Raw genomic sequence first — 240,952 nt, 5'->3', positions numbered from 1 at the left:
GATAAGCAATCTTAAAAGAGATCTTGAAAAATATTTCATTTCCTGTGCTGAAGTTTACAAAAAATATTTCATGTGCACTTGCAAAATTTAAGGCTACTTTTATTGAAATTTTATTTATGAAGCTAATTAAATATATTACCTTAATTAATTAAAAAGACTTCTAAGCATCATAGTTTAATCCTTCTCATCTTCATGGGATTATAACCGTTGGGATCAAACATGCCTTTATATTATTCTCTTTTATTGGCACACCTCCTGTTCAAGACATTACTTTTAAAATTAGAATTGAAAGAACAAAGCTATTATATAATGGTAATTTAGAATTAAGAAAAAGTGATTTGTATTGTTTTCATCAAGACTAGCTTAGAATTTTGTAAAAAGTAAATCTGCATGCCTTGTATTTAGGAAAGAAGGCTGTAATTTCGATCTCTGGTACTTTTATGCTCCACCTATTTTGAGACTAGGCAGATTACAGAAGATTGCCTTCAGAGTCGTGCTCACTATTTTGTGCCTTTAGAGAAATTCAATAACGCATGGTAAATCATAAATTATAATAACAGAGTAATTCTTCTTCTTTCTAATTATTTTTCATGGACTTATTTATGATGTTTCAAAATCTAAGTTGCTACAATGTACTTTGTTTTCTAATATTTTTATAACATGAACACATATAAAAAAAAGAGTATAAATGGAAGCAAAACCTTCCAATGTAATGCTAAAATGAGACCAAAAAAGAAACTTTTATTTCCTTTAATTTAGTCAAAATCTGTTCAAAAATAAGGTTCTTTTTTTTGCCCGACAATTGCAGCTTACTTTGAATATCAGTAATGTCGCAGTTACTGTTCAGAGCTCTAAATTTGTCATTATTTAAACTTATGTTTTTTAAAATTTCCTAAAACTGCTTATTTCATTACTCAAAAATATATATATATATATTCAGAACCTAAATTTAAATTCTTTTGAAATACTTTTTTTATTTTTAATTAGAAATAGCTAAATAAATTTTATTTCATAATTTAATAATATGTTATTTAAATAATTAATAGACTATAGTAACTTATACTTTTCCTCAGAGCAGTTGAAAACAGAATAAAAATTGTATGTTCAGTAGCTATCTACTAACTTCTTACTATACAAATATTTAAAAAAAAATTTGCATATAACAAGCCAGTATTCATGTCTAATACATTTCTGCCTATTATAAACATACACTAAGTGTAGGGAATGAGTAATGCCATCTTGTTATCAATAGGAAGTTTATGGAGGCCACGGAAAATGCTAAATATTTTCATACTGACAGGCCTTGAGTATAGTAGGTCTGGTTACATAAATTAAAAAACACACTTTATACAAAATGCCAAACACAAAAAGAAAAAAACACACTTTAAAAAATAGAAGGATAAACTTCATTAGAAATGAATTTAACCCACAAGTGACACTCTGAGCCCAATAGGCCCACCTGATTAAACAAACCTTTCTCAAAGCATGCCTGTTTTACTCAAGTTGTTGAGGTCCACTTTAGTCAGGTCCAAGATCGCATTCTGTTCTCTGAAGTTTCTTGCAATGGCTTTGATTTGAAGTCTTGTTTTTGATCAGATCAGGTCTTTTAGATCCAGCGAGCCTATTTGCATTGCTGTTATATAGTTGATTTGTGATAGTATAGAAAGTGGCAAGCATGCCACATAATTTATTGTGCGAGAAAGAAATGTTGCAAGAATTGTTAAACAATATATCCACTGGCAAAGAATTTATTGAAGAGATCGTAAATTTTTACTTTACATGGTACAGATTCTAAAAACAAAAATGAGAATTACATAAATTGCTTTATTGGGGGGGCAGGGAAATATCAGAAATGGAAAAAAGTTCAGTGTTTGCCCAGAGGAAAAGCACAGTAAAGCGAAATACGTGCTGTGCCAAATTTAAAAAAAATTTGTATTTGGAATACACAACATTTTGTTCAATGTGCAGTTGCATTTTTTCTCATGTCTATAATAAAGAAAAAGAATCAATACAGAGTGAAGATATACTATTATCCCTTATGCAAGTAATCTGCTGAGTCTTGGATTAGGATTTGGCTCTAAATTAGAAAACATTTCTGTTGGTTTCACAACTCCTATAATACAGTTTTTTTTTTAACTCTTCTGGGTCACATTATTTCAACTATGCTACAAACTTGGTTGAAAGTCTTGTTATAATTTGAAACTCAATAAATCCTCCCCTCCCCTCCCCTCCCTCAAGACAGAACTCCTGGTACATACAATGGAACTTCAATAAGCCCAAACTGAAAGATTCTGATTAATGGAAAACAAGGGTTAGAATATATTTAAGGATGCTCCTTGGATTATCGTTAAGTTGTTTCATTTACGGTAACCTGAGTAGGTGAATGTTATGGAAACTTTATTATGACGTAATTGGTTGCATGATTGCAGTAAATTTGACTGATAGGAAAAGATTTGTAAGGGCTTGTTTGTGTGTTGGATGTTGGTTAGAAAGTACGTTGCTTATTTTGTGGTTTGCACGGTAAAATGGCTGAATGTGGTAAGAATAATTTCTGTACGATTTGGAACGTAAGGGAAAAAAAGCATTGAAAGCACTTCTGCAAAGAAGCCGGTAAATTTTAAACATCGACAACATTGGCAATAATAGTTCAAACCTGGCAACCCATCGGATTCAACGTATTCACTTGTTCGAAGGTTATAACCATTCCTCTTATGTTGACTTTGTTGAATTATCATCATCGTTGTTCGCATTTGCAAATTTAAATTATTCTTCGCTTTTTTTTAATTATTATTATTATTTTCACATTATTTTTATGGACTTTTAACAATGAATACATAGAAATATTTTCATATAATTAAGGAAGTTTTCGGTGACAGATGTTAGTTCGCCGAAGGAAATATGGCGGGAGGGGTGAATGATAATTGGTAACACGGTTGTTAACCATTAAGCATACAGAGCCATGAGGTTTCCAACCCCTAAAATATTTTGATTTCATGGGCTGCCAAAATATGCATTTAATTTAAATAATTAAGCAATTTTTTTATTATTGGTTATTGTCATATAAAATAATGAGAATAAAACAATATTTATGACTAAAAATTTTAACCAGATAATATTTTGTTAATACTTTTCCAACAATAACCTTTGAGAAGATGGCAGGTGTTGCACACAATAGATGATTAAATTGAAATAAAAAATATTAATTCTCTAAGAGAATAGTTTTATGTGTCCCCAGGGTCATCAAACTTAGCAAACCACTACTTGTGTAAGGAATCCAAGTACAAATGATTCGAAAAATAAAAAAATGTGCAATGTTCTAGTTTTATTAACAATGCTACTGAAGAATTTCAGTACTCTTGAAGATTATTGATATTGTCAGATATATTATGAAAAAGATAGGCAGTTGTTTCAACATAAAATGCTTTAAGCTGTTTGCATTTAAATTGAAAAAACAATGAAAATCTGTTTATGTAAAATGGATGTATTAAAAGTCATGCATTTATTAATTTATTATAGGGGCATGGCTCTTATTGAACTAGACTGTCATTGAATGATTGTTAGGAATCGGACAGTTCTTGTTGCTTGAAACCTATTTCACCACTTTTAGAATGATGTAAATATGCAGTTGTGGCTCTCTCTGACATAAAGTTTGGCCATCCCTGATCTATGATATACGTCTATTGTATTTATACCTATTATACTAATTATCAGATACAATTTTGAGAATATCAACAAGCAAAACACTCAAAAATGAAAAAAACACACTTGTAATAGAAATATTAGTATTCTATATGAATTATAGAAAGTACATGTAGTGAATAATACCATGACTAAACACTTTAAAAAAAAAACATTAAGTATTCCCTACCTTGGTATTTGAAAAAGCAACCCTGCCATACAACACATAGTTAACTTTTGATTACATGATATTACAACCATTTTCTTTACATTTGTTCCTACGAGTGGTTAAGACGGCTGAATAATGGTAGTTCAATCTCAGCTGAAATCTTGATGAATGAAATAAGCATGCCTTTTTCAACTAGCCCTCGCATGCTTTGCACACAAACCCTTCCTATTGTTATGTTTTGTTTTTCCTTCTGACACCAGTTGTTACGTTATTTTCTTCCTTCACGTTCGTACAGGGTTCGTAGATTTGGAATGAATAACGACGACACTTGATGAAGTATCGAAACACACTTTATTTACCAATATTAATCAGGACAGCTCCAAAACACTTTTACAGTCGTTGAAGATCTACTATACACTCGCTGGAACAATCAGTGACACAGCCTTCACACTGTCAGGCAATAACGGTAGAGACAGCTTCACTGCAAAGCGCCAGAGTACAGCTCTCGACTCTGCTTGGTCGTCCTCGGAACTCCACGTACTCTCAAGACTCTCCATGCTACAACTCACGATGCACTCGACGACACACAGAGCACAGCTCCCGACTCTTCGGTTCAGTCGTTCCCGGAGCTTAACACACTCTCTCGATGATGCAATAACCATGATACACTAAGAGACTCTTCAATGAACTCAACAACCCACTCGGCACTCGCTGCCTGGCAGTCAATTCGATTGACTCGCTAGATGAGACACCAACTCGATACTGACTAACTTGCATTCTAGATGAGGCACACACACACACTCGATACTAACTATCAGCTCGCTAGCCAAGGTACTTACTAACTGACTGTGAACCAGCAGGGTTTATATAGCTTTTGGCTAGTGTTCGAGAACATTCTGGGCTAAACCGGTAAGAATTCGTTCCAGAAGGTTCTCTATCCGTGCATGGCATATTGTCAATTTTGTCGCCAAATGTGGAAACCCTGCCTTTCCTTTCTATTTTATGGCAACCCTGAAACTGCTCTGCGGGGAAGCCATCTTACCGCCCTTGTGCATTTCGTAACACTATTCTTAAAATGATAAAGTAATTAATTTTGCATTATATGCAACAAAGCTTATAAAAAGCCAGGATACTTTCTTTAAGATTTACAGTGCTAATTAGGGCTGTGCTTCTCGGTTATATGTGAATAAACATCTCAATGTCACTGTTTGTGACACAACATTTGTTTCAGGCAAGTCTTCTTATGCAATCCTAAGCATGAAATAAACAAAACAGATAGCATGAAAATACCCAATCCATACATCCTTAGTGACTGATATTTAATATAGTTTTTATGTTGCATCTGCGAACTACCCTGTCAGATTTAACCGAGTGAAATTGTGACTAAATTTCAGGCAACTTCTTTGATAAAATTACGATATGAAAATTTAAAAGTGAAATTAAAATCAAAAAATAAACTGAACAGTAAAATGAAAAAAGAAATGTTGTCCATAAATATATTAATAATAATTAATGACAAAATTGACATTTAAAATATTCATATAATAAATATATGCATTTAAAATTATCTAACTTATTCGCAATTTTTATATTGTTATTAAATGTGGACTTTAAATAAAATTTTTAGCAGCATACACCAGTTGTTTTTGGTTTGTTTAACTTATGGGAAAGATATCTGCCTGAGAGGAAGGATGCCTTCAAGGAGGTCTTTCTCAGAGGAACTGGTTTGAATACATATTGGGAATACCATGAAAACAATCATGCAACTAGCCCATTTGCTTAACTAAAGAAACTACCAGACTTCAATCGCTTTCTGTTTGGCTGCTGCATATCAGTTGCAAAGCACTGAATAATAATTAATACGTTCCTTGGTTCTTGTTATGAGTTATATGCAAGAAAGTTTAGTTCTGAGAAGCAAGAAAGTCTTAATAAAAATTTAAAATGCCAAATTTAAAGTGTTTTTTTTTTTTTTTTTTTTTTTTTTTTTTTGTGTGTGTGTGTGTGTGTGTGTGTGTGTGTGCAATAAAGTTTTAAAAAAAAAGTGTTAGCAGAATATAATTTTTTACTAAAAAAACTTATAGTTGCAATAAGGTTTCTGTTTAAATGAGAATATCTATTGATTTCATTAATGTGATAATTGATTTTCATAGTTTTGGAAGAAAAACTTAATTGCAACTACCTGATTACATAAAAGTTTTTTTAGTACTGTCAAAAGTCTTTAATCCGGACTCGTTGGGACTTTGACAATTCTGGATTATCGGTTTTTCTGGATTATAGAGCATCAGTTTAAATCTGGTAAGATGACATGCTGAAATTATAAAATAAAAAATATAAAACCGTAATTTATGAAATAAAGACCAATTATGATCTAAAGGGTATCAGAATTTACAAAACAAAACAAAAAAAAAAAAAAAACTTAATATATATTTGTTTACTTTATTAAACATTTCTTTCAATGTGCGCATTCTTTACGCATAGTCGAAATTAGAAAATTGCAACCAGAAAACTATTTGATGTCTATTCGTGATATTTATAATGATGAGGAATATGATTTAAATCATATCAAAGACGGAGTACATCTAGATAAAATACATTTAGTAAGGAATTATAAGCAGAATAAAATAAAAACATCTGCCCTGAAGATAAGGATAGTGCTGACAAATCAACTTCCAGTTCGCGGTGTTGTCTCCCCCCCCCCCCGCACAGCAGCGTGAAATTGATAAACAGATTTCGGAATGGTTAGAGAATCAAAGGATATGCCTTTATCCATTTTTTGCAGCAATTCCACTTTTTGTTTGATGGACATCGAAACATGCTTTTGCTTTGTAGATCCTTTGGTAGCTCCAGAATCGGAAATTCTTTTTGACATAATCGAAAGTTCAAGCTTACTTCTATAAAATTGCTTTAACAGTCTGCAAATGTCATGTGAGGGCTAGCTGAAAAAGGCATGCTTTTGTGAATATTTTCTAGGGTAAATAAGCTCATATTTACACTTAAGGAAAACCATGAAAATGTCACAAAATTCAAGCAAAAAAAATCATCTACACAGCCAGCTTGTTTATCAGGATTTGCCCAGCCATGCCCCTATAATCAGCCATATAATAAATTAACGAATGCATGACTTTTAATACATCCATTTTACATAAACAGTTTTTCATTGTTATTTTATTTATTTATTTTTTCAATTTACTTGCAAACAGCTTAAAGCATTATGTTAAAAGAACTGCCTGTCTTTTTTCATAATATATTTGACAGTACCAAAATTCTCTTCAGTAGCATTGTTAATAAAACTAGAAAATTGTATATTTTATTATTTTTGAAAAGTCATTTGCACTTGTATTCATTATGCAAGTAGTTGTTTGCTAATTTTGGTGACTTTGGGGATCCATAAAACTATTCTGTCACTTTAGAATCAATATTTTTTATTTCAATTTAATCATCTAATAGTGTGTCACACCAGAGATCTTGTTATTGGTTTAAAAGCATCAACAATATATTATCTGGTTAAAGTTTTAAGCAGTAAATATTGTTTTTCTCATTATTTTAGATGACAATAACCAATAATAAAAATAACATTACTTAATTATTTAAAATGCATATTTTGGCGACCCACGAAATCAAAATATTTTAGGATTTGAAAACCTCATGGTTCTGCATGCTTAACGCTACGCTAACAGCCATGTTACCAATTATCATTAAACCCCTCCCGCGAACCAGCATTTGTCACTGAAAGTCTCCTTAATTATATGAAAATATTTCTATTTATTGTTAAAAGTTCATTAAAATAGCATGAAAATACGAAAAAATAATAATAAATAAGTGAAGAATAATTTAAATCCGCAATTACGAACAACAGCGGTCATAATTCAACAAAATGAACGTAAGAGGAATGATTGCAACTTTCGAACAAGAGAATAGGTTGAATCTGCTGGGTTACCAGGTTTGAACTATTATCGCCAAAGTTGGCAGTGTTTACATTTACCAGCTTCTCTGCGGAAGTGCTTCCTAATATTGTTGATTTTCGTAATTTTGCCTAACAGACAATGTTTTTTTTTGTGCTGAACAGGTTTTACAAATTTCATTTATGTGATGATAATGGATTTTCAATCAAAGTTTTAGAAGTACTTTGAAATCATGCAATAAAGATATTAATCGTAAAATTGGCTTTTTGATTTTATACTTTTATAATTTCTTTAGAAACTGCATTGTTAAAAACAGGAATATTTTGGGATTTTATAGTACTGAAGGATATTCAAAGACAGATCTAAATTTTACTATTTTTTTCCATTAAATAGATAACTTTGCCAAGAAAAAAGGTCAATATTACATGATTATTTTACTTCCGTTAGGCTTTATATATTGTTTTCGGTGCTAACTTGAATTCAGTACAAATTTGGGTACTTACGTATTATCGCAACCAGGTTGGCGCGATTTGTAAGTTTGAGTAAAAAAGTATGAATAGAAAGAAAATGTACATTTATTAATTACAGATAATTTTTAATATAGTTTTTTTATATTATTTTGTTTTAAATATAAAATAGCAATTAAACCCTTCCGGTTTCGAATTTGAATAAGTTGCAATTATTTTTTCAGCGGAAATCTTTCGGCTATTGCTTTTAGCACTGATTGAAAACTGTCTTCGCCATTAACAGCTTGAGCTTGTCTATAACAATTTTGTCAGCAATTCCCATCTCTTCTGCACAAAATTTAATTGAGGTTAACTCTTTACACCAACAATAAATGAAGCACACCGCTGTCACAAATGAAATTCGGCTACCTTCAAACCAATTTCCGGTTCTCACACCCAAATGTTGATTGCACTCTCCAACATTACATTTCCAGAAGATTTGCTTTCCAAAATACAGTTTCATTTTATGAGAATTTTTACAAGTACGTTCGTTCAGTATAATTCCATATCCCTGCAATAATTCAACAGCATCTTTTTCACTCGCAGGCAGATCCCAAATACCCATAGTTAAAGTATTTCAGGGCATTCAATCTAACCAGTAAGAAAAATAATTTCTTTACGAAAAACTACGTATAACACGTAGGGTTGCCGTAAGTAGGGTCGCCAAATTTGGCGATTTATGCGAATTTTGGCCCGGTTGCGTTCCAAATTTTCTTTCGTATATCACATTTAACCGGCTAATTTTGAATTTTCACTTCCATATGCTTAATCTATTGTTTTCTCTGCTAACTTGAATTTATGTTACTTTAATTATTTTGATTATATGCACTAAATACCACATTTACGTGGCTTACTTTGAATTTTTATTACTTACTTTGTCTAAATTTGATTGTCATGCTGGCATGCGTTTTAATATCTGATAACCGTATGCTGATCGGTTTCGATCATTCATTGAACTTGGCAAATAAAACTGCAATGGCGCCAACGGGTTCTTTGCGGATGAAAACCCCAATATTATATATGCAAAACTAGGATATTTGGCAGCAAAGTATTAAATATGAATTAATCATCCTAATTACCCTTAAATATGTAAGGAGCACAACAAGGGATATCTGACACAACTGATATAATAAATTTTTTTTTCCTATTTTGGTAACAGAAAAGCTTACTTAACCCGTAACAGGGGACGTGCGGTCTGACGGACCGCGCCACATGTTCCTCCCATCACCCCTATTGCATGCTTTGTCCAAGTGAATGGATTCTTCCCCTAGCTTCACGTTTCCTGACCCCTTCTTATCGGAATGCTTTGGCAAGTGAATCTGTTGAAATTCTTCTAGAGCGGTCTGCGAGACCTCACCTCCCTCTCAGTGTTACAATTTTCGGCAGTAGTGAACACATGGCTCTGAAGTTAGGTCTGCGGAGATTCATTTATCCTTCTGATCCACGTTATGCAGAAGAACTGAAAAAAATTCTAGACGAAGTTGGAAGTGATTTTAGTGAAGAAAATTTCTGCGAAAAAGGCGAACAGTAGTTTTGATGTCATCATTGCATCATTCGATAGAAACAGACTCGGAAACACAGAAACCTGAAGTAATTGGTTTTTATAACAGAGCCAAAGGTGGTGTTGATGCTTTAGATGAAAAATGTTCTGTCCATTCCTGTAGTAGGAGAACAACGCGTTGGCTTATGGCTCTTTTCTACCGGTTAGTAGATATGAGTACAATAAACGCATACATTTTGCACCAAGGTTATAACCAAAATGGTGTTTTCGAAAGAATTAGCGAGAGAATTAGTCCAACCACTACTACACACGAGAGGGAAAAATCCAAGAATAAATCGAGAATTGCACCTGACGATAAAGCGGATTTTCGGAAAAGAAGCTAAGTCTAAGGATGTGGAGCAATGCACAAAAGAAGCAAAATTAAAATCAAGGAAAACATGTCATCTGTGCCACCCAAGCAAGAAAAGAAAGACAGTATATTTATGTTTATCTTGCCAAGACCCTGTTTGTTTGGAATGCACGCAAAAGTTATGCAATGAATATGCTAAAGAAGACGAAAACTAAATTGTTTACTATCAGAAAATCAGTGAAATACTGATATTTTAGGTACTGTCAAAATTTTTCTGTATTGTGCTACATACAATTTTCTGCGGTTAAAATTTGCTTTGAATATTAACTAATATAGATAAAATAGTTAATTCAAAATAGATGCATTCTTATTTTTAGCTTTATAGAATTTAGTGCAGCATATGATTTTCATCGAAAAATTTGAGGCTATGGGGAAATTTTCTGGGAAAACTTTAATTTCACTTTAAAGTGTAAAAACATACTTTCTTTTCAGATTAAAATGTTCAAAGAACATTTAATGAATGAAAGTGAAATATCATGAAGATATTTTAATTAGACGGTTTTCAAAAATTTATTATAATGTGCGGTCTCAGAGACCGCACATCTCCTGTTATGTTCAACTTTTTCACCTCCCCTGTTACGAGTTAAGCAGAAATAAATCCAAAACTTCAAGGCTAACCACTAAATAGGTCAGGATATATTCATCATGGAGAATGTGATGGAAATATAATATGTTATATTCTCACCTTTCTTGTATAAATGGACAAGAGATCTTATTAAACAGATTATGTTATTATGACATGAAAACATGAAATTTTAGAAACATAATGAAAAATTTTAATGACTCAGTTTGAATCACAGATAAATTGGGGTCATTTTTTACAATGATGAAGAATGAATCAGGTAACTGTTTTTACAGTGCTGAATATGACTTATATTTCAGGCATCTCACCACCAGGTACCATCATAGTAATGTTGTTTCCATTCAATAATATTTGATCAAGTTTCGTTATCCTTCTTCCTTCAGGCGTGCTTTCATATTCCGTTACATCCTCTAAAACCATATTCACGAAGTCATCAAATCCAAGCAACGTTCCCACAATTTCAATATCATTTTTCATGATAATATGTATTTTGGAACCAATACATTTATCTATGAGTTCCAACGGTAACAAGGTCGACGGATTAGGGATACTGGAAGCAGCCATTTTTCTTTTCTTGAAATAAGAAATAAAAATTTACCGATGTTATTAGTAAAATACGTTATAACTAATTAACTAGTTAAACTTTTCTGGCTACGTATGCAAAAAATATTTCGAAACTTCAAGCTATAAACTAACTTGCCGGCAATTTCAAACACATACACATGATAAAGACCTGACTTATTTTGCACTCAGTATGATGTTTTACCCACAAATTTCAGATCAAATTTACTAGAGTTGTAAATGAGTTTTATTAATGACAAAACAATTTCCCACGATTTTCAACCATTTTAACGGAGGAAAAAAGAACAGGAAATAATAATTTTTGATAGAACTTCTATGTACATTAAAATTAAAAGTGCTCGACCTCAGATTCAGGTAATTTCACAGAAAACTTTATGCAATCTAAAGATGAAATGCAGCTAATTTTAAATTTGATTGTCTTGCTTCTCTTCAATACATTAAGTATTTTTTTGTTTGTTTGTTTCTTTAGTTACTACCTAAATTTTTGCTAGTCTGGCATCACTTGTGTCACCTTGTTCTGCTTCTCAGCACGGAGTTTGGTTTTCGTTAGAGGTCACCTCTCGTGGGAAACGCGGGTCGCACGTAGTGAAATTTGAACGTTTGAAACCGGTGTTAAAATTTGCAAGAGTACTTTTAAACATTTTCTGATAATTTTATAAATTTAAATTTAATTTCTTTGACATCTTAAAATGGCTTTAAATAAATTAAGTATTGATGCTCTTGATTTGAAAGGTAAACGCGTGTTAATGAGGTGAGTTGTCAAAATTAATTCTTTTCTTCAGTTGTATTGTTTAATGTGAAGAGGTGAATCTTATTCTGCTACGGAATTTTATTCTAATTTTCATCTGAAAGTTGAATTTGTTTCTAAGAACGTTGATATTAATATATTGAGTTTTATCACCTTTTTTTTTTTTTTTTTTTTTTTTATATATATATATATTGCAGGGTGGACTTCAATGTACCAATCAAAGATGGAGTTATTACAAATAATCAGAGGTGTGTTTTGTTAAATGCGTACTATATCTGAAAATTTTATATTTTATTGAATATAAGTCTCAAATTTCAAATCATGCAAAAAGTACTTTTTGTACTAATATAGCATTTAAAGCTCTCTGTTCTTATGATAAATGCAATACAGTAACAGAAACGTTCTCTTTTCATTCTCAGCACATTATGCATGTTATCATAAAACGTATATGGGCAAAGAAAGTGTTAAAAATTTATTTTAAGTTATTATTCGGTATTATATTTTCATGATATATTTTTAAGAGGGTGATTTTATTTTTAGAATAGTAGCTGCTTTAGATTCTATAAAATATGCTTTGGACAAAGGAGCAAAATCTCTTGTTTTAATGAGCCATTTGGGGCGGCCAGATGGACAGCGTAATGAGAAGTATTCCTTAAAGCTTGTTGCTGATGAATTGAAAAAACTCCTTGGAAGGTAAGAAATGTGTAGCATCTTTTAAGCATCTTGCTTCTACATAATTTTTTTATATTTTTTGGAAAAAATTTTTTTGGTTGATTTGCTTATGTAAATCATTTTAAAGCATTTATCTTTGATAAATTTTCAAGATCTGAAGTGTTTCTGAGTTTCCAGATATGTTGCCTGGTATTTATTAAAGGATGCCACCATATCAAGTTATATTAACATGCACCAGATCTCAGCATTATATTTCCAGCTATTTCCCGTTTCATCTTGTTATTTATGTACTGTAGTAAATATCCACCGTGAAATATAAATTATCTAATAATTAATACAAATATTTGTGGCTTCACATAGTCTGAGATATGTTACTGTGTTACTGCTATTATTTCTTCCTAGAATTCAAACATTAAAAAAAAATCAGTTAGTCTTTGTATTATGGTAACTTGGCAAAAATTTGGTGACCAACCCTGCTACAGCAACCTGCTAGTTTTTTTTTTTTTTTTTTTTTTTTTAGACGCCATTTTATTTTCACGAAGTAAAGGCTTTTTTTTACTCAAAATTTTTTTCCTAAAATCTGCTAGCCGAATTACGCTTATGCTATTATGCTAGAACTTTTATAGAACAAAAGTGCTTAATCATGACGAAGATTAGGTGTGAAATTGGGAGAAAGTGCAGAATCGCCCACTGCTTGGCACGTTTTTAAGAATTGCACATACACAATATCCATGTACATGTTGACCTATTTTCACTTAAAAAAAATCCCAGAATTGCACAAAAATGGCATTGCACACACTCTTGACTTTATCCATGTACACTGCTAAAGTCCTAGCTAGTAACCTTTATTGACTTACCAAAATGTAGCCAAACTAAATGTTACCATATTCCAAAGATTAGCCAAAAATTCTTATCCAGTAACACCATCTCAAACAGATGTAAATATAGTCCCAAATAGTTTATCTGGTGAGTATATTTCATACTCTTCTGCTGTCGGGAATGGATTCAGGACTGTACGTATGTATGCACACATGTATGTGTCTGTGTGCATAAATATATGTGTGTGTATTCTTGCACATACATATCTACAATCATACATGAATACATACATCCAATATATACATGCATGCATACATACATTTCTGAAGTCGGTTCTGATAAGAGAAGAGTATCCTACAGTCAAAAGTCGTTAATTCGAACACCCACGGTCCGGAATGATCTATAATCCGGACCTCAAAGCTAAAAATTTTTTGCGCGTACGTCGCATTGACACATGCGCGTAACACCTTTACGACTGTGAATATGCGCATAATACGTTTACGCATGCACATTTAATGTATAACGGATGGTATAAGCTAATCTAAAATTATCTAATTCAGTTAATGTTGCAGACTGTATTGTTCCTTAATCTTCAAAGGATCTGGCTTATTATTTTTTGCAGACTGTTAGAGCAATTTTATAAAAGTAAGCTTGAACTTTTGAATATGTCAAATAGAATTTCTGATATATATTTACTAATATGTAAAGGATCTACAAAGTGAAAGTATGTTTCGAAGTCCATTAAACAAAAAGTGGAATTGCTGCAAAAAATGGATAAAGGCATATCGGCTAATCTTTGGAATATGGTAACAGGTAGTTTTGGCGACATTTTGGTAAGGCGATAAAGGTTACTAGCTAGGACTTTAGCAGTGTACATGGATAAAGTCAAGAGTGTGCGCAATACCATTTTTGTGCAATTCTGGGATATTTTTTTAAGTGAAAATAGGTCGACGTGTACAGTTACCGTGTATGTGCAGTTCTTAAAAACGCGGCAAGTAGTGGATGATTCTGCACTTTCTCCCAATTTCGCACCTAATCTTCGTCATGATTAAGCACTTTTGTTCCATAAATGTTCTAGCTTAAGCGTAATTCGGCTAGCAGATTGTTGCAAAAAAATGTTGATTTAAAAAAAAAAAAAAAAAAAAAGCCTTTTCTTGGTGAAAACAAAATGGCATCCAAAAACAAACTAGCAGGTTGCTGTAGCAGGGTTGGCCGCCAAAGTTTCGCCAAAAATCACCAAGTTACCATAATCCAAAGATTAACCAGCATATCCTTCGTTTCTCTAACCATTCCGAAATCTGTTTATCAATTTCACGCTGCTCTGAATTAGAAGTTGATCTGTCAGCACTATCCTTATCTTCATGGCAGATGTTTTTATTTTATTTGGCTTATAATTCATTACTAAATGTAGTATTTCATCTCGATGTCCTCCGTCTTTGATGTGATTTAAATCAAATTCCTTGTCATTATAATTTGCTTCCAATAGTGAAGAAAGTGACACAGAGGTTATTGAAAATGAAAAAATTTCGATTGACAAATTAGTCGGTATTCTCGACACAGCAATTATAGGACTTGAACAGCAGAACTTTGTAACTGAAGAAGAAATTATGTCTGTTTATAGAATTAAAGAGAAAATATTATCACATAAAACGAAGCAACTTGCATTGAAAGAAATGTTTAATAAAGTAAACAAATAAATATTAAGCTTTTTTTTTTTTTTTTTTTTTTTTTTTTTTGTAAATTTTGATACCCTTTAGATCATAAATTGTTCTTTATTTCATAAATTATGGTTTCATATTTTTAATTTTATAATTTCTGCATGCCATCTTACCAGATTTAAACTGATGATCTATAATCCGGAATCACCAAAGTCCTGACGAGTCCGGATTAACGACTTTTGGCTGTTTAGTTTTCTACAATACTACTGTTGGTAACTATAGTACAGTCAAAAGTCGTTAATCCGGACTCGTCGGGACTTCGGCGATTCCGGATTATAGATCATCAGTTTAAATCTCGTAAGATGGCATGCAGAAATGCTAAAATTAAAAATATGAAACCTTAATTTATGAAATAAAGAACAATTATAATCTAAAGGGTATCATAATTTACAATAAAAAAGCTTAACATTTATTTGTTTACTTTATTAAACATTTCTTTCAATGTAAGTTGTTTCAAGTTGCTTCGTTTTCTGTGATAATACTTTCTCTTTAATTCTATAAACAGACACAATTTCTTGTTCAGTTACAAAGTTCTGCTGTTCAAGTCCCGTTAAGTGTTGTGCCGAAAATACCGACTAACTTGTCAATCGAAATGTTTTCGTTTTCACTAACCTCTCTGTCACATTCTTCATGTCTTTATCCATTTTTTGCAGCCATTCCACTTTTTGTTTGATGGACATCAAAACATACTTTCGTTTTGTACGATCCTTTGGGAGCTTCAGAATCGGAAATTCTATTTGACATAATCGAAAGTTCAAGTTTACTTTTATAAAATTGCTCTTACAGTCTGCAAAAAATAATAAGCCGGATCCAATTCGAAGATTAAGGAACAATGCAATCATCAACATTAACTGAAACAGATAATTAGATAATTTTAGATAATACCGTCCGTTATACATAAAACGCGCACGCGAAAACGTATTCTGCGCTTGCGCACCCGCATATGCGCAGTGGTAAAATGTCTTACGCGCACGCGTAAAGCGTAAACGCCTATGCGCATGTGTCAACGCGGCGCATGCGCAGAAAGTTTTTAGCTTTGAGGTCCGGATTATGGGTGTCCAAATTAATGACTTTTGACTGTAGTAATTTCTTGGTACTGTAAAAGAGTGGATGTTTAATGAAAAAAAGAAAAAAAATGTGCATATAAAAAAAAATCATCATTTTTGAAAATCATCAAAATCATCATGTAGTTTAGCCACAGTTTTTATATCACTTCTGTTGTTAACTGTCTAAAACCTGTATCTAGTATCTGTATTCAAAACCCCAAAATCTGCATTTATTTATAAATACACATGAATCATTATGAAAATAGAGAAATAAACATGTAAAATTCTTAAAAAAGAAATGAGTCTCATTAAATTCAATTGTTGAAGTCTATTTTTATAAACTATACTGACTATTTTTATAAAGCCATGACTATCACACAATGTAACTTGCATCTTCTCACTTAATTACTGCAAAATAAATGAAAACTTAAATAATGTTTAATTAATCACTATGCAACTGAAGTAAGGAGAACATTGATCAGTTGCTAAATCATGCGATTAGCAGTACACTGCTCGCATGCAACTAATCGCATGATGCACAGTCATAAACGTTGTGTTTATTGGGTTGATTATTCTATTTTTTTGCAAATATCCAATTCTTAGGTAATTATGTTTTGATAGATTTTATTCTACATGTACAGCATTAGATAAAAAGACTTTAATGTCCATTTATAATGTGGAAAATACTATTTTTTTACATGGCTATTAAAGATGCTTATTTCAAACCAAAATTGAAAATGTAATCTTTGATATTTGTTAGTTAGTTTGATCTTGTTAGTTAAAATAATTAGATTAATACATCTTTTATAAATTAAGCTATCAGAATATATGGAAATAATCGGGTAATTAAAATAATCGGGAGGAATTTTTGTGATAAACTAACTATCAAAATATATGAAAAGTAATAAAAAAGGAGGTTTTTCTTTTAATCTTGAAAATAATGATAAAAGTAATTTATAGCATTATCATATGAGTAATATTTTTCTTTTCTGTACTTGGTATAAAAATCTTATACTCCTGATTAAATGAAAGGCATATTTTCAATCATTTTTGTAGGGATGTTTTGTTTTTATCTGACTGTGTTGGTTCCGAAGTTGAAGCAAAATGTGCTGATCCTCCTAGTGGAACCGTCATTTTATTGGAAAATCTGCGATTCCATATTGAAGAAGAAGGAAAAGGTATTGATGCTAGTGGAGCTAAGGTAAATATAAAAAAATACATATCACCAGTATCAATCAGTCATAAACATTAATAGTCATTTAAGTCAAACATTTTAATTGATGTGTATGATATTTTAAAACTGTCATACTTATTAGTCCAGATATTATTATGAAAGGCAGGTACAAAATCTGAAATCCAAAATCATTCAGACTTTGGCAATGCTAGATTTTAGATCATCAGTTTAAATTTATGAAAAGGACAATGTAGATGTGGCAACACTGGAACTTTATTTATTGTTTAGGTTAGATAAATAAGTGCTGACCCCCTCCATAACCACTCAAAGGCCGAAAATGTTCACTTGACCGGCAATTAATGCAATGTCAATCAATGCATTACCATTGGCCACAGTGCAATTTCCTATTTAGCAGGTGTTTGAAAATGACATGTAGGAATCTCAGCTAGTCCGGAATCACTGCATGCCTGCTTCCTTTTGCTGAGTATTATATTCTCCATTCTTCAGAAGGAATTTATACATACAGTGCAAAGTTCGAAATTAGATAGAATCTGAAATGACCTAAAAAAATTCAGACCTTCAAATTACAAGCAAACTTCTTTTTTTTTTTTTTTTTTTTTTTTTTTTTTTTTATGCTTTACACATGTGCATTTGATATTTTCCGTAACAAAACATGAAGAGTTTCGACTTTTAATTTCATTTTAAAACTAAATTAAATACTTCCATATTTAAGAAGCAGTAATTTCTTAGCATAAATCTGTATTATCAATCATTTTGATTGATAATTGAAGATGAAAGTATAACAAATTTCTCCCAAAAGTAGAGTATCTGTGTGGAACTTTTTCTAAGTAGTATAAAAGAAATCAATTATCAATTATTCTTTGGGAATGGGATAAGAACAAAGTTTTTTGTTTGTTTGTTTGTTTAAAAAGATGTCTACTTGTAATGACCATATTTTTCCCTTGCATTTGTAGCTGTGGGAGACGGTCAAGCTTGATATCCTTGTTAGTTGATTCTCTCTTTAAGAGTCACTCCAGACAAATGTGTCGTACATTTGACTTCTTTTTGTGAAGTAAATATATCTCTTTAGACACGATTCCACTTGATTAAAAAAAAAAATTCTATTGCAAATAGGATTTTTTTTTTTTTAAGAGGGACAGCACTAGCTCCAAAGAAATCATTTCTTTAAATACCTTGAAGGATCTAAACACAGACTGAAAAGATGAATCTGCATATAGAAAATGAACATTCCCAGACTTTAAAAAAAAAATAAATAAAAATAAGTAAATAAAGGCATGAAACTGAAAATAATGCTAAAAGCAGGCCTGATATTAAATCTATACCACATAAATAAATAGGAAAAAGTTTATAATATAATTTCATTTTTTAAAATTAAGACAATGAAGCACATTTCAAAGGCTGAGAGATTGTGTCTTGTATATGCTGAAAAAAGTTGTATGTATGCAAAACTCACCTGAGAACAAAAGGGAAGTTGAAATAACAGATGCTCAAAAGAATTAAGGTTTTTTGCACTCTGGCTGAGCGATTCCGGATTATAGATCATCAGTTTAAATCTGGTAAGATGGCATGCATAAATTATAAAATTAAAAATATGAAGTCATAATTTATGAAATAAAGAGCAATTGTGATCTAAAGGGTATCAGAATTTACAAAAAAAAAAAAAAAAAAAAAAGCTTAATATTTATTTGTTTACTTTATTAAACATTTCTTTCAAAGTGCATATGCATAAAGCATACATTACACATAGTCGAAAATAGAAAATTGCAACCAGAAGACTATTTCATGTGTATTCGTGATATTTATAATGACGAGGAATTTGATTTAAATCATATCAAAGAGAGTACATCGAGATGAAATACTACATTTAGTAAGGAATTATAAGTCGAATAAAATAAAAACATCTGCCCTGAAGATAAGGATAGTGTTGACAGATCAACTTCCAGTTCACTGCACGCCGCAACGCCCCCACAGAGCAGCGTGAACTTGATAAACAGATTTCAGAATGGTTAGAGAAACAAAAGATATGCCTTTATTCAATTTTTTTTCCCATCAATTCCACTTTGTTTGATGGACATCGAAACATGCTTTCGCTTTGAAGATCCTTTTGCAGCTCCAGAATCGAAAATTCTTTTTGGCATAATCGAAAGTTCGAGCTTACTTTTATAAAATTGCTCTAACAGTCTGCAAAAAATAATAAGCCGGGCAACATTAGCTGAAATAGATAATTAGATAATTTTAGCTTAGCTTATGCCGTCCGTTATACATTAAACGCGCATGCGTAAATGCATAATGCATTTACGCCTGCACAGAAAGTTTGTAGCTTTGAGGTCTGGATTATAGATCATTCCTGGTTATGGATGTCCGGATTAAAGACATTTGACTGTAGATGGTACCATGGAGGTAGGAAGTTAGATGGAGTGGCCCTAAACCAGTTTACCCATACCCTGCTTTGAAGTACTGGTGATCCCTTCTTTGGTGACCAAAACATTGGGTAATTTACCATTGAGTTCACACGATCAGATGTAAATATTTTGTAATTATGTCGTAAATATGCATTTAAATGTATATATTTTCTTTTTCTACAATACTTCAGAGTCCTAAGTATATGAAAAGAAAACAGTTTTAAACAACATTTCATTCTGAATGGAATTAAATGGGTACTTTTCCGTTTCGCCGGCGCAAATCTCGCCAAGCAGACTTTATTGGCGACAACATACAGTATACACATAAAACATCTTTAAAAATATGTTAGTTCTAAGAATTCTTTTTAAAAAAGAAGGCATAAACATTTTAATATCGCTTAAAATTTTATAGAAAGCCAATAAATAAAGACAACAAATTTGTAAAAAGACATTAATTTAAGAATTTACTATGCTTTCATGGTTCAACATCCTGATTCGCCGGTTCATATCACGTGACCCCAAGCGATCTCATGTCACGTAAACTACTCTACAAAAATCTAATGCTCTCAGTAATTATCTACATTAATTTCATGTTAAATCTTAATTTGGAACACAAGTCTAAATGCAAGAAATATTTCAATTTCGTACGAATAACTTACTCAGAAATTATGTAAAACTGCAGTGCTTTACTTCGCTAATGCATTCTCATTAGAATTGATGAATTTAACCCTTGACATTACCTTTTCTATATTTTCGGCTTCAGGTAAACGCTGTGATTGCATCCTAATTGACTTAATTGCCGAAAATTGCCTTAGACATAAAACTGAACTATCTGATAAAAATTCTATGTAATGATATGCCAGTATTGAAAGAAACAATCAATCTGATAAGAAAAAGCTGCGACTTGTTTTGAAAATGAGGCGTAAAAGGTTACCAGCGAGAACATTCCGTTTGGCATCGGTTGTACCATTATTGGCGACTTTATCGCTTGCGCCGGCAAAACGGAAAAGTACCATTAAATGCTATACTTTTCACAGAACAATTTGCTCAGAATGCTTTAATTTGAAATATTTTCACAAGTTTTCGTTAATTAGATTAGAAAAAAAAATTTAAGGTAATTCGATTTGATTCAGTTAAGGATTACAAAAATTAAGAACAAAGTTTATTGTATTATTAAAATTATGCATTATTTCTTTTCTATTTATAAAGCTTTTTCTTAAAATACTTTCTCATATATGACATGATTTTTTAGCTTCTGAGGCATCTTTTAAGATGGAAACTACTAGTCAATTTATAATTAATGCTCTATTCGGTCCATTTCAAATTAGAGCACCTTTTCATTTAATAGCGAAATACTTTAAATAGTACTTAACTTTCTCTGAATGTTTCTGAAAGAGAATAAAATAAGGATTATTTTTTAAATATTATTTAAAACTTGTAACTGAGTTATTATAAAATGTAAGGGGAATAATTATTTTAATTACTCTTATCAAATTTTTTTACCCTTAATTTCAACAATACATATTCCAAAACTCTTCTTTATTACTTTCTTAAGTACACATCTCGTAGAAATTGCTTTACAGTACTTTTTAACAGATTGCTTTTTAGTATGAACAATTCTTGCTTAACTAGTTTTATAACGTATTTGTCAACAGGATGTAAATTTATGGTTACAAATCAATGTTAAGGTTATTATATATTTAGATAATATTTATAATCATTATAAATTTAGATATATTTAATAATTAGATTTTTTCACAGTTGTTTATGAATGAATAAATCCTTCATTTCAAATACATTTATAAATAATTTAATAAATATTTACGTATTTTGTTGAATGCAGATACATGCTTTTTGCAAGGACATGCATAAATACCATTTTTCAGTTCCGACATGTGGAAATCTTTTAATTTCTGTGCATTCAGTATATTTTTCGAGTAAAGTAATTTACACTAATTTTAAAAAAGTACATGTTACAGTAATATGTGGATGTGAAAGAAAAATTATTTTATTTAAAACATTTTGGCATTTGGAACATAAAATAAAAGTAGCGAATACTCTATCAAGGGTATCAAAAGATATATACAATTTTAAAGGTACGGTGAGGTATTTTTCATTCTTTAAGCATAACGTTTTTGCCAAAATCTATATTTTTGTAGTTCAGCAGCTTAGAATTTTATAAAACTAATTCATAATCAAAAAGCACTGTTGTTAGTTATAAAAAAATAACCAAGATGTGATTTTTGTGTAAATGTCCCTAAACTATACAAATTGGTATTATCCATCACACTAGGAATTTTTTTTTATGCAGAAGTGCCCCATTTTTCGATTTGTATGGAACTGTCATGTGTCGAAATACTATCAGAGCGCTGTCAAGCGAGCTTCTGAATGTAAATGAAACATCTGGTGACCGAAGCTTTGGAGTGATGCTTCACTTCTAATGCCGGATTGGCCACTCCTTCCTTTCTTACCTCCATGGATGGTACCCAATTCCTAAAAATGAAATACCATTGGAGACATATTGATAAAGGCAAGAATAAAAATTATAAGCATATAAAATGTGTTATTGCTTCATTCACAAAATTTGATTGTATTCATGAAATCCACATTAAGTAAAGAAGTTATTGCAAAATCAGATTTTTGATCATTTTTCCCCACATGATATCTGATAGAAGACCGGTTTTCAATTCTTCATCAGTGTGTGTGTTTCTCCATTAAGTTACAGAATAGTATCTGAAGGTAATCAGGCTAAAGAATTAAAAGTATGGCATGCTATTTTATTATTTATATTCGAATAATTTTGTTGAAAGAAAATGAATATTTAATGAATTGAATGAGTATTTAATTATTTAGTAAGAATTTAGTGAACATTTTTATAGGTAAAAGCCAAACCAGAAGATGTTGCTGCATTTCGTGCTTCCTTAACAAAATTGGGGGATGTTTATGTTAATGATGCATTTGGCACTGCTCACCGGGCACACAGGTAAAAGAAAAATATTTATTTAAATTGATTGGCTTACTGTTGATAAATATGTATTTAAATTGTTGATTGGGATTATTTGAAAATTTTTCATTGATTTTCCCCTCTCCCAGTTCTATGGTTGGAGTTGATCTTCCACAGAAAGCTTCAGGCTTTTTAATGAAAAAGGAGCTGGAATATTTTGCCAAAGCTCTTCATAATCCTGTGCGACCATTCCTTGCAATTTTAGGAGGGTAACTATATGATCTTTTTTTCCACCCTCTTTCGAAAGGATAAAATCATTGTCAACATACCACATAAACATTTCTTGTTCTGATTTCTGTTTCCAGTATCATTGCATGAATAATGAAAAAGTTCAAGAAAAAAAAAAGAAAAAAAAAAAAAAAAAACTTATGATCTGAGACAGATTCTAGCAAAAATATTATTCATAATCTAATTTTCATATAAATTTGTATTATAGTAAAAGTCTGACTATCTGGTATTCAAGTAATTGGAATAGTTCAGAATTCTTTTAAAAGAAAATTATCCCCATCTGTAAAAGTGTCATAATGCACATATAGGACTACTACTTGGAATCCCATTTATAATACAACTCTTTCAAATGTTGCTAACCTACCACTACAAATTGTATCCGTCATGTTATTAAAAGAATTCATCCTTGGAACTGGATATCTTAACCTTCAAAGCCATTTTCAACATATAAAAATTTACTAGATAGATTGATTTAACAGAATAATGGATAAACATGATGTCATGAATAATCATGAGATCTTCTGTATGCTTTTATGTAAATCTTATTAATTTCCATTAAGCTAGTTTAGTTTTTGTAAGGAACAATATAAGCTAACTGTTATTTATCTGATCTTTCCCTGATATTAAAAAAAATTATTAAAATTAAGCTTGCCTTTTATGAAACAGAATGCAGAGGAGTATTTTTAAAACTACAGGATCTTGGTATTAAGCAAAGTTGTGTAAATGGACACAATATGCGACTTATTTAAGATGTATAAACACTGATGATGCAAGGTCAAAAATTCCAAGTGATTTAAGTTTATATCCTATATCCATAATTTGCAGCTGTTGATTTCTAACTAACTAAAGAGCAGTCTGTTCCGTCAAATTTCTGCCAGTATGATTGGCACAAGTATATTAGGACCAACATTTTAAATATGTGCTTTTGATAACAATTTAAGTGAATCTTGTTATAATTTTAGCCCGGAAATTTCTTTCTATCATTTCCATTATGAGCTGTACATTTATTATATGCTGAATCGCCTGCAGTTTTCGCATATTTGTCATTTCCCAGACAGTGTAGCTTTTAGTGTCTGCATTGAAGTATTCTAGCTTTTACTGTAGGCTGAAATGTTTCAGATAGTGGAACTTTTACCATATGTATAGAAATTGAATCCCTTAAAATTATACAATTTTAGCAATTAAAAAATGAAACTTATCTTTGTTTTTTTTTAATATTGTTTAATGTATTTTTCATCTTATCTAATTGCAATTCTGTGTATAGTTATTATGGACTTTTTTAATCTTATTTATAATTATAAATTAAGTTATTCTTGAGATTTGGCAAAATATTATAGAGTAGATTTTTGAAGAGTATGTACTCAGCTTTTGTTTTGTCTTAATTTTATGATCAGGAGGAATATTGTTTTCATTAAGGAATATTTTGTTACATGTTTAAATAACCAGGAACATCAATCATATGCGGAGATTAAAATTTTGAAGATCTGCTTTCAAAACAGCATTTTAATTCTTGTATGTGAAACAGCTGTCAAATAATTGATTGAAGAATGCTTTTTTTGGTATTAAGCCTTGAATGATCTTGAAATTTAGTGTTAACATAGTTTTCAACTTTATATGTATATATTATTGATGCCTAACAAAGGGCTAGCCTGTTTTCAGCTGCTTTGCTTTCACTTATCACTTTATTTTCTGCTTTGAAAAAGATTAGTACATTCACTTTTGCAGTAATTTTTTCTTGAATCCTATGTAATCTTATAATTTTTGTTTCCACTTTCATCTTTCTTTATATGAATTTATTTAGATGCAGAAAAGATAATAGAATGAAAGTTTAAAAATTCAATCATAATAATTGCAACAAAAAGCTGTTGCAAGCTATTTCTAACATGTTCACACAAGATTTACATGGGTCCTTAAAAGATTTGATTCCTTAGGTTTTTTTTTTTTTTTTTTTTTTTACAGTTTTTGGTGTTTAAAAGTCCTTAATTTTAGCAAAAATTTGAAAGTAGTCCATAATTTTTCTCACCTGACATTTCTATCCCTTTTTGTGACTGCCATTCAGTTTGAAGTAACATTTTAGATGGATGCAGCTGGTAATAAAGCCATTGCAAACTGATATTGTAAACCGAGATTCTCAGCCATTTTCTTGCATTGACCCTTTTTAATTGAATTGTTCTTCACATTCACCGCCTTACATTTTTCTGTATAATATTCAGCATATAATTTAATCATAATATAAATATTTTTTCATAAATAACTAAAAGATAATAATTAGACTTAAAATATGAACAAAAGTTTTGTGAAAAAAGTTTTACTAAATTAGTTTCATTATTTTTGGTATTATTGTTAACAAATATAAACAATTTTCTGAAACAAAATCTCTGATTGTAATTGCACAAAAGTTCGATTATAATTAATATGATGGCTGTGCTTGATACGAGGGCTATCCAGAAAGTAGATTACGTTTTGGAATAAAAAAATAAACAAAGTATAGGAAACAAATTTTATTATATACAGATGAAAGCCACACTCAAATACTACTTTTCTACATAGTCACCATACAAATTAAGGCATTTATCGTAGCGATGTACGAGCTTGGAAATTCCTTCGTCGAAAAATTCGGCCGCCTGCGCCTTCAACCACTTCGTTACCTCTTCTTGCAGCTGTGCGTCGTCATCAAAACGCTGCATAGCCAGCCACTTCTTCATTGCTGGGAATAGGTGGAAGTCGCTCGGTGCCAGGTCGGGACTGTACGGCGGATGAGGAAACAACTCCCACTTAAAAGATTCAAGAACTTTACGAGTGACATTTGCCGTGTGGGGCCGGGCGTTGTCGTGAATCAACAAGATCTTAGAGCTCAACATTCCTCTGCGCTTGTTTTGAATTGCTCTTCTGAGTTTTTGGAGAGTTTGGCAATACCTTTGAGAGTTTATTGTAGTGCCTCTTTCCAGGAAGTCCACCAAAATTACACCTTTTCTGTCCCAAAAAACAGTCGCCATCATCTTCCTTGCCGACATTGTTTGCATGCATTTCTTGGGTTTTTGGGGAGAACTTGTGTGCCCCCACTGCATTGATTGCAATTTCATTTCACAGTTCACATGTTTCACCCATGTTTCGTCACCAGTAACGATGCGATCGAGTAAAGAGTCACCATCCTTATGGTAAGCGTCCAAAAAGTTCAACGCTGCAGCCATTCGCTGATTTTTGTGGTCCTCTGTCAAGATTTTTGGAATCCATCTTGCACAAAACTTGTGGTAACCAAGCTTTTCGCTGATGATTTCGTGCAACAAACGTCGCGAAATTTGTGGAAAACTCAAAGAAAGTTCCGTTATTGTGAAATTTCGATTTTCACGGACTTTAGCATCGACTTTTTCGAGAAGTTCGGCGGTCACTATGCTGGGTCTCCCACTTCGATCTTCGTCGTGAACATTGGTTCGGCCATTTTGAAATCTTATGACCCACTGACGCACTCCACCTTCAGTGATAATGTTGTCCCCATACACTTCACGAAGCTGCCGATAGATTTCTATCGGTTTACAGTTTTTTGCAGTCAGAAACCTTATTACTGAGCGCAGCTCGCGGGATTTTCAATTAACGCAGACATTTCAAACCGTCACAGTATCTGAACGGAGCACAGCACAAACCTCTCACTAGCACGGCTAGATGCAGACTGAGCTGCGCAACGCTCTGACCCCAAGATGGCCGCGCTAGCCCCGCCCCTAGCGGACACAGACGGAAACGTAATCTACTTCCTGGATGGCCCTCGTATATTGATGCCTGAATTTTGTAAATTAACGCTGATTTTTGTTGTTTGACTTCTGAATTAGTATTTGTTCAGCGTGTTATTGTGTCTTAATATTGATGCCTTTTTAAAATATTTGGCATAATATTGTTTTATTTAATTCTTAAATCCTGGCATCTAAAAATATTACACATGTTTCTTATTTTCCACTGTAAATCCTTGACTTGATTAAAGCCTGCTTCCACTAGGCAATAAGAGGAAGTGAATAATGATGGATCGACAACTTTTATTTTAGATTGTTTCTTTTGGATGACTTTTAAATTATAAAACTTAGTATACTTGTGTATTTTGAATGAGACTTGAATTTATAAAATTAAATTTATATTAATTAACAATTAATTATGAATTTTTAGCTCAATGGGGCATTAGTCTGGAAATAGCATTTGGCGTTGAATCATTATAAATGGCTGTATCACTTAAATTGTTGCCACCAAATATTAAAAACAGCCCTGGATAATATTTAAAGAAATTAAATAATGAGGAATCTGGATGAATGTATGTATGTTTCTCGCATTGTGAAAAAAACAACTATACCTAGAGCTATCAAATTTTGAATAACATTAGCCATCCATCCGAATATGGGCATGGGGAAAACCAAATCTTGAATTTGAACTTGTGTGTAGACAAAATGTTGGCTGTTAAGTACTATATGTAGTTGCTTATTGTCCTGTTGGTATAAATAAGAACTTCAGAGTCATTTTCCTCTATGTGGATAGCCATGTAACCATGGGAATTAAAGCTGCAATAGATGGTTCCAGTCGTCTAATTTTTTTCCCTCTACTGCATTTCCATCTAGTATGTTTTGCTTCATGAAAAGAACAAGAATGAAGGCTAATTTGAACTGCAGTCTTAAATGAGATGGAGAAAATAAGTGCTTGGTAGTAACGACTACATGCTTTATGATCGCAAATGGGAAGAGCTATCAATGTCCTTTAAGTGTTTATTTTAAAGAAACAAAGTGGCTGTAGGTTTGTTATGGAATAACTATAGGCTGCAGCATATTTGTAAAGTAATTCTGACTAGTTAGAATGCCAGATATGTGTCCTAGATGTGAGCAGACTCTTTCTAGTAACACCGCATGCATACCTTAATACCCGGTGCTAAACAGGTATAAAGTGCACAAAGCGAAATTTTAAGTGAATACTTCCATACCGGTATCATATGTTCATAATATATCATGATTTTAATACAGGAACAGGATATGTCTAAAAAGATGTTGCACCATTCATGCATCCACGTGCATTTTTAATTGCACCTCTGTGTGTCATAGATATCTGCTGTATGTTTGTACATACTGTGATCCTCAAGTGTGTAGCTGTGCATGCACTTGCTTTTTCTATGCTGCACATTACATTTTGTATATGCAGTGCATGAAAGGCTGCACGTTCCATATATGCTCTTCACACTCCTCTTTCATGTCTTACATTTCCTGCAGTATTGATCATTGTAGAGAAATACAGGGGTTGGACAAAAATATGGAAACACCTTTAAAAAACATGTCTCTTTGCTTAATATGGTGTAGGAAACCCGTTGGCATCCAAAACAACTTGCAGTCTTCTCGGAATGGATAAATACAGTTCCTGTATGTTTGCCAAGGGAATATTATACCATTCTTCCTGCAAAACAGTGGCAAGTTCAGATAACGATGTTGGCGGTGGATAACGAGAACGCACTTTCCTTTCCAATGTAGACCACAAAGGTTCGATAATATTCAGGTCTGGTGACTGTGGTGGCCAGGGGAGATGGGACAACTCATCCTCGTGCTCAGAAAACCAGTTCTGGACAATGTGAGCTGTGTGAACAGGGGCTTTGTCGTCTTGGAAGACACCATCACCATCGAGGAACAAAGTTTGTACCATGGGATGAACTTGATCGGCCAAAATGTTCACATAAGTCTTGGCAGTCATGTGCCCTGACACAGTTATCATGGGGCTAGCAGAGAACCACGATATTCCCTGTTTATGAAGCTTCCTTCTAATTGTTTTGGTACTCACAGGGTTCGGTAACACAACATTCATTTCAGCAGTAACTTTTGCAGCTGTGGTCTTCTTATTTTTCGTCACAATTGCCCTTAATGATCATCTGTCACAATCACTCAGGATACACTTTCGTCCGCGCTGTGATTTAGCAGATGATGTTTTTCCGCTTTTCAAATATGCGGAATAAATCTTCGATACAGTACCTCTTGAAACACTAAACACCTCGGCTACCTTGCTTACGGAAGCACCTACCATACGTGCTCCAACAATTTGCCCACGTTCGAAGTCTGTTAACTCTGACATAATGCATTGAAAACCTCACATAACAGTACGCCGACAACAACTGAACTGTTTAGCACATTTACGAAGTTGTATAGGTGGCGTCAGTAGTCAAAAACGCCAGCGCCGCCTACATATTTCATTAAAATCAATCTTTCTTTTCAAACATGCATTTCACAAGGTATTTCCATATTTTTGTCCATTCATTGTATGTCATAACAGCAATAGCAGCACACTTGCCTGAAGTAAAAGTTAGATATTAGAGGAGAATGGCACATTAAGCCATATCCTTTGATTTGTAGAATTTTTCGTGTATTGATTAATTAGCTAATTAGTTGTATATATTATAAATAGATATTTAACTTAACCTTGTCAAATATAGATCAATCATAGATATAGTGTTCTTCATATAGAAAGATTTTAGATACGGTAGAAGTTTCGACTTAGAATAAAACCCCTTTTGCGACATGGTGCATCGGTGTCATGAACCTTTGACCAATTTTTTAAAAATTTGTGTTTTTTTATTTTGGATTAGCACTTTGTGCAAAGACTGCCAAGGTAAGCCTGTATTTTCTATTTTTGGTATAATATGGAAGATCTTATTGCTAAACGGAAATCAAAAAGGAAAGTATTGAGGACCGCAGTGTCGAAGATATTAAAGAAAATCTAAATTGAATTGAGTAAGATAATAAGATGATAGTAGTATAAATGTAAATGCATTAGAAGAAATTTTAGACCAGTTAAATGAAAAATAAAAATCCTTAAGTGATTTAGATGCTCAAATAGCATCCTTCCTGGACCCGTTGATTCTGTACTGATGATAGTGTTGGATTCCACTTGATGCAAGTAGCAGTTCAGCACTGTAATGATTTGCAATCATGGTATCTTTTTGTGATCAAATTCAGACATATAACTGCTAAACATTCTTCCATCTTGAGACAGACTCTGCATTTCTAGTCAGACAAACATAGATGAAACATGATTCTCGTGTGGAAAATCCATCTTCTCATCATTTTTTTATATTGATTTAACCCTTTGATGTGGGCTATATTATTTTTATAATTTAATTAAAAACTCTAGAATTTGAATATAAAGATTCTGATAAAAAGAAATCTACTTTTGCCCATTGTTCTGTAGATGTTGGTCACACTGTGAAACCAGCACGCGTCTAGGACTTTGAAACTTACTAAGGTAGTAGGAAAAAAAAACTTACCTTTTTCCGTGCCCATTTCCAATAAATGACAAAATTTGAGAATTTTTAAAAAATGTATGTAAGAATTGCATTATGTGTAAATTTTTTACATTATTTTTACAAAGTAAATCATCAGAAAAAATTTAAAAATAAACATTTATGTAATTTTTCTATAGCAGTGAAAATATAAGTACCTACATAATAAGGACGTTCGGATAAATGGATTAAAAAAAAACTCGGTAAAGTAAGGATTAAAAAAAAACCCTCAGTGGTTCCCCCCCCCCAAAGAACACATTTTTTGTGACACAGTTCAAAGTATGGTTTGTCTTTTTGGTACATGCATAGACCCACATTGCACATTTCACATATGTAGCTTGTTCTGTGAGGTTTCTTCCTTGTGCTACAAAATGTACACTGCCTAGATCTTCTAAATTTCACTGATGTATATCCAGTGTTATTTGGTTTCTTTTCATCTGACACATGAAATTTGTGGGTTTTTATGTTAATGGGGGAGGGGCTTGGTCTTTTTGGCTTTGGTACGGATCATTCGTTTCCCATTCATATTTATTTTATTCGTATTTCGTCCCAAAATATTTAGAAAACATTTTTAATTTAAATAAAACTTTTATGCGATTTCTATTTTTAATTTAGCAAAGTATATTTACATTAAATTTAAACTACACCAAGTAATTTATAAAATCACAATACTAGTTGGGAAGCAAGTGTGTTGAGGTTAGAGATAAAACTCTGGAAAAGAAAGACTTCTTCACTGGGCATGGAAAGACTGGCCTGGGCCTGTTCACGGGCATGTATTGTTTAGTAATAAAATAACTATGGTTTCAAAGCCCCTTATCTATATCCGGGTAAAAATAAACATTCCTATTTGGAAAGCAACCAAACACCATTGTGAAGAGCAGTGGTTTCAAGGCACGACCACCGATCCTGTAGAGCAGCCGTTCTCAACCTTTTGACTAACGCTTACCATCTAAACAAAAACTAAAAACCTTTAGTACCACCACTTCAAAGTACTCTTGAACAAAGCAGGATTGTGACACAATGCTCATTGTGAGCACTAGAGCATTGTGACTAGAGCATTGTGACTGTCCACTAGAGCATTGTGACACAATGCTCTAGTGGCACTGTGGTTGCGCCCTGAAACCACAAAGCAAATGCCATAAATATAGATAGGTTTTCTTTTATATATGCAGGTTAATTATTGGAATTTTTATTGTTCATGATAGAAATCATGATGTGCGATGAATAACTTTTGAAATTAAAAGTTGTATATGATAATAAAAGGAAGTTATTTTCTCTCAATGAAAATGAATTTTAAAAGGCATCCGATTTGAAGTACTAAGACTTAAAACATGTATGATTCTGCAGTCATTTTGTGTTATTTAGAGGTTAAAGATCAGTAACCAATTGATTTTCACTTAAAAATTTCGGAAAGAAGAGGAGAAAAAAAATTTGAAAATTGGTGGTTTCAGGGCACGACCACCGCGCATCAAAAGGTTAACTGATGGTACAGGGATCCATTACTTGTATATGTGTTCCACTAATGATCATTTTCTCATCTATGTTATGTTAATTTCACATCTTTCAAATTCTTTCTTTATGGTGTTATTAGTGAATCAAGTTTTGACAATTTAATTTTTTTTTAACCTTCATTGATGATTCCTTGTATAAATCAATGAAGATAAACAATTGTGTATATTTTATATTTTAGTGCAAAAGTTGCCGACAAAATTCAGTTGATTGAAAATATGCTGGACAAAGTGAATGAGATGATAATTGGAGGAGGAATGGCTTTCACTTTCCTGAAGACTTTGAACAACATGGAGGTACTATCAGTTTCTGTTTTGTAAAGTAATTATTGGAATAAAGTGAGTTTAAATTATAAAAAATTACGTAATATATAAAATTACATGTTTAGCTTCTCCTTTAGAATACATTTTGTTAAAGAATGTACTTAAATTAAGTATAAATCCATACAGAATTTAAAATTTATCTCTATTGCAGTCTTGGTCATAGCAATATTTTATTTGTAAAATAGTTTTATAGTCAGATTTTCTGAAATCATACTAAATGCCTGGGCAAACTAGATGAGATTTCACACAAATTTAATATCATATCATTGCATCCATTGTCAAATTTAGAATGTTTTAATGCTTTTTTTAAGATGTGGGAAAATTGAAACTGTTGCTTTAAAATTATTTCAGTACATTTTGGTTTTCATGTGTATTTCTTCTTAGAATCATGAAAATTGCTTTTCCTTAATAACAGCATAACTTCATGCAAATTCCTTTTCATTTAAAAATTAGTGCTTGTGAATTGTAATTTATTTTTCTTGTAGGGATTGTGAAAGTAAGAATCTTTCTACTCTTTGCATTAAGTAAAAACACAGTTGTATTTGTTAGCATGTAAATTATTTTACAGATATCAAATATAAATTAATATTTTCAGTAGTAAAAATATCCCTTTAATAATTGTTCTTTAATTTATATTGAAAGGAATTTTTAGCAAGTATTTGCTAGGTCTTTGTTGTATAGTAGTTAAGCCTTAATTTCAAGGGAAGTCATAGAAATCCTTTTATGTTTTTGTATGACTGGCTATGACATCTGATGTAACAACTGATGCAGTTTATTTTTGCTTTAATTTGTGGATTAGTATAATTTATTAAGGAATATGAAATGTTAACTGTGATATGATTTTTTAATAAGTGGTATGAATATTAATAATTTATTGCAAAATTATATAAAATAAAAATAGTTTAGTAGTTAATGAATATAATTCTTTTAGATATAATCATCATTAGTTAATGTTTATCTTATGTAGTAATGTCCAAAAATTTGAGACCTGTGCACATTCTATGAAACTCAAATATGTAAATAAAGTTACATTGTCTAAATTCATGTACCATCCATGTGTTCATATTCCATAGTTTGGCCCATGGAAAGTGATTAAAGTGCTGCTGTAGACAAATTATACTATGGTTGTCTTTGTTCTGCAATTTAAGAAACATAGGTTTTCTTAACCTTATGTATGTATGCCTTATGTATATATATGCACATATATGCATAAGGCAGATAGGTTAAACACCTAAATCTAGTTTACAGAGCTTGAAAAGCAGGCACTTAATAGTACCATTGAATATTTCTAACATTTTAGTCATACTGCACATTGCAGTTCGAGTATCTGAACAAACAAAAAAAAAAAAAAAAAAAAAAAAAAAAAAAAACCCTGATTTGCTCAGAAATTTTAAAACTGTCAAATGTCTGCTCAGTTAAGAGTTAAGTAAATGGAACAGATAGACTTTGAATGCTATCTTTTAGTAATATCAACAAATATATCTCTACAATATTTTTTGGTTCTAACAACATTATTCTCTTAGTATTATTCATGAGAGCTGAACAAAGAATATTTTATATTATTTGTGGGAATCCATTCATTCTTAAACAGCCTGAGATGTGACAAAGTAAACATCAGTACGTTCTTGACGATAACATGCCATTACATCATTACCTAATGGTAAAATATTTTCATTCTAGAAAGGGTATTAAAGCACTTCCACATCCTTTACGTCCAAGCATTGTAGTTCCTTTCATTTTTAAGTCTTTCCACTGATGAAACAAAATATGCAGATGATGATTTGGGCCCTACAAAAGAGGTAAATGGATGCTGATTTTAATAATATGAAATTCAGCATTATAGGTAAAGTATAAAAGCTAGCTTACAGCAGTGATTTCAAAAGCTGTATGACTGCTTGCAAAAGTATATAATTTTTCCACAATGGGGTTATTTTGAAGGTGGTTGTGTATTGAGGTTTTAAACTTCGTAGTATAAGGAACTATGTGCCAAATCCCTGAACCTATGATCCTGCTACATAAAATAATGTATGTATTATTTTCTTTGCATTGATATTGATTTGAAGTTTGTATTAAAGTTTTTTAACACTTAAAATACCTTTATTGAAAAGTTATAAGTAGATAAATCATATCTGTTTAAAATGTAATTCTAGATTGGCAGTTCTTTGTATGATGAAGAGGGCTCAAAAATCGTTGGGAATCTCATGGAAAAAGCTAAAAAGAATGGTGTTCAGATACATCTTCCTGAGGATTTTGTGACTGCTGATAAATTTGCTGAAGGTGCAGCAACTGGGACTGCAACTGTAGAATCTGGTATTCCAAAAGGATACATGGGATTAGATTGTGGACCAAAAAGTGTAGAACGTTTTTGTGCTGCTATTGGTAGAGCGAAAACAATTGTATGGAATGGGTATGTTTAAAATATTAGTTTTATATCCTTTTGCTGTCATGTAGTAAAATAATTTCAGTGTGTTCTACAAAGAACAGTAATTCTGATGAAAATTTTATTCTATATGGTAATGTAGAAAATAATTATTTTTTTAAATTAGACTGACAGATTTCAGTAATACTTACTTTTTTTTAATATTAATATAGGATTGGGTATTGCATGAAAATTTCTAGGAATTAGTTCATGGTCTTGGAGGTGGAGAAGCAGTAATATTGTTTAGTGATTTTGATGTCTTAATAATATTTATTCAAAAACATAAATTTGATGCTGCTTCTCCTTTTTTTTAATGTTAATATAAAAACAGGATTAAATGATCAATTTATAAAAATTATTGGTCTGATCTGTAGTTAGTTATTGATTGTACATAAAAATAGGAACTGTTTGCTTTAATAGTTGTATTTGTGTAACAATAAAAAATTAAGGATAACTTTTAAATGCAGGTTTCTATTTGTCATTTTATTCATTAGGCTGCATGTGCTTCTTAAACCTTTTTTAAATGCAAATATTGTTAATAAATTTTCTGTGTTATAACATAGATTAATATAACCATTCTTGAAATTAAAAAAAAGGGGGGCTAGCTTCTTTTTGAATTTTTGCATCATATAAGATTTTTAATTTTATTAAAATATTTAATTTTTATATTAAAAATTATTTTAAAAACTTTGCTGTACAATAAGCATTGCTTAATTTGATCACAGTTAATGTTATCATTCGGATACTGTTATCAAGTTGCTGAAATCCTACAAAAACATGCAAAATACATTGCTATTGTGATCAATCATTTGTTCATATTCTCAAAATGTTATAGAATAAATTTTCCAAGTAAAGTTAAATGGATTTTTAAAATTGCCAAATGACTAAAAAATGTCACCAGACAAAGGATTACATCAACAAATCCTTGATTTTAATGTTAGTCAGCAGTTTTATAACTAGGCAAAAAAGCAACATTTTATTTAGGTTGGCACATATCTGTAATAACTGTCATCAATTTTAAAAATGATTAGACACTAGTTTCTCTTCTTCGGAATCTGGTAGGGTTTCCGAAAACAAATCCAAGCACATCATGTAAGAAACTTTCTGAAGAATGCAAAAATGAAAGTGGGGAATTTTGTATAAATGTTGATATAAGAAATGCAAGTATTTAGATTAGGGATATGGCATTGATCAAATAATTTCCTGAAACATTAGACACAGTTCGTAAATAAGCTTTTGCATAGGCTTTGCAGATTATCCACTGATAATGACTTTTTCATAGATAAAATGCTGTGAAAATAAGTATTTAAATATTTCTGCTTATACTTAGTAAAATTCCATTTCTGTTTTGAAGGATATTTTTTTTCATCCTTTAATATTATGAAAATAGCCATGTGATCACATTAAGTGGTTCCTACTGTGTATAGGCAGTTGAACCTTGCAATCAGAAACTTCAAGGGACCAGAAATTATGTTCGCTATATGCAATCCAATATGAAAAATGGATTATCTTATAAAACATGTGAAAATTAAATTATGAATCACCCCCAAAAAAAACTGATTAACATTGTCACATCTGCCAAAAGAAGGGAATAATAAATCTAATTTTAAAAAATTCATATGAAGATTTAATTACAGTCATTAATTTTTTTTATCTTTCTTTTCATTTCTATGTATATTAATAATTTTGCACAATAAGTTGCTTAGCATAAATATTATGCTCTGATTCTTCCTTCAAATTACACATTTAATCCTGTAAATAATTATTTTATCCAAAAAAAAAATATAAAAATACTAAAAACGAATAAAAACGATGATGAATTTACCTACAGCGTTTAAGTACAAAACTAATCTAGCTTTCTGATGGTGTGTAGAAGATTGTAGGAAAATTTTATCTATGTTTTAGTTGAAAAATTGAAAACATTCCATCACTTTCAGTTCTACACTTTGTGTGAGTAAAAACATAGACTAATGATATGCATCAGAGTCCTAGCATTTATTGTGGTCAGAGTTCACTTTCCATGCATTGCATTTTCTGAATATTTTCATCAGCATCAGAAGAGTTTTTGTCATCAACGCTTTTCATTTTAATTTTTGTCACAATATTTTCATCACTTGGATTCTTGCATGTAACAATGCTAATATTGCATGACTAAAAAATATTGAAAATTCTTGTTCTAAAAATATTGAAAACACTTTTTTTCTATGCTATAAGTGAACTGCTTCTTATAATGACACCTTCAGTTCCTGGTCATACCTTGGTTCATAAGTTGCAGCATCCATAGGTTTCCAACATTAGTATGTACAGTAGAGTTGTCAGTCAAGAATAGAATCCTTCACTTTTTGACAGAAGTTTGTTAATCCTAGTTTTTGTAGCTTTTCTTTGAACAGTTTTGACATCATCCATGCTTAGTTAGATTCATATCAAACAGTAAGAGTTTTCTCATCATTTAAGCATCTTGGTTTGTGATGTTTCTAAAACTGTGATTCATACTTTTGATCTCTTTCTCCTATTGTATCTTTGATCTTTAAAGTCTGGTTTGACATCATCTTAGCTTTGCTTAATTGTTAAAAGGCATCATCCCGAACACTGTTTTTTCCTCATTTCTTTACATCTAATCTGGAAAATTTTTCTAATTCTCCAACAGTTTTTCTCAAGAAATATTGTTCAACTTCTTCCACCAACCAGCTATTTATGCCAGTTTCCAAAGTTACTGATACATTCAGTAACCAATAATCAATTGTCCAAATATTGAAAAATTACAATTTCTTTGAATGCTGAACCATTTCAACTATGCTTTTTCAGCATCCTTATGCTTAGCCATTCTCAGTTTTTTCTTGTATCCAAATTCTATTCCATTTATATTCAAACAAACAGAACAAAAAAAAAAAAAATTATGAGTATCGAAATTTTATTTCCTAAAGTGTGAATTAACTGTAAAGCTCCAAGCTCATGACTTATTTTCAGGAATAGGAAAAAAAATTCATTTTCATCATAGTAGCAGCCTTAACTTCAGCTCTAATCTAATAGCTCCAAACAACCTATTCACATTCTTTGATTCAGTGGTCATATACATCATATGGTGTCTTAAGATATGCTTATTTTAATTCTTGTTCTTCTAGAATAGGTTCACTCGTGTGTCTTACAAAGCTTTTGTTTAGAACAGTGGTCGGCAAAGTGTGGCTCCAGAGCCGCATGTGGCTCTTTGGCTCCTTAAGTGCGGCTCTGGTACAAATATCCACGGAAGGTGCAATAATATTTTAATTTTAAAAAAACTTGGTAATAAAAAAATTACATCTTATTTAGATAAATTAAAATTCTTCTATAAATCGAGAATATGTATAGTTTTTGTTTGAGTAAAGAGAATGATAGGTAATTAAAATTTTATATTGTGGTAAAAATACGTAACGAACATCGAGTTTAATTTTATTAGTTTCCGTAAACGTAAACATAAACAATGTACAAGCTACCGGCATGCACGTGCATGCTTTTTATAAAGTAGTGAAGGTACAAATTGGCATCACAGAGCAGCAGTTGCAGTGTGAACAGTTTTGTCTTATCTACTGTGTCTGCAGTTGTCCTGTCTTATTAAAAAGTTGTATTTTTTAATCTAGCTGCACATCTTACAGGTATTTTTATACGATTTTATTACACCTGCTATGTATGTTTGTGGTTCCGGTAGAAAATTTGTAATAGATTTTTTTGATAACTTCTATTTGTCCAAATGTTGGAAGTTTTCTTCCATTTTTGGCCATTTTAAAAGTTTTGTTATTCTGATGATGGAAAATTTTTTTTTTCTTTTTAGTGCAGTTATATATATTAATAAAATTGTATTTTTTAAAAAGATTTTTTTTTAATTTTTATTTTCATCAATTCAATAATGATAATAATTTTGTTCTGGTGACTTTAGAAAAAAATATATTTGGAATATTTTTATAGGCACCCCAATTAACATGGCTACCAAAAAAATGCAAAGAAAAACGGAAGATGAAAACCGCGAATTTAAAGTTGAGTGAGTGGACAGAGAATTTTGCGTTTATTCAAAACTTGAATGGACTTCTGACATGTCTTATTTGTAAGGAGAAATTCGCGCATAACAAAAAGTCAAATTTAGAAAGACAATTTACAAGAAAGCATGCTTCATTTAGCACTAAATATTCTACCGGTGATGCAAGAAAGAAAGCAGTTGACTAACTACAGAAGAGTCAAGAGTCGTCAACTTCTGTGTTTAATAACTGGATAGCAATCTTCCAGCAATATTAATATGGCAAGTTTTGTTTGTAGCCAAGAGATTGCTAAGAGAGGAAAACCGTACAAAGACGGTGAATACATAAAAAAAATTTTTATAAATGCATCCGAAGAGCTATTTCGGGATTTTAAGAACAAAGCAGATATTCTGAAAAGAATTAAAGAGTTACCATTGTCTACCAAAACCATTAAAGATAGAACAATTAAAATGTGTTCGAATATAACCACCCAGCATATCGGAGATCTGAAATTGGTTTCGGCTTTATCAATAGCAGTTGACGAGTCTTGTGACATAAATGATACAGCGTGTTCTTGCCGAAGATAGCTCGAACTTATTTAATGATACTTAATTTCAGTAAGTAGACTGTAATATTAACAATAACAAATTTATTTTAACAAAAACAACATTATTGAATACTAGCACACGCATGTGCTTATAGTTACCTATGTAACTTAGCTAAGAGCGAGCAACCATATGCTCTCACATCAAGTCAGAAATCATTCATACTAATAAAGCAAAAACGAAATAACTTTAGGGTTACACTAAAGCCAAACTCTGCTTGGCGTAAAACAATGCTGCCAAGCAATACTCTTTCAGATACCGAACATCCTGCCCGGCGTTGAAATATTAATTTCAATACAATAAGTAAAATTCAAAAAAGTAATAAATATTCATACAATACAAAATGATACAATGTAAATTAATGCACAAATTATAATACAAGTAATTACACTGTGAAAAGAACAAATATGATGGATTACAATTCAAACCTTCAAATAAACATAAAAATTCGTACATTATTTCTCAATTGGCAGTACAGCAATTTTAGTAACTGCTCGTTTATAAATACCATTTTTGGTTTTGACAGAGACAACTCGCACAAGGTTGTCCTTCCCATAAAACACATCTACAATTCTCCCTAACAACCATTTGCAGGTAGGAAGATTTTCTTCCTTAATCACTACCATATCCCCTATTTTAATATTTTGTTTAGCAATCATCCATTTATTTCTTTGAATCAAAGTGCTCAAGTATTTATTAGTCCAGTTCTTCCATATATTTTGTACCATTTTTGTAGTTTTTTGCCATAAACTAAGCCTGTTATTATCTACTTCTGTTAAATTGGGTTCAATTATTGAATTGATCGGTCGACCTATAAGGAAATGAACAGGGGTCAAAACATTTAAATCATCAATATTAGAAGTTAACGGTGTAAGAGGGCGAGAATTTAAGATTCCCTCTACTTGAACTGTTACTGTCAAAAATTCTTCGTAGATTAATACTGAATTTCCTACTGTTCGTTTAAAATGAAATTTAAAGGATTTTACTCCTGCTTCAGATAGACCATTAAAATTTGGTGCTCTTGGGGGTATAAACTTCCATTGTATACCTTCCTCGGCTAGAAAATTAGCTAAAGTTCCATTCTGCTTTAGAAAAATACTCATTAATTTTTTTATTTCTGTATTTGCACTAACAAAGTTTTTTGCATTGTCACTAAATATTTTTTTTGGTTTACCTCGTCGGGCAAAGAACCTCTTCAGACAAGCAATGAATGCTTCTGCGGTTAAGTCATTGACAATCTCCAGATGAATTGCTTTTGTCACCATACAAACAAAAATACAAACATATATCTTATGATAGTTACCCTTGCGTTGCCCTTTGTACTTTATCAAAAATGGGCCGCAGTAATCAATAGCACAACAATTAAATGTAAAGTTAATATTAATTCTCTCTTTAGTTGTTGAGAAATTATTGGTTTTGCCTTAAAGCAAATTATGCAGCTTTGGACTATCTTTCTAGCTATATTCCTGCCACTAATGGGCCAATAAATTTGTCTAATAGAATTTAATAGTGATTGTGGACCATTATGAAAATCCTTTTCATGAAAATAAATAAATATAAGTTCAGTTAACTTATTCTTGGCAGGCAAAATAATGGGATGTCTTTGACTATAACTTAAATTAGAATTCTTTATCCTACCACCTACCCTTAACAGACCTTTTTCATCTAAGAAGGGATCAAAATATTTCAACTTACTCCTTGATGTTATCTGTAGACCTTTCTGCAACGAAGAAATTTCTTCTGTAAAATACCTACCTTGGATATATTTAAGGAGTGTATTCCTTGACAGTTCCATTTCATCTATACTAATACTACCTGTTCGTTTCTCACTTGTGTTCCTACAGTTGTAGATAAATCTGAAAAGTAAACTAAGAATTCGTATTAGTTTCAAGAAATCATTAGTTATTTTTAGGAAGTCATGAAAGAATGAATCAGTTTTTAAAGTCAACAAGGAAGTCGTAACTGGTTTCAGTTCTGAAGAATAAAGCTCATCACTAAGTCCATTTTTATCTTGAAAATTGTCCTTGTTTAAAAAATCAGGACCTTTCCACCACAGCTTGTTAGATCCAAGAGTTGTAGCATCTGATCCTCTGGAAATGATGTCGGCTGGGTTCATTTCTGAAGACACATGTCCCCACTGATAGTTAGAAGTAAGTTGCTGAATTTGTGAGACTCTATTACTCACAAAGGTTTTCAAAAGATGCGGTGATGTATTGATCCAGACTAAAGCAATGCTTGAATCTGACTAGAGCTTAACGTCATCAATTTTGAGTTTCAAAGCTTCTAAAACCTTTTGCATAAGTTTGGACAGGAGTAGACATGCTGATAGTTCTAATCTAGGAATAGTCATAGTCTTGATTGGTGCTACACGAGATTTGCTACAAAGAAGTTTACTACAATATTCACCAGGGCTTGTAATGCTTTGAAGATATATCACTGCCCCAAATGCCTTCTCGGAGGCATCCGCAAATCCCTGTAAAATGAGCATTGAAAAGGTCTCTTTTAAAATGCAACGAGGTACTTGTATATTTTCTATACTCTGAAGAGTTTTAATAAGCACATTCCATTCATTGGCAAGAGGTGGTGGTAACTGTTCCGCCCAGTCTAGCTTAAGCAACCAAAGTGCTTGCATGAATATCTTTGCTTTGCTAATAATAGAACCGAGTAGGCCTAAAGGATCATATAATCTCGCTATTTGAGATAAAACATCTCTTTTCATAACATCAGGCTTTTCATTAACAGTAACTTTATATTGCAGTGTATCCTTCTTATTATTCCACAACATACCTAACGTCTTCACAGTTGTATTACTATTACGATCAAATGAAAAATTCTGTAAATCAGAGTTCTGAGAATCAAAACTAGTACACCACTTGTGTAGCTTCATTCCTCCTCTTTGGAGCAATTCTGTCAAATCTTTCTGGAGCTGAATGCATTCCTTCAAATTCGAAGATCCAGTAAGACAGTCGTCTACATAGAAATCTTCCAAGACGACTTTCGATGCTACAGGAAAATCCTTTTATTCATCCTTCACTAACTGTTGAAGAGTCCTTTGTGCCAAATATGGAGCACATGCTGTGCCATAAGTTACCGTTTTGAGTCTGTATAGTTCTATAGGCTTATCTTCATCTTCCTTCCAAAGTATTTTCTGATATTTGGTCTGCGATGGCAATATTTCAATTTGTCAAAACATCTTCTCAATATCGGCAGTAAATGCATAAATATGCTTTCTAAACCGTATCATGATGGAAAAAATTTACTCTTGAATCATTCCACCTTTACATAATATGTCGTTCAATGAACAACCGTTAGTAGTTTTGGCACTCGCGTCGAACACAACGCGTAACTTTGTTGTGTTACTATCAGGTTTCAGCACGCCATGATGAGGAAGAAAATATCCTCCTTCAGTTTCAGAATAGTCTTCCATCCTCTCCATATGATTTAATGATTCGTATTCCCTTAAAAATGAAACATAAAGTTCTTTCATTACAGAATCACTCGACAAACGTTTCCACAACTGATTCAGTCTTTTTTCAGCGATTTCCTTTGAATCCCCTAATTGTATGTTTTCACCAATATCTGGCTTGAACGGCATTTTAACCACATATCTTCAATCTGCATGCCGGTAAAATGAGTTTTTAAAAAGTTCGTTGCAATAATTTAATTCAGAATTAACTGTAGATTTAGTTTCATTTACTTCTTCAACTTCCCAGAATGACTTTACTAAATTATTTAACGAATTAATCTCTGTTGACAAAAAACAATAATTTAAGTCATAATTTTTTACATTTGGAATTCTAATCGTTCATCGTAAACATCGCGAAGATAAACAATCACTGTATTTATTAACACAAATTTAGATTTATTTGCAGCTGCCATCAAAGTTGTGGGGGGGGAGAGGGACAGTCCTCTTTCCCATTCACTGACCAAAAGTTCAAGGTCAATTCATTTTTTTTCGATGATTCATTTTGTTTTTCGTCAATTTTATGTAACAGCGAATGATGTGTGTCTTTCTTACAGAAATAACAGCTAAATTTAGCCTTACACTGCGATAATACGTGTGATGGAGAAACGCATTTAATGCATAATTTATATTCTTTAACAAAATGATACCGCTCAGAAACAGAAATACTCTTAAATTTCGAACAATGATAAATTGGGTGTGGTTCTTTACACATAATACACTTTCGAAAAGGGTTTGTTTTAGTTACCAAGGTTTTTGAATTTCTAGAGCGACTTAATTGATTTGATACTTTAGTAGCATAGCTCTGCTTAGGAAAACTAACTTTGTTTATTTCTTCAAGAATACGAATTCTTTCTTCGAGAAATTCTAAAAATTCATCAAGTTTGGGAATTTCATTTGATTTTACGTTTAGTTCAAATGCTTTTCTAGATTCTCTATCTAATTTATGCAATAAAATATTTAATATCAAAACATCATATAAATTATTTCTATCAAATTCTAATACACTTAAAGATCTCAAACATCTTTTAACATTATCTACCAGTGATCTCAACTGAGAAGGTGAATCATTTATTTTTTCAAAGTTCAACAAATTATTGATAAAGGCATCAACTACTGCTCTTTTGTTTTCATATCTGCTTTCAAGTGCAGAAAATAGCGACTCAAATGTATCTTTGAAATGATTCTAACATTTTTGCTTCACCTTTAAGTGATGCTTTCAAATAAAACAGTTTCTCAGTATCATTTAAATTATTATTATTACCAATCATAGATATAAATTGCACTTTAAAATTTTTAAAATCTTCATATTTACCATAAAATTGAGGAAGAGGTAAATCAGGCAGTTTAAAATTTGATTTAGAAACAGTTTTGGTTTCAAATTTATCTGTATTATTTGTTTCACAATTAGAAAGAAAAATTCTAAATCTTACTTCGATCTCTTCGATGCTTTCTTCCAATTCTTGTGTAATGCTTAGATTATCCTTCAAGTCAATTTCCTCTGGCAAATTGGTGTATTCCACTATGAGTTGTTTAACCCGAGATTTCAATTCCAACAAAGAATCCAATTTAGTCTTCATAATAACATCATGGTTGAGTTTATTCTCCTCCATTTTATACTCTTCAAGGAATTTTATCAAAGCTCCGAGTTTCGTTTTCACTACGCCGCTTTGGCGATTCAATGAAACAATATTAGTAGCCATATTCTTCTCCGGCTAACGTGAGACCAAACTGTTCTTGCCGAAGATAGCTCAAACTTATTTAATGATACTTAACTTCAGTAAGTGGACTGTAATATTAACAATAACAATTTTATTTTAACAAAAACAACATTATTGAATACTAGCACACGCATGTGCTTATAGTTACCTATGTTACTTAGCTAAGAGCGAGCAACCATATGCTCTCACATCAAGTCAGAAATCATTCATACTAATAAAGCAAAAACGAAATAACTTTGGGGTTACACTAAAGCCAAACTCTGCTTGGCGTAAAACAATGCTGCCAAGCAATACTCTTTCAGATACCGAACACAGCGCAAGTTTTACTTTTTGTAAGATTTATTTCTCATTCAGGCCCTAAAGAAGAACGTTTAGGATTATTGCCACTCAAAGTTCAGACGCGTGGAGAAGATATCGCCAATGCTGTAATTGAGTGTATGGATAAACATCATATTCCCCTCGATAAAATTGTGTCAATTTCAACAGATGGGGCCAAAAGTATGACCGGTGTAAGAAAAGGGGTTGTTGCTATTTTGAAAGAAAAAATTAATCACGAGATACTTGTTTACCATTGTATCATTCACCAAGAAGCGCTTTGTGCACAAACATTTCCGGAAAAGTTATGGAATTAGTGATTACCATTATTAACTCAATTTTAGCTAAAGCTGTTAATCATCGCCAATTCAAAGAATTTTTATTTGAAATGGAGAGTGAATACGCTGATCTGCTTCATGACAAGGTACATTGGTTATCAAGAGGGAATGTTTTAAAATGTTTCGCATCCCTTTTTCTGGAAATTAAAGCATTTCTCCTTGAGAAGGGCATTCACTATCCAGAATTAACAGACGATTCCAAACTTTTATTTGATGGTAGACATTACGTCTCATCTAAATCAGCTTAATCATAAACTACAAGGGAAGGGAAACTTAATTTTTTCGATGTTACTTCTAGTAATAGCATTCGAAAACAAATTATCTATTTTTGGACCGGATTTTGAAAGGGAAACATTGTTTCACTTTCCGAGCCTGCTGAAGCATCGCCAAGAAAATATTTCCTCTATTGATAAACATCATTTAAAACAATAATTTTAAATATGAGCGAAGCATTTTTCAGCAGGTTTCAGGAATTTAAAAACTGCAGAGCAACTTTAGCATTTGTCAAAAATCCTCTTAATGCTACGATAACTGAGTTGAAATTTTCTCCTTTTGAAATTGACATTGGTAGCTTTGAAATACAATTGCTGGATTTAAAAAACAAGGAGGTATGGCGCTCTAAATTCTAATGCCTTTGTGTTGAATTGGAAATATTGGAGAACAAAAAATGTGGTCTGCTTTGAATGACCTGGAGAAGGAAGACATGATCATTTTCAACGCTTGGAATAGTATTTCTGACTCTTAGGATCAGCTGAAAAAGCTCACATTTGCTGTTCTTTCCCTTTTCTGTTATACATATATATGCAAACAATCTTTTTCAAGCATGAAAATTATAAAGAGTAAACTGAGAAGTCGTCTTATTGATGATAACTTTGAATCATGCCTAAAATTAAAAACAACATACAAACCTGACTTACTCAAACTTTCCAAGGAGATGCAAGCACATTGTTCGCATTAATAAATATTTATTAAGTATTAAATTTAGTTTTTTTTTAGTGTAATAAAAGTTTATTGAACAAGCAGATTTGGCTCCCAGTTTTTTTTTTAATTGTTGTATTGTTCATATTTGGCTCTTTGGCTAATAAGTTTACCAACCACTGGTTTAGAACATGGAGAAAAATGGGTGGGGGGATGAATGTAAATGAAAAATTTTATCCTTTACAGATAGTGTTCTAACATCCTGAACTTGGATGACATTAAGATTTAGTAATAAAACTTGCACTAGTTCTGGAGAAAAGTGAATAAAAAAATTCTATCCAAGATATCAGTCCTAGCTTGTTATATCTGATTTTCATAACTTTTGGATGTTTGCTATAGCAGTATAAAATAACATTAAGAGTATAGGAAAGTGGATGGGATCAAAAGGTACGTTCATTATAAGTCAGTTTTTTTTTTTTTTTTTTTTTTTTTTTTGTAGTGGGGGTTAATAATACATTATAAATAGTACTTTGGAAATGAAAACTAATATTTTATTGTAGAAATTATATGAGGTATGTATATTTGCTCTGAGTTATTTAAATATTTTAATAGGCCTGTAGGTGTTTTTGAATGGGATAACTTTGCCAAAGGTACAAAAGCTGTTATGGATAAGGTTGTAGAAGTTACAAAATCTGGTGCAACGACGATCATTGGTAAGTATATAGTCACTTTATTAAAAATTTAATTCTGAATTCATGTTAGGGGGAAGAATTATATATCAAGTATACTTTAAAGTATAAATATTTTTAGTCTGCTGAATATTAAAAAAAAGTCTGTTTTAATACAATTCTGTTGTGTATTTTCTGTGTGCTTTATATTGTCAGAAATGTATTGAAAAATGTAGATATGATTTTTAATCTTAAAAAATTCTTGAATATCTTTTTACACAGGCAGTCATAATGGTCTGCAGAATTTTAATGTTTTAGTATAGCATACGTGAAAAGAATTGAGTAATGTAGTTAATGCCAAAGGAAAGAGAAATGTTTAAAAAATTTCAGAAACCTCCAAATGTTCATTGTTGCCTATTGTCACATTAGAACCGAGTCACATAATGTTGGAAAAGCATGATCCCTGTATGGAATGAAATTGAAATCAGTTTGTTATTTATTTGGAAATTTTGTCATAAATTAACTTAGAAGTGGCTTTAAATTTGTATCCATAAAAATATAGATGGTTAGTAAACTTAATTTTGTGTAGCATAATGAAGCAGAACTGTGCTAGCAGATTTTAACACCTGTGACAAATTTTGCAGCTTCTAAATATTCTATAACTGTTATATTGATGCACAATAAATTTTTTAAAAATTTATGCCCCCTATCCATTCACTTATACATTTCACTTACACATTTTGGCATAGTAGGTGCATACCAAATTTGATCTGGTTTCACTAGACACAGTTGTAATATGTAGCTGCTCTTAACTAGTAGCGATATATGGAAAAAACAGTAAATAGATTTTTTTAATGCTTCATAGAATTTCCAGTAATTTTAGTTTCCTTAATTTGTTGAATGTGTGTATCATTTTTCTAGTATTAAATTTATAATTCACGTTTTGGCTAATGCTTTAAAGCAATTTGTTTTGTATATGAAAACCTGAGAAAGAACATTTTTTTATTATCCTACAAATGCCCTTAGCATTTTTAATACTAATAATGTCCTCATCTTTCTAAAAAGTTTTAGACCTTTATCTTACAATATGATATAAATATAGTACAGTCAAAAGTCGTTAATTCGGACACCCATAATCCGGTATGATCTATAATCCATCCAGACCTCAAAGCTACAAACATTCCGCGCATGCGTCACGTGGTGCATGCGCGTAAGACCTTTACGGCTGCGAATATGCGTGTGCGCATACGCAAAATACGTTTACGAATGTGTGTTTAATGTATAATGGACAGTATAAGCTAAGCTAAAATTACCTAATTCAGTTAATGTTGCAGATTGCGTTGTTCTTTAATCTTCGAATTGGATTTGGCTTATTATTTTTTGCAGACTGTTAGAGGAATTTTATAAAAGTAAGCTTGAACTTTTGAATATGTCAAATAGAATTTCTGATATATATTTACTAATATGTAAAGGATCTACAAAGCGAAAGTATGTTTCGAAGTCCATTAAACAAAAAGTGGAATTGCTGCAAAAAATGGATAAAGGCATATCCTTTGTTTATTTAAACTTTAACTTTTGTTTATCTAAACTTTGTTTATCTTTAATGCATCCGCGTGCAATGAATTGGAAGTTGATCTGTCAGTACTATCCTTATCTTCAGGGCAGATGTTTTTATTTTATTTGACTTATAATTCCTTACTAAATGTAGTATTTCATCTCAATGTACTCCATCTTTGATATGATTTAAGTCAAATTCCTCGTCATTATAATTCGCTTCCGATGGCGAAGAAAGTGACAGAGGTTATTGAAAATGAAAAAATTTCGATTGACATATTAGTCGGTATTCTCGACACAGCAATTATAGGACTTGAACAGCGAAACTTTGTAACTGAACAAGAAATTATGTCTGTTTAATAGAATTAAAAAGAAAGTATTATCACATGAAACGAAGCAACTTAAACAACTTACATTGAAAGAAATGTTTAATAAAGTAAAAAAATAAATATTAAGCCTTTTCTTTTTGTAAATTTTGATACCCTTTAGGTCATAATTGTTCTTTATTTCATAAATTACGGTTTCATATTTTTAATTTTATAATTTCTGCATGCTATCTTACCAGATTTACACTGATGATCTATAATCCGGAAAAATCAATAATCCAGAATCGCCAAGTCCCGACGAGTCCGGATTAACGACTTTTGACTGTATCTATTTTAACGTCATTATGCAGCCTTTGTTTTTGAAAAAGTTAGTCATAGGTCCAACTGCAAAAGTTTTTTAGTTAAGGAAACTATTCATGTTATTTTCGACATTAAAAAAAAAATAAGAAATTTTACTTTTTGGACAGTTCCTATGATCTCTATAGTTTACTTATCTTACAGGTGGCCTCCTACATAGCCAGTTTGAGGGTGTTGCAATATGGAACACACAAAATCTTTATCTTTCAAATTTAATGTCTTAATTTCTTAACAAGCAGCAATTTAAAAAATGTATTCATATTTCTTTAAAAAATTAATCTTTATTTTTTATTAAAATATATAATTGCTGTAAACTAAAATACATTAGTTTATAATGATTCATAATTTTTTAAACATCTGTGATATATTATAATAATATAAGATATTTCTAACACATTTTACATGCTTGGTATAGATTATTTAGTTATATGCTGTCTGATTAATTTTCATTTAAAGATTAGAGATATTATTTATTTTTACCTGAATTACATTATAACATGCATTACTAAATTTTTTGTCTTGATAGAAGGAAACCCAGTTCATTAAACATTTCTGGCTGTAATTTTTCTGATTAAATTATGATAAATGCATTACTCATTTGTTCATTTTGATAAATTTAAATTTTTGTCGATGTCTGGCAGTTAGTATGATTTCTTATCCCCAAATTGATGGCCTCTAGTGCTCTTAAGTATCAATATATATTAACCTTCATTTTTATTGAAATTAATGCTAAATAGTACAGTAGAAAGTCATTAATTGGAAAATTTCACCTTTGGTTTGCGATATCCGAAAACCTTCAAATTCGTGGTTATCTTCATTATCCTCACCATGGTCGCTGGCCAAAATTTATACCAAGCATTTTTTAAAGTATCTGAAGACTTTTTAAAGTATCATCCTCCCACGATCTTGCGATGCTCCACACAGCACATTTTATGCAAAAATATTTCAAAAAATGTTGAACAGTCATGCCATTATTTAAGAAATTTAACAAGAATTTAAAAATGCTACTTTGTATTTGCATTTCAGCTTGTGCTGTGTTCCAATATCTATAGGAACGTACAATATGGAGGAAAGAATAATGCGGATACATTATCTTTAAAACTTTTAAGTGAAGTATGAACCATACAGTTGTCTACAATCAGAATAATTTTTGCATGATCAGGTAAACCAATCGAATTCAAATGTTGCTGAGCCTCGGGTATGAAATGATTTTCAAACCAATCATTCATTAACGCTTGTGTCATCCATGCTCTTTTGTTCGCACAATATATAACGGGGATAATCTTTACTCCTTTAAATGCTCGATGTCATATATTTTTTCTGATTACGAAAAGTTTACACTTGTGCATTCCTGCAACATTTGCGCATACTGAAATTATTAGTTTCGCTTTGGAATCTTTGACATTAGTCGCAGCCTTTTCTGTAGAGTTTGCCAAAGTATTTTGGGGTACATATTGCCAGAAAAGACCAGTTTCATCAGTGCTGTAAATTTGTTGAGATAACTTTTCACTGTTAGTGAGTTCAATAAATTTATCTGTAAATAGTTCAGCAACTTCAGTATCAGCTGTCATGAGACTTGAGACTAAAGACAAGTTGTTTCGTTAAATTTTGTCTTGCTTCTATCGTGCACTAAGATAATTAAGCCTGAATTCTCTTATTTTAGTTATTTATCACACTTGTGTCTGTTTCTTGCGTATGCTTAAATTCCCACATATACTTAAGCCTTATCGGGGGCACGCTCTAGATATCTTACCGCCTGATGCAGTCTCTGCGGGTCCTAAATTTTTCAAACAAGTGCCTGCCTAAGTTCTAAATTTTTGTCACCCCTAAATTCTGGGTCCCAGCGCTTTCCCTAAATTCCAAAAATTTTGTCTTCTCTAGGTTCTGCTGCCCGATGCGGCCATAAGAGCTCTGGCGCCGGGTCTGGGTAATGAATCAGTTATTCTTAATTCAAATAGCTCTGAATATAATCTTCCGGCCTATGAGTATCATTAACAAAATCTGTTTTCAGCATATGGAAAGAAATTTTCGTTAAATCTTTCCTCGTCAACATTTTTTAGACAATTAACTTAAATCTGTAATCACTGTTGAGCGTAATGTCAACAGAGAAGTTTACCATACTCTTTGTTATTCAGTTACTAATATAAAACAAAAAAATATTTCAGGCATCGCTGCATGAGTCATTGCAAAAGTTGTCATGTGCTGATAAACATGCAGTGATAAAAGCCAAGTATAATAAATAATGATTCATCAGGGATATAAAATATTAGTTTGTGTTTAAAATCAATGATGTTTCTATGTAGAACATTTTGGTTTAAGATGTGTGACAAGCAGGTATGCAGGTATGGAGTCAAATTATTGATAGCACAAATTTATGTTAAAATGATTGTTTCTTCAATAACAAGGTATTTTATTTAGTGGCAAAGTGAAATTAAGAATCGAGACTCTCCACATGTTTTATTATGGGAAAAAGTCATATGTGCATGCGTAAAGCATACCAAATAAAAAAGGGTTGGTGGGGGCTTTTGAGGTCTGGATTTTAGATCATTCCGGATATTGGACATCCAGATCTCGGACTTTATACTGTATTAAACTTACCTTTATAAAAATTATTGAGCTAATATGAAGATCAACAAAATTAATTATTATGTAATAAATTGCTGAAGTTATTCATTTTAAACCATAAGTAGTTGAGTCAATGTAGTGAATATAATCTTAATAACATTTCCCTCGCCATTTAGCATTTTATTTTATATATGCACACTCAAATTTGGATTAGATCCCTCTCTTATTTTAATGCTTCTTTTCAGTATAGATGGCAGTACTAAAATAATTAAATACTTTTTTAAATTATGTATATTTATTTAAAATGTTGAAATTGTGTGCTAGATATTGTATGTGACTTTCTCTACATATTTAAAAGTTGTTGAGCATATTTAAATTGGATGAAATTCATCTTTAAATTAACATTGATTTTGTAGAATAATTCTGCATTTAAAAAAAAATCAATACAATCTTCTTCTTCAGTGAACAAAAGTAGTTAATTTTATTACTCATAATTATATGCATTTGATAACATATGAAAGAGTAGCAAATGTTTTAATAAAGTGGTAGCACACCTGTGTTTCTGAAAGCATTAATCTAAAGCAGTAATAAAATACATATGCTAATCATCTATCTAAACTGGTAATCTAATTCTGTCATTACTGTATATATTAACTCATCTGTTTGAATCGTTGTTATTCTTGTTTATGAAATCACTATAATTTTTAATAGAGTTTGAGGTTATACTTCAGTATGGCAAAAAATTAGTTGTGGAAAATGTTTTATATTGGTCCATATAAAATTTCTCCATGGCTTTTTGGTACATTTTTAAACAAAAATTTTCTTTATTGAAAATCAGTTTTAATCAATTACTTATTGACCATTATTATCTATGACCTTTTGCCATTTTTCGGGTAGCTTCATAATTCCGTCGGTGTAGAACTTCTTGGTTTATCGTCGAAAAACTTCGCCAAGTGATTTTCAGCAGAGATTCGGTCAACCAATTTTTTACCATCAAGAAAGTTTTGCAGAGACCAAAGCAAATGGTAATCAAATGGTGGAAAGTCTGGGCTATATGGTAGATGTATCAAAACTTTCCAACCAAGTTCTGTCATTTTGTTCCGAGTCATGAAGGTTTTATGTGGCCACACATTGACATGATGGAACACAACTCCCTTTCTGTTGGCCAATTTTGGTCACTCTTTTTGGATTGCTTCGTTTAAATGGTCAAGTTGTGTGCAGTATAGAGGCGAATTGATGGTTTTGCCAGGTTGAAGCAGCTCGTAATGGACAATTCCTTTCCAATCCCACCAAACACTCAACATAACCTTGTTTGGCCACAATCCAGGCTTTGAAGTCATCTGTGAAGGGTCACCAGCCTTTGATCATGATTGCTTGAGTTTGATATTCTCGTATTTCACCCATTTTTCATCGCCTGTAATGATTTGCTTCAAAAATGGTTCGATTTCATTGCATTTCAGCAACATTTCACTTATGGTAATTTGGTCAATCAAATTTCTTTGTGTTAATTTATGTGGCACCCAAACATAGAACTTCTTTTTATAGCCTACTCTTTTCAAATGATCCCAAACTGTCATGTGGCTGATGTTTAGTGCCTCCGCTATTTCCTAACAGCTTCCGTGCTTGTCTTACTTCACCAGTGGCAAAATCTCATCGACGTTTTCAGTGACTGGCCGACCAGAGAGTGGTGCATCTTTGACATCGAAATTTCCGGAACAGAATCAAGCAAACCACTCCTGGGTCCTTCACCCATTCATAACATTCTCACCGTACACTTCACAAATTTTTTGGCTGTTTCCACAGTGTTTTTAACCTTTTTATAGTAAAAAAAAAAAAAAAAATTATATAGCGAACTTCTTTAGATATTTCACTCATTTTCAAATCAGTATAACTCTTTACACGAGCAATGAATTAATATACTATCTGCACAAACAATGGAAGCTGAATGTCACCTTTTTAGCACATGTTCATTTGAGACAATTGGGTGAGTGTTGGCTATATAGGCATCAACACCATCTAGTGGCAAAAAACCGCATAGACTTTTTATATGACCTTATATTTTCAGCTTCAGTAAATATAAATCTCTTAATTTTTGTTTATTAAGGTGGTGGGGATACTGCAACTTGTTGTGCCAAATGGAAAACAGAAGACAAAGTCAGTCATGTCAGCACTGGAGGAGGTGCAAGTTTAGAACTTTTGGAAGGTATACCATTTAGTTAATCACTTTAAATTTTTATATACTTACTATGAGATGAATCATTTTTCTTTGCTTATAGGTCCAATTAAAAAATAAATAGAAGTAAAAAAATAATTTGAAAAAAAGTAAAAAAGTCTTGTCCAAGTAAAAAAATAATTTGAATGTTTGAAGATTGTTAATTTTTTAGTAATTACACTAGACTTGAATTAACATCATCTAAATTTAATTAATTTAGAAGTTATTTAAACCTGTAAGTACAAGAATGTATAAAAAGGGTTCTCGAACTAGCTGTGTTGTCAAAAAGTACATTATTTACCTAACTCTAAATATCTTTTTCAAAATAATTACATATTACAGCAATGTACCAGTCCAATTGTTCCTACCATTGCTAGAATGCAGCCTTATTTTACATAAGGGTGTATTTGACCGTTGGCAGTTTGCACTGGATTTAGTCAAAAGTGATCATCCTGGGTAAGAAGGATGGATTATCCTCGGCACTGTAATAGGGATGTCAACACACTACAAAGTGATCTTCTTTCATTTCAGGGTTCAGCAGCTGGAAAACAAATATGCCAGTGACATGCCACTTGTTCAGTATGATTGATTATCAGCGCAGATCCTATAACCAACGATGTTCACAGTGTTATTGATTGCTCTCTGATAATCCACATGCAAAAAGCTCCTCAGTTCTTTCCAATGTATTTTTGGGGAAGGGGATGTGATATTGAAGAAGGTATTCGAGATAGCTCATTATGGTATTCTATCAATGGTATTCTTCCACCTCTGAAGTGCCTGTGCCACACAATGTTTCATACAGCTCCATTGACTCATTCCCATAATAGTTCTAAATATGGTCACTGTCTCTTTGGCTAATCTACCCAGTTTATTGCAAAATCTCACATTAACTCATTAGTCATCCTTTCTGTCCCTGACTTGCAAATCCATGTAATTACAAAAACACCACAATAATAACTCTAATGTTAACACAGATGTTTCTTGTCACACTGCCTTATCTAAATTCAAGGTCATTTATAACTGTGAGTATTGTGTAACCTTGAGTAGCTATCTGTTGTTATACTACAGAGCTAATCTAGAAATTTTTTAATGCATGATATATCTAAAAAAAAATTCCAATCTATCATTTTTCAAGAAAGATTCAGGAAAAAACCAAGTGCAGGCAATCGTTAGATAATGTAAAAAATGTTTGTTATATATTATATAACTCATGAGCATCCCGCACAATAAACAAACCTTTCTCAAAGCACACGTATTTTATGCAAGTTGTTGAGACTCTGAGTACTCGTGTCTTAGGTCAAACTCGTCATGTTTCCGAAGTTTTTCCGCTGGAGCTTTGATTCGGAGTCTTGATTTTGATCAGATCGGGCCTTTTAGACCCAGCACATCTATTCATATTAACTATTACATAGTTGATTTGTGATAGTATAGAAAGTGGCAAAGATTTGTGGTTTTGCAGCTGAGGATGGTGAGTGCTAGTTTCGACGGTAAAACCATCAAAACTAGTCGTGTGAAAATTTTGATTTTTGTTGTTTGACTTCTGAATTGGCAAACATATCTCGTAATTTATCTTGCAATGAAGAAATTTTGCAAAAGTTATTAGATATATCAATTGGCAAAGAATGTTTTGAATAAAATGAGGATGGAAGTGATCATGAAATTGTCAGACAGTGATATAGGTAGGTTCTTAAACGAGAGCGAGTAATGTTAACCACATTAAGGTATTGCTATATTGGAATTGTTTTATTGGAAAAAAAAGTGTCGTAAACAAGAAAAAAGGGTGGAAGATGCAGTGTTTCCCCAACAAAAAAGCACACAAAAACAAAAATGTCCTTCGCCAAATGTGAGAAATATTTGTATTTGGAACACATGAAAACACTTTCTTCAGTGTACTGCTAACATATGTAGTTGCATTTGGTCTTTGTCTATCACGCTAATAAAGAAAATAAGAATCGATACAGAATTTTGAAAATTTACAATATTTTTTCAAAAAACACAAATTGGCATGCTCATATAACTCATATGAGCACGCATGCACCTGGGTTAATTACTTTCAACATAAGCACTCTGTTTTAAAAACTCCTTTTTAACAAAAAAAAAAAAAAAAAAAAATCATACATTGCCTTTTGTGTTAATTTTAACCTTAATTTCAAATATAATTTTCCAAGCCTCAAATTGTTTTCACTTTGTGTATAGAAAAACAATTTAGTTTTTTTAAAGCTTTGAAAGTTGAAACTTGATGCCATCTTATGTTAGTTTTTGCTTTTTTCCTCCATGCTTGTAATAGTCCTAAACTTAAATCTGATGCAAGCAAATTAATGAAAATTAATTGAAATCAATTTATTGCAACTTAAAATATATATATATATTCATAGATGTTACTAATAGCATTGCTTTGTTACCAGATTTACCGACCAAGAAAAGGGAATAAGAATAATTATATATGTTGCTCCCCCCCCAAAAAAATACCCACCCTCAACAAAAACTCAAGTTGGAAAAGTTGTGAAGGGACCTTTATTTACAATTCATTAATGCAGAAAAATGATTATTCAGCCAGTTATGGGTGTCAGAATTTATAACATTATTTCTGTAGCATTTCATATAAGTAGCAAACAATGCAGATAATTAACTGGAAATCAAAGGAGATGTACAATGAATAGAAATGCAATTAAAGTCATTTTTATTACTCTATAATGTTTTTAATTAATGAAAATTTTTAAAATGCATTTACTGCTTTTAAAGTTGTGTATTTATTTGATGTCAGTATTAAATTTACACATTATACACTGACTACCAACAAGTAATTGGACACCTGTGATAGAAAAGAAAAACTAGCTTCATTCAAAATCAATAGTTGGTAGAGCCTCCACGAGAGGTAACTACAGCGTGGACCCTCCGGGGCATACTTTCCACAAGTCTTTGTATGACAGCTAGTGGTATTTTCTTCCACTCGGAGATGACATAGAAGTTCCTTCACCGATTTTGCATCGGTAGTGCACCCCTGAATTTAGCGATGCAACTCATCCCAGAGGTTATCGATAGGGTTCAGGTCTGGACAGGCCAGTCCATTGGATGAACTCCATTGGCACCATACCAAGCCTTGGTTAACGTCAAAACATGACAACTGGCATTGTCGTACTGAAAGTAACAGGGGTCCAACCCGTAAAACTGCCACAACGTAGGAAGCACATTGTCATCCAAAATAGTGCAGTAGGCATCGGAGTTGAGCTTACCATAAATGGGGACCAAGGGTTCCAGCCCATACCAGAAGAAACACCCCAGACCATAATTCCACCTCCGCTGAACTTGACTGTTGGTACAATGCATTCTGGCAGGAGACGTTCTCCAGGTAGACGCCAGACCCAGACCCTGCCGTCTGAACGGTCAAGGGTGAACCTTGATTCGTCACTCCAAAGAACCCGTTTGCACTGATCTACGGTCCAGTTTCGATGTGCTTTGCACCACATTAACCGAGCAGCATGGTTGGACTTTTTGATCAAAGGCTTATGGACAGCAGCACGACCATGAAAACCAAGCAGATGTGCTTCCTTACAGATGGTATTCATTGAAACAATACTCCCAGATGCCTGTTGAAACTCCTCGGGGATGAGGGTCATCGGTTGGGTGCGGTTCTTTCGAATTTCTCTGGACAGCACTCGTCGGTCTCTATCTCCCAGTTTCGTTGGTCTGCCGACTCGGGGCACATTTCGACAATCACCGCTCACCTTCCACTTCTTAATTCACATAGGCCACTGTCGATTTTGGGTACTTCAGATCGCTAGATATGTCCCTTAAGGATCGGCCGCATTTGTGCTACCCGATAATTATACCTTTCTCGAAATGAGAGAGCTACGAACTGCGAGGTATCTTGCATGCGACTAAAGCCGATGCTGTTTCCTACACGATATATACCGGCGGAGTCCGTGGCGTACCTTAGGACCGCAGATATCATCATTTGCATAGATGTCCAAATACTTATTGGTTGTCAGTGTAGAATGGCAAGCAGAATGTTAAAATCTTGTGCATTATAGAAGTTTCAATTTCTTTATTTAAGTTTCTAACAATTGCTATTTGGTCGATAAATAGTTGAAAGTAAATCAATTAAAATTAGTATTTTGTTTAACATTTTATTGCTGTTATAAATTGTTGCCTTAGTTTTTTTTAATATGCATTATTTTTTTATTCTTTTTTGTGTCTTTTTCAGGTAAAACTTTGCCCGGAGTTGCTGCACTATCTGATGCCTAAAGTTTCTGGTGTTCTAGAATATTTTCATGTTGAGTCTTTTCAAACTTTCCTATGTGTAAAATAACTATCATTACCACAAAATAAAGAGAATATTTATGTTCAGTATTATTCATGTTGGTGTTTTAAAAATAAAATTTTGTTTTGCCTTTTTGCATTATTTTGTATATCCTTTATGCAATCTGATTCACATTTTAAGTTTATCAACATAGTTGCAAATAAAATTATAATTCTTTAATATTCAATTTATTATTTTTGGTAAAATTTTATTCTTTCAGTGCTACGTCAGGCTCATTTATTGGAATTATTAACATCCTGTATTTTCTAAATAGTTCATCTTATCATTAGCCTGTTTCCAAATGTAATCTAGCATTTTAAATGTCAAATGCTGTTGACATGTATAAATGTTGTATCTTGCTATAGAAACATTTATGAAACTTGATTTTCCTAAGTGTTATTGATATAAGTCTGATTGAAATTCTGCCTTTATTATAAAATTAACAAAAATTCAAAATATTGTTATTGTTTATAGACATTTTTAATATTGTGTATGATTTAGGTAAAAATAGCATGGCAAATATTAATTTAGAAGTCAATCAACAAAAATTGGCTTTATATTTGCAAATTTTTCACAGGACTAGTTTCTATGGTTTTACCGAACCATCGGCCTCAGCTGCCAAAAGGCAAATGAAGGAGATAAGATATAGTGATAAGATAAGAATGGATGAATAGGAGTTAAGCTACTGGTGCTATCTTTCGATGAAACAAGAAAACTAAAACATAACTTCCTTAAGGGCTGAAAGTAAAGATGGATTAGAATTTGGGTCGTTAACTAAAACAGAGAGATTTAATGTGAAATCCCTCTAGAAAATCAAATTCACCAATGGAAGATGTTTTTTGAATAATTTTGGCTGCAGAAAAATGGAAAATGTGATTTTCGGACAAACTATGCCAGGCAACAGAGGACTTTTCCTTTTTCCTAACATATACCTCATGTTCTGTAATGCAAAACTTTAAGGCTCTCTTAGTTTGACCAATGTAAATTAAACCACATCGGCAAGGAATCTTGTAAATACCCCAGGAATTCATATCTGCAATGGGGTCCTTAAGTATGGAACTCAGGATTTTATTGACAGAATAAACGACCTGAAAGTTAAATTTCTGTAAAATATGTGCAGTTTTATAGCTAATTGATGGAGAGAAAGAAATACTAACAGAATTCTTATCTCCTAAAACAAGAATGGGCTTTTTGGCATGTTGAGACGAGAATTTTTTAACTGCTCGGTTGATAATGTTGGGTGATGTCCCTATCAGTAACTACTTCTTTTAAATAATTTAGTTCTTGATCAAGTGCCAATTTGGAGAAGTGCAGGAAAACAAAAGAATAAAATGAAGCTAACTTTTGTTTAGTTGAATGACATGATTTGAAGTGTGGTGGAAGGTTTACGGTAAATGGTAGTACTGAAGTTGGATGTATTACATGTGACTAAAATGTCAACTCGTCATTTTGGTTGGGAACTGCATGTTTCAAGTTCAAAAATGAACTGAATAAGCAGGATCAATGGAATTCATTACTGAAAGAACTTTATTTAAATAATCTTTATTACCATCAAACAAGGTAAAAATATCGCCCATGTAGTGTAACCATACTGGGAAGTTTAAAGTTTCAAATAATTTTGATTCATAATAATGCATGTAGATATCAGCCTGGATGGGACTAAGAGGGCTTCCCGTGGCTAATCCTTTAATTTGCTTGTAATACTTGTTTTGGAAAACAAAATACATTTGTTTCAAACAGAGTGTGTAAGGAAAATGAACTCATTAATTTCGATGCAGGAGAAATGAAATTCACGAAGTCTGGTTTCTAGACATTTTAATGTACCCTCCATTGGAACATTGATGAACAATGATTTTACATCAAAAGAAACCATGAGTCTGTTTCTAGGAGAAATGCTTTTAACTTTTTTTACAAACTCTGCGGAATTTTTTGTGGTGTAAATGTTATCTAATAGAGTTGAAAATCTAGGAACTAAATATTTAGCTAATGGATACTAAGCAGTTCCTAAATTTGATACAATAGGAGAGAAAGGGAATACCACTTTTATGAATTTTGAGAAGAGCATAATCTAGCACAATTCGCAACAGATGGGAATTGTACAAATTATTGCTGTTTGGCAGCTTGAAATCAATATTGAATGCTCTTTGGCAGCTGAGGATGATGTTTTGATAAAACCATCGAAATTAGTCCTGTGAAAATTTGCAAATATAACGCTGAATTTTGTTGTTTGGCTTTTAAATTAATATTCCGTATGATGCTAAATTGTGCAGTTTCCAGATTTTTTTTTTTTTTTTAGCAGCACTGTGTATGTTGGGTGAACAAAACTATTGGTCCATTCTTTCACTTAAAAAGACATTGGAGAATTCCATAAATGTGGCATTGAGCACAAATACAGCAAAGAATGATTATATGCTTTTCAACACGAAAGCAACTGAAAATCTGTGACAGAAAATTATTGTATTTATGCCCATTCTTCCTGCTTATTCGCAACAATACTCTTGCTGATGCAATGTAAATAGGCCACCCTATTTAGTGCTTTGATGCACATTGGATGACTGTCACCCTATTAACAGAAAACCACCAAAGTAGTTAACTGTAAAAATTCTTAATCATATCCTTGCCATCGCAGCAGCTGTAATTTACATCATATTCTTATTTAAATACTATTGGAAATTCACATAATCTTTGTGATTGTAAAATGTAGTTATGTGCTACTAAGAATTATTGCATTTCGCAATAAGATTTTATAAATAAAATATTTTTGTAAGTTATCCTGTATTTTAATTTGTAATGTAATGAGACACAATTTTTTGCATGAAAAATACTTATCAATGAAATATTAGACAAAACCTGAATTCTTCCCTGTTGTATTTAATATTTGTAAATCATTAATTATTTTTGAAAATTTTTAAGTAGCAGCTGCAACTTTTTCATTCAGAACAAGACATACTAAACAATTTTCTATGGAAATATGTGTCCATCAATGTTACTTACTACTAGATGCCATTAAATTAAATGTAACATTCTTGTACCTTATATAACAACAGTGTTCTTGTTTTCAAAGTTTTTATTTATTTCTTCTCGTTAGAAAGAATTGTTTTCAGGCAAGGTTTTAGAGAAAAAGTTAGTAATTGTATCTCTTGTAATTTTTGGAAAGAAAAATTGCCTCTTCTTTTCCCAGTTATTTAGCAACTGAAGAAAAGCTTTTGCAAAATAAAAAATTGTGTAAAAGTTGAAATCTGATGTAGTTGCTTAGGAGTGGACCAAATTTTCTATACTTTTAGTTTTCAATACAATGAATCCTCGCTGTTCCTAATGATTATAATGACCACTCTCTATTCCTAAAAATTTGTTTGGAACTAAAAGTCTTTTTTAAATGTGTAATACTTAGCAATGCTGGATATTGTATCACTGGGCCCAAGCTTGAATCCTGCAGAAAGCATAGATAGATATTTCTAAGTATGCTTGAAATACAAATGAATTAAAAAGTTCTGTCCAAAGGTTTGGTCATAGGGAAAGAGGGGGAGGAGACCATTGCCTCCATCCCATGGGGTGTTTTCTGTCAAAATTTGATTGGGGCTATACTATTAATTCTGTGGAACTACACTTGTACAACTAATGCTGAAATTCAGGTGTCGAACCAACTTCTTCCAATTCCGTAGGGGTATCTTGCGATGATATTCAATATTATTTGTTTATATTATATGAAATTGTGATGACTTTAATTAGAGATGATCATCTTAGGGAAGTACTCAGTACTAAAAGGTTCACAATGGTAGTTTTGTAACTTGAAATAAAATAATTTGCGAAGATAAATAACTTTTTCCCAAATATCTGTTTCTGGATTCTCTCAGTTTTGTCATTTATAACTTGCTTTTCTTATAATATCACATGTTACATACTCTAAAATATGATTTGTGGAACAGTTCCTTCAAAACTAGCAATGTAACCATATAAATTTTAAAAGTGTACAGTCAAATATGGCAACTATTCAAAATACATAATTGAATTAACATAGTTTATTTCTAATGATGAATGTTATCTTCCTGGGATTTTTGATTTTCACCTCCCAGTGTTTAATGCTGAGAAAATTTAATTGCCTAATAATGCATCTAAAAAATTATTTTACTCTTGGGAAAGAATGTTTTATATTTTTTCTGAAATAACTGAGGGTGTGATGAAAACCTGATCCTTGTGTTTTCTTACGCAACTTGGTTTGACGGAGGATGAAGAAAGAAGAAAAGATAAATTTTCAGTTACCTTGTGACTATTCATGTATTTTCAATAATTATTTTTCTTTTTTTAATAAATCTGGTGAAATTTCGTAATACATGGTGTCCCAGGATTATTGGGACAAGCTTTAAGGGGACATCACAAGGATTTAGATTTGCATAGCAACCCATGGTCGGAAACGTCATGGTAAAGTGTTATGATAGATGCAAGAAATAAAGACACAAGACTGAGATCATCTGAAATACTTATTGGTCAAAGATATTACATGTGCTGTGATCCAATCCATTAGTGACTAAAAACACCTGATTCAGATGTTCACGAACACATCTGCCGTAATGGGGAGGTGCCCCATCATGTTAAAACCGTGTACTGCATTTGATATGTTGTGGCACAGGATCAAGTAAGCTTAATAACACATCTTGCAAAATGATGAGATAATCCGCAGATGTTAGAAGTGCTGGCAACCAGTAAGGCCCGACACACCGACCACACCAGCCCAAACATGCACTGTAAAGCGATGTTGGGCAGCATGTGGTCTCATGCCATGAGGATTCTAGTCGGCAAATAAATGCACATTGTGGTGGTTGAACACAGCATCTCGCGTGAAGTACGCCTCATCTGTAAATAAAACGTAGGATGGGAAATGCACTTCTTGGCGACAATGGTCACCAAGAAGCAAAACGCACATGCTCAGGATATGTGTGGGTAGCAGTGACGGTAATCTTTGAAGGTGATATGCGTGTGAGTGTTCCATTGTAAAACACAATGAACACTACTCTGAGATCCTCCAATGGCAGCAGTAACGGCTGGTACTTGGATTCCTTCGAACGGCATCCAACACATAATGTTCCAGGCTGGGAGTTCAAGTCGCTTGTTGCCCACCCTCACTATGCCTATTACCTCGTAATGATCCATATTCACACAAATTAGGATGCAAATTAGTAAACATCCGGCTGTCCGGTGCATGTCTCTGTGGGTACCTTGCACGATACAATCTTTCTGCTGCTCATACATTTCCTTCTCCCAGTCTGTAAATCAGGTGCAATATCTGCCAGCTCGTTGTTCTTTGTTCCATACTCCTCGGCGGGTGATGACAGCTCAAATGACTGTGGCAATGCAGGTGCATTTCCTCCAGTGCTCTTGCGAACAACGTCACATAGAGCTGAACGAAGACGTTTCCGACCTTTAGTTGCTACGTAAATCTAAATCCTTGGGATATTCCCTACCTTCCCTTAAAGTTTGTCCCAATAATACTGGGACACCCTGTATATTTGATGATTTCAGAAATGCTGACATTAACTGGCCGGCCAGATCTTGCGAATTAACGCCATGCGATATTTTTCTCTGGGGATTTGTAAAGTCCAAAGTCTATGCTAACAAAATACAAGCAATTCCTGAACCAAAAACGGAAATATAGTGCATTATTGCTGAAATTGAAAGAATTGGCTTGTATATGTCAAATCAATAAAAAAATTGCTTAATTAGATGGTAATTTATTGTGTTTCATTTTTTAATTAAATCCGCCGTACCAGATGAGCCTACCTTTACAAAAGGAAAAAAAATATAGTGAAATCCTAGCATCATGGAGAAGACTTGCTGTAATCTTCTTTGAAATAAAATCAGAGATTGCAGATTTATCCCCTCCCCGAGAGAGGATCATTTGCTTTAAGAAATTTCGTTATCCAAGAATTCAAAAAGTGCAAACGCATACTCTCTGGCTGAATAATAAGATAAAAAAAATAAATAAAAATAAAAAATAGTATTTGGACTCATCTTCAATTCATCAACATTAACAGGTGCAGAGTGAGCTCGACTTCAAAACTAAAGTGACTCTGCGCCAGTTGCTGTTTTATGCCACTGTAAAAGGAAATATAACTATAGAAATTTTCTAGAAAAACTCCTCACCGTTATTCTATGTTCACGAAAACTTGTTTCAGACCTTGATAGGATATTGCTGAATTGGTAAAGAAATCACCAAATGCTATATTAGTAACAAAAGAACAGATAGATTTTAGCTGCTGATATCTCTGTTTCAATTCGTTCTATTCCCTAAATTTTAACATGAATTTGTAGAGTATACTGCTGATATATTTGGTTCAATTCATGCTGTTTCCTAAATTTTAACATCAATTTTCAGATTTTTGCATACATTATCTATTATTTTGAATCCATTGTACACTGATGAGCCAAAACATTATGGCTTCCTACTCAATAACGTGTTGCGTGAACTTTAGCCTGCAAAACAGCTTCAGTTCGCTTTGGAATAAATGCCACAAGTTCATGGTAAATGACTGAAGACAAGCTGCACCTAATATCTAAGCAGCGGTCGCGCAAAGTCGACATATTCCGACATGGTGTTTAAGCTGCGAGTTGCCTTTCCATAACATCCCAAATGTGCTCTATCGCGTTGAGAACCGGCGAGTTAGGTGGCCAGGGCATTAACTGGAATTCACTCTTATGCTCATCGAACCACCCCAACACACAAAGGCGTAGCTAGGGTTTTCAGCGCCCGGGGACAACTGAAGATTTTGCGCCGCTTTCTCTGTGCTAAGAACGGAAAAATTTCATTCTAAAAGTTCGTAACATCAATTTGGCGCCCCCTGAATGCTGCGCCCGCGGACAGATTCCCCCCTTGCCCTACCCTAGCTACGCCACTGCCAATACATCTGGGGCATGTGACACGGGACGTTGTTTTCCTAGAAGATTCTATTTCCAGTTGGGAAGATAAACCCCATGTAAGGGTGCAACTGATCGGTAATTATGTTCAGGTCTCCCAAACCATAATACTGCGACCACCTGCTGGACAGAAGGGAGCAACTGTTCGCCTTGAAGACGGCGTACCTTGACATGACGACCGACGTGATGAATGAGAAATCGTGATTCATCCGACCAAGCAACTGTCTTCCACTTATCCATGATCCAGTTTCGATGTTCCTGTGTCCACTGTAGGTGGAGTTGACAAATGACGCTTAAACCTCATGCTTTGGCTACTTATGCTTTGGCTACGTGGGACTTGACATCGAAAGGTACAATTCTCAGAACACGCACAATTCCAGGAAACCCACGTAGCTAGATTACCATTCTCACTTATTACAAAGACCAAACACTAATCGATTATCGCTCAGATGGGGATCACATGATGCTTCAGAAGCAAAACTTTCGTCTGATTGGTTGTCTCTACCAGCCGAGATATTTTCAGTGAGGTTTGAAAAAATTCCGCGTAGCCACAATATCGTTTCCATACCTAGGTGGGGTTTTTTTTCTAGGACTCCTCTCGTTTATCAGTGCTACCAGAATATCGTTTCTCAGAAAAGTCCCGTCTAGCAGGGACTGTAGCCAAGTGTGATAATTTCTTAAGTCAACAGAGGCACACGAGTGGGACGTCTGTTTCGCAGTCCCATATTCAAAAACAGTGCTCGCTGAACTATGTGTTCCCAAACACCTGCACTTGGACCTGCATTGTATTGGGCTGTCAGCATTATCTGGCGCCGATTTTGCTTGTCAAGCGGGTCAGTCTCCTATGTCCTTTTTCTTTGATGACGTGTGGACGTCCAACACTTTGGCGTCTACTGCAGGTTTCACCGTCATTTACCCCCTTTGCATAAATATTAACAATGGCACATCGTGGAAAACCTACCAGTCGTGCAGTTTCGGGGATACTCGTTCCGAGTCTCAAGGCAATTACAATCTGCCTTCTATCAAATTCGCTTAGATCAGCAGCCTTTCCCATCACTCACAAAAGTAAGTACAAGAATGATTCTTTACTCTGGAATCGAGTCGAACCTTACTATTATGCGAATATCGGGCAGAGCGCGACCTTGTTTGGATCAATGACACATATTGCCATAAAGGCAAATAACATGGATGCAGTCATGAAAAATGTAAGACTTGGGAATAGCAATAAATGAAGGCAAGAGAATCATAAAATGACCCGACATTGCAAATAAGGAAGGGCTGGAGTGTATGAAAAAGCAAGTTACTAAGTGTAGTAAAATTAAATGGTAGGTACAAGTAGAAGCTAGGCCAGCACCTCCGTAGTACCACAGATAATTGATCACCTAGCTAACTGTTAAAATTTTGATGGAGAACACCCCGCGAGTGGTTGGAGGATCTTTTTTTACCATCAGCCCCTTGAGAGGTCAGAAGGAAAACACTTTAAAGTAATAAAATCTCCTCATAGGGTGATTCATTATCTTCTCCAAGCAGTAGTTAAATATCATTCTCACTTAAACACGTGCCCTCCACGTCTAGACGAGTTCATTGAAAAATGTGTGGATGGTCATAATGTTTTGGCTCGTCACTGTATAAGATAATATCAAATCTGATATTACAAATCTAATCAATCTATCAAACTAATTAAATTTGTAATATCAGATTGGTCAGAAAGAATTGAAACAAGCCACTTCCTATGGGGGGGAGGAATTACTTTGTACAGATACAACTAATTGATATGGTATCTATTATTTTCTGTCCATTTTCAAGCAACATTTCAATCCTTTTCTTGAAGAATTATTTTGAATTTTCTCGCAAAATATTCTACCTCTTGTTTACTTCGGAAAGGTTTACTAAAAAGAAAAATATTGCAATGACCTAAAAAAAATAATAGATGTAAAGGGGCAATATGTGAACTCTCAGGTGTGTGAGTAAAATTGAATACATTCGATTACTACAAAGCACATTAGATCTGTGTACCTAAGGGAAAGGATGCCTTCATGAATGACTCTCTAAGGAAAACCGGCAGTTATTCATCTTACACATAGAGGAAACTAGTATGAAAATACCCATGTCGTCAGGCTGTTTGCCGACATTTGAACTCGAATCCAATCAAAAGTGTTCAGAAATCATATCCGCTTTGCCTCTGATGAGCCGTGGATCAGTTAGAATACCCCATTATTAAGCTTTTATTGTGACACTCTTGTAATGTGTGATTTAACATTCCCCTGCAGGAAAAGCACATGATATTTGTTGATGATTTCTGGTCGCTCAGCCGCTAGTGGGTGTATTATTAAAGTAGACAACAGTGATTGAGCGGTGGCTGCATGGTATTTTCATAGTTTTACCCATGTGTAAAGAGGTTACGAACTAGTTTCAGTTAGAAAGTCCTCCACGAAGACACCCCTTCCCCTAGAAAGATATCCCACATGTGCTTTACCAGATAGTCAGATAAACCAAACCAAACCACTTAGTCATATAGGGGTTTATTTTAATTTCCTAATAGTTATTTTTAATTTTGAACAGCTTTCCTGTATTTTCTTGTTTCCCTCCTTTGTTTCCCTCTCAGAATGAATTTTCAGGATCGCATTTTATGTAAGTGAGGTAACCAGTATTTAAGAGGAAGTCTAGGTCACTTCCGGAGAAGAGCTTCGTGCAACGTGTTTTTTTTTTTTTTTTTTTCTGGCCACGTCGTTGCTGTAAGCCAGATCTTACTATGTTCGGCCGCCGTATTGTTGTGTACCTATTAGTTTTCGCCGGTGAAGTTTAAGGGCTAACTCTGTCGGTTAATTCTATACAGCTTCGGCTAGTCTTGGTTAGTTAGCACTAGTTTAGTTTCTTATTTTCTTTCAAGTTATATAAAATCCAAGTGCAGGTTTTCCTATAATTATAGGAAGCCCGAGAGGGGCCAACTGTACAAATATTCTTGAGTTCAGTAGAAGGGTATTTTAGCCATTCTTTTGACTTGTTACTCTGTCTAGCCTGTTAGAAGTCAGCGAATAGTCGCTACACACTTCTCAAGTATTCTTGTTGACAAAGACAATCAATTTAACTACAGTCTTATAGTCAGATAAACCAAACCAAGTCACTAGTAGTGTGACTCGATTTCAAATCTCAACAAAGCGAATTGGCTGGTTGCCAGGGAGTTTTCGTGGTTTTTCTCATGTGTAAAATGAATATGAGACTACAATGTCTTCCACGAAGACATCCCTTCCTTTAAGCAGGTAGCATCAGTATACTTTACTATAATCCAAATAATCTAACTCGTTCGTGGAATAAAGCTCGTTTCATATCACCTACTTTATTGCAAAAGTGTTTGTATTTATTTTTAATAAGTCAAAATAAATTATATCTTTATATAGATGGAATCATGATTTTTCTGTAAGCGTTGGCTTCTCTTTTATGCTCAGCCTCACTTTTTGCGGAATGTAAAAATAAAGAACACTTTTTCATTTCCAGTCACAATACACCATTTTTTTTTTTTTTTTTTTTTTTTTTTTTTTTTTTTGTGTGTGTGTGTGTGTGTGAATAGAAAAGTGCAACTCTATACTCATTATGACGGTTTTCAGCTGTGTCCAAAAAAAAAGGAGAGAAATCTTTCCACTCTTCCGCCGAATGATCTGTTGTTCCTTCTTTTCCTTAACATAGCCTCTCTCTACTACATGCGTGTTATGCTTTACAAGCATTCTGGTAAAGTGAAAAATGAGGAAACTGAAGATCCATCTCCACCGCTTGGTTTTTATAAGCTTTTCTTTAGTTCACTCATGGTGTTTCACTGTGGTCGGAGTTTTGTAATCGACTAACTTCCTGCTAAGTTATAGAGCTCAAATTTTGTACATACTCTGTCGTTGGCAATGCAATATGATAAAGCGATTTTCCAAGATTCCATTTTTTTTTTTTTTTTTTTTTTTTTTTTTAATTTAAGATTAAACAATTTTTTGCACCTATTTTCGTTTACACAGTTTTACTATTTACACCATACAGTTGAAAAAAAAATCTTTTAAATGAAACTTGTTTGAAAATTAAACGGATTTTCGAAAATCACTCGATTTTTCGTTTATTTATATCTATGATTTTAAAATTTCAACATCTAAAATGTATCAGACATAAAATTTTGAAGTTTTCACAAACTGAAAAACAAACACTTCGCTCTCTTATAAAGCAAAATTTATAAACAATATAAATTGGGTGAGTTTTTATTTTTATTTTAAGAATATATTGCAGTCTCAAACAGAAGGGAGATATCTTCTTTTCTGGCCGTCTCACTGCTTCAACGTTAAGTTGTCATTACGTCACGTTCGTCTGTGCTCATATCTTTTCATTTATTACCTCAAAAACAACAATTAACGTTTAAAACGACTTACAATGAAATGTACCTTGACATTTTCATTTTTCTTCAAAGGGCTATTAGTGTCAAAACGGCATTTTGTGTCGTTTCACTACAAACGGCGAATCACTTTTTAGTTGCCACCAAATGCTATCGCACTATATTATAGTTAAAAGAAATTTGATAATGAATATATATACGTTTCTCTCATTGTGAAAAAACGGCGGTACTTGGAGCCATCAAATTTTGAATAACGTAATCCTCCACTCAAACAAAGGGACCTGGAGGCTCGAATTTTGAATTTCGGATTTGTTTTATGATCTATTTTCATGTTTTGTAAAACTTTAACAAGCTTCGATTTCAAAGCGAGCAATGGCAAAACTATACGGGAGAAAAAAAATTATCTCCAGGGCGCAAGACTGTGTATCGAAATTTCTAAAGTTATGCTCTTTTTAAATTATTTTTTGATATTGTTGTTGAATTGAATTTTATGGATTTAATAAATAAAGGTAACATACAGCTTTGAAAAAAGTACCTTTGTGAGTAATATAAAATCTCAATGTTCTCGGACATTTATTAATTTTTTTTTATTTCATAAGTTTATATACATTTTTCTCAGTCTTTCAGTTTAAAAGTTAATTTCTTTCCTTTCATTATCATATGTAATATTATATTCTTTTACGGGATTTTAAAGTTGTAACATCCAAAAATTTATCCATTATAAAAATTTGAAATTTTTAAACGTTATAACACAATCTCTTCACCTTCTTTTAAAACAAAAATAATAATAAAAGTATGTTTATGTGCGTACGAGTTCGTTATGTATTGCATGCACACAGAACGGATGTTAACTTGATAAAATTTATTTTTTACCAAAAGAAATTCTTTACAGCTCTGGAACTTTTCACAAAAGTACTCGTACAGTTCTTTTCAGTATGACAGAACACAAACAGCAGTTACCATTTCAAACTAAGAACCTTTAACGCATGGCAATATATAAAGCTTTAATGCATATTCTCGCAGAAAGATCTCTTAATACGTTCAGTACTCTGAACCAATTAAACTGAGACTATGTTCTCTTCAGTCTTATACTATATTTTCTCTCGGTTGCCGAGACATATCCAGTACCTTCGATTTCTCGAAGACAGACAAAGTAGACAGATGTCTTGTTTAGCACCCGCTAAGTCAAAAAATGTTGTCGCCAAAACCATTGCTAGCTTTGCGCTATCTCGCCAAAATTTATCTCAATGTTAACCTTGCAATCTTACTTTTCAGGCTTAGCTTCGGTTTCTTGAAACCTTTCATGTCACATTATACAAAAGATACTACAAATTACACATTTCTCATTATTTAAGCTTTGTTTTTACCTCGCTCATGGTGTTTACCGCTACAGCCAAACTTTATCATCGATTTTTTAAACTGCTTCCTGATAAGCTATCCATCTCAAATCTTGCACAGACAAACATTATGAATGATAATGCAATGTGGTTAATGGATATGTGTTTTCAAATTCGATTTACATTGTATAAAATTTAAGGATTGACTAGAGTTTAAAATTATTTGCAATGAAATCTACAATTTACAGGGTTTTACTTGGTCTAGTAAAAGCTAAATAGTCCGAAACCCCAATAGACGTAAAGTAAAATTCTTGCCATGTCTGAAAGTAACTACAAAGACTGGGAAAGGTTTAAAATAAACCTTTTTATTTAAATATGAATTTTGAACGTACATGTATGTTCTTCGTAATAATGAATTCGGCACAGTTTATGGTGATATAGCTAAAGTAACAATCAAATTCAATATAAAGCATCGAATAGTAGTCAAAGACTACGCAATAAAATTTTAAATTAAGTTGGATCAGAATTTCTAACCTACGTATCAAATTCAAATGTCGGCAGCAATAACGCGAAGCCGAATAATTACAATTCTATCAAAGCTGGCAAAAACTAACAAAACGCGCCTGGGAGAAAAAAAAAAAAAAAAAAAACCACGCTGGTCTTACAATCCAAAAACCTCAGTTTAAATACTACTATAACACATTTTTCTTTCTAATATAACTAAATTATCTCGTAATAATTAAGACAATGAAATGTGACGAACACCAATTTATTAATGAAGTAACATACACGAAAGAAATAAAAGTGAGAAAGTTTTATTAGCTACATTGCTCGTGCTCAGTGTTCAAGTCCTAACTACCTTTCGTTTTATCACATGACCTGTAAAAATAGGAAGAAGAATGTTTATCTTTTGATGAATCTCGCATCATGTTCCGTTTGAAGAATGACTCATGCCATCTGTTACAATCTTCTCCTCAATCTTCTCCGTATAAGTTTTCCTCAATTTACGGCTTGCTCTTGGTGGATGCTTTCTGGAGCGACAACCCGTCCATCAGGTTCAGGGGCTTTTCTGGTTCAACCTCTTCCTCGAATCAGGAGTAAAGGAGTAGTCTTGCTTTTCATATGGAATTAGGGCAGATACATGGTAGTCACCTATGAAATCTTGCGCGCTATTCTGTACGTTGACTGAGCGGTGAGGAGAACATATCGGCAACAAAGTTAGCTTTGGAGCAGGCAAGGGAAGTAAGACCTATTTTATCACAGCCATAACATTTACGATCATCCTGTTCACAGTCTCTGGATATATGCCCGTGTTTTCCACATATGTAACACGTTTTCATATGCTTTTTGCAATCTCGGGCAATGTGAACAGTTCTTCAACATTTATAACATTCATTGGAACTTATGATCTTTCTTGCCACTTCTTTCTTTGGTTGAATATATATGATGCATTGGAACTACGACAGAGAGCTTTCTACTTGTGTTACTATAATGTTGGACTTTGGGAGTCAATTCTTTTCTGGTTGAAAGATACCTGAATTGAGGGAATATTTCTCTTCATTTTGTCTTGGCAGAAACTTCTTAAATTTCGCCTTATGTTTTGAACCCTCAGATGGTTAGAAAATGCCATCACTAAAGCTAAATTTCTGTTTAGGGTTGTCCTCAAAATATCATCTGTTATTTGGAAGATCTAAAACAATTCCAGTGCTACGTAAAAGTTTGGTACCTAAAAGCGTTTTGTTATCTTTTGCGGTAGGTAACGCAAGTAAAGTTATTTGGAATGATCGACCTTCAATTTCAATATCTACTTGGGTCGTATGTCAAAAGGTGTGTGTTTCTCTTTTATTCCGCAGGATGTCTCATAGTATTTAATAAATTTTGTTTATTACTACATTAATAATAGATATAAAGGCCTGGTGGCGCAGTGGCTAGCGCATCGCGCAGCAGTATCACAGGTCCGGGGTTCGATTCCCGGGCTGGGCAAGGTCGACTCAGCCTTTCATTCCTTGATTTCCATCACTTGGGTCGATAAAATGAGTACCAAGTTCGCTTGGGGACTAAACACTGGGGGTCCTGCGACAAGCTGACCACTTGTTCAGGGCATATGCTTATGCATCCACGGGCCCAAGGGCAAGAAAGCAGATTTTCTGGCACTGCAGGCGTGGTCCATTAGGGCTGTTATGCCACTGAGTTTAGTTTAGTTTAGTTTGTAGCGGCAGAGCCAAACAGGCGATACAGACTCAAAAACTCTGGAGAAAAGCGCCAATTGGCGAAACAGTAAACTTGCTTGACAACCCTACGGGCTGACGGGAAAAGAAGAATTTTCTCCGGCAGTTCTGGGTAACGACTTCAGTCTGTGTGTGTGCGTCTGTGAAACAACTCGTCTTGTGCTTTCCACGTGATATGCAACTGCGATTTGTGTTGGGACTGTACGCTTCCTTAAGCCATTATTATGTATTTATATTACTTCTCCTTATTAAATCTCATTCTTAATGTTAAATGCCTATCTCAATTAAGATTGCTATTTTTCTAGGTAAGGTTATCTATACTTTTGTAGGCACGCGTTACTCGCGCGTACCTCAAGTTTTTAATTATAGATATATTTACATATTCTTGTAAGTTGAAGAATCTTGATCACATCGCTAGCATTCTCTAGACTCTAAGATTACTTTTTTTTACTATCGCGAGGGGGTGAGCCCTCTACCTCATTTTCTAGAATGCCATCTATCGGCTAATATTCGGCTATTCTGATTTGACAGTCTTCCCGATTGTTTTGAGTACAAATTAATTTTCTAGTTAATACATATTTCTAAATTTCACACATACATTACATACATGTTTCTACTTTACTCGTATACACATTATCTAACATACATATTAGTCATGCATTAAAAAATAGACCTTATGCTAAAAATGGATATGATAATAAACTTACTTAAATTCACATATTCTTTTTAATACTGTAGCATAATAACGGAAATTTTCTCTAAATCATTAGTAAGTACATGAGAAATTTGAAATAACACTGATTCATTATAAGTCCTAAAATGCACCGTAAGTCTTTCAGTCTAAAGTCCAAAAGTTTTCAAATGTCCAGAGGCTCTGTCAGCAAGCGTACGTATGTAAATATAAAAGAAAGGAAATATCTCACCTTAATCGCTGTGAAGTGTATCTCCATATTAACGGAATCGATTACCTTGCGAATATCTATTCGCAAGTTAATCGAGGTATCTATTCGCAAGGTAATCTTCCGGGATTTCGTCGAGGAATCGTACTTGATAGCTGGTCAGTGTCTTATTCGTCATCATCATCATCAGAGCCGGGATCGCACCTCCATGGTTTCAGTTAGCTCACACGAGCAGTGGTGGTGAAGTAGCGACCTCGATTCTTCGCTTCTACTTGTGTTCTTCTGTAGGCTTCACTAGGTAATATTTCCGTTATCATAAATGATCCTCGATATTTCGGCTGTGTTTGGTAGGTTTACCTGTAGTAGGAGCAGCACATCACATCACAACGATTTCTTCTTGTTCAAATATTAGGGTACAGCATCACTTTCTATCAAATCTCTCTTTCGTTTTCGCTTGCTGTTCCTCAATTCTTCCTCGGGCCTTGTTCTCGGATTTCTTGCGGATCGTTCCATGTCTCTCAATCTTCATCAGCTAACTTCCTAAGTACACCATCATTAAATCTGGGTGAGTATCCACATAAAAGTTTCAAATAGTATCTTATTCGTTGTTTTGTTTACCATGCTGTTCAGAGTTCTTTCGTCTCTTTTATTTTCTGATCCCAATCTCTGTGTTGTTTATCCCACAGGCTTATCATTATCGCTCCTTTTCTGTGGACTTTTCTGTGGGCGTGCTCTACCATACCACTGGCTTGAGGTGCTAGGTAGAATTCAAAGTATGATGTATTCCGTTGTCTGTACAATACTGCTTAAATTGATGAGAAGTAAAACAAGATCCTTTATCACTTATTATTCTTTCTAGTTGGCCAAAATCATAAACAATATTCTCCAAAGACTGTAAAATAGTATTTTTAGCACTAGTATTCGTAATTGCAGAAATTCTCACAAACCTAGTCAGTTTATCAATTATCACTAACAGTAGTTGACTACCTCTCGAACTCTTTACGAAAAGACCCAAATGATCCATATGAATAATAGCAAAAGGTCTTTTGCCAGGTTTTATGGGATGTAATAGTCCTTGTTGCTTGCCACCTGTCACTTAATTCATAAGGCACTCAATGGACATTGATATGTGTCCTCTCACATATCGTTTCATGCCTGGGAACTAATATAATTCCTTTATTTTGTTAACTGTTCTATCCACAGAAAAGTGACCGAATAAATCATGAAATTTCACACTACACTTTTCCTAATGCTTTTAGGGATCACACAAAGAAGCCTCTCTTTTTCATCCACTACGGTTTTGCAAAACAACCTATACTTTGCAAACACGTAATTCCTAATTGTTTGTTTCTCCTCAGCAGTTCGTTATTCTTGAAAATATCAATAATTCTTTTCAATTCTTGGTCAGTACGTTGTATCATTAGTATTTGCTCTTCTTTGGTTAGGGACCGGCAAAGTTCAAAATTTTCAGCTATTCTTGTCATCGTATTATCAGCTTCCGATACAGGATCTCTAAAGTGTCAACATGAGACAGTTTTTTTTTTTCCCTGGCCTATGTTTTGTCTCAAAATCATATTCTTGAATTAAACTACACCAACGGGTTAATTGAGGATTTGTGGTCTTCTTCGCATTCATACAGGGCAGTAAATAATACTTGTAAATCTTATGCCGATTAAGAACTGTCTTAACCTGTCCCACGTCCATACGATTGCCATTAACCCCAATTGGTTAGAATGATGCATTTTCTCTGCCTCTGTTGTTTTCTTGCTAACGCAATAAACAAGATGCTATTTTTCATTTACCACCACATTGCATTAGCATTCCACCCAAAACTTCTGCAATGAATTTCAGTATCTGCATGCGGTTGATAGTGAGCTAATATGGGCTTATCAGTCAGTTGTTTCTTTAACAGTTCAAACGACTTTTTTTTATTGCTGCTTTCACTAGAAGTCTCGATCACTAGAAGTCACTAGATTCTTCTGTGTCAATTTCGTCAATGGTTTGCTGTTTAATGCTGTTTCGCTGTTTGCGTCGGCACAAATCGTCTAAAAAAATCCAGTTAGACCCAAGAAGCTTCGTACTTTGTGTACATTATTTGGTTTTGGAAATTCTGTTATGGCTTTTATTTTTATAGAGCCTGGTCTGATACCATCTTCGTTTACAATAAAACACAAAAAATCTACTTCTCTTCTCCCAAATTCGTATTAAATAATTTCGAGCTTAAATTTGCCTTTCTTGGGCATTATAATACCTCCTTTAATTTGAAGATCATCTCTTCCCAAAATTTTGCAGGAGTAAGTATATCGTCTATATAAGATAACATCTTATATAGTTCAGCAAGGGGCAGGTTCGATAGTTAGAGTCACTAGCCACTTTCCCGTCTGAGCTGCGTTGTTAAAAGAACTAAATCAATTATTTAGGACTAGGTATGAACTCATTATGTTAGTCTTAATACTGACGGTATGGGAAAAGCTAAATCATAATTTTTTATGCAAAGTTCTGAAAAAGTTCATGGCTTGCTTTAAAACAGTTTTTCTTTTTTTGAATACTGTATATAAAAACAAGTTTCTCTGAGAAATTCCTCCCCGAAGGCAGCTCTCCTCTTAAACAAATAGCCCTCGTGTGTGTTGCCATATTCAAATAAACGAACAAAACTTTGGCGAACAGTAATTTCTCAGTAGTTTAAGTTTTGCCGCTTTTACATACTTTATTCTTTCTAGATGCCTGTGTGTGAGTCAGAAATAAAGAAAAGTCACTATATCTATTCTTAAAATTAGCGCTTTACTCTTGACTTAAAAGCTTTTTGACTTAACCACTTGAGCTAAAAGACGTGCCAGGCACGTCGAGATGTTTTTGTCTCAAACCGCGAGCGACGTGAACACCACGTCGATAGGCATTTCTCGCAAAAATGAAAATAACGTGGTGCACACGTCGCCTAACAAAGAGATTGTTTATTTCTCGAGCTACAGCTCTATATTCCACTCGCAGACGCGGCAAATGATACTTTACCGCTTGTTATATTGTAGCGCACGGCACCGCAACCGTGAAGTTTAGTCGTAGCACAAGTGGTTAAAAGTATTGGCATACATCCATTACGATTTCTCCTTTCAATTTCATTTTATTTCTGTTAAAACCAGACAGTAATTATAAATGGGACGGGGAACCAGTAGAAAATACTTGGTTTTAGACTGAAAAAGGATGTTCATTTGCAATTTGTGCAATAGTTTCAAATTTGTTTATCGTGGGGGGGGATTACTAAATATACGTATATTACTCGTATATTACTTATTTGTAACAACATTTATCGCACATACAAGTTCGAAACTCTAATAAATATACCTCACAAGTTTCTTATCGTGAAAAATCTGTTTCATTACTTTTTAAGCAACATAGATATATAATTAAGACTTTTGGAGAATTTTGTTGCGGCTGTCGAAATTTCTTGAATCCTAAAGTGTGGTTTCTGTTATCACGAAGATTAGCCACCCCAGCTCTGTACATTCGATAACGCGAAAAAAAAAGGTCGTTTTGCGATACCGTACGAGATTTTTGGCGATACCAAATTATCGGATTTCGTTGAGGGCCGGCGCAACTGGTGCAGCTGCACCAAGCAGCAAAATTTAAGGAGGAAAATTTTTTCGAATTTTATAAAGAACCAGATCGTAGAATTTCGGAATTGAATAGTTCGCTCCGGGTAGGAAAAAGTGTAGCGCTGTCCTTGTATTCGCTAAACGGGATTTTGAGAAATGCTTATAATTTCCAGTACTAGATCTACATCTTGTGAAGGAAGAGTGCATAAAACACAAATTTAAGATCTACTTTTTTTTGAAAGCATATTTAAGAGCTATCGTGAAATGAAGCCTTATTTCGATTAACACTTTTACTGTCTGGTATTACAATGTATTCAGTATAACGTGTGCTTCTGAGTCATTTAAAACATAATCATGTATTAAACTTTATCATTTGTTTCATAAGAAGATTTGTCGACTATATTATAAATTTTTTCCCTGACCTCTCAGATGTGTTCTGGGTTTGAGATGGATCTTCGTAGCACTAAAAGGGAGGGCTATAACTCTCGATCCTCACATTTTTGTCGAAATGTCTTTTGCGATGTATTATTTTTCAAATCAAAATTCGATCGGTAATGCACATACAGAAATTGGCCAATGGTTAATAGAACCGATAGCGTAGCTAATTTTTTGTAATTTTTTAAATCTATAAAGGAAGCAATAAAATGTATTACTTTTTCTTTTTTTATACGTGAACGCTTCTCCGATTCTGTAACGAATTATACAAGGTGTGACACAAGGTCCAATAAATCATTGTACTTACAGAATCAGTTCTGCGTGGCATTATTACCCTTCAACATTCACACACTTCTGCATTCGGCGATGCCGTTGCTGGTAACAGTTCTGGAACGAGGCTTTTGGAAGACCCTTCAGGAGGTTCTCCGTTTTTGCCTGAATCTCTTCAGTTGAGGTGAGATGGGTTCTCTAAATAAAAACAAAGTCTCATGGAGCTAAATCAGGTGAATAAGCAGAATGCCCGATCACAGTAATAATTTTGCTGGTTAGAAACTGTTTGACAGATAGAGCTGTGTGGGCGGGTGTATTGTCCTGGCGGCAACAGCCATCCATCACTCCGATGTACTACAACATTACATCTTTTCCAAAATAAAAATTTTAAAACTTAGGACTCCATACTAAACTGTTTTATAAATCGTTCTGTCCTCAGAATTAAAGCAAAGAATAATTAAATTAAATAGCTTGATATTTTCAAATACTGAGTTAGTATTTTTGTGCGTTAACAGTTCGCATAAACTTTGTGAATAAACATGACAGAAGAGGAAAAAATGAACAAAAAAATTTTAATATTTTTTCAACTGTATTAACAGTTTGACAGGTGAAGATGTCTTCATCAATTTACATCCTAAATATCCAATCCAAGCACAGTGAATGTTAAAAAAAAATGTATGGCAGCACTTAACATTCTGCAAATGTAAACTTTGATCAGCTGAGTGCGTCTAAGGTCCACACAGTTTTTTAACTTTGCCATATCTAATATAAAATCCTCACTTTTGCGTCTAATCGCTTTTACGGTTTACCACTTTTGAAATAACACTCTAAAATAGCTAAAACGTATCATCTGTCGAATGCTTGTTTTTCATACGAAAACGTATATCGCTTATAACGCACATAACGCTTATAATTTACTCTCACTTTTGCGACGTATAACATATTTTTATAACGCATGAACGCTGCTAATGTTTTAAAATAATACGTATGTCGACAAATGTTTATTTTTCGGACGATAGCGAGTAATGCTTATAAGGCTCATAATATATATAACTCTTATAACTTATCCTCACTTTTGCGTTGTATCATTTTTCAAATAGTTCACGGGTACTTAAAACGCTGTATATATATTTAAATATTAATTTTTTATTTTCGATTATCGCCCAGGCAATGAAAAGCAGAAACTCTTGTAAAAATCTTATTAAAAGTTAATTCTTTAGAAGATTGAGGAAAAACTCTGGAAAAATACTTACGAGCTTTAAGCTGTAATGGAATTCATATTAGAAAACTCAAATTCTATAAAATACGTATCAAAATAAAAATGCAGATCAATAGAAAATTAATTATTTTTCATCATTTCATTTTTCTGCATAATGTAACATGAAAATCTAGAGAGAGGATGCTTTGCCGGAAAGATACGAATACAGGGGCAAGCCTATTTAACATTGAGTAAATGGCAATCTCGTTAATTTGGAAAGATATCGCTAGGCTGGCAAGGGTTTGGGCGACTTATATTTAGAGTCAAATTTGGCGAGAAATCGTCAAAAGTCGCCCAACTTGGCGACCAGTTTATATGTTATTTGTTAGCTCAGAGCGACTTTGGAGAGCTATGCCTTTTAGATGCGCTTTGCATTCTACTGTGTATAACATTCTTAGTAGTCTGAAATGCAACTATTGATTGTTCAATGCTATGCCTTTTAGATGCGCTTTGCATTCTTACTGTGTATAACATTCTTAGTAGTTTGAAATGCAACTATTGATTGTTTCAGTTTAAACTACTTCACAGTACTGTCATACTGTGAAGAGTTGTACAACTGTTTAAGTTTCAGAACTCTTAAGTATTTCTTTTAATAAAATAAATATTATCAAGCTATCATCGGACCTATGTATATTCTATCTATTATCGTACGCACGCAACAATATACACACACAAGTCGCGCCAAAGGATTTGAAAAATCTCTGTTGCGACTTTAAAATAACGCATACTTTCAGCCTTTCCCCCCTTTGTAATAAAATTTTATTTTGTTTTGTTTATATTAACTATTCAAACAGTTTTTCAATTAAATTTAAATAAACATTTTTTAATCCAGCTGTTTCAGCCATTTTTTTTTTCAATTTTTAATTAATTTATATTTTGTTAAAGCTCTTTATATTAACCATTCAAAAAGCTTTTCATTTTAGATTTAAATAAAACTTTTCTAGTCCAACTGTTTTATCATTCTTTACCTTATAGATGTAAGAGTTTACATACCTAACGCCTAACGTTTTCAGATAAAATTGCTGTCTGCACAAAATCAGACGTAGCGTTTTCCGGTTTGTATTATCAACCACACCCACTTGCGTAATAAGAAAATAAGCGAACATTATCATCCATTACAATCACGTACGTTTTCCCTTGTACATTAATATCTCAAGAGCCCGAAATAAAATACTAGCGGAAACGCATTGATAGAACAGTTTCTCTCAAATAATCAAATATGAATCGTAATTAAACATCTAAATGAATTTGAAATGTCAATTAATGTTAGTTTGTAACTTCTTTTAAAACTTTCAAGATTTAAAAAAGAAATACCAGTTTTAAAAAGTAAAATACAAAGCTAACAATATTAATACGAAAATATTAATAAATGAAATTAGTTAAAAAATTTGAATGAGAGTATATTAAGTGTAACATATTATTCATTTATTTTGAACATTTTGATTTTTAGTTTTAATTACATGAAAAATATAGTCCAAAGGAAAATTACATTAATTCTCTGACTTCTGACCACGTGAGACCTATTTCTGTAATTTCCCCCCCCCAAAGGATTCCTGTGGTTCGAGCACTTCGCTTTTACAAATTAATTCCCTTCTAAGAAAATCGTTCTAAAGTTAATTCCAAGATATTGTTACGAATTTTGTACTTGGATAGGAAATTGTAGTAAAATTATAAGTAAAACTGTTGTATTTCTTTTGTACAATATAATGTAACATGAAAAATCTACAGAGACGAGCTATACCGGAAAACTAATACAAGACCATATGCATTTAACATTGAGTAAATAGGTATCTCAGTAATTTGGCGAGATACCGCCAAGCTGGCAGCGATTTTGGGGACTAAATTTTGTCTTAAAGTTTATCGATAAATCGCAAAAAATTAGGCGACAAGTTGGCAGCATTTTGGTCCGGTCTCTGTATCATCGTAATAGCTATTGTAATTGATCACTATATTAGTTGTAACTGTAATTTGGCCTCCTATGCTTTCCAGTAGTTTCGAGGAGCAGAAAGTACTAGAAATATCTCGGCGGCCAGGTGAAATCTATATAAGGTCGGAGAGAGCATCTGCTCTCAGTAGTTGCTGTTGTTAGCTTTTAGCTCAGCGTACATTCCGAGTATTCTTTCCGGTTTAGCTTCGCTCTTTAGTTGCGCTTTGCATTACGTTGTGTTTAACGTCCTTAATGTTTTGAAGTATCACTACTGATTATGTTTTGTGATACTGTGAAGAACTGTACCAGTATTTTTGTGGAAAGTTCCAGAACTCTGAAGTGTTTCTTTCGATAAAATAAATTTAATTAACGTAACGTCGGACCTGTGTGCATTCAATCTATTAAGGACCCGTACGCACGCAACAATATTATAAAGCAGAATTTTACAAAAGTAATAGCAGTACTTTATTGTCTATTTGTTATCCAGATACATATATACACAATATAGCACGTGTGCTGATAAACAATGATTTGATAACAGAAAAATTTTAGCTATTCTAGTGAAATTTACTGTGCTGATTTCGATTAAGAAATTTAATTTTGTCACCACGCTCTTCTCCCTGCCTCGAAAAATAACAGAATATTCATTATTGTAATTGTTTAAAATCTAAGGTCAGTTTGTCTAGTCTCAGGCCTGATCTAAGATCACTCAGTCTAAGGTTGGATCTTCTTCAACCGCAACATATACTGTTTCCAGTTAGCCTAGCTTAAAGGATCCTTTTTCACAGCTTTAGTTTATCAGAAAGGCTAAGATATCAATAATAAAGCAATGGGATTTGTTGGAAATAGCAGAAATGTGCAAGTTTATTCCAGAGCTTGATTAAGATGTTTAGATGCTCTACATATATAAAAGAGTTAGATATGCTCACATACGCTAACGCCACTTTTTTCTATATTCCTTCTCTCTCTCGATTTGGTTTAGATGCATCATGCATTCTATGGTAAAAACGCCAAAGGAAAATTTTTGGTGTTCCTTTCCTTATAAGACTTAACGTCTTTCACTGCTGTAAACTGTGACCAATCGCTTGCTAGATACACAGGAATTTATCAGTAAGTCTAAAACTAAAGTACACAAACTTGAAAAAAGTGTAAAATACAGTTTTATTTTAAACGCGAGTAGATGAACGGAAGGCGCACCTGATATAAATCCGCCAGCATTTATAGTGAGGAACTATAAATAGTAGAAATTCAAATGTAAAGCTAAATTTAAGTATTATTGTTATGAATTTTTGTACATATGTAAATACTTTGAGTTAAGTTATGTTTAAAACTCTAGTATTTTTTGTATAATCTAACATGAAAGCCTGAAGAGTCGAAGCTCTGCCGGAAAAGTAAGATTACAAGGGCAAGTCAACATTGAAATAAACGGGTAAATTGGCGCGATAGCGCCAAGCTGGCAACGATCTTGGTGACTACTTTTTGTAACCAAATTTGGTGATAAATCGCCAAAAGTCGCGAAACTTGGCAACTATTTATCGAGATTTCTGTTTTGTCCATGTATAACTAATTGATACTTTAATTGTGTAACTGTGGGCGCGCCCCGCCTTTATATGTAATTTTAACCTCATATGCTTTCCAGTAATTTCGAAAAATGGAAGATCTCAGAGATTTCTTGCATGCCCTGGAAAAACTATATAAGATCGGAGGGAACTTCAGGTCTAAGTTTTTCAGTATAGGATAGATTTCGGAGTATTGAGATCGAACGTGTGAGCTTCGCTCTTTAGATGGGCTTTGTATTGATCTGGGTTTAACATCTTGGTAATTTGAAATGTAACGACTGATTGTACTGAGAAGAGCTCTACGAGTGCTGTTGTGTGAAAAGTTCCAGAACTGTAAAGTGTTTCTTGTAAAATTAAATTTTATCAAGCTTTCATTGGTTCTGTGTACGTTCAATCTAATACGAACCCATTCGCACGCAACAATACCTAATGGTTTCCGCTGAAAACATCGCGGACTAAAACGTCACGGATAAAACAACGCAAGGCGAAAATGTCATGGAACAAAACATCGTCGGAGAAAATAAAGCAAAGAGAAACTACCGCAGTTCTAAAACATCATGGTACAAAACATCGTCGTCGAAAATAAAGCGGTTCAAAAACTTCGCAGTTTAGAAACTTCGTCGTCGAAAATATCGTGGTAAAAAATAAAGTACCTACAAAACATCGCATGACGATAACATCTCGGAGATGCGTTTTTTAGGCTTTAATAATTATAAAACGATTTGTGAGCGCAAAATGGAAAGAAGGATAATTTTTACTTTTATTGCTTACTTTATTTTTATACATTTTTTAATTAACTAATAAATATTTGCTGAAAATGTAAAATGGAAACTTAAGCATAGACAATTAATGCAACTTATAGCACTTAATAGAATTTTTAACTGACATTAATAAGGTCATTAAAAATTATTTTTTATAAAGTTTTACTGGTAATTTTTCATGAAAAGTATAAACTAAAAAAGAATAGAAAAAGGAAGATAAGTAACTGCATAACTTTATCTATAAAAAAATTGCTAAGTTAATTATGAGATTATTTTGTTCACCTTTGTTAATCTGATACTCTTATGGTGAAAATTATTTCTTGTTTTGTTTAAATGTCTTGTTCTGTTTTTTTAAAATTTATTAGTTAATAAAAATATGAAAGTAAAAATTATCCTTCTTTTCATCTTGCGCTCACAAATCATTATGCGAATATCCATTTACAATTATTAAAGCCTGAAAAACGCGTTTCTGCGATGTTATCGTCATGCGATCCTTTGTAGGTACTTTATTTTTTTACAACGATATTTTTGACGACGATGTTTTTAAACTACGAAGGTTTTGAACTGCTTTATTTTCTACGACGATATTTTGTACCATGATGTTTTAAAACTGCGATGTTTTCTCTTTGCTTTATTTTCTCCCATGATGTTTTGTACCGCGACGTTTTCGCCTTGTTTTGTTTTCTCCGCGACGTTTTCGTCAGCAATGTTTTTGCCGCAGTGTTTTCGGCTGTAATCATACCTAAGAGCCAAAGGTAAATAGAGCAATTTAATCGCGAAGTTGGCTCTCATTTCAACCGGCGAGAATTTAACTACCGGCAAGAATTAATGCAACGCCAAAGGTAGGAACTCTTATCTAGAGTAGCCAACCTAGTAACGTGGCCTTCCAGACGCAGAACACGCTCTGACTTAACAAACTCAAATCCTCACTTGTGTATACACGAACTAATTTTTTTCTGGCTGGAAAACGGAAAGAGAGAAATGACAATAAAGATTCCAAACATAAAATATCTGTTTGAACATATTAAATAAATCTCACACCCTGAATACCTAAGGATATTTTTTATAATGCCCCTTTCTTTGATGTTCTAAGCAAATGCTTATATTGCTTAATGGTTAATCCAATCCTGTTTTCATCAGGTTACTTCCCAAAGGAACTAAAGAAAGCAAATAATGTAGACATAATAACGTAGATGACGTAACATAAAGAAACTAAAGAAGGCAAATAATGTAGACATAATAACGTAGATGACGTAGCATAACGTAGACAATAGCATAGACATATATAACATAGACAATAGCATAGACCAGGGGTGGCCAACCTGCGGCTCGCGAGCCACATACGGCTCTTTGAAGGATTATTTGTGGCTCTCGATAAATGTACCCCAGTTCCCTTTTCATTTTTGTGTTATTATATTTTAAAAAATTATTATCGTTCCGTATGTGTTTCAAAATGTCTTTTAAATTGCAGACAATAAATATGAAAGACTAAGAGCAACGTTGCTCTTAGTTGCTCTTAGTCTCAACGTTGCTCTTTGTTACAACGTACGTTGTAACAAATTTAATTTCCGTCCATTGTCTCTTGATTTTTTTTTCTGAATCTATATGAAATTAACATAATTCAAGGTGAGTTTTCCATTTCCAAAATAATTATGACCCAAAAAGCATCTGGAGAATTAGAATTAATAGAGATGCAAGAAGATCAATCTCTACAATTAAAATATAAATCGACGCCGATTACTGAATTTTGGAAATTTGTGCCAGAATCGAAGTATCCTGAATTAAAAAAGGCTTCTTGTCGAATTATTTCAATATTCGGATCAACGTACATATGTGAATCATTTTATTCCACTTTAAAATTCGTGAAATCCAAACACCGATCAGTATTAACTAATCAGCATCTCAAAAAATTACTGAGAAATGCTGTCACCAATTTTTCACCAAATTTTAAAGAATTATCAAAGAGAAGTAAAATAAATGTGTTTAATTTTTAATATTTAAATTCAGCACTAAATACAATAAATATTCTTATATTTTATACTTTTATTTATAAATAAATACAATAAATATTCTTATATTTTATACTTTTATTTATATGTTTTCAATAAATATAATTTCTGTAAAAAATTTTTTTAATTCCTTTTAAATATGTATTTAATTACGGCTCGCGAAAAATTTCAAATTTTGAAAAATGGCTCAGACTGTCAAGGAGCTTGGCCACCCCTGGCATAGGCATATATAACTTAGACAATGTAGACAAATTATAACGTAGACAAATTACGAACTCATTACTTGTAAACTAACGTAGATTTCTTACTTGAAGTTCTGGAACTTCAGAATACTCCAAAAATGAAACTTGTCCATAGACTTCCTCGAAAAGAAGGTCCTACTTCATAAAGCGAATAGTCACTTGTCACTTCAGTGTCACTTGTTTATATACTATGCGCATGGAAGAAAAGCAGGAACGCCGGGCTAGAGCCTGTACTTAGACAGACTTAGCTCGTGGGCTTCATAATCAGTCTTCACAGTGACTAGAACCATCTATTCTTCGTTGGTAGATTCAGGCTCGGCAAGGATCGTACTGGTACTGCTTTGTTTGCCCCTTGGTTATGGGGACACTACATAGTTAGATATTGAAAGGTTGTCCTTGGGGTTTTAGCTTCCCTTGGACAAATTTGGGAGACAAGACTTTGACCTATACTTCGTTCTCTTTGTAGATGACCGGTTGGGGCACAGGCGCTACTGACTTGTGATTCAATAATTTGACTGCCTGCATTTTTGTCGCTCGGGCTTGACAGAGAGGGGTTTTGTTTCCCTGGATCGCCTCTAGAGGAAAAGGCACAATAACTGAGTTAAGAGCCTGAAAACGACCCAGGTCTGGAAGTCACCCGCTTTCGTGTACTACTGTGTAATGCGATAATTAGATATTATTAACAATGGAGTAAATTCACAGCTAAAATGATATGGAAATTGCAGATAAATTTTAATCAGTCGTTAAAACGTGTATCTTCTTTTATTAGTTTTTCACAATGAGATTGCAACAAATACACTAATTTGTAAGCATGTGTAAGTATATTTACTCAAATACTTGGGTATTTATACTCAAATACTTGGGTGACATTTAAAAAGACTTTCTTTGGATTCAATAAAAAGAGAATGAGTTTAAGTCGTATTCCCATTTACCCTGGTCCTATAATTCTTAAGAACAATACTAAGTATACTTGTTTCTTGCTAGGATATTATAGTCATTTACATAGCTTCTTATCAAACCCCAGTACTTAAGCCGAAATTATCGCCATAAGTGTGTCAGGTGTAGCTTATCTATGAAAACTATCGGTCATTTAAACATCCCATTCATGAGAAGAGCAGTCTTATGCAAACATAACATTTGGTAATTCTTGTGTAATATGTAAACACTTTTAACTGCTCTTCATACTTCGAACAGGTAGGTTAAACAGAATAACAAATTTATGTTTGAAATAAGTGTTCATTTTACATGTTTTAAAGAAAGAATAAACTTTGTTATCAAGAAGCATTTTATCTCTGATAAAAAAATGACTAATCAAACCTTCAGAAATGACAAATTACAAGACATGTCATTACTTGTATGAATAAACGTCGGCAGGAAAAACACTTATACTCTTCAGTCCTAATGTTGGGTTATCTGACTATGGCAAAGACACTTCGTGTTGGGTTATCTGACTATGGCAAAGACACAGTTATCTGCCAAGGGAAGGGACGCCTTCGTGGAGGATCTTCTACGGGAAAATGACTTGTATTTTGATAGATGACGATACGCTTAACGAAAAACCGCAAAGACTAACCATGCCGCTAGCGCCTTTGCCTGGAATCGAACCAGGTCAAACTACCATTCAGCAGACTTAACTACTCGGCCACTGGTGGAGGCCTTCAATTCTGTGATTTGGGGGGGACGCATATATAGAGTCGAAGCAAAAGTTCATTTGCCCTCAACCCTTTCATTTCGAATGCACCATTATTGTGAAATGAACATGGAAGATGAAATAAGAGTGATAGTAGCGTTCTCAAGCATAAAATTACGCAAGGCCCATTTTCAAATTTTGCTTACATATGCTGTCCCAGAAGAAAAGAATGAAAATTCAAGATAACTTATGTTTAAAGTTTATTTGAGCAATGCATTGCATAAAGATGACTATAAATATATTTCTAAAGTTCAAAATATAAAAAAAAAAAATCAATTGAAATGTTTTAGATATAAGTCTTAAAATGTGTGATCGTAGGCAAAAAATGCCTGTCCTTTTCAAGTTTCATGTTATTCAGGCTCTTTGTTTTCTAACCTAATTTATTTTAAATAAAGAAGTTTAATTATTTTAAATAGGAACTATTAGCGTGTTATATTCATGATAAAAATTAATTACAGAAGTTTTTTTCTTTAACAAATCAATAGCAAAATAATTTGACTGTTAGCTTTAGATTATTTTACCCAAAAATTAGTTTATAAGTCTGTCTAAAAGGGGCAGAACATATTCAGTGGCATAGATAAACTAATCAAGCTAAGTTTGACTACTTTGAATATGTGCTGTCCCCCTCTAGGCAGGGCCCACCAGCGGCCGAGCGGTAAAGACGCTGAACACTGGTAGTTCGGTCCGAGGTTCGAATCCCGCCGAACGGGCCAGCTGCATGGGCGTTTTCGTGGTTTCCCAATGTGTAGCGTGTATACGAGCCAGTTTCCTTTAGAAAGTCTTCCACGAAGGCATTCCTCCCTTTAGGCAGATAGCCCTCGTGTGCTTTGTCGTAATTTAATAATCCAATTCAATCCTTCAGGCAGATTTACAAACTGGGGGTAAAATAATCTCAAGGTAACACACCTGACATGAAGTGGACGACAAATTATTTCTAATGATTTGCTAAATTTTTATCTAAAAATTTTCAATTGATTTTTTTATATTTTAAATTGTCGAAATATATTATAGCCGTTTTATGCAATGCATTGCTCAAATTAAATTTTAAATATTAATTTATCTTGAATGGGCCGCAAGCTATCAAATCGAACTTTGAAATGAAACCAGGTAAAAGTAAATGGACAGTTTGTTTGGAGTTCTTGAGTTCCTCAAGATATGCCGTCGTAGCACAATTAGCACGTATGACTGGAAATCAGAAAATCTGGAGTTCGAATTCCCGCAGGGCTCTCTTGATTTTCAGTATTTCCTCCAGGTAAATTCTTAACAGCAGTTCAGGTGGAGCCAAACTAAAAGTTATCAGGGTCAATGTTCCTTCTAACCTTCTTCGGGAACATACAAGGACCTGACTCGGAACAGAGAGCTTACTAAAGCTATGTTCACTAATTGTGGTAAGTAGACAGGATACAGACGAAGGGTATACAAAACCCTTTATTTTTCTCTATATACAATAACTTCCGTACTTCGGAATACACTGACCCGCCACTTGGGGTCTAACGTAAAAGTATAAAAATAAAACTAAACTCTAATTTAACTTTAGAATAATACACGTGGAAGATTGGCCTTATAATAACAGGAAGCGTATGTAGCACAGAGACTGTGAACACTACAATACGTTTAATTTATCAAGAGGATTAAAACCTCTGGCCTGGAAGGCAAACAGCAACTGCGTAACTTCTAAGGTAAGCGGCCTGCTTTTGACTCACTGCTTCCTCTCTCTCGCTTGGCAAAAGGCCACAACTTAAATACTTGGCGTTCGCCAGACAAACTTTGCATAAAAACCTTCACGCTTATAATTCTGGCCGGAAGTAGAAAATAAGAAGTGATAGTAAAGATTTAAAATAAAATAAACGTTAGTAAAACTTAAGATCCTTACATACTTCCCGTCAGAGTTAATTAGTTTGAAACTGAGGTCTAAAACGACCTTGTTGAAAACTTTTAGCTCTAGAATCTAACGCGAGGCCAATCTTTTACAAACATAACTTCGCTAGAAACTAGAAATTTAAAAGAAAGAAATTTGTTACAATAGCAGCTCCCAGGATACAAAAATTTTTTTTCATCTGTACTGCATCTAAACAGGAGCTTTTATTCAATTCTGGTTCCTTCCAGAGATCTGGAAGGAAAACTAGTTTAATGAAATGTTACACAATGAAATGGCAAGTAACATATACAATTATACTTCTCTTAACATTCTTATTTCATTCATGACTATTTTAATTATCTCTCCCCGTGCTCTATGACATGGGTTGTAAAAGAACACCAAACACGAATGTGTTTCTGTCTACGTGTGCCACACTTCCTCCTACAATCAAAACACTAACGTGTTAAAATTCAACATAACGAGACCTCTTAACACACCCTAATTTCAACTCTAAACCCTGAGGTACTATTCTAAAAGTGGCTAACTCTAAAGTGTAGCGTCAGAGAGCCTAACTACATCATTCAACCTTTAACACATATTCGCCATGATTTAGTCTTTACAGTCACACGAATAACAAATTTTTAACATTACTTTCACTTTTACCATATCACGGTATTTCTTAACATTTAAAATAACAGTTCACATTGTATATAAGAACATATCAACATGCTGTTAATTTTACACATTTGAAAACATACATTAGTAGTACCTTGTTAACTTCTATTCTTTTCAAAGCAAGTGCCAATTCTTTCTACATTGAAATAATACATTTCAAAAAGCCTTTCAGACTAAAACTTCTCTCTTGCTAGAATGTTTTAAATAAAATTTATACAATAACTTTTTACAATATTTAAGTCTTTACACAACGCTATTATACATCAACTTTAGTTTTACGCGCGAGTAATTGAAAAACATAATAAGAAAACCGGTCACAACTCATTTCTCGCCCTTTTGACGATAAAGGTAGACCTCGCATGAGGTAAAACTTCTTGAAATCTGCCACTTGCAGTAAGAATGAAAGATTAACTTAAGTTTGCAAAGTAGCATAAAATTTTACTTATCTTTGTAATATTCGGACATCCTTTTCTGGGCCCAGTCTTTAAAGGTACTGCAGATAGTAGTTTGATTTATCCTCCTTCTTGTACGGGCTCGCCCTTCAGTGCTTTCCTCTGGAAGCTTCTTTTTTCACCAGTTCGGCCACCCTTGAATACCTTCTTTTTCTCCTCTGCTTGTGGTCTTGGCCGTTTGATGGCAGCTGGTCTTGGCGGAACCGGGAAACTTCTGTCGTGTTCCTGCTTGGACCTCGTTGTTGGCCGTTCAAATTTTCCTTGTAACTTTTCCTCCGCCGCTGATGGCCCTTCCGCAGTTCGACAACTTTTGCTGCGGAGAGTTCTGTCGGATGAGTCGATCTTCCGTTTTAAAGCCGGGTTATAGTTGCCGTCATTTCTCCTGGTTCTCTTCACATGCGTCGTCCTTCTCCCTTCTTCATTCTGGGGGTGTTCGTGAACTCTCTTTTCTGGACGGTGGAACGGCTTCTTTTTCTTGTTACCTTCAATTTTTCCGCGGGGCAATTTTCTTTTCACTTGCTTCTGTCTCTCATTGGCTTGCCCTTGTACTTGTCGTTTTTCCACCTCTGGAGCTTGTACCTGCGGTGTCTGCCGTACCGGATCCTGCAAAAGATCTGAAAAGATTTGCATTTTATTACGATCGAAGTAGGGCTTGATTTGATCAATGTTTGCGGAACAGGTTTCACCATTTCTGGCTTTTAACACTACAACAGGGTGAGTTATTTTTTCTATAACATATGGTCCTTCAAATCGTGGAAAAAATTTGGCAGTTTTATCTTCTGGTGTTGAAGAAAGTGAATGCTTAATTTTTAAAACTTCATCCCCTACTTTATAAGTTACTCCCCGTCGTTTCAAATCATAATATAGCTTCTGTTTTCTTTGTGCTACTTCCGTATTCTTTTTTGCTTCTTTTATTAGTTTTTCTATATCACCCATTTTAAATTCTGGGGCTCTTTGTTGCACATAAAATAATTTTTCTAACGGTGTTATAATCTTTCTGCCTAGAAATAACTCAGCAGAAGTTTTGCCCGTTGTATCATGTTTTGCGGTCCTAAGGGCGAAAGCAAATTCATTGACATAGTTATCACAGCTTTTATGAAAATTTTTAACATAACTACGGATAATTTTCACTATATTTCTATTGACCCGTTCCGCTATATTTGATTGCGGCCGATACGGGACCATTTTTAAATGACGTATGCCCAGTTTTTGGCACATGTCTTCAAATATATTACTTACAAATTGAGGACCATTATCCGATATAACTTTTAGGGGCGCCCCGTATTTTAAAATATATTTATTTAAAATAGAATCAGTAACTAATTTCGCGGAGGCTCGTTTTAAGGAAACAATTTCGGTCCATTTACTAAAATGATCAACCATAACAAGGAGATAGCGACTTTTATTTAACTGACTTTTTGGGAAAGGGCCCAATAAATCGATGCCAATTATTTCATTTGGAAATTCGGATTTAATACTATTTAGAAACCCGGCCGGGCGGAAATTAATATAATTAACTGCTTGACATGTTGGGCAGCACTGGACATACGCCCTTGTTAACTTTTGCAGTTCAGGAAAGTAGACTGCATCGCGTACGCGTTGGATAGTTTTTCGAATACCAGCATGAGAAGCTAAAGGGCTGTCATGGAGCTCCTGCAGGATATTTAATCTAAGACTAGCTGGGATAACAGGTCGAAATTCGTTGTTGGAATTCGTAGTTTTTGTATAAAATAATAGACCATCTATTAGTTCGTAATGGGCCGCCCTATTTCTTATCGCCACAATATCTTGGTGGCTAAAATTTTCAGGATCCTTCAAATACTCATAAATGCTTCCAAACTCAGGATCCTTACCCAGTTCGGTTATTACAGTTTCTCGGGAATTTATTGTACATGCTGTAAGCATTGCCATCTTTACGGTATTGCCTTGTTCGTCTATTTTAATCCTTGATAGGGCATCTGATACGATATTTTCCTTTCCAGGGGTATGCTTGATTACCAGATTATATTCTTGCAGCTTGAGTGCCCATCTTATTAACCTTGGGGATAAATTTTTCCCTGAGTACAATCTAGTTACCGCCGCATGATCAGAGTATACTGTTATCGGCGCCTTTCCAAAATAGACTCGGAACTTTTGCACTGCTAACAGAACTGCAAGTGCCTCTCTCTCGGTCGCGGAATATTTTCTTTGTGTTTGATTTAAAGTTCGGCTAAAAAATGCCACGGGCTGCTGATTTTGCGAAAGTACCGCTCGTACCGCATAATCCGAAGCATCCGCTGAAATTTCTAAATTATCATCCTTTTCAGGAAATTTCAACACAGGGGCTTGCGTTAATGCTTGTTTTAATTTTTCGAAAGCACTATTGGCTTCGGCCGTCCACGAGAATCTTGCCTTTTTCCTTTTTAATTTTAACAATGGCTCAGCGATAGCTGCAAAATCTTTTATAAAGGACCTATAATATGAACAAAGTCCTAGAAAAGAAGAGAGCTTCTTTGCCGTGTTTGGAGTCGGATACTTTTGTACAGCGATTATTTTTGATTCATCTGTCTCGATCCCTTTTTGAGATATTTTGTAACCTAAATATTTTAACTCAGGGGCTGCAAATTTGCACTTTTCGACATTAACTTTTAGACCGGCCTCATTTGATAAAGAAAACACCTGTCTTAAATTCTGTACATGTTGGTCGAGATTATCACTAGTAATAATGATATCGTCTAAATAGATAAATGTGGACTTTCCAAGAACAGGTCTTAACACAATGTCCATGCATCGCTGAAATGTTGCCGGGGCCCCTGAAAGGCCAAACGGCATACGCAAAAATGCATAAGTGCCAGACTTGGTTATAAAAGCAGTCTTAGGCACGTCCTCAGGCCTAAGCCCTATTTGAAAATAACCAGTCGTTAAGTCTAAAGTCGTCATAAATTTGGTTGATTTTATGTTCCTTAAAATTTCTTCTATGATCGGTAACGGATATACCGGATATTTCGTTATGGAATTTAATTTACGGTAATCAATAGCGAATCTCCACCTTTTTGGATGCTCCAAAGGATAGTCATTATTTTTCTTACATAAAACCACCGGGCTAGCATAACTACTTGAGATGGGCGTTATGATCTTTTTACGTAGCATATCGGTAATATGCCATTCTATAATTTTTTCCTTATTCTTATCATACCGGTATGGTTTTTGGCGAACTGGCATTGCATCTCCGGTGTCAATACTATGGTTAGTAACCTGAGTAAATCCTGGAATATCACTAAATAACGAAGCAAATTCACTTACCACTTGTCGGATTCTATCTTGCTCGTCATTAGGCAGGTGGTCAAGTTTTAACATCGGCGGTTCAGCGTTTTCAGTACGAACTGGTTTCATCGTCAGCTTAAGGGACGCTTCATTAAAATCCAGCGTAGCTTGGGCTTCTGAAAGAAAATCTATTCCTAAAATTAAATGTGCTTGCAGATTCTTTACTATAAAAAACATCACCTTTATTTGTTCGTCCTTGATACGGATATACAAAGGTACTTTACCTACGCACTTACATTTTTCTCCTTGCGCCGCTAACACTGTCGTATTATCCGCATTATATATGCGGTATTTGCGAAAATACTTCCTAAAAAACTCTTCTGCCACACAGGAACTCTGCGCGCCGGTATCCAGGAGTGCGGTGGCTGGGATATTATTCACCAAGACTTCAATCTTTGGAAGAGTCAAATTTTTCACCATTACTGTATTTAACTTGTAGGAAGAGGGGTTTTCGTGGCCTTCGGATTTCCGCACCCTCTCGTCAGCAGAAATCCGTTTTAGTTTAAATTATTTTTCCTTTCCGTGCTTTCCTTCTTTTTCCCCTGGCCTTGAGACTTTTTTCCTGGGTTGCTATTGAACTGTCGACGTTCGCCGGCTGTTTTTGAATGCTCGGGTTTCCTAGCCCACTGATTCGCTTTTTCTCCGTAGCCGTATGCTTGAGTTTGCTGTAGTCTTGGCGTACCAAATTGGTTTCGCTGTTGATATTGGCGTCTTCTTTCGACGTCCGCCGTTCTTCTACTTTCAAACTGGATTGCTAGCTCAAATAACTTTTCCAGTGTAGTCGGATTTCTTAATTCAATAAAGTCTTGCACTTGGGACAGTAACCTCGGCAAAATCACTTGAATTATTTCAGGATCCGGACGGTTTCCATACAAGAGCTTGAAAACGTGAATTTTTCTTAAAATAAAGCTCGAGAGGTTTTCGATTCTTTGTTGATATATACTGAAAAGTTCCGTTTCTAATTTCGCACGATCCCTTACAACAGGGAAGGCTTTTAGTAGGGCAGTCTTGAAATTTTCGTAAGTATAGGTGGGACTTCCTGCTTGACCCAAGAGACTTCTGCCTATACATTTGAACCAGTTAAGCGCTTGGCCCCTCAAAGCGCTGGTAGCTAAGGTAACTTTTTGAAACTCGTGCACGGGGTAGAGCATGAAGTGGTCATCCAATTTTTCCAAAAAACTGGTTACCGGTGAGTTTCCGTTAAATGTTGCTTCTGGTTTCATCGAAGCGCGCATGGTCTGGACGATGTAACCAAATCCTTCCAGGGCGGCAGCTGGCATTTCTGGATTCTGAGCCGTTTCTGCAGGCAGCACAGGTTCTTCTTGAAACTCGGCCATGGTTATTCTTCTTCGTTGGGCGCCACTATCAGGGTCAATGTTCCTTCTAACCTTCTTCGGGAACATACAAGGACCTGACTCGGAACAGAGAGCTTACTAAAGCTATGTTCACTAATTGTGGTAAGTAGACAGGATACAGACGAAGGGTATACAAAACCCTTTATTTTTCTCTATATACAATAACTTCCGTACTTCGGAATACACTGACCCGCCACTTGGGGTCTAACGTAAAAGTATAAAAATAAAACTAAACTCTAATTTAACTTTAGAATAATACACGTGGAAGATTGGCCTTATAATAACAGGAAGCGTATGTAGCACAGAGACTGTGAACACTACAATACGTTTAATTTATCAAGAGGATTAAAACCTCTGGCCTGGAAGGCAAACAGCAACTGCGTAACTTCTAAGGTAAGCGGCCTGCTTTTGACTCACTGCTTCCTCTCTCTCGCTTGGCAAAAGGCCACAACTTAAATACTTGGCGTTCGCCAGACAAACTTTGCATAAAAACCTTCACGCTTATAATTCTGGCCGGAAGTAGAAAATAAGAAGTGATAGTAAAGATTTAAAATAAAATAAACGTTAGTAAAACTTAAGATCCTTACAAAGTGAGGTGGATGATAATACGTCACCTCCTGCATTTTTCGATTAGGTCTTCCCCCTCCTAGTAACTCTTCTAAATGGGTGTGAAGTTAAGGAATTTTTACATTCTTACGCGTCTTCGTGATGATAGTGACAGCACAGACGGAAGACATGAGTAGAAGATAAACCAAATGTGACTCACCGACATTCGAACTGCAAATCTTCTTTTTTGTAGTTCAAGATTATTAACCATTTGCATAATGATAGCTTTCTGAGATGAATACGATAATTCTTTACATTGATCAGAAAAAGACATGAGACTCAGAAAACAAATTCAGGATCGCTATCATAGTAGTCAAGTGCCGTTACACATTTTTGTACTGGATCATTTTCTGCTAATTCGCTTCCCTATAACCTTAAATTTCCTAATTTCGCTAATTTTTCGTTAGAATGCATTGTAATCGATTCTGCTCGATTGCTCAGGCCAGCTTTTCTAAACAGTAACATAAAGCCTGTAATCCGGAAATAATCATTTCGAAATAAAAAGAGTAAGTATGGACTTTCCTTTGGATCCTGTGTATAAATTTAAGTAAAAACACTTTTCTGAAAGAAATTATTAGTCGACAGGTTAATAATTCTTAAAATAATCACTAACAATTACAAATGATTTTAGATTTCTTTGTAAGTGGTCGCCTGACATGTGACAATACTTATTTACGTTCTTAAAAATACTGCTCACTTTCAAAAGTGGTTTTCTTATGAAAGCCATTGCCCCAACAGAGTTCATTCTTAGGTCAATACATTATTAAAAATTTTTATCGCTTACAAAACTGTAGGTTTAATAATTAAATTAGATTTCTTAATTTATACTCAGTAGCGTACCTAGGACTTGATTTTGGGCTATGCAGTCATCATCATAGTATCAAAATCAATGTTGTGCAATTCTTCTTCCTTATAATTTTGCCACATAAAAATTTAATGTAATCTAAACATCATCTATCTGCAACTATATTAGTATTTATAGTATATCAGGTATGTATAATGAATGATATCCAATCAGCAGCATTTGTATTACTCGTATTATGTTATTAATGATGAAAGTACAACCCAACAATGCAAAAATTACTACTTTTTACTTACTTGTACGAAGTAAAGGAAGCATTGTAAAGGCAAAAAATTTGAGGTATCATATATCAACGAAAATATCCATTTCAACCATTTAAACGATGTTTCTGCGTGACATCTGTACGTAAGGACAGAATAAAGGACTCTTTTCACCAAAACGTGTTGCAAAATGGATTCAGAAGAGATTTTTTTCGTGATATCTGTACGTATGTATATATCTCGTATAACTCAAACACGAGTAGCCTCAGAAAGTCGATACTTCTTAATTTTTGGGATAAATCATTATTTTAGGCGGAGCGCACCGGAGCCCTAAATAAGACGGCTCCGGTACTTGTTTTATGTAATTGAACAACAATTTCAGTAGAAATTTGGTCTCGAAAATTTTAGTTTTTGCAATAAAGTTATATTAAAAATCGCTTATTAATAATTACTTTCATGATAAGTAACTATTCAATTTTTAAATTATTAATGATTTTAATAGTCATTTTATTTATTTATTTACTTTTGCTCCTCTTTGCCGATGGTCTTCCATGCAGCTCCGGTGCTTCTGGTTTTAGAAACTAAGCCCTGCTGTAACATATAGTAGTTGTGCACCTTCCTTTTTGGTTGCAATCGGCCTCACCAAAAGCATATAAATCTAAATATATATATATAAATTTTGTTTAGCCAGTTATTATGTTTCTTTTTCTAATATATCAGCTCGGTGAGCTCAGTTTTTTTTTATTCTTATATGTTGGTAAATTGTGCATTTTTTGATTTAAAACCGATTGAATTATGTTGTTGCTCTATTCCGGTTAAGATTTTTATGCCTTAATTAATATGTATGCAATAATTGTGGAATTAATTACTAATTTAAAAGGTGTTTAAGTGCGGCTAAGTTTAACTTAGCAGACATATTTGTTTATATTTGAAACTTAGCAGAATAGTGAATTAAGTCACTTTCTGCACCTTCAGTGTCTTTTTGCCGAGTGGGACCAAAAAGCAAACTTTCAACTTTGTGCACTACAAAATCTGCCTTCTTGCTCGCTGGCCGAATGGCTTGTTTTTGAGTAGAAAGTCCAATTTTAATTTAAATTAATTCTATTCAATTTTTAATGAAGATATTTTGAGTTTTTATGCATTTTTGCATTACCACGAAATGAGAACTGAATTAATTGAATCCGTAATATATCTCTAATGAACTTCAAAGAAATAAGATTGAAAGAAATGCAACAAATAATGCGTATAATTTAATAGTCCAGCACAAGGAAGTCATGTTTTCGCATCAGATTTTTTTATCAGTTCAAAGATACTCCCATAAGCAGTTTTTAATTTATGCCTAGTCATATAGTAATGTTCGTTCTGTTTTATTTTTATTTCTTTCTTTTTTTTTTTTTTTTTTTTCTTTTTTTAAGAATATTTAAAAAATTTTTTCTCAGAAATATTTTTATACATAACCCAACCCATATAATTCATTTAAAAGCGTTTCATTGTGCTATTGTAATGTAGTAATTTGCTAGGTATTTTAGCATGCTAATAATGTTTAAGACATTTTTAGCCTAGGAAGCGATCCTTCCGTAATGCACGTGGTAATTCTTAACGTTAATAAGATTTTCAAAACTTAATCGCACTTTTTCTAGGATAACATTCACAATTATTCACAAAAGATCAAAATCATTTAGAACAGCATTCTACTCTCATAAGTGAAGCTTTCTTTTTCTCACTGGTAGATCAAAAAAGAAGGATCTTTATTTTTACCAGTCTTTGAAATGTTACATAATAGTGCATATTCAGGGCTTAAATTCTATGTGAATCAATTCATTTAGGAAGCTCCAAATAAGACAATGTCCGTATTTTATTTATTATTTAACAATCATAAAATAAAATTAGCATTAATTTAATTTAAATTTATTAAATTAAAAATTTTCTCCTTATATTTATTGAATTTTTAGTTTAATTGGTGTATTAGTTATTTTATTAATTTTTATTTGTCTTTCCTGACAGTCTTCCACAGGACCCCAGTTCTCTAATTTTATAAATTAAGCCTTCTACAGTTTTTAAGATGCGACTCAAAGCTCTTAGGGGGCCCTTAGACGTTTTCCTGATCTAGATTTATTTCCCTATAGCTATTTAAATTAAAGACAAAATTAGAATAATGGTTGTAATTTTTGTCGTTGTTATTCAAAAATTTAGTTCTTGGGATCCCTGTCTTTTTTTGAAAATCAAGAAGGCCCCAGATTTTTTCTGGTAGGGGTTAAAATACTTTAGTTACATCACTGAAGGTATTCCATGTAGTAATGATGCTTCAAAACTCTAAGTATTTCAAAATAATAATGCTCTGGCACTACATTTTCTCCCCCTATCAATGAAGACAATTTAGGCAGCTTTCTGTTTCTTGGAAACCGAATGCATCTCGATTATTACAAGATTTACTCATAGTAATATTGGGAACCGGTGACTATCAAAAAACACTCTATAACAAAATCCCGAAACTAACTTAGGTTCTAAATATAAATATTTTCAGAGTTTAAATTGCACCGGAGTCCACTGGATTTCGGTACTTCTTAGTTTTTGGGATAAATTCTAATTCTAGGTGGAGCGCACCGGAGCCCTAAATAAGAAGACTTTGGCACTTCTTTTATGTAACTGAACAATAATTTCGATAGAAATTTATTTGGTCTCGAAAATTTCATTTTTAGCGCTAAAATTATATTAAAAATCGTGTATTAAATTTTAATTTATCTCTTTGCATTTTGTTTAATTTTAATCATTTAATTACTTTAATTATTCAATTATTTTAATAAATAATAATAAATTAATTATGAATTAAATAATAATTATCAATTATATAATAATTAATAAATATTATTTATTAACGTCAATTAAATAATTAAATAACCTAATAATTAGATAATTATTAATTAATTTGATAATCATTAACTATTCAATTTTAATGATTTTAATATTAATTTTTTCATTTATTTATTCTTGTTCCTCTTTCCTGACTCTTCTATAGGGCTCTCGCACTTCTACTTTTAGAAATTAAGCCCTGTATATTTTCAAAACAAGTCCCTAGACTAAAAAAAAAAAAAAAAAAAAAAATTAATACCTTCCACCCTGGCATAATGCAACTAATATAATTACACTATCTCAAATAAATACTATTAAAGAGTAGTTAATTATCTAGTGAAACATTTTATATTTTCATTGATTTCTAAAAATTTTTTAAAAAGATTGATATTGAGGCAATGAGACGCTTACGCTTATAAATTCGGCTGTGTTTCAAATGTCTACAAAGATAAAAAGTTATAAAACTGGAAGTAGTATATAATATTTAAATCTAGAAGTTACCTTAAAAATTAAATAAAATAAAAGGGGAATAGGAAACAGAAATCAGTGGGAAACACTGAGGAAGGTCAAGAAGGAGTGAATTCCTTTCAGCTCAAACTATTCTCTTTTAGTTCTACATTTTATTACTAGATGCCGCTCTCGTAGCTTCCGTTACCGGTGTTTTCATTCATGAACTCAACAGTTGATCAGTGCTTGGCAGCTGGAGTAAAGACAGGTGATAATAAGTGTTTCCCGGGAATTCTTCTTTGTTGATGGAACACTTGTTTTAGAATGAACTAGTTAATGGAATTATCCTAACTATTTGCTGCCAATATAGATCACTATGTATAGAAATTTATAGGTAATGCGTTCAAGCATATTTTTCATTTTATATTTTGTATAAATAGCAATATTTCGGTATGGTTTAATTTATTTCCTATACTCGTATTCTTGTTTGTTATGGCTTGAGTTATTGTATTAAGCAAATTATGTGTTTGAATTAACTTATTTGAAGCTTTGTTTATAATTTGATGTTTTAAAATTTCTTCTGTTGAAACTAAGTAATTTTCGGAACTGAAATTTGATCATCTTTTGTTTCGATGCTTAGGGCAGTTTATATCGTACGATAAGAGAAATGTTATCTAATATGATAAAAATTAATTGCGGAAACATTCACATCCCTTCAGAAATTTTTTAGGTATGCAGTTCTGAGAAATAAGATTTTAGTATAACATATTTTAAAAGAATGGAAGAATTTATAAAGTGTACACTATGCTGTTTCCTAATCTATATTTGAAAATAAAAATGGGACTAACTCATTGTATTACATTTCATAATTGATCAAATTCATTTCTTATTTATTTTATCATTAATGACTATCCAATTTATTCTTGAATATTTTATTACAACTTTATTATTATTTATGAAATTTCAAAATAAATATTATTATCGAAATTCCGTTAGTATTATAATCGAAATTTGTTTCATATAGTTAGATGATTTTAATATGAATTCTAATGAAAATATATGAAAAATTATTTATCATTACTTTTACATATATTTCCAACTGTATTTCGTTTATATATATTTCTATCTATATTTCATGTATGTATATGTATTTCATGTATGTCTTATTAATACCTACATAAATATGTATAGTTGAATAAAATATACTTGGTGTGCTTATTTTCAATAATTAATAGAAGCATTTATGAACCTAGAAATTAAAGTTTCAGTGGGTTTATTAAGATGTTATAGATTATCCTTGCCTTTGTTCTCTTTAAATAGTTTATAAATGTTTGAAAAGGAAATATGTTAAAATTCATTGTTGTTTTCTTTCAAATGATTCTTCATGTAGATTTTAATATTCTGTAATAAAAATATTTTCTTCCTAGAGGTGTTATTTCAATAATTTTTAGAAATTTTGTTTGAAAATTAAAATGAAGTATTAAATTATTCTCAGTATTAAATAATGGCATTATGATAAATTTTATCATAAATAAGAAATTTTAAAAAATATTGTTAGAATTAGCCATGTGCAGTTTATGTAAGAGATGTATTTCTCCAAAATCATTTAAAAATTAACTTCATTTGTGTTTTTTTGGTGTATAAAAATTTTATTCACATTTAACAATTGGTTTAACTGTATATACTATTTCTTTGTTTTTCTATTCAGGGTGTTATGGTTTTAAATTGCCACAGGGTCTAAGCTTTAAATATATTAAATATGTATATTTATACTTAATATATGTATATTTATATTTTTGCTTTTCTGTTTATTGTGAAGTTAAGTCATTATATTTCATTAAAAAGCCTTAAGTAATTTGGATGAGTTTTTTATTTTTCAATTTACTCAAATTTATGTTAGTTAAAAGAATAAAGGTATATTTTGGAGAAAAATCTAAAATACAAGTAACAAATTTTATCCATCTAATTTTATGAAGTTGCATAGTTCTCATCATGAAAGCAGCAGATTAGCTTAAAAGAACTTTTAAATTGGTTGTGTAATTTATTGGCAAAAAAGACAAATGTTTTTAATGTCAATACTCAACAGGCTATAAGACAACAAAAATGATTTAAATATTGTGAAAAAAAATGTTTAAAAAATTAAAATGAAATGAAAATATTTTTAGATTGCATTTCATAGTTTTTATGGAGTCTGCAATTTTTTGAAACATTTTTATTTTCAAAACACTTTATTCAACCTCTACAAAATTAAAATATAATGTATCAGATCATTATATAATTATTTTAAAATGAGAGCCATTTCTTTGAGCTTTTCAGACTGTATGCTTATATATTATCTTTTTCTTTTAAAATACTTTTCACTATAACCAAATTTTTTTCTTACTACAGAATCATATTTAAATCTTGATGGGACAATGCCAAGCCATCTCGTTGCCAAAACTTCTCCTGCTACAAGTGTGTCATTGCACAGTATAAGTCAGCAGCAAAATGCTGCTTCTACTAGTGTTAGTCCATTTAGTATCATTCAACACAGCAATAAAAGTTTTGATGACATGACGTTAATTGGTAATGGAGCTTATGGTACAGTCTATAAAGCACGAGATCTTGCCAACAGTGGTCAGTTTGTTGCCCTCAAAAAAGTTAAAGTGCCACTTGGAGAAGAAGGTGTTCCAATCAGCACTGTGCGAGAAATCTCTCTTTTAAAGCAGCTCACAGCTCTTGAACATCCAAATGTTGTAAGGTAAAAAATTTGAATCTATTTATAAATGTTTTTATATTAATGTATTAACTCAAATATTCAGAAAACTGTTGACTAAGTTTTAGTGTCAAAAAAACACAAAAACATCTTAACTCAAATTCAAAGGGTGATTCTTTTTGACAGATGGAAGGCTTTTATAAAAATTATGGCTTTAGGAGGTAAGAAATAAAACTTGAATAAAAGTATATTGAACTACACTTATGAAAAAATTTCTGTATTGGTGTCTAGGACAAAAATAAATAATTATAATAAATAAACAATCAAAAAGAATAAAAATTAAATATTTCAGATTTTACATTACTCCTAAATGGACGTTTTATGGTTTACCTTTATTTATTAAATATCGTGTTCTTCGCGCTTAAACCATAAAATCCAGTTCAAGAGAAATATCGCAAGATAATTTTAAAATGAGCATATCTTTAGAATTTCCAATACATGGACTTCCATACTGGAGATAAAAATGTTTTTTTTCCCCTGTACAATGTTGCCATTGATCACTTTGAAATCCTTGAGTTTGTTAATAAAATATGGAACTACTCTGATATGCGCCTTCAAGTCGCCAAATTTCTCGCCAAATGTTTTTGGCGAAAAACTTCACGCTGCCATATTACTATCTAAATTTTTTGTCTACATTTTGAACTTTTAGCCTAAAATGTCTCCAAAAATGCATTTTTCGCACATGCAAAAACTACGTTTTGAACACACAATTTAGCTAAAAATCCGAAACAAAAACAAAAAATTTAGATAGCAAAAACGTAAAGTTTCTAACCAAAAATATTTGACAAGAATCCATGTACACAGTGACATGTTTTAACTTAAAAAAACATCTACGAATTGCACAATGTAGGCAACGAACGAATCTACAAACTACGCACACCTCGCTTTAATAAAATAGCATAACAACAATAAATTTCAAATAATACCATGTACACAGCGTTCTGTTTCAACTTTAAAAAACATCTACGAATTGTACAGACAAGACACTAAACAACAAAATAAACTAAAATAAATTTCAAACAATTTAAAAAAACAACAATAACGACTGAAATTCATACTAAAGAACCAATGAACATAACATTCTATAAAATAAGAACAAAGATAAAATAAAATGCACTTACCATGAATTAATGCGTTTTCAAATAACAGAAATATAAATTTCATACCGCCTTTAACATGCCACCACGTAATCACTATCATATTTACATGACAGCCAGACACACTATCCAGAAAATTTATACTATGGTTCACAAATAAATAAAATCACAAATCCCTACTTCTATCATGCACTCCCATTAAAAATAATCTCCCAGACCCTCTTTCCACACTTCCAAATACCCACTAACCCTCAACAGGATAGCCACAATCATATTTCCTTTTGCCGAACTTCAATTCAACAACTACCATTTTATCTTTCCCTCCCATCTTCTCAGACACAGAGGCGAACCAACGAGCTCCAGCGAAAGATTTTTCAACGTCAACAGGGTTGCCATAGAACACGCAATCGTGCCAAAAACCAGTGCAGAACACATATCGCCACATTTGGTGAAATTAGGGCGTATATTAGAGTTGTACCTAAAATATTTGTTAAAGATTTACATTTGTTAATAAACAATTTGTTAAAGATTTACAAAATGTGAAATCGATAATAAAACAAATTCCAAATTTGGGCTTCTAGATGCTTATATTTGGAGGAGTATTACGTTATTCAAAATTCCATGGCTCTAGGTACCGCTGTTTTATCTCAGTGCGAGAAACATATATCCATTTATGCAGATTCTTCATTATTTAATTTCTTTAACTATTATACAGGGCGATAGTATTTGGTGGCAACAGTTTGAAAAATGAAAAATGCTTATAGTGAATCGACACAAAATGCCAAAATGGAGTTAGTCCTTCTGGGTAAATTGCCCATTTGAACTAACTAAAATTAAATAAGATGTAAGAAGATAAATACAAATGTAATAAATTAAAATTAATAAATAATATATGAATAAATGAATATGTATCCTAAAAATTAAAGTAATAAAACAAATTAAAGTTAGTTGATCATGAGATATGATACCAAAGATAAAAGAAAGGTAAATAGATTTTAAATGACGCTCATTGCAATTGTATAAAACTGCTCCTTTGTTCTCACTTTTAACTGACTTAAACTTTCCTGCCAAGATGAATTAATCCAATAAATATCCTTTCCATGAAGAAATAGCATTTTAACACAGGGAGATTTCTTCACCAGCTGTTTCAAGTTTTCTTGTTGCTATTAACCAGGAAAAACGAGGCATACATTCAATCCCACACTTCAGAATTAATTTCATGATTTATTAAAAATAAGTATATTAATAGCATAATTTTCTATTAATATTGTAACTCAGTTTTATATATATAAAATTTGGATTATTCAGAGTGTTCCACTAAAATTGCAATTTTACACTAGAAACTGGGAAGTAGTGGAGCCAGTTTTTAATGAGCTCTGGCTGCATATATTGTCTATCTGTATACATTTTTCAGATTTCTTATTTTGCCAAAAAAATTAATTTTTTTATGCCCATATGCAACAGTAAAAAATTAATATTCAGCATTCACATTTAACTTTGTCACTACATATAATTTATCAAAGCTGAGATATTTGAATTCCTGTTTTAAGGTTATCACATGATGAAAAATATAAAATAGGAACTTAAATACACTATAACTGGAAAGTAAAGGAGGTACTACAGAAATACACAGCAAGCTACAAATGTTGCTAAAAATATAGATATCAATCCTGATAATCAGATCTCAGCAGGAATTATTGATGCCATTGATGCAAATATGTTTACGGATTATCATTGATCAATAATTAGGCATATTTCAAAGCACAGTTAAATCTCATTGACACAACCACCCATAGTTGTAGCTGATTTTGATTGTTTCTAGGGGTGGTTACCTTAAAAAAAGTAAATAACTGTGAAGTTCAGTGCATTTATTTAATTATGTTCTTAGAATTGCTAATTAGTTTCAGAGATGGTAGTCATTGTGAGAGGTTTCGCTATACTTAAAAAAGAGGACAAAAGTTAAATTAAAGGACAAAAGTAAGCATTAAAATGATACTGTATCTTTCAAAATGGATTGGCAGCCTACTCAGCATGATTCAGTACTTTTCTATTATCAGGAGTGGATTCAGAAATGTATGCAATGCATATATGTGTGTGTATAATACGTATGTGCATATATACATGCATACATGAACACATACATCCTTACATAATGCATTCATTTCTGAATCTGGTCCCAATAACAGAAGAGTACCCATGATTCATAGTTGCTGTTTCTGTTATCTCTTACAGAAAAGGTTTCAAAATAATTGTTGCCAAAATTAAAGAATAAAAATTTTACATTTCAAACTAAATAAAATTAACTTCCTCCCCCTTACATTCGTAACAATGTTCATAAAGATCCGAGCTGGGGGTGCAGATAATCTTAGACAGAGAAAACGTAACTAATATGGCTCGAACTCGTCATTGCTCGAGTGGATAAGACTACTGACCGGTAATTCGATTTAAGAGTGAACTGATGAACTGATTGACTGCATGAGTGTTTTTATGGTTTTCTCATGTATTATAGCTTGAATACAAGCCAATTTCCCTTAGAAAATTCTTCGCTGTCATGGGCATTGCTTTAGGCATTGCCTCACATACTTTGCTGCAGTTAAATAAATGAGCAAATAAATAATGGAATGAAATACAGGTTGTTGAAATCTTAGAAACAGGAATAAAGAGACTTCTGATTTTTTTTTTAAACAATTTATATTAAAACATTTTTTCTTCTGTCTGAACTAAATCATTTTTAAAACATTTTTCTATTTCTACTTTTCCTTCTTGAACAAGCTTTCCATGGACACTCAGGTCAGGTCATTCCTTTTATCCTTTGATGTGCGCTATGTTATTTTTATAACATTTTAACTAAAAAACTCTAGAAATCAAACATTATGATCCTAGAGACAAATAATGTATAAATAATAAAAAACCTTTTCTGGCCCATTGATCTGTGGGTGGTGGTGGTCTCGCTGAGAAATCAGTGCACGTCTAGGACTTTAAAATTTACTGAGTTAGTAGGAAAAACAACTTACCTTTTTCCTTGCGTATTTTTAATGAATGATGAAATTTACAAATTGAAACAAATTTTATTTAAAAATTGTATTATATGTAAATTTTTAATTTTATTTTACAAAGCAAATCAGCAGGAAAAATTAAACATTTATGTAATTTTTCTAAAGCAGTGAAAACATACGAATGTACTTAATAAGGAAGTTCGGATAAATAAATAAAAAAGACTCAGTAGAGTATTTAAAAAAAAAAAAAAAAAATACTGCAAATTTTTTTAAATATCAGGGAACAAAGTTATTTTTATGAAACTGTTCAAAGCATGTTTTGCCTTTTTGGTACGTACATAAACCAACATTTCATGTTTCACACATATATCTTGTTCTGTGAAATTTCTCTCTTGTGCTACAAAATGTACACCTCTAGGATTTGCATTTTACTGTGTTAAATATTTTAAATTTGTATAATAATATGCATAAAATAATTTAAATTTTTACGAGATTTCTGTTTTTAATTATCAAAAAATACATTTGCATTTTATTTAAAACCGCACAAAATAATTTAGAAATTCGTAGTAATAGCATAGGAAGCAAGTGTGTTGAGCTCGGAGAAAAATCCCTGGAAATACATTTTCTCTGGGCAGGTGCATGTATTGTTTAGTAATAAAATAACTCTGGTATTAAAGCCCCTTATCAATATCTGGGTAAAAATAAACATTCCTATTTCAAAGCAGCTAATACTATTGTGAAGAGCAGTGGTTTCAGTGCACGACCACTGAGCCTGTAGGGGCTTGTGAGCTCTAGTGGCTCAGTGGTCGTGCCCTGAAACCACAAAGCAAATGCCATAAATATACACAGGTTATTTATATATGCAGTTTATTATTGCTGTATCTTTATTAATTATGATAAAAATAATGATGCGTGATTAATAACTTTTGAAATTTAAAGTTGTTTATAATAATAAAAAGTTATTTTGTCTCATCGAAAACAAATTTTAAAAGGCATCTGCTATGAAGTACTAAGACCTAAAAAATATTTGGTTCTGCAGTCATTTTGTGTTGTTTAGAGGTAAAAAATAAGAAACTAATTGTTTTTCACTCGAAACGTTCGGAAAGAAGAGCGGGAAAAAAATTTGAAAATTGGCGGTTTCAGGGCACAAGCGCCATGCATCAAATGGTTAAAATGAAATATTATCCATAGTAAAGGCCATGACTTTTATATTAGCATATATCCCAGTGGGCTTTTAAAATGAGAAGATAAAAAGTATCAGGGTAAACTCTTGAATATGCGTTTATTTAGCGAATAGCTATGTAATCTTCATTTCAGCGAGTGATGCACAAATGCAGACAGAGCTCTCGAGCTGGGGATTTGTAAAAAGGGGAGTGGTGTAATACCACTCGGCCAACATCTAATTGTCTTCCTCTGCTGATTTCGTGATTATTTCAATGGCACAAAAGCCTAGTAGCATTTTTTTAGGGGGGGGTTGTTTTTAAAATTTGACATCTTTTGTTATTTGCGTGATTTTTCTGAATGAAGTTAATTGTTTTCTGGTGTTCCAAAATTTTTTCTACTTCTCTCAAGTCATTTGGGTCTGGATTTGTGCTGATTTGACTATGGAACTGTAGGAGGCTGAGTTTCTATTAAGATTTTCAGTATAATTTGATTTTGATACCAGAAAGTCTTTTAAATTAGGGTATGGAGCTAGTTTGTCAGCTAGTAACATTTTTTTTCCCCCTTATGTAAACTTTGCAGCTACGATAAGAGCTTACAAGATTACTGTCGCAAAAAGAACAGACATGTTTATCTTCATTTTTGAGAGTACATGTATTGCTTCCATGGTGTTGGCTGCATTTATAGATTATGCTGCATATATCCATGTTACTGATATTTAAAAAATTGTAGGTTTTTCTTAGATTGATATTTTGCTGTGGAGACATTAAAATTAAAAATATTATGGAAATGTAAGATTTTGCTTCCTTCTTTTTTTTTTTTTTTTTTCTGAGTTCAAGAAAATAAATAGGGAGCAACTGAGTTTCATTTCCATTTCATTTTCTAAATTGACAAACTGTAATAATTGGAAATTCCCTTTTTTGAAGGTCTTCGTGTGTTTATTTTTTGAAGATTGAGATGGGGCTTTAATGGAGGCTTTAGAGTTTAACCGAACTAAGAGGTGTTACTGAGATGGGGCTTTAATGGAACTTCAGAGTTTAACTGAACTAACTCGTTCTTTTTGTGGCATTTCTAAAATCTTGGATTACATGTAAAGGAAAATAGATCTGATTTTAGATGAGTTTCATTATTCTTTTCTCAGTTTGTACATAACACTTTACCATATTTTAGCTAGTTTATTTTGTTGTTGGAAATTACAAAGGCTCAAGGCTCGATCCACTCTTAACATACGCAGCCTGTTTAAGTGTTCTTTGTCATTGTTGAGCACAATCAAGTTTTTATTGTATCAAATATTTAATTATGAACAAATTGTAAATGAATATAAAATTTTTGTATATTTGTTCTAAATTTCATTTTATTCCTGTATGGAATAATATATCAAATTTCAATTGTTATGGGATTTTAAATAAAAGAAATTTTTAATCTTACCCCCATCCCCATGAATAAAATATCTCTAGAATGCTTTTTAATTTTTGCCCTTGAAGTTACATTAGATTGGATTCCAGTTTTAGAAAATTTGTGTATTTATTTATTCATTGTTATTTTGTAATCCAGTGAAACTTGAAAAGGCCTGGACAATTTTAACTCTTGAAGAGGCCAAACTTTGCATACATTGAAAAAAACATTTGTTATAATACCTTTAAGTTCTCACGTATGCATCTTGAAATGTGTGCAGACAATTAAGGTAGTATATATATATATCAGAAAAAAGAAGTGAAGATAAAAAGTGGGACGGTTATTTTGAAATCATACTCAAGAAAGTACTACTTATTCATGGCCTTTGAGAAACTTCAGGGTTTCAAGGCCCCTTCTTTGAAAGGTTAATAGGATCATGTTTTCATAGGCTTGCATAAATATTCTAGAACTCTTGGCTACATCAGCTGTCTGAAGAATAATAGTAAATTTGCACATTTGTATCTGTAGAGCCAGGGCCCTTGGGTAATACCACTAGTGCTCATGGTATTGGATAGGTTTATCCAAAAATTCATGTAAGTGATTAATTCTGTTTCCTCTATACTCATATATTTTCTCTGTTCCTATCTGCATCTGAATTGAAATCTAATCTAGTCATGAAATTCTGTGCTGACATACAGATTGTTGTTCTCTCTTTGTAGTCGTATTTCTTTCTGTTTAATTAAAATGAAAATTTTTTCTAACAATAATTTGTTAATGTTTTGATATTTTCCTGCTTATGTTCAAAAGAAAAAAAAAAAGTTTTCAAAATTGCTTTTCTTTTAATTTTATTAGCTGCTTGAATAGTTACAAAAAACCATAGAACTAAATAAAATATGTATATATGTTACACACAATTTAAAATGCAAAATCAACAGATTTCAGAAAATAGTTTTACTTAGGCCAGTGTAAATGATGTAATGCAAAAGCAAAACAATATCAGATTCAAGCAGTTTAATTTCAGGTTGCCACTGGTTTCAGAGAAAAACCCCAATTCGATGGGTTTTGGTAACGGTCACTGTTCATCAACTTAAATGATTATTTTTATTTATTCCTTTGAGTTTTATGTGGTTTCTGTGAAGAAATTTAACAGAAATCAGAAATGCCAGAACCATCTTTTAGCAATATGTGATTAATAGTATAGGGTTATAAAAATCCGTGAAGCATTAAACAACTTTTTTAACAAATAAACTGCATGACTGATACCAAATTTTATCATACTGATGTAGAAGTAAACTCATTAAGTTTTTTTACATGTCTCATAAACTCATTTGTCTACTGTGCTTGTATAGCAAGCGTATGTGCAATCATCGGGGCAGCTTACTTAGACATATTGGAAAGTTCATTGATACTGCAGTTGAATAAAAGCAATGATAATGTTTTTTAGCAAATGAGCAAAACCTATGAATATTACTGTGAGCTACTTCATGGTGACTCCAAGACAAACTAAAAAACTTTTGAGTAAATATTTTTTTTTTTTTTTTTTTTTTTACTTATTAACTGTATTGCATACTAATATCTGGTCTTGCTGATTTCTTTTTGTAATCTTATTTGCCATTCCATGAAGAGGGGAGGACTTTTTCTTGCAAGACGATTTTCTAATTCACTGCCATTGTAAGAGTATCTTAATTAAATTTTGCTGCTAAATTGGGGAAAAGCACAAGACGAAGAGTAATGCTTTAATGCAGTGATGATGTTAATCTCTGGATTAAATGTCATGTGACTTTCTTTTGTGGAGTTAGCCAAGGATACTGTTTCTGTGCCTCCATTCTCTGCTAATCTCTAGGATCTTCACAACCATGTCATCATTACTATAACCAGAACTGGATTGGCTTTAGGGCCAGGGCCCTAAGCCTTAAAAATGTTGGTATCCCCACATAACTTTTTCCTTCGCTCTTTTTTTTCCCGTGGTCTTTGTTTAGCTGCATTGTACATTCCATGATAACAATGTTAATGGAAACTTTTATGGTGCTCCCTTTCCTTGATGAGCTAATGCTTATTTTGTTTAATGATTAATTCAGCTCTGGGTGTGGTTCTGGCACTGAAGGTTGAAACAGATTATTATATAGATTGCCAGCAGATGCATTGTCATTGAGCATTTTTTATATAGGAAAGGAGTAACAAACTTGGTGAGTTTGCCTTTGTTTCAGTATAAAACTTGGTATTTGTCATAATATATTTGTTACAAATTTTTATAAGAGAATATTGACAAATAAGATACTCAGAAAAACTATTCTTGCATGCACAGTTTAATATGCCCAGTATATATTAACGTATTAAGCATTAAGGCCATTTTATTATCATTTCTGTTAGTTCATGACATAATTTCATCAATTTGCTGGAGGCCATTGATCTGTATAGAATTTGATAGAAGAATGTAACTTTTTAAATTGGATATTGTCAGTCATCAGTAACTGATGTGGTTCAAACAGGAAGTATACTGACAGATGTGGTTTGAATAGAAAGTATTAGTGTCACCAGTAACTGACATCCTTTTTAACATGTTAATGCATCTATAGCATAACATTCTAATGCATCCAATAATGTAAGAAAACTCTGATTAAAAAAATATATACAATGTGTTAATCAGATGGTTGTAGATATAATCAGCATCTGAAATTGAAGTATAAAATCTATGCTTTTTGTTTAAATTTAGGAATTAAGTTGTTATTTTCATATAATATTTAAAATGCATTTAAAGAAATAATAAACAGCGATTTTCAACTCAGTATGAGTACTTTTACATTCTATGTAGATAATATAATAGAAAATTCAAAACTGAATATGTGAAACTAATTACTCATCTGGTCATTAAAATTGAAATGGCAATTAGTCTATTTTTGTATTTTGTTTTATTTAAAAGATGTATGCATATCAAAAATTTATTAATTCCCTCAAATTTAAGAGCTAAATATGAAAATATACATAAGCCTTTGGAATACAAAATGGTCTCTTAAAATGCTGTATAATTTAGCTGTAGGAATTTGCAGTCAATCTGATGAATGTGCCATTGCAATAGAATTGAAAATGAATTTTACTGGTAAAAAAGGATTTATAGCTATTAATTTGAGTTTTTATTAATAAAAGAAATAATGAAAGTTAATTTTTCAGTATAAACTTCCAAATGTATACTGCTAAAATACTAGCAGCCTTATATTATCCATTTATTTATTATGAAGTTCTATAATTTTAGCTTGTAAAATATAATGTTTTGTAAATCATATAATCCTACAGAAATATTAACCAGACGTTGTGATTGTTAATTTTCCCTTCAAAAAGTTTATTTTGGGCAAAAGAAAAGTGAATTTGTCATATACTTGATATAATATATCTTAAATTCCAAATTAAGTGATACTGATCGAATGTCTTTATCTGCACAAATTTAAACCTTTTAACTTTGTTTAATTTTAAGACACTTTCTTAAAACACTTTCTTTGCTGTTTTTTGATCACAGGATATTCAAAATTACTTAAATAATTTCCTGTGGTTGTTTTTTCTCATCCTATTACGTCAACGTTTGTTAGTAATTTTCCCAATTTTTCTGTGAAGCTTCATCATTTATTGCATTTTGATATACCTCAAACAAAAGGCAGGAAGTCTGCTCCCGCTTTCGAATTTACTCGGGAGAATGGAGGAAATGCGTCGTCTTCTGTCTGACCTTCAAGATCATGACTGATTGTTTCGAAGAATCTTTTCCCGCCAAAGGAAAATTCGCGGCTTTTTCTCACAGTTCCTGAGTTATTATTGAGTTGTAAGGGAAGTTTGTAACAAATATTTTGAAATATATATGTGGTCGAGTAAATCAAATTAATTTACTTGAAATCGGAGGGGGGGGGAAAAGTAATTTATAGATAAAACTGAAAAATATGACTACTCTTCCTCAGTGCTGTTTATTAATTATAGTTAGATATCAAAATATTTGATCGATGAGTTCTGTTCTCCCCTTCACGGTTTCCGTGGGATTTACGATATGTCGCATTTTTGTGTTATGTGCTTAATCACCTTTTGTAATTCTATTTTATGTGAATAACTTTATAAAAATTGATATTGTAAATAAGTCTTAATAAATAAAACAATGCTTCCTTTTATGTATTTAGGAAGGAAAGCATTTGAATACTTAAGCGTTTGTTACAGCTATGAATCGTATTTCGGACGTCGTATCGTCGCATTTTGGCTCATGTCTTCCTACGTCTTCCGCTTAATACTACATGAAACAGATAACTCGGAAACAGCAACAGTTGCATTGTTTGGGTTAGTAACCAGACGCACGAAGGCTGTCTGCCTTAGGGAATAGATGCATTTATGGAGGCAAACTAGCTGGTATCCAGATCCCCGTTGGCCTGGATTTGATTCTAGGTCGAACTACCAGTGTTCAGCCATTTTGCCGCACGTCCGCTGGTGAACCTCTGATCGACGAGGGAATCAGCATCAGAGAAATCGCTAAGGAGCGTAATAAGTGTTAGTAAAGTGAAAACATTATTTAAAGATCGTCCTAAATTTAGCAAGGAGAACATCAGATATTCCATTGTGTTCAGACATAACACAAGACTTCAGTCGCACAACTTCTGAAACATTCTGAAAGGGCTGGACGGCAGAACAAGGAATCTTATCTCATTTCAAGACAAAATTCTTTAGTAATCCACTGTATGTGGTGGGGGAAGGAACATGGTCTACGTTATTGTTATTTATTTATTTGCTGGCGAGTAAGTTTTTATCGGTTTTCACAATTTTATTGCATCCATCGACTTTAATGTTAGAACGAGATAACAAAGAATTGGGACCCACCAGCGACTGAACGGTAAAGTCGTTCTGCGACTTACCGTTCCACTGCTAGTTTACCACTTGTAATTTGGTCCGGGGGGCTCGAATTTCACGAACGGGCTGGCTGCATGGGTGTTTTTGTGGTTTTCCCCATGTGTAACGTGTATACGAACCAGTTTCCCTTAAAAAGGCCTCCATGAAGGTATCCCTTCCTTTAGGCAAATAGCCTTAGTGTGCTTTGCCGTAATCTTAAAAAAAAAAAAAAAAAAAAAAAAAAAAAAAATTCCAATTAGCAGTTGAGTTGTGGTTCTTTTGAGCAAGCTTTGGATGACAAAACGCAATAGATATTAACACTTCACGTCCTAAATAAATTTATCGTACGGAGTAACGAATAAACTGCGCGATCAGCACACCATGTTTTTGTTCGGACACCCAGTGCCGATTCTAGACTGTCGGCCGCCCCCGTGCAAATAAAAATCAGCACCCTTTTTTACTTCCTTGTACGAAGTAAAAAGGAAGTATTGTAATCGCGAAACGTTTCAGGCAGCATATTTCAACGAAAATATCCATTTTGATCGCTATCAAATGCAATTTAACGATGTTTTTGCGTGATATCTGTACGTAAGGACAGAATAAAATACTCTTTTCCTTCAAAAAAATTATAAAACTGCTTTAAAATTAATTCTGAAGAGAATTTTTCGTGGCGTCTGTACGAACGTATGTACGTACGTACGTTCGTTCGTGCGTATGTACGTATCTCGCATTACTCAAAAACGAGTAGCCTCAGAACGTTGAAATTTTGTATATAGGACTGCTATAACATGTAGATGTGCACCTCGTATTTTGGTTGCAATCGGCAGCACCAAACGTATATAAATATATTTATATATATATCCACTCTATTACCCGGCTCAGTGATCTCAGTTTCTTTACTCTTATATGTTTGTAAATTGTACATTTTTTGCTTTAAAAATGATTGAATTATGTTGTTTTTATCTTTCGGTTAAAGATTTTATGCCTATAATAGTAAATCTGTGTGCAATATTTTTAGAATTATCAGCAATTTTAAAGTTGTTTAATTGCCGCTAAGCCTGTTTTTAATGGCGGCCATTGGTGTTTACATTTGAAACAGGAGACTAGTGGATTTGTTGCCAATCTAGAGAAACTTAGCTTCGCAACAACAAAGATAACGCATTCATTTATTATTGCCAATTAAATCATGCTTAATTCTTTCTGGAATTTTTTTGAGGAAATAAGCGTTTGAGATTTACTTCGTAATTTTTAATATAGATATTTTGAGTTTTTATGTATTTTTGCCTTCTCGCAAAGCGAGAACTGAATTAATTGAATGAGAAATACTCAATCGTCTGTGAAAAACTGTTTCTGTTTTGTTTGTTTGCTTAATTTCTTTTATACATAGTTCTAGCTTTATTATAGTATTTGAATAGAACATGTGGCAACGATTAGATAATTCTTTACATTTTGTGCATTCTGAGTTATAATATGAATGAAATATAATACTGTTAATTAAACCTAGCGCCAGAGTGTCGCTATGGTAAACAAAGTGAATTTTAAAGAATGCATTTATTCTATTGTGGTTTATGCGCTGTCGGCGAAGTAGGTTTAATTCAATCTAATAAGTTTAAATAAAATGCAAGAAAAAATGCGTATAATTTAATATTCCGTACAAGGAAGTCATGTGGTGTACACATCAGATTTTTTAAGAAATATAATATGTTTCATAATCATTTGGCCGCCCACATGCTGTGCACCATCTTGCTCCCTGCGCTAGGATTGGCCCTGCGGATACCTTTATGTTCCCTGTTATGAGCAAAGGCAGGGCCGACCCTAGCTTTGTTCGCGTCATAGACAAACTTTAAAAGTGCCGCCTCCCTAAATTCAAAAATTTTTAAACTAAATAAAACATATTTATCAGAAATATGAAAACCAGAAAAATAAGGTCTAATCTAATTAAATTAAGACAATAATAAACATACAATATTCGCAATTTTTTTTACAATTAAAAACGCACAAATGTGGGATCTAAAACTAGTGCAACAAAACAACAAAGAAGGACCAATACTAGTACAATAAACAAAGTTTAAACCTAAATTAAAATGATCTCTTTGGAAACTTTGTTTTCTGCAAAATCGCGAATAACTTCTTTCAGATCTAATTTATTACTCAGCTCATGTTCAGTGGCCAGCATTGCTAAACCCATTAAGACGATTTTGAGCAAGACATGGTTCTTAAATGATTTTTCATTAGTTTTTAGTTTAGAAAAAGATCTTTTCACCGGTAGCAACAATTATGGGCAGCAAAATTCCTAAATCAAAGCTTGTAGACCCATTAGGTATTTTTTTGGAAGCAGGCAAAATGAAAAATTAGCAACGCTTTTGCAGGGAATCGAACCGCGGACCTCTGGAATACGCGCCCAGCGTGCAGACCACCACACCACGAAGGCATGCCAAAAGGGCAGGAGAAATACGTTATATACTCCCCTGTTTAAAGGGCGACTGGGGTTTTAGGGGATCCAATCGCCAAATCCTGGGTGTGGAGAATTATCATCCAACACCCTTTTAGTTCGGGCGCCACTGTAGAGACATTAGTTCTTAGGTTATTAGCTTATTTGGAAGCAAGAATGATGGAAAATTAGCAACTTCTTCGCCGAGAATCGAACCGCGGTACATCTGGAATACGCGCCCAGTGTGCAGACCACCGCACGACGAAGGTGACAAGAAGGCGAGAAGTACCTTATAAGCTTAAATTTATAAAAATAAAGAAGGTCAGCTGGACATTCTTTCATTTTTAAAAGTGAAGTAACAAGGTCTATTTTGTCAGCCAATTCATTTAAAATCCCGTCAAAATAAGGCTACAGAGACACTCCAGAAGCTTGCTACGGATGTTGAAAGGCTGCCTCATCTCGCCTTTTCGGAATGCCCAACAGAAACAAGAGAAATCCTGTCCTTACAGTACTTCATTGACGGCATCCGGGATCTTGAAATACAGAAAGCTTAATGAATGGCAGGTGTCAAGGATTTAAAAAGCTTTCTGCTATACGCCATGAAATTCGAGGCAGCCCAGCAAACAACTCGTAGAGACCGCCACTGCTCAGGTTTAGGAGCCAGTGGATCAAGTCACTGCTCGTCTAGACGATTTAACCAGACAACTCAATGCCTTGAGACGAAATAGCAGTGACAAGAAACTGACACTCAAGTGCTGAAACTGCTGTGCTGAAGGCGAGATACGAAGGAACTGCAGAATACAAGGGACGGAAGCTAAGACCGCTTCCAGCATGGGAAGGAGGTAAACTAATTAATGGCCATCTCCTCGTGGGGCGGAGGTTGCCAGATAATGAGAAGCCCCATTTTAAAGCTCTTCAGATTTCTGCACTGAGAGGCACATTAATGCACTCTTCATCATGGGATATATCATTGGAGTTTCATACAATAAGGCCAACGATACAGGAGCAAATGTCAGCATCATTCGTTAAGATTTGGCTCAACCATTGAAATGTAAATTCATCTCGGCGACCCCCTTGCATTCTCCAGACCGTGTCCGGGAAGAAGGTTAACATGGACGAAAAATTAAACGTAAACGTAACATGTTTGAAAGTGCCGCCTACCATCACATGGTATATTTGGTAAATATTACATATTCTTACATAGTCGGATTTGACTATCTAAGAAAATAGCATTTTCCTTGGACTTTAAATAACAAACTGCATTCTGTCTCTGAGGACATTCGAAATTAATGATGAAGGAGACAAATCTACTCACCAAGTTCATGACGATGATCACAAGTCAGAGTTCAAGACGATATCACAGTACCAGCAAGAACAGAATTCTTACTTCCTCGGGCCCACCAGCGGCCGAGCGGTAAAGTCGCTGAACACTGGTAGTTCGGTCCGAGGTTCGAATCCCGCGAACGGGCTGGTGCATGGGCGTTTTCGTGGTTTTCCCCATGTGTAACGTGTTTACAAGCCAGTTTCCCTTAGAAAGTCCTCCAAGAAGGCATCCCTCCCCCCATAGGCAGATAGCCCTAGTGTGCTTTGCCATAATTAAATACACCACCATCTTACTTCCTGGATACATAGCGGGGAACAGAAATTCCCGTTTGCTTAGAATGGAATATCCCCAAAACTGTAACACCCCGCGAGGAATACTAGTAGCCTCGGCACTCGTCGACCTATCGAGGACCGTGAGAGTTGCTTATGCAACTGACAAGAGTTAAAGACTGAAGACGCCCCAAAAATGTCCATCAGCTGAGAAGTTTCCTTGGGACTTTTCAACTACTATTTTTTAAAGAATTTTTCTTCCATCGCAAGACCTCTTCATAAGCTGGCCGAGAGCAATCAGAAGTACGTGTGGACCAAAGAATGTGAGGATGCATTTAACAAAGTGAGGGAGGGTTTAACATCTACTTGAATCCTGACGTATGCTCAGCTCGACAAACCATTTATTCTCGACACGGATGCGAGCAATGAGAGTCTCGGTGCGGTTTTGTTCCAAGAAATAAGCGGTCAAGAACGTGTCATGGCCTACCGGAGCAAATGATTGTCTAAACCAGAGAGCAATTGCTGTGTCACCAGGAAAGAGTAGCTTGCCATAGTTAAAGCCGTAGAACATTTCCATTATTATCTTTACGGCAAACAATTCCTGCTCCGCACAGATCATGCATCGTTAACGTGGCTTTTCAATTAAAAAAATTCCAAAGGTCAGATAGTCAAGTGGATACAGAAACTCCAAGAATATGAGATAACTTTCCGTCATTGGGAGGGATCATCACATGGAAATGCCGATGCCTTGTCTAGAAGGCCGTGGCCAGAAAGTTGCCGATATTGTTCCACGGTCGAAGCGAAATACGACCTGCTTCATCCTGTCGCACGACAGTTTACAACTTCAACATCAGCTGATCGAGATTCATGAAGTGACAAAGAAGTCAGAAAAGACCAGTTGGAAGACAGCGACATTAAACTCGTAATTAAATTAATATGGTCTTCAAAAAGGAGACCTCTACCTGGCAGGAAATTTTGCTCTATAGTCGTACGACAAAACTGGTTTCCTTGAGATTGACTTCGCTTTCAAAATGGTATCTTGTACCGGAATTCGAATCGGATCATGGAAAGGCATCGCGATGTCAGTTGATATTTCCAAGATCCTGGACGCCCTTACAGAACTACATAGCAATCCTACAGGAGGTCACTTCGGAATAATGAAGACTCTGCATAGAGTTGGAAAGCGCTTTTACTGGAGTAATGCAAGGGAATGACGTGCAAATATGGTACCAGTCCTTGCGATGTCTGTGCAGGCTGGAAAGGACGGAAGAAACCCAGCCGACGGAAAACCAGCCCTTACAGCGTTACAATGTAGGAGCCCCTTTTGAGCGCAACAACTCAACATCCTGTGACATCTGCCACCAACTCCTGATGGCAACAAATGCATCCTCGTTGTCATTGATTTTTTTCACCAAGTGGCCTGAAGCGTATCCTATCCCTGATCAAGAGGTTGTTAAGGCAGCAGAGTTACACCATTGGATTCCCAGGTTCGGAGTGCCTCTTCAGTTACATTCCGATCAAGGAAGAAATTTTGCATCGACTGTAATTAAAGAACTCTGCAAGCTTCTCGGTATCGTGAAAACTGAAAGGATACCTTTACATCCCCAGTCAGACGACATGGTAGAGATGTTTAATCGAACCATTCTTAGTAACCCCTCGCTGATGGTACCAGAAAATAAATATTAAAAAAAAAAAAAAAAAAAAGATCAAGAATAAATATTAAAAATATTAAAAAAAATAATAAATAAATATTAAAAAGAAATAAATATTAAAAAAAAAGTTGCATATCGCAGTGCTGTCCACGAGATTGCCGACTATTCCCCATCGCAGATGCTGTTCGCTCTTAACTTTCGTCTGCCATGTGATTTCTGGTTTGGTCGCCCTCCGGATGCGCCTTCATCTCATGAGGAGTACATCCAAGACCTCCAGGCACGGTTTGAATTGATGCATAATTTTGCATGAGAGCGAGTTAACTCGGCGATAGAGAAGACCCGATACGACAAGAGAGCTGCAGGATATCGATTCAACGAAAGTGACAATGTGTAGTTGTGGGATCCGGTTCGACAGAAAGGACTCTGTCCTAACGGTCCTAAACAGTGTAAACGACATCTTAGTTCGGATCCGTAAGTCACCGAATTCTAAGCCTAAAGTCGTTCATTACGACAGGCCAGCCTCTTGCTATTGCCACAGTACGTAGTCCCCGTAGTGTATATAATGTAAATAGTATACTGACCATGCTACTATTTGTTTCTAAACTTATTTTATGCACTCATTTATTGATTTAGTGTTTGATTTCTTTATTATGTTATTTTATTGAAATTATTGTTTAAGTATTGCATTGATTCGCTTTAATTGCCAGTAATAGCTTCCTGTCCACGGATTGTAGTGCCTGGGACGTGCAGTATTTGGGAGGGGGTAATGTTACGAATTTTGTACATATATAAATGATGTTAGAGCAATTATATGTGAAATTGTATTTTTCTGTGTAATATAACTTCAAAAATCGAGAGAGACAAGCTATGTCATAGAAGTAAGAATACAGAGGCAAGTGTGGTTAACATTGAGTAAATAGGTATCTAGGTAATTTGATGAGATTTAGCCAAACTGGCACCGATTTGGCGACTAATTTTTGTCTCCAAATTTGGAGAGGAATCGCGAGAAATCGGCAAAAGTTGCCAAACTTGGCGACGTTTCAGTCCGGTCCCGCTATCATCGTAAATAGATATTGTAATTGAATAAATTTAATTCATCGCTATATTAGCTGTAACCATAATTCGACACTCATATTGCATTTCGAGAAGCAGAAAGTACAGAAATATCTGCGCGATCGGGTGAAAACTATATAAGGACGGTGAGAATATCTGCTCTCAGTTGTTGTTGTTAGTTGTTAGCTCTGCGTGAGTTTCGTGTACTATTTCCGGCTTAGCTTCGCTCTTTGGCTGCGCGTTGCATTACTTTGTGTTTAACGTTCATAATAGTTTAAAGTGTAACTACTGATTGTACTCTGTGATATTGTGAAGAGTTGTACGAGTATTTTTGTGGAAAGTTCCAGATCTTTAAAGTGTTTCTTTTGATAACATAAATTTTATCAGCCTATCATCGGAACTATATGCATTCAATCTGTTACGAACTCGTAAGCACGAATGAATATTATTTACACTCCTTCTCAAAACAAGGCAAAACACGGAATAAAAGAAAAACTATTTAATGGATATGTGTGAAATTGATCCCAGAGGTTGGTGTGTCGTTACTAGACCACATAGTAAATAATAAAGACATGCAAAAACACATGCATTACGACCATCTAAGGGGGGAGGCGTTATCGTGCATAAATATCGCTTCATTACTCATTACAATGCAGAAGGATGCGCAAGAGGGTGTAGAATTTCATCGCGATATTGGATGGCCGTGACAGAACCACCAGGAATCATGTAGAGTTCGGTGCGGCCGTTCGTTGCCATCCCACACCATACAAATAAACCTTCTCCTCTGTAACGGTTTTGACGACGTTTGTCGCCTGTTAGCATGTCCCTGGCTTTCGCCATATTATTGTCTTTCATGAATCGTTCAGGATGTTCCATCGAAACTCATCCGTAAAGTTGCTGTGACCCCACTGCTGTGGTGTCCAACTGCGATGATCATGGGTCTAACTCAGCCGCTTTCTGCCATACAATGGGAATAAAGGAACACAAACCACAGTTCATCAAGCGTACAGTTCACCTTCATCCAGTCGACGCGACACAATCTGGCAGAATATGGCCTTCCTTGCAACGGCAGAGACATTCTTAGATCTCTTCTTTAATGGAGTTGATGGGCCCTTTCAATCTTTCCTTGGAATGCTGCAAAGGCAGTTACCATCTGTCTTAGTTGTTCAGTTATCGCTATCGTCGTCATTCGGTCTCTCATTTGACACCAAACTTTGTTGCGTGCGTACGGGTTCGTAATAGATTGAATGTATAAAGAACCGATGGTAGCTTTATAGCATTTCTTTTTACCAAAAACAAACACTTTACAGTTCTGATGTGGTGTGGTGTATTTAATTATGGCAAAGCACACGAGGGCTATCTGCCCAAGGGGAGGGATGCCTTCGTGGAGGACTTTCTAAGGGAAACTGGCTCGTATACACGTTACACATGGGGAAAACCACGAAAACACCCATGCAGCCAGCCCGTTCGCGAGATTCGAAACTCGGACCGAACTACCAGTGTTCAGCGACTTTACCGCTCGGCCGCTGGTGGGCCTTTACAATTCTGGAACTTTCCACAAAAAACTGATACGGCTTTTCACCCTATCATAGAGAGGAGTTACACTGCAGCGCCAAAAACTACGCAATGCAAAGTACATCTAAAGAGCGGTGCCAACCCGGGGATATCTCAATAATCCGAACTGAAAGCTGAAGTAAACAATCATGCTTTTCCCGGTGTTATATAATTTCCCCCAGCCGCCGAAAAATCGCTATTACCTTCTACTTCTTGATGTCAAATTTGGCTACAAAAGTTGACCAAACCACCGCCAGCTTGGCGATATTTCCCAATTTAGCGAGATAGCCATTTAGTGAATGTTAAATAGATTTTCCCCTGTATTCTTATTTTTCCGGTAAAGCATCGCTTCTTCTGATTTTCATGCTACATTATACAAAGGATATTTAAATTTTACATATAATTTCACTAAAATTATTTACATTTATACAAAATCGTAACGATACGATGCACTGAGAAAAGATTGAAAAGAATAGAAAAAAGTATGCAAGCACTTAACTGTGGATCTGGAATTCTAAACATATATGCCGCTCTTTAAATTTTGCTGTTGAATCATATATATAGCATAAGTGGAAAGAAAATGATAATAGCTTAATAATTAAAAAATTAATCTAGTAGGAGTGAGTGTAACAACAGACTGGTAGACTGCGAGCTCACCAAGAGCTTAAAAAACCTTAACAAATCTTTCTGGGCAACCGTTAAAATCTGAACTCGTGCAGTTTTTTTTAAATTGTTTGGGATTGTAATTAAAATCAGTAAAATTTTCGAAACACCCTACCGTCGCAGATTATCCTTTTCTATTATATGCACTGAAATAGGTGCGACAGACATACTTCGCAAAGTTTTATTTGAAACATAATTATAACAAAATTTAAGGTTATTCTTACTCAAAATATCGTCTGTTTCTTTTATGTTATTAAAATGTTGACATATGTCTTTACACTGAGCTCTAAGATTAACTTTTCCCTAGAAATGCTCGCGAACGCATTTATCCATTTCTTTACTTTTGAACGGTAAACACATGTTCACCTTTTCTTCTTCCAGTACGTGCCATTAAGTATTAAGCACGACGCTTTGAAAGTTGCAGCTTGTAAGTATGCATTTAGTAGTACTATACATGCATATATAGTAAATAAATCTAACACATGTTGTAAATAAATATTTGCTGGAGTTATTTTCCTTCCGCCCGTTTAGTTACCTTAATGACGCAAACATTCATTACTTCAAGAAAAAATGAATGAATGTCCAAACTTTAAGTAATCCATTACCGTCATTCAGAATTATTCCTAAAAATCATGATTTATTTTACTCGTCATCATGCTAGCCGATCACTTAATACCTTGTGATCAAATTCAGTGGACGCGAAGAACATCTGCATGGATGCCGAAGCCCCACGTATGCGGCAACCACTTGCATTAGTGGTATGCGAGCTTTATTCCCCGTGGTGGGCTGCTTCCTGGAAAAAATTGTTCACGCACCCCACCCTGTTACTTTCTTTCCCCCTTCTTCTCTTGTTCTGTCGTGTGAACTTGTTTCTGCCACCAATCCAGACAAGGAATTCGACGGGTAGCTCTCATTCACCTTTTCAACTTTTTCTTCTTCTTAAAGGCCTTAAAAATAGTTATTCACTGAGCATAGATATGCTAAAAATTCTTCCTTTGAAGAGCTATGTTGTTTTTTTTTTTTTTTTTTTTTTTTTTTTTTTTAAGTATTAATGTAGATAGGAATGCCGTTCGTTAGTGTGAACAAAACTGAAAAGTGTATTCGCATCTGTAGATGTCAACATGCATTTCAGTGCTTTTTCTGCAATATTTTATCTTAAGTGATAGTTATGTATGAATTGTTTAATCTGATTTCAATAAAAATAAACACATTTTATTACGAAGATGCATCTGTCATAAAAATCATCACCTTCTTACTTGTTTATGAGCATAGATCTTAACTGTTATTTGTATTTTATGGATTTACTTTAGATGTCGGACACATGAAATGTCAAATTAAACATATTGCCAATTTTATTAATTTCTATGTATTGCCTGCCTAAAGTAATAGAAAAAATATGTAATGATACTAAGGAATCCAGCTAGTGTAATTTCATTAAATATTTAATGATCTTTAATAGTAAACCAAAAGTATTGTTTTTTTATTGCACTAATTTTATCAATTGTTCCAGTCTTACTTTAGAGGTAAGAGAAATTATGCATTGACTTTTGATGAATACCACAGCTTATTCTCTAATTTCTTTAATATGCCAACTACTTTTAATTGTCCTCTGATGCTCTGAAAAGTGATCTGATCCTCTGACTGGCATGAAGAAAAATGTTTTAAAGCGTATTATTTTTCAGCGCCTAAAAGCATCTTATTTAGCAATTAAATATTCAGATCAGCGTTTTTCTTTACTTCAGATCATCTCAATTATATTTATATTATTTTTTGTAAGCTATTCTGTTTTTCAATATATTGGCCGTGCTGATTTCAAATGAAGTATCAGTAGTTTTATTTTACTTTACATTTTTTAAAAAGAATTTTATGATTGGGGGGGGACGCACTGACTAGTCTGTGGCAGTATAGTAAAATACCTTTTTTCCTCTCAGTTTATGCTATGAAGGTCTGGTAAATCTTTCTCAAAGAAACCACGAGAAAAATCAAGAAACAATCTTAACGTGACATTGTTACAAGATATAGGATAGACTGTCTACAGTTTAGTTTGACTTCTCGAAGCAAAAAAATGGGAAATGCTATGCTCTCGTCGGGATTAGAAATCTGGATCTTTGGATAAGCGGCCGGGCTAATACCACTTACTTTAAGATGGTATGGGGTGGAAATGGTGAAAATTCCTGATATTCTCCCTCACTTAAAGGCGACAGAGGATTACAAATTATTGTCTGACCTTCTGTTTTTTTTTTTTTTTTTTTTTTTTTGCATATGATGTATTCCCATCTGATTGTGGGATGAATTTTAAACATCTTATTTATTTTATACTACCATTTGTTGCTGCTGTCAATGCGCAGCTGGATTAGGTTTTGAACGTTTTTTTTTTTACTTTGTATTTTTTCATTTATATGTATAATAAGATGACTTGAAGTAAGCTGCAACAGAGTGATAATGGTTCTCTGCGTTGTATCCTAGGGAGACTTTACTGTGTAGTTGGAAAGATGAAACTCGAAGGAAATACTTGTAGACAGACGTGGCCGAATTGAATATAAGTTTTATTGGTGGTTACGAACTAATTATCAAAACATATTCTTCATAACACATTATCATGGGCGCAATACGAACTCCACAATTTTATATAGAGTATCAGATTTTCGATAATGGCATAGTTAGTAACAAGACAAAACAAGCGGAACGAAGTAGCATCTTGACTGCAAAAGAGCTGAAGCTAAAAGGTGCGCAATTATCCATTATGGGGGATCACCAAGAGAAGGTTTTGGTTTAGATTAGAAAGATTGTAGTTCTCAAAATTTTGAGTTCAGGTTATAAGTTAGCTACGTCATTAGCGTTACGCAAGCCACGCAAGATGGAGTTATGTAGAATTATAATTTAAACTAGCAATGGCCTCTTAATTGTCCCTCTCTATTCTAAAAATAGCAATGGCTTTTTCTGCACTCCGTAACGCTCATGACGTAGCTAATTAGGAACTTGAACTCAAAATTTCGAGAACTATCAACTTAAACCGAAAGTGTTCCCGCTAAGACTCTACGTGGCTGCTCTTTTTCTATTTCAACAGCATCAAAAATGTAAATTTTCTTGATTAGGCATGATTAGAGTGGCAAGTAAATTGTGGCTGCAAATGCCAATTGAAATAAAGATGAATATTTAATATAATACCTCGACTGCCAAGTTGCTGTTCGTTACGGATTTAACATTCTACGTTCTATGCCATAAATATTGCAGCGTCTTTTTCATTACATATATGTATAAGCACATACACAGAGGATGTTTATACATTTTTAGAATGGTTTCGATAAAGAATTTAGGGGAAAAAAGCAAATGTTTTGAAATAAAAAATTCTGGTTACAGCTTATTATTTGAAATGAAAAATATCGTTTGCTATTTTGAAATTCATTCTTCTTTCAAGATGTCGCGTATAAACAAGCTGTGGATTAAAGGATATGTTTATGCTCTTTCCGAAGAGAAATATTCATATCCCATAATTCAGAAACGTTTTGAAATGCAGGGTATTGAAATTTCTAAGTGTAAAATGAGCAGCATTATTAATCAGAAAGAGAAAAACCGTTAAGCATTGCATCTATATGGAAGGAAGCCTCCAAACGAATATCCATAAAAAGTACATACTCTTTCTGATGTTTCTAAATCTTTAATAACAAGAGAAAATCTGCCGACTCAGAAATTAATTGGAAAGTTTTTTAAATACATCTGTAGGAATAATACCAAAAGTAATAAACCAAGATTTACTTAAAAAAAAAAAAAAAAAAAAAAACCTAATGTTCACCGGCTTCCCGAGGCATGTTGCTCAACGCAGAACAATTGGTAGAACCCTGTACGAAAAGTGTTTAGCAAGAGATAAATGGACATGTATTATGACAGTTCCGAAAATATTAAACTCATAACTTCCAGATCCAAAATCTTTCTCTTAATAAGCTTCCATATTAGATAACTACGTATTTACTTTCTACATCTCGGGCTAGAGCTTTTAAAATTTTCACTTATTATTAAAAATGTTATATGCAAAATTTGGTTATTTAAAAAATGATTTAAATCAAAATTTTATAAATGTTTCCAAAATTATATTTGTTTTCACTGGCTAACGCTCTAATGCTTTCTTCTAAAAAGACTTTTCTATTGCCAAGCCTTTTTTAGATTTACAAAAAAACTCCCTAGTTCTCCGACCTGTATTTATATCCTGTAGCATGGGCTCTGGAAACGCGGAAGAATCGGTCGTAGGGCTTCGAAAATGTGTTTTCAGAAAATCGCCAGATCAGCGAAAAATCACCAAATGTCGCGCACTTGGCAAAAAAATTTTAGCCAAGGCCTGTCAGGATCCAAATTGCCTGTATCTCGCGTTCTAATTCAACTAGTTTTACAATTACGACACCACTGAGCTCAGAATTGAAAGATCTACACGATTTGTTTCTATTAGGTAGTATAAGGCCTTGCAGTTTGAGAAAACGCTCGACTAATCTTCGGTAGTAAGTGTAGAAGCCAAGAAAGCTTAACAGTGTGAGGGTGACACCACTCACGAACAGCTTTGATATATTGATTATCTGTGCGTCCACCTTCTGCAGAGATAATATGACTGAGATAGCTAAATTCCTGATAAATTAATTTACATTTCGAAAGACTGATCTCCAAATTAGCTTCTCTGAGCTTCCATGGGACTTTTCGGATATTTTCCAAATATTATCAAAAGTGATTCCTACAATAATGATGTCATCGGGATATACAAGTCATGCTTCCTATAACAGCCATTTGAGACTTGTCTCCATGAAATGTTCAAATGTCGTTTGTCGCTGGAGGGCTGTGTAATGCCAAAGACACTATTTTAAATGCAGTCTAATGCAGGTTAATACAGTCTTCTCCCAATCTTCAGTGTCTATATCCACTTGCCTATAGCTTCTCTTCAAATTCGAAGTGGAAAGCTGTTTTTTTCCTGCTAGGATTTGTAAAGTGTCGTCGATTCGAGGCCAAAGGTAATTGTCTTTCTTCGTAATGTCATTTAGGCATCTATAATCGACACAAAATCACGTGGAGCCGTTTTTCTTTCGAAATAAGACGATAGGTAATCACCTTAGATTCTTGACGAAGAAAAGAAAGGGCAATTTCGCCAAATCAAAGAATCGCTCCGTCAAAAAGATCCATTCGTCAAGGACTGGATGAGTGTTCTATAATGTCACTGTACTGCCTGTCCTTTAGAAGTTCCCTACTTTCTATTGTTTTGCGAACGGAAGACGCCGAAGATGTTACTTGATAGGTGAATGGTTTCTATTGTCGATCCGATGTTGTGTCACATTCATGCGACCAGCGTTACTTGGAGAGGTTGAGAAAACGTCCTTAAGATCTTCTATTAACCCTTTCCGGCACGCTACTTTTTAAAGTTGGAATTTTACCAAAAAAATTTGTAGACAGTCTATTTATGCCTAGGAGAGTATGCAGGTATAATTTTACAAAGATTGCACAAACCGTTTCCATTTTGTGGGTGTGTCCGAAGCGAACACACTGAGCCGCACGAGCTGCGATAGGTGAGCATTGCTGTGAAGCACGTATTACAGTAAAATACTTTGTCTATGATTTAGAAACAGTAGAATGATCTCTGTAGCAGATTTAGCATAACCCAAGGTGCACCACGGGAAGGCCTGCTACTCTACATCCCTCAAAAAAAAACACCTCATTGCTGAGGTTTCTCCGAGCCATTTACACAATTTTAAAAATCTATAAGAAAAATAAACAAAATACTGTACTGTTTACAATTAATTATTGACTAGAAAAAATTATTAAATATATATACAAATAAAAATGTACAGAAATCAAAATTAAGCAGACTACGCACGATGAAAGCAAGAGAAAAAAGGATCTGCTCTCGCTAAAAATCAAATAGCTAAGTGAAACCAAAGCACCGGGGTCTTCAAAACCAAAACCAGAAAAAAATAAAAACAAATATAAATAAATCTGCTCTCTCAGCCTCCCTCGTGTTTGAAGCACGGGACCAGATTCTGTGACTCACTCCCACGTGAAAGGCGCTACCAGTACAGTGTATTCAGTCCGAACACACCATATACTGAAGGCTTCACTATACGCAATATTTCAAAGAATAAAATAAAAAGGTAATACAAAATAGGCAGATTAGCATACGAACAACAAAATTATATAAAGATTTTTTTCATTGATATTCTTTATATTTCAAATAAATAAATAAATAAATAAATAAATAAAAATCAAACATTTTTTTGAAAAATTTAGTGTCTTTAAAAAACAGAATATATCTCAATGTAAATGTTTTGCTTGTGTGGTGCTGCCATCTATTATTCATAAAAGAGTTTAAAAGTAACCATTAGTGTAGTTTTCGTGACATTTATCGATTATTTTCAGTGTCTAAAGAGGGAATATTTTTGGCGTGTTCACACCGAACACACTGCGCCGGAAAGGGTTAAATGACTTGCGTCTTGAGTTTGTTTAGCCTTTAAATTCGGTCCTCTTAATTCAATCTTTTAATTCAAGTGGACTGTGCTTCTGATCGGCGGAACTTTGCACGATACTTGTCCCAGGAGAACATTAAGCAATTTCCTTTAGTCTGGTGAAAGGCGAAACTTGTCAGTTATAGTTCCAATCCTGATCGGAACATTTTCTTTTGCCAAGTCCAGAAGGGCTGTTGCAATTTAAAGTCCTTTCGAACATTTGCTCCGAAAAATTAGTAATTCCCTCATGCAACTTCTCGAGACTTTTCATTGCACCGCTGATAATGCATTTCATTCTTTTAGGGATAGTAATATTATCATGAGCAGTTATTCTATAGCGGCTCATTTTATTTTATTATTTTTGATGTTTGCTAGGCATTCAAACTGACCCTAACATCTAAACAGAATCCATTTTCTTTATTCAATCAAGTCCGAGGATACATGGATCTGTTATATCAGCTACATAGGTCTGCTCATATGCATAGGATGCAAACTTGATGTGCACAATCATTATCCCATGCATTGGCACTTCTTCCCATTCACGGTGTACAAATTAAGGGTGGGGCCATAAGTAGAAGGTGCCTGTTCCGACGCCGGGCTATATCAGCTCGCAGAAGAGTCACGTTCACTGTACGGGATAATAAAAACTGATTTCTCCTTCCACGCACAATCCTTGATCTCCGCCATAAGTAGAAGATAGTGAAAGAACGTAGTTTTCCTGCTACTCTTTCAACATATTTTTGTCTTTTGAACTGGAGGTGTACGACACTGTTTTCGTAGATGTCCTTTCCACCCTTAAAATCCTCCCTCAGTCAGAGGAACGCCGCCGTAGATGAAGGACGTACTCAGAACTGCAGCTCTGTGCTTATCATATCCAAACTGCCGTACCACTCCCGCTTTTTGACTTGATAATGGACCGCTTCAGCTGCTTTTGTATTTAATTGCTTGTCATTACTCCAGATTATGACCGTTTGCCAGTTTGCTTCAAACTCCTGACTATTCAAATTGCATGTCGCTCTTCATGTTGCCATTTAATTGCCAAGAAGAATTGCATGTGACTCAGATGCTATTCACCTTCGGGTGAGGTGTGTATGCACCGTTTAATTACTTAACTAATCGGCCATTGGCACTATTTTTAATCGACAGGATTAAGACTCCTATGCAGTCAAGGCCTGCTTGTAATAGAAAACTATCTGATCTGATCACTTTTATCATTATTCCATTCCGCCTGGATGCTTCCGTCGCCTCTACTCTTTTCGTCGCTTTCAGGACTACACCCTCCTTGTTGTTGGCACTAATTACAGGCCGATGATCCTTTCTACTGGCATTCTGCGCAGTCTCCAGTTTCATGCGGTCAGTCTTTTATGTAGCTGTGAAGTATTGAGTTTTGGCATTTATCAACATTTCCTGTACTTTTTGTTGTTTAACGTTTAAAGGAAACATAAATTTAAATAAATGTATATATGTATTTTTTAGTTTGGGAAAGGATGGTGGTATGATCTTCTGGCAATGGTGAAAAGGTTGCATAGGGAAAAATGGATTAAGAACCACTGTTTTTGTCTAACCATATATTCTTGATCAGTTTGATTTTCATTACTTGAAGCCGAATATACACTATCTGGCCAAAAGTATCCCGAACACCCAGTGGTACGCGCTTGGAGAGTCCTGAAGCGTATATTAATATGATGTCCCTCTTTTACATCGATGACAGCTTCCACATGTTTGGGGAGAATTTCCACCGGTTTTTGATAGGTAGCCGTTGAAATTGACTTCCAGTCGTCCATCACAGCTCAAGTTAGTACTAGTAGTCAGGATGGTCGATTTGGCAGGTAATGTTTTAGCCATGTAATACGCCTTCTAATTCGTCCCAAAGGTGTCCTATTGGATTTAGATCTAAACTCTGTCCAGTTTTTGTGAGCGGCTGCACAACCAAGAAATCCCAATTAATTCCCAAAAGAACAGTCCTGCTGTTACCACTAACGCTTGATGAACATAGAAACTCCTGAGTGATTTCATCCTATGAGGACTTGCGATTTTGTTTCACTACCTTTTTTAGAGTTCTATGGCTGCGTTCACTATTTTTTTTTTCTTCCTCTTTTTGGCCTGCTACTTCGTTTTTCTGCTGTTTCACTACCTCGATGTTTCCACTTCACAATTACGTCACAGTGGATTTTGGCTTCTATAGAATGTTCGATATTTCTCTAACTAATTTCCCACAAAGATGGCATCCCACTGTCCTGCCATGATCAAAATCACTAAGCTTTTTTAACTTGCTCATTGTCTCACGCATAAATATGACCTGACGTTCATACGGATGTATTTATGCAGGATTTCTGCTGCAATAGCAGCACTTCCCTGCTAACTTGAATTAATTTCGCAATGGGTCTGGTGATGAAAAGTGCTTGAGCGAAATCTCTTTGCCAGAGAATATGTTAGCGAGAAGAATTCACGATTTCTTCATTAAAATTGGCTGCATATGTAGGAGCAGATATCCAAGGCTGTTCTCTATCCTGAAAAATGTGTAGCGTGTTAATCGTAGGTGAGAAAAATGCTGAAATGAGTTTCAAAATAAATTCAATGATGAAAGAAATTAATTTTGCTAATTAAGTGCCGAAATATTTTTTTTATAATGCATTTCATAATACTGGGATTCGAACTGGTCATCTCGGTCCGTGCTGCAGCGCGCTATCCAGCTGAGCTGGCATGACGTCGGAGCGAAGTGCGAAAAGAATGATCTTGAGTTGAGTTGTAAGATTGATTTCCTGTGAATAAAGGGTAGGTGTTAGGTCCATATTGAAAATATGGACCGGCAAATATTATAGGTAAATGGCCGGCAGAGTAGTCATCTGTGATCTCGTTAATTTAGAACGTCGGCAAAGTCTGCTGCGTGGTTATTTATGACTTTAATTATAGAAATTTTTGTTCAGTTTATTTAATTGCTTTCTTACGTAGTCGATTATGAGGTCAGTATGTAGGTTTTTGTGTCTATTGAAGTACGGTGTTCATGTAATAATTCGACAAAATTTGTTTCGAATTACTTGCAGTTTGTTTATATCATTCTCTTTAGACGATACGGGTGATACGTAGGAGAAAATGAGGCGGATGATTGCACCGTATATTCATTTTTTTGCATTGCATGCTTAGTCCGAGAAATCAGAATGTAGAAAATAAAGTTTTCTTATCAGCCCATGACTTTTTCTTCTGATTGCGTTGTGAGTCGACCATGAAGGAGTTATTAAAAATGATGCCTAGGTTAGCATTGTTAACAAAAGGGATGTGTTTTCCGAAGGGAGTCTGGTAATAGTCGTTTGTAGCGTCGGATTAAAAGAACCTTCGACTCTTCTGGGTTGATGTTCGTTCTCCATTGACGGCACTAATTTTCGATTTGACTCATCTTTTCTTTTAGTTTCAGTAGAGCATTATTAGGATTACGGGATTTTTTGATGAGAGCAGTGTCATTTGCTTAGCATGCTGGCATGAAGTTGTAGTCGGTCTTAAAGTTCGGGAAATCGTGTTCGTAGATTATGTACAGAATCGGCGCAAGGATTGACACCTGGGGTACGCTGCCGCGGATGGGAGGAGGATCTGAAACGAAATCTCCCTGCCTCACTGAAAAGGTTTTGTGTTTCACAAAAAAATTGTGACTAAGGATAAGTTCGTCAAGAATCTGTAGTTAAATGAGTTTGTAGAGAAGTCCTTCATGCCAGACGCTGTCAAAAACTTTGGCCACGTCTAGCATATGGATTGTGATGCTGGGTTTATTTCTTGAAGCTGATCCTATAAATTCCGAGATCCGAACGAGCTGGTGGATGGTTGAAAGTCTTTTTTGGAAGACATATACGTAGATCATGTAGTAGAAATGCAAGGTGAGGCTGCAGTATTGAGTAGATAATCCTTTCCAAAATCTTCCCCAGTGAGGAAAGGAGACTTACTGCACGTAGCTAGAAGGTTGATATGGCCTGACAAACCAGTACCACACGTTTCTAGCTTTCGGTTACGCATCAGATTACGTTACTTGCCAAATCCATTTGTTTAGGAGGGTGCCCGGTTACTTTTGGCCAGAAAGTATAGCTCAAATGCCCACTTTATTCTTAAACTCAGCTTTTTAAGAGGAGTGTGTGTTATAAAAGCGTAGAGAATAGGAAAATCGTATCAATTTCAAATACTACAGTGGTAACTCATAGATGTAGTTGATCTTTAGGAGCTTCTTATCAAGAGATAATATCAGTTAAACCTTCTTTCTCATTTCTCATCATTATTCATTTCTTTTGCCACTCACGGAATTTGAGAACTTTAAATTATGATGGCGCCGCTTAACACTTTCATTACTGGTTCATTTTTGTGGCCTGCGATCCATTTAGTGATTTCTGCAAATTTGATTGGTAGATTTTTTAAAGGAATACTTTGAACTGCTGCTAGCATGTAGAGAATACGCATGGAAGATTATCGGGTGTAAATTATGTGATTTTATCACATCATCTGTTTTTGAAAGAATGAGTTCTTCCATATAGGTTGATATACCCTAGAGGAGATATCTGGACACTTTTGATAATCTGCCTTGCCGCTATTACCATTTATGAAGGGACAGGTAGTACAGCTCGAATTTATGCCATACGTTAGTGCTGTAGTATATTTATTTCATGGAGGAAATTTTAATCTGATTGGTATCGCCTTAGGCTATGAGTAATTCGAGAGACCTTTAAAAAAAATCTAGTATTAATTTTTTGAAGCTTTTTTGCAAAGCACCAAACTAATTTGAAACTTGAATGATGGGAGGAACAGACAGTAAACTCCATCATATCCATGAAACAAAATACGTGATGCATTAAGGACATAACCGGATTTCCTTATTGCTACTGAGATGGACACCATGTTATACTTCCAGTGCTTCAAGCCTGGAGAAAAGTGAAGAAAAACAGAAGAATTGAAAAATAAATGTCATTATAAATAACGGCTTGTATGTAACTTCCATTTATATAATTTAATACTGTTGTAATTTTTTTTAATCTCTCATAGAAACGGTTTCTTCAATGCGGTATTTAATGTCTTCATATTAATTTTATTTTTGATATGCAGGAAAGTGTTATGGGGTTTATGACCTATTCTGAAGAATGACGTAATTTTACGAAACCACAGTGAGGTTGAATTAAATATATCTTCGCGAAGTTCTTGATGTGATGAGTACGTTTAAAATTTCGTTTAGAATTTCACAAGACCTCGAGATCATAGTTTTTTCGAGAGGAAGCCTAGCCTAAACCAAAAATTTTGTTGGGACTAACCTTTATCGGGCATTGTGCTTTGAATAACCTCTCTGTAACATTCGCTGCCAAAGCATCTTTCTTATAGCGGAAGTTTGAGGAGAAAAAGAATGCAAACAAAGAACTCCTTTTCTCTCTTTCCTTCTTTAGGTGGGGGTTTAGAAAACATTTTTTTTATCACAAGTCAGATAACTGAACTTATTACTAAGCATTTTAAAGAAGGGAAACGAGAGCATCCACGTATTACAAGAATTTGAAATTTCTTTGAGAAGAGAATTAACAAATCTTAATTCGTAAAGGTGGTAATTTTGTTTAAATTACGACTAGTGTGACGTAATTTTGTTTAAAATTTATAATTTGAATTTTTCTAATTAATTGCTAATTTATTAACCATATACAGTATTAAAATGTCTCATTTGAAATTTGTGGAAGCATAGAAATTCATAAATAATTGTTATCTACTTCGTATGTGCTAGTATGGAATGTTTTCAAATTGCTTTCTTTTTCAACTAGTTAAGGTAAAGCTGGCTTGTTTAAAAATGAATGCTTTTATGGAGTACTGACTTTCATTGGGATGGTTGGTAAATTGAGGCAAAGTTGGCGAGAACTATATCCTAAGAAAGAAGATGCCTTTGTATTTGTATTACATATAAGAAAAGTGCAAAAATCTTGCACAGACAACCTGTTCACCCGGATTTTAATTAAGTTTATTTTTTAATGTTTAGTGATTTTATCCACTCTGCTATAATAGGACTTAATTTCTAAAAAAATGTACCGGGGTTAGTCTTATTGGAGCTGAGCTGAATTTAAGTCCTGCTTGGTTAATGGTGAGCATGGGCTTCCTAAATGAAATTGCCTAGTTATTATTTCAAAGTATTCAAATCTGTATTATCTGTAAAACTTATTTTACGCCTTTTTGTTTCTATTTATTTATGCGTTTTAGTTTATTTATTCATTTATTTTCCCAAAAATCTTCTGATTTTTACTCTGACAATGTCAGCAGATATGGAATTAAATTGCTGCTGTTAATACGAGACGAGATCACAGCAGTTTAATTTCGAATTCTGTCGTTCCTTAGAATATTGTTGCGTTCTACGGGTTCGGGGATTTGGAGTGATTGACGACAACACTTAGTGAAGAATGAAAACACAGTTTATTCGCTAATATTACAAATGAGAGTTCCAAAGACACATTTACTGTCATCGAAAAACTACGATAAACACGCTGAAACAATCAGCAACACAGATTTCAGGCTACAATGATGAAGACAGCTTCACGGCAAAGCACTAAAGTACAGCTCCCGATTCGGTTCGGCCGTTCTGAAGTTAATCTCTACACTCTACTACTGAACTCAAGATACTCTCACTATACACTGCTGCTTTGCATACAGGCAGGGTATTTATAGCTTTTGACCTGCCTTCGGGAACATTCTCGGGAAAAATGGTAAGAATTGGTTCTAGAATGTTCTCGTTTCGTCTATAGCATATCTCAGATGTCCCCAATTGGGCGATTTCGTGTCAAATTTAGCAACCCTACCTTTCCTTGCCAATTTCTGGCAACCCTAAACTCGCTTTGCGGGGGGAAATATGTTACCGCAGCTGGACATTTCGCAACAATATTATTATTTGTTAGTTGCGTTTGGTCATAAACTTCACAAAGTGACTTCACTTAAACAGCACAATCAAGTGAAACGTCGTATGCCAGTTCTTCATTTTCGCATGCACTTACTATCATTTTCCCGCTTTACGCCACGAGAGGGATAATGAGGGCCACGGATTTGGACGTCATCGTTATAAATATTTTAATTTGTGTTGCAAAATTAAATGATCTTTTATTTTATAAGGAAAAGGAATTAAAAAAATTTCTGCATCTAAAAAATGGATTTTTTTTATTTGAATACAAAGCAAACGTAAGCGTATTAATTAGTTTTAAAACATCATTAATTGAGTCATATAGCTGTAAACATACTCGTTTTATAATGTCACTAAATTGTAACAGATGATAAACAAACTCACTAAGTGAATAAATAATTATCTGTAAAAAATTGTCAGTGAATTATTACAGTATATTTGCAGTGCGTAGTTCTCCATAAATATTTGTCTTTGTAATAGTTAATGAAGCTACACTTTTTTTTTTTTTTTTTTCTCTTTTGCTAAAGAAAGTCCGAATTTATTTCATGTGAGATAATTTCATAGAAATGTTTTGTAATTCATATTTTGTGCTTGGAGGGCGTTGCATCATGCTATTAAATTAGATTCGCAGAACACATTTTTTGCCTGTTTATTCTGTGGTTTCGGGTCATTGAAGTCGTAGGATAGAGTGAATAGTTCCAAGTTTTTCGGAGAACACCTGGCATTCGATCTTTTATGTTGTATAAGCATTATGCTAATCATCAATGACTTCCGTTTACTTTAAGCTGTCGAGTTCATTTCCCTTTTATTGTCTTCTTTAATTACGAGAGCCTTGAGTGCATTTCTAATGAATTCCTTGCACAAAAGCAATCGAAAAGTTTAGCTTTAACCAAATCATATATAATTTAGCAATGTGAAACGTGGCGTTTCTATCTTTGTGCGTCATAACGCTAAAAATTAAGTCGAAGACAAGCCTATTGTCCCTTTGTCTGGGGAGCTCAGTTTCTTTATTCTTATATATTTGTAAATTGTGCATTCTTTGCTTCAAAACTGATTGAATTATGTTGTCCTTATCTTCCAGTTAAGGTTTTTATGCCTTTAGTTAACCTCCATGCTATAGTTGTATAATCATCAACAATTTAAACTTTGTTTAAGTGCGGTTAAGCCTAAATTTTTTCACCATGGCAGCCATATTTGTTTATATTTGAAACTAACAGAATAGTCGATTTGTTGCCAATCTAGAGAAACTAAGCTTCGCAACATCTAAGTAACGTCAACTTTTATTATTGCGAGTTACAGTATGCTTAATCCATTGTGGAATTATCATTCAAGTTACTAAATTATCCCATATGTTGACTTAACATAGCGTCCACAATAAATCAAGTCAGTTTGTACGCCATCAGTGTCTTTTTGCCGAGTGAGACAAAAAGTAAACTTTCAGTTTTGTGCACCGAAAAATCGCCTTCTTGCCCGCTGGCCGAATTGCTTATTTTTGCGTAGAAACTGTAATTTTAATTCTTTTAACTGTATTTGGTATTTTATGTTTTTCAATACTTTTAATATAGATATTCTGAGTTTTTATGAATTTTTGCCTTGTACCGAAGTGATAACTGAATTAATTGAATGAGAAATATATCTGTAACGAAATTGGATGAAATGAGTAAATGAAAAGCAGGAAAAAATGCGTATAATTTAATATTCCGTATTGTTTTATTCTTAAATGTTGGTAAATTGTGCTCTCTCTCTTTTTTTTTTTTTTTTTTTCCTCAGAATGTTTGAATTATGTTGCTGTTATGTTCCGGTTGAGATTTTTATGCTATTAGTTAAATCTGTGTGCAGTAGTTGTAGAATTATGAGCAATTTAAAAATTTAAGCGGTTCTGGCCCTAACTTGGCCGCAATTTGTTTACATTTGAAACTGTTAGTAGAATATTCAATTAAGTTAATTGGTGCATGAACTTCAGTGTCTTTTTCCCTCTGGAACCAAAATTTAGCTTTCAATTTTCATCTTAATGCCCATTGACCGAATAACTTGTTTTTGCGTGCAGGCTGTAATCATCATTAAGATGTACGGATTATTTGATCAGTTTACTAAATTCTACATGTGTATAGTCGCATTAATCTGCATGTGTTTGTAAAATGAAATAAATTAGATATTAAACGAAGTTGGATTTCGAGTCCAAACATTAGCTGTAGATCGAGTAAATGCCAAGATGTGAACGTAAACTAAGAATTTCATCATATTATCTAGCCATCGGCGAATTTTGCAGTGATTTTTATTGCTGTTGTTAACTCGAATATTGGATTGCTATAAAATGCCTTCCAACCTGTATTTTTATTTGATATAATTTATAAGTAAGTTATAAAAAAGATAGAAACGCGGTTTTCAAACAGAGTTTAATGTCCGTAACGGATAATTGTAAAGTACCGCCAGAGTTCTGACATCGGCCCACAATTACTATATCACTGTCCTAAACGAAGTAGTATATGGGCAATTGTGTGGAAGAACTCGGTAAAAAGAATCTTTCGCTTTGAACTTCTATAGCATTCATTGTACTCCGCATATGCTTTCCTAAAGGTACCTCTGTTCGGCTGGGTTTATAGATCAATGTCAAGTATGCAACAATGGGAATCTGAATAAGGAACTAGCGTTTTGAGAAATATGCATTTCTAAAACAAACTAGCTATTATATTCATTTATTTTTAAGCTTAATTTATTCATTAAAGATTAGTTAAGCCTATTTAATTATGCCTCTCGCGTGAACATGCATTTAGTTTTAAAAAGAATTCTATGTATTTGGTGTGTATTAAGAAGTAATTTTCTACAATTTCATCCATGGTTTAATTCAAATTGGAATTTTAGATTTTCTTTTGAGGATAGTGGCGTAGCTAGATGGAAGGACGCTCCACCTCGAGCGGGAAATTTTTAGAGGCTGCATTTTAAAGGGGTAAGTCAGGTGGATCGTCGAGGCAAGTGAAGAATAATTAGATAGTAAAGTAATATACAGAATTAAACTGAAGAAAAAAGAACATTTTACTCTGTGTAAAATATTCAAAGAAATCACCACGTGATTTTAACGGCTGTGTACTTTTGTTATACGTTTTATAATTTCTAGAACAAAGTTCCTAGTGTTGTCATATTATATTCACACTTTAGTGTTAACTATCTCTCAATTGCTGCAAAGGGTTGCTAGTTCTTTAAATAAAAGTCATTTAAGAACTACAAATGTTTATTTTGCATTTAAGGTATGTGCCTACCCTAAATTCGTCGTTTTGGTGAAAATTTTCGAAAATTTTTTATTTATTCATTTTATAGGCCATACATTTAGGTTTCCAAAAATGCTTAATATTTGTTTTTACGATACCTAAAAGCAAAGTTATAGTGTAAAAAATAAACCGGAAGTGAATTTTTGGATGCCGGAAGTTGGCGTTTAAATGGTCGTAAAAATGTAAACAATAAGTTTAAACAACTATTTTCTAATTATTAAACAATATAAAAGCAACACATCTTTTACTGTGTGACATTTTGCTGATAAAATGCCTACATGGGAAGACTCAAAACAATAATGAGTGTTTTAATAACCTTTTGAGGACTATTTTACCTAAAGAAACTTTTGTCCAACTGAAAACATTGCTTTTAGGTGTACATATTGCTGCATTATTATTTAATTTAAGATGTTTAGGACTTTTACATATTTTCAGGTATATAGAAAGAGAAATTAATCCCATTATGCTTGAAAGCTACATGGGAATAGACAAACAGCGAATTCAGAAATCGAAACGCCAATCTCTACATGCAACAAAGTTATCCAGAAAAATGCTAAAAGAAAGTTAAAATTATTAAGAATGAAGTAAAAGAGGGCTTAACATACAAATACGGCGAGCTTTAAAGATCTAAAGTGGCTACAAAATTTTTTGTGCTGCATTAAAATCTTTAAATGCATTTTCTGAGAAATTGTTTTTCGTTACTTTTGATTGTTACATTTTTTTCTTTCTTCGGACACCAGTTGTTATGTTATTTTCTTCCTTCACGTTCGTACGGGGTTCGCGTGGATTTGGAGTGAATAACAACGACACTTGATGAAGTATCGAAACACACTTTATTGCCAGTATTGTCAGGACAGCTCCAAAACACGTTTTACAGTCTTCGATGAACTACTATAAACACGCTTCGGGTTATCAGGCTATCACGGTGGAGACAGCTTCACTGCAAAGCACCAGAGTACAGCTCCCGAATCTGCTCGGTCGTTCTCGGAACTTCACGTACTCTCGAGACTCTCCACGCTACAACTCGCGATGCACTCGACGTCACACAGAGCACGGCTCCCGACTCTTCGGTTGAGTCGTTCCTGGAGTTCAACAGGCTCTTTCGATGATGCACTAACCGCGATACACGAAGAGATTCTTTCGGTGCAATTGACGACCCGCTCGGCACTCGCTGCCCGGCTCTCAACTCAATCGACTCCACAGGTATTGACTCGCTAGACGAGACACCAACTCGATACTAACTCGCACTTTAGACGAGGCACTCTCTATAAGCTCGCTAGGCGAGGCACACACTAACTGACTGCGAACCAGCAGGGTTTATATAGCTTTCGGCTTGTGTTCGAGAACATTCTGGGCTAAACCAGTAAGAATTCGTTCCAGAAGGTTCTCCAACCGTACATGGTATATCGCCAATTTTGTCACCAAATGTCGCCAACTGCGCGATTTCTCGCCAAATGTGGCAACCCTAAAACTGCTTAGCGGGGTAGTTATCTTAACGCGCCTTTACATTTCGTAACAATATATTTATGCAGATTTTTCATTATTTAATTTTTTCAAATATAATGCAGGACTCTAACATTTGGTGGCAACAGTTTGTAAAGTGAAACGGACATTTATAGTACACCAACGCAAAATCGCAAAACGAAAACAATAAACCTTCAAGGACAAAGCCCCTTTGCACTAATAATTTATTAATGAGCTTTGTTAGTTAACTATGTCATTTTAGAATTCTATTAAGTGCTCTAAGTTGCATTAATTTTCTATGCTTAAGTCTGCATTTTACATTTTCAGCAAATATTTATTAGATAATAAAGAAGTATGAAAGTAAAAATTATCCTTCTTTCCATCTTGCACTCACAAATCATTATACGAGTATTCTTTCACAATTATTAAAGCCTAAAAAACGCATGTCTGCGATGTTATCGTCAGGCGATGATTTGTAGGTACTTTATTTTTTACCACGATGTTTTTAAACTGCGAGGTTTTTGAAACGCTTGATTTTCGACGACAATATTTTGTATCACGATGTTTTAGAACTGCGATGTTTCTCTTTGATTTATTTTCTCCCACGATATTTTGTTCCACCTTGCGTTGTTTTCTTCGCGACGTTTTCGTCCTCGATGTTTTTGCTGCAATGTTTTCGGCGGACATCCAATATCAGAATCAACTTCCATAGTAAGCTATGAAAAGTTGTATTCATTTCAATAACTTTTTATAGTTGTTTATTTAGTTATTATTTCTCATGTAGTTACTTCAACACAGCCGTCGTTGTTTAAGTTGTTCGCCCATTCTTAATTTAAGTGTTTCATTTTTTAATTCATTAGCATTCGATTTGACACACTCAGTTACATTGACGGAATCTAATTCAATGAAACTATTGAGATGCTCTTCAAAACTCCATCACCCCTAGAGATAGCTGTCAGAACTTAAGAAGATGCATGTTTATGAACTTGGTATGTAAACACATAGTAGAAGTTGTAGTCGATTGAACTCTTCTTTTATTGTGGACCAAAAAATTCTGGTGCCAGACATGCTTCCATTCTTATGTTTTTTATTCCATAACTTTAAAACCACACGAAAGCCGAACGGATTGCATAAAACGAAGGGGGTGATTAATGATTTATTAATAATTTTGGACCATTAAATAATTGGGATCTCAATAATCAGGAAATACCAAAGAAAATTAACAAAGATGCAGCAGGGAATAGCTGATAAGTTTCTTAGTGCATATAATCTTTTTCTGGATATGAAAAGTATTTTTCTTTTTTTCCCTCATTTCCCTCTCATTTTAAATCTTTTGTTCTCAAATCTGAGCTGGTTGTAAGGAAAATTTTGCTGAGCTGGAAAATTTTTTTTGTAGCATTTTATTTCATTATCAGTAATCAAATAAAATGTATGCATGGGCTTTCTGGGGGGGGGGGGAAGCAAGTTCAAAGTTTTTTTTTTTTTTTTTTTTTTTTTTTAAATATGAAGGTTAACAAGTAGATTATAGAATACAGTGCTGTGTTAACGCATGCATTGTACACTGCGAAAGAAAAAAAAGGGAAGTTCTTATATCTCGCGTTCTACTGGGCCGATTGACGAAATTCAAATTGCGTTTTTCATCTCTCGACAGCGCGACTTAGGATATGTATTAGATTTATATATAGCATTGTTCTAATATATAATATAATTGTTCTAATATAGGTATTTTGACACGAAATCGGACTTTTTCTGAAATAACATATCAATTTTTTTTTCCATATTTCAATTCTACGATCCAAATTACGTCAAACTACCAAGTTTTATAAAAATCGCACGAGTCGTTTTTAAAAAATTATCTCTCAAACTTTTAGCTCCTCAATGTTAATTGAGTTTGGTATATATTTATTAATCTCACTTTTTGTATTAAACTTATTTGATTCTTCCTTTCACATTTCGAAATTTAGGTTCATTCCAAATAAAATTCACCCGTTTTTAATGATTTATTTTTTAAATTGTATTTTTAATTAATTTTTATAAGTTTTTCAAAAACAATTTTGAATTATAATCTATAACCATCATCTTATAGTAGACGTATTTCTAAGCATACCTGCAAAAAATTACAGATTTTTATTTAAAATTTCTGAAGATATACTGAATTTATATATTGGCGCGTTTTGAAATTTGGCATATTTGTTGAAAGCGACAAAACATCAAAAGTGGTTTAGACCAAGGAGGTTAGAATAGATTCTATTCTATTCCTACTCTAACCTGCTTGGTTTTAGACACTTTGCTAAAATTATTTGGAAGTAGAAATAGATGTGACTTTCTTCCCGCTTATGTACAATGTAAAAAGGTAGGAACGAGGCGCCTTTTTCCCCGCTCCGGCATAATGGAAGGAAAAGGAAAATTTGTTGCCACATATTATTAAGAAGTTTGCCAAGTGAATTATTCTTGGCGCAAACTGAAAAAACGTGCAAAGATAAATTTTTGAATTTCTCCATAAATTTCGCAGCAAATTTTACAAAATTTTATATCTAGGCATAATTTGAGTCGTAGAATCGAAATATGCAAAAGGTTTTGTATGTTATTCCAGAAAAAGTCCGATTTTGTGTCAAAATACCTATGCTAGAAGAGTGCTATATATAGGATATATATTAGATATGTAAATCTAATGTATATCATAAGTCGCGCTTTCGAGACATGAAAAACGCAATTTGAATTTTGTCAATCGGCCCAGTAGAACGGGAGATGTATTCCTCCCCCCCCGCAGTGTACATATAGTGTATATGCATTGATACAAAAACAGTTTTACGTCATTCTATGGGTGAACAATTTGAGCATTTGGCCCCCAGAATCGGGTAAAACTCGAGCGATAAGTGTCAAGTTTGCCCACCCACTTTGTGGGTGCTTAAGGATATGAGTGCAATTTGAATGTTGTTATTCATGTACTAATCTTTTATCTATGCCTTTTCCTTATCACAATTAAGCATTTGTATAAAAGTTCCCCCCTCCCTCCTCAGCTACCCCTAGAAGATTTATTAGTGTGCAGTTATGAAGTAATAAAAGGCTAAAAATTTAAAATAATGGCCATCATTTTTTTACCAACTTAAAAAATTTTTAAGAACTAGGAAGAAGGTTGAAGCAAATATTGTAAACCTGAAGCTTTATTTACAAGTATTTTATATGTTTTTAATTCTTTATGTTAGGTTATTTGACATTTGCCAAGGAAGGCGGCTGGAAGATGAGCATCAGATGCTAGTGTATTTAGTGTTTGAACATGTTGATCAAGATTTGGCTACATATTTAGAAAAGTGTCCACCTACTGGCTTAACTCCTGATAAAATAAAAGTAAGCTAATTCATCAGCATGTAGATTATTATTATTGAATAGTGTTGCTAATATTTTATTAAAAAAATGAGTGAACTTAATTTGAAATATGAGGTGCATTATGTTCACGTGTTTATCAGTCTGAAATATGTGCATAATTTTTTAGCTTTTAAATTCTTTTTGTCTGGGATACTGGTCTAGGCTTTTGCTACTGATGTAAGTGACTATAGAAATCTGTCTTGTTACCAGCTTGAACAAAACCAAAAATGAATGTGGTATCTTCTTCAGTTCAATGGGAAAGTGTGTCATTTATACGATTAATTAGTAATTTAATGATTAAATACATGTTTTAACTTCCTTTGATAAAGAGGAACATTTTAAGTTTTGGCTATTTAATCAGCTAAAAGGCAAATCTGAGTTCAATTCTTGCTAGTGTAGGTCATCAACAGTTGAGTGGATAAAATTAAAAATTCATATTTCATTCTAGTTTGCTGAGTAAGCTGATTACATGAGGTACTATGATTTTCTGATTGTATATTACAATTTTGGATCATTTTCCCAATCATTCATAGTCTTTAGGGAAGCATTTCTGCTAAATAAATAATCTGACAAAATCTTCCTTGTAGTTTCCCCTCTCCCTTCTCTTTCCTTTCTTCTGGTTAAAAAAATTTGGATAATGCTTTTCTAGTGCAGAAATGAGTCTTTTATAAGACCATGCGTATTCAAGGAAACAGTATTTTCTTATAATATATTATTAAATTTTAAACCGAAATAAGATAGTTAAATAATACTTGACTGTTTAATGTGCAAATTATATGTGTGTGTGTGTCAAAATATTAAAATTTTTCTTTTTCCCCCTTCCCTTTACAGGACATAACATATCAACTACTTAATGGTTTAGATTTCTTGCATTTCAACCGTGTTTTGCACAGGGATTTAAAACCTCAGAATGTTCTGATTTCAAATCAGGGAATTGTAAAATTGGCTGACTTTGGTTTAGCTCGAATATACAGCGAACAAGCGACCCTGACATCTGTGGTAAGTAAAATATTTATTTCCTCTAAAACATCATCTTTGGAGAGTAAAAATAAATAAAATTGGATAAATAAAATTGTTAATTCATAAATTCAAAAATCTGATAAATTTTTATCTCAGACACAGTATTTAAATTGTATATTTATCTGGAATAACATATATATGTATATATATATATATATATATATATATAATTGTTTCATAAGAATAAATTGAGTTTAATTAAAAAAATTAAATTTAAATACATATTTAATTAAATATTATTTGTGCCATTGCTGCAAGGAATGAAATTTAAATTGAAACAAATTTAAATTCTTAACAAATACGTATAAAAGTAAAAATGCAAATTTAAATTCTAAAAAAAGGAAAAAAGCCAAAATAATTTTAAAATATGCAAACATGTAAAAGATTTAATTCTCGAACTAATCTACAATATCATTTAAATTCAGAAGCATAAGCAAATCAAGTGCAAAATCTATCCATGAAAATAAATCTACTAATTTAATAAATTGAAATTAAATTAAACAATTTTAAAAAAAATGCATCTGTGAATGATCGTAGAGTAGGCAGGAGACAGACTTATTTGTTAAGAATTTAAATTTGTTTCAATATTTATGTATATATATATATATATATATATAATATATATGTATATATATATAATATTTAAATTCTAAAAAAAGGAAAAAAGCCAAAATAATTTTAAAATATGCAAACATGTAAAAGATTTAATTCTCAAACATATACATTCTATATATATATTCTCTCTCTATATATATACATACATACATTCTCTCTCTCTCTCTATATATATATATTCTTTATACCCAGTGTTCAGAAAAAATTTTGTGTATATCAGAATGATGGTCTTAAACTTTTAATGCTGTATTCTCTTATTTTAAAATCACCTGTTCAAAATCAGCCTTTTTGATTCTGCCTCAAATCAAAATGACATAAGTGTTTTTAGATTATTTTAGAAATAAAAAATAATTAAAATAAGTCACAACATGCTTGTATTTTAATATGCAAGATTTATAATTTGTTGTGAAAAACTGTTACCTTGGATAATAAACTATTTTAGTTATTAGACAACAGCATTTATTAGCCAAATTTGTATAATTACTTAGTTTAGTCTCTATTTTCAAAAATTTACATTCATTAAGAAGACATTTCTATAATTAAAAGAAGTAAGAAAGCAAAATATCATAAATTATAAGCTAATATATATTAAGTGACAAAAAATATCATGACCAGATAAAGCCGGTCATGTCACGCAGGTGGTTAAAGAAGCAAGCGTTAACTCAAACAAGTTGATCAAGCCAGTTGGGACAGATATTACTGTAATTCCAGTCAAGAATAGAGAAGAGAGTGCAGGATGTTGAGTTGCTGACTGACATGAAACTGTAAACTGTTGTAATTAGAAAAGCCATTAATTTATGCTAAATGAATTAATGAAGCTCTGGTAGCTAGAGATATAGTATGCATTAATTCTTAATTGATTACAAAGGTTTGATTGATTTAATTTTTAATGTAATATTTTTTAACTGATACAAGGTAAGAAATAACTCATTATTTTCAGATTAGGATGAATAGAATAATTCATATTAAAGAATTATGAATGTTAAAATTAATAAAAATAAGTTAGGATTCAAGAGTTCCTAAGAACTAATTTGAAAACAAAGTTGTAAATTTGGAAACCCATTTTTTAAACTATGAGCAATTCAGCCATACAGTATTTAAAAATTACTTTTGTTAATTTTTAAAATATATATTTGTGCCAAGTGAATATGAGAATATTAAATCAGCAAGCTGACATGATACCATTAGCGACCATGCATATACATAGTTGCAAAGCTTGACTCCTGTTTTTTCAGCACCTTAAAGTAAGTGCTATAGTTGACACCACATGCAAATTAAGTGCATTAATAATTTAAACTGAAATGCATCTTTTTAAGCTGTGACCTATGAGAATAACGTAGCTGCCATCCTCAGAAAATCAGCACCATAGGTGGTTCCCTGTGTCACTTATGCTTGGGGCCAGCCTTCCTAATTGCTTTGATTATCTGTTGTTATAAAAATTTCAAAATTAATTGCATTTGGTGACTTCATTATGTTTATATTGCTTAGGTTGTTACATTATGGTATCGTCCACCAGAAGTTCTTCTGTCTCAGACTTATGCATCTGCTGTTGACATCTGGAGCTGTGGTTGTATATTTGCTGAATTATATAGACAGAGGTATGATTTTTTGCATAATTTAGAACGTTTAAATGTTGTTTAAACAAAGTGGGAAAAATCAAAGGTTATAAAAAACTATCTAGATCAGAGGTTCTCAACCGGTGGTATGCAAGAGAAAAATATGTGGTATGCAAAGAAGCAAAGTATATTTAACTATTAAATTCAAAATTAAAACCCCAATATCCTGATTGAGTTTTTTCTCTAACACTCATAAATTTATGCGATCTGAGCTTTGTTCAAGAGTGGTGGTGGTAGTACTTTGTAGTGGTGGTACTAAAGGTTTTCAATTTTTATTTAGATGCTATGCGTTAGTCAAAAGGTTGAGAACTGCTGATCTAGATTAATTAATGCTATAAAAACTAATGATCTAAATCATTTCTGCTTAGATTTTTTTTTCATTATCTGTAATTATGATAGAATCCATACATGTCTTTAGAAATTATTTGAATGGCATTATCATTTTATTTAATTCTATACTGGAATTCATTTAACTGTGAAATTAACTGTTTTGTTGCTTTTTAGGCCATTATTTCCTGGAGAAAATGATATTGACCAACTAGTGAAGATTTTTCAGTTAGTATAATTTTTTAAATTTTAATGCTTTAAAAATAAGTAATCAAATAACCGTTATGTGCCTTTTTAAATTAATAAAAAAACATTTTATTCCTTTATATATGTATTAAAAATTGAAAAATTTTAATTTTTTGTTTTAGATAAAACTGTTTTTTCTTCACTATTTATTTAGTTTTTAGCTATTTATCATCATATAATTCAAAATTTTAAGAAGTTCCTTTTTAATTTAAAAATTCAGTTTTTATAGATGTAGAGCATTTTTGCCATTTCTGAGTTTCTGTGGTTCCCTATTTATTGATGGCTTATGAATTTAACCTAATGTTCTTCAAATCGCTAATTTCTAAAAAAATGTTTTGGTTTTATAGTTTTATTTTGTGTAATTTCTTTTAGCCATGTCAGAGATGATTATAGCCAGATGATTGATGAAAATATTGAAGTCATTTAAAAATAATTTTAAAAGTTCTTGTGGCATTTTAATATTGTTTTATTTTCTTTAAATTGCTTTTAATTTGTTAATTTATTGCATTACCCTTTTATTTCAGTAATCAACTGGATGTAATTCATAAACACTAAATGTATGGTTCAAATTTTATTAAACTCTGATTGCAGCATTGAGAACTTTCAACTCAATTTGATTTTTAAAATAAATTATTTCCTGTTGCTGTTGTATGAAACATGTAAACAACACAATATTGTGCAAAAATATTGTCTCAATGACCAACCACCCTGAATTATTGAAAACAATTGTTCCTTCAAGCTATACATTAATCAAGTTTTTAGAAAATGAAATATATTGTTGTTACATATGGCTTTATTGGAAAGATCAATCCAAACATAAAACAGCTCAAGTATCACACAAGCACAATGATACATAATAAAAAAGGAACAAACATTTAAAGTAAGCCTGAGAATAAATGAACATGGGAACAAAAGTAAAAAGTTAAAAATTTAAACAAGGAACATAAGAGATGTCTTTTCAAAGAGTTCATGAAAGCTCTAGCATTCAAGTATAGTTTACTTAACTCCCCAAGTTTCTAAGACTCTTTATCTAGTTCTGAAGATATAAGATGCTCTGCATTCATGATGCTCAAATTGCAAATTTGGCATATACTAGATGGAAGGATATCAATTTTATTAAGATAATGTGCCATGCAATTGTGTCCTGTTTACAGTCTAAAGTTTGCCACAGCCTCTTTGCGGGGTTTTTGACAAAACTTTTTCCATGTGTCTTAAATGTTAGCCCAGGATTTGCCTGTTGATTTTTCTGCCTGGTCAGATTTAAGAGTATCCATTAATTTCTCAAAAAAATATGCTTTTTAAGTGACTCTAGAGGAAGTGGTTTGCTGTCTTCTGGCACAAGTGTTCCTCTCTTGGCTAGTGAGTCTGCCTTTTTGTTACCATCCATACCTACATGTGAAGGGATCCATTGAAAAACAATTGTTTTGTTGTGTTTATAAAGAAAGTTCAAGGTTTGTCTTATTTCTGAGATAATCATGGTATCTGTGTCATAATTTATAACTACAGCCTGGATGGCTGCTTTGGAATCATCTAGAACTGCTTTAGAGAAACAGTCGATCTTTATCTTAAGGTTTTCCAGAGCCAATGAGATTGCAAGGATCTCTGCATAAAAATTCGACATGAAGCGTCTCACAGGAATACATTGGGAAAAAAGTTTACTGTATACACCAGCCCCAGTGTTGTCTTGTATTTTAGAGCCATCAGTGTCTACTCTAGTCATTCAGGTTCAGGTTCTTGTTCATATAACATACATAATGTGTTTGATTTTAATACTGCATCAGGAATGCTTTTTTTCCCCAAGTCATTAGTATCTATCTGGTATTTATATCAATATATTCAAGGGGATAAACCATGACCTTGTTACAATTCATTGGTTTGTTTTCATCTATTTCTTGTAATAATTTCTCACAAGCTTCTAGGGGAGACATTTGAATCTTCATAGTACATGGTTTGCATTCGTTCATCCATTGCACTCTATGTGATGCTTTCATTTTAACAAATCTAGCAACTGCTTGATTTCAATAGCAATGGGTAGGTTGGAAGTATAGCTTTGCCTAGCTGTAATCGGGGTAGTTTTCACAGCTCCTGTGATAATCCAAAGAGCTTTGCTTTGGGCTCTTTCCAAAGAGTCAATCTTCCCTTGTGTGGTAGAGATTAACACCTCACTTTCCATATTTGAAAAGGCCCACCAGTGACCGAGTGGCAAAAGTTGCTAAACAGTGGTAGTTCAGTCCGAGGTTTGAATCCCACGGACAGGCTGGCTGCATGGCCGTTTTCGTGGTTTTTCCCATGTGTAACGTGTATACAAGCCAGTCAACTACTATCCCATCTCACCAGTGGCTGAGCGGTAAAATACTGGTAGTTCCGACATGGGTTCAATTGCAGGTGAGCGGGCTGGCTAAATGAGCCTTTTCGTGGTTTTCCCCATGTGTAACGTGTATATGAGCCAGTTTCTCTTAGAAAGTCCTCCACAAAGGCATCCCTCGCCTTAGGCAGATAGCCCTAGTGTGCTTTGCTGCAATTAAATAAACCAAACCAAAACCATATTTGAAAATAGGTTTAATACAAGTGTTGTAAGTTTTAATTAGGGTAGTCTATGAGCTTCCCCATTTAGTACCGGCTAGTTTTTTCAAAATTGAGGATCTTTTCTCTACTTTTTCTATAACAGTACTCACATGAATGAAAATTAAATGGGTTAAAAGTGATAATGTGAACCAATTTTGGAAAAGTATGTTATAACTCAAAATTTGAGTTTCCACATAGAAAATGAAATGGAGAGTGATTAAGAAGATCCAACGAAGATCACTTGGCGTGAGGCTGAGGAAATGTTAAATTCATTTGTGAAATTTGCTTTTTTTGTTCGTATTATACGGAATGATTTTTTTAAAAATGAATACTTGAAGCAAAAGAACCTTTGGACTTAATATTGGATGTACTTCAATCACTGGAAGCTTTTGCTTCGAGATATCGTTTGAAAGGAACAAACCCCTTTGCATCTTTACCGATTAAAATCAAATGCTGTATTGCATAAATTCACTCAGATCTTCATTTTGTGCAAAGCGCTTGTTTCACTGACAGATGATGTAATGCTTTGGTTTGCTTATCAGAAAGCATTTGATCACTTTTTATTGGATAATGTCTTTCACACATTTCCTGCAAAAATGGATTACATCAATTGACTATTTCATGGAATATCATTATTTTTGGTGTATATTAAGATAACTTGAGACTTGAGAGTATATTTGCAGAATCTGCAATTTTTTCATGCGTTCGAGCAATTAAAAAAATAAATTCCTGCATTATTTTCTTTAATCTAATAATCTAGCATTACTAAAATCCCTAACTTGTTGCATTATCAAACTTTTGTTATATCTGCTTCTACATCTGTGATGATGTTGAATTTTGCCCCCATTTTGAATTCAGTCATCGTATTAATAATGACAAGGACCATCCTATTCTACTTCTTTCTATTTCACTTGGGCCCACCAGCGGCCGAATGGTAATATCGCTAAACACTGGTAGTTCGGTCCGAGGTTCGGATCCCACGAACAGGCTGGCTGCATGGGCGTTTTCGTGGTTTTTCCCATGTGTAACGTGTATACGAGCCAGTTTCCCTTAGAAAGTCCTTCACAAAGGCATCTCTCCCCTTTGGCAGATAGTCCTCGAGGCTTTGCCTTAATTACAGAAACCAAAACGAAACCATCTATTTCATTTGGTGATATGCTTTGATTAGGTATCAAACACAGCATATCTTTATCTGCAAAAAATTGTGCTGTTGAAACCATGAACATTATATTTCACTTGTCATTTAATAGTCCTAACAGATTTTCTGTATTCTGTTAATTCATATTAACTTTTATCTGCTAATGTTTCCAGTTAGGAATATTTATTTAAGAGAAAATTCTTAAATTAATTATTTTTCAGATCATTTATTACACTGGTTATCATAAATTAAGGAAAAATCGCAAAAATCACGATTACTGAAAAAGTTACATGTAGAATTTTATGAAACTTACCCACAATATACAACACATAGTAAGGTATCAAATAACATAAAAAAAATTATCAGACAATTATGGTAGTATAGAAATTAGCACATGTATAAAATGAACAAATCAAAGATGTCAGTTTGCTATAGTAAAAGTACCTGCAATATGGAATATAATCGCCTCTAGAAGCAATACAGCACTTTCAGCAAAGTGCGAGGCTTTCAATTATGCGGTCTATCAGTTCCATAGGAAGCGAGAGCCATTGCTCTTGCAAAGCAGTTGCAAGCGGGGCAAGGGTCTAAGGGGACGGATTGAGAGCAGCTAAACATCTCCTCAAAGCATCCCAAATGTGCTCGATAGGATTCAAGTTCGGGGATTGAGCTGGCCACTCCATGCGCATAATTGTTTCCTGTTGAAGATAATCATATACGATGCGAGCCCTGTGTGGTCTTACATTGTTGTCCTGTAACAGGAAAGCATCATCTATTGCCCCGGCATATGGGCGCACATAAGCATCAAGGATGTCATCTCTATAAACATGAGCATTCACGGTTTCCCTTGGAAAAACATGTAGGTCTGTACGTCCACCCAAAGAGATGCCACCCCAAACACAGACACTGCCTCTTCCATGTATGCATCTCTTTCACGGATGTTTAACAGATGATAACAGGTTCCAGGTTCTCTCCATATCAAATAATGCCTACTATCGCATTCTAGACTAAACCTGGACTCATCCGTAAAGATAATAGCCCTCCATTGCTCAGGCGTCCAGTGGACATGTTGTTGTGCCCACTGCAAACGGTCCCTCCTATGGCGTGACTTAAGCAGCACGCAAATGGTTATTCGCCTCGCATACAGACCACCTTCATGAAGCCTTCTATGCACAGTTGACGTTGACACCAACCTTCCAGTGGCTGCAGCAAGGGAGGATCTAAGAAGAGTTGGAGTAGCGGTTCTATTCCTGAGTGCACATAATGTCAAATATCGGTCATCGGCACTCGTAGCAGTTGGCCGTTCTTGGATGAACCTCCTAGGTGCCGAATCTGTGATTTAAAATTGCCTCCAAAGTCTATGTACCACAGAAGGACTCGCATTTAGCCATCTGGCCACTTCTGTTTGACTTTGTCCTGCCTCTAGTCTCCCAATGACTTTCTGTTGTAGTTCTGCAGGCAAATGATGCCTGGAGATCATTGTTACGAACTGGCTATCTCAGATTTCTAATGTCACTATCACAGTGAAATATGTGGGCTTGCTCTCAAACATGGACTTTTATGTTGCTCGCAGATGACGTATTCCGGGTGCGCCACTAATTTGCATATTGGAGTTTTACTCAGCTTCTTTTACTTGGCAACATATTCAAATTTTACACGGTTTGTCTTATTTTTGAGGGAGTTATCGCTATTTTTGTGATTTTTCCTTAATTTATGATAATCAGTGTATTAGTTATTTATTGTAAACAAATATTTTGGATGATGTACGATTTTTTTCCTTGACATATGACTCTCGGAAATAAAAAATGATTAAGATTATTTAAATAACTACTTGATATTAATTAATTATATCCTGGAGAATACATTTATCAATGTAAAATGTAAACATAATCATTAGTGGAAGAGTTAGATCTGAGTATTTCCAAACGAAAATATGTTACACAAAATTATATGGAACTTAATTCTTTTATTATATTTTTCACTTAACTAGATAGTACTAGAACTGAGAAAGAAAGGGGTAGGAGAAAAGCAAAATATTAAAATTCTAACTGTGATTAAATTAGGAAGGTAAACACTCAGTTATTATCTATATAGGCACTCTAAGCTGAAAATAAAAACTTCTTGGTTATAAAAACAATGTTTATGTTTACATGCTTAACCTCTGCCAACATGCTTGCTTAAGCATAATTTTTGCTTAATGTAAAATGCATTCTGAATTTATTTAGAATTATTGGCAGTCCTTTGCAATGTGAGTGGCCAACAGACATATCATTGCCATGGACGTCTTTTAAATTTTATAATGGTGTACCTATTCGAGATGTTGTTCCAGAAATTTGTGCAGATGGGGCTGACTTGCTAAAGGTATGGGTTTTTATAAAAATTTTATGTATTCTGAAATATTCACTAAGTTCCTGCAGTTTATTTTTTAACTTCTTTTTTAATGTTATCTAGATAGTTCTATAGGAAACATATAATATTATACTATATTTTAAATTTCAATAAGTGTCTTAATTTGTTACTCTTGTGTCACGTTGCTCTTCCCCCCCAAATTACTGAACTGTTTTCTCTTTATGCAATACCATCAACAGTTTTCAAGTAATTTCTACTGAAGATTGATTTGATAAATAATTCTCAGGCTTTCTCTCATATAAATATGTCATTAACTTGTTAATAATTATTTCATAATTCAGTGTCTTTAAATTGGTCACTAATTACTTAGTTTAAAATAAGTAATAATTTTAAAAAGTCACATTATGAAACTTAGCAGAATTTTTAAGTGTGAGAATCTGATGTTACTTCTCTTATTAGATTCAAATGGGTAATAACATTTATTGTTATATATAAATGTTTTTTTGGAGGGAGAAAACAATGTTTAGTTACTTATGTATAAGAAGAAAGGTAATATTAAAAATGGCAGTAAACAACTTACTGTTGTTCTTGTCCAAAAAGCATCTCTCTGAAGTCAGGAAGGATGTTGGGATTTCAGTACTGATTGCTATGAGATTGGCAGGAAAGAAATCTTTGAGAAGTTGTTGCAACGTATGGTTTTGTATGCCTCCCTGCATAATTTTTTTATTATTATTAGTTTACAAATATTTTCTTTATAATTTATAACTGTAAATCTTTCATTGGAAGATTTTTAAATTTGTTTCCATTAAATATATAGAGAGAGCCTTTAAATCAGTTATAAAGGAATCAATATCATCTTTGTCTTTCGTTCTTCTTGTATGCTTAACATACTATATTACTTCATGAAAACAAATAGCTCAACAGAATTGCTTCAGCTTTATCATGATGATTTCCAGGCAATACATGGCAGATTCATTTCAAATTTGGCACACTGACTTTCATTAAGTACAAATTTTGATTTCCTACAACCACCATACTCCAGATGCTTGCAGACTCCCTTTAAAGTACTAGTCACTTTTGAGTGCTGTATTTGAGAGAACTTAAATATACATGTTTTTTTCACCTTGAAATTTCAACTGCGAATATATACAACCTGCCTAGTCATTTAAGATTATCGAATGTTAATATAGAACTTCTTAAAGGGAATACAAAGCACGTCTAGTAATACTCATTGAAAGATATATAGCTAGTCCAACATCAGACAAGCTTGTATAAAAAAAATGACATAATTATACATATAAGAAAAGAAAATAGGAAAAATGCATAAATTATGTATAAACAAAAGAATTCTTCGTTTTTCAATGATTAGGTATCATTTGTAAACTGCTATTAATTTAATTACACGAGACATCCTTTTCTTGTGTAGGTCTATACTTAAAAAGTTTCTTAGGTACTAGAATATTATTATACCAGTATATTAGTACCAGAAGATATTTTATCAGTGCACTTTGAAATTTAGTGGATTTCGAGATAGCATTAGTAACATCAACATCCGACCAACAACATGAACCTGTATATATTGTATATTAAATTTTCTACAATATTTCAGAAGATTTCCACGATAAATGCTTGATTCAGATATTTATTTGAATAATTCTTCAGCAAGAAATTTTGAAATGGAATCCACTCCAGTGATCTTACCATGTATGTAAAGGAAGATTCACACTGATAAATAAGATCACAGGTATGTAAAAAAGGGTTCATACTGACAATCATTGTTTACATAACCTGTGATCTTATTTATTTTAAATTTTTTTACCCTTAGCTCACGAAACTGCACTTTTCTTTTTCAAATTAGAATTGTCAATAGTAAAGGCACAAATTTCATTCTGATTGCATCATCCATTTTTAGTGGCATTAGTGGCATTTTTAACTTCTATTGGGGAAAACTAGAAATAGGTTCTTAATTTTAATGAATCCAAATCTTGAATGATTATTGAAATCATTCAATCAAGAGTAATATGATGAAGAAGGCAGCCAAAAAAATCATTTGATATTAAATGTTTTTAAATAAATCAAAATGTGAAATCTCATTTAAAGAAAAACAAATTTAAGATAGAGTTTTAAATTAATGCACCTATATTTATTAAAAATATATAAATTAAATTAGTAGATGAAGTACATAATTAAATTCTCGATTCTTGAGGTTAATTTTCTCAAAGTAATTTGACAAACATATTTTAGTAAGAACAGATTTCAATTAACAGTTCAAAATTTAATAACCAGATCTAAATAGTTTAACTGGAGTCATGAGACAGCATTGATAAACAGTGGCATGAGTTACTTAAAACATCAGTACATATTAGTACTATTTTATCTATGTTCAGGATTATTAAAATGATTCAAAAGTTAGTTTCGAAAACTTTCAAGAAAGTGCAGCTGGCCAATAACTTGAAAATTATGGCAAACTTTGCTGAATGCTCTACTGGAAAACAACCACTTTTATTTTTTAAAAAGTATCTTGTATTGGACATCAATAAAATAAAACTTTGAATGTAAGTATGTAAGATGTAATGACCTCTTAAGATCTGAATGATGAAAAAATTCTAAAATTCCAGTTTTGAAATTTTAAATTGTTTTGAAAATTCAAGTGAATCCTTATAAAAAATAAAGTGTAACTGATAATCCAGTTAATGAATTAATGGTCTAATGAATAAATTCAAATTATTTAATATTATATTTTACCTTAATATGCTTGTTGTCATATTAGTCATGTGGGTGGGAAAACGAAATATTTTTTTTTTATGCAGAAAGCCTTATTTGCAAACTTATTTTAAAATAATTTTTCTTTTTGGAATAGCAGTTTCACAGCAGGATGAGCTGCCCTATTATTCTTTTCAAGGGAATGTGTATGACTTAAAAATTGCTACATTTATTTTTCGAATTCGTTCTTTATTCTTCATTCAAATCAAAATATTTTTACATTATTGTTCTCATAAAGGTTTATTACATCTGCTAAAACCATTCAACAGTTATAAAAAAAGGAGGACATTAAGAGAAAATATTTGCTTTTCTGTCTCAAAAAGAAATATTCATTTGCATTTTACAATAGTTCCAGTTTTCTATACCATAGGAATGTATTTTCTTAAATGTAAAAAAGAAATAATAAGAATTATATAATTTATATATAAACTGTAATTCTTATATAAAAAATACAAAATTCTCATTAATATGCTTCAGTTTTTTGCCCCCATCTCAAACCTGTTTCGTTGCTTTTGAATGATGTAAATATGGACTTGCAGTTTTTGGAAAATCTAGTTATGGCTCTTGAACATTCTTGAATTCCAGTATCTAGCTCTTACTGACATGAAGTTTGGCCATCCCTTCGTTGTAAACTTAAATCATATTATGTCAAGACAGTTTTATCAGAAGTTGAATAGCATAAAATGGCAAAATTTGGGTGTGTATTTGAATGGATTAATGCAATAATATGGGGGATGGAACAGAAATGGAAATGGGTGTAATTTCTTACTTAAATAAAACTTCTGTTCTAAAATTGTCAATCACCAGGGTCATGATAACTTGGCTGCTGGCTATTTCCTGTTGAGTAGATGTCCAGTGGTAACTGCTGTCTTTTCTTCTGGTCTTGAATGTACTAATGCTTAACTACCTTCGTTTGGAAGCTCAGAAGACGATTTGAGGCAGTGCCTTAAATAAGGGGAAGCCATGGAAAGTTGTTAATATACGAAATATATTGCATACAAATATATTGTATGTTGCATATACAAAATATATTGCATATGTATTCAGTTTTTGTTTCCAAAAGAAAGTATTAATGCTAATAAGTTATGTAATTATGTATAGAAACCTTCTATTGAAAAAATTATTTTAAAAAGTGGGAAATCACATATCTTAACTTGTAGGGAGTCCCAAAATTACTTAAACCAGCTTTAGTCAAAATCACCTCTGTTTGATCCTCAAATGTTATTTTTACACAGTATTAGTTAATGTTTCACTCTACTGAAAATTAAAAATAGTAATTTTTAACAGTAGTACGAAATTCTAATTGTTTTTAATTGCAAGTCTTAACAAAATGTTAAATTTGCAGTTAAAAACAAAAGTTGACTAATTTATTATATTAAATTGTTTATGAAATTTGGCTTTAGCAACTTTTAAATTAATTGATGTATAAATATATATTTAAATTTGAATGCTTATTTATGAATACCACAGTGTAAATGTTAAACTCAGAAGGATTTTAATTTAGATCATAGTCTCTGGTTTTTAATTTTGTATATATCTCCATTTATTTAATGTAATTATTTAGTCTTATTGAACAGTTTTCTTTATATGTCTTTAAGTGGTTTTTTTTTTCCCCCTCTTTTTATAGAATATGTTGCTGTTTAATCCTGCAAAAAGAATCTCATGTTCCGAAGCAATGGAACATCCCTTTTTTAAAGACTATAAAAAAAATTTGCCAGATAATTTTAATCGCAATTTCCTTAAGAGGTTTAAATCCAGAACATATAAAGTAAGATCATTATTTTCAAATTTGTTTTCCAAGGCAAAAAGTGTTACTTATATTTGAGAATTTATGCTTTTAATTTAAAAGTTTTATTAAAATTTCAATAGAAACTAAATATTTTTCTCTTTAGTCTTGTATTATTTAATGTGAAGTTTATTAATGTATGAAATGTTGATTAAAGCGAGGACAAGGAACTATTATAGGTATAGTTGCAAAATATTGATTGAATGTTATAAGAAATTATAACATAAATGCTGCTACTATTTTTTCATTGTTCTATGCATTTAAGCATGTTAAATCTAACAATTCAACAAAAAATATTATGTACTTTCAAAATCCTAAAAACAACCTTATATTTAGCGTAGGTATAATGAAACACTCAATCGATTTCGAGGGCAGCTAAAGGTCCCTCCTCATCAGGAGAAAGAAATACTTAGAAAGAAGAAAATAAAGGAATCACAGAAACACGTGGTCGTTATCAGCACTGCATGTGGTTATAACTAGATTTTTAATAAGAATTGCACTGGCCGCCTACTTTTACTGAGCCAGGCTATCTGATCAAGCATAAAGGACAAGAAAAAATTAGCGAAGTTAAAATAGGGAGCAAGGGGCAAATGCACCTTACGCTCAAAATCTGAACTTCAAATAATGGAAAGCAACCACTGAACGTATTTTTATACCCTCTGGTAGTACCAAACGTGAGGAGGTAACGCCATCTATCGGCAAAAATAACTGAATTAAGATAGTAAAATTTTAAAGGCATTAGGAAGGACTGGATTGGACTAAACCTGCTAAATCTTTGTGAATGTGAAAAGCCTCAAGAAAATCCAATTCACCTATGGAAGAAGCCTTTTGGATAATTTTTGCAGACCCAAAATCAAAATTATGGTTAAAAGTCCAACTATCATACGCTATGGAAGACTTGTTAATTTCGCCTTTTCTGACATAAGATTCATGTTCCTTGATACAAAACTTCAACGCTCTTTTTGTTTGGCCAATATATCTTAAACCACAGTGACACGATATACTATAAATTCCCCAAGAATTCAAGCCAGAAACACAATCTTTTAGAATCAAAGGGTGAATTTTATTAATAGGGGAGAAACCGACTTGAAAATTTAATTTCTGGAGAATCCGTGCAATTTTATAGCTAACAGAAGGATAAAATGGAAGCACGACAAGGTCATTAATATTATTTCTAACAGTGGAATGTCTTCTTTGATGGGAATCTGAAAATTTTTTAACGGCTTTATCAATAATCACGGGAGAAAATCCACGGTCAATCGCAACTGTTCTCAAATAATTAAGTTCATTGGTAAGCAAAGATTCAGAGGAACAAACTTTCAGCGCGTGGAATACATAATAGTAAAAAGAAGCCATTTTTTGCTTAACAGGGTGGCATGACTTGGCATGGGGTGGTAAACAAACTGCAAAGGGTTTACAGTACACAGTGGTGCTAAAATCAGTTTCATTGCGGATTATAAGAATGTCGAGGAAGGGGAGGGAATTGTTGGATTCAATTTCAAGAGTGAATTGGATGGCTGGATCAATTGAATTCATAATAGATAGAATCTCGGATAAATCCTCTTTATAACCGTCAAAAAGTGCGAAAGTGTCGTCAACATATCGAATCCAAAGACGAAAAGATAGTTTATCAAATAATTTCATCTCAAAATAGTGCATATAAATGTCAGCAAGTACCGGACTGAGAGGATTACCCATAGCCAATCCTTCAACTTGACGAAAATATGCATTTTGGAAAACAAAGTGGGTTTGACTTAGAGAAACTTTAGTAAGCGAAACTAACTCATTAATTTCAGTATGTGTGAAGTGAAATTCCCGAAGCCTAGTTTCAAGACAATTTAGTGCTCCATGGACCGGAACATTAGTAAACAGAGATTTGACATCAAATGAAACCATAATGGAACGAAGTAGAGAAATATTTTTAAGTTTATCAGTGACTTCAACAGAATTTTTTTACAGTGTGAATATATTGTGAATATATTATGTACCTTCTTTACTGAAAGGAGAAAATCTTCAGATTTTATTTTCAGTTTAAGTCTGCTTTTAAAAACTGAATGTTTATACTTAGAGAGCATTTTAATTAAGCTTCAAACTTAATTACAATTCTTTAAGTATAGTATTTTATTTTTACTGCACATTTCTGCAATACAATTCCAGTTGCACCCTACAGTTGGAATTAATAAGGTTTACTTATTTCATTTTTTTAGGGGTCTTCTTGAATTGTATATGTACTAAACTATCCTGTTTTAGAATGCTATCATTTCTGAAAGGCTTTCTGCTAAATTGCATAGATGTGCTGAGAGAAAAGCAAAAAAAAAATTTTATCGTAATGAAAAAGTAAGGCAAATTATAAAAAAGTATGGTACATAGCTGACAACATTTGCGACTAGATTGCATAGCTGTTAAGTGAAAGAAAAACAAAAGTATTTTCACTGTAAAGGAAAAGTAATGCAAATAATGAAATAATATGTCATAAGCTTAAAAAAGTTAACAGTGCTTAATAATTATCAAAGTATTTTACTTCTGAAATTTTTAATTTTTGCCTTGCTTATTTGGAAGCATTTATTTAAAATTTTATATATATATATATGTTTTAGGTATGACAACCATTCAGTTACAGAAAAGAAGAGTGGATGGAAGTGCCAGTTATTCATAGCAAGAGTTTTAACACGTTTTCAAAAAAAATGAGGGACATAGTGCTTTTTATGAAAGCATTTTATTATATTCATTCTGTTACAATAGTTATTTGTTGCAAAATGTTAGTTTATTTTCTCAGTCAGTTTTGCTGTTCATTATTGTTGTGAACTAACTATATTGTGTCTGTTACTTATTTGTTTAATTATTAACCATTAGCAAGTTATCATTGCTATTAGTTCATATATTTAAATATATCATATTTAATGATAAAAAGGGCTATTTGACCCTCTGAGCAGTGTGGGATTTTAAATCTGTATTTAAACAGCATTTATTAACTTAATTTTTATAATTACTTATCTTAATCTCTATTTTCATAAACTTATTCATTAAGATGACATTTACATTATTAAATGTAGTAAGAAAGCAAAATATGTTAAATTATAAGCTAATATGTGCCAACTGACAAACATCTTATAACCGGATAAAGCTAGTCATGCTGCTTAGAGGGTTAAGTCTGATAAGTATATGTAGAAAATTTAATGCTTTAGTAAATAATTGACAACTTATATCTAAACATTAGTTTTACTATATTATACCTAAGAAAAATGAAGTTATATGAATGTTATAGGGAGTCTTTAAACTCTGTATGAGAAAGCTCAGATTATTCAGTTGCATACTGAATTTGGACATGTGTATATATATGAATCAATATGAAAAATAGTATTGCATCTTGGAAATACAAAAATGTTCAAGGAGGTTTTTAATTATTATTTATTACTATTATGATTATAAATATACAAAAATTAATTTCTATGTGAAGTAAATAGAATAGGTAATATCTTGCATAGAAATCTTCTGTTACTGAAGGTTATAAATTATTTAAGCTATCTTTTCTATAAAAATAAGTTTAAAAAAATCCAACTTATATATTGTGTCTTGTGTAGTAAAAATCAGTTATATATCACTTTGTAACTTTGTATGTCTGATATGTATTTGTAATTTTCTTGCACATTATTATTTTTTTCTTAATCTTGAAAAGTTTTTTAATGCCTGTATCTTTTCTTTCTTATATTGTTTTAGTTTATGTATTTGTGTAATAAATTAGTTTTTTTTTTTATTTATTTAACTTGTAGCAAATATAAATTACACAAAGTATTGCACTGCCTCCACTTTTATGTATCACATTTGTAATTTTAAATTTAAAGCACAGTAATTTTTATAGTGATATATGCATATATTATTTTAATTTTAATTTTTGTTAAATATTTTTAATTTTTATATAATTTATTTTTTAATGGGTACATTAAAATAAATTTTTATGAAAGTCAAATCATTTTGCATTCTGTATTTTCACAATATAAGCTTCAGAACAACAAATTTGTTAACTTTATATACTGTCTCCCTCTATGTATATGTGTGTGTGTATATAATGAACGAAATAAACTAAGAAGTAGAACAGCAGGAATTTTTATGACGTAGAAACGTAGATTGTAGATCTGTAATGTAGTGCAAGAATTTGATTGTGTAGAATATTAATCTGTAATGAATAGGAACTTGGCAGCTGAGATAGATGAAATCTTCATTTTTACTTCAATAAACATGTTACAGCCACTAACAACGTGACACTTACTCGTACTTCTTTCGAAACATTTATTAGGAGTGTTCAAGTGAAGAGGTACGAAACAACACTATGGATTTACTGAAGTCTTTATTCACAAGTATTCACCAGAGGCCTGAACACTACTATCCCACTGTTTCACGAGCCAAAGGATTCGTTCTTCCCAGAATTCCTGTAGCCGTGACAGGAGCCAGTCCTCCACTGTGTCCTTCAGTTCGTCGTCCAAGTTGAAGCACTTCCCTTTGAGATGTGACTTCTCACCAGGTCATTCACTTTGTCTATAAGGTCAGCCACGATTACCGTGTTTGCATGGCCTGGTCTCAGGTCATCAATCAAACACTCCAGGCCTTTACAAAAAGTGGCACTCCACTTTCTCACTTAACTTTTCGAATACAGTCTCCCCCATATACGACCATCATTGAGCAATGAATATCGGCTGGTTTAAACCCTTCCACAGTCAGAAATCTGATAACACCTCACTGCTACTCAGTTCTCAAATTTTGCAATGTGATTGCCATGATGTCCTCACATGCAGTGCCACATCAATTACACGGAACACACAACTGCCAGCTTCTCTCATGCGTTATGTGTGGGTGCTCATGCATATGCACATCCACACTGGACATTACATTAGCATCCTTAGGTGTCTCACTACGTTATGCTAAAGTGGCATTTTCAAATTTCAACCGGTTTGTTTGTTATGACATTTTGTACCTTTTCATTTGAACAACCCTTATACATTTTTTTTATAGCTTAGAATAGACAGAAGGCAACAGTCCAGTTAGGCCGAAGTGTAGAAAGCACATACCTTGCGTTCAGGATGAAATCTGAATTCAGAATCATAAATGTTATGCAAGAATCATATAACATGGATTAGTCTCGAAATGATGCACTGCAAAAAGAGAATGCTATTTTTAGAACACAGAGGGGGAAATTAATTTCAGCATTAAAGAGACTATTGCTAATTTAAATTATATTACACACACACACACACATATGTGTGTGTATATATATATATCAAGAGATAATTAAATCAAAAAAGTGATAAACTGTATAATGGGTAGAAATTAAATCAAAACTGAAACATGAAACAAAAACAAAAAAGAATAACATAGTAAACAATTGAAATTTCTTTGGTCATTTTCATTCAGATCATTTTCAAAATAAATTCATAAAATAAATCCAAAAGTGAGTGTAAAAGTAAACTAATTTAAAGCAATATGGCAAGGTCGTAATTTTTTTTTTTTTTCTTTACATAAAACTGTAAATTTATTGAAAAATGTTAATAAAAATTACAATAAAAAATGTTTAATCAGCCGTGCGAATCCACTTAAATAATATAAAAAATTAAACAGAGTAATTATAAGAGAGTAAGAGTATAATATTAGAGTTTTTGGAATTAGAAACTAGAATAGCAGTTTAGTAATCTTTTATTTCTCACAGTGCATTTCTATGCCGATTTCCTTTCTAGCAAAGACTATAATAAAAAGAGTACTGAAAAATTCCCATAGCACACTGTCAAGTGGAAGTTTCCAGGAGTTTTAAATTCTGTAACTGCATTATTATCTTCTATCAGTAGACTGAGGCCAATTAGAAATTCATATCACTCACATTGACAGAAAAAAAGCTCTGTCCTTTTTTTTTTTTTTTTTTTCTGAGCTAGCAGTGCTGTAGATATCAGAATAAAAAACTGCATGTCAGAGTTTAACCTTCAAACTAGTTCTGAGACGTATTTCTAGCAAAAATTACCAGTTGCTTTTCACATCCTTCAGTGTGATTTCCTTTATAAAAAGCTTAAACTAATAAAATTTGTTTAACAACAGATGGAACTGCCAATCTTAATCTGTTTTTAAAGTCTGAGTTATAGGTAGATTTTTTTTCAAATAAAGAGTGCAAGCAAGTGAAGCAAAAGAATTCAGGCACTAATACTGAATGTGAAATTATAATTATGCATGAATATAGTAAAATTAGTAATGCTTTTCAGTTACTTATTCCAGCCTTTCTTAAATTTTAACTGAAATCACTAACTGCAAAAACAAATGCAGAATCACTTTAACAATAATAACTGTCTAATTTATCGAAAAGTGACGAAAACATTGACATTTCTTTCTTTCTTTTTTTTTTTTTTTTTTATTTTTTTTTTTATTTATTTATTTAGCTTCAAAAAATGATATTGCTGAAAATACTGTTGCATAAATATATTACTTTGGAATTATAAAGTTGCTATCATTTGCTTTCTCTTCCTCTTTTCTGAAATTTCTGTTAGATGATTTGAACCTAGGTTAAGCTGCATGGAGCTGCAATAACAGAAGTTTAAGTTTTCATAACTTGGTTAAATAATGTTGCAATTTTCTACTGTTTTAATTGGTGTAATTTTCTGTAGAAAAAAAAGCGGCATTTAATTTATGTAATACTTTTCATGAAAACAGTATAAATATCATTAATAAAAACGATGTCTTCCTTCAAGTAGAGTTTTGCTTGATTATATAATAATAAATCAGTTATACATATTTTAAATAAGTTTTGTTTGCATTTAAATCACTAGCTTAGATCCCCCCATTAATTCTGAAATTTTAAATGAAATATGCTTTGTTAAAGGTTTTTAGGACATTTGTTTTTCCTGCAAGTAGCTAATTCATAATCTTACATTAAAAGACTAATTACTGAATTAATAAGATTAATTCAGATGAGGCTGCATTTATGTATGTAGAAATTTTAGAAATTATTTAAATTAAAATTGATGGTATTGCCTTGATAAATTGAGAGCTGCATCGTTTTAAAAGTCATCTTGATCAAAATTATAGGTATTATGAATAAAAACAAAAATTACCTGACCCTTAAATGTAATACAGTAATATTTTAGCGTAAACTTATAATGAGGCATGCTTTTGTTTATTTGTTGTGTCTTAAATTTATTTACTAAATCTACTTACATATATTGACCCAATTAATTAAATACAATGTGATGTAAATTTATGTATTGTATATTGTTGAATTTTTCAAATAATCATCTCTGAATACTGTAATATTTGTGATCTCAATTATATCATTTAAATATTTTATTTTCAAGTATAAATTGTCTTATATGTTACATTTTATTCATGTATTCTTTTTTTGTTAAAGGACTATTTCTAAATACACTTCGTATCCAGGGAAATATTTTTTATTCATAATTTATTTCAATATCATTCATAGTTTATTTTCAATATCATCTGATACTTTTTGAATTCATTTGTATTTTAAAAAACTCTGTACATTAAGAAGCCATAGCTTTAGCATGTCAGTTAGATAAATATTGGAGTTAAGAATTATGCATTGATTTTCTGATAGTCAGTTTCATGTTGTAGCCATGTAATGAAGTCTATTTTTATACTGCCAAATGTTTGCTACCTCTTGTTGAAAAACATTGTTAGCAATAAGTTAATAAATTTCATTTGTATACTTCTCTCTCGCACTCTTTTTTTTTTTTTTTCCCCTTGTGATTTTTTAAACATTTTAACATTAAATCAGACTATTTTAAATTACATCTATAATTCATTTAAGCAAAACATTTATTTATTTGCATGTTAAAATTTACTTCTCCTTCAAAATCGTGTTGTGTGATCTTAATCAAGTTTATTGAAGAATAGTTGTCACACTAATACTAAATTTTGTTAAATGTGTGAACTTATTTTTACAGGTGTTTGGGTGAGGAGATAAATGATGCTATGGAAGTAAAATAATATTTTATTTCCTTACATGTAAAATTTTACTTATTTTAAAAAACTCTACAATCAGTTAAACGGTGCATAGTCAGTTATTCTATACTGAGGTAAATAATGTATGCCATAAAAAACATTATTGTATTAATTACAATGGTTAAATTTTTTATATAAATTATTAGTTCAATAAATTGTAAATCTCGTGAATTAGATCCTTTGTAAATAATGTTAATCAGAAACAAAGTGCCATATTTTTTAAATATAAACAACCAAGAGAAAAATGCTCACAAACAAAACTGCATAGGCAGAGCTTAGTGATGTCATAAATGAGAGGGATTAACCTTGTCTTCTCACAATGTGTTCTCACATTTTACACTATGTGTAATTTACTATTCTACTGAAAATAACAATCATTTCATTATTAATGTAAATTAGCATTAAATTCTTAATTTTAAATTTACATTTCTAACAGTTAAACTTTGGTTTCCCTGACAATAAGTGTAATAGTCTGAAAATAGTAATCTTACTAAAATAAGTCATATAATCGCTTGGTGTTTGTCCGAAATATTTGCTAAATATCTTTATTTCTCATTTCTTTACTCTTCAAAATATCAACATTTGCCATGCGCTGATGATGAATGTTGAATAAAAATACTTTTTTTTTTACATTTTAATCATGCTTTATTTTTATCTTAAAATAGGAAAAAGCTTATGTAACAGCACAGGAAAATAAACTGTTGACCTTAAAACAAACAGTATATTCTAAATGAGAAAAGAAAATAACACCAATAATAAACTTGCTTAATTTTCTGATTGATGTTATAAAATATTATTTATTGCAACAACTTAAACTCTTATGACGTTTGAACTGCATGAGAATTGCTTGCATTTACAGCTATATTTCATTACAATGGAACACTTCTTTCTTCTCAGCTTCATGGAACTCTGCTTTCTTCTCAGCTTCTCATTTCGACTTCCACCAGAACATATCTGTGCTTGTCGACATACACTGGTGATGGTCCGAATCTTTAAGAATATTCGGTCTCCTTTCACTAACATATTTGGTATGTGTTAATATTCTCAAGTTTTGGTCTTTCACAGTAACACAGCATGTTCTGATATTTTATAAAGATCTGCACTCTGTGGCCTTATGGCCTTTACTTGTACATTTTACTTATCCTCTAGGGCAGGGGTCGGCAACCTGCGGCTCTTTAGTTCCATATGCAACTATTATTTATTTTATTAAAAAAAAAAAGCAGAAGAACTGAAGAAAAGCATCGAGAATTCAATCGGGATTGGACATAGTTGTTCACTTTCATATTCAACTCAGATGGCCTTCCGACTTGTCTCATTTGCCACGGAAAATTCGCACACAATAAGAAATCAAATTTAGAGAGACACTTCACTAAAAAACATACTCAGTTTGCTAGTAAATATCCAGCCGGCAAAGAACGAAAAAAAAGCTGTCGACGAGCTCAAAAAACAAAAACAGCAATCAAGTTCCATGTTAAGTAACTGGACGCAATCCACAAGTAATGTTAATCTGGCAAGCTTCACGGTATCATTAGAAATTGCAAAAAAACGGCAAACCATTCACAGATGGTGAGTATGTCAAAGATTGCTTCATACGTGCATCTGAAGAATTGTTTTGCAATTTCAAAAACAAACCAGAAATATTGAAAAAAATCAAACATTTGCCACTATCCGCTAAAAAAGAACAAGATAGAATAGCTAAAATGTCTTCAAATGTAACATATTTGCAAGTAGAAGATATTCAACTTTCTTCTGCCTTATAACTTGCTATAGATGAGTCTTGCGACACGGCACAAGTTGCCCTTTTTGTCAGGTATATGTCTTCCCTAGACCCAAAAGAAGAACTTATAGGATTGCTACCACTCTCGGGACAAAATAGAGACAATAAGATCGATTTAAATAAAATCGTTTCAGTAGCAACTGAAGGAGCCAGAAGTATGACAGGAAAAAATAAAGGGCAACAACGATTCTTCAGAGCAAAATAAACCACAAAATTCTTACGTTTCACAGCATAATACACCAAGAAGCGCTTTGTGCCCAAACATTTCTGGCCGAAACAGTTGAGGTCATGAATTTGGTAATCAAGATTGTTAACAGCATCTTGAAGAAAGAAGCACTCTACCATCGTCAGTTTAAAGAATTCTTAAACGAAATGGAGACTCAGTATTCCGACGTCCTTCTTCACAATAAAGTGCGATGGCTTTCCAAATGAAAGGTGTTGAAACGTTCTGCTTTGTGCTTGAATGAAATAAATACATTCCTAAATGAAAAAGGCATTAATCACCCTGAATTAGAGAACGACAAATGATTGCAAAAATTTTACTTTATGGTGGATGTCACAGCAAAATTAAATGAGCTGAATCTAAAACTGCAAGGAAAGGGAAACCCAGCCTATGTTTTGGTAGAAGAATTGGTTTGTTTTGAAGAAAAATTAATTCTCTTTGAAAAAGATATTCAAAGCGGTAAATTACTTCATTTTCAATTTCTAAAGCAATATCGCGATAAAACCAGTGCAACTGTTGACACAAATTACTTCAGCACAGTTATAAAAAAATTAAAGATGAATTTGCTGACAGATTTTGAGCAATTCAAAACTAACAGCCCACCAGCGGCCGAGCGGTAAAGTCGCTGAACACTGGTAGTTCGGTCCGAGGTTCGAATCCCGCGAACGGGCTGGCTGCATGGGTGTTTTCGTGGTTTTCCCCATGTGTAACGTATATACGAGCCAGTTTCCCTTAGAAAGTCCTCCACGAAGGCATCCCTCCCCTTAGGCAGATAGCCCTAGCGTGCTTTGCCATAATTAAATATACCGTACACCGTCAAAACTAACAAAATCACTCTAGCATTCATAGTAAATCCTCTCAACACAAATAGTAACGAAATCCACATTGAGCCATTTGGAATTGATACTGGATCTCTAGAAATGCAATTGATCGATTTAAAAAGTAAAACTTTTTGGGGTGGAAAATTTACAGAGATGAAAAGCAAAGGTCCAGGAATGTATGTACGTAACGCAACAAAAGTGGACAGCTTTAAAAGAAATGCCGCGAGTTGAGGGACTTATATTCGACGCATGGAATAGCCTTCCAGATTGCTACAGTGAGGTGAAGAAGTTGGCATTTGGAGTGCTGACGAGAAAGGTTGGTGGTAGGATCTCTGCGCATGCGCTAGCAACACAATTTCGCCAAGACCTCGTAAATCGCCAAATTTAGTCGCGGGTTGCGTTTCCTAAGGAGAAAGTAAAAATACGCAGACATGACTAGCATAGATTAATGCTGGTCGAAGTATAGATTTATATAAGAGGGGTTTATTAGAAGCGGGCATATGACTGCTTTTGCCAAGAAGCAGTTGATGATTAGATGACAGAAGCCAAAATATAGTACCACAGGGAATAGGAAATGAGAGAAAGAGGGGGTGACCACTGGACGCCACAAGCAGAGAATCGAACTTAAAGCCCAAGACCAGGAGAGGCAGCAAGGTGTGGAGTGTCAGTTGTTTATATTAGCAGTTCCTACATCACGTGACCTCCGACGTTTCCGAAATGTATCTCATTAGAAGTTGTCTGCTTACATCTCAACTCTTCTGTTCGCGAAAAGGTTTAACCCAAGGAGGTTAGAATAGAAGGAGGGAGGGTTCGCAGTTTCCTCCACTATCGGGGAATGAAACTCCGCCGAACAAGCGGCGTCCATGTTTGTGACTTCAAAACATTGCATTACGGCAGTGACATGTACGTGTTTCTAAGCTGTTCCGTGCATTTATTTTCCAGTAAAGATATGTTAAATTTATAATGAAATCCCTCGCTATTGTTGAATTTTTGTTTTAAAGTAATAAAGATGATATCCATAATTTACTATGTACAGCAAATTATTAAGAAATAGTTCGAAATCTAAATGCATGCGCATAACATTAAAGCCTTTAAAAAATGATGTTTCTGCATATTTCACGAATTTGCTTAGGTTAGAAAATAAATCTTAATAAAATAAAACAGATTTATGTGAATTCATTGATTTCAGTTTATGCGCATTTCATATTTATTAAATCTCAAAGAAACTGTCTTTAATTAAGATGAATTACAGAAATACACCTATATAAGTTTTTGGGTACATCTTTCCACATGTTCAATTGTGTAAAAATTTTACTTAATTTTATCACTACACTGCGCAGAAATTTGTAAGTTTATACAAAAAAATTTTAACAACAGAACAGTTTATCTTAACTTAAAAAAATGAATAATAATTAATATATAAAGAAAAGCATTGCTTTATTTAACACCTTTACAATTAATAAAAATAGTAACAACTGATTTCTTACTTTTCATGAAAGTTATAAAACGAATTTACTAAAACGTTCAAATTATACAATTTAAATCCTACCATATAGCATTGTGTCTTAAGGAACGAAGATACCAGCTATAAACAGAAACATTAAAATGTATTTAATATATTTTGATTATAGTTATATTAAATAACCTATTTTAAGTCCTTTTTTTTCACATCTGGAAAGAAAACTACATAACATTGTGATATTTTTGACATAGTTGTCATATTACATAAAAAAAGAAAATTAATACTTACGTGTGAAAAATAGTGCCCGGAATATTTTTCGAGAATCTATTTGTGCATTAATATGCAATACAAGCTGACATGCTTCAAAAAGAAAAGAAAAAAATGTTGCAATGACAGACTTCCTTGCACAAGTCATGGTGATAACAGGAAGATGGCCGCCAAGCTTCACCGTCCGTTTGAGTTGAACCTTCCCTCCTTCTATTCTAACCTCCTTGGTTTAACCCAAGGAGTGGTTTAACCACGTTGTCTGTTGAATGCGGATGCGGAATTAGGGAGACGCAAAGTAAAATTTGGAGCGATGTGCAATTACAGTTTTAAAAATTTTTGTCGTGGTTCCTTCTGCGAAGGTAAGCATTCAGCTTTATAATTTTATTTGATTCATTTCTATTACTCGTTTTATATGTAGAATTTGCTGAAATTAAAATGAGGGGAAATTATATTCCCTTTTTTGGTAGTATGAAAGGAAAATATTACAAATTGTACATGTAATGTTACTTTATAAAGAAGTTGAAAAGATGTTTATAAAGATTTTTTTTTTTTTTTTAATAGGAATTTACCGACATCATTTTGTCGAAGACTCAAAGGAAAACTCCGACGGTGATCCAACAAACATTACGAAATTTCAAGAAGCCGTTCATTTTATTTATATGCGCAAAGTGAAATTTACCCAACAGAATTTGCACGACAAATTGACGCAGATTCTCACCGACTTCCTAAGATTAGAGGTATAATATATTTTAATAGGTTTTTTTTTTTTTTTTTTTGTTTGTTTGTTTTGTTTTAATTCGACATAAAATTGTTAAAAATATACTAGTGCATTAAAGCACAGCTTATTCTATTTTTCAACTGTAATTGTTGTAAAATCTGCACAGCTGTGCAAAAGCAATAGAAATCTGAAATTATTAATTTTAAGTTATATTTCAGATGTTCTAATAAAATGATCAGTCTGAATTAAAGTCGGGAATGTGAGAAAAATTTCATCGATATGTTATATTAAGTTAAAGGCTGTTTACGCTTTTATGTCTTATTTAACTTGTTATGTGAAAGAGAATAAAATGACATTTGTATATCTTATCTTGATCTGAATTGGGTGCCCCTTGTTTTTTGACACCAAGATCGGCGCCAGGAAGGCACAATTTCAAGATGGCCGCTACACAAAACCAAAATAAGAAGTCAAAGAATTGCACAACCTCTGTGTCCATTTATACATCGATTTGTTTTCACTTAAAAAAACATCCTAGAATTGCACAAATGAGGCATTGCGCACTGCCTTAAATTTGTCCATGTACACATAAATCTATTTTCGTTTAGGGCAATTTCTGTCAAAAATATTGAAGCAGCAGGTTTGAGCATGATTTTTAAACATGAAATTTATTTATTGCTTATATTTAGAACAATGCATAAAAATTTTTTAAAATTAGTAACTTACCATACTCCGTACACTCGTACACTATTCAAGCAACTCTTTTGGATGATCACATAAATGCAATAAAAATTTGGAATTTACTTTAGAGGGCCATGGGATCCAAATATTAAGCAACGCTTTCACACAAGATACAAGATGGAATGAAGCTGAACATACAAAATGGTATGAAGTACTGCAGATATTTTTGCAAATTTCCTCCCTTTTTGCATTAAAGAACTGTGATTCGTCTGTAAATGTCACAAGACATGTCTCATAATCTCTCATTTATCTGAGACAAAATAATCTGTGATTAGAACTGTGTACTTCTCAGACTATTGCTAAAGTCCTAGCTAGTAACCTGTAACGCCTTACTAAAATGTCGCCAAGCTACCTGTTACCAAATTCCAAAGATTAGCCAAGAATTCAAACTGCTTATAACTATACACACTGATATACAGTTAAAAGTCGTTAATCCGGACCTCAAAGCTAAAAACTTTCTGCGCATGCGCCGCGTTGACACATGCGCATAGGCATTCACGCATGCGCGTAAGACCTTTTACCACTGCGCATGTGCGTGTTCGCAGGCACAGAATACGTTTTCGCGTGCGCGTTTTATCTGTAACAGATGGTAGAATCTAAAATTATCTAATTATCTATTTCAGTTAATGTTGATGATTGCGTTGTTCCTTAATCTTCGAATTGGATCCGGCTTATTATTTTTTGCAGACTGTAAGAGCACTTTTATAAAAGTAAACTTGAACTTTCGATTATGTCAAATAGAATTTCCGATTCTGGAGCTCCGAAAGGATCGTACAAAATGAAAGTATGTTTCGATGTACATCAAACAAAAAGTGGAATTGCTGCAAAAAATGGATAAAGACATGAAGAATGTGACAGAGAGGTTAGTGAAAACGAAAAAATTTCGATTGACAAGTTAGTCGGCGTTCTCGGCACAACAATTAACGGGACTTGAACAGCGGAACTTTGTAACTGAACAAGAAATTGTGTTTATAGAATTAAAGAGAAAGTATTATCACATAAAACGAAGCAACTTAAAACAACTTACATTGAAAGAAATGTTTAATAAAGTAAACAAATAAACATTGAGCTTTTTTTTTTTTTTTTTTTTTGTAAATTTTGATACCTTTTAGATTATAATTGTTCTTTATTTCATAAATTAAGGTTTCATATTTTTAATTTTAGAATTTCTGCATGCCATCTTATCTATAATCCGGAATCGCCAAAGTCCCGATGAGTCCGGATTAAAGACTTTTGACTCTATGTGGTTCAATAGAACCTCAAACACTCCATAGGTATTTCATGCCTATAATAGATCACTACTCGCGATTTATGAAAATAAGACTGCTCAGAAGAAAAGTGACATTGCTGATGAACTTGAACTTTATGAAGTTGCTAAATGAGCAGGTGTAAAAATAGATCCTGCACCTCAGTATACACCTTTTCTAAACAGTGTAAAAGAGCAAATATAACTGTACTGGAAAAAGCTAGAGCAATGATACTTGAGGCAAATTTTAAAAAATCCCTTAGGGGTGAAGCAGTATTTAACCCCTGCTTATATAAATAATCGACTCCCAAATAATTTAATTGACAATCGTGTTCCTTATTTTCTGAAGTACATTGAAAGTCTTGATTTAGCAAACATGCTGCATGTATTTGGCTGTGATGCTTATACTCTTGTGCCACCATCCCAAAGAAAAAAACTAAATGAAAAATTTGTCAGGATGATATTTGTAGGTTCGTTTAATGATTCCAGAAATAAGACACATTATTGTTTCCAGAAAAGTTCAATTGGTACTACAGTCAAAAGTCGTTAATCCGGACTCGCCGGGACTTCGGCGATTCCGGATTATCGATTTTTCCGGATTATAGATCATCAGTTTAAATCTCGTAAGATGGCATGCAGAAATTCTAAAATTAAAAATATGAAACCGTAATTTATGAAATAAAGAACAGTTATGATCCAAAGGGTATCAAAATTTGCAAAAAGAAAAAACTTAATATTTATTTGTTTACTTAAATAAACATTTCTTTCAATGTAAGTTGTTTAAGTTTTGCTTCGTTTCATGTGATAATACTTTCTCTTTAATTCTATTAAACAGACATAATTTCTTGTTCAGTTACAAAGTTCCGCTGTTCAAGTCCTATAATTGCTGTGTCAAGAACACCGACTAATTTGTCAATCGAAATTTTTTCGTTTTCAATAACCTCTGTCACTTTTCTTCGCTATCGGAAGCGAATTATAATGACGAGGAACTTGTTTTAAATCATATCAAAGACGGAGCATATCGAGATGAAATACTACATTTGGTAAGGAATTATAAGCCAAATAAAATAAAAACATCTGATCTTCAATTATAAGCCAAATAAAATAAAAACATCTGCACTGAAGATAAGGATAGTGTTGACAGATCAACTTCCAATTCATTATGTGCCCGCCGGCGCGTTCCCCCCGCCGAGCAGCGTGAAATTGATAAACAGATTTCGAATTTCAAAACATACTTTCGCTTTAGATCCTTTACATATTAACAAATATATATCGGAAATTCTATTTGATATAATCGAAAGTTTAAGCTTACTTTTATAAAATTGCTCTTACAGTCTGCAAAAAATAATAAGCCGGATCCAATTCGAAAATTAAGGAACAACGCAATCGTCAACATTAACTGAAATAGATAATTAGATAATTTTAGCTTATACGTCCATTATACATAAAACGCGAACGCGAAAACGTATTCTGCACTTGCGCACACTCATATGTGAAGTCGTAAAAGGTCTTACGCGCTCGCGTAAACGCCTATGCGCATGTGTCAACGCGGCGCATGCGCAGAAAGTTTTTAGTTTTGAGGTCCGGATTATAGATCATTCCGAATTATGGGTGTCCGAATTAACGACTTTTGACTGTATTCGGTTTCGAGGGCCGTAAAAAAATTACAGCGAAAATGTATGCGCGAAAGTGCCAAATCTAGTAAACACGCCCTTTTACCAGCGTGCCAAATCTCGCGTATGAGCTGATTTCAGATTGCGTAAGTTTATATAGTTCTGTATTTCTTAAGATGCCATTGAAAGACTAGTTTAATTTTTAATTCCTTTTTTGATATCCTATGGATCTAACAATTTAGGAATTGCCTATGATGAAAAGTCTGCGATAGAATTTTGGGTAAAGTGCAGAATCACTGCTTGACACGTTTTTAAGAATTGCACATACTCGGTATCCATCTACACATTGACTTATTTTCACTTAAAAAAAAAAATCCCAGAATTGCACAAAAATGGCACCACGCACACCCTTGACTTTATATATGTACACATCGACCTATTGTCACTTAAAAAGTAAAAGAAAATTGACAAAATTCCAATTGTTTTTACCCTTGTAAAAAGCGGCAAAGAAATAAGTGGGCGATTCTGCAAAGTGCAGAAAGTGTTTTCAAAGAAAAGGCATCATTCATCATGGAAAATTATGTTTGAACAACCAACGAGATGACATTATGGTTTAGCAATAACTCGGTAGCGAAATATTATATGAAATTAACTTTTCATCTAAATTAAAACATCAATATTTAGATAGATATTTACTATTATACTTCCTTTCTTGCGTTAGGGTTGCCGCAATTAGTTTTGGCAGCACTGGCATCAACAATAGTTTGGCGATATTTTACGGCCCTCGAAACCGAATAGTATCGTTCAATTTAATGAAGAGAAGAAGAAAGTAGAAAATCAAAAATACCTTCTCGATAGTTCTGATTTGAGTGAAAATTCCAATGGTGACATTAAAAATGAAGGCAAGTCAATTTCAGACATTGATAACGGCGAATTAAATGCTGCAAATAAGGAGGAACAAAGGAAATCTACAAGAGAAAAGAAACAACCAGTTAGGTAACCTAATCCTGAGACTTACTAAGTAATGTTTGTACAACAAGACACTGTGACATTTGAAAATATTTTAAGTCTACCACAAGTTGAACAAGAACTATGGAAAAGAGCTATGTACGAGGAAATGAAATCTATGCAAGATAACGTCATCTGGGATCTACAAAGTTTACCCCCTGATAAAAGAGCCATTTCCTGCAAATTGGTTCGGCGTAAAAAACGAGATGGAACTTACAAAGCCAGGCTTGTTGCTCCTGGCTTTATGCAAAAGGAATGCATAGACTATATGTCCATGTACACATCAATCTGTTTTCACTTAAAAAAAACATCCCAGAATTGCACAAACTAGGCATTGCACACTAATTTATTTTCATTAAAAAAATCAGGAAGTTAAAACAAACTATCATGGTAACCAGAAAAGAGGTTTCATTGCCAATATAAAAATAATAATAATAATAAGAGTATCACTTATGGAAGGGGCACCCAGTTCAACACTAGAGCCATGAGAAGTTGCACCAGAATCAATAATAAGTTGATCTTGCACAAGATTTCCAACCATAAAAGATATTACAATTGATGCATACTTATTACTATTTGAATTTGCCTGCTTTTTAGAATTATCAAAACATTCACTTTTGAAATGTCCAGTTTTCCTACAGCTATGACAGACGCAGTTCTTTTTTCTGCAGAATTTAATAGAATGTCCTTTTCTTTTACCATAAGTACAAACAGTTCTTTACGAGCACTAATAAAAACAGAGTTGTCCATATTTGGTTTAGAATACTTATTTTCACTTTTATAATCAAACGTGAGATTCAGAATCAATAAGTCTGCTTGTAAAAAATCCAAACTCAAATTATCACTTGGTTGATTTTCTAGTGATGCCTTAACATTTTCATATTCCTTTGGCAATGACATTAAAATGTAAGTAATAACATCAAAGTCACTTACTTCAGATCCTGAGATGCATAGATTACTAACCAAGTTCATTATATTGTCTCATTGACACATCTTTAGATTTTCTTATGGTAGCTAAACGTTTACACGTTAAAATTTGACTCACTGTTCCTTTAGCATTAAACGTAGCTTGCAGTTTCTCCCATATTATACATGCTGTGTCTTCACGTTGAAGAGAAGCAATAATATTATCACGTAACCCTTTAAAGGGCATCGACAGATGTATAATATATACCGGTTGTTTGTCAATTTTTTAACCTCCGAAAAATTTGCTAATTTCTCTACACCAAAAGCTATAATCGTAACTTTCTAATGTTTCCTTTCAATTCTAAAAGGCAACACCATCCTATGAATGCTCAATATTTTGCAGTTATGAAATTAATATACCTTGTTCCAAGGTATCATGTTTGAAGATTAATATCTATTGGAGGGAAAGGAAAAATTTAAAATCTGTAAATATATGACATACACATGCTGAACCTTTTAATATTTACTGCATTTCAATCGGAACTGATATTTAAAAGATTATGTATACGTCCCTACTGAAGGTACCTTGTCAGTAGATGGCAGCACCAGGCTTCTCCTTCTTTTTTACTCTGTGAGATGACAGCATTTCTTTACATTATAATAATTTATGATGTAATAATTTGTTTATGATTAACTTACAAAGTGCTTTTAAATTCAGTATTATGTTCATGAAGGGATGGGAAGTTTACTAACTCTGCATTAGGACTAAATACAAGTATATTTGTTTCTTTTTATTCTTTTTTTTTTCCCCCTCCGCTTGAGTTTCATTTGTCTCTATTTAGCTAAAATTTTAACTTCAGAACTTCACGCTTTCCCAAGAGAAAGACTCATTGAATTCAAAATTGCCATCTGGGGTCAAAATTTTACACCATTGTAGGTGTTAAATGTGGCACGTTAGCCCCCAAAAGACACCCGTTGCTTAGTGTTTTCCAAAATCCTAGAATCCAATGAAAATGAGAGAAGATGATTGACAACTGATTTGTCATTTGGGAGTCACGCCTTCGGTTGATCTTTACATTATGGTAACTTGGCGATTTTTTGGCGACCAACTCTCCTACAGCAACCCTCTATTTTTTTTTCCCCGCCGCCATTTTGTCTTCACGAAGTAAAGACATGTTTCTTTTCTTTTTATCTCCTGAACACTTCTTCCAACAATCTACTAGCCGAATTACACTTATGCTAGAAATTTTATCTAACAAACCTGTTTAATCATGACAAATATTCGCTGCAAAATTAGAAAAAACTGCACAATACCATCCTCCTTACGCATTTTTCAAAATAACACATACACATAAACCATGTACACGCCGATTTATTTTTACTTAAAAAAATATCCCAGAATTGCACAAAAATGGCATTGCGCACACTCTTCACTATATCCATGTACACTGCTTTTTTCTCATAAATTACAAAAATTTCACGAAAATACATGACAGTTTTCTCAATCTTTAAACCCGGTAAAAAGAACATATATGAAATTACCTGATCGCGAAAAAGTATTTACCCTTTACAAATATGAACATTTCCACATATAAAATAAATAAAATATCCAAAAACTTTTACCTCCAAATCATTATACACGTCACCAACAAATTCATACCGCAAGCATTACAAATACTTAATATCAAATATTTAAATTATTTCCATCCACGTTTACTTCAACTTAAACGTATACCAAATTCCTACAAACATAAAATTCACAAAATAACTATCATTTAATTAAAATATCACTAAACCATGTACACGTCGACTTATTTTTACTTAAAAAAACATCCCAGAATTGCACAAAAATGGCATTGCATCTTTGAACCCGGTAAAAAGAACATATATGAAATTACCTGATCGCGAAAAAGTATTTAACCTTTCCAAATATGAACATTTCCACATATAAAATAAATAAAATATCCAAAAACTTTTACCTCCAAATCATTATACACGTCACCAACAAATTCATACCGCAAGCATTACAAATACTTAATATCAAATATTTAAATTATTTCCATGCACGTTTACTTCAACTTAAACGTATACCAAATTCGTACAAACATAAAATTCACAAAATAACTATCATTTAATTAAAATATCACTAAACCATGTACACGTCGACTTATTTTTACTTAAAAAAACATCCCAGAATTGCACAAAAATGGCATTGCATCTTTAAACCCGGTAAAAAGAACATATATGAAATTACCTGATCGCGAAAAAGTATTTAACCTTTCCAAATATGAACATTTCCACATATAAAATAAATAAAATATCCAAAAACTTTTACCTCCAAATCATTATACACGTCACCAACAAATTCATACCGCAAGCATTACAAATACTTAGTATCAAATATTTAAATTATTTCCATACACGTTTATTTCAACTTAAACGTATACCAAATTCCTACAAGCATAAAATTCACAAAATAACTATCATTTCATTAAAATATCACTAAACCATGTACGCGTCGACTTATTTTTACTTAAAAAAACATCCCAGAATTGCACAAAAATGGCATTGCGCACACTCTTCACTATATCCATGTACACTGCTTTTTTCTCATAAATTAAAAAAATTTCACGAAAATACATGACAATTTTCTCAATCTTTAAACCCGGTAAAAAGAACATATATGAAATTACATGATCGCGAAAAAGTATTTACCCTTTACAAATATCAACATTTCCACATATAAAATAAATAGAATATCCAAAAACTTTTACCTCTAAATCATCTATTACATTATACACGTCACCAACGAATTCATACCGCAAGCATTACAAATACTTAATATCAAATATTTAAATTATTTCCATACACGTTTATTTCAATTTAAATGTATACCAAATTCCTACAAACATAAAATTCACAAAATAACTATCATTTCATTAAAATATAATTAAATTCAAAAACACTACTTAAAATATAAATGAGCACATACATTCAATTAATAAAAATTACCTTACAATCCTAATTACTTTAAACTAAATCATTGCTAATAACAATTTTCCCAATAATACCAAATTCCTTTCCACCTTACATTTACAACAATGCATAAAAATAATATCCTCAAATAATTAAAAATACTAACTTACCTAATCTTCTTCAGAATCTTGATTACGTGGCGGATACACTTTTCTTCCTTCTGTTTTAGAATCTTTAAAATCATACTTATCTTTCAAAGCAAGATACCAGGTAAAATAAATAACATAATAAAACATCTTTATTTCTCTCTCGCACAACCTTAAAAAACATTTATTACTATCCTTTTCAATACCACTAAATACCCATTTCGAATTCACTTTAGTTACGGCCATGGGATCCAAAAATTCACAAACACTATTTCACACAACACAGAATAAAGCCAAATAAAAAATTGCCAGATTTTTTCCCGATTAAAGAACAGTAATTCGTCCATTAATATCACATGACATGTCCCATGATCTCTCTTTCCCTCACACAAAATAATGCGTAATCAGAACTGAATACTACTCACATTCTTAACAAAGTCTAACTAACTTAATCTTCTTCCGAATCTTCCTTACATGGTGGATACACTTTTATTATGGATTCAATAAAATTACTGAACGATTTTTTTTCCGAATTTGATAGAATTTGATAAAAGAAAAATTCTCTTTATCACATCTACAATTCACTTTAGACAGCGCTATACAATCCCAAAATTATTTAACCCTAGTTCGCACAACACACAATGAAGCTTAATACAAAATAATATACATCCACAGATACTTGTCCAAATTCCCCCCTTTTCCGATTAAAGAACCGTAATTCGTACATTAATATCACATGACATATCCCATGATCTCTCATTTCCCCCACACAAAATAATGCGTAATCAGAACTGAGTACTGCTCACATTATTACCAAAGTCCCAGGTAGTAACCTTTATCGCCTCCAAAATGTCGCCAAACTACCAGTTACCATATTGTAAAGATCAACCACGCCTTCTTTCCTTTGTGTGGTGTGATAAAATCACACAAAGAGAAAGCTTACTTAAAAATATGGGAAATGGAAGTGCAATGAAAGTTCATCTCTTAGTGTAATCACAAAAACTGGGGATTTGAAAGCATGCTTTTATTCTTATCATCTTTGTTAATTTCAGATGAAAGACTAGGGAACGCAAGAAAAATTTAGGGTTAAGTTACAAATAGTTTTGGATGCAAACTAGAATTTATCCAAAAGTTGAAAAGGTGCCCCTAGGAGGTCAAAGGGGTTGAAAATCGAAATAAGAGCTTTGAGGTGTATAAAATAATAAATTTGTTTAACGGTGTTTCTTCTTGAACAAAAAAATATTACAACAGATATTTACAAAAAAATACAAATCTGGCTTACGGTCCTCGATAATCTAAAGTGTGTGTGCGTAGGGGGGACGATTCTTTGTATCATAGCATGAACCATGTTTTTTTTACATATTATCTAAAGCGTAAAATATGACTTCAAAATTGCAATGTCCTTTCTCATCTGAGTCGTAGAGTTTCGTTCTTAATTTTTAAAATTTTCCGACTGTTATATATCCTTGTAATATTATACTAGTTCAGTTACTGCATGATACGATTTACGCATGCAGTGTCGCATTTGCTAAATTTTTTTTATAAAATAATGATATTGAATTTAAATCAAGTTCAAAAGCATTTTACCCCTATTTTACATAAGTATGTTCAGCTGGCTTGCATCATCGAAGTGCATAAAAACATAAATTTCATTTTTAAAAGTTAAAATTTCTACGGAAATTTTAAAAGTTTTTGTCTTACGTAACTATATTCAAGCACTCATCTCTACAGATGTATGCAAAATTAATTTTAAAAAACAAAAATTAACAGTTGCCAGCTACCTGGGATAAAATGTCTTATAGGGGCGCTGGTATAAAATATATACCGGCTCTCAAAATTTAGGATTTCGCTCTAGATTTTTTTAAATTCTCAATTTTGTGTCCACAAGTTATAGTTCATGCAAAATTTTACCACAATTTGAATTATTTTATATACCGCCCCTAAAAGAGTTAAAAGCGCAAGAATTAAGGCGTAAGCCTTTTTTTTTATTTCAAAACATCTGCAGTTCTGTCCGCAGTTGCTTCTGTTTCCAAAAATGTATCCAATTCCTTTGCAGTAAATACTGCTTGAGCTCTTCGACATCAAAAAGTAAAGTTATTAATCCCATCAAATGGCGCAACACCAAGCACCTTTCATTTCCGCTTGAAAAATCCATCATTCATGAAAAACCTAAATAAAATCACGCAAATGATAAATTAAGACACTGGCATAGAAGGTTCGATGAAAAAAAGATCGGCGGATTTTAATTTTTGACGAACCACGCTCTCCTGTTGAACACCGAAAATGCTGTGGTTCGAGAAACATTTATTAATATGCAGAGAAATAAGCAGAGAGTGAAAAGGTTTACAGAGGTTATATATACAGTCAAAAGTCGTTAATTCGGACACCCATAATTCGGAATGATCTATAATCCGGACCTCAAAACTAAAAACTTTCTGCGCATGCGCCGCGTTGACACATGCGCAGAGGCGTTCACGCGTGCGCATAAGACCTTTTACAACTGCGCATATGAGTGTGCGCAAGTGCAGAATACGTTTTCGCGTGCGCATTTTATGTATAATGGACATATAAGCTAAATAATTATCTATTTCAGTTAATGTTGATGATTGCGTTGTTCCTTAATTTTCGAATTGCATCCGGCTTATTATTTTTTGCAGACTGTAAGAGCAATTTTATAAAAGTAAGCTTAAACTTTCGATTATATCAAATAGAATTTCCGATATATATTTGTTAATATGTAAAGGATCTAAAGCGAAAGTATGTTTTGAAATCCGAAATCTGTTTATCATTTTCACGCTGCTCCGCGGCGGGCGCGTAATGAATTGGAAGTTGATTTGTCAGCACTATCCTTATCTTCAGCGCAGATGTTTTTATTTTATTTGGCTTATAATTCCTTACCAAATGTAGTATTTCATCTCGATATGCTCCGTCTTTGATATGATTTAAAACAAGTTCCTCCTCATTATAATTCCCTTCGGATAGCGAAGAAAAGTGACACAGGTTATTGAAAACAAAAAAATTTCGATTAACAAATTAGTCGGTGTTCTTGACACAGCAATTATAGGACTTGAACGGCGGAACTTTGTAACTGAACAAGAAATTATGTCTGTTTAATAGAATTAAAGAGAAAGTATTATCACATGAAACGAAGCAAAACTTAAACAACTTACATTGAAAGAAATGTTTAATAAAGTAAACAAATAAATATTAAGCTTTTTCTTTTTGCAAATTTTGATACCCTTTAGATCATAATTGTTCTTTATTTCATAAATTACGGTTTCATATTTTTAATTTTGGAATTTCTGCATGCCATCTTACGAGATTTAAACTGATGATCTATAATCCGGAATCGCCGAAGTCCCGACGAGTCCGGATTAACGACTTTTGACTGTATAACTTTACAACAGATCATGGTTTAACAAATCATAAACAGGACACAATAAACAACCAATCAAAATAACATAAAGAATGAGATTAAGTTTCAGAATAATTCAGACCTGACCGAAAGCTAATGCTTCAGACATTACAGAAAGCTATACAGTCAAAAGTCTTTAATCCGGACTCGTCGGGACTTTGGCGATTCCAAATTATAGATCATCAGTTTAAACCTGGTAAGATGGCATGCAGAAATTATAAAATTAAAAATATGAAACTGTAATTTATGTTTACTTTATTAAACATTTCTTTCAACACGTGCATGCATAAAGCATATGCTATGCATAGTCGAAATTAGAAAATTGCAACCAGAAAACTATTTGTGTATTCCTGATATTTATAATGACGAGGAATTTGATTTAAATCATATCAAAAACAGAGTACATTGAGATGAAATACTACATTTAGTAAGGAATTATAACGTGAATAAAATAAAAACATCCGCCCTGAAGATGAGGATAGTGCTGACAGATTAACTTCCAGTTCATTGCGCGCCGCGAAATGCAATATGCTTTTACGCATGTGCAGAAAGTTTGTAGCTTTGAGGTCTGGATTAAAGACTTTTGACTGTACTTCTTTCTAACTAATAAGAATGCGATTACAAATATCTCGACATATTTTAAATTCAAATGTATCTTCTTTTACTTTTGTTTTAGGATATACATCTTTTTTTTTTTTTTTTTTTTTTTTTTTTTTTTTTTTTTGTGTGTGTGAACTTATGAATATATTACAGTCAAAAGTCGTTAATATGAACTCGTCGGGACTTCGGCGATTCCGGATTATTGATTTTTCCGGATTATAGATCATCAGTTTAAATCTGGTAAAATGGCATGCAGAAATTATAAAATTAAAAATATAAAACCGTAATTTACGAAATAAAGAACAATTATGATCTAAAGGGTATCAAAATTTACAAAAAAAAGCTTAATATTTATTTGTTTACTTTATTAAACATTTCTTTCAATGTAAGTTGTTTAAGTTGATTCGTTTTTTATGTGATAATACATTCTCTTTAATTCTATAAACAGACATAATTTCTTGTTCAGTTACAAAGTTCCGCTGTTCACGTCCTATAATTGCTGTGTCGAGAATACCGACTAATTTTTCAATCGAAATTTTTTCGTTTTCAATAACCTGTGTCACTTTCTTCGCTATCGGAAGCGAATTATAATGACGAGGCATTTGATTTAAATCATATCAAAGATGAAGTACATCGAGATGAAATACTACATTGAGTAAGCAATTATAAGCCAAATAAAATAAAAACATCTGCCCTTAAGATAAGGATAGTGAAGCCAGGGCATTAAAAGATAAACAAAGCTTAGATAAACAAACGTTAAAGTTTAGATAAACAAGCGTTAAAGTTTAGATAAACAAAATATATGCCTTTATCCATTTTTTGCAGCAATTCCACTTTTTGTGTAATGGGCTCCGAAAGATACTTTCGCTTTGTATCTCCTTTACATATTAGTAAATATATATCGAAAATTCTATTTGACATAATCGAAAGTTCAAGCTGACTTTTATAAAATTGCTCTAACAGTCTGCAAAAAATAATAATCCGGATCCAATTCGAAGATTAAGGAACAACGCAATCTGCAACATTAACTGTAGATAATTAGATAATTTTAGCTTAGCTTATCCTGTCCGTTATACATTAAACGCGCATTCATAAACGTATTTTGCGCACACGCAAATTCGTAGCGGTAAAGGTCTTACGCATGCGCAGAAAGGTTGTAGCTTTGAGGTCCGAATTAACGACTTTTGACTGTATATGACAGATCATTGCAAACCAGCTTTGGGCCAATTAAATATAGCACGGCATTTAATTGATAAGTAAGAGTGGTTTTTTTACATATTGAAATTTATTTGTATTGTGTTGCTGTAGTTTTTGTGATTTATTTAAAATTTAATTTTATTTCTTTGAAGTTAACGAAATTACTGTTTGAATTCTGTAGAGATATTTACCATCACATGAAAAATAATATTTTAAAAAATTCTTTTTGTTCTTTATTTGCATAAATTTTTGTTTTAGTGTAACAAATACTTGTAGAATATGAGCAAACTTATTTTAGCTTTTACAAATTAAATCCCATTTAGCTTCGTCAGATCTTGTAAATTGAATTTCTGACCACATTATGGGAAAAATTAATTCATCTGATAAACTAAACCTTTACTTCTTTGAGGGAAGTGGAGAAAGCGTGCGAGATGAAACACTGACTTGATTTACTTCCAAAGAAGTCGCATATTCAGTTTGAAGTGATTTTAATTTTCATGAAATGGATGTTATTGACAGCAAGGCATGTGAAATTGATAATTATAATTTGCTATATGATATAGGATGACCTGTTGAATAAATAAATATTATTTAATTTTTTAATGTAGAAAAATTATAGATTAAATATTTTGTATAATTTTTTTTTAATTTATTACATTTTAAATTTGTTTTAGCTCATCACATATAAGCTATTAGTAATCAGTAATAGAGATTTGTCACAATATACAGTCAAAAGTCGTTAATCCTAACTTGTCGGGACTTTGGCGATTCCGGATTATAGATCATCAGTTTAAATCTCATAAGATGGCATGCAGAATTTCTAAAATTAAAAATATGAAACCTTAATTTATGAAATAAAGAACAATTATAATCTAAAGGGTATCAAAATTTACAAAAAAAAAAAAGCTCAATATTTATTTGTTTACTTTATTAAACATTTCTTTCAATGTAAGTTGTTTTAAGTTGCTTCGTTTTATGTGATAATACTTTCTCTTTAATTCTATAAACAGACATAATTTCTTGTTCAGTTACAAAGTTCTGCTGTTCAAGTCCCATAATTGCTGTGCCGAGAATACCGACTAACTTGTCAATCAAACTTTTTTCATTTTCACTAACCTCTCTGTCACCTTCTTCATGTCTTTATCCATTTTTTGCAGCAATTCCACTTTTTGTTTGATGGACATCGAAACATACTTTTGTTTCGTAGATCCTTCGGGAGCTCCAGCATCGGAAATTCTATTTGACATAATCGAAAGTTCAAGTTTACTTTTATAAAATTGCTCTTACAGTCTGCAAAAAATAATAAGCCTGATCCAATTCGAAGATTAAGGAACAATGCAATCATCAACATTAACTGAAATAGATAATTTTAGCTTATACCGTCCGTTATACATTAAACGCGCAGGCGAAAATGTAGTCTGTGCTTGCGCACACGCATATGCGCAGTCGTAAAGGTCTTGCGCGCACGCGTAAAACGCCTGTGCGCATGTGTGAACGCGTCGCATGCGCAGAAAGTTTTTAGCTTTGAGGTCCGGATTATAGTATGGGTGTCCGAATTAACGACTTTTGACTGTATATGAAATTAATAGAATTACGTTTTACTTGGAATGCCTTTTATTTTGAAGAGATCTTTTGATGCTGTGGAATCATTCCTAAAGCAAAGACAAAGCAATTGATAATTATTTGTTTTGCAGTATATCTTCTATATTTAATTAATGGTTAATTGAAATTCTAAAAACAGCTGGGGGATACTCAGATAACCCGCACTTGGCTAACTTCCTAAAATCGCGTTCGGCAACTTGGGCGATGCGCGCCATACAGTGGGAAGACAGTTTAGGTTGCTAATTTAGACCTTCAGTACGCTAGGGAGAAAGGAAAAAGGGAAGGGATATTTTCTTCCTATATGTAAATACTTTGGCTGTCATGTGACTTTGCAGATGAATCCTCGTGCTGATCACATGACTTTGTCAGCAGACGTGGTGCATAGGCTCATATGCTGTTTGGTCTTCCATATAATCATTCGCTATTTAATTATTTTATTTGAACAAAATATTATTTATTAGATATCTAAATACTATTAAAATCATAATTATTTAATTACTGGAGATGGGCTTCAAGTTGCCGTAAACCATTCGCTATTTTCACTAAACTAAAAAAAATTTAGAAAATAAAATTATTAATGATATAAAAATTAAATAATTATTACAAAATTAATTCATAATTATTGAAATAATATTTATTAATACTGGGCTCCCAGTTTCAGTTTAATTACCTTATAAATTAATTACCCGTATAATTACAACAAAGTAGATAACATATGGTCTTTTTCTAACTTATCGTTTGCATGGGCACATTTTTAAAATTATTTACTTAATATTTATCTAGCCTTAACAAACAGAAATTAATTTCTAAATAAATTAATTGACACAAATAATTAACACGAATTATTTAGAATAAGAAAAGCACTCGCAGGTATTTGAAGATGGCAGAAATCCGTTAGACGAACTACCAGAGTGCAACAGTTTTACTGCTATCTCGCTGACAGACACTCTGTATCATACAAGCAATTTTTTAATCCCTCCTAATCAAGTTTATATTAAAATGAAATGTTTGTAAGACTTTGAAATGCTAATAAGTTAATGTAAAATATTAAAAAAAAAAAAACAATATTCTGCTACTTTTCTATGTCAAGTATATTTCATTGATTTCTTTACATAGAGGATTTTGGGGAGTTCGTTGTATCAGTAAAAAATTTAAACTGTTATACAAAACATGAGCAGAATTCTTTCACAGATAAACAAATAAAAGTTAATTAAATTTAATTAATAATTCTTTGAATAAGATTTATCTTCAGATTTTTCTGCTGTGTTGTTACTCATGTTAGTTTTTAATGGTAATGGATATAAATATTGAAACTTTTGCATCATCATATTTGCAACAAATACATAACCGAAATATATTCCTGAAATATATTGTTAGAAATCTTGTTTCCCTGCAGTTATGCAATTCAGGATTACATTTCCTGCATACCTACATGAAAACTATTTTCGTATTTTAAGACGAAGGGGGGGGAATTCTGCTTCCGTGCTAATAAATTCAAAAGAAGTTGGTTTTTGAAAACCTGTAAAGAAACGGAAAAATTTAAAAAAAAAAAAAAAAAAGTCTCATCTTGCACCTGTTATGTTTTTCTAAGTCAAGGTTATTTCAATGAACGGTTAAGCTGCACTGTACTATTTGCTTTGTGGAATCCAATTTATTGCCGATTTAGTTATAAAATTCAGATACCTACCTTTTCATTCAGTTGATTTGTAAACTACATTAAAGACACACATTAAAAAAAGAAACACTTTTATTGCACAATCATCTATCAAATTTAACTTTTGCAAAAACTTTTATTATTTGAAAAAATTTCTGTTATTTATTAATGCAAAATTATGTTAAAAAATAAAAATATAAAATACATTTTTACTGTTTATGTTAGTACTTTTAATCGAATTTTTCTACGAAACATCAATTATTAAGAGGGAATCGATTTTTCGCGAAATGACGTAGGCACAAAACCCCATGAACTTTGACCTCTGAACCTACATTCTTTTGGTTCAGTGCTCTGTGTGTAACACATCAAAAGGAAACACCTGCCAAATCAAGTACTTTTTCAGTTAAATTTTTATCTGCTTTCATCTATTGATATTTACATATTTGATTTATTATTTTTTGATTATATTAAAATTTTTATTTCTGTAACTTAGGAATATTTGTAATTTCTTCATATTTAATAAATTATTAATATTTATTTCTGCATTTTCTTCTGTCTACTACTAAACCTTTATTTCTGTACGTTACCAGTGTTTTAGTTTGATATACAGTCAAAAGTCTTTAATCCGGACTCATCGGGACTTCGGCAATTCCGGATTATAGATCATCAGTTTAAATCTGGTAAGATGGCATGCAGAAATTATAAAATTAAAAATATGAAACCGTAATTTATGAAATAAAGAACAAGTATGATCTAAAAGGTATCAAAATTTACACACACACACACACACACACAAAAAAAAAAAAAAAAAAAAAGCTTAATATTTATTTGTTTACTTTATTAAACATTTCTTTCAACGCGCACATGCATGAAGCATACATTACGCATAGTCAGAATTAGAAAATTGCAACCGGAAAACTATTTGATATTTATAATATTCGTATAATAATTTGTATTCGTGATATTTATAATGAATTTGATTTAAATCATGTCAAAGACTATATGTGGTATAAATGTACACAGTGCAAAAAAAAGGGGGAGGGACATATGATTAGAACTTAAAGAATTTCTTCCAATTTTTACAAACAATTCAAAATAAGAATAAAAAGAAACACAGCCAGTTAAGAAAAAAATCCGAAGAGCTCGAGAACTACTTCCTTTTACATGCACAGAAATGATCTTATCAGTGGAAGTAAACCCCATCTATTTCTAGAATAATATTCATAAAAAACCAAAAATAAAAAATGAGGATACTTTGCAATGTGCACTTCTTTTTATCAGTTTCTAGAAATCAAATTCATAACAGTTTGTCTTTTTATAGAACCACAAATAATATATTTGTTTTGAAGGAAAGAAAGCTGGATTCTTCATAAAGGAGAATGTCCTACCTTTTGCTTAATTTCAAAGGTTTTTTACAATTCCTTAAAGAACTAGCATGTAGTACTTAAGATGGAACTTGTCGAGGAATATTTAATTTTAAACCTCCTCTTCCATGATATTATATGGATGACCAAGAAAAGAAAATGGCCGTTTGGGCAAGTAATTACAATCACGGTTTATCTTGTACGAAGGAGAAATATCGTATTGCCATTTATGATTATTTTAAACATGTTGAATCTGACATTTAAACAATTTCCAATTTATTGTCGAGGGGAAGGAAAATACTTATTCTTCGGAAAATGGCTTGAGAGACCTGTTCGATTTCAGGATCGAGAGAAGAAATTTAAAAATATGATGAGATGGAACACGTTACTTGTCCTAATCATACAAAAGGATTCCATCATTGTGCTTTACAGAAGGTGGTTAGGTATACCATTATTTTAAAAGCAAAGAGCCTTGAATATGAAATTCTTTCTTCTTTTTGTATTATAATTTGATGTCTACACTTTTAACTTTGGAAATCTATTTTTAGAAACCCAAGGTCAAAATTGTAGATATCAAATTATAGAAAAAAAAGGAAGGATTTTTTTTTAATAATAACGTAATTAATTATGCGAAATATGGAATGAACTGTGCTTGATTCTAGACTTTCGTCAGTGGGAATCATATAAATGGGACATCAGAAAACTTTGTCTACACCCAAAATGATCCAGTGGGGGAAAAAAAACAAAAGTATGGTACGAGAACTTAGATGAAAAAAAGATCTGTTTTCTGACAAAAAGAAGGCTATTTTACGTTTGGGCTTGGGGGGGACAGAACATGGATCGCCCCAAGATAAAGGACTTGCTTGGCCCATGGGATATCTTCTCCATAAAGGTGCAGGGTTTTATTGAATTTGTTCTTGGTAAAAAGGATTGCTCGAGTCTTAACTACAGTAACTACTGCTCAAGTCTTATCTACATTAATTTTTTATTGATCTTCCATTTTGACAGCTAAGTCTCGAGTATGTTTATGTAGTCTTGTAGTCGTATTGCTGAGCTAATGAACACACTTTGTGAGAGGATTGCAGTGTCGTCTGCATACATTGAAAGTGTTGTGGGAATGTCGTTCACGTAAATAACTGCATAAATGGGTCCAAGCCGACTTCACTGGGGGACCCCAGCAAGAATTGCCCTATGTGTTCATAGTGTATTTGAGACGTGAACGACAAAGTGTTTACCGGTTAGGTAGGATTTAAGTATGTTTGTGATGTAGCCTGGGAAGCCCAGGTTGTGTAGTTTGTAAATGAGTGCGTCCAGCCATACATGGTCGTAGGCCTTTGCTATATCCAGGAACAGACGGAATTGGTGGGGAAAGGCACCGGACAAAACGACATTTTTTTAGCTGAGGATGAAATGAGAAGGGACGAAACGGTACTAATTTAATATCACGAATTCTAGTATTTTATTTTATTATTTGACTATTCATCATAAATTTAAGAATTAATTACATTTTTATTTGTCTTTACATTTTTTTATTGAATTTTAATTGTAAGTATTTTAAATTTCAGTTGCTAATTATGTCATTTTAATTATTCATTGTCTTAATCACTATTTTTTAATATTTCAATTTCTAATTATATTATTGTAATATTTATTCATTTTTATTTTATTTTTTCCTACTTTCCTGACAGTCTTCCGTAGAGCTCTGAGCTTCTGATTTTAGAAATTAAGCCTGTTACGGAGGGCACTGAAAATATGTAAATAAAATGTATTCAAAACAGTTCATTCAATTGTGGGCTGCCTCTACCCGAGGCTGGGTGCATTATGAATAAAGACAAAAGAATCTTAATAAGCCAACACTTCTTTATTTTCATCATAAGTCTTTTTCTCTTCCGAGATCATTTTTCAGTTCTGTGTACAGAAAAAAAATTCAAAATATTGACACATAGGCTGACGTCATGAACAGCAGCGCATTGCGCCAGTTATGACTTCAGTTCATTTCACAACATCCTCCCCCCCTTGACACTCAGGTTGAGTCTTACCCTAATTCTCCAGACTTACTAGTGCTGGTGCTGTTACGGATTCATTTTGCTTTACCTGTTCATGGTGAAAGTCTTTCTTCCGGTGATTATGTTGGGAGGTGAAACCAGTTCTTGGGAATAGAACCATCTCTTAGTCCTTGACTTCCTGTTTTAAGAAATTCATTAAATGTTGCAAGGATCAAACCCCTTTATTTTCAATTAGTTGTGATTTCGGCTTCTTTTCCACGCCATCAGTACTTCTTCTCATAAGCAACTTTCCACTTTAAGGGGGTAAAAAAATCACCATGTTTTTCTTGGGTTTTCCCCAGACTTTCCAACATTCGTAATTTTCCTTCTAGTTCATCAAAAAGGGAGGGTAGATCATTTTTGCTCTTCCGCTTACATAACAAGCTTCATCACTAAGTTTAACAAGTCTCTCTCATAGATTTGCACAAATAAATCTTCGCGTCCAAAGCGCTCTCTTAGTTGTTCAATGGTTTTGGGATAATTAGCTGCCATTACCAGAAAACTAAGAACCAGGCGTTCTACCTTCGATTTGGATTCCATGGCCTGCAACAGATATGCATTTTATTTTCATCAGTGATACTTTTGTCGTCGTGGACTTTCTGGAACTGAGTCAAAAAAGTCAGGTAATCTTTTGCTTCACCACTAAACTTTTTAAGTTCAATTTTAGGATATTTTAAATTTCCTCGATTCTGAGTTACATGGATACTGAGTATGTGCAATTCTTAAAAACGCGCCAAGCAGTGGGCGATTCTGCACTTTCCCCGAAATTTCTAAATATGTTAAGTCAGTATCTAGGTTCTGCGGTCTAGCAATCGCAGAACCACCCCAAGCGAAGAATGATTCTATTCCGGAAATTTAACGCAGTCTGTTCAAAATAAGAATGAAAAACACCCCAGATTGGTACATTTCTTTATAAATCAATAGGAGTATGACAGATGCGCTACGTGTCCTGCTCAGTGATAAAATATGCCACATGCGTGCATGTCTGTGAAAACCTGACGAAGCGAAGGGGAGTTTTCCTTTATTTAGTTATTTATTCTCCGAATACTGGCAGCTGTTGATTCTGGTTGCGTAATATCATGTGCAGAAGAATTAAGGTGCACATATTGTGCAATAACATTTGCGATATTTTGCAGAGATAAAAAGAGTTTTACTGTGCTTGCTAAGCAGATTATTTTTCAGTTCCATTGGGCAATTTTTTATATCATGCACATATCGAAATGTCAAAAGCATTATTTAGCTGAAAAATCTAAAGAACGGCTATGAGCTACTCCCTTTCACTTTTACGCTCAACTATCCGAAATTTTCAGATATTCGGCAATTTCCGAGTATCCCGTTAGTTAAGCTTTTACTGTTAAAGAATGAGTGTATGAAGCAATTTCTGTCTTCTGATTTCAGAAAAGTTCCTTTTTTTTTTACTTAAATTACTTTGCTTGCAATATCTGTTAAGGAAAAACTGTTATACACTGAAAATTTAGACAATGTTCAAAATTTTGATTTAAGTTAAATTATTTGGGTTTTCATCCTCAGAGAACCCGTTGGTGCTGTTGCATTTTTACTCGCCAAGCTCGAGCTGAGCCTTTGTTGGCAAATTATGTATCGGATGAGCGTCATTCGGGCAGCTGATGTAAAGCAGATTTTCGCAGATCCAATCAGATTGTCTTTTAGAAAGGCAAAGCAAGTTTCCAGCAAGTTTGATTTCCAGTAACCCTGAGAATCCCAAGACTCGCATGTGCAAGTTATGTTGAACTAAAGAAAATACCTTCCCATTCTCGTATACAACAAAATCAGTTTAATCCTAATATACGGTACCTTAAGAGACTAGAATAGCCCTTATGTACTCTGTTCTAATGTGAGAATGTCTATGTAAAGAAAGAAAGGTTCCATAGACGTAATGTAAATTAGTTTGCTATAGTGCCGTTAGAAAGCGAAGGTAAAAATTCTCCAAAGGATTTGGCGACGGAACCTGACAGCGAGAATTCCCCCCTTCGCGACGTGTATAGGAAATTCTGGATCATGTGTTAAGAAACGTTCTTTGACTTTCACGATAATTTATACTCAGATTTTCGTACTTTTTGCTGAAAATAGCTAATCTATTAATTAATTTACTCGCGCAAAAATATTTTCTTTTCCTTTAAAGTTTAAAGGAATTTAAAACGATATTCGTTTTATGTATTCTTGATAAACTTGACCTACGAACTTCGCGAGCTCCAGCGACAGATATTTCGCGCATACGCAGCTGTTTCCCTCTATGTTGGGACGGAGCCATTCCTGTTGCAGAGAAGTTTTTTATCTTAACAATACATATTTGTTTATTCTAACCTCCATGTACGGTACACATGGGATTTGGCGACATTATGATGAGCAGTAACAAGTTACCTCTTTCTGTCTCTTAGTCTCTGTTTAAGAAGGTGTTAGGTAGTAAACTGGTCATTTTGGTGTTGGCAGCAGTTTTCAAAATTGTACAAAGCCGTAGCGAAGACTAGGATTTTACCAAAAAAATCTTCTTCTTCTTTTTCTTTTTCTTTTTTTTTTTCTTTTTTTTTTTTTTAATAAATGCCTTATTTTTCACTTTGCAGTAAAATAAAAAAATAGTAATCTGTCATCTAGGCTAACGTTTAATATTCACCAAAATAGCATTGATTGTTGTAATTCAATTCTTAAGCTATTAACTTCATTTTAATGTTATTTATGTCATTTAATGTTCTTTCCTCTTAATTTATTTATTATTAGTTAAAAATACTTTCAAATTTCTCTGGCATAATTCTGAAAGTAAATCTAGATTACATATTATCATGAAATTTAATGGACTTAAAATATCATTAAATAGATTACAGAATGTCTGCAAAAAAACTCATTTTTTAATCCAGATTGGGCAGATTCTAATCTCAATCTTCAGTGGAGAAAACAACTATTATAGCTGTAATGCTTTCGGGATTATATATTTAATAAGTCATATGCAGTTGGCAAATTTTTCTGTTTTCAAATGGTAAACTCTTGGGTACATTTGATGTCTGAGAGACGTGTTTCACTTTTTTTCCCTAGGAGCGGATGGCGTGTCTAAAACGTTATTTGAGGTTAGGGTACAATTCTGTTCATTTCATTGTAGCTTGTGTCAGATATAATAGAAGAGGCAATTGCAATATTTCGGTGAACATTATTTGCTATACACTGCCCCATTATGTCAAAAACAAGGAGTATATTTTATGATAGTGATAGCGAAAGTGACTTTAAGAAAATCTAAAGAAGAATTATTTAGTGATCCTGAAATTGACAATTACAATGAAATACAAAGCAAAGGTGATGAAGACATTGAATTAGAAAATGATGACAATTGTAATATAATATCAAGGTTTCGAAGACGCACAAGACGTCTATCGAGCAGTGATAGTGAGTCTTCTGACCAGTATCAGAGGAATGGATTTGGGAAGAAGAAAATGTAGGCGATAAAAAAAGTTTTTCTGAAATATCTGGAATTAATCCTTTGAGCCTGCATAGACTAAGTGGTAATCCTACGCCTTTAGATGTTTTGAAAGAAGTCTTGAACGAAGATTTTTGGGACGCTATAGTAGAAGAGACGGATGGATATGCCAGAAAAGGGATAGAAAAAAGAAGGTTGTGAAAAAAAAAAAAAAAAAAAAAAAAACGTCGTTTCCTGCAAGTTCTGATGAAATGAAAGCTTATATTGCATTATGCATCTTGATGTCGCCATGATGAAGAAGCCAAAAATGCATATGTATTGTTCAAAAGGATATGCAATAAGTACTCCAATTTTTGCCAGCAGTATTGCACGCGATAGGTTTTTTGATATTTCAAGCTTTCTACATTTTACGGATAATGAAAAGGAAAATAAAGATGACAGAATAAGAAAGATTAGAAATATAGTAGATTACCTAAATAATAAATATTGTTACCTTTATACTCCTGACAGTGAAGTAGCTGTTGATGAATCGCAACCAAAAATTACATCCATTCCACATGCAAATATTTTCTCAAATAAATCCGTACCCAAGGGATTAATCAATAATTTGAAATTAAGAAAACTAAAAGTCATGTTTTTGTTAGTCTTTAAATTTAAAATCATATACATTTACATACTTATTGAGGAACATAATACGTGGATGAAAGTACTGAGTATGGTACTGTAAGAAGTTTTTAAGAATTCTGACACATGAATTCATGTTTTTAAATGTACTGTAAGAAGTTTTTAAGAATTCTGACACATGAATTCATGTTTTTAAATCTATATGAAAGTGTTGTACATTTCGCATATTGTCCTGCTGTTACAGCTTTTGTTAGCTATAACACTTTACAAATATGCAAAATAAATTTGGTTGAATACCAGCTTTTCTTCAATGTGTTTAAAAGCTAGTCACTAACCAAACACGACAATTAGCTTTTATATATTTAATTGTAATAACAGAAGACAGTAAGAGCACTTATCGATACAGGATCGCAACGTTCATACATATTAAAAGAGACTGCTGTAGACATAGGGTGCCACGTGATTGGATCTGAATCTTTAATTCATGCACTTTTTGGAGGAGTAACAACAAAGAGAGAAATTCACAAACGCTATGAAGTGAACGTTAGAAGCCTAAGAGGTGATTTTTCTAGACGACTAATCTTGTTGGAACCGTTGAAGATTTGTGAACCAGTAGTCAGTTTACAGCTTGGACCATGGATAGAAGAACTAAGACAGAAGAATATCCATGCATCTGATGTAGGAAAAAAGGATTTGAAAATAGAAGTTCTTATTGGAGCTGACGTCGCAGGTGTTCTGTTAACCGGAAGAATTCAGAAATTAGAAAATGGGCTGACTGCTGTGGAATCGCTACTTGGATGGACAATCATGGGAAAGATAAAAGATAACGTTTCAGAAAGAAACTCCTTGTCCATGTCTTCAAACATAACGTCGATGTTGACTCACAGCAGTGACATAGCAAACTTATAGAAGCTAGAACCACTGGGAATTACAGATGCCAAAGAAAGTAAAACTGACTTAGAGTTAGAAGAAGCAGTGTGGGATCACTTTCACAAGACTCTGAAGAGGGTGGATGATTGCTATGAAGTCAGTTTACCTTGTATCAACGATAAAGAAGCTTTACCAAGTAACAGAGAAGTTGCTGAAAAGGGATTGATTTCCACGACAAAGAAGCTCATGTTGAAAGATAAATTTGAGACATACAATGCAGTGTTCGAAGAATGACTCGAATCTGGAGTAATAGAAGAGGAACGAGTTAACAATCATTATCTTCCCCACAGACCGGTCTTCAAAGATAACTGTACAACAGCAGTAAGGCCTGTATTTGACGCTTCGTGCAAGCAAAAGAATTTCCTGTCACAAAAGGTCAAAATTTAATTGAATTAATACCTAGATTGCTTCTTGAATTTAGGCAAGGAAAAATAGGGATTATCTCAGATATTAAAAGAGCTTAACTTCAAAGATCTGATCGTGATTTCCTAAGATTCCTATGGTAGAAAAACTTGGAACAAAAGGAAATAAGAAAATTTCGCCATTGCAGAGTAGTCTTCGGACTAAAATGCAGTCCGTTTCTTTTAGAAGCAGTGATCAACTCTCATTTAGACCAATGTGAACCTTCTTTGAAGGAAGTGGCTACAAAATTGAAAAATGCCTTCTATGTTGACAACTGTGTCACTTCAGTGAATTCGAATGAAGAAGCAGAATACTTTATTGCAAAATCAACTCAGTTAATGCCAAGTGCTAACTTTGACTGGGTGGGAGCAAACAGAACTGAACAGTGGAAAATTTACAATGAGCGAACCATTGAAAGTACTTGGTCTTCTGTGGGATAAATATGAATATTCTTTGTTTTGTTACATCCCTAATATCAACTTGATTGATCTCTCGGTGACAAGACGAAACGTACAGAGAGTTTTTGACCCAATAGGTTTCACATGCCCTTTTACACTCCTTCCAAAGTTATACTTGCAAAAGAGCTGAGATGCAGAGCTACCTGAAGATATTAAAAGAAAATTCTTGAAGTGGGTCAAAGAATTGCCCTTGTTATCCTCTGTGAAGATTCCAAAACTACTTTCATTGACAGAAGGACAGTCTTTTAGTTTGCATACGTTTGCTGATGCTTCACAGGGATCTTATGCAAGTGCAGTATATTTGAGAAGTCTAAATAAAGAAGTCAAAGTTACCCTAGTGCAAGCCAAAGCACGAGTGGCTCCCTTGAAAAAAATAAGTATACCACGACTTGAATTGCTTGCTTGTCTTATTGGGGTGCGATTAGCATCATTTGTCAAGAAGAACCTTAAGGTCGAAATTTCAAAGGAATATTACTGGACCGATTCGTCAACAGCACTGTTCTGGATAAAGAACGTAGAAGTTTGGAGCACTTTTGTGAATAACAGTTTCAGAAATTAGAATCCTATCGGATCGTGAAAATTGGCATCATGTACCAGGTGCGGAAAACCCAGCCGATATGCCATCAAGAGGATGCTCTGTGAAGAAATTCATTGAATCAAGATGGTGGGAGGGTCCACCTTGGTTGGCACTGCCAGAAGAAGAATGGCCTCGTTCTATCCCAATCGATAATAAAGAAGTGGTTAATACTGAAAAACGTAAAGCAGTTATAGTTTCGTTAAGCAATGTTAGCGATATGTCTTCACAGTTCTTTGGCTATTTTTCAAAGTATAAGAAAATACTTAGAATGATTGCATGGATACACAGATTCATAGGAAATACTCAAAAGAAGAAAGAGAATCAGGAGAGTTAAAAGTTTATGAATTGATAAGGGCTGAGAAATCTATCGTGAAGATTATTCAACATGATTCTTTTTCATCTGATGATATTAAGAAGCTGAAGTCAATAAGTGTATTCAAAGATGACGAAGGCATTTTACGTGTCAGGTCTAGGTTGACTGAAAGGAGAGTATGAAAATTTTATTTATCCAATGTTACTTCCGAAGAATCATAAGATTGTGGAGAAATTGATAATTGATAAACATCTCTCTATGTCTCATGCAGGAATTCACGTACTGATGTCAAAACTTATAGAGACGTTTTGGATCCTGAAAAGTAGAGGTACAATTCGAAAAGCTTTATATGCATGTGTCAGGTGCAGGAGACATGGAGGTAAATGACTATAGACTGTGCCTGCTACTCTACCAGAAAACAGAGTTAGAGAGGCTCGTGTTTTCGAGATTGTCGGTGTTGATTTAGCTGGCACTAATTTTGAAGGATAAAAGAAAAGCTTGGATTTTAGTATGGTTAGTATTTATTTTTGGATTTTCACATGTGCTGTTTTCAGGGCGGTCCATTTGGAACTGATTTTGTCCCTTTCAACTCAAGGATTTTTACTTGGTCTTAGAAGATTTATTGCTCGTAGAGGGAGGCCATCCATAATTTATAGCGATAAGGGAAGCACTTTTGTCGGATCCAACAATCTCTTGAGATCGATTAATTGGAATACCATTGAGATAGAAGCCGCCACAAACAAGATCGATTGGAAGTTCAGTCCACCCGCAGCACCATGGTGGGGTGGCTTTTGGGAACGACTTGTTCAAATGATTAAGAAGCTTTTGCGTTGAGTCCTAGGCCAGTCTTGTCTGAATTATGAAGGATTGATGAGTGTGCTGTGCGACTGCGAAGCAACTGTGAATGCCAGACCACTCACTTATATGTCAGAGGACTCAGATGATCTCATCTCTTTGACACCGTCCTTGTTCTTAGGTGAAATTCCAGTCTTTGGAGTTCCTGACTTGGATCATCTTGACAAAGTTGATTTCAACGAGAGACTGAGACATTTACAGAATTTACGAGAGCTTTTGAGAAAGAGATTTAGAAATGAATATCTCGGCCTGCTAGTGCAACGTCCATCTACAGTGCCGATTTCTCAACAGATAAAAATCGGGGATATAGTTCTTATCGAATGTGATGACAAACGCAAGGTGTTGTGGCCTCTAGCAAAAGTAATTGAACTATATCCCGGAAAAGACGGCAACATTCGAGTAGTTCGTGTCAAAACCGTGTCTGGAGAATTAGTTCGACCAATCCAGAGAATATTCCCTCTCGAAATACCTTCATCTTTGGAGTCAGATGAGGCAAATGAAACTGAGACGCAGGGTGAAGACAGTTTAGTCTCAAAATTACCAAAGAATAAATCAGCTGTAGATTTATCAAAGGACATTAAGGCTGTCGTGACTAGAAGTGGACGACAAATTAAAATTCCATCTATATTTCTAACCTGAACACTACTTGAGTTATTTTAGAGTAGAAATTTAAAAACTTAATTTTTCTTTTGTTTACTATTAGCCTTAATATATGTATGGACAGTATTTTTTTTTATATTTTGTTTTGATTGATTAAGTATGTCATCAATCAAAAGGTCGGAGTATTGTTAGAACCCAGCCTCAGTTGTTATTTTTCTTTTCATAGTTTATCACTGTAAGAGTGGCAACCATCTGATTTTTAGTTCTACGAATTTTGAAAATAAATATGACGCTTTGGAATTTTATATGTAAAGTTATTTTATTTTAAGTTTGTTAGGAGAAAGGAGAACGGTTAGTTCTTGCAAATCTCGAACAATGATTAATTGAGAAATCGGCACTGTAGATGTTGAGAAATGGGCACTGTAGATGGACGTTGCACTAGCAGGCCGAGATATTCATTTCTAAATCTCTTTCTCAAGAGCTCTTGTAAATTCTGTAAATGTCTCAGTCTCTTGTTCAAATCAACTTTAACACTTTATTGAACACTAACCATCTGTACTCCTTTGTTTTGGGTTATATATTTTTATAACATTATTGTCAGGTTTTCAGATAATGGGCAATTTAAAGTCATTATATTATAGAAAGTAATACTAGTAGTACATATGTTTTGTGTGTTATGCTGCTGTATCTGATATGCAATTTTTTTGGCTAGTTCTATTGTATAATCAAAATCATATGTTTAATTCTTCAAATCAAATACTGCCTATTCCTATATTTCATTTTCATGAAACCTTGTTTCTGAGGGAGTGTTAATAAATTTTTATAAAAGCTGTCTTAGAATTAATGCCAATTTCAATATTTTTAGATATGTTACTTTGCTATCTAATAAAGGCATGAACTTGATATATAAATTACAAAGAATAAATAGACTGCTTTTAGTTCATTCCAAAATTTTCCAGTCAGGTATTTAATATGTGTGAAAGTGTTCATGTGCTAATAATAGAATAAATAAAACAATTATTTTGATATATTTAAGCATGTTGCTCTGCTGTTATTGTCATTCAGGGCAGTAACACTTTACAGACATGCTAAATTATTTGGAGGATATTTAGCAGCTTTTAATTTTCATAAAAAGCTGTTCAATCACCTGCATACAGTTCTGTGTTAAAAATGAGTCATATAACTTAATTTATTTTTCTTCTGTAATTTGTCAGCTCAGTACAGTTCTTTAAATTCAGAATTGCTCAAGATTGTTTTGCTGTAACAATTATTCGAATCACTTACTTCAGTATTGATTTTTTTTTTTTTTGCTTAGTTTCATTTTTTTTTTAAGAATTAGTTCATTACCTTCGGGAAAATTGTTAGTAAATACATATTAATATTTTGATATTTTAAATATTTAAGTTACATATTTCATCAAACTGCTTTTTTATAATTCCAATAAAATTATATTCTTTTGTTGTTAAAAATAAATTTAAATTTGATATTTTGCTTATAATTATTTTTAGCAAACAAGAACATGTTTGCTGTTTTTCTTACTACAATTATTATTTGTTTTTAATGTATCTTAAAAATGTATAAAATAAGGGCTATTTATATAGTGTGCGATGTACTCATTTTTCATTCCTGCCGATGGTACTAATACTTAAAGCAATTGAATTTTATTGTGAGATTTTTAAGCTTATGATTCTGCACGACATGCCACAAATACTTCCGCATTATCATGCTTAAAAGAATTCATGGTAGAGGTCCATTAATAAAGAATTTTAATTTTTTACGGCTGTGTTGCATGACATTTGTAGTGTAGTGCAGGTAAATGACTAAATATTACTTGCCTTTAAATAATAATTCATATGTTTTTTTGTAGAATTTGAAGCAATTTAAATTTAGAATAATTCTAATAAATAAAGAATTAGAACGTAATATGTTATATCTAATGCAATCATTTTCTTTTATGTTTTTTTAATATTTATGTATATTTTCATATTTAAATTTCATATTTTCAATGGCATAATCTACGAAATAATTAAAGCAATAGATTACATACAACATCAATATCAAAGGAGAAACCTAAAAATTCTGCATACTATTCTTTGATAAGTGTTTCTTACTCCAAATATTTCACATTTCTTTTATGTGGCAGTTAACTTTGATAATCCAATAGGAATTTAATGTTAGATATCTGGAAACTAAGATTTTACTGATTTACTGTAGGGGAAAGAGTATTTTTTGGGTATAAATAAAAACACATTTCCACCTTTTTTAGTTTTTACTAGAAGGCTTTTCTATAAAATATAGTTGGCATATGTTTCTGTGTTTTCCTTTTATGACACATTTTATTGATTATTCTATTTTACTATGTTGTTTGGATGAGTATGCAAGAAGTATGAAACATGACATGTGTTATAATTCGTTTTCGGTTTTCCCTGGAATGTCTTATCCCTAATGCTAGCTTTGGAAGTGTCTCAGTACATGCCATTTCTACTGGTTTTTTTTTTTTTTTTTTTTTTTTTTTTCATTGCAATAATTGTTTTTGCGTGACAAATTAACTGTGTTGCGAGATAGCATTACTCATGTATGAATAAAAACAATCTTAAGTATTCTTTTTGGAGTGCTTATTCCTAAGCGTACCTTATATATGTTTGGATATTTGGCTTTCGTAACTTTTTTTTTTTTTTTTCTTTTTTTTTTGTGATGTTAACATCATCCTCTTGATTTGTGCATGTGTGATTGCTCTTATAACCATTCCTACATGTGTGATTTCTGAATAAGGAATATCATGGTTTCCACAGAAATCATTCTTGTAATGGTAGCTTGTTTGCCTCTTGTACTGATTTCTTTTTGTCTATAATATCATTTATACCAGTTTACTGTGTTATTGAATAAAGTTCTGTTCAGAATTTTTTGATGACTACGTTGCAAGGATGAATGATGACACCTAATCTAAATCATTTGCGGTTTCCACTAGAAGGGCTTGGCCCTACTGATAGCTTGGATGCATCTGACTACTTGCCATTTGTATTGACTTGATTTTAGTTACAAAAATTTTGTTCGCATGAAGAATTTACTGTATGTTTTCAGTAGGTGTGTTGGGAAAGAGTATTTTTTAGTATAAATAAAAACACCTAATTTCCACCTTTTTTTAGTTTTTACTAGAAGATAGCGTATGTTTGCGTTCTTTCCTTTTGTTATACGAGGGTTGGAACTTTAATAGTGGCAACTATTTATTTACAAAGAATAAATACAACATTAAATTCCTATTGGAGTCATGTCACCATGTTTCACAGTCCTTCAATATAGTCGCCAGCATTGTGTACAACTCGTTTCCAACGATGTGGAAGTCAAAGAATACCTGTAGCAGCGCCTGTTTTGTTGATAGTTTGAATGGACCGCTCTACTGCTGCAAGAATCTCAGGAACAGTTTGGAAGCGAGTGCCATGAAGTGGCTCCTTCATCTTAGGAATTAAGTCATAGTCACAAAGGCTTAGATCTGGGGAGTATGGTGGATGGTAAAGCACTTCCCAGCCCCATCGCTTGAACAAATCTAGTCACAGCTTGCGCTGCATGCGGCCGATAATTGTCATGCAAAATAAGAGGAGCATTCTGCAGAAAGTGTCGCCGTTTTTTTCTCAAAGCTGGTCGGACATTGTGCTCTAAAAATGAACAGTAATACTGTGCAGTGACGATCTGCTGTGGGGGAACGGTATGCTGACACCATCACAGTCGTACACGAGAATCACCATAACTTTCACATTGCTGGGATTCTGACGAAATTTCGAACGTCGTGGTGACCCGTGATGACGCCGTTCGTTTGATTGGCGTTTCAGTTCTGGCTGGTACAATCGGGCCCAAGTCTCATCCAGCGTAATGATACAGCATAAAAAAGCATCTCCTTCGCGCTTATAGCGCTCCAGGTGGGTTTGGGCAGCATCGTATGGTAGCCATTTCTGTCAATTGATAGTAACCCATCATGAAGCAATTTTTCTCATGGACAGGCGTTCCTGCAGAATGTGCAGAAAAGTCGTATGCGCTAATCCTGTTTGTCCGGCCAGCTGACGAATCGTTGGGCGGCGATCACTGTCCATTAGTGCGGCAACAGCTTGCACGTCTGCATCGCTGACACTCGGACGACCTGGCCGCAGCATGTCTGCCACGTTTTGACGTCCTTCATTGAATGCTTTCATCCATCTTGCTACGGTTCTGTAAGGCAATGCAGATTCCCCACAAGCCTCTTGAAGCCCTTGATGACACTGTCGTGCTGTATGACCTCTGGCACATTCAATTTTTATCCAACATCGTTGTTCTTGTTTTGAAAACATCCTGACAACACTTACTTTAGACCGCAAGCTAATACAAGGATTCGTTCTTCGTGTCACTCCGCATGTGCGTGACGTAGGCAGGACAAGTCTTTTTGCTGAGAGGTAAGGTAAGTATGTAGTTTACGTGTGGTATACGCAATATTCTTTGGTTTTTGTTGTGTAGCGTTTTTTCAGCTGTGTTGCCACTATTAAAGTTCCAACCCTCGTACTATTTTACTCTGTTGTTCGGTGGATGAGTATGCAGCAAGTATGAGTTATGACACCTAATCTAAATCATTCGTGGTTTTCCAAGGAAGGTCTTGTCCCTAATGTTAGCTTGGATGTTTCTCACTAATTGCCATTTGTACTGATTTGATTTTTATTACAATAATTGTTTTCAGATTAAGAATTAACTTTGTCAGTTTGCATTATCTGTTGCGAAAGTGGATTATTCAAGTATGAATAAGAACATCTAATCTAAGGAATTTTTGAGGGGCGATACTTAGAACACTTATAACACTTAATGTAGCTTATATATGTTTCAAAACTTGGCTTTTGTAACTTTTTTTTTTTTTTTTTTGTGTGTGTGTGTGTGTGTGTGATGATAGTTACATCTTGTTGATTTGTGCATGTGCGATTGCTCTTGTACACATTTGTACATGTGCGATTTCTGAATAAGGAGTATCATGCTTTCCATGGAAGACTTATCTCGAATGATAGGTTGTATATTTTCGAGTATATGCCTCTTGTACTGATTTCTTTTTGTCTGTAATAACATTTTAATCAGATTAATAGCTTATTGAGCAAAATTCTATTCAAAATGTTTTGATGAGTGCGTTTCAAGTATGAATGCTGACACCTAATCTAAATCATTCGCGGTTTCCACTAGAAGGGCTTGTCCCTAGTCATAGCTTGGATGCGTCTGACTACTTGACATTTGTACTGATTTGATTATAGTTACAAGAATTGTGTTCACATGAAGAATTTAGTGTATTAGTTTTCAGTAGATGTGTTGGAAAAGAGTATTATGTAAGTATAAATAAAAACACTTAATGTCCATGTTTTTTAGTTTTTACTATTATATGAACACAGTTTCGATATGTTTGCGGTCGTTCCTTTTCTGACATCTTATTGGTCCTCTGTTACTGTTTTACTCGGTTGTTTTGATGAGTATGCATGACACCCAATCATTCACGGTTTTCCATGAAAGGTCTTGTCCCTAATGTTAGCTTGGATATATCTTACCACTTGGTTTTTGCACTGATTTGATTTTCATTACAATATTTGTTTTTGCATGGAGAATTAACTGGTCGTTTGCAATATCTGTCTTGCAAAAGAGTATTACAAGTACAAATAGAACCACCTAATTTTTTGGCTTAGAAGGCTTATCCCTAAATAAAGGTTAAATATGTTTCGATACTTGGCTTTTGTAATGATTTTTTTTATGCTGTTACTGTAACAGCCTGTTAATTTATGCATGTGTATTGCTTTTGTATACATTTGAGATTTCTGAATGAGTATCGTGGTTTCCAAGAAAGACTTATCTGTAATGATAGTTTGTATGTTTTTGAGTATTTGTCTGTTATACTGATTTGTTTTTGACTAACATTTTTATCAGTTTAATAGATTATTGAATAAACTTCTGTTTGAAATATTTTAATGTGTAACTTGCAAGTATTATTGATGACACCTAATCTAAATCATTCGTGGTTTCCACTAGAAGGGCTTGTCCCTAATGATAGCTTGGTCTTGTACTTGCCATTTGTATTGATTTGATTTTAGTTACAATAATTGTTTTCTGTTTGCAGAATTAATGGTGTTAGTTTGCAGTATGTGTGTCGTGATGAAATATGAATACAACCATCTAATCCAAGTATTTTCCCCATTATTACTAGATGGCATATCTTTAAATGTAGCTTTAATATGTATGAATTCTTTGCTTTTGTGTTGATATTTTTTTCTTGTGAATAATTTCATATCTTGTTTTGTGGACTATTTTACTCTTTATTTTGGATGAGTATGCAACGAGTAAGAATGACGATGTTTGATCTTAATCATTTGCAGTTGCCATGAGAAGATCTTGTGCCTAATGCAACCTTGAATGCATCTGAGTACTTCCCTTTTTGATTTAATTTATATTTGCATAGAATAAATGTCATATTACATGAAAAGTTCTTGTCCCTAATAGTAGCTTGGTTGCATCTCAACACCAACCATCTGTACTCCTTTGTTTTGGGTTATATTTTTTATAACATTGTCATAACATTTTGAGATAATAGGCAGTTTAAAGTCATTATATTATAGAAAGTAATATTAGTAACACGTTTTGCCTGTTATTATGGTTGCTGTATCTGATGTGCAGAGTGACGATGTTTGATCTGAATCATTTGCAGTTGCCACGAGAAGATCTTGTGCCTAATCCAACCTTGAATGCATCTGAGTATTTCCCTTTTTGTATTAATTTATTTTTGCTTAGAATAAATGTCATATTATATCATGAATTATTATAAATGTCATGAAAAGTTCTTGTTCCTAATGGTAGCTTCAATGCATCTTAACACCAACCATATGTACTCCTTTGTTTTGGGTTATATTTTTTACAACATTTTCAGGTTTTCAGATAATAGGCAATTTAAAGTCATTATATTATAGAAAGTAATATAAGTAACATATATTTTGTGTGTTATTATGGTTGCTATATCTGATGTGCAATTTTTTTGGCTAGTTCTATTCTGTAATTGAAATCATAAGAGTGATAAGTAGATATACTGAAGGAGTGATAAGTAAATTTTTATAAAAGTTATCTTAGAATTAATGCCAATTTCAGTGTTTTTCCCCTTGGATTTATGGAGAAGGCTTTTTGGTGCATTACTCAGAGTAACTCTTCTGGTTAACGTTTGGTAATTTAAGTTTATTTTTTTTACTTGAAAGTTTTGTCCTAATAGTAGTTTGAGGTATCTGAATACTGGCCAATAATGTGTTCCTTTTGGTTCTTGGTACCTGCATATTATAAACATGGTTTGTTGCTATTAATGAATTTTTTGTTTTAGACAAAAAGCAGTCCTAAAATTTTTTTATGTGCTAAATATTTTTGAAAGAACTAAATTTTTTTCGTGTTTTTGTTATGAAGTATATATGTTTGTTGCATGTCACTGTACTGCTTTTGCCGTCATTGGCAATGACACTTCAGGTACATGCTAAATAAATCAGAAAGATAAATTAGCTGTTTTTATTTTATATAAAATTTGGCCAATCACCTGTCTAACATTTTCTTTTATGATTAAAGAAATATTAAATGTTTTTAGATACGTTACTTTGTTATCTAATGAGGGCATGAAATTTATATATAAATTTAAAAAAAAAAAATAGGCTGCTTTTAGTTTATGCCAAAATTTTCCAGTCAGCTATTTAATATGTGTGAAAGTATTCATGTGCTAATAATAGATAATATAATAAGTAAAACAATTATTTTGATATATTTAGGCATGTTGCTCTGCTGTTATTGTCATTCAGGGCAGTAACACTTTACAGACATGCTAAATTATTAAGGAGGATAATTAGCAGCTTTTAATTTTCATAAAAACTGTTCATCACCTGCCATACAGTTCTGTATTAAAAATGAGTCTTATTACTCTATTTTTCTGCTGTAATTTGCCAGCTCAGTACAGTTGTTTAAATTCAGAATTGCTCAAGATTGTTTTGCTGGAAAAATTATTTGAATCAATTACTTTAGTATTGATTTTGGCTTAGTTTTTTAATATTTTTTAAGGAAATTAGTTCTTTACCTTTGGGAAATTTATTAATAAAATTCTTAACAAATACATGCAAATTAATATTTTTATGTTTTAAATATTTAAGTTACATTCTTCATCGAGCTGTTTTTTATAATTCCAATAAAATTATATTTTTTGATTGTTAAAAATAAACCTAATATATTGCTTATAATTATTTTATAATAAGCAAACTTTTTTTTTTTTTTTGCTTATATTAAAAACGACGTATAGACGTATTAAAAAAATAATAATTGTAGTTAGGAAAATAAACAAAAACATGTTTGCTTATTTTCCTAACTACAATTATTATTTTTTTTAATATGTCTATATAAAATAAGGGCTATTGATATAGTGTGCAATGTACTCATTTTTCATTCCTGCCGATGGTACTAATACTTAAAGCAATTGAATTTTACTGTGAGATTTTGAAGCTTACAATTCTGCACGACATGCCACAAATACTTCCGCGTTATCATGCATAAAAGAATTCATGGTAGAGGTCTGTTAATAAAGAATTTTAATTTTTTACGGTTGTGTTGCATGACATTCGTAGTTTAGTGCAGGTAAATGACTAAATATTACAACATTTTAAATAATAATTCATACTTTTATTTTGTAGAATATGAAGCAATTTAAATTTAGAATAATTCTAATAAATAAAGAATTAGAACGTTATATGTTATATCTACTGCAATCATTTTCTTTTATGTTTTTTGAATATTTGTGTATATTTTCATATTTAAAAATAGATTTTAATGGCATAATCTACGAAATAATTAAAGCAATAGACTACATACAACACTAATACCAAATGAGAAACATAAAAACTCTGCTTACTATTCTTTGATAATTGTTTCTTACTCATAATATTTCAAATTTGCTTTATGTGGCAGTTAATTTGGATACAAACTTAATTTTAGATATCTAAGAAACTTTGAGTTATTTTCTTTCTAATTTTTAATTTTGTCTTTATAGGTTGAACTTTTTAAAAACCCTTTTTTCTGGAATAAAGTAAGTGTTGATTTTAAATGCACACAGCATTAAATTAGTTATAGATCAAATATAATATACTAACTCATAATTATGCATCCTTTGTATGACCTATTAAACCATGGGCAAAATTGTAATGCATCATGTGGGTGGGGCTGTCAGTATCTACCACTAACTATAATATTGCTTCTCTGTCGTTTGCCCAGAATGTAATGGGATTTAGAGAAACACACCTTTATGGTAAAATTGAAAAACAGAATCTGAAAGGTTTCAGATTTCAAATCACTTTTCAAACTGAAGGGACATTTTTAAACATTTTGTGTGTTACCTTTATTTATTAAATATCATGTTCTTTGCACTTAAACCATAAAATTCAGTTCAGTAGCAATGTCACAAAATAATTTTAAAATGAGCACGTCTTTAGAATTTCCGATACACAGTTCCGCGCCCGCTTTAAAATGCACAACTATTATGTCTGGAACAAAAAAATAAATGTAGCAAATACACTTATCAAGGGCATCAAACAAATTTTCATGCTTATATCAGTTAGTTATAAGGAAACTGAGCTTTAAGTGTGTTATATTTTTGCGATATTTTTACATTTTAATAACAAGGAAGTAATAACCTTAGATATTGATCATACTTTCCACATAACATAAACGTTTCGCTTAAAATCTATATTTTTGTAGAGTTATATATGATTCTATTAAACATAAATCATGTTTCCATTAAATGAAATAAAAGCTGGGCAAAGATTTGAAAAATATCTGTAATACATACAACAGAATCTTAATAATCTGTGCCCCATTTCCAATGTTTGTGTAGATTAACAAGTTTTGAGGTTTTAAAATCATGTCTGAGTTTTATTTACATTTTTCTTTTCATAATTTTTACATTAAATTGCAATTGTGTATACACAGATAATCAACTAAAATTCATTCATACCATAAGATTTATTTAATAAATATTTATAGGATATCAATCTCTTATAAATTAAAGTATAATTGCATGCAAAAAATAATGTCGAGAAAGTCAGAAATTTTTTGTAGGAATACAAAAGTTTATACGACAGCAGCTGTATATTCACGCGAAAGTTATTTTCTAAATAATTTATTTCGAAGCTCTGTACTGCAAGACGTTAAATTAATGCAATGCTTACAAGACTTCCAGCTGGAAGGAATAACTGAATTGAATTGCTGTAGTAATTCTGCCATTATATTCTGCACATGTACAATGGAAGTGATAATTCCACAGAAATTGAAATATTGGTTTTTCTTTGTTTCCGTCAGGCGTCCTCGATAAACATCTTGTTTTGTACTGTGGAATATAAGCAAATGAGCTATAGTGTGTCCAGATGGAGTGTCTGATAAGTTGTGTGCAAATAAATTCACATGTGCCACATAATTTTAACTTTGAAAATTGAAGTCTTTCCTGACTTTTCAAATGTTAATTCCTTGACTTGTTTTCAAATGACATTCTTTCTACTTCTATTTTTTTTCCCCCTAGGTCAAGCTGTATGCAATAAACTGGTATAATGTATTTAGAGAAACAGCACCTGCTACTGCATACTTTAGCGGAGGGGGGAAAACATCAGAATTTTGGCCGTTTGGGGGCAGTTGTCATTTAAATAAAAGGCCGTCTGGCCCATTATGATCTGCAGAGTTAAAATTAATTAAAAATTTTAAATTAATATTGTAAGATATATATATAATTTATTTCCTAAACAGTATTGATTAATTGATTATATTATCTCCTAAGTTTAATTAAAGTAGAATTATTTTAAAAGTGTGCATCCATACTGGTAAGTTATATTTTGAAAGATGTTTTGAAGTAATTTGAAAGCAAAATGTAATAATGTTTTAACGGGGACTGGAGTTAAATCATCAAGAAGAATAATATTACAATTGTAAAAGGAAAAATTAAATCCCAATATAGGGTCATATAAAAAATCTTCATGCTTTTTTGGTACATTTTTTAACAAAAATTTTCTTTATTGAAAACTAATTTGAATCAAGTACATATTGACCATCATTATCTATGACTGTTTGCTATTTTTTGGGTAGCTTCGTTATTCCATCAGTGTAGAACTTCTGTGGTTTATCATCGAAAAACTTGGCTAGGTGATTTTTCAGCGGTGCCTCGGTTGGTCAGTATTTTACCATCAAGAGAGTTTTGCAGAGACCAAAACAAATGGCAGTCGGACGGAGCAAGGTCCAGGCTATATGGTGGATGCATCAAAACTTTCCAACCAAGCTCCGTCGATTTGTTCCGAGTCTTCAAGGATTTGGAATGTTACCAAGACTTCAAAACAGTTCTTGTTGTGAAGCTGTGGAATCATTCCTATAGTAAAAACAAAACTGAATTTATAATTATATGTTTTGTAACATAAGTGTGTACTAAATAAAGGGATGAATTTGTATTGCAAAAGAATAACTAAGCTTGATTGATAATTATATGTTTTGAAGAATATCTTCTATAATTAATGGACAATTTTAATGCTAAAAATATCTGTATTGCTTTTTCGTTGCTAAATATAGCTTTTATTCTTAGATAAATTATTGTCATCTAAAATGTAAAAAATTAATATTGCAGTTCTTTAATAACAACTAATTTCAAACATTAATATGCACATTTCATATACTATAAACCTAGTCTTTATAAATGGTAGCGTATATTAGTTTTTATTATATCATAATTATCAAATAATAAACAAAAATATTTGTGTAGCAGAGCATGGATTATTGGATTATTACAGATTTAGTCTGTTACTGTAATGATAGCCATCTTTTCTAACTGATTATAAAACTTGATAATTAGAGGCTGTTTCTGAGTAACTTTAAAAAAGTCTTATGAATTAGATGAAAAGTTCTTTTTCTATGTGTTTTATACTAATAATATTGGATTCATATAATAACAAAAGTTGTCTTTCCGAATACGTAAAATATTGACATTGTATGCTATATTATTCCCTTCTAAAGTATTTTAATATTCACTATTAAAAAATTTTGTGTTTAAAAAAATGAAGTTCTTTTTCATACTTAGCAAGACTGCTTTTTCTTGGAAAACTGCTGCTAATCATTTCTGAATTATTTTGATTCTTTCTGAATGTGCTATAATTTATAGCTAACACTAGTGATGGGCAACTTTGGTACTTTCTTGTACCCGGTACGATAGTAATGGGTACAGGCAAGTACCCGGTACAAAATACCCATTACTCAAGTAACTGTTACTTTGAAAAGTTCCGAAAACCGATTTCAAGTAACGATTTGGAGTACTGAAGTAACGAAATACCAGAGTAACGGTTTGCTGTACCGGAATACCCTAGTAATGGTTTGCTGTACTGGAGTACCCTAGTAACGATTTGGAGTACTGAAATACGCAGCTAACGATTTTGCGCACTGAAGGAACTCTGCCACGTCACCACGTGTTTGATTTTATCTGTACGGAGTAAGATTTTGAATATCAGAAAACATTGTCTTAATTATCAGAAAACATGTCAACTACGGAAGTGTCTGAGGAGCAGGAGAGCGCTGCGGTTTGTTTTTGCTGTTGGGTTTGTGTAGATTGTCTTTGATGGCCAGTGGGGGTTGGGAGGATTGGCGCGGGAAGTGGATGAATGGAAACATTTTCGCTTTCGGTTGTGTCTTGTGTGCAGGTGCAGCAAAATTGATGGGTGCTCTATCAATTTCGTTAAAGGGGTCGTGCTTGGAGGGGGGATTAGTGAAATTGTGACAAGGCGGGGGAGAGGGTAACAAGAAGTGTGACATCATATTTTGATTAAAATAAAAATGTTTAAAATCAGCAGATTGAATTTTGAAGTTATTTTAAAATTACCAAAATTTGAAGGTATTTCCTTAATTGGGGCGAAAGCAACTTTAATGTTTTTTTTTTACTTACATTCCTTGCTTTCCCCCCCAAAAAAAAAGGCATTCAGAGTAGGTTTTGAGAATTGGGTAGCGGTAGAAATTGTAATTTTATTGCTATTATGTATTAATTACTTCTTTGCTGTAAAATTTTCTCTTATTTCATACAAAATAAGTGCACGAATCATTATTATTGTTATATTTACAGATGTCATTAAAACATATAGTTTAAATTTAAAAATAAAGTCTGAAATGTGATCTATAATGTAGTGCTACGTTTTTGATAATTTAAAATTTTATGATAATATTCTACGATTATATTGCTTAACTTACACTTTGCTGGTAAGATTATGTGGTGGTTTTGTGAAAAACTGATGTTGTCATTTTTTAATCTACCTGCAACTCTCATTACCTTGTTTTTATCCAAAAATGGGTTCAATGATACTTTTGCAAGAAATTGCCTTACCTTACAGCAATGCGTAGTATTAAATTTCCTTTTTTGAAGTTTCCTTAAGAGTTAATTCTTCTGCACTTACCCAATTTGTTCTTTTAAGAGAATTTATTCCCTGTCTTGAATTCCAAAGAAACCTGAAAATATAGCTCAAATACTTTGTATTTTATTCTAATTATTACTAATGTTTAAAATAGAATCAATTAAATCATTAGTGTCATTGATACTGTACTAATTCAATTAATTTAAAAGTATAATTTCAGAAATATTTTGCTTTTATATGTTTTATAGATAGAATTAGCTGCAGCATGAACTGCATGCAAGGGTTCCTTTACACATGATTCCCCTGTCATTTAATCACAGATGCACACCATTATTCAAGGTGATTTTAATGCCCATTCACTCTTATGGTGTACCTCTAGCACAAACGCTAGGCCTTATTTGAAAATTTCTTCTCAAATACTAATTTACTCTGATCCTCATCCTGCTCCTACTTGCTTTCATCATTCAGGCACTGTCAACACCCTTGACCTTTCTCTAATTTCAACAAACTTCGGCGCACGATTTGTCTTGCCTGGCTTGCACACCCTCACTCTAGCGGCAGCAACCATATTCCCATCTATCTCCACTTTTCTTCTCACTCTCCTCCTCAGACTGTCAAGAGAAAGATTCTTGACTGTTCTGAAGTGTTCTCTAAATTTGCCAAACTATCAAACTATTTTTGTTCCAACAGTGCTGAGCAACAGTGGATTTCTGTGTTTCCTTTATAGAGTCCAGGTGGAGAAGCAGGAAACTACACAGGAGAAAGGTTCACGTACCCTTTATTATATCTTTAAAATTTACAGTGCGTCAACTCGATGCTAACAAACTTCGCATCTACTTGGGCAGTAACTGAAAGTCAGATAATTGAAATGTTTTGCACGTGATAAACTAGCCTACAGGGCTCGGCGAGATCCTGAACTTTTAATCCCCTTCTAAACTAGTGGCAGCAAAGCAATGCAATTAAGTCACTTGAACCAGCAATGAGCAAATGTACCTACGGCAGAGACGGCAGCTAGAGCCTAACTTTTTCTCCTATCGAAACTCTGATTTCAACTTCTTTCTTCGAAATAGAAAATTTGCATTCGTTCACGCGCATTACAACGTTTAACTATTCTGGCACTGACAGTTAAAGGAATGAAGGCTTAAATGAAAGTTTCAAATAAAACTTTTAAGTTATTAGTTAAAATAAATATAAATCTCTACAGTTGCCAATGCCAGAAATTAGCAGACTTGGATAAAGGTCCTTAAAGACCTGTTACAAACTGTTAAATTCTAGAAAAACAGCCCTGAGCTCCATTTACATACAAGAACTGAACTTTGATTTAATTTCAATACAAATACAGACAAAAGTCGTTAATCCGGACTCGTCGGGACTTCAGCGATTCCGGATTATAGATCATCAGTTTAAATCTGGTAAGATGGCATGCAGAAATTACAAAATTAAAAATATGAAACCGTAATTTATGAAATAAAGAACAATTGTGATCTAAAGGGAATCAAAATTTACAAAAAGAAAAAGCTTAATATTTATTTTTTTACTTTATTAAACATTTCTTTTAATGTAAGTTGTTTAAGTTGCTTTATTTCATGTGATAATACTTTCTCTTTAATTCTATTAAACAGACATAATTTCTTGTTTAGTTACAAAGTTCCGCTGTTCAGGTCCTATAATTGCTGTGTCGAGAATACCGACTAATTTGTCAATCGAAATGTTTTCGTTTTCAATAACCTCTCTGTCACTTTCTTCACTATCGGAAGCGAATTATAATGACAAGGGACTTGATTTAAATCATATCAAAGATGGAGTGCATCGAGATGAAATACTACATTTAGTAAGGAATTATAAGCCAAATAAAATAAAAACATCTGCCCTGAAGATAAAGATAGTGCTGACAGATCAACTTCCAATTCATTGCGCACCGCAGCGTTAAAGATAAACAAAGTTTAGATAAACAAAGGATATGCCTTTATCCATTTTTTGTTTAATGGACTTCGAAACATACTTTCGCTTTGTAGATCCTTTACATATTAGTAAATATATATCAGAAATTCTATTTGACATAATCAAAAGTTCAAGCTTACTTTTATAAAATTGCTCTAACAGTCTGCAAAAAATAATAAGCCGGATCCAATTCGAAGATTAAGGAACAACGCAATCTGCAACATTAACTGAATTAGATAATTTTAGCTTAGCTTATACCGTCCGTTATACATTAAACGCGCATGCGTAAACGTATTATGCGCTTGCGCACACGCATATTCGCAGATGTAAAGGTGCGCATGCGCAGAAAGTTTGTAGCTTTGAGGTCTGGATTGTGGGTGTCCAAATTAACTGTAATTTGTTTTTGTGTATGTTTTCTCTGTAGAATCCATCGTTTTTGATCATTAGGGCAATCAGTCTTATCCCTCAGTCCCCTGTTAGGAATAACTATGAATATATGTTTTTAAACATATAATAAATAACGCTTTATGTTTACAAGCTTTGATCCTTTTATTGAGTTTCTAGCTTTAATGTAATCCTCTCAAGTTTACCTAAAATTGTGGTTTTAAAAGCTTCGTTCAGACGGGGTCGTAAAGGGCATACGTGGTTAAAGCCAAGCTCCGTTGCCAAGGCAACCAGTCTGTGCAACGTCACAAAATCTGGTTTAGGGCTACCAGATTTTGTGACGTGGCATAGGGTTCAAAGATTTCAACCTTATGCCGAGTTTGGGATAAGCGTTGACCAATCAGAGTGAAGCTAAAACGAAGCAGCGTTCTACAGAAGAATTGGCTGTTACAAAACAAGCAGAACGAATGCGGGAAGTCAAACGAGCAGGAGAACAGTGTGTGAAAGTTGTAGACACATCCACGCATGCGCAAATTTAGCTTCTCTCATTGGCCACGGCTTACACCCCGTTCTCGCAAGTGTGAACGGAATTCCTGTATTTTATGCCCTTATTGACTAGCCTCTATGCCCTTTACGCCGCTGTCTGAACACAGCCTAAGGGACACAAGTATTCATTCACATTCGTGCTTAATTTTAGCTTAATCCCCTTTTTGGCTCTCCACAATATGTGGTGCAAAAACACAACTGCAAGACACAATTAACCTTAATTCAAATTTTTAAATTCTCCATGAGCTAATAAATACGAAAAATTAACTGGAGTGTTAGTGGAGAGCCCTACAAAACACATTCACACAATAGTAAATTTTTCTCACATTCGGGCTTTTGAAACTTGTAAGCTTTTCACTTGGAAACATATGATTTAATTTGACTAAAATTTCCTCACTTCAAAATATTCTTACATTATCTTTTCATACATAACTTTTAAATATATTTCAAAACTCTTTGCACTACATAATTATTCTAATTTCTTTGGAATTTAAACATGCATTTACAGTATAATTTACCTTAGCACAATAGATGTTTTCACATTTTACAATAACATACTTTTAGCATACTAGAGAATAAAATGAGAGAAAAAAAATATTACTTGATTTCTTTCTTCTCGCCAAAAGGGCGAACTTAAAACAAATTTTTATTAACAAGTACTAATACGAAGTTGCTTGTATCCAGCCAGAACTTTTGGCACGTTAACCTAAATAGTCTTTTGACAAACAAAACTTGAACTACTCATTCTTTGCATGAACATTACATTTCTACAATACATTATAGCCTTGTGCTTTCACCAAATAAACTGAATTAACTTTAGTCCTCCACAGAGACAATTGACTTGAACATGAAAATTCGTACTAAAAGATTAACATGTAATTTTGTGATGCACAGTCATTAATGTATAACAGACGCTGTTAAGCTTAATTGATTCTAAGGCATTTCAGTAGCAGACTGTGCTGCTCTTTAATCTTCTAATTAGATCTAGCTTATTATTTTTTGCAGACTTATTATTACAGCAATTTAATAAAAATTTAAGCTTGAACTTTCGATTATATCAAAAAGAGTTTCCACTTCTGGAGCTGCCAAAGGATCTACAAAGCGAAACCATGTTTTGATGTCCATTAAACAAAAATATAGATAAAGGCATATATATCTGTGTCAAAATTATGCAAGGAGTATAGCATTGGAAAGTCAACTGTATATGACATGAGAAAAAGGAACTTTTTGAATTTTTTATGGAAGCAACTGAAACAACTTACATTGAAAGAAATGTTTAATAAAGTAAACAAATAAATATTAAGTTTTTTTTTTTTTTTTTTTTTTTGGTAATTTTTGATACCTTTTAGTCAAGTCTAATTGTTCTTTATTTGATATTTTTAATTGTATAATTTCTGCATGCCATCTTGCCAGATTTAAGTTGATGATCTATTATCCGGAATCACCGAAGTCCCGACGAGTCTGGATTTCGGACTTTCTACTGTATTAGTTAAAATAAATATAAATCCCTCCACCTTTTTTCTGACATATGCCTCACGTTCTTTAGCACGAAATTTTAAGGCTCTTTTTGGTTGACCAATGTAAAGTAAACCACATTGGCAAGGAATCCTGTAAAATACCCCAGGAATTCATATCTGGAATGGAGTCCTTAAGCATGGAAGTAGGAATTTTAATAATAGGAGAGAAAAACAACCCAAAAGTTAAATTTCTGCAAAATACGTGCAATTTTATAGCTAATTGATGGAAAGAAAGGAATGACAACAAAATTCTTATACAGTGGTGGCCAAAATTGTGGACACTTTTGGAAATTTTTATGTTTTTGAACTTTGTATGCTTATAGAAAACGTTACGTTTCACAAAATGGAAACTTGTGTATATCATTTTAAAGAGAATTTATTACTGAATTCAATACAAAACAGAAAATTCATTTATTTGCAATACAAAAAAAGTTAAACGATAATAGTTATCGATATACATCAGATAGTGATGATTGCAGTGAGTTATCAGTAGTTAGTAGGGTACCCTTTATTTTTTATTACAGCTTCACATTGACGTTTCATTGAGCTGACAAGAGTTTTAAGCTCTTCTTGTTTCATCAATAGATAGTGCCAGTAGCATAACTTCTGTCCAACTTTTCTTCTGTTATCTCTATTCATATCTTTCTTCACCCTTTATTTGGTTCATTTGCACTTAGCAGCTGAAGAAGGTAGTTCAAAAACTATCGAAATTAGTACTGCAAAAAATTTTTTAATTTTCCTGATTCTTAGTGTTTTATTGTTATTCAGTGTGATATTTAAACTAAATCTTGCTCATGTTCATCGCTTTGATAAGTAAAGTGATATGATGTGTACTTGTGTGCAACTATTTGATACAGTTTACTATTCCATATCATGTGTACTTTGAACATATATTGTATCAATTTGTCTTCTTTTGTACGTGCAACTGGGTGTGTGCCACCATTTGTTTTAGTAGTACAATTATGAAGATTAAATTAATGTATATTATACAAAAAGAAGTGCAATTTGTCTACTTATTAAATTTTGTTTTGAATATGTTGGAAAGGCTTAAAAGTAAATGTTACTTTAGTTATATAAATATTTACTTACCTTAATTCAAATTAGACTCTAGTTTACCTTAATTCAAAGTAAAGGCAAACATATTGCCTTGTTTCTCATTTAGGATTTTTTGCTTTTTTTACAAAATCTCCCTTGTTCCTGCAGCAGCAAAAGTTAACTTCTTAACTAGACTTATACTGTTTTCTTGCCGGACACAAAATTTTTTAATTTTAATTTTATTCATATAATTCTTTCCTTCTTCATCACATCAATCCACTTTTATCAAACACACAACTACATACACCTGGAAAACACCTTTTTTTCATATATGAGCACAGCTCCCTGCCTCTTTGACTTCACTCACGAACGCAATCGCATACCAAGAAACTTTCTACTTCTCTTCCTTTTCTTTCTCAGGGCTTCTCCCCCCCCCATCTCAATTACTTTGAGCCATTTATTTGAAATTCATTTTGTCTCATCTTTTCTTCCAGGCTTTTTGAACTCGTATAAAATATATGAAGTTCCTTTTTACTCTCCCCTGAAACCCGAAATTGTGTCCTTTCTGTATACCTTTCTTTCGCACCTTAACTTGATTTTTCATGCATTGGTGCAGAAAGACTTAGCGGGTGCAAAACAAGACATCTGTCTACCTTGTCTGTCTGTCTTCGACTCATTCGAGGCTCTGTGTTTCAGCAGGATAATGCCTGCGCACATGTTTCTCAGACTGCACAAGCCTTCTTTTGGGCACAATAGTTTTCACTTTTTCCATGGCCTGCATGTCCCCCATAGAGCATGCTCAGGATTACATCAGTTAGCGACTGGCTTATACAGATGGTGCAACACACAATAAGATTAAATTTTGGCGTCAAGCCGAAGCCATGTGGAATGCTATTCCCCAAGGTTACATTCAGAACCTATGATTCAATGCCACAATATGTACAGGCTCTCGCGTGCTGGACACGCAAAGTATTGATTTTTTATGTTCGTTTTTCCTCCTATTATAAATTTTATCTTTTATTTCTACCACTATTAGTCATATGTGGAACAGATTTTATTCCTTTTCGACGATTCCTTCATATCAGATTATTAGTCATGTTTCCGCTAACCTACTTTATTGTTCATTATTTATTTAATATTTCCATTATCTTTTTAGGCTCTTATCAGAGGTGACTGTGAGCACCTTTAAAAAATCCTGAAAATTACTTTGGTGCAAGAATACAACATAGTTTTATTAGACGTTGGGTAATTTGGAAACGAGAGTAATAAGAAATTAGCAATCATTTTCACCGGGAATCAAACCATGGACCTCTAGAATACCGGCCCAGCGTGCAGAACCACAAAGGCACGCTAGGAAAGCGGGAGAGATACCTCATATACTCCCCTTTTTCAAGGGTTTTAGGTGACCTAGTCACCAAATCCTGAGTGTGGAGAATCCTCATTCAACACCCTTTTTGGTACAGCCGGCACTGTAGAGACATTAGGATTTTTGAAAGCAGGCAAGATGAAAAATCAGCAAAGGCTTCGTCGGGAATCCGAACGACGGACTTCTAGAATACCGGCCCAGCGTGCAGAACCACTAACATCACGAAGGCTCGCTAAGAAGATGGGAGAAATACCTTATAGTTTCACAACATTAATGTGATATCCATACACTCAAATTTTCAAACAATTTCATTACCAAAGGGAAAATTATAATGCTTTTTAATTTATACAATGTTAAATAATGTTTTACTACATCTTTTTGCAGACTTACCTTTTAGAGTTCTAAATATTTTTTAAATAATAAGTTTAGCTTGCTTTTCAAGGGCAGGGGTTAAATCTTGGGAAGGAGCTGCATTAATATTTTTCTTTACTGACAACTGAAAGTTCAGTATGATCAACAAACATTTTAATAACTTTTCACTTAATCCTTTAAGTATTATGATTACAGCCTAAAGTATGCTTGTTAACAGGTGTGGAAGCTAAGTACAACTGCTAAAAAGGAAGAAAATAATTTATTAAATGTAAAGAATTTTGGCAAGCTGTCCTGCACTTCAATAAATTATACCTAAAATTTTTACCAATAGGGCCTTCAGATGGATTTCCTAATCTAAAAATTTGACTTTTATTTTGGTTAAATGAAAATAAATAATACTTCTGCCTTTTAGATTATCACTGTTTAAGAATATTCTACATTATAGCACAATATTACCAATGCAATTAAATACACTTTTAATAGCGGGTAAGTGGCACAGTTGGAATTTTAGTTACTCCTCTTTACATACAAACAACAAAAAAGTGTCAAATTGACATAAGGAAATAAATTCAAACTATTTGTTTATTTTCGAAGAAAAATTTTAAATTTAAGAAAGTTTCCAAGATTTCAAAATTTATATATATATATAGTATTTTTCTTTTTTTTTTCCTTGCTTTTTTATTCTCAAAACCATATATAGCATCATGGAGGTCTACGTGATTGCTCCAGTTACTATAATGCATACAGTATAGAAAGATTTCTTAAATGCAAAATAAACATTTATAGTTCTAAATAATTTTCATGTAGAAAATTCCTCTCACAATCAACAGTCGTGAACAAAGTTCACAGTGGTATTACGATATTTGAAACCTTATTTTGGAGATTCTGTTTTAGAATAAACTGCAAAAATTCAAAAGGCCTGCCCTTCCGCATTCCTCTTTTGATTTCCCTAGCAAAAATGGAATTAAAACTCTTAAAATATTTATTTCTTAACAATGAATTCTTCATAATTATTGTCCCTGTGATAATTCAGTTAATATTTTAAATTTTCATTTAAAAGTTTCAGTGCAATAAAAAAAGGTATGTAGCAGTTGAAATCTTGTGATTTCTTTGAATACTTAATTTTGAGTAAACATATTTATTTCCTTAAATTAATTCAGTATGCAATTCAGAATCTCATGTTTTATGTACCTCGATCATCAATGCAAAAATGCTGCCGGGGGTGAGATTCACCCTTTTAGCTACGCCACTGCAGTGGCCTCATGGAAAGAAGCCTAAGCAAATTTAATTAATAAGACAATACCAGGTAGTTCTTTTCTCCATTTTGTTTTAGCCTTAATACTTCAGCAAACCGAAAGTTTACAACATAATTTTTCATGATAATTTCTGTACAAGAAAAGTAGTAATCGATTTGATATTTTTTGACGTTTTGGTGTGACAGTAACATGGTACGTAATGATAATTATGTATACGTGACGTAGAGATATCGGGTTATTTTTTTTCAGTTGGAGACATAAAAAATGCACCGGGACTTGAACCACGGACGTCTCGATTACGCACAGAGATTACCACTACATCGCAAAGGTTTGTTAAGAAGGTGAGAGAAATACCTTATATACTTCCCCTTTTAAAGGGCGACTGGGGATTAGGGAACCCTATCGCCAAATCCTGGTGGTGGAGAATTATCACCCACCAGCTTCTCCCCCCCCCCCGTGCGCCACTGTATAGACATTAGGATGGTTTTGGAAGTAGAATTAAAAATGTGAAAAATGAAGTGAAAAATTAGCAATGGCCTTGCTGGGTCTCGAACCATGGATCTCTCGAATACGCGCCAAGTGTACTTACCACAAAGGCATGCTGAGAAGGCAGAAGAAATACCTTATAATGCAATTTCTTAAATCAGGTTCTAGATTTAACCAGATTTAGTTTATGTAAATTTAACCACTTCTAGATAATTTTAGTAACAGATGATAAAATGGAAGAACAACATGCCATGCAGAATTTAACATCATGCAAAAATACAACTTAAGTTTGGCCTAGATTTTGAGTAAAACTGTTATTAATTTCGAGGACGATTATACACAGAAATAAAAATATTTTTGCCAAATTATAGTTTTTATTCCTGCATACTATCAATAGATACATTTCGAAATATTTTTTCTCATAAAAAATTATATACAAATTTATAATAATTCAATCTGTACCGTTCCTTTTTTTAAGTCTTCAGTTGTAGATACATTAGGTTATTTGGAAGTGGGGGAGAAGAAAAATAAACAATGCCCTCACCGGGACTTGAATCACGGACTTCTCAAATACGCGACGAGCATGCTGGCCATTACATCACAAAGGCATGCTTTGAAGGCGGGAGAAATGCCTTATATACCCCCCCCTTCTAAAGGGCGACTGAGGGGATTAAGGGACCCACTCGCCATATCCTGGTGGTGGATAATCATCATCCACCACCTTTTTGATTCAAGTGCTACTGTAAAGTCATCTAACTTTTTTTTTTTTTTTTTTTGTGATGTCGGGAAACTGAAGAAAGGAACAATGCCCTCACTGGGACTTGATCTCGAATACGCGCCGAGCGTGCTGACCCTTAAATACTGAGGCATGCTAAGAAGGCGGGAGAAATACCTTATACAGTTCTTATTAACATGCTATTTGAACTAAACCTTTAATCATGGTTTAAGAATATTTATGTTTTATCTAAACAGATGAATGAGGTTACAGAACATAAAACTATACTTCCGTACACAGTTCATTTATCAAGCGATGTAAAATCGAAGAACTAGCAAGTCTGCCCTAGAAACAGAATTAAGGCCTCATTCCATTGACGCATTTAGTGATCGTTAGTCGTGATACGTCATCAGTTGCAACTGGTTTTGCTGTTTCGGTGAGAACAACAATGATCGCTCTAAGCTCTCTATTTATCACTTTGAACCCATAATTCAGCTGTGAAAATGATCGAATCAATATGGCAGCTGTATTGTTTGTGCTTTCACGAAGATAGAATTCAAGTATGCTAAGGTACTTACAATTTGAGGGCAATCCTTTAGATCTTAAGGGATGGGCAGCAATTTATATCAAAATATAGGGTGTATAAGGATCCTAGCAAGGGGGGGGGGGGGAGCTGATATCATATGTGTTTTATCCAAATGAAGCACACTTGTTGCTAGTGGACATTGATTAAATTTGTGTTGTTTTCATTTATATTGATGGATTGGGACCTAATTCTGATAAATATGGGTGGATGTACTGCATCAAATTATTCTTCATATCGTTCCTGAAATAACTTAAGTGTGTTTGTTCTATTTGGCGAGAAATAAAGAAAATTGTTAATTAATCCTCCTCCATTGGAATGGAGCACAGGAGCATGCACTTTTGAAGTAAGTTCAGGTTCGTTTGTTTTCATAATTGTTAAAAAAATAATTCAATACACAGATACCGACTTATCGAGTTGATAATTCGATGCCGATTCGATTTTTTTGTTGTTATTATTGCGAATGGATAAAGTTTAAAGATTTGTATTTTACATTTGATTTCAGTTTTGTGTGATTATACCTATGAAGTATGCTTTTTATTTAAATTTTAATGTGGGATTCATGGTTTAAAATCATATGTTACTTTTTGACACTCTTATATTGTCGTCAAATCTGTCAGTTGGCCCCAATGTAAAAAAAAAAAAAAAAAAAAAAGAAGTGTAAACATCTTAGAACATCTGTTGCGAATTGTGCCAGATTATATGCTCTTCCCAAAATTCATAAAAGTGGTATTCCTTTCCGCCCTATTGTATCAAATTTAGGTACTGCCTCGTATCCATTAGCTAAATATTTAGTTTCTAGATTTTCCACTCTCTATTAGACAATAACATTTACACCATAAAAAATTCAATAGAGTTTGTAAAAAAGGTTAAAAACATTTCTCCTCGTAATTTACTCATGGTTTCTTTTGATGTAAAATCATTATTCACCAATGTCCCAGTGGAGCGTGCATTAAGATGTCTAGAAACGAGACTTCGCGAATTTCATTTCTCTTGCATCGAAATTGATGAGCTAATTTCTCTCACTCAACTCTGTTTGAAACAAACACATTTTGTTTTCCAAAATAAATATTACAAGCAAACTGAGGGATTAGCCATGGGAAGTCCCCTCAGTCCCATCCTGGCTGATATCTACATGCATTATTATGAATCAAAATTGTTTGAAACTTTAAACTTCCCGGCATGGTTCCGCTACGTAGACGATACTTTTACCCTGTTTGAAGGTAATAAAGATGATTTAAATAAAGTTCTTTCAACAATGAATTCTATTGATCCTGCTTATTCAGTTCACTTTTGAACTTGAGACTTGCAATTCTCTTCCGTTTCTCGACATTCTGGTCACACGTAACACATCCAACTTCAGTACTACAGTTTACCGTAAACCTTCATCGGTTTGCCTTCCACCACACTTTATCATGTCATCCGACTAAACAAAAGTTAGCTTCATTTTATTCCTATGTTTTCCGTGCCCTTCAAGTTTGCTCCTCCAAACTAGCCCTTGATGAAGAACTAAATTATTTAAAAGCAATAGCTATTGACAGGGGCTTTTCACCCAACATTATTAATCAAGCAGTTAAAAAATTCTCATCTCAACACACTAAAAGCCACACTCTTATTTTAGGAGATTATAAAAATTCTGTTGTCATTCCCTTCTTTTCATCAATTAGCTATAAAGTTGCACATATTTTGCAGAAATTTAACTTTCGGGTTGTTTACTCTCCCATCAATAAAATTCCAACTTCTATACTCAAGGACCCCATTCCGGATATGAATTCCTGGGGTATTTATAGGATTCCTTGCCAGTGCGGTTTAATTTACATTGGCCAAACTAAGAGAGCCTTAAAATTTCGCGTCAAAGAACATGAGGCATATGTTAGAAAAAAGGAAACACAGAAGTCTTCTGTTGCTCAACATTGTTGGTCCGAAAATCACACTTTAAATTTTTCTGCTACCAAAATTATTCAAAAAACATCTTCCATTGGAGAACTGGATTTTCTAGAGGCATTTCACATTCATAAAAATCTTTGTTCTAGTTAACGATCCTAATTCCAATCCAAATTTGCCTTCGGCTTTTAGAGAAATTATGTTTTAGTTCTGGTTTCGCCAACAGATGGCGCCACTTGCTTATTCTTGTCCAGGCTTTCTTATCTTATCTAAACATTATTTCCTATCTTGTTCATTTGCGGTTTTGCAGCTGAAGATGATGGTTCGGTAAAACCATCGAAACTAGTCCTGTGAAAATTTTGTAAATTAACGCTGATTTTTGTTGTTTGACTTCTGAATTAGTATCTTAGAACATGATTAAAATTATGCATTATATAATGTTTCCTTTTAAATAACATAAATATATCGTATTTAATATTAATTTTGAAGAAGGTAAGCGTGAAGTTAAGTATTTAACGACTGTATTTTATATATCATGTAAACTATATTTCCAGCTCAGTCATTTAACTGCAATTCTTGTCAATTTATTTCCAATGTATAAACATGAAATATGTTTTAAAATGCTGTATAAGCTATTAGGCACTCACTCTTACTTTAGTTCAGTTTTTATATTAGAACTAAAATCAGACAATTGCTTTCTTAATTTGTAATTAAAATAATTTAATAATATATGTTAATGTAATTTAATACTTTTGATTATAATGTTTTCAGAAATTTGCTAAATCAGGTTTATTTTTGTGTGACCTTGCACCAAAGGCACCAATAATAAATCTGTTTTGGCATTTTATTGCTAAAATTTTAAATAAGAAAACTTATTACTGTGGTTGGGGAGTTGAAGATGTTTTGCTAGGGTCAATTAACAAGTCCAACGTTTTCCACACCACAGAACATTTGGTGAAAATAACAGAAGGTACATTAAATCAAGTCATAGTGCCGTTTGATACAAACAGGATTCCGCATTATCACTTTACATATTTTTTAACATAGCAGCCTAGTGTCTACTCGCACTAGCTGTCGTATATGCAATCAAGTTATCACCTCCTCATAGAAACATACAGTTCCATATTTAACACCTTCACGTGTAGACCTACGTCTTACCACCTTCGTGTGGGATAGAAGACTGTCTGTATGTATGTCATACTCCTCTTTCACCTCGCTCTTGCTGCTGGCGCATAGGTAAAGCCCTCTGTGGCTGTGTTGCACTTATGGATACCACAGCTCGTCCGTCTTCTGTTTTCGACCTCGAAAACACGGATCAGCAACATTGGTTCATCAACACAGCACCTGAAAATAAATTTAAAGAAAGAAGTGCGGAAGAACCACAACACTCCTAGGAAGGAACAGTCCAAGGCTTCATGTGATCATCTGCTGTAGTGCTACATCCGGGACCTTCATTGTGTCCCACTTTTTCCACCTGGTACCGATCTTTGCCTTTCCTCGCTGTTACACGATATGGACCGAAGAACTTTAGCCTTAACTTTAGACCACCTCCATACTGCGTATACTCGTACTTTGTATGGCAACTAAGTCGTTCACATTGTATACCTGTGCCTCTTTTCTCTTCTTGTTGTATGTTTTTCTATTCTCCTCCTGAATTTTTAGAATGTTTTTCTTGCTTCCTCTCTCGTATCTTCTCGATCTTTCATCATGATATTTCTTTCTTTCTTCGAGAATTTCCATAATCTTTAAGTCTTCTCGATTTCTCATTTTAACACCAGTGAGGAGCTCAAATGGAGAACTCTTTGTGCTTCTGCTCTTTCTTAGTGCTGTTCAAGATCCGTTGTTTTACATCTCCAACTATTTGTACCACTTGGTTGGATCATCTATGGATAATTTGGATAGGACTGGAATCAGAGTGAGATGAATTCTTTCCACTTGTCCATTTCTTCTAGGAGCGCCTGTAATTGTAAATATGTGCTGGATCTTCTCTTGACTACAGTAATCTTCAAAGTCTTTAGAGGTAAACTTAGAGGTAACCTTTGTCGCTTATAATTCTCAAAGGTTTACCGAAAGTTGATTGTTGCAGTTTCAGCTTCTGCAGTGCCTCTTGAGCTGATGTAGACTTTACTGGATAGAGCCACACGAACTTTGTGAATGCATCAACCACGGTTAAGATATGTAGTTCTTATTTGTTAAAGGTCATGGTCCTTTAAAATCGATATGAAAAGTGCTCAAAGGGATACTACCTTTTGGTATGGGATTCAGCCACCCTTCGGCCTTACCACGTTTTCTGTCGCACAAAGTACATTCTACACAATTTGAGATAACTTGTTCAATTTGTTTTCTAAGGTTAGGAATATAAAAGTCTATTTTCAGCAGATCTTCCGTTTTAGACACTGCGAAGTGTCCCTTGTTGTGGATACTACGTATGATTTTTAGCTCTAATGTTTCGGGTATCACAAGTAGCTTGCGACCACTGTCGAACTTGTATAATACTTCGTTTTTCACTAGGAAATCTTCCTTTAGTCCTTGCTCGACAAAGGATTTCAGCAACTGGAGACGCTCATCACTTCTTTGCGCAGCTGCAATTTTGGCTGTAACTTCTCCCTGAGAACAAGTAGCCATCATGACATTTCTACTTGACAAATCCACATGCTTCATTTGTTGCCCAGATCTGTGAACAATTTCATAGTCAAATTCTTCTAGAAGTAACACCCATCTCGTCACTTTAGGAGTTAAATCTTTTTTGAACGTAGTCTTCTGGAAAGTATCGCAATCCGTAATTATTCTGGCATTAGATCCTAAAAGGTAATTCCTAACTTCATTTAGAGCTTCGACTATAGCTAAAACTTCAAGCTCATAACTAGATAGCTTCTCTTGTTGGAGGCTAGTTTTTTTACTCATGAAGTAAATGGGGTGTAACTGCCCATCATCTGACTTTTGTAGCAATACAGCGCCGAAACCATGACTGCTTGCATTTGTATGTAATTCTAATTGTGGCAACCCTAAAGAATTCGTCTGTCATGAGGATCACGTGCGCAGATGCATTACGTCTATGTATTCTTTTCTGTTTGATAAATAGTTGCATTTAGGATTTTGTAGAATAAGAAATGGCGGGAAAAATAAATGTTCGTTTTTTAAAAAGTGTCGGCTCAGATTTTCGAACCTATAAGTTATTAAAGTATGTTAATAATAATATAATATATAGTTTAGATAAGTTCTGGCAACAGTGAATGTTGTCGTCATCAGGAGATCGTGCTTCGCGATACTGTCGTTCAAAAAAAAAGCTATATAGTTTGTAATTCCAATAAAAGGCATCGTATTTTTGCTCTGCTATTTGTTTTCTCTCTATTTTTAGAAATACTTTTTTTAGGTTATGTATTTTTTTAAGAAATAATTTTTTAGGTTATGGATCAAGCAAGCTCCCATATTGCGTCAAATGTTTTGAATTGATGTTTTCTCGAAGAAACGGAACTCGTTAAGCCTAATCAAGTAAGTGTTTTGTTTTCGTTATAGCAATCGAAAGTTGTTTAGAAATCAAAGTATGGAATTATCTAAGGTCCAAGTAAAGCCTTTATCAGGTGAAAGCGATTGGCTTATATGGAAATACAGGATAAAATTTATTTTAAATTATCATCCTGGTGCTTTAGAAATTGTAGAAGGAACTATAGTGAAACCAGAAATTCTTCCTGTAGATGCTCCGATTGCTCAACAAGAGAAATATAATGAAGCTGTTAAGAAGTTTCAAAATGCAAACACTAGTGCTATGATGGTATTAATGAATTCCATGACGGAAGAAACTCTGCAAAAAGTTATTAGATTTCAGACTACTAGAGAAGTGTGGTTGGAATTACATAAGTTATTTGAAGCATCATCAGAAAATCAATTATATGATATATGCATGCAATTTTTTCAATTCAAGTGGAATGAAAATGATAATATGGCGGCTCATCTTTCCAAATTAAAAAACTTATGGAATGAGTTGAATTCAGGACTTGAAAAGAAAAATGAAAATAAGTTACCTGACATGCTACTCAATTGCAAGATTTTAGATGTCTTACCAGGACAATACCATTTGTTTAAGTCAAGTTGGTTACTCTTGGGTGAAGACAAAAGAACAGTTGATGAGTTAACAGCACAGCTTTGCTCTCATGAAAGAGAATTTAAAAGTCATGAGAAAGGCAATACAAATGAACAAGTGGCATTAGTAATGTCAAAATCTGAAAAACAAAAGCAATATAAAAAAGACAAATTCAAAAAAAAAAAAAAAAAAAAAAAAACCAAGAAAAGAAGATATTTGCAATTATTGCAAAAAGAAAGGACACTGGGTAAAAGATTGTAAACAGTGGATTGCTGATGGAAGACCACCAAGAATAGGTTAACGAAAACCAATGAAGGAAATACAGGCGGTGTAATACTGATGTCCATTGACGAAGAGGCTAAGACTGATCAAACATCTTTTTGGGGTGCTACTTTGGTAGACGGTTGCACGGATTTTTGGCGATTTACGTTGGCCGAATTGTTGGCGCGATTTTTACAAACGTCAGCCATCTTGAAAAACGCTGTTTTTACGCATAGTAAAGTATTCGAAACTTAAAAAATAAATAAATAAATATCGTTAAAAGTAATGGATTAATTTTTTGTTGAAAATGTCATTTTTTAAGATGGCAAGCAAGTGTAAATAAATACATTTACTATGAGTATAAAATACTAAAGTAAGGTTATTATTACTTTCATATAGCAAAGAAGAGAATAAAAACACCGCTATAAAAACATTGGGCCAACGTTTAATTAGATTAAAATATTACTGAAATTGAATATCGAATTAAAAACCATCATACCAACATTTAAAAGAATTAGAATATTATTAAATTCAAATACTTTAAAATACGTTATATAGAATATAATTAACATTAAAACATATGGACAATAATTATCTCAGCAATTTCTGAAAATAGTGTATTAATTTTTTTAACAAAAATTGAAGTATACAATTATAAAATAAAAGAAAAATATGTACTTTCATTTTTTTGAGTGTTTAACCTGTTGTTTATTGATAAGTCCCACAATAAAAAATCAAAATCATAATTTAGATAACATCTTTGAAGACATCTTTGAAGGAATTCGAAGATATAAATTAAATTTTAAAACGGCGCGGACATGCACAAATTGTCAGTAACCAATGAGGGAGCTGATTACAGCTCGTTAATGCACAAATATTCTATAACCAATCAGAGAGCTTATTACATCACGGCTAGAATTAAAATTATTTAAAAATTCATACATAATAAAATCATTTTAAAAAAATGCAAAATTAAATTGTATTTTAATATTTAAGAGCCATAAATAATTTTTAAAACATTAGATTAAATTTATACATATTAAAACGAATTACTTTTAAAGTAAGGGAACGTCATTGATTACATCATCCGCAACATAAAATATGATAAACAATAAAATTTTTATTTTAAATAAAAATGCAAAATTAAATTGATTTTTAATATTTAAAAGCCATAAATAATATTTTAAACACGGAATTTATGCACAATAAAACGCACTATTTTATAAATAAAATGACAACAAAGTATCGGTTACCATAAATAACTTATCCAGCATTGGGTTTACCATAAGTTGTATTACTCGCCAAAGGAAAATCGCCAAAATCCGTGCAACCGTCTACCAAAGTAGCAACCATTTTGGATTGATATTGGAGCTACAAGACATATCATGAATTGTTTCACTTACTTTATTGACTTTATGAAGTTTGATAGTCCCTGTAGCATCAAGGCTGCTGGAAAAGAAACTTTAGTTGCTCTTGGTAAAGGTACAGTATGTGTCAAAACAACTATTGGTAGTAAAATCCAAAGAATTTACCTTAAAGATGTTTGGTATGTCCCTGAGATAAACAGAAATTTATTTTCTTTACTTGCTGCTCAAGATAGAAATCCGAATAGTAAATTTATTTCAACAGTTACAGAATGCTGGTTAAAGGTTAATGGTCAAGTAGTGCTTTTTAGAACTCGCAAAGTATCTGGTACTTTATACAAGGCAGCTATCGAACCTATTATGCCTGATAAAATTATAGAAGTGCATGCTGCTGAAGCAGACAATTCCTTGTTAGAGCTATATCATCAGAGATGAGGACATCAAGATAAACGTCACATTAAGAACATGCTTGAGAAAGAATTAGGAATTAAAATCCCATTTGAAAGAAAATTGTGTGAACCATGCATTTTTGGCAAAGCACACCGTTTACCATTTGGCATAAAGCCAGCCAGCAAGCCTGGCGAATTAATTTCAGCTGATGTCTGTGGACCTTTTGATGAATCTTTCCAGAAGAAAAGATACTTAGTTGTGTTTAAAGATAGCTACACAAAGTTTCGTTATGGGTATTTTATCAAGGAAAAATCTTCTGTTGTAAATATGTTACAACACATGTTTGCACACGCTAAAATTTTAGGACATTCAGTCAAAGAATTTCTCAGCGATAATGGAGGCGAGTTTGACAATAACAAAGTGCGTGCTATTTTGCATTCTGAAGGTATAACTCAAAGACTAAAGCACCTTATTCTCCTGAACAAAATGGCTCTAGTGAAAGAGACATACGTACAATAATCGAAATGGCAAGAACATTTAAGTACTCAAATTCTGAAGCTCATTTTCTTGCAGCAATGTGGGCTGAACTAGTGAACACTGCTATATATGTACTAAACAGAACTGGCAAATCATCAGTAGAAGGCATGAGTCCTTATGAGCTATGGTTTAAAAACAAACCTCGAATTAAGCATCTTCGTATAGTAGGATCTGTGTGTTATGCCCATATTCCTAAACAAAGAAGAAGATGGATAATAAGGCTACAAAAGCTTATTTAATTGGTTATGATGGAGACGAAAGATACCGACTATGGATCAAAGAAACCAATAGTGTATCTGTTCACGTGATATTATATTTAACGAAAAGCTCAAAAATTGTGAAGAAAGGGTGCAGTTACCTATTCAAGATCAAGATAGCCTAATTTCTGGCTCTGAACATCAACAAAATTCAGAAAAAGAGAAGTCAGAAAAGTTTCTTTGTGAAGAAGATAATTCAGAAAAAGAATACAACAAAGAAATATCTGGAAATATATCAGAAGAACATTTTGAAAGACAAGAATGTGAAGATATTAATTTTCAAAATAATGCACACTCAAGATACCTAAGAGGTAGAGCTGACTTGAGAAAGCCAAAGCGTTTTGAAGATTATATAATGATAAGTGAAGCTTTTATTATTGATTCTAAAGAGCCCGAATCTTATGAAGAAGCGATCAACTGTAAGCAAAGTGTTAATTGGAAAGAAGCTATGGATTTAGAGATGAAATCATTGATAGAGAATGAAACATGGAGTTTAGAAAAATTACCAAAAGATGCTAAAGCTATACCATGCAAGTGGGTTTATAAGATCAAAAGGAATCCTGATGGATCTATTGATAAATTCAAGGCTAGACTTATTGCCAAAGGATGTACTCAACGTTTTGGAGTTGATTATGATCAAACGTTTAGTCCAGTAACAAAGTTAGGAACTATTCGTTCAGTTTTGAGCATCGCAGCCAATGAGAAAATGCATCTTTCTCAATTTGATGTCGGTTCAGCATTCTTATATGGAAAACTTGAAGAATCTATATACATGCAGCAACCAGAAGGATATAGTGACGGTTCGAAGAAAGTCTGTAAGTTGAAACGCAGTTTGTATGGACTTAAAACAATCATCACGCTGCTGGAATAAATATTTTGGAGATTTTGTGTCACAGCTGGGCTTCAAGACAAGTGAAGCTGATCCATGCTTATATATAAGAAACAATAACGGGAAGAAGCTAATCGTATGTTTATATGTAGATGATGGTTTAGTAGGATCAACAGATCTACAAGAATCTGAAAAATTTCTCAGAGAATTGAAGTCGAGATTCAGAATCACAACTAAACCAGCAGTATACTTTCTTGGACTTGAAATGAAACATCTTGAAGATGGAAGTATTAAAATTAGTCAGCAAGCTTATGCAAGAAAAATTCTTCAAAAATTTGGGATGGAAGATTGCACGCCAGTGTCAACTCCTATCCTGAAGGAAGGTCTAACTGAAAAGAAAAAGGAAGATAAATCAAACAGAGAAATTTTTCCTTATAGAGAAGCTGTAGGAGCTTTAATGTATCTTATGTTAGGCACAAGACCAGATTTAGCTTACTGTGTTGGCATTCTATCACGTTACCTAGAAAATCCTTCGAAAGATGATTGGAAAAAGTGAAACGTGTATTCAGATACATAGCAGGTTCTCTAACTAAAGGTGTTACATACAAGAATAAATACAAACCAGGAATTCTAGAATGCTATAGTGATGCAGATTTTGGAGGCTGTCAAGAAACAGGAAAATCAAAGAATTGAGTAGTGATATTATATAGTGGTGGAGCTATATCATGGATTAGCCAAAGGCAATCAGTTGTTGCAACTTCGACAACTGAAGCAGAAGTAATTGCAGCTAGTGAATGTTCTAGAGAAGTAATTTGGTTAAAGCGACTATTTAGTGATGTAACCAAGTTACGTGAAACTCCAGTAATTCAAGTAGACAACGCCGCTGCAGTGAGACTGTCACAAACCCCGGAGTTTCATCGACGCACAAAACACATTGATATCAAGCACTTTTTCATACGAGAGAAAGTTCTAGAAAAGGAAATCATTGTGCAGCAGGTACCTACAGAGACGCAAGTTGATGACATAATGACTAAACCTTTATTTAAACCGAGACTGTTCATTCTTTGTGATAAGATGGGACTTAAGATGTGACTTTTTTCTTTAATTTATTATTATTATTTTTTTACAAGGAGAAGTATTAAAGTATGTTAATAAAAATAATAATAATATAATATATAGTTTAGATAAGTTCTGGCAACAGTGAGTGTTGTCGTCATCAGGAGATCGTGCTTCGCGATACTGTCGTTCAAAAAAAAGCTATAGTTTGTAATTCCAATAAAAAGCATCGTATTTTTGTTCTGCTATTTGTTTTCTCTCTATTTTTAGAAATACCTTTTTAGGTTATGTATTTTTTTAAGAAATACTTTTTTTTATAAATTACTTATTAAGCAACATATTTGGCGAGCATGCTAGGATGAATGTCACAGGGTGACATTATCGATTTCGACACTTGATAATTTACGAAAATAAGACAAGTTCCTAGGTGCGAATATGGAGGATTTAAAAATACTAAAACAGAAGCGGAAAGCAATTTGGAGTGTATTTACGAAAGCAACTAATAAGCTGGAAGAACTGATACGATCAGATTCTCCTGATTTGGACGATTTAGAAATTTCTTTAGATCAAATTTCAGAGAAACACAAAACTTTATGAAATACGTATGACTCCTTTTTGGAACTTCTACAGAAAAAAGGCTGTACTCAAGAAGAATATGAAAGGGAATTTAGTGCAGCTCAAGAATATTATGATAAATTATCTATGTTGAAAGTAAAAGTCAACAGATAAAAGGATAGGTGTTCACAGCCTTCTACTCGGCATAGTTCTGATTTTGGTCTTGACTTCCTTTAGCAAGTGGCGTCCGCGACAGGACGCAGTGGGGTTTCTGTTAGAATTATTTTGTTTAATGGTATTTTGTGAATTAAAGCTGGTTTAATTGATTATTTCATTATGATTTCTTTAACTGCAAAACGTGGGGGATTACGTTCTTCCTTTACCAAGACTGTTAATGTTTTGAAAATCGAAATTAGTAAGGATAATTTTTCAGCAGGTATAATTAAAGATAAATTTACAAAGTTGCAAATGTTACAGAAAGATATTGAGGAACCTAACAAGCAGATTTTGAATTCTATAATTTCGACTGATGTAACGCCTGAAAAGTTAACAATGAAATGGAAAGTTTGGATTTTTATAAGGATGAATTTATTACCATTTCTCACTTAGTTAGTGAGAAATTAGGTGCCTTAGAACAGGTAAAGGAACAGCTTCAGTATAGCCCAAAGTTAAGTGTCTGTCGCCGATAGTATATTGCTTTCTTGCATAACTGTAAATTATTTTATTCCCCGTGCAGTGCAGCGCGTGATGAATATTACGAGAAAGCTAAGCCGGAAAAATTAAAAATACAAGAGCACGTGCATTTAACATTTAATAAATAAATTTAACATATATATATAATAGAATTCGGAAATATGCAACCGGCAACGATGAAAAAACAAATAAAATGAAATAAATAAATATCTTTATTCTATGCGACTTAAGTGTCTGTTTGTCGCCGATAGTTTATTGGTTGCTTGCGTAACTGTACTAGCCAATGGGGTGAAGTGCCACTGCACAGGGTTGCCGCTTCAATTGAGACGTAGACAATTTCCTGTAAAACTTGCCTATGCTATGACCATCAATAAGTGCTTAAGCGTGTTGGCATTTTTTACCTGAGCCTGCATTTGGAGACGGTGAACTTTATGTTGCCTGTTCAAAAGTTCGTGAAAGAACGGACGTAAAATTAAAAATAATGGATAGTCCTCTGCAAGGAGAACTTAAAAATGATGGAAAGATCTACACAAGAAATGTGTACAAAGAGATCTTTGACATGTGAATTAACATTTTATTATTTAAATCACCTTTATTTATTAAGCTAGCTGTGGGCTCTTAAGAAATGTACCGCCAGTGGTTTCCTTCATTGCACTCTCTTTTAAGCAATTAAGCAAGTAGAAGAGGAAAACCCCGTGGGGCAGTAAGCAAGGGGGCGCCCTCGCCGCCTGCCCTGGGTAATTCAGTTTGAATTAGCAGACACCTTTGCACAAATCATTTTAATTACAATTTTTAATATCTAGAACAGCGGTCATTTCCTATCACCGCCTGGCTTTCTAGTTGAATCATATCTTAGTAGAGAATTCCTGATTTAATTCAAGGAAACTGTGAAGCTGCTGATATCAAGTGTTAATAAAATTGTTATTCGTAAAGAAGCATGTGCAGAATCCAAGTAGATAAAATTTATTTCTTTTTACATAAATATTAAAAGTGAAAAAAGATGCCCTATTGCTAGTAGACTCACTGTGTCTAATTATTATTAAGGTTTATATACATATATTAAGAACCTGTGCAGAACAACCGTTAAAGGGTAGTCTCGGCGTAGTTCTGATTTTGGTTTTGATTTTCGTTACAGTAGTGCCAATTTTCGCTGAAAAGATTCTTTCTTGGCGATGGAAGCAATAAATCTAATACAATGATCAGGGGGAAGTTCAACTTTATAAGTTTGTAGATAAGTCCCCGATGGCAAAATTCACAGGTGCACAGCAGTATCGACACTGAAGGAAAGGTTTCATAAATGGACCAATGAACTTCTATTTCTTTTGTGTCGCTGAATTTTTGGAATTTTGCATATCAGCGCATGTTGTTGTTTACGTTTTACTTTGCATTTGTTTCACAATTATAAATGTATGACGTATAAATGCTGCTATCCTTTTAGTAGAAAATATCGCAGTGCTTTCCTGTTATAAGCTTATTTAATCATCAAAATTTCACTTTCGCGGAATTTATTACGCATTGATATTCGGATTAATGTTCATAGCATCCTATCGCTCTTTTACATGGAGAAAATGACTCAGATTACAATTAACCTCGAATATTATGCATTTACCTGTGTATTAAGAGAATTCAAGCGTATAATTTTTTTATTGAGAATAACTGGAAGTCTTACATTGAATCTTGAATTCTCTTATCTCAGTACTTGTATTCCTTTCATTTTGAAAGTATAAGATTCAAAATATATGTTCCGAGTGATCTGATTATACCTATTGTTAACATTAAAAGTTATGTATGAAAAAATTAAACATATTCGTTTTGATTAAGATGAATTCATTCTGTTTGAACAGCATTTCTTGTGCAGGCAGTATGTTTAAGAGTGAACAGTTATTAATGTGAAATTTAACACAATATGTAGGAATGCAAATTAGAAAATTTCACTTTGAATAAAACTGTGTGTTAGCTATTATTAAGAAACATCTTTTTCGTATGCACTGCAATAAAAAATGCCGAGACTTCTACTATTTGCATATAATAATTATGCTTATATTTGATCTATCTCCGCAGTGGAAATTTTCACAAGAAATGCACGAAGCTTTAATAAATTTCTTTCAGGAAATTGCGTGGTAAAACATTTTCAACTATCCTTCTCAAAGGGCGGCAAAGGTCGTGTGAAATGACAGAAATCTTATTGGAAGCCTATTGGTCCATTCTAGAAGGCACTCCCTCGGTGGCGATACAGACGTGCATTTACGAAATATGCCTCCCGGTGCCATACCCTATCAAAAGCTTTCGCAATGTCGAGGAAAATGGCTCCGGTAGGAAATTTACACTTGATGACTCGAAGCAGCTGATGATTAGCACTATAAAGATGAAAGAAGCCAAACTGTTCTTCTGGAATGTAGGAGGTCCATGAAATAATTTGATTATGATAATGTAGAATAATTTTTTTCAACTATTTTACATTAGTATTTAAGAAATTTTATTACTATTTTAGAAAGTTGACTTCGAAAACTAATGAAGTGGTAGTTCTATGGAAACGGGGAATTTTGATGCGGTTTTGGAAAGACGACAATGATAGCATGTTTTCATATATTAGCAAAGAGTTTAATTTTAGTATGCAGTGCTCACGGGATTTGGCTACTTTTGGCGACTTTATGATAGACAGTGAACGCGACATATACGATGAGTAGTAAATGGGTCATTTTGGTGTTGACGATAATTTTCAAAGTCGCGCCAAGTCTGAACTGTATACTAGGATTTTAACTTAGGAAAGTAAGAGACTTCATGATAGAGTTCACTATTTTAATAAGACAAGTGATAGCACTGTTATGAAGATGTTTCAGCGCTTTGATAGAAATATCGTCGACACCTTAAGCTTTTTTGGGTTTTAGGAGCTAATGTAATTGGCATTCCGCGTTGCGACTTGAAGTTACTAATATCCTTTTTGATGTCTGTGATGACTTCATGGTTTAATAAGGCACCATTTAGCAAGACGAAACAAACATTTATTAAATATATAATTCAAAGCATACTATAATAGTTACTCAGAGCAGTACGTCGCTCCTACCGCATAGTACAATCTACTACCTTCTTCTTCCGAGGCTAACATGCAACTCCTAATAAATACATTAACCCTTCTCGAAGAAGAGCTACCTGCGCCAAGCATGCTCTGTTGATCGCCAAACAGTCGCCAGATATCACACCCCCGTCGTAAGATTGTTGTTGATATTATTTACAAATCAATCAGCAATCTGGAAATTAAAATCTAGCAACTGTTTGCGATCAACGTGAAAAAGAAAAAAAAAAAAACTACATATACTTTTATACATTCTATCCTAATTTTCAAATCTCAATTACTATATACATACCTCAGTTTACTACATAAACATAGATAACACATTTTTATATATAAACATAGATAAATCATTTTTAACTTCACTTGTTCCGAACCTTATTATTATTGTAACAATTTATCAATTCTTAATTCAAAGAAACCAAGTTGATATTTTCTTTTATAAACATGTTAAAATATACCCTAGTATTATTCCAATGATGACAGTAAAATTATTAAGTTTCTTATATATATATAAAATTATATTCTTAACATTCCTTTTAATTAATGATGCTGCAGCATGATTTAAATCCTTGGGAGACAAATATCTAAATTTACCACTTACCTCGAATATTTGTTATCCAATAATTTCTCTATCTATTTCAAATTACATAAACATCTTATTTGCACAAAATTGTAAAATGATTATGAAAAGCAAAGAAACTATCTAATTATTAACTATACAAAATGTTCGTGAAGATGAACAGTAAATTAATGTTCAAAGTTCACAAGTGGGAAGTCTGGATAATGCATCCGCGTTTGACAGTTTTTTTCCAGGGCAATGTTCTATTTCGAGATTATATTTCTGCAAAGCTATGGCCCATCGTTGTAATTTGGACGATTGCGGAGCATTTCTCACTATAAAGGCTAGAGGATTATGATCAGTCACAATTTTCACCGATGAACCGAATATCCAAGGTTCAAACTTCTTCAATGCCCATACTATAGCATAAGCTTCACGCTCTATAGTCGGCCAGCTCTGTTGAGGTTTCGATAATTTCTTGCTCGCGTAGCAGATGGGAAATTGCTTCTCTCCCCTTTGCTGTGACAAACATGCACCTATTCCGATTTGGGATGCATCAGAATGAATGACAAACGGATCCTGCAGTGTTGGGGTGATCAGCTCCGTTGACGTCGCTAATCGTTCCTTCAGTTGTTGAAATGTTGACTCATGA

At 33.0% G+C, this 240,952-nt stretch overlaps 3 protein-coding genes and 1 long non-coding RNA gene across 7 annotated transcripts; 2 read left to right on the top strand and 2 right to left on the bottom strand.

The window, feature by feature from the left end:
- Positions 1-10,918: 10,918 nt before the first annotated feature.
- On the bottom strand, positions 10,919-11,494 carry LOC118192396 (U6 snRNA-associated Sm-like protein LSm5). The gene has a single exon (XM_035363351.2). The coding sequence runs from the start codon at positions 11,310-11,312 to the stop codon at positions 11,037-11,039; it is 276 nt and encodes a 91-aa protein (XP_035219242.1). The 5' UTR covers positions 11,313-11,494; the 3' UTR covers positions 10,919-11,036.
- A 363-nt stretch (positions 11,495-11,857) lies between these two features.
- On the top strand, positions 11,858-58,125 carry Pgk (phosphoglycerate kinase). Of its 2 annotated transcripts, XM_035363356.2 has the most exons (11): positions 11,859-12,081; positions 12,276-12,326; positions 12,619-12,771; positions 17,390-17,534; positions 22,810-22,913; positions 23,024-23,143; positions 32,138-32,252; positions 34,430-34,686; positions 46,657-46,757; positions 53,619-53,717; positions 57,931-58,125. In XM_035363356.2, exons 1-11 carry the CDS (start codon positions 12,020-12,022, stop codon positions 57,969-57,971), a joined length of 1,248 nt encoding a protein of 415 aa, XP_035219247.1. In that variant the 5' UTR covers positions 11,859-12,019; the 3' UTR covers positions 57,972-58,125. The 2 variants fall into 2 exon arrangements, with proteins under 2 accessions (XP_035219248.1, XP_035219247.1); XM_035363357.2 differs by lacking the exon at positions 12,276-12,326 and having other exon boundaries at positions 11,858-12,081.
- A 19,915-nt stretch (positions 58,126-78,040) lies between these two features.
- Positions 78,041-191,080, bottom strand: LOC146999563 (uncharacterized). Of its 3 annotated transcripts, none has more exons than XR_015038543.1 (4): positions 190,942-191,080; positions 164,256-164,339; positions 158,176-158,351; positions 78,041-78,255 (listed from the first exon to the last, which is right to left on the bottom strand). It is a non-coding gene; the product is annotated as an uncharacterized LOC146999563 (long non-coding RNA). The 3 variants fall into 3 exon arrangements; XR_015038542.1 differs by lacking the exon at positions 78,041-78,255 and adding an exon at positions 155,201-155,353; XR_015038541.1 differs by lacking the exon at positions 78,041-78,255 and having other exon boundaries at positions 158,153-158,351.
- On the top strand, positions 100,350-166,893 carry LOC118180084 (cyclin-dependent kinase 4-like). The gene is made up of 9 exons (XM_085807745.1): positions 100,350-100,505; positions 102,500-102,851; positions 144,611-144,752; positions 145,602-145,769; positions 147,894-148,003; positions 148,526-148,576; positions 154,520-154,655; positions 159,034-159,174; positions 161,790-166,893. Exons 2-9 carry the CDS (start codon positions 102,526-102,528, stop codon positions 161,793-161,795), a joined length of 1,080 nt encoding a protein of 359 aa, XP_085663871.1. The 5' UTR covers positions 100,350-100,505; positions 102,500-102,525; the 3' UTR covers positions 161,796-166,893.
- Positions 191,081-240,952: the final 49,872 nt, after the last annotated feature.

This window comes from Stegodyphus dumicola, chromosome 1, assembly GCF_044657685.1.
Source record: "Stegodyphus dumicola isolate Sdum_Otavi_A_Nest chromosome 1, ASM4465768v1".
Taxonomy (NCBI): domain Eukaryota; kingdom Metazoa; phylum Arthropoda; class Arachnida; order Araneae; family Eresidae; genus Stegodyphus; species Stegodyphus dumicola.
Note: the sequence above shows the minus strand (reverse complement) of the source record. Positions and strands in the feature narration are given on the sequence as shown.

What these genes read in the sequence shown, in the direction of transcription:
- LOC118192396 (XM_035363351.2), bottom strand. Translation starts at nt 11,312, where the DNA reads ATGGCTGCTTCCAGTATCCCTAATCCGTCGACCTTGTTACCGTTGGAA.
- LOC118180084 (XM_085807745.1), top strand. Translation starts at nt 102,526, where the DNA reads ATGCCAAGCCATCTCGTTGCCAAAACTTCTCCTGCTACAAGTGTGTCA. An exon ending in TAACTCCTGATAAAATAAAA is followed by an intron (nt 144,753 to 145,601) that starts GTAAGCTAATTC and finishes TTCCCTTTACAG; the next exon opens with GACATAACATATCAACTACT. An exon ending in CAACTAGTGAAGATTTTTCA is followed by an intron (nt 148,577 to 154,519) that starts GTTAGTATAATT and finishes GAATTTATTTAG; the next exon opens with AATTATTGGCAGTCCTTTGC.
- Pgk (XM_035363356.2), top strand. Translation starts at nt 12,020, where the DNA reads ATGGCTTTAAATAAATTAAGTATTGATGCTCTTGATTTGAAAGGTAAA. An exon ending in GGTAAACGCGTGTTAATGAG is followed by an intron (nt 12,082 to 12,275) that starts GTGAGTTGTCAA and finishes TATATATTGCAG; the next exon opens with GGTGGACTTCAATGTACCAA. An exon ending in TTGAAAAAACTCCTTGGAAG is followed by an intron (nt 12,772 to 17,389) that starts GTAAGAAATGTG and finishes TCATTTTTGTAG; the next exon opens with GGATGTTTTGTTTTTATCTG.